The 245,124-nt window shown below is 38.9% G+C and overlaps 1 protein-coding gene across 22 annotated transcripts; it reads right to left on the reverse strand.

The window, feature by feature from the left end:
- Nucleotides 1-34,284: 34,284 nt before the first annotated feature.
- Nucleotides 34,285-186,807, reverse strand: SPHKAP (SPHK1 interactor, AKAP domain containing). Of its 22 annotated transcripts, none has more exons than XM_085000599.1 (14): nt 186,444-186,807; nt 157,655-157,733; nt 141,465-141,570; nt 125,571-125,678; nt 117,023-117,208; nt 79,323-79,382; nt 76,835-76,969; nt 68,762-69,017; nt 63,379-67,159; nt 50,954-51,139; nt 49,031-49,117; nt 46,818-46,870; nt 46,546-46,730; nt 34,285-36,401 (listed from the first exon to the last, which is right to left on the reverse strand). In XM_085000599.1, exons 7-14 carry the CDS (start codon nt 76,922-76,924, stop codon nt 36,258-36,260), a joined length of 4,782 nt encoding a protein of 1,593 aa, XP_084856725.1. In that variant the 5' UTR covers nt 76,925-76,969; nt 79,323-79,382; nt 117,023-117,208; nt 125,571-125,678; nt 141,465-141,570; nt 157,655-157,733; nt 186,444-186,807; the 3' UTR covers nt 34,285-36,257. The 22 variants fall into 22 exon arrangements, with proteins under 22 accessions (XP_084856725.1, XP_084856724.1, XP_084856722.1 ...); XM_085000598.1 differs by having other exon boundaries at nt 141,465-141,573; XM_085000596.1 differs by lacking the exon at nt 157,655-157,733.
- Between the last annotated feature and the right edge of the window lie 58,317 nt (nt 186,808-245,124).

Consider the following 245,124-nt stretch of genomic DNA (forward strand, 5'->3'; position numbering starts at 1 on the left):
CACTATTATCTTGGTTTGGGCTGTAAGTAATAAAATATATGGTTAAAACAAGTTTAGTCCCATAGTTGACTATTCAGTGGCAATGACCCAAAGATCAGGGTTGGGGGCTCCCCCCACTTCCCCTCCACACCCCACCCCCACCATCCTTGTTAGCTCTGTCCCAAGCATCCTTCCTAGTTGCCAATCTTGCCATCTCTTTTAATTTCATCAAATCCAGAAGAGAATTTATTTCTCTCCCTGTCATTTTCACTTGCCATATCATCTTAGCAGCTCTCTACCTGCTAACAATGGAATCATCTCTCACTTTTTCCCCTTTGTTTTCTCTTTCTACCCATCCTATCATAGGCCCTTCTCTCAATTAAAAAATCCCAGGGAGTTCCCACCCCAGCACAATGGGTTAAGGATCTAATGTTGCTGCAACTGTGGCTAGGATTTGATCCCCAGCCCTGGAACTTCCATATGCTGAGGGTGTGGCCAAAATAAATAAATAAATAAAAAATAACAAAATGACAAATCCCCTCTCTTTAGTCTAATTGCTATTTTAATCTGTAATCTATAATCTCACTACCCCTGCCCTGGAAACTAAAACAATCTTCTACTTTAGAACCTTGGCTTCCTTTTGCTCGAATAGATTATTTCTTTCTAAAATAAACAGAAAAAAATCTCCATATGTTTACATATTTTACAGTTCACAAGATTTTTGCATAAATCAGTTCATTTAATGAAGTGGAACAAAGCAGGAATGATTAGAACTCAAATCTGAGCTTATGCAACGTGTTTAGGAGAGGGAAGAGTGACTTGCCCTAAGATCATTTGGCCAATAGTTGGTCGGACATGGACCCAAACCTTGAAAGGCTGTGTCTTACAAATAGCCAGAAGAGCTATTCAATGGTATCATGAGGCCTTTCTTTTCTTTATTTTTGCCACTTTAAAAAATTTTTTTTAAATTAATTTAATTTTATTTTTTTAAGTTTGTGGGTTTTTTTTTTTTTTTCCCCCTGCTTTTTAGGGCTAAACCTGCGGCATATGGAAGTTCCCAGGCTAGGGGTTGAATTGGAGCTGCAGCTGCTGGCACATACCACAGCCATAGCAACACCAGATTTGAGCTGCGTCTGTGACTTACACTGGAGCTCATGGCAATGCTGGATCCTTTAACCCACTGAGTGGGGCCAGGGATCAAACCTGTGTCCTCATGAATACTAGTCTGGTTTGTTACCACTGAGCCACAATGGGAATGCCCTAAAATTAATTTTATTTTTATTAGTGTTGTGTCAATTTCTGCTTTATAGCAAAATGACTTAGTCATATATGTATATATACATATATATACACACATATATATACATTCATATATACATTCATATATATACACACACACACACACATATATATACACATTCTTTTTCTTATACTATTTTCCATCATGTTCTACCCCCATAAATTGGATAGAGTTCCCGGTGCTATGGAGCAGGACCTCATTGCTTATCCATTCTAAATGTAATAGGTTGCATCTACCAACCCCAAATCCCTGTCCATCCCACTCCCTCCCCCTCCTTTGGCAACAACAAGTCTGTTCCCTATGTCCCTGTTTTATGTTCTGTCATGTAAGGCTTTTTTTGGGTCTGGATTTCTTTTAAATTCTCTGAATAACTTTTACAAAATGAACATTGTTAAGCATGGTGTTCTGTTTTGTTTTGTTTCTTTTTCCCAAGTAATAAGAGTTTGAGTTTGGACCTTTATTATGCATGTGGTTTACTTATAACAAAGTCTCAATTCCTTGGGATCTGGTAGTTCTAAATTCTTGCTTCTCCTAGCAATGATACAGTAACAGATTAGAAGTGGTTTTTTTTCCAAACATTAATGATATAAATGAAAAAAGAAAAACAACAGCTTTTGGAAACACACAGAGCAAGGGCTCAGATTCTTATTATTCACACAGTAGAGACTGAAAAGGTACATGCAGTACTGATCTAGGAGGCCTGTTCAGTAACAGAAGGGCCTGTGCAAAGCCGTGAAAGCAAATTGTTTATTCTCAATTAGAAGTTTCTGGACTCTGTAAACAATAGCCACAGAAGAGTAATCGCCACTCATTATTGCTGTGGATTTCATTTAAGAACTGTAGGTTGTTGAAATCACTCTTTCCAAGACAATGGAAAAAAAGATAACGCCTTGGGTGAATTACATAGGGCTCCTCCTCTATTTAAATGTGTATTTGTTTAAATGCTTAATAGAATTGGTTGATTTTAGTATGATAGTATAAAACAAAGTATCTGAAAAAAAGGATTTAGGAAACTTAGAGGTAAAGAGACTACAAAAGTCTATTTAAAAATACCATTAGATTGCATAAATTGAGTTAATTTCAATGGAATTTATGTTGTATTAAATGAATATAATTAATAAATAATATCATATGGGTTTTTTTCCTCCTGATTCATATGATTGCATTTCTGACACTGGATATTTCTCTAATAGTTTTACTTATTGCAATGGACTATGTTTTTAAATGTGATTTGTTGTATCAAAGGTAGTAATTTTTGACTTATTGTTGCAATAACTTGATGGCAGATTATGATTCATGTATTTTTTTTTTCTTTCCCTCATATTAGAATGAATTTCAGGAGTTCCCATTGTGGCTCAGCAGGAACTAGTATCCATGAGGATGCATTAAATCCCTGGCCTCGCTCAGTGGGTTAAGGCTCCTGCATTGGCTGAGCTGTGGTGTAGGTCACAGAAGCAGCTCAGATCCCATGTTGCTGTGGCTGTGGCTATGGCCAGCACTGAAGTTCTGATTTGACCCCTAGCCTGGGAATTTCCATATGCTGTGGGTGTGGTCCTAAAAGAAAAAAAAGAGAGAATATAAATTCTACACAGAAAAGTCCGTCTCCACCGCTGAACTCATTCTGGGAATATCCTGGCTCCCACCTAAATTAGAATATGGTTTGCATTACTGGCTTCATGGGTATTGAGGCCTTCTCTCTGCTACTTGGCCAGCGCCATCTTTTATGCTGTCATCTTGATTTAAAAGTAAATATTGAAGAGTTCTTACTGTGGTGCAGTGGGTTAAGAATCCGACTGTGGAGATGTGGGTTCAGTCCCTTGGCTTGGAATTTACATATGTCATGGGTACAGCCATAAAAAAGGAGTAAAGATTGAGTTCCTTAAAATGTTAAACATGAAAAACCATGTGACCCTGCACTTTCACCCCTAGATATATACTCAGAGAACTAAAAACTGGCACTTAAGCACATGTACACACATATTCATAACAGGACTATTCACAATAGCTCAAAGGGCCACCAATAGTGCATAGATAAACAAATCTATCTGATGGAGTATTACTCAGCCATAAAAATGCAAGGAATACTGACAAGGAGAAATTTGAAAACAATATGCTAAGTGAAAGTAGCCGGACATAAAAGGTCACATATTGTGTGATTTCACCTATAGGAAATAGCCAGGACAGGTAAGTCCACAGGTACAGAATGTAGATGGGGGGAGGGGGAATGGGGAGTCACTGTATTTCCTTTTGGGGTAACAAAAACATTTTGGAATTAGAGATGCTGATTGCCCAACACTGTGAATATACTAAGTGCTAACAAATTGTTCACTTTAAAATGTTTAATTTTAGGAGTTCCCGTCGTGGCTCAGTGGTTAACGAATCCGACCAGGAACCATGAGGTTGCGGGTTCAATCCCTGGTGTAGTTTGCAGACACGGCTCGGATCCCGAGTTGCTGTGGCTCTGGTTTAGGCTGGTGGCTACAGCTCTGATTAGACCCCTAGCCTGGGAACCTCCATATGCCGTGGAAGTGGCCCTAGAAAAGGCAAAAAGACCAAAAAAAAAAAAGTTTTATTTTATGCTATATGAATTTTCTCTCAATAAAAAATATGGAATGCTCAATTCATTTAAAAAATCTTCTGCAGGTCATAAGTGATCAATTTTCTTGTTTTTCACAGCACAATACACTTGGCATTTGCCTTTTTAGCAGCATATCATTTAAGGAGAAATCCAACATTGACCTCATGGGGGAAAATCACAAAGCTGAAAAGACATTGGTGGAAACATTTTGGATCTATTCACAGTTGGATTGTATCTTTTAACAATTACTTATTGTCTCTGACATGTGCTGGGAGACACGTTTGCAAACAACTTGATTAGTTTTGGCTGGAAAGCAGACTATAAAAGTTTGGGTATTTCTTTTTTTTTTTTTTAAGAACAAAGTATACTTTTGAGGGCATGGGTTAGTTTCTGATTTTTTGGTAATTAATACAATTGACATCTTTGAAATAAAAAAAAACCCTTCATATTTGAGGGATGAAATAATAGAATGTTGATAGGAAAACACTCTCTTATTACAGCATACAACCTGAACTAGAAAGGGAGTTGTATCTGATGCCCTTGAATTTACAAAAACTCTCAAAAATTTTCTCTGGAAGTTCCTGTTGTGGCTCAGTGGTAATGAGTCTGACTAGTATCTGTGAGGATGCGAGTTCGATCCCTGGTCTCACTCAGTGGGTTAAAGGATCTATTGTTCTGTGAGCTGTGGTGTAGGTCACAGATGCTGCTGGAATCTGGCATTGCTGTGGCTGTGGTGTAGGCTGGCAGCTGTAGCTCCAATTCGACCCCTAACCTGGGAGTTTCCATATGCTTCGAGTGTGGCCCTAAAAAGACCAAAAAATTTTTTCTCATAAAAATTCATGGTTTGATCCTTTGGGATTTTTGTTTAGTTATACAGGGATAGTGAGGGTAGCCTATACTTGGGAATGGCACTTCTAGGATTTCTCTGCTCCTTCAGGGTCAATCCAGTGGAATTTCACTGCTCTCTGAGGTCATAACATCATATCATCTAGAAGACTCCACCAGGGAGTTGGTATAACTTTGAGTCTTTTGCCCCTTTTTACTCCCCTCCCTCACCTTCCTCTCCTCCCCCTCTTAAATACCTTGGTTTTTATTTAAAAAAAAATTTGTTTTTTCTCTATACAGCTGTGTCTGCCGCATATGGAAGTTCCCAGGCGGTGTCTAATCAGAACTGCAGCTGCTGGCCTGTGCCACAGCCTCAGCAGTGTAGGATCTGAGCTGTATCTGTGACCTACATGGCAGCTTGTGGCAATGCTGGATCCTTAGCCCACTGAGTTGGGACAGGGATCAAACATGCATCTTCATGGACCTTATGTCAGGTTCTTAATCCCCTGAGATGTAACAGGAACACCACCCTCATTTTTATAAGAAATCCTTAGGATATATTGGCTTAGAACAGGGAGAGGAATTGTAAAGGGGTGTGTGTGTGTGTGTGTGTGTGAAGGGGCTTCTAGAACTCTGAAAGTCAAGTCCAAATCATCAGTTTTTCTCTATTTCTCTATTTCCTCTTGAGTTTCGCACGTCAGGTTGTATTACCTAGAACAGAAAAAAATATATTTATGACCATCTATGTGCACAAGAAAGATGGGAATCTGAAAAAAGACATATTGAAGCTGTAAGTGCAATGAAGACAAAGAGTGCTGTTTATTCTACCTTGGGGGAAACGTTGGATGAATCTCTTTGAACAAAGGTTGACTTTGCTACTATTTCCTTGGGGCTGTGAGATCTTAATCAAGTAATTACCACAAGTCAGATGTCCTTGCATTTTACTGAGAAATGAAGAGCATACTTTTTACTGCTCTCACTAAATGAAACATGGAAAAAGCTGTTTTAAAAGTGCCTAAGCTTGCACAGCAGGTGGCAGTGTTTGTCTTTTGACAAATAAGTTCTTATAGCTGCAAACGAAGAGTATAAAGAGTCAACTTTTTCTTCTGTGTCCTTTAAAGATCAGGTTATGTGGGGCTATATAACAATGCTCAGATTGTGGTATGGCTTAAAGCCTGGACCATCTTGGCATATCTGGGGCAAATGACATACCTCATTAATCCTGATGCAGTGTAGAGACATTTTTCCATCTGTTTATGAGAACATCAACCAATAAGGTGAATAAAAAATTGTTCTGTTTTTCTCTGTAGATCCCTTTATTGGAAACTATGCTATGATTATTTATTTTATAATGACACAATCTGTCGAGGACTCCAACATTCAATTATGTCTCTCTCTCTCTCTCTCTTTTTTTTTTTTTTTTTTTTTTTGGCTTTTTAAGGTGGCACCTGTGGCATATGGACTTCCTAGGTCAGTGGTCGAATCAGAGCTGTAGCTTCTGGCCTACGCCAGAGCCACAGCCACTCAAGATCCTTCAAACCTGCATCCTCATGGATACTAGTGGGGTTTGTACCCAATTGAACCACCATGGGAACTCCCAATTATGTCTCTTAATAGTAACACTTGATCAGTTTTTTTGTTTTAATAAAATTGATCGCAATTTCAGTGGGTTAAGGGCCTAAGAATTATGAATACTTTGAACTGTATTCTTTAAACCTCATTGTAAATTAAAGGGTCAAACTGGTTTGTGTTTTGTTATCAAAGACAAAAGGAAGGCTGAGACTAGATTAACAGAGGCTGCTTATTAATAAACTCATGGCCAAGGAAACCAGCTGCTCTCACTTTCATCTCAGCAGTAGTCCCAAGTTTCAAAGGCGAGTCAGTTTCATAGAGTAAAAAGATGAAATACTGAGACGCTCTCTGCGTGACAAGGGCTCTATTAAGGTGGCAGGTTTGGAAATGGGGCGACTTTCTACTTGGCCTTCAGTTACTTCTGGCAGCCCTTAGTTGGCTGCAAGGGGGCAGGAAAACCATTTGGGGACCTTTCAAAAGAAGGAAGGATTACCCAATGTTGTGGGTGGAGGGTTTTCTGTTGTGGCCATTTCCTGGAACATGTTGGGGTGGGGGCCATAATGGTTCTTATTTGGTGGAGGGAGGGGCTTCCATGACAGCTGGTTTCTCACCAGTGACAGTATTTTGATGATTAAAAATGTAGACTTTGGGAGTTCCTGCTGTGGCATGAAACAAATCCGACTGGTATCCATGAGGACTCGGGTTCCACCCCTGGCCTCACACAGGGGGTCAGGGATCCAGCATTGCTGTCAGCTGTGGTATAGGCTGCAGACGAGGCTTGGATCCTGTGTTGCTGTGGTTGTGGTATAGGCTGGCGGCTGTAGCTCTGATTCGACCCCTAGCGTGGGAGCTTCCATATGCCGGAAGTGCAGCCCTAAAAAGCAAAAAACAAAGCAAAACCAAACCAAACCAAACCTCCAAAACCAAACATAGACTCTGTGACCAAAAAGCCCATTTTAATATCCTGTTCAACCACTTCTTGGACGTGAGACCTTGAGAATTCAAACATTCCTCTATGCAGGTTTCTCGTCTATAAAATGGGACTAATAATAGTGTGGGAGGAATTTGTAAGGATTAAATAAGTTCATAGATACCTGAAGAACCTGATCTATCCTGGGCATTCAACGACTGGGTAGGCAGCTAATGTTATTTGTAGACACTGCTGCAGTGACTTGGATTTAAAGATTAAAGTGTTGAGAAAGAATTAGCACATTCAAGAGAAATTCTCTCCTGTGAAATCACTGTCATATGAAGTGATGCCATATGATGTTTGTCTTTCACTGTCTAACTTCACTTCGTATGATCATTTCTAGGTCCATCCGTGTTGCTGCAAACGGCATTATTTCATTCTTTTTTATGGAAACAGACTCTCAGACTTTGAAAAACTTAAGATTACCAAAGGGGACAGGTTGAGGGGGAGAGATGGTCTGGGGGTTTGGGACTGGCATATGTACACTGAAGCATAGGCAATGACTGACCAATACGAACCTGCTGTAGAGCACAGGGCACTCTCCCCAATATTCTGGGATAATCTATGTGGGAAAATAATCTGAAAGAGAATGGATGTGTACATGTTTAACGGAATCACTTTGTTGTTCAGCAGAAACTACCACAACATTGTAAATCAACTATACTTCAATAAAACTTTTTTCTTTTTGTGTCTTTTTTTTGCCTTTTCTAGGGCTGCTCCCATGGCATATGGAGATTCCCAGGCTAGGGGTCTAAGTGGAGCCGTAGCCACCGCTGCCCATACCACAGTTCATGGCAACGCTGGATCCTCAACCCACTGAGCAAGACCAGGGATCGAACCCACAACCTCATGGTTCCTAGTCAGATTCGTTAACCATTGCGCCACAACGGAGTGGTTTGAAGCATCTGCGCAAATAGATATGAAAACCATCCAATTCACCTTCTCCTAGGAAACCGATAGGGAATAAAATAAAAGCAGCATATATTTTGAGTGTTCATCTCTCATAAATTCTTATGGATTCAGGAATGAGAATCAAGATTTGGTTTAGCTTAACACATATGTAATGGTCATGGCTCTCTGAATTAGCCTGGTTTTTCAGTATTCTTCTCCTTTTTGCAAAGCTGTGAGCTTCTAAGTAAAGCCTCGTCTGGCCTTCATGGCCAAGGCAATCACTACTGAGGAGGAAAAAGATGCAAATGCCATTAACTAAGTGGAACTTCCAAATCCTTCTTGAAACACTCCTCTTAGTGCTTAGGAAGATAAATTATATTTATTAGAAACATTAGAGGGGATTTATCAAACACTTCTTAAAAATATCTTAAACATGGAAATATTCCCCGGGCGTGTTCTAATATACCTATTAAAATGTTGATGATGCATGCATTTTGGAGGAGTTGAGAAATGCCCCTAAGTTTGAATTTTAGTTACACATGGTGTCAATCAAAGAAGCCAGTGCTCATCATTAAGGCTGAACACAGACACATCTCCCATTGGCACCTCTAGCGTGGTGACCTGTAAGGTTTTGGGAGTGGGCTTATGCACACACACACACACACACACACACACACACACACACGAGTGATGATCTCCTGGGACTCTTCTGTGGGGTGTTTCCTGCTTGAGGATTTTTCTTCATTTTATACACCTTGTTACTTGCAAGTATTTCTAGGACACACTCTCATCATTAATTATGGAAATAGCAACTCAAGGAGGAATGCCTGAATTTCTGCTCAGTGTGGATGTGGTTTTTCTGTTTTTCCCAGAGGAGTGTATATTCCTGGACTGGAGGATGACACTGGGTGTTTTTCCCTAGGCAAGAGGAGACTCGTTTTCCAGGTGTGCCTGAGGCACTAGAACATGTACAATTCTTTTCCGAGCCAGAAAAATCTCCAACAGTAAGAAGAGTAGCAGTTACAGTTATTATCTCTTGTGTTATTGCCATAAATCAACGATAGGATGAGCCATATAAAATTTTGACAATGGCAATTTTGACTGATTTTTATTTATAAAAAGTAATTTCATGTGTTTCAGCTTAATAAGTTGCTGTATACGTGCAGGTTGGGAGGTTTTTTGGTCCAGGCTTGTACTCAGACAGACCCTGGACAGTGGCCCGCAACCATGATTGCTTCTTGGGGTTCTTCTATTGCAGGAGGCAGATGATGGGATTCAAACAAAGGCTTGACCTACATCTTTTTTTTCTTTTTTTTTCTTTTTTTTTTTTTTTGTCTATTTGCCTTTTTCTAGGGCCACTCCTGCAGCGTATCCTCCATAGGCTAGGGGTCTAATCAGAGCTGTAGCTGCTGGCCTACGCCAAAGCCAGAGCAACGCAGGATCCGAGCCATGTCTGCTACCTACACCACAGCTCACGGCAATGCCGGATCCTTAACCCACTGAGCAAGGCCAGGGTTCGAACCCGCAACCTCATGGTTCCTAGTCGGATTCGCTAACCACTGATCCACGACGGGAACTCCTTGACCTACATCTTGACCTTCATATCCTGGTAGTGAAAACACACTTAACATGGTGAGTGGCAAAGAGACTAGACTTTGGAATAAGACAGTGTTCAACTCACTCTTCTATTCTTTTCATTTTTAAAAATTTTATCAAAGTATAATTAATTTACAATGACTTAATTCTGCTGTACAACCAAATGATTCAGTTACACATACACACACATCCATTCTCCTTCAGGTTTTTCCCCCACATCAGTGATCACAGAATATTGGGTAGAGTTCTCTGTCCTACAGCAGGTCCCCATTAGCCAATCATTCCATATACTTCAGGGTGCATATGCCAATGCCAAACCCTCAGTCCCTTCCTCCCCCCACCCCACCTGTCCCCTTTATGAGCACACCTCTTTACCTTTCTGAGTTTGTCCCCTCATCTATAAAACGGAAAGACAGTAACAGAATGAAATGAGATAATACACATGGAGAAAAACTAGCTCAGGGCCTGTAGGAGAAGTGGCAGTGAGTTGGTGTCCTTGAACTTCCAGCCTTCCTTTGAGAAGTAGAATCAGTGCTGACTTGTGGGAGAGAAAATCCATCTTGCACGATCTGTCCTTGGGGAGAGCAGGGCAGCCTCTCTGCCTTTCTGAAGAGCCTTTGCCCATGTTGCAGCACAGAGATTTTCCTGATAAATGTGCTTTCCTCAGCCACTTACTCAGGCTTTACCAACTTTTGGGAAAAGCAGGTGGCCTATATTTAGAATAGCCTCAGCGGCTTTCTTAAGCGTTTGAACTAATGCTGATGATTATTAATTAAAAAAATTAATCATTGGCTATATGTAAACATTTTCTTGCAGCTAATCTTTTAAATATCTGTAAACCCTTTTTAGATTTGGTTTTAAGGAGGAGGCTAGGAATAAAAATAAATATATATATATATATCTGAAAGAAGGTCTCTTTATAGGGAAGTTAGTTGCTACAAAATAAACACTATAATACATAGAAATAATTGATTGATAAAAGAGTCATATTAGCAGGTGTCACCTTCAGTTTTAAACAGTCCAGTGAGGTAAGGTATGCCATGTCAGGCATTCATATAGCTCGCTGTGTAAAAAAGACATTCTAATTTCCTGTTCTTATGTTCCAAGGCACCTATGAGTTGGCCCTAACCTACCTTTCTTATCTAATCTTCCCTGTTCCACTATACCCCAGGTGTTATGGGCTGAATTGTGTTCTCCCAAGATTTGTATGTTGCAGTCCTAATCCACTTAGAATGTAATCAGAATGTAATTATATTTGGAGATGAAGTCTTTATAGAGGTGATTCAGTTAAGGTCTTTAGCATCTTATCCCTAATCCAATCTGACTGGTGCCCAAAGAGGAAATTTGGACACACAAAGAGACACCAGGGATGCTCCAGTTATGCACAGAGAAAAGACCATGTGAGGACACAGGAAGAAGATCGTGATCTGTGAGCCGATCTTGGACTTCCAGCCCCCAGAACCGTGGGAAATATTTTCTGTTGTCTAAAACACCCATTTGTGACAGATCCAGCAGGTAACGAGATTGCTCATGAGGTCTCAAATATGAGCCACTTTCCTCTCTCTGAGATTTGACTCTTGCCTACTGTCTTAGTCCATTTGGTCTGCTCTAAGAGAGTGCAGTGGCTTGTAAACCACAGAAACCTAATTGCTTAAAAAAGTTGTAGAGGCTGAGAAGTCCAAGATCAAGGCTCAGCAGATATGGTATCTGGTGAGAACCTGCTTCCTGGTTCATAGATCTTATGCCCTCACAGAACAGAGGGGGCAAAGGAGTTCTTTGGGGTTCTTTTTAAGGCCATTAATCTCATTAGCGAGGGTTCTACCCTCATGACCTAATTACCTCTTGAAGGCCCGACCTTCTAAAACCATCACATTGAAGCAAAAACCTTCAATCTGCTGTCTACAGGAAACTCACCTTAGGGCAAAGGACACATACAGATTGAAAGTGAGGGATGGGAAAAGATATTTCATGCCAGTGGATGAGACAGGAAAGCAGGAGTTGCAATACTCATATCAGACAAAATAGATTTTAAAACAAAGGCCATAAAGAAAGATAAAGAAGGACACTCTTTAATGGATAAAGGATCCATTCAAGAAGAGGATATTACAATCGTCAATATGTATGCGCCTAATATAGGAGCACCCAGATACCTACCACAAATACTAACAGACACAAAAGGAGAAACTGATGGGAATAAAACCATCACATGGGGAGTTATTTTTTAGCATGTGAATTTTGGTGGGGGACACAAACATTCAGTCTAATATTCCTCTTCCTCTATCGCTAGCTGAGAAATTCCTCCTCCAATGCTTTATATTACCCCAGATACTATTTTTTAAAAAAATTCTTCTTTGATCCCCTCCACCTACCCTCATCCTTCTAAGATGGAAAAGCTCTTCCTCCCAGTTCCATGCACAGCATACCTATTTATAAGTTTTAATCATGTTATTCTTGAAAACAAAGACTAGAGGTTCCAGAACTGGGGTGGGAGATAAAAAAAATTAGGGGACCTGGGATCCTTGGAGGTAATTGTGACTTGTTCTAGAATGAAAGCGGCTTGTGCCTGATGTTAGACTGAGGGTATGGTCCCAGTGGAGAAAGAAAGGTTTAAAAATTAGAAGAAAATTCATATCTAGGCTGCAAGCAGGGGTTAGAGGAGACAGAGAAGGTGGTCAAAGAACAGACAGAAGGAAGGGCTGACACTGAAAGGAGACCAGCTCATTCTGAGACTGGAAGAGAGGATGTGAAAAAGAGACAAGTCTTGATAAATTTGTAGTTTGTTATTTCTAAAATCCTTGAGCATATGAGTTCTAGAGCTGGACAATTCCTTCACCCTCTGTGCTGGGTCTGTTACCTGGATGGCTTTTAAATTTCATTCAGTCCTAGTGTTTTCATGTCTGCAATGGGTGAAATCATCATATTGTCAAAGAATTAAACAGATCACCCTGCAAAGTACTTAGCACAGAGCCAACAAAAGTGATACTTAATAACAATAAATCTCATCACTGTTGTCAATGCCAAAGACCACTGGGGATATGCCTATTGTTGATCTAGTTGGGTCAATTTTTCTTTGGAGGGAGAAGGCCGTCCCATAGGGAACTGTGCAGCATTTCAGAAAAAGAATGTTAGAATGGATTTATTGAGAAATTTAGGCTGGGGTGAGGTTCTTTTGGGAAGAGTTTAGGGACTTTTCTCTCAATGGGATGCTGTCAGGAAGTGAGGTCATTCCGTGATCGGGCATCTTCGTAAATGTTATGCAAGACTAGCTTTGTAATTGGTAAAGCAGCAGCTGCCACTCACATTAGCTAAGAGAGAGAGCCATCTGGTTTACCACAAATTTGTGGCTTGAGCAATGCTCAGATTTGATCTGTTTCAGACCAAAGAGAATAGTTTTGTTTTTTCTTCATCCATCCTGCGCACAAAGTGACCTTTTCCGATGTCGGCATTCTGTGACACTGTTTATGAGAACACCCAGGCCTGGCTGTGAGTGTCAGGACAGTAGCAACACCAAGACCTAGCTGATTAATGCCTAACATGCTTGGTTCACATAAGACCATCTACTGAGAATGAGGTGCATAGGAACTGAGATGGACATTGGCAAATTTTTTTTTTTTCTTATGGCCGCACCTGTTGCATATGAAGTTCCCAGGCTAGGGGTCGAACTGGAGCTGCTGCAGTTACCAGCCTACACCATAGCCACAGCAACACCAAATCCAAGCCACATCCGGAACCTACACCGCAGCTTGCAGCAACGCTAGATCCTTAACTTACTAAGCGAGGCCAGGGATCGAACCCACATCCTCACGGACACTATGTCATGTTCTTAACCCTCTGAGCCACAATGGGAGCTCTGAAAATTCTTTTTTGATTATCACCAAAGGTCATCATAAGGGTCTGATGGGTGATGCCAAAAGCCAAGGATGGAGACCACAGGTGTGTTGCAGTTGCAACTGTGTGATTCTCATCCTTAGTGCTCAGGCCACACAACACAGGTATAAAGAAGGCACATTCTAACCTTGGTCCTAGCTTAGGGTTTTCAGAGAGACCAGGACAAAAGAACAAGAGTTCCAAGTTGAGAGTGTAGATGAGAATAACTGGTTTGCTGTGAGGTATGAGCAATGCAATGAATAAAGACAGATGATGAAGAAATTAACCACCAGGAGAAGAGGAAACAGTCTTTTAGAAAACTTTCAGAGTAGAAGCCCTTCTGGGAAGAAAGGAGATTTTGGATGGAAAGAGTCCAGGGCATTGGAAATGAAAGGGTGGGAAAAAAGCAGAAAGGCTGCCCTGCAAAATAGACCGAGTAAATAGCTTTTAAAGTCTCTGTGGGCCATTTTGGATCTGTCACTTTGCTGCCTCTTTTAAGACAGGATGCAGGTGAGGCGACAGGTACTCCTGCCTCCCTGACCCTCACCTTTCCCTCATCTGATGGATGACGTTCTCTCCTAGTCCATTTTTAGAATCTGTTCCACTTCACGTGAAGCTGATACCTTTTGGCACGGCATCTGTGCTGCAGTTTGCAGTGTGGGCTGTGAAGCGGCTTTGCCATTGCCCCAGTGTTTCAGATATTTTTATGCTGGAGTACTTTATTTTTGTCTCCTCTCCCCAGGGCTCTAGTACACGTTCATGGAGGAGAAAAATCTAGTAAGCACATCTCCACAGTTTTTTTTAAAAAACTCTGTCTTCTCTATAGGAGACAAATTGACTTTGGAATAAACCTTAACGACCTTGAAAACCTCAAGACCTTAATCATGCCTGGAAAGATCTGCAGTCTCGGGAGAGTGACCTATTGCCCCTCAAGCTGGTTCCATCACCAGAAGATAGGTCTCTCTTCAGCTCCGAGCTTCTCTCGCGAGGGGTGTGGCAGAGTCGCTCTGGTTAATGTTGATTGATTGTTGATTGAGATTACTTTAATATTGGTGTTCACATGATGCTTTGTGGAGCACTGTTCTTTAGAGGTTCCTCAATGGCATCCATGCCAGGGAGCAAGGGGCTGAGCACACAAAACCGTCTTCCACATCTTCCTTTAACCAGAGGAGCTTCTTCTTCTTCTTTTTTTTTTTTTTTTTTTTTTTTTTTTTGTCTTTTTGCCTTTTCTTGAGTCACTCTTGTGGCATGTGGAGATTCCCAGGCTAGGGGTTGAATCGGAGCTATAGCCGCCGGCCTATGCTAGAGCCACAGCAACGCAGGACCCGAGCCCCGTCTGCGACCTACACCACAGCTCACGGCAACGCCAGATCCTTAACCCACTGAGCAAGGCCAGGGATCGAACCCACAACCTCATGGTTCCTAGTCGGATTCATTAACCACTGCGCCACGATGGGAACTCCTAGAGGGGCTTCATTAAAAAGCTGTTTTTAACTAACAACTTTGGAAGTCAACTATACTCCAATACAATTCATTAAGAAACCTTTTTTTCCCCCTTCCCAATATTAGGCCACGAAGTAAAACACATTTGAAGAAAGATTTTTTTAATCTTTAAGGGAAAGGGCGAGAGAGAGACAGATCATCAGTTGAAAGGATAAAGTTCTGGATTTAATTGTGAAAAATCTGGTTATGACCTATTCCTCAGAACTGATTTTCCTCTACTTGTGTACATAAATTCTTTGTCTAGTCTAGCTTATGCCCTTTTTGGTCTTTATACTTTTGCTCCCCCATTCTCCGACCTTCCACCGCAATTCATTGCACATCTTCTCTGATCCCCATCCATGGCTGGGTGTGCTTGCTCCTTGTGCAGAATCCCATGGTATTTGTTGTGCTTCCTGGCCCAGTCTTTATGCTGAATGCTTTACTTCCCCAACCACATTGTTTATTCATTCAAAAAGTGTTCGTTTGTGTCTGTTAGGCACCAAGCAGGTTGCTAGGTACTGGGATTCATAATGAATAACACGGATACCTCTGCCTTCAGAAGATACAATTTAACAGGGCTTGGGGAGTGTATTAGTCAAAGTTCAATGAGAGAGAAACAGAATCGGTAGGAGATACATACAGTAATAAGCTATTTATTAATACAATAACATAGAATAATATAATAATTAATGTGATATAATAATATACAGATATTAAGGGGTTTCTGACAAGGAATTGGCTTCTGTGATTGAGGTAAGTCTGAAATCCTCAGGGCAAGCCATCAGAATGATCAGAGTGAAACCCTCAGGCTCAAGCTGAAAGCGCAGTCCACAGGTAGAATTTCTCCTTCTTCTGAGAAACCTCAGTTCTGCTCTCAGGTCTTCCAATTAATTGAATCAGGCCCTTTTAGATTATTTAGGATAATATTCCTCACTTAAAATCAACTGAGCATGTCTTTCAGCACTGCTACAAAAAACTTTCATAGCATAGTATTTGAGCCCAGGCAAGCTGACACATAAAACTGACCATCACAGGAAAGAACAGTAAACAAATCACTCAAAAATATCGTGATAAGTTTCAGGAAGGAGAAAAAAAAATCTGTATTCTTCTGTCTAGGTGGAAGCTTAGAGTTGAATTTAATGTTTAATTTTAAGACTGAACATAAAAGACAACCCATCCCAGGAGCTTAATGCAAATATCAAACCTACTGAGTGTTGGACTAGAGATCTTTGAATAATACCCATACCTAAGCCCTCCTCTGGATCAATTAAATCAGAATTTCTGGAAGTTAGGTTTCAGGCACTGGTGTTTTGAAAATGTTCTCCTAGGTGATTTTATTATGTAGCCAGAATTGAGAATGGTGGTTCTAAATGGATTTGAATTTTTTTTTTAGCTGTTTTTGTGTGTTTGATAAAGCAATGATCTTTTCATCATATATGGAAGTAAAAAATGTAAATTAGAAATAATTATCTTAGTTAAAAAGTGGGTTCTCACTAGAGTCACTGAGAGAGTTGAAATCACCTTCCTGGACTATAAACCTACTAAGGGCAAGTATTGTGAGTTATTTTGTCATTATTTAGATTAATACTGGTATGATGCAATAATTGAAAAAAAAAAAAAACCTCTTTCTTCTCTGGAAGTTTAAAAGAGATTTATTTCTCACTTATGCAAAGTCTGGTTTAGGCAATTCTCCAGGGCAGCTGTTCACTCTGGATGGCTCATTAGTAAGCTCTAGTCAATTTGACTTCATGTTTCTGCATTGAGCCCAATAACTGGCACACAGTGAAGACTTACTAAATATTTGGAGATTTCACATTCCACATATTCTTTGTTTTCATTTTATTTTTATTTATTTATTTATTTTTCTTTTTACAGCCGTACCTGTGGCATATGGAGGTTCCCAGGCTAGGGGTGGAAACAGAGTTGCAGCTGCAGTCCTATGCCACAGCCACAGCAACACTGGCCCTGAGCTGTATCTGCGATCTATGCTGCAGCTTATGACAATGCTGAATCCTTAACCCACTGAGTGAGGCCAGGGACTGAACCTGCATCCCCATGGATACTAGTCAGGTCCTTGACCCATTGAGCCCCAACAGGAACTCCATGTTCTTCATTTTTAGGTGTGTGTGTGTGTGTGTGTGTGTGTGTGTGTGTGTGTGTGTGTATTGAATCTTTTCCTCTGGGCAGGTGTTTCTCAGCTCATTAGATCTGTAGGTGTATAGCGTCACAGAATTACGATGTCCAGGAGTGAAAAAGCGGAGCTAGGACCCCCACATCTGCAGCCACGAGACTGTCGTGGTCCCCACCGCGATGACATCATCAGTAGAGAAAAGCTCCCTTGATACCACACACTACCACCAACCCTCACTTCTTAATCTCAAGACTTTACTCTTTCAGATGCAATAAAAGGCAAAGAGACTGTTCAGAGGTTACTCAGCTAAAAAGTCTCTTTGCAGTGAACCTGGCCAAGTTCTGTGGAGAATCAGTAATGCAGTTCCCCAGTCAGATAAATGCCATGGGCCAACACTGTCCCCAGCGGTCTCAGATCTGCCCGGCTCCGAAGAATGGAGGCTTATCTGGGCATGGGAAGACAGCCCTGGGTCAGGATCTCTCTAGCATCTTTCCAGTGACCTGCAGCTTCTGCATGTCTCAAACCCAGCTGGGTGAGGTGTCACTCGATATGTTTTCACATCAAATAAACTTTTTTCCTGCTAAACTGCTCATCCTATATGGAACTGCTGGTTCTGCCAATGTTTATATGCTCAGATGAGTATCTGTTACAAAATATATTTCTCCTAAGCCCACATGAATAACTTCCAATGTAAAAGCATTCTTCTTTGAGTTCAGAGTTTCATTAACTGAGGGCATTTTGAGAGGGTACATTGAAAAGGTTTTTTTTCAGTATTTAAAGTGGATTCTAATTTTCAACTTACAGTGTTGATGCTGAATAATTATTTCCAGGGATGTTGGACTTGCCTGGCATGTGGTACCGCTAAGATAAATAAAACCACTGCTGTTCTAGGAAGATTTGTTTTGTAAATTGTGCAATTATTAATAAATACGTCTGAACTGGCTAGTGTAGGAATGAATACAGGAGGAAATAATATTCATAGTTTGGCATTTGGGTCTAAACGATAAAACTTTTGGATCAATTATGCTTACCACTTTGCACTCAGAAGAATTTGAGCATGACCTACTTTGAGGATGTGGAAGGATTTCATTTCCCTTGGTTATTAAATAAGGAAACAATTTATTAGTTAATTATTCCAAGTCTGCCTCAACTTTGGAATGGTATGGTCACATAAGTCATTGCTCCCAGCCTGGCGCATCAGTGTTCTAACGATGGAGTGAGGAGAAGAAAGAAGGCTTCCATTTTAATTACTTCAAACTCTGACACACAGTGATATTGATTTTCTGAGAATCTCCTGTCCAAATATTCTAGATCATCTTCGGAGGAGTTCCCGTTGTGGCTCAGCGGTTAACGAATCCGATTAGGAACCATGAGGTTGCGGGTTCGATCCCTGGGTTAAGGATCTGGCGTTGCCGTGAGCTGTGGTGTAGGTTGCAGACGCGGCTCGGATCCCGAATTGCTGTGGCTCTGGAGTAGGCCAGCGGCTATAGCTCCAATTCGACCCCTAGCCTGGAAACCTCCATATGCCTCGGGTGTGGCCCTAGAAATGGCAAAACAACAAACAAACAAACAAACAAAAAAACCAAATATTCCAGATCTTCTGTCATCACAATCCTAACTGGATAAAATTGTGACTGCGATTCAGGTATATTTTTAAGTTACTGGTACTAAGGGAAGGTAAAAATAATGATATTTACATTTGTTGTTAAATATCTCATTTATGGCAATTTGTAAAGGTTGTTGCTTTTGTTCTTCATAGACTCTCTGGAATTGAATAAGGTGACTAACTGCCCCAAACAACCCTACTAGTGATGACAGAGCAAGGATTTAAACCCGAAAAGAACTGCTTAAAAATTTTGCACTTTCTGATACACCATACTACCTCATTAGTTGGCAATTACCCCTCGTTTTGAAATTTAATGTATATGGACTCTAGATGCTAAAAAAGGGTTTTAGATAGATGGGTCATAGACGGATGTGTATCTATAGAGAGATCAGAGATAGAGATACATGGATATCTCAGATTAGGTCAATGTTAATAGTGATTTCTTAGATTCCATTGCATTTTTTCTTCATTGGAATCCTAAATGACCTCCATTTAAAAGCTATCCTAATTATTTCTAGGAGTCCTGGAAGTGCCTCTTCCTGCCAGCTGAATTTACTCATGGCATTTTTTTCCAGATGGCCTTGAATATGTCCTTGAACTTGAGGGGAACCACCCACCCTGCAAACCTGCCTACTGGGTACCAATTAATAAGGACCGGTCACAGGTTGGCTTCCCAGAGCATCCAAAGCTACGAGGCCTAATGATGATAAATGCCTTCCTACTTATACCCCTATGGCTCACATAGCTCCCTGTGAAAACATTCCTTGACTTTTATCTGCAGACCCAAACTCCCCAGGGCTTAGACATCTGGGTCGTGTGGAGTGATGTGTGGAGCAGATATCATACTATTCTCTATCCTCTTTCTTAGTCTAACTCATAACCCTCTCAGTCCTTGCAGATATTTTTAGTAAAATCAGAGTGCTTTTTAAAGGACCGCTACATCAGGTACTCTCAGACACTCCCTCACTTCTTCGGTACCTATATATTTAATATATTATAAAGGAAATGTTCAAACATGTTTCATTTGGGGCAGTGTCCTGTTCAAAAATACACTTGGAATGTTCTAGCATGAATTTTAATCTTCCCAACTCCCACTCAATATTCCTGCCCAGATGTTATCTACCTTTTTGCTGTTCAAATTTTAGCATTTCCATCATCTAGGAGCTTGTTAAAATGTAGAATTCTGGTCCTTGCCCTCTACCTACTATCAGAATCTGCATTTTTATTGACAATCCCAATATTTAACAAGGTACCAGATGAATTATGTGTTTTAATTAGTGTTTGAGAAACTTGATCTCTGTTAGTCTTCCATCCCCTGAATTTTGCTCTAAGTAATGGCAAGCTGGGTGGTTTAAACCAAACCACCACTGAAACAAATAAAAAGAACTGGACAAAATATGGACAAAATACAAAGTGAGTTTAAGACAGTCTGGACTGAAAGGCTTAGATGTCATGTAGAGCAAGCAAAAAGCTTCCTTAGTGGAAGGCTCACCATCATATGCCTAAAATTATTTATACAAACAGTTTTTCAAATAGAATATCCAGATGCTATAAAAAGTTCCAGATGTACAAGGAACCAATACAACATGAGTGAGAAGCAGCAGGACAATAGACAATAGCACTGTACATAATATGACTTCAGATTTAGAAATTATCAGACAAAGCCATAAAGCAGCTATGCCTATTATGTGTAAAGAACTATATATGCAAAACTTGGAAATATCTACAAGGAATAGGAAACAATAAAAAGTGACATAACAGATTAAATTTTAAAACATAGAACTTCTATAACTGAAAAACAGTAACTGAAATTTTAGCATGATGGATGGGCTTAATAGCAGACTTAGCTGGAAAGAGAATCTGTAACTGGAAGACAGATCAAAAGAAATTATCTAGCATGGAGAGACACCAGAAGAATGGGTAAGAAGCAGAGGACATAGTATAAAATTCTAACATGTTTAATTGGAGACAGGGAAAGAAAGGAGAGAGAAAATTGTACAGAAAGAGTAATGGGTTGGATTTTGCAGAACTCTTTAAGACACCAATCAGAGTTTCAAGAAGTTGATTGGATCCTGAATATAGTAAAAAAGAAAGTCATATTTATACACACAGCAGCTGAAACACATAAAAAAAAAATCTCAGAATTTATCCTTGAAGAGGAGTAAAGGCAAATCCACCAGTTACCATGCTCTATGGCAAGCAACTTAGTGGCACCAAACATTTTTATTGTGCTAAAAAATTATTTGTCTTAGGAATTTAGATGAGACCCTGCAGGGATGATTGGCTTCTGCTCTATGGTGTGTGGTGCCTTGTCTGGGTGGTCTGAAGGCTGGGCTCACTGGGATGGTCAGCAGGATACCTACACTTGGTCTATTTAGCTCAATAATTTTTGGTACTCTGATTTTTTATATGGCAGCTGGATTCTTTCAAAGTAAATACTCAAGAGCACCAGGCAGAAACTGCAGGTCATTTAATTATCTAGCCTTAGAAGTTACCTAGCATCGTTTTTACCAAACATTTTTGATTCCCATGGAGTTCCAAGAGCAGGGCACATAAACACTGCTCAAGTGGAAGAATGTCAAGTAACTAATGGCTTTTTTTTTTTTAAAGAGCATCTTATCAAATCAAATTACAGAAAGTTGGATATAAGCTTTCCTTAGAGTCATGAAATATTGTAACCACTTAATCAAATTGGTCTGATATGATTTTTATGGTGACTTATCAGGCATCTATCATAATTGATTTATGAGCCTACCACTTACCAAAAGAGAGATTCCAGGTTTTAATGCATTTTGTCTCACAGAAAGATCATGAGACTTTTTTGGAGAGATATTTAATCTTTTTCTTGACTGCTGGGCTCCAATACTAATTTTTCAGTTTTAAAAAGATTGTCAGGGGAAGGTCCCATTGTGGCTCAGTAGTAATGAACCCGACTAGTATCCATGAAGTTGTAGGTTTGATCCCTGGCCTCATTCAGTGAGTTAAGAATTTGGTGTTACATTGGGCTGTGGCGTAGGTGGCCAACATGGCTTGGATCCTGTGCTGCTGTGGCTGTGGCATACACCAGCAGTTGCAGCTCCAATTTGACACCTACCTTGGGTGTGGCCCTAAAAGGACAAAAAAGTAAATAAATAAAAAAATATTGTTGGAATACTCATTTCAATATTTAGAAAAGAATAAAAGCTAGGGAACAATTCAATAGAACCATATGTAACACCACAAATGTTTAGTGAAAAAGTTAGAAAAACAAACAAAAAAATAATAAATAAACAAGCCCATTTATCCTGATATGTCTATATAGTTAGATCTTAATGGTCAATCAATTCTTGGTTAACGCTCTAGTCTCAGTGGTATTGCCCACCCCTAAATCAACCACTGGAGCCAGTGAAATAGAAGGCAGTGGTTGGTTTAGCTTAGATTGTGTGCCAACCCCTGGAAGCTGAGCAGGCATTAGTTTCCCTTCAAGCAAGCACATACAAAGATGGAAATTGGGGGTCATTGGAATGGGATAAGTAGATGCTGGAAGAGCCACTAATCAAGTGTTCACGATGGGAGAATGTATATTTCAAACCGAGAAAACAACTTGAATAAGGTTTTGTAGGATCATGGATCACTTGTTGGGTAATAGCAAGGAACAATTACGGCTGGAGAAAATAATGTCTAAAATCTATGCCTGCCAAAACCACGGAAACCAAACTATAATTATGTCACACTGAAGGTGACTCCATAGTTGACTTTCTATCGTCACTCTTTCAACATCAACAGAAATCTGTATTTTCATGGGACTGAGATATGAGATTGGGAATATATAAGGAATCAGAGTGTATAAATGCAGAATTATTACATAAAAGTTTCATTAAAAAAATTTATGTTCTCCCAGGTCTTAGCAGCTGTACTTCAAGCTAAAGTTGACTACCCTCAATTATGAGTTCTATTTATGGATGTGTGAACTTGATACTTGAAGGCTTCCCCTGAGAATCACCTGTCAAAAGTGCGTTTGCCCAGTGAAAACTAGATTTATAAGTACTTTAGCCTGTTTTGACTCTGCCTCTGCAGACTTATATGCTCTTTTTCAAGCAGTCACCAATTGGAAAGACCTTTCTAAAATAAAGTCAAGAATTCAGGAACCACACTGACACTGCAACTTGGACAGTGCCTTGCTGCTTGCGAAGCAGGTCTGTAAATGCTGTCAGGTTGAATATTTACAATAACCCTGGACGAAATGTATATAGATAAATCAACTTTATAGCCAAATAAACTGAGGATCAGAAAAGTTAATGATTTTCCCAAAGATGCTCTGAAGGTAGTGGCAAAGGAGTCTCAAGCCTAGACTCCCTTATTCCAGATCCAGCACTCCTTTGGCTGTTGTCCTTTTCGATCATGAATAAAGCAACATTACCAGAAGTTTCTACTTCTTAAAGTACAACCTGAATCACAGAATCCATACCACATTTTAAGCTATTCCATATAACTGGGATTTTAGCAATAGTTGGCCTTTAGCCATTACATGAGAATAATAGAAAATTTCAAAACAGATGTGCATATAATATCACATTGCATGGATGAGTCGTACATCTTACTTGTACATTCAAGGTCTTCCAAATTTTGGCTCTGACCACTTCTGCATTGCAAGTCCTCCATTCTCCCATCCCTGTGTCCTGTAGCGTCTTGGCTTTGAGATCCTATCCTCTTGCCTACTCTCTTCCTTTTGCTTAAAATGATCTTCCCTGCATTTCTTCCCTTTCTGCTTTTCCAAATCTGATCTAGGATTTCAGGCGCAGGTGACATGGAATCTCCAAGTCATTTCCCCCCAGGGGACCCCTCAAGCTCTCTCACTGTTACTCTATTCCTGTCCAAGGCTATTTCTGTCTCAGAATGTGTGTGATGGTAAGAAGAGCAGATGGGAGCATCAAAGCCCTCCAAAGTTGTCTTAGTCAGTGTGGGCTGTTAGAGTACCTTAGCTGGTGGAGCTGAAACAGCAAATGTTTGTTTCTCACGGCTCTGGAGGCTGAAAGTCTGATACCGAGACACCAAGAGACCCAGCCTCTGGTAATCGGATGCTTCCTTGTTTGCAGATGGCCATTTTCTTGTTATATCCTCACGTGGTGGCATGCATACAGAGAGATTAACTCCCTCACGTCTCTACTCATAAGGGCACTAATCCCACTCTTGAGGGGTCGACCCTCATAAACAAATTAACCCCCAAAAGTCCTGCTTCCAAAGGCCATCACACTGGGGACTCAGGCTTCAACATATGAATTTGGGGATGATACATACTCAGTCTGTACCTTTCCGCCTCCAGCCTCCCCAGATTGATGTCTTTCTCAGTGAAAAAGACATTCATTCCATCCCAACAGACCCAGAAGTCTTAACTCATTTTAGCATCAGCTTTAAAGTCCAGAGTCTCATCTAAATGTCATATAAATAAGATATGAGTGAGATTCAAGGTAAGATTCATCCTCAGGCAAAGTTCCTCTCCAAGTGTGAACCTGCGAAGTCAAAGAGGTTATGTGCTTCCAAAATACAATGGTGGGGCCTGCATCAGAGAGATGTTTCTATTCCAAAGTGGAGAAATAAAAAAGAAGGAACATGTGATGGGTCTCAAGCAAGTCCTGCACCTCACCAGGTAAACTCCATGAGAGAGTAAAGCTCAAGGATCGTTCTCTTCGGCTTGACGCTGTGCTTGCTGGACTCGTTGGAACCTGGGCAGTCACACAGGGCCTCACACTTAGAAAGGACTCGCCCTTGGTTTAAGGCTCTGCTCTTTCAGTCTTGAAATTCTTAACAGTTTTTGAATAAGGGGCCCTGCATTTTTGTTTTGCACTGGGGCCTGCAAATTATGTAGCTCCGTACTGCATCCTTGGTTTTAATTATTCCAACAGGTTGGTGTGAAAGGGAGGAGAAAGAAAAGACCAGTCATCCCCGCTCAACTAGCCAGTTTAGAAGCCCTCTCTCAGTTGTCCCTGTTTCTCTGCCAAAATGGACAGAACATGGAAATGAGAAGAACATGGCTTCAAAGCTGCATTCCTTCCTCACCTCAGCCATCCCCCTTTGCTCTTGGCTCTATGAGCAGTAGGTCATTAGCCTGTGCTCTTTTCTGTCTCCCCCTTGTAGGGAGGGTATTTTTCCTTCCCTTTCCTTAATATCATGGGAAGGGGCCTGAAGATGAACCAAGATTAAAGAGGAGACTTGTAAAGAGGAGATTCTGCTTCACTTACTCTTGACTGGCTGTCTGTTGAGATAGCCTACTTGAAGATGTTACCTTCATCATGTCTGAGTGGAGAAGAAAATTCCAGAGAGAAGACCCAGCTTAGATGAGAGGGATGAGGAATGGCTTTGGAGCAGTTAAGATCCTTACTGTTCAGCATTGTAAGTTTACCTAAATTTATTGTAGACATTGTGGTAGGTGATTGAGCTCGAACTGTTTTGATGGTATCCTACCTGTGAGGTTGCCTATCAGATACTGGGGACCAGGAGCAAGATGCTTGGATGGGGGATGAGAGAGAGAGAGGTAGAACCACAGGGTACCACTGGCTGCAGGAAGAAAAGGTCAAGCTGGAGTTACAGTCGAGAGTTGTGTCTTCTATTCCAAGGAATGTTCAGAGAGACCCCCCAGGGCTCTCCGTAACACCCACAGGTATATCCCATGGGGAGGGCAGATCTTTGGGTTCCTGCCCCAAGAAGGGCATTGCCAATGGGGTGGTATTAACTACAGAAGCAATCATGGTCAACAGAGAATTGTAGTTACACTCCTAGAAAAAGAAACATTTCCCAGGGGAAGGGAAGAATTGGGAGGGTGGGAATAACATACACACACTACTGTAGTAAAATAGATAATTAATGAGAACTTACTGTACAGCAAGGGAAAATCTACTCAATAGTTTGTAACAATCTATATGGGAAAAAAATGGATATATTTATACATATAACGGACCCACTTTGCTGTGCATCTGAAACACATACAACATTGTCAGTCAATTCTACTCCAATAAAATCATAAAAAAATTTTTCTTGCTTCCTTTCCCTCCCCCAGTGCCCAACACTGACAAAGATGGAACCAGAAAAGGTAGGGGAGGAAGATCAAAACAGAGCAAACAAGAAAAGACTGTCCCTTTTTCCAAATTCAAGCTCCTCAGGCCAAAGTCTAGCTGCTGCTCAACAGAAGGGACCAAGAGCTTTCAATCACACACAAGAGCCAGGCTCTCACTTTATCCTCTATCATGTTCCATCACAAGTGCTATATATATAGTTCCCTGTGCTATAGAGCAGGATCTCACTCCTTATCCACTCCAAATGCAATAGTTTGCATCTACTAACCCCAAACTCCCAGTGCATCCCACTGCCTCCACCTCCCCTTTGGCAACCACAAGTCTGTTCTCCATGTCCAAGAGTTTGTTTCTTTTCTGTGGATGGTGCAGCATTATTGGTTGAGATGTTTAGCATAATGTAACATTTTAGAAAGTTAAATATAACATGACATTTAAAAATGATTCTGGAGTTCCCACTGTGGCTCAGTGGTAATGAACCCGACTAGTATTCATGAGGATGTGGGTTCCCTGGCCTCGCTCAGTGGGTTAAGGTTCCAGCGTTGCCATGAGCTGTGATGTAGCTCGCAGATGTGGCTTGGATCTGGTGTTGCTGTAGCTGTGGTGTAGGCTGGCAGCTGCAGCTCCAACCTGACCCCCCAGCCTGGGAACTTCCCTGGGTCACACCTGGAGCCCTAAAAAAAAGCTAAAAAAAAAAAATTCTGAAAGCGTTATAAGACAAACCAAACTTTTTTTTTCTCTTTCTGGTATTGAAGAAGAAACTTTTATTGCGGTTTTAAACTTTTGGAAAACATCTTATAAGCTGGTGCTTATCCAGATTGAGGATATATGTACAATTTTCAGTTAAATGAAACATTTACCTGCTGGAATTACGTGAATGATGTCAAAGTCAGTCTCCTGCCGTGGGGATACGTTAGTTAATCCAGCTTTCCGAATAGACTTGAACTCCACTTTCCCAGCCTTATTAGCAGTCCATGTCAAATAAGAAAAAAGGCAAAGTTTTTTTGTCGTTCCTTATTTTAGAGGAGTAACACTAGCTGAGAAAATATACCATAGAAGTGAAAGAAGATGATTGGTGGTTTGTGCCTCTGCTTCTTTTCTTCTCTGCCTTGTATATCCTTCCATCTTTCTCACTTCTTATGCGTCCAGTTTATGTCAATCGAAGTCCTTGCAGCAGATGTTAAGACGGCAGGCTCTGCAGCTAATCTAACTGGGATGAATGCTACTCTGTTTCCAGTTCCATGAATTTAAGTTACTTCTTTTCTGCATGGTCCAGATTATTCAGTGACAAACTAATATAAAACCTCCTTCATAGGATTGTTGGGGAGATTAAGTAAGTCAATGCAGGTAGAGCTCTTAAGACGTGTCCGGTACATGGAGAAAATTCTCAGGAAATCTTAGTTGTTGTTGTTACTTTTCTTACGATTCTTTGAGACCTTGATTAGATCCCCTTCACCTCTGAATCTCAATGTTCTTCCCTGTAAAATTGGGGCCATAATTTTTTCCACACTCCAATGACTTACATGGACCCGAACAAGGAGCACGGAGAAAGTAGTCATTAGTAAAATGTTGATGAGTAGACACTGGGGAGCATTATGCCCAGGCCGCGCTCTATTTCCAGAATCTTTAGAAGGTAACCAGGCTCAGACTGCAGTCAGATGCTAGTGGATGTCACTCTCTTCCAACTCAAGGGCTTGCCAAACCTCCATGCTGAGTCTCCCAGGAATAAATTTTTTTTTTTTTTTTTGCTTTTTAGGGCCGCACCCACAGCATGTGGAAGTTCCCGGGCTAGGGCTTGAATCAGAGCTGCATCTGCCGGCCTACACCACAGCCACAGCAACATAGGATCCAAGCCTCGTCTGCAACCTACCCCACAGCTCACAGTGTCTCAGGATCCTTAACCCACTGAGTGAGGCCAGGGATCAAACCCTCGTTCTCATGGATACTAGTTGGGTTTGCTACCACTGAGCCACAGCAGGAACTCCCTCATTTATTTTTTGATGTTATTTATTCAATAGGCAGAGGAGTTCTGATGATGATGGCACTGCCCTTGATGTTTCAAGGACAAGGCTCTGTGCCTTAGGCAGCAGTGTGCTCTTGTGTCATCAGCCCTGCACTCAACAAGGGCGAGGGAATGCAACACAAGTGGGGGGCAGCAAGAGCTGGAGACATTTAGAAAATGTCAGGAGGGGATGGATTGGGATCTTCGTTGGAGGTGGAAAATATATAGTCTGAGAAACGCGGGAGTAAGAAGAAAAGCTGCCCAGAGAAAAGGGCTGTATGTGGTCCTGGCAGGCCTCTTTGTGGAGCCAACGCTCAGCCCCTGTTCTCACTGTCGCCCTCTAGAGGCTTTTGCCAATGTCACGATGGTGACAGGTCGGCTCAGGCTCTCTCAGTTGAGGAGCCAGATAAGAGCCGACTTTGACTTTGTCACCACCTCCTTATTTAGTACCCAAAAATCACATGTTTATATGGATTAATGAATAAATAAATGGTGAGGGGACATTTCAAGTGATAATTTTTGACTTCCTTAAAAACTCTCAAATTTATCTAAAGGGGAACTTGGAGCCTCTGGGTTTGGGCATGATCTAAATGAACATTATCTATAATTTTTCATTATGCTTTTTATTTTTTTCTCTTTATAGCTATACCTGCAGCATATGGAAGTTCTTGGGCAAGGGGATGAATCAGAGCTGCAGCTGAGGCGTATGCCACAGCCACAGCTATAGCAATGATGGATCTGAACCACATCTGCAACCTGCACTACAGCTTGCAAAAATGCTGGATCTCTAACCCACTGAGCGAGGCCAGGGATCGAACCGGCATCCTCATGGACTCTATGTTTGTTTCTTAACCTGCTGAGCCACAAAGGGAACTCCTCATTCTGCTTTTTAATTATGTTTTTCCAGCACTTTTCACTGATGCTCTATGCTCAATTGTATTTATTTTATATTATGTTTTTACTATGGCTCACCATCTGTAATGCTTGCTGGAATGGAAATTGTAAAATGCCAAGGAACCTGTCTGTTCTCTGTTGCATTTCCTTGTGTCATCTAAACAGTGTTTGTCATGCTTGGTCCCAAATAAATGTTTATGGAACTAACACCTATCAGAACACAGACATTTTCCTGGAATCCATTCCTTGGCTCTTTTTTCCTGCAAGTTGGATACTGAGTTGAACACTGGACCTAAGGAGGCCCGTGCTGGGATGTCATGAAATGCTTAGTCTGATAGTAACAGGCTGTTATCGGCACAAGAACAGCTTCTTATTTTTTCAGAGGTATTAATAGGAGTTCTGTTACAACCGGTACATCTGTGAATGGCTTTTTGTTATGGTAAAAAATTAAATTTACTATTTTAACCAATGTGATTGGTGCATTTTTTTTATTTAATGATTTTTATTTTTTCTATTATAGTTGGTTTGCAGTGTTGGTTTTTGTTTTTTTTTAATAATTTTTTTTATATTCCCACTGTACAGCAAGGGGGTCAGGTTATCCTTACATGTATACATTACAATTACATTTTTTCCCCCACCCTTTGTTCTGTTGCAACATGAGTATCTAGACAAAGTTCTCAATGCTATTCAGCAGGATCTCCTTGTAAATCTATTCTAGGTTGTGTCTGATAAGCCCAAGCTCCTGATCCCTCCCACTCCCTCCCCCTCCCATCAGGCAGCCACAAGTCTCTTCTCCAAGTCCATGATTTTCTTTTCTGAGGAAATGTTCATTTGTGCTGGGTATTAGATTCCAGTTATAAGTGATATCATATGGTATTTGTCTTTGTCTTTCTGGCTCATTTCACTCAGGATGAGATTCTTTAGTTCCATCCATGTTGCTGCAAATGGCATTATGTCATTCTTTTTTATGGCTGAGTAGTATTCCATTGTGTATATATACCACATCTTCCGAATTGATTGGTGCATTTTTAAGGAAAAGTAATAGGACATTTCGTCCACTTTGAGTGGCCAGTGTTTAGAACTGTTACTACCGTTTTAAGCAAATCTAGACAAAGGAAGAGCAAATTTGCATGGTTTGGTTAGGGGATTAGCATGAGGCTCTCATTCCCTTGGTGTTGAGAAGAAACTAGAAATTCTTGGAATTGAAGGGACACCTCTTTAGGAGCCATGAATGGGGTCCGAGGTTTTGACGGAAGCATGAGGGGACCAATGTGAACAACTGTCTTGTTGTGTATTAGCCATGACATATGTTGCATGAGCACAACTTTGTACTTCTGTTGGATTTAGTTTTTTTTTCTTTTTTCTCCTTAAATTTTAAAAGGAGATCCCGAGGTCAGAAACAAAGAAAGAAGGAAATAGGTAAACTTATTTGGTGAAGCTTTATTAGGTATTTCTATAGGTTTCATGAAAGGTCACTATGTAGTCTACTTACTACATTTTTTTTACTAAAAATGTTGCTAGGTTTAAAATAACTGTGCTGTTGTGTGAAAGAAGAGGCAAGCGTGAACTTCACAAATGACACATGACCATGGAGAAGCGTCCAGGACACAAAACTGGAGGCTCTCCGGGCGTCATCTATCTTCATTCTTTCTCCGCAAATGGCCGTTCGGTTCAATCCGCTTTCCTCTGTAGGAAGGGGACAATCTTGCTCCTGCCTCATCTATGCCACGTCCTATCATTAGCGATGTGACAGAGAGGGATGTGTTGTGCGCGTATAAAGATTCAGATTCGGGCCAGGGGTTCTGTCCAGGAACAACACAATCTGCCCTGAAACAATCTTGGCACCTGGGTTTTCCAGGGCTCAGAGCATCGTGTTAGACTCTGGAGTCTTTGCCACATTCTGGGCTGGAAACAGGCAGAGCAGGAAATAAAGGAGCAAATTATTATGGTTTGCTACCACCGCAAAGGGATATGGTTCAACGAAGCAGTGGGAATTTTCCAAAGGCAAACAAATAATTGTTGATAATTATTTAATAAAAGGCTGTCTCAGAAGAACAGAAGACGAGGAAGTAGGGAAGGAGCTAGAAAAACTGAAAAGGGAGTTCCCGTCATGGCTAATGAACCTGACCACCATCCATGCAGATGCAGGATTGATCCCTGGCCTCTCTCAGTGGGTTAAGGATCTGGCATTGCTGTGAGCTGTGGTGTAGGTCGCAGGTGTGGCTCAGATCTGGTGTTGCTGTGGCTGTGGCGCAGGCCAGCAGCTACAGCCCCGATGGTACCCCTGGCCTGGGAACCTCCATATGCTTAGTTAGGGTGTGGTCCTAAAAGACAAAAACAAAAACAAAAAAAAAAAGAAAGAAAAACTGAAAAGAAGTGAAACTGGATATGCGGCTTTGAGGGGGCATTGCTTTGAGGGGATTCTTTCTGGAAATGAAAAATTTAGACGGTCCAAGGGTTTTTGTGACAATAACAGTGGATTAGCATGTTGTTTGTTTGAGCACTGATAATATTTGCTGACAGGAAGGGATGCTCAAATGATTTTTCTCCCCGTCCATTGTATTCAGACCTGCCTGTGCTCGAGTGGCCTCCATTAACTGCTGATAATACTCTGAATATCACTTATATTCATCCCAACACCATGAAAACTCTCCCAGTTCTGTGATCAAATGTTCTAAGGCAACTAAAATAAAAGGCAAATATTTTTAGAAAGTTTCACTTGCAAAAGTCCAAAAGCAATTTTGTAAGAAGTCTTGAGAGTTCTCACTGTGTCTCAGTGGGTTAAGAACTCACATAAAGTCTATGAGGACGCGGGTTCAATCCCTGGCCTCCCTCAGGGAATGAAGGATCCACTGTTGCCACAAGCCGAGGCATAGTTCTCATATGTGGCTCAGACCTGGCCTTGCTGTGGCTGTGGTGTAGGCTGGCAGCTACAGCTCTGATTCTACCCCTTACCTGGGAACTTCCATATGCTGCAGGTGTGGCTGTGAAAAAAAAAAAAAAAGTCTTGAGATGCTTAATATGTCTGGAAAGCTAAGAAAAATATTAAAATAAAACTATGTTTCTTGATTCAATGGTTGACTAGATGTAAACCAAACCCTTTGTTACTCCAGGCCCATAAGCTTTACCAGTTCAATTTGATATTACCTTGGACAAGGTGTTATGCCAGAGACTATGACGAAACTGATAGGTGAGTTAAAGATGGCTCCATCCACAAGCATCAATGGAGACACAGGTATTCAACTTCTCATGTTAGGAGGCAGATGGCAATGTGCTTGAACAGAAGATGGTTAACCTGCGAGGCCTGGGTGCTCAAAGCCTGTGCATTTCTAAAAGGATTGTTTTCAGGCTGTGCCTTTGACTGGCTCCTAGGACTAAATGCTGAGCCTTGGACTCATGGGCCTCCTCCTTGCTCACAAGGCCTCTCCAAATTTCCATTCCTTGTTCATAAATGATTAGCAGAACTCTTTGTATCCACTGATCAACCGGAGAAAAAGGCTTGTTAATTAAACTTTAGTTAAATTTCTCCATCTTCTCCAGGCTTCTGAATTTTGACCCATCTTCAGCCTGATCCAGTACCCAGCACCTCCTTGAGGAGCCCTCCTGGGAATGGGCGGAGCCCAGGATACATCATTCTCGGATCACATCAGCTACACTGGCTCATCTTGTCCATCTCATTCTCCATAGCTGGTTCTTTCTAGCCATTGACTCTTCTCTAGGAAAGAAAACTCCTTTTTGCCTAACTCCTGAGACACTGGCAGATGTCGGAGTTGGAGGTTTCTTACGCTTCCAACAGTCAGCTGTCCCCTTCCCTCCCATTTCAACCGTGCCTTTCCCCTTCTTATAATAATCCTTTCAAAATCCTTTTGAAGAAGAAAATCTCTCCTTACTCATGCTCAGAGGGGTTTTTCTTTTTCTTTTTTCTTTCTTTTTATGGCCACATCCATGCCACATGGACGTTCCCAGGAGAGGAATTGAATCCAAGTCACAGCTGTGACCTATGCTGCAACTTTGGCACACTAGATCCTTTAACTCACTGTACTGGGCCAGGGATCCATCTCGCCCCTCTGCAGCTCTGCAGTCAGATCCTTAAGCTACTGTACACAGCAGGAACTCCACAGAGCTTATTTTTTCATTTAAAGTTGTCCTCAGACTGACTGGAGGATTCTTGACGAGCAAGAATAAGAAGAACAAGCCTTCTTATTAGTGAACAAAATAAAGTGCCCAGGACTTGCAATACTTTCTTTTTATATATTCTAATAATTGTTCAGAGGTTGAATACATTTCTAATTGTTCAGAGGTGAGCTGGTTCATAATTTTGAGTGTTTTTCTTTTCAAATATTATTAACCTATAGAAAGAAGAACATATATTTGTTTCCTAGTCTAAGTATCTGAATACTCAATACACATTCACACACACATGTAGAGTCTCACACATCAATTCATCTCAATGAAATGATTTTGATTTTAAGAGATGCATTGTGAATTTTTACCAGATATGACGTTGTCCTTGAAAAACATCGATTGTAGTTAAAATATTGACACAATTGTCCAGCCATTTCTGCAATATCTTTCCAGTTTTCGCGTAGACATCAGGCAAACAGGCCCTGCTGTTGCCACTTACTGCTTTAAGCATTGTAAGGGCATTCAGGTTGTCTGTATTTTAGTTTTTCCTTTAGGAAGGTCCCCATAAAAGTAGCAATTCATAAAATTTTGAGAATAGTAGATGTGTTATTATCCTTATTGTTAGTTACCTGAATAATATTCTTTTTTTTTTCCCCACACAATATATCTTTGTCATAATAAATTCTAATAGTTTACCTCCTGAGTTCCAGGAGCACTGGTCCATTTATCTCTAAGACTGGGAATCTTCCTCTAGTTTACCTGCATCCACCTACCTCGTTTACCTGCATCTGGGTTGCTTTATCCTTAGGTGTGTAGACTCCTTGTTGTCTTTCTTGTGCCTCTTTTCTCTTGTCGTCAAGACTTACTGTAAAGGCCACAGTCCATTGGCCTTGGGGGGATGAGGGGAGAATGCCTGGTCTTCAGTTTCCTACTGGGATTCCCAAGACTAGGGGTTACAGGCTCCTCCTCCTGTACCCTAGAGCCTCAGGACCTGCTTTTTCAAGGCATTATTCAGACCAGAGGTCTGCAACCAATGGTGATTTCCCTCCCTCCCAAACATTGGTGATTTGGGGACATATTTTTGGTTGTCATAACTGCGAGGGGATAGTTACTGCCACCTAGTAGGCAGAGGCCGGGGGTGGGGACGGGGGTGGCTGGTAAACATCCTCAATGCACAGGACAGCCTCCCACAACCAAGAGTTATCCAGCCCCACATGCCAGCAGGGCTAAGGTTGAGAAATGCAAATTTACATGAATATTACGGATCCTTGCAAGTTTAATAAAAGAACACTTGCTTATTCAAAAACTGAAAGTAGGACAGCAACACTTGTCTAAGGGATAAGCTGACCTTCACCCAATCATACACTGACTACTTTTCCTATGAGACACTTAGGCTCTTGGAGAAAACAATAATCAACAATTTGGCAACAAAAGTTTATTGATTAGTTTGCAACTTTAGGTACAACATATATAATTTCATCACATGGTTACAATTCAGTATTTGTGCTTATAGGATAAGTAAACATTCATTCGAGCACAACAAAAGTCTACGCACAATATTCTGGGGTTGTTTAAAAAATAAATATATCCTTTTCCCTCTAGGGCCCCAAAGAACCTTCAGTTCGAGATGATGGATAAATGAGAAATTTGACGTTTCTTTTTTCTTTTCTTTTTAGGGCCACATCTGCAGCATATGGAAGTGTTCAGGCTAGAGGTTGAATCAGAGCTGCAGCTGTGGGCCTTTGCCACAGCCATGGTAGCACTGGAGCTAAGTCAGATCTGTGCCTTTCACTGCAGCTTGTGGCAAAGCTGGATCCTTAACCCACTGAGCAAGGCCAGGGATTGAACCTACATCCTCGTGGATACTAGTTGAGTTCTTAACCCACTGAGCCACACTGGGAACTCCCCAAATTTGAAATTTCTTTATGCGTCAAGTTAAATGTATTACTTTAAATTGGACTATTGTTGTAATAAATGCCTAATGAGTCCTGGAAAGGATTCCTGGGGAAGAAGTGTGGTTACAGTGAAGCTTTCTTGAAATTTCAAGATGTGGATGACTCATAAGGCCAGCACTGATGGCATGGGGGCTTTGTTCACATTTAAAATTAATTCTCAGTCTTAAAAAATAGTGAAAAACCATAGTATCTCAGGAAATCTTTAATAAATACTTTCTTTGATCAAGAAAATAAAAACCAGTCTAGCTCATTTAGTTGAAGGGAAAGAAGACTTATTAGAGAGAGGTTAGATACCTTTATTTTTCCAAAGAGTAAATCTCTGTTATTAAAATATGTCCATGTGATAACATTTCCTTTTTTCCCAAATTAAGTGCCCGTATGCTTAAGTCAGGAAGTCTATGATCCTACCTGTCATGTCAAATCCTGCCTCTGTCATTCTAAATGTCATCTGACTAGTGGGTCTGCCATACTGGCACCAACACATTTACAAATGAAATCATGGAGCTCAAGCATCAATCCATGACTTAAGACAAAAACCTCTTCAGTTTTCACGAACTTCTAAAGCTACCTCAATATATTAAGATAACCATCTCTTCACAATTTACAATAAAAATAAGATGTCAGTTTATTTTTTATATCATTTAATGTACACACAGATTTTATCTCAAAAGACCCTTTTTTGTAAGAAAGCTTTCCCTTGGGGTAAGAGTTTTGTAATCATGTCACTCATGTAACATGGAGATGAAAACAAGACCATTGTCAATCTCTTTCTCGGCTGAACACCAATGGTTTTCTGATTAGCTAGGATCTCAGATATAGTTGGAGAGATGTGGAATATTTATTAGAGGGCTATAGTGACCAAATGAAACCACCTCCGTAGAGGACATTGCATTGACATATTCTTGCATTTCTGTTCATATCCACTGATAAAGGTCTGAAACTGGCACGCTTTTATATCAAAAGTTTGGAAAATCCTCACCCATATCTTAAGTGTTTCCTTGGACAGAGAAACCCTTCATTGGCTCATAAACGTAAAATAAAGAACATAGCATCGACCAGTGACTTCGTTTCCAGTTGATTCACATAATTAGAGGCATTACATAGCATTTTATATTATTAAAAATATGCAAGTGCAACTTTCCTGGAGTTTATGGGCCTGGTTATAAGTTTTTCATTTGGGCCCAATTACATGTCTGTTTTCCCAGGCATTCTAATACAAGTTCTCTTGAACTCACCACAGGTTGTGTTGTTTTGTACAGACCTATATTTTGCTTTGCCTCAGGTTTATTCCATGTGCCGTCAACTTGCACAGCAGATTTTTTTAAAAATAGCTCTATTAATGTGATGGGATGTTGGAGACAGTTCAGAGCATTTGGAGCAAACCACTGTAATCTAAGCTGGAATGAAGGAAAGGGACCCTCTGCGAGGCGTAGCTGCCTTATCCCAGTTCCAAGAGCCAGTCAAAGAGACTTGGGGTCCCGTTCTTCTGCTCCTCGTGCATCTTACAGTACTGCACGACGGCATGAAAGATGTCCCCCACTTTCCAGGACTTCTGATGAACCAGCCGCACCACGTCTAGAAACTAAAGTAAAGCGCAGAGTTAGGGCTCCCATCCTCAAAGGCCTCTCATTCAACCACACTTCCCAAGCCACTGCGTCTCCAGGTTATTTTTGAGTGTCTTTACTGACAGGGAACTATATACGAGGACAGTCTCTTTTCCTTTTAGATAGTTCAGAACATTCGAGAACTCTTTCACCTGAACTGAAATTTTCCTCCCAGCAGTTGCCATCCATTGATTCGGGGAGACTACCTGAAATTCTTCTTTCAAGGGTCTATCTTTTAGATATTTGAAGAGTTTCCTCCAATCTGCTTTTCTCTCTGGGTTAGCCGCTCTCTAGCAGGACTGTACAGCAGGGCTCCCCAGTCCCTTCTATCTGTGACACCAATAATCTCTCATTGGATGTGTACATTTAGGCCAACTAACTCAACTGTTAAACTTTTGGGTAGGGTTACTGACTGGTTCCGCATTTCATCTGGAAAAGTTCCCTCCCTCATCATCAAGTTTCAAGAGATACTAGCTTTCCATTGGAACAGGAAAAAGAAAGGTTGACAAAACATCCTAGATTTGTCCCCTGGTTAATTGCATCAGCTTCCAGTGGCTACTCCTTAGAAAGTTTTTGAATGCAGGTGAATTGTGAGCTGGAGCATTGGAAGATGGGAAAATCATTATTATTCCCTTCCTAAAACTATGGGATGAAGCGCAGAATGAAAGCCTCTCAGACTCCTTAGTCAGATGTTTTTATTTTTTTGTCTTTTCTGTCTTTTTAGGGCCACACCCATGGCATGGGGAGGTTCCCAGGCTAGGGGTCTAATTGGAGCTGTTGCCGCCAGCCTATGCCACAGCCACAGCAATGCCAGATATGTTTAAAGGAAAAATAATTTTAATTATAGCTCTCAATTATTAAGAGTTGAAACTGGTAGGAAGTACGTTCATGCGGGTAATCTCATGTAATTCTGAATTAACAACTCTGTAAAGCTGGCATTTGATGCTGAAAAACTGGGGGGCTTGTGCGATGAAAAGTTGGCAGTACAACACATGGTCTTCTTACACTCCAGGCCCAGGCTCTCTCTGCTGTGTACCCTATGCGTGTTCGTGGTAGGAGAATAAGACATTGATATCTGTTTGGAACAATGAGAGAAAGGACAGGCTGGGAATCGGGTAGAGTTTAATGAGGAAGAAAAACCTATTTGTGAAAAGAGACGGGGGGTGGGCTGTAGTTACCATTTCTTCCATGTTTCCTTCTAGCATTTCTTTGTTCTGCTCATTTTGCATTTGCTCCGAGTTTCAAGATCAGCCAGAAATCAGAATGCTAATTTTTCCTGGTCTCTCCCCCTCTCTTCAGTTTGAATTGGTTAATTCCTTTCAATTATCATGGTGTTGTTTTATAGGGAGCTACTATGAAATTATGGTTCTTCTCCCAGCTGTGACAACACCAACTACTGCACAGTTAGAGAAATCAGAGCTTTATTGTACTCACTCGCCTTGTGTTGGCTTATTCACAATAAAGCAATTTTCGAGGCTGGAAAATAAAATGCTTAACTTTTAATAATGGAAACACAAACACCATCTCAAGGAGTTTTATAGGATGATGTAAAAAGCGAGACCAATGGGAAGCCGATGGCTACTGGATTACAGACAGCAATTTCCCAGGGAAGGGCATCATTTTAGCCGCCTCTTAATATCAGGTGCCTACACCTAAAAGGGGCTCCATAAATATCTGCTGAAAGACAGAAGGTGTGAACAACCAGATGTGAGTCAAAGGCATTCACAATGATCAAGAAGATTATTTGAAATGTGGCGTGACATCCAGAATCACTGAAGATGAATTTCGTCTAAATATTCATTCCCGAGTTCCATATAATGTATTTGTATATATATATCATTAAAAAATTAGTGTGCACAGAGTTCCCATCATGGCTCAATGGTAACGAACCCGACTAGTATCCATGAGGACTTAGGTACGAACCCTGGCCTCCCTTAATGGGTTAAGGATCCAATGTTGCCATGAGCTGTGGAGTAGGTATCAGATGTGGCTCAGATCCCATGTTGCTGTGGCTGTGGTGTAGGCTGGCAGCTGTAGCTCTAATAATTCGACCCCTAGCCTGGAAACTCTCATATGCTGCAGGTGTGGCCCTAAAAAGCAAAAAACAAAAAAACAAACAAAAAAACCCTTAGCCTGTACATTTTGGGGCTGCTTACTCAATAATTTTCTATTGACAGTGTGCTCCCCCCCAAAAAAATATTGGAGGCTGTGGGTCTAGGCTAAGGCTGGACAGAGCCTAGACTAGTCATGGGACAGATGTCTCATCACCCTGTGACTAAGAGGGGGGGTGTATGTTGTGGGGGTGGGATGCCCAGGATGTCTCTTCACTGGTCACCACAACAGCCATGAAAGATTAGCTCCAATCAGTTCTATCATGTTTCACTGTCTATTCATTGTCTGGTTTCCCTCTCAATTCTGCCTAGCTTTCTGTCCATCAGACTCTTGAAATTTTAGAGCTGACTAATCTTTTAGGTTCAGGCTTTGCTCAAAACACAAATACCCTCAGAAAAGGGAACATTCTCGGTGGCTATTAGTCATTCACGGAGACACATAAAAATAATCTGTGAGCTGTTACTTGTACCTTGATGTGTATGAAAGAGCCTAGGCATGTTTTCTGTTGGACAAAGTGGTAAAACCATGAGGCTTCAGGGAAAAGGGGAGAAAGGCTGTGGTGTCTTTGCATGATTTGGTTAGTCAGACTTTCCAGCTCTTCCTGGACGTCTAGAAAGAAGTGCTCCCAGTGGAGAAGGCTTGAGCATCAAGTTTCTGAGAGAGGTTCATAATTTATTGATTTCTCTTCAAGATTTTCTTCAGAATCTTCCAGACTCATCACTTAAGGGTGTTTCTTCTCCCTTAGCATGCTTATAAGGATGCAGTTGATACAAAGTACACAGAAACATAAAATTAGCCTTAGCACTTTTCTTTTTTTCTTTCTGTACACACTGGCTCACTGGGCCACCATCTCATTCTCAACTTAAAAAAATTTTTTTTAAAGTCTAGTTGATTTACAGTGTGGTGCCAACTTCCACTGCACAGCAAAATGACCCAGTTGTATATATAGACATTCCTTTTCTCGTAATATCTTCCATCGTGTTCTATCCCAAGAGACTGGATATAGTTCCCTGTGATTCTTCCCAACTTTTATCTGAGAGAGAATCAAAATTCTAGAGCTGATGCCATGACTTGGTAAACCATTCCCAGAAGGCTATCTACTCCAGGCCCTTCTGGAAGCCTAAGAGAAGCTACTTTTCCAACTATTTGGGGCCTCCTGAGGGGGGGTCTCCATTGGTGATGATCACAGGATGTTGCTCCCTGGCCCAAGGTTGTCAAAACCCCTCACCAGCAAAGGCCACTCTGTCAGTAGTTGGTGGAGTGATCGCAGGCTAGACTCTGTCTCATGATGTCTGCAGTCATGCCGAAATCCCAATAAGGAGACTTTAAAAAAGGATGTGGCCCCACTAAACACAGCATGCGCTTAGGCTGTGATGGCTTCATCTCAGACATCGAGACCTTAAAACATGCCTGGGGGCTGATGAGCAAGAAGGTCTTCACTTCCTTTTATTCCTTTATTTCAACAGTTCTAGATAAGGAGTTCCCACTGTGGCTCAGAGGAAACAAACCCAGCTAATGTCCATGAGGATGTGGGTTTGATCCCTGGCCTTGCTCCGTGGGTTAAGGTTCTGGCATTGCTGTGAGCTGTGGTGCAGGTCACAGACATGGCTTGGATCTGGCATTGCTCTGGCTGTGGGTGTAGGCTGGCAGCGGTAGCTCCAATTTGACCCCTAGCCTGGGAACTTCCATATACCGTGGGTGTGGCCCTTAAAAAATTTCCTAGATAAAATTCATCTAAAAAAATTCTTTGATAAAAATGAAGCTAAGGTGGTGAACAAATAAGGAAAGGACATTTTCAGCTCATTATTATAGGCTTTTAAACACCATTCTATTTAGCAGCTAGCCTTAGATCTGTCTGTCCGTATTATTGACTTAATAATTTTATAATTGGCTTTCATATGTCAGGGATCTGCATTTTTCTTTCTAATGCACTGAAAAATAAAAATCAAAGGTTTTTATTTTATGCCATTTCCCAACCAGTAGTAATTAGGTTCCTTTCCTTTGTATCATAATTGGCATGATGTTTTGTCTTAGAAAACTAGAATTGATATCCTGTGAAGGTACCACAATGTACTCCAAAATTCAAAGGTACTCCAAAATTCGTTTGGAGAAAAGATGCTTTATATATTCTCGAGTGCATTTACTAAATTAGATTAATGGTTTACAAAACCATATGGTAGAACCCTTGGGAGATGTTGCCAATTGTGTGAGTTTTTGAAAACCTTCAGCTTAGATTTCTCAAAAGCAGCTACTTTCTTTTGCTCCAAGATGGAGTTCCATTTCATTAAGCATGGGCAAGTTAGTCTTTATATTGCTTCTGTAATTATGCCCTGTAGAGTGGTGATTCTCAACCTTGGCTGCATCCTAGAACATGCAGGGACCTTGAGAAAATCCGAGTGTGGGTTTCATACCAAGAGGCGATTCTGACTTAATTGGCTAGAGCGTTGGGTTTATAAAAGCTCCCCAGATGATTTTAGCTCTTGACGTTGAGAGCAATGATAAAAGATTCCATTCAAGGTGGAACTATATCCAATCTCTTGGGAGAGAACATAATGGAAGATAGTATGAATGTACATGTGTATGACTGGATCACTATGCTGAACAGCAGAAACTGGCACAACACTGTCAGTCAACTACAAAGAAGGCCAAAAAAGTTAAAAAAACCAAAAAAAATTTAAAATGTTCTTGAAAAAAAAAGGCAACTTCTTATGTTTACAAATGAAGGTGGGATTAGTAAGAGGCTTAGTATGTGTTATGGACTGAATGTTTCTGTTCCCCCATGATTCATATACTGAAGTCTTAAGACACAAACATGATGGCAGTAGGATCTTCGGGATATAATCAGATATCAATAAAGTCCTGGGGATGGGGCCCCCCCTCGGCCCATGATGGGACTCCAGCCCTTATAAGAAGAGGAAGGGACACCAGTGCTCATTGTGCCATGTGAACACAGAGAGGATAAGGTCCCTCACCAGGAAGTGCATCTGCTAGTAACTTGACCTTGGACTTCTCCACCTGCAGGACTAGGAGAAGCAAATGTCGGTTGTTTAAGCCACTCTCTCTGGTATTTTATTAGAACAGCCTGAGCTGACTAAGACCATTGTTAATTCTTCCTGATTTTTCCTTACTTCGTCATATATTTTTTTCAAAACTGAGAGTTTAAGGCATAGTGTTTTGGGGAAGCTGGGGTAACAGGAAATGCCATCAACGTTTTCTCTCTTATTCTCTTTCCGCTACTTTGCACGTGGAAAAGAATAAGAAATTAAAGGTGAGCGGACTCCTTTTCTGACCCCCGCATTCTCAGTGGGGTAAGTCTACATCTGTCTTCTCTTTGCACAACTCTTCTACGTGCTGCTTTCAAGAAAAGGAAGTGATCTGAAAACTATAATAAAAAATTTTTTAAAAAAAAGAAAAGAAAGTGATCCTCAGAATGAGCTCAAAGATGAGAAAGACAGTTGATTTACGGTGAGGCCAGTTATCAGCTCATTCCAGCTCACAGAAGCTCATTGAATTTAAACAGAAATAAAAGAGCTGAAGAGCAATAATGCTTTGGATCTAAAGCATGGGACAGTTAGCTAATTGATATGTCTTTTTTTTTCAAACAGTTGCTCTCATAATTTTTTTCCCTGCCTTGAATTAAGTAGATTCAATTTAATCGATGTCAAGGTCATTGTGAATTAAATTCATAAACCATTTTAGATTTTCAGGTGTTAGGATTCTCAGCAATCTTTCCTCTGGAATTTAGCTTAAAAGCCACCTCAAATTCTGCCACTTCTTCATGAGATTTCTTATGGAAGGGAGTCTCAAACTTTAGCATTCATCGGAATCACCGCAATTGAGGAGAATTGTTTAAAATGCACATTCCTGGGCCCGTCTCTTAGAAAGTGAGTCCCAAGAAGGGGCCTGGGAATATGAATTGTAAATAAATGTCCAGGGTGATTATGTGCATTTGTTCAAGGTCACAGGGTGAGAAGTCCTTTATCAGATGGGGGCTTGTCCACGATAAGCCCCCATCACATTTCACATACGGTCTGTACAACATGAACCTTTCTTGGTTTATAGTCTCTCCAACTCGGGTTCCTCCTGAACTGCGATGTGAACTCCAAAAGGATAGGAAATTTTGTTTCTTTTGTTCCCTGTATCTCCAGAGCCTAGAAGAGTGCTTGGCCTGTTGTACACGTTCGATAAACTTTTGATGAATGTTCTGAATGTATGACGACGTTCAAGCGGACTTAGTATTTTCACACTTAACTGGAACACCTAAAGAGAAAGCTTGAAAGTGAGGGTGTCATTTATCAGAGAGGAGCGACAGTACACTGGGCACCCAGGATGTTTGGAATTTGCCTTTGGAACTGAAATAAGGCTGGACGTATTTATAAGCTGACATTAAGTGCCCTTCAATTCCAGGGTCAAGTTCACAGGTAGAGGAGGAAAGATGAGATGCTTCAGTATTTGGTTATGATGTCCTCTGCCCTTTTAGCTCATGCTTGCTTTTTTCCCCCACAAGGCAGGAGGGTTATTAAGTTGAGAACACCATCAAGGGAGATGTGTTGGCTAAATTAATTTATCCAAAAAATTCAGAATTTATACAAATGGGAACTCATCTGTGAACGGTATTTCATACTCTGGTGACTGTGGGGAAATGCCAGTGCTGAACTCGACACAGTCATTTCTTTAACCTCCTCCAGGCTGATGAGGAGCTAATGAGACACTGTTGCTCTCAAGTGACACAGCTTCCTCCGTTGGAAGCCGCAACCTCTCTTTCACACCACTTGAAAACGCCCGCTTAACTTCCTGGCTAATTAAAAAAAAATCAGAATGAGGTCTCCAAAGGCACCCTGGATAAAAGAAAGGATGTCAAAATTTTGCATGAGGGTTTGCTTTATTTAACTAGGGCTGTCACAGAACTGGGCACAGACAGTGCCCATTTATGGAGAAGCCATTACGTGGAGGGAATCTTAAGTGACTCTGTAATAAAAGTTAGAAGATTCAGTCCCTAAAATTATATTACTTTGACAAAAGCTCTTTCAGCTGATGTTAAACAGGAGTGAAACATCATTTAAATGTTTATCTTGATAACGCTAGTGGAATATTTCTTTTCTTTTTTTTTTTTTTTTTTTTTGTCTTTTTGCTATTTCTTGGGCCGCTCCCGTGGCATATGGAGGTTCCCAGGCTAGGGGTTGAATCGGAGCTGTAGCCACCGGCCTAGGCCAGAGCCACAGCAACGCTGGATCCGAGCCACGTCTGCAACCTACACCACAGCTCATGGCAACGCCGGATCGTTAACCCACTGAGTAAGGGCAGGGACCGAACCTGCAACCTCATGGTTCCTAGTCGGATTCGTTAACCACTGCGCCACGACGGGAACTCCCGGAATATTTATTTTCTAAGAAAAATAATTATGAGCAAAGACCTGCATCCTCTTTGAGAACTGAAAATCAATATCCAGTCAAAGCATCATTTATGTAATCAAGGTGTTAATGACACATCCTTTGTCCTTTCATCTAAGGGAAATTTATGAAATTTATATAGAGTGTTATATTATATTATGATATTATATATTATTATTATATTATGGTGTTATATTATAATAGAATGTTATATTCATATAGAGTGTTACATTGTTTCCTCAAAATGCTGGATTGTATAAAAACCTACTCCATAAAGACACCATCTGAAGATGCACCATGCAATGCTTTTTATTCAGGGAGAGGCTGGAGATAAAGTTGGAAACCAACCTGCCTTTCATTTTCTCAGAAAATTGAGAATGTACTCCAGTTGAGAACATTTTTGTTCCCCTCTCCCCCCACCCACGGCAGAGTGTCTTGGGCTTGTATATGGCAGGAGGGAGGGGTCAAATGTGAATGCTCTGCCACTGCGTCTTTGGCACTGGACAGTCTGGGTGATGAGGTGGAAGGAGAGTTTATCAAATAGTGAACCTCTCTTCACCTTGCAAATAACGGTATGGTGAAGTACGAGATGGTATCTAGATTCACATGGCATAGAACTAGGCAGTCCTACACGAAGAGAAACACAAATTACAGGCTGGAGAGAGAGGCTGAAGTGGAAGAGGGCACAGAAAACAAATTAGGTCTCCTCAATTTTCCCAATAGCCAGTCCTGTTGGCTGGTGATGAAGAAATGCTGTTCTAGTTACCATGTGCCTGAGTGAAAGGATAAAGGACCTTTCATTTCAGGCTGCTAGATTTTGGCATTGAGGGTTAAAATGCAATTACCACTTTAAGAAAACCTAGATTGTCACCCCAAGGCAATTCAACTTGAGAGAGATACACTCTTAGGAGGTATTTGTGGAGAAAGTGAGGTTCCAGGACTAGGCTCAACCATCACTACCTGAGGACTCTTTCATGGACCAGCCTCTTTGAGTCTTGCCTTCTCATCAGTAAAAAAAGGACAAAGTATCCATTCTGCTCTTCTCACAGTGTTGCTGAGAAAAAAGTATAATGAGTATGTGGAAGTAATTTGTGATAATAAGACATTAAAAAATGCACAGTGGCAGTGATCAGCAATATCCTAAATCAGCTCCCAAGATTTTCTGTCCTCACTCTAAATACCATGAATAGGATGAGATAATTACACCTATATTAGGTTACTTTAAATGGTAAAAGGATTCTCCAGTTAATTTTAATTCAGTCAAAAGGGAGACCATCTGGGTCTCGCATGGACCCATTAAAAGCAGAAAATTTTCTCTGGCTCCTGGCAGAAGTAAGAGAGATTGACAGCATGAGTACATGGAAGAACCACATGGAAAGAAGTGTGGGCAGCTTCTAGAAGCTGAGAGTGAACCTTGGGGGACACTTAACAAGGAAATGGGAACTTCAGTCCTACAACCACAAGGAACTGAATAAGGGCAACAACCCCGACAAGTTGGAAGCTTACTTCTCTCTCCAGTTTCCAGATAAGGGCCCACCCAGTCTGGCATCTTGCTTTCTGCCTTGTAAGACCCTGAACACAGAATTCTCTCCAACTTCTTGCAACAGAACCGAGTACTGCTGTCTTAAATTAGTAAATTTGTGACAGCAGTACTCAGTTCTGTTGTTAGAAAACTAATCAAGCAATATATTATTAATTTGATTTTTTAAAGCATACTTTTAAATTATGGGAAATTGATCTTGAAGACATTACCAGATAGATTCTTACTTTAATTTTAATATTTGAGATTCTATAGCCGTTAGTGGTTGGTCTCAGAGATAGGGAGTTGCTATTAATAAATGTTGGTGAAGGGTTTATTCCTCAGCTTTTTATTTCTGGTATAATTTTTTTGGTAGGTGGAGAATAATGAGAAAGTCTGCCCAATGCAAATCTATTTAGTAGGGAATTAAAAATGCCTCCTCTTTGACACCATGCCACAGTTTGTTTTCATTATCAGTGTGGTGTTGCTTTGGTTTCTAGTATATATCAAGCCTTTCCTTCTCTACCTTTTATTGAAATGAGTGTAATGAAGAGGTTGGGTCCAGAGTGAGGAAACACACACATACATAGCAGACTCTGACATCTCAATTTACTTTCTCATCATCACCAAACTAGCTGAGACAAACTGACAGTCCAAGAAACAGTTACCATGATTATGCAGGTGGAAGGCTTCAAAGTTCATAATTTCCAGGTGAAATGCCAAGAACAAAAAATTCAAATTCATGATTGCCAAAGAGGAGGGGGGAGAAAGTGGGATAGACTGGGAGTTTGGGGTTGGTAGACGCAAACTATTACATTTAGAATGGATAAGCCATGAGGTCCTACTGTATAGCACAGGGAACAATATCCAGTCTCTTGGGATATAGGCCATGATGGAAGATAATATGAGAAAAATAATGCATACGTATGTATGCTTGAGTCACTATGCTATACAGCAGAAATTGACTCAACACTGTAAATTAACTATACCCTACTACTAATAAAAACAAATCCAAATGGGTTAACTGGGCACTTGTGAGTTTCAAGCAGTGACAAAAAACACAAAGCTTTATGATTAACTCCCAAGCAAGGAACGTGGTACCTTTTCGATTCTGTTTTCCTGAGATTTCTTAAAGTAGATAGTGGGGATCCCGAGTTCAGAGGCAGCTATCCACTGCAGAGTGGCTCGAAGCTCAGTGTCAGGACACTCCGGTTCCAGGTCAAAGTTGATCACCAGCAGGCTCCCCTGGCGGCGGGCTGTTCCCACTGGCGTTGCAGAGGCATGTTCTGAACACAGACACAACCGCCTTACTATGTTTCCCACAGGAAGGTCACGGGGAAATTGTGTCTCGAAATTACGGGAACGTGACTTACCCTCTACGTTTTCTGACTGTCCTTTAAGACTCTCCTTCTCTTCTACTAATTCACTTTGGGAGAGAACAACAGTATATGGTTGGTAATGTTTAGGAAGAATAAGCTGTAAATGGAAGATGAGGCGATGGGTCTTACTGATCTAAAAGTGTTTCAAGTCGCACATATTGATCGTATTTGTAGAATAAAGTAACAACTAGGGAAATACCAACATGGCAATTACTTAGGACTATTGAATCGGCCATAAATAATCCTGACCCCCCCAAAAAAAAATACCAGATAAACTGCATCATTTTAGTTGGGATAACTGTTATGGTGAGACTCTGAGAGCTGCAACCTTCTTTCCTCCTCAACCTCCCTTCCATAGATTTGAAGAGTCAAGGAAAGATTTTTGTAGGTACCTAGATCTGGTTTGAAGACATATCTTTCTGTATTTTACTTGTCATTTAAAGGATCATATATTTCTATCTTGAGAAGATTGTTTTTTCTCTGTATTATGATAGCAATGTACACTTGCAATTTAGTCTAGGAAAATATGTTTCTACATGTTTCTGGTTCTTGGACCTAAAATAAGGGAAAAGATAACTGCAAACTTTAGGACTTCAATTGTGTGACAAAATATCTTGATTAGTTGAATTTTTTCCTTTTTCTTTCTCTTTATTGGGAAGCTATAGTAGGCTGGGGGGTGGGTTAGAACTAGAGACTCATAACTGAAATGAGGATTTCATTAGATATAATCATGTTCAATGTCTGAAATGTTTTCATGTAGTGAGTATTATTAGGGAGCCTTGCAAATAGTGGCTGGCCTCAGTAAATGCTTTTGAAATGAGAAGATATGGCCCTGCAGCTGAAAGGACGTGACCATCTCGGGAAAGCCATGGTTGTTCCGTACTTTTGTCCTGTCTAGAAACTCAAAGTGCAGGTGTTCTTAAAAATGGGTCTTTTTACAGGAGAGGATTATCCCTTATATTCTCTGTTACTGCTCAGACTCAGCTAATAAATTCAACTATATTCCTGATATCAAAAGAAAGTATAATGTTCTTTCCTGCACACCTAATTATTTTTACAAGCATGGCCCATTTCCCAAGGGAGTAGATTTTCTGCCAGATCTCTGAATGACATAAATGAAACAACATATGGCAGATCCAGTTTCTGTTTTTATGGGGCTGCAAGGTGTTGATATGGGTGGAGGTGGTCTGGGTTTTCTCTGAACATATGTAGTCCATGGGGTCCTGGGCTCAGACAGGAGAGAAAATGGACAAAAGAGCTAAACAGATGTTTCCCAAAGAAGAAAAATGAATTTACCCCAAAATAGTTTTTCTTTGTTTTGTCACCTTTAAAAGACAAAACAAAACGAACCCAAGATAATGTGTATGGTCATCTCTACTTGTGAGTGATGGCTCTGTGGGAAAATAAAGGGTGCACTGCAACCTTTAATCACTGAAGTATTCCTGCTGGCAGAATACCTGATTAAATAGTGAACAAAATGCTTTAGCTATAGAGAATAGTCAAAAAAAGAAAAAAACAGAACAGGGAGCAACTTTAGCTCTATACTTTACTTTCATTTTTCTGAAATTTCAGAAGTCTCCAAAAAATAAGTTGTAATAGTCAAAAATAGACTTCATTTAATTTTCCAGAGCAATCACAACTTCTAGATGTGGTCCTGACCTCAAGTTGCCCTTTCTTCAGGCAGCATATTTTATGTCATACACATTGTACTTGTTTGCCCTTGATCTTTTAAAAGGTCCTCCTATGGTGGGGAGCAGATGTAAAGATGGCACATCTCCATTTGGTATTAGACACGTTAATGGCAATAATCCCAGGTGTCTACCGGTAAAAAAAAAGCCATTCATACTATATTCTATTGAACAATAAATAGTCTTTGCTAGTTGGCACCGTACAACTGAAATGGATTTTTGCTTCTCCGTGTCTGACTAGTTAAAATGACATATATGTCTGATCAGATGGATAAGCTTTATCCAAAATGGTTATATCATAGGGGGCAGATTTGAAATCCAGAAATCAGGTGGTTGGGAGGATGAGGCTACTGAAGACCTGAGTTCTCCCTCCAGTGACATGAACACACATGCCTGGGAACCACAGCAGTACAGACAGGATGGAACCAGTGGCCAGGCACAACCTGAATGATCAAAATGGAGAGCCAGATGGAATTGGAGTAGTGGTCTTACAATCATTGTATCTTGGTAGCTACTTACTTAATCATGGGAGAAGATGGCATGCTTTCCTGATAAATGTCCAGGTCCATAATGCCAAGACTGCTAGTGGCACTACTGTTGCCATTGCTGACAAAGCAAAAGTTTACATATTAATGCCAGTCTCCACCACCTGGCCACACTGCCAACATGGATGTTCCACCATTCTGGTCCCCAGAAGAATATCGCTTTGTGTCAGCCTAAGCGGATATTTATTTCTGACCAAATCAGGGGGAAACACAATAAAAGACATTTTTTGGCTCAAGCTAATTGTCTTCACCATAATCATTGTCATCATCAACGTTCTGTCATTTCTGCAGTGGAGTCAGACCTGGTGGATCACACCTAGTGGGTGACAATTAGCATGACTCCTTTCTTTTCCATTCTAGTAACCGTCAGGATGTTTATCTATCAGCAAGAGACTCTTTGGGTACACCTCCAGAGACTAAGATACTTCTGAGAATGCTGACTTCAGGGAGATTCAGGAATGCTTATCTGCCTGCTTCTTGGCTTTGAAAGAAACCAGTGGATGTATGTTCTGTTCTCCCTTTGTCATTGAGGGGATTTTTCTGAGGGATATTCCATAGGATACACACTTGGCTCATTTTTTTTTCCCCTATGGGACTGCAGAATTTACACAGTTGGGCAATGCCAAAATTTTCTGGCACCTTTATCTTAAAATCTTTGGAAGGAGCCACACTTGATAATTTATGTGTCATAGAGAACAAGGGATCCTGCATTGCATCACTTTTGTAGAGAGCAAAATCAACATATGGTCTAATAACTAGTTCAGAGTTTCTTTACCGAAACACAGAAGAGTTAAGCCCAGTTTTAGGCTCTGTCTGTACTTCCAAAATGGAATGCCTCCAATTTCATCAAACCCACTGAGTTTCCTCATGCCGTCTCTATTTTCCAATGACGTCACTTCCAAGTCAGGATTTCAAAGGGTGAGTGCTGTAATGGTATAGTCTTCCCTCAGGAGTTCCAGGAATAGGCAACTAAACCCCCTCATTTCAAATTCCTGTCTTGGATTTTGCGTGGGGTACTGAATGTATACACTGATTGAAGTCTGATGACTCAAACATTGTGCTGGAGGTAATTAACTGTGTAAATGAATGCCAAGTCCAAGGATTAAATTCTATTTGCTCCTTATCTCTATACTGTAACATTTCCCACTAGTTTTAAAATTTTAGATAAATTGTTTAACATTGTGAAAGATTCCTAAGTCTAAATGGACTGAACTGCTAGAAATAACACCTTCAAGGAACAATACCTGCAGATACATTTGAAGCCTGCTTTCCTATTGGCTTTTCTGGAAGTGGACTCATTGGCTTGATATCAAATAAGATCTGGGGCATAAATGTGAAGATTCTTTTCATTTTCACCTCCTAGAAGACTAATTTTTAGTTTGTGTTTCCTGATTGGCTCAGGTCCTCGCAAATCTAATCTCTCTTTAGCTCCTCTCTGGTTTCTCTAGAGCAAAAATACAGAGGGAAAGGCAGAGGAAGAGGAGCAAGAGGCCAGAGGACACAGCACAGTGTAGAAACCCTTACCTCATATAAACCCAGCCCGTCTTGCATCTGAAATACAAACCAATTAGAAAGAAAGTATCCAACATACCAGGTGTAACAGCAGCTCTTATTAAAAACTCACAGTGCCAATGCAGTAGCTGGAGCTTGCAGAGGAGGGAACACAGCTGACTCAACATTGGCCAAGGTAATTGAAATCACAACTGGATATTAAGATAGCTCACAGCACAAATCATGATAGGCAGGCACTTTGTCCTAGTGGGTTAGGGTTAGGGTTAGGGTGAAGTTCCTTTTTGCTCTCTCTATTAGACACCCTTTCCAGAGAACAGTTTAAAATGCGTTTCTGGAATCTGTGTTGATACCAGTTTCCCTGGTAAGTCAGTTAAAGAGTAGGTACCTCATGGATCGCTCACTGAGCTGCAGGAAGCTGCTTGTGTCATCTGGGTTGTCCTCCTCATTGGCGAGCTGGGACCAGCTGTCTGTGCTCTCCCCACTGCTGCCAGGAGGGTTGGGGAACTCATCAGGGACTCTGCCTTCTGGTGAGATTTCAGCCTCTGGTACATCTTTGGCGTCAAGTCTGTCACTGTAAATGGTAAGATGTCACCAAGAGGGCAGGTGCAAGACCAACCTTTTCAGGGGAACTTCACTGGATGCTTTGTGGAACATGCATCTCCATCACAGCGGGCAGGATGTCCAAGGACACAGGTGGAATCTTTCTTTTAGGCTAATCCTCTGCTGTTACCCTAAGTCCCATATTGTTCTTTCAGAATTGCTCTCTCTATCAGCTTTCCTATCTCTTTACTTGATCTCTGTATACAGACTTCCTCTATTCATTTAAAAAACACATTGAAGCCACCTGGCCTTCATACATAAAAATCTTTGAAGTATAACGGTGTTTAAAATAAAGATACCCAGAGCATCCTCCTCTGAGATTATTATTCAGTGGTTCTGCAAGGAGGCCCAGGTGATCTAATGCAAATTGTATGTGGACCATGCTGGAAGAACGTACCCACCCCGGTTCTGTTGGTTTAACAAGCTTTTTTGCCCATAAACACCTCTACATATATTTTGCACTTGTAGCCATCTTTTTACCCTATCTTTTTCCCTAAAGCCCCTGATTTATATCAGCACAAATTTTCTGGATTAATTCTTTTTTAGAACAAGTATTTCTCCAGAGCATTTAATCCTTCATCTGACAAGCTTTTTCCTCAGCCTTTCCTTGCTGGCCTCCCATGAATTTCTGCCTTTACTCGGAACGTGGTTTTCTGTTTTTCCTTTATTTATTTTATTTTATTTATTTTAATTACTCAAATGAATTATCACATCTGTAGTTGTAGAATGATCATAACAATCTGATTTCACAGGCTTTCCATCCTACAGCCCAAGCACATCCCCCCACCCCCCAAACTGTCCTCTCCGGAGACCATAAGTCCTTTAAATGTAGCTATAGCATAGCTCTGGTTGGTCCACTGCCCTCCTTTCCAGTCTGTGTCCTTAAGCAGTCTCATCTATTTCCCTCCCTGTGAAAAGAACTTCTAAATCTGAGCTCCAGCCAAGGTCCCTCTTCCTGATGTGGGGTTCTTTTTTGCAGCTGATCTTCTGAACATATCCAATCTGTCTCATTAACATATCAAATCTATCTATATAAAACAAATTCTAATTGCCCTCCCATCCTCTTTCTGTATTTCTTATTTCCGTTGACGTTTCTGAGTGTCTAGCAGGAAAATTCTCATTTCTTCTTGACCTTTGCATTCAATCATTTGCTATGTTTTTTCAATTGTTTCATCTCTAAAGTCTCTCAAACATTTATCTCGGTCTCTTTGCTTAGGTAGTTGTCTTAATTTACGTCCTTATAAATTTCTAGAATTTAGATTTGGAAGAAACCTTACAGATTTCCTGTAGATTAGGATGCTGAAACCCAGTAAGGCAGCATGATTTATCTGAACTTGCAACAAGAGTTGGTACCAGATGTCAGATCTTGAGTTTTGAGATCTCTGGGCACTGAACCTTTACTTCTTGCTTGGATTCTATTGTATCGGCCTCCTGAGTTTAGCCTCAGCTATTCTGCCACTTTCAAAACCATCTTTACACTGCTGCCAGGATTAATTTTTTTGTTTTCTTTAAAAAAAATGTATTGTGGTATAGTTGATTTACAATATTATTAGCTTCGAGTTTAGAGCAAAGTGAATCAGTTATACCTCACTGCAGCACTATTTACAATAGCCAAGACATGGAAACAAGTCCAACGACAGAAGAATGGGTAAAGAAGATATGGTACCTGTATACAATGGAATATTACTCGGTCATAAAAAGAATGAAATAATGCCATTTGCCACAACATGGATGGACCTAGACATTATCACATTAAGTGAAGGTAGTCAGACAAAGACAAATATCATATGATGTCAGCTATGGGTGGAATCTAATTTACAAGGGTTAATATTAATTAATGTTCTCAAGGCATATCTTTAAACTTTTTTTGTCCAAAACTTTCAAGAACTTCCTAAAGCTATACTCTTTCCTTCAGTCTTCCCCTAGCCACGTTTACCTGCCTTGACTCAGTCACTACTTAGGAAGTGTATTATCTGTTGTTCCTCTAATGTGCCTAAAGTGTCCTGCTTCTTGGTCTTTGCCCTGTTGCTTCCTCTGAAGAAATGCTGGAGACCAGGGTGCTTTGAACACTGTCTCTGCAGACCAGGGCTGTAGCTTCCAGTTCTACCATGTGTCACCTATTCAACCTAGACAAGTTAATATTTTTTCTAAGAAAAATAAGAACACTAACCTCATAAAGGTTTTCAGAAGAAATAAGAAAATGAAATCATTTAATATATTTTTCTTAGTGCTTGGTATATAAGTACATATTTTTCTTTATTAGTAACTTACCCAATTCATTAAGAATTATCAATCTATGATTCCCTTGTGGCACAACGGGTTAATGATCTGGTGTTGTCAATGCAGTGGCTTGGGTCGCTGCTCTGGTACAGGTTAGATCCCTGGCCCAGGAACTTCTACACGCTGTAGGAGCAGCCAAAAACAACAACAACAACAACAACAACCAAAAAAAAAAACCATACAAATGAACTAAAACAGAATCATCTGTTTAATTACAGGCTAATTGTTCACTGCAATGACATTCTGAATAACTGTGGTATTGAGGTGTGGCAGTTTCTTTTTTTTTTCTTAGCTGTGCCTGAAGCATGCAGAAGTTCCTGGGCCAGGGATCAAACCTGTGCCACAGCAGTGACTAGGGCCATTGCAGTGACAATGTCAGATCCTTAACTCACTGAGCCACCAGGGAACTCTAGTATGGCAGTCTCTATCATAGCCTACTGCTAACACAAGAAAGCAGGTTCTTAGTAAGCTTGACTTTCCATTACTTTGCTTGTCAGTTACACACACACACACACACTCAGGAGTGATTAGGGATCAGACCATTTCTTCACTCGCACACTGCATATGTAGGGAGGTTTGCACCAAAGGAGAGGAACGTCAACATTATGATGCTTGGATGTATCTGCCTCTCCTTTTCTCCAGGGAGAGAGGGAAGAGAGGGAGGAGGTGGGTGGAGGAAAGAGAGCTTTGTCCAAGATTATGAACAAATTCAAACCTTCTCTGTGGCTAGGAGGAGATGTCACCGCCCTGGAATGTTATCAAATAGCTCCAGGGAAATGAATCTCTCTATCTCTCTAGAAATCTCTATCTTTAGGGTTAGCAGGTTCAATCAATTGTCAATCCAGGTGCCAGGGCTCTTTGCTCAGAAAGCCAAATGTACAGAAAGGCGAACGGATTCATGAAAACTTTTCTCCACAGGGTCATCAAAAACTAACAGCACAGAAGAGAAGGGCATTCATGACTGCAAACAAAAAAGCAAGCATGTATTTCTCAGTTGATGATGACAAATAGGGTAGCTCAGGGAGTGGACACTAGAAAGTGTTTCTCAGCCCTTATACACTAGCCGGAGAGTACTGGCTGCTGCCAGGGCACACTAAGGACTGTCCTCAGGTCAGGCATTGCCTTGCCCCTCTTCCCGTGGGCATCCTGATGACCAGCTGATACAGAGCTGCAAAAGCACACACCTTGCCTCAATTTGCACTAAGCCTGACAGTCCATCCCAGTTCAGGTTTCCTGCACACGCGCTGGGCTCAGTTGCAAACACATTTGGGGAACCATCTCCCTCTATCCCATCTCATCTTTCCCACCTCCTTACACATGTATGTACTGTTTTCTCTGGAGAGCACTCCTTAAATTATCTGCGTGCAAGTCTCCCTCTCAAGGTCTGTTCCCAGTAAATACAACTTAAGGCACTGGATCACTTTCATTCAAAATACTTGATTGGCTGCAGAAAAGTCTATGTAATTTTTCTCAGTCTTAGAGTTAGGATTCTTATCCTTTCTCCAAAAATGATTATACTATTTAATTTTTGAAATGAGTTCTAGCAGAGTGTAGAATTTCAAATGCAAAATTGGGGGGATGTGATTAAACATCTCCTTTTTGATAAGCGAATGTGTTACCTAGGTAATAGCACACAGAATCTTGTCCTTAGGCTTCCTGCTTACTGGAGTTCCCACTGCGGTGCAGTGGGATTGGCGGCATCAGGACCCTGCTTCAATCCCCAGCCCGGAAGAGTGGGTTAAGGGATGTGGCATTGCCACAGATGTGGCATAGGTCGAGACTTCAGCTAGGATCTGATTCCTGGCCTGGGAACTCCATAACCTGAGAGGCGTCCAAAAAAGAAAAGAAAGAAGAAGAAAAAAGATTCTCTCTCACAGCATCTGGACAGATGTGGTGTTGAGGTGTGGCTATTTCTAGTGTAATGTTACTAATATTTGGTGAAAATAGATCCTTAATAAGTTTGGATTTAACTAAATTCAAATGGAAGTTCCTTGATTACAAATCAAAATAATATTCATATTCCCCAAAGTGGAAATCAGTCAAGTTCTCAGCACAAAGGAGAAAGCTCCTAAACCATTTGTTTGCTTAGATAAAAAATAATTGCCTGGACCAATTCCTTACTGAATTAGGACTTTATGTTGTTAGAAAAAATCATTCCAGGATATTTCTTATTAATGCAGAATTTAAATCTCAGTGATTTACATTAAACATGCAAATTAAAAATGAGTCTGTCAGTACATTTTATTTTATCTCAATTTTAGGCTCTTTTGACAGTAAATCTCATATCCCATGTTACATAACTGGGAATTCAGAGTGCATATGATTATATGTAATATATGAGTTTCCATTTTCTTTTGAGAGAAATTTATAGCTTTGCTCATTTATTTATGAACAACGCACAGATGCGTTATGCAGATGTATGTAGGTGGCTTTCCCCCCCGCCCCTTTTAATCTTACAGTTCACACCCAGTGCTTCAAAGGACCATATTTAATATGATGTCAAATTAAATTGTTGAATTTCTGAGTTGGCAGGGACCTCAGAGACCATCTAGCCCAGTCTTTCCCCAATTTCATTTACTAGCAAACCATTGCCATACATTTTTGCTAATTTGTATATATAATAATAAATTTAAAAATTAGTTTATATAACTTAATATGCTTATTTCAAAAAGAAAATTTGAGTCATTACTATAAATGGAGAACAGGAATCACTTGCCCTGTGTAGATGATATCAATATAAATAATTTTAAATGCGTTATACACCAATTATAGACTAAAAAACTTTTGGTTTCATTGATATTTTTCTATTCTTTTCTCTTCTTGTAAATGTTGATTTTTGCTCTTACTTTTATCATTTCCTTCCCTATATTACTTTGGGTTCAATTTAATCATCCTTTCTTAGTTTCTTATGGTGGAATTTCAGATCATCTTTTTGTTGTAGAAACATTTGAAGGCATAAATTTCTTTCCTAAGTCCTTCTTTAGCTGCATCCATTGTGTTTTCATTTCCATCCAACTCAAATTTATTCTAATTTCCCTTGTGACTTATTCTTTGACCAATGGATAATTTGGAAGTGTGCTGTTTATTTCCAAACTTTTCGGGGGGATGGGGGGGGCTCTCAGACATTTTTTTGTTATTGATTTTTAATTCCATGTGGTAATAGAATATATTCTATATCATTTTAATTCTTTTAAAATGTATTGACTTGTATTATGGCCTAATGGTTCATCTTCATGGATGTTGAAAGTATACATGATAAAATGTGTATTCTGCCATTGTTGATGGAAAGTTTAATAAATGTTAATTGGGTCAAGTTGATTGAGAATGTTCTTTAAGTTTTGTAGTACAACTTGATTAACTTCCTGTTTACTATTTTGTCAGTTACTGAGGAAATATTGTGAAATTTCCAACTGTAATAGTGGAGTGGTCTATTTCTCCTTCCAGTTCTATTAGGTTTTATTTCATGTAGTTTGGAATTCTATTATTTAGGTGATTATGTATTTACATTTTCCACGTCTTCTTGATGAATTGTCCCCTCTATCATTATAAAATAATGCTCTTTACCCCTGATAAAATTGCTTATCCTGGAGACTATTCAATCTGATATTAATATAGCTACTCCATCATTCTTATGATATTGCTTTTTCTATCCCTTTTTTTAACCTATTGGTTACTTTATATTGGCAGTGCATTTCTTACAGTTTATGGTAGGGTTTTTGCCTTTTTATGTAGACTGATAATCTCTGCCTATTGTTGGAGACTTTCGACCATTAAAAATTAATGTAATTATCAATATGCCTGGGTTTAAATTATCATCATAATAAGTATTTTCTGGTAGCCCATTTGTTCTTTGTATCTTTTCCTCTCTTTTCCTGCTGTTCAATGGATTAACTGAACAATATTTACCATTCCATTTTATCTCCACTATTGGCTTATTGGCTCATTTGTTTTACCTTTTTAGTGGTTATCCCAGAGTTTACAATATACATCGTCAGTTTGTTACAGTCTATCTTCAAGTTATATGATACAAGTTATACAAAAGAAAACTTTTACACTTCCATTTCCCATCCTTTGTGCCATAACTGACATCTATTTCAGTTCCTCATGTCATAAAACATTATTTTTTGTTTTAAATAATTATCTCTTGAAGAAGTTTAAAAATTGAGAAAGTATTTTTTAATATTTGTGAAATTCTTTTTTCAAATTAATTAATTTTTTTTTTTTTTTTGCTTTTTAGGGCCACATCCATGTCACATGGAGGTTCCTAGGCTAGAGGTCAAATCAGAGCTGCAGCTCCTGGCCTACGCCAAGCCACAGCAATGCCAGATCCGAGCTGTGCCTGCAACCTACACCACAGCTCATGGCAATTTGGGATCTTTAACCCACTGAGCGAGGCCAGGGGTCGAACCTACAACCTCATGGATCCTAGTCTGGTTCATTAACCACTGAGCCATGAAGAGAACTCCCGAATTCTTTATTTCTTGGTGTATCTCCAAGTTCTGAGCAGTATTATTTTCCTTCAGCCTCAGAACTTCCATTAACACTTTTTATTGTGCAAATGTCCTAGGGGCATATTCTCTAAGATTTTGTTGTATAAAAAATGACTATTTAGCTTAATTTTGAATTTTTAATAGGCTTAAATTTTTAGAGTGGTGTTTGGTTTACACTAAAGTTGAGCAGAAAGAACAGAGTTTCCATATGCACCCCTGCCCCCACACATGCACAGCCTCCCCCACAGTGATGCATTTTTCCAGCCAATGAATGTCATTGTCACCCAAAGTCCATCATTTACATTAGGGTTCAGTTTGGCGTTGTACAATTTATGTATTTGGACAAATCTATAGCGACACCACTGTAGTATCATACAGACTAATTTTAATGCCCTAAAAATCATCTGTGCTTCAACTATTCATCTCTTCCTCCCTCCCACCTCCTGGCAACTACTGATCTCACTGTCTCTATTGTTTTACCTTTTCCCAGAATGTCATATACCTGGAATCAAAGAGTATATAGCCTTTTCAGATTGGATTCTTTCACTTAAAAATGTGCAATTTAAGTTCACCCCATGTCTTTTCATAGCTGAATAACGTATTTATTTTTAGTTCTGGATAACATTCCATTGTCTGAGTGTACCAGAGTTTATTCATCTATTGACTGACCTACTCAAGGAAGTCATGGTTGTTTCCAAGTTTTGGCAATTATGAATAAAGCTGCTATGAAATCTTGTGTGCAGGTGGTTTGTGTGGACATATGTTTTCAACCCATTTGGGTAAATACCCAGGAGCATAATTGCTAGATCAGTATGTTTATTTTTGTAAGAAATTGCCAAACTGTAATCCACAGTGGCTGTACCATTTTTGCATTCCCCCCAGCAATGAATATGAGTCCCTCTTGCTCCACATACCACCAGCATTTTGTATTGTCAGTATTTTGGATTTTGGCCATTCTCATAGGTGTATAGTGGTATCATACTATTGTTTAAACTTGCAATTGCCTAATGACATATGATGCTGAGTGTTTTTTCATAAGCTTATTTGCCATCCATATATCTTATTGGATGGGGAGTCTGTTCAGTCTCACTTCCTGGTTTCCCCTGGCCTTTAGGAAATGAACTTTCAGATTATTGAGAATGACATGTGCCTCAAGGACAGGTCAGAATCAGGTTTTTTGTTTGTTTCTTTTCAGGGTTGGGTCCGAGGCACATGGAAGTTCCCAGGCTAGGGGGTCAAATCCAAGCTGTAGCTGCATTTTATGCCACAGCCATAGCAATGCCAGATCTGAGCTGCATCTATGACCTACACCACAGTTTGTGGCAACGCTGGATCCTTAACCCACTGAGTGAAGCCAGGGATTAAACCTGCATCCTCATGGACACTGTTGGGTTCTTAACTTGCTGAGCCACAATGGGAACTCTAGAATCAACATTAACTTATGGCTTTTGTTTTCAGATTCTTCCATTTTCTGTCTTTGAGATTTTCATTAAGATGATGAAATTATTAAGCTCACCCCTGTGTTTAAAATAATGTTTATTTTTCTTAACCCGGATGACTAGGAAATTCATCGTGGGGAGAATTTTTCAGTGAAGGTGGGAAATTGTAATGCTAGAGATACAAGTCCTTCAATTCTATTTTTCACTTCATTGGCACCGTTTCTCTCTACCTTCAAGTTTCCTCTCAAATACCAATATCCTATCTAAAGCATCCACTTCCTCTAACCAGTTACTCTCTACCTCGTTACTCTTTTTATTACCCTCTCATTCCACTCTACAAAAATCTTTTATTCCAAAGGGATTTCCCATGCATGTTGTCTGTCTCTCCTACTGGTGTGCAGCAGCCATGGAAACAGGCACTAAATCTCTACTTTCTTCTGTGTTTGCAGCCCCAGAGACAGGGGGCATCACAGATGAACATGTAAATATTTTTTTTTCTTTTTTTTTTTTTTTTGTCTTTTTGTCTTTTTGTTGTTGTTGTTGTTGCTGTTGCTATTTCTTGGGCCGCTCCCGCGGCATATGGAGGTTCCCAGGCTAGGGGTTGAATCGGAGCTGTAGCCACCGGCCTACGCCACAGCCACAGCAACGCGGGATCCGAGCCGCGTCTGCAACCTACACCACAGCTCACGGCAACGCCGGATCTTTAACCCACTGAGCAAGGGCAGGGACCGAACCCGCAACCTCATGGTTCCTAGTCGGATTCGTTAACCACTGCGCCACGACGGGAACTCCTGAACATGTAAATATTTATTGGATGAATAATTTTTTTCTTGAAGCAAATACAGAAGAATACACAACAAAAAGCATATTTCTAAATATTATATTCGAGCATTCAGTGAATGTTCAGAATTCTCAGTTTGATGTTTATACCTTGGGGTCTCAAATTATCCAAAAGGTAGATAATTGCTTTTTGATCATCTCAGAGAGGGCAGCTGAGTTAAGAACACATGTTAGCTCACCAATGGGATCCTGTTTTCCCAGGATTCAAGAACTAGGCTATCCTAAATCATTTAAACTCTTTATCACTGAAGGATATTCTGGTATCTGGACAAATGTGAGAACCTAAAATAAAACAGGTATTTCTATTTGGCCCTGATTTCCACGATAAATTCTTGAGTTTCAAGTAAAAAAAAGTAAGAAAGCAATTTTTATTTCAGTGTGTTGTGCTCTTATGAAGTTTTTAGTAAGAATGATGAAGATGTCCCTCAGAGAGGAGCCTAAAAATATCTTCAGGACAAGACACTTCCCTGCTTCCAAACAACCCAAAGTACCTAAGTCATCTCCCTCCCTCTTGTGTATAAATGAGTAGAAAAAGTCTTTCATGGGGAATTGAGTTCCATATTTAGCCCCTTTGACACATCAAACCCCCTAACAAAAATTCTGAGCTTAGAAAATGTGATCTAAATCTGACTAATATCCCCCTTTGCAAATCCCGGGAATTCTCCAGTTTTAATAAAATTCTCACACTGTTCCTAATAGGTTTCTCTTGGGAAAAAGAGCTCCTGGAATTAAGGCAACCATATACCTTAACCCCGACAACATCAACCATAAAGCAACGTTTACTGAGTGCTTGGAATGGGCTAGACACTGAGGAAAGAGCTTTGTATACACTTCTTTAAGTAAACTTTAAGAATCTCCTCATGGTGTAATGATTACTTTTATCCTCCTTTACACAGCTGAGAACGCTGATGTGGAGATGAGGGAACATGCTTAGAGTGCGGATGCAAAGGTATTTAGTGGAGTTCATGTTCACTGACAATTCTTTGCATTGTTCTGCAGCCATATTCAAAGCTTAGTCCTTACATTTTGGAAAAAGATGAAACTATCAAATTTCTAAGGCTGATGATTCCACACACTTTTTCTCTTTCATTGTTGTAAACTCAAATAAGAGATCCACCTCATGAGAAAATATGTGCTTGGGTCATTATAAATTTGCCAGGAACACAAACTAAATTGAGTTGAAGGTTTTATTCATACATATTTTCCATTTTTTTGAAAGTCCCAAATTGCACCTATTTTAAACATATTTGTGACACAACTCAAAATTGTACAGTTAATGTTATTGAACCTCAGTGCCAAACACTATTTGATTTGAGCCATGAATCTTGAACTGCAAGTTCATGAATGGTCCCCAGCTAGGTAATCTTCCTTTGCTAAATATCTCGGTTGTATTCAAGGAGAGTCCAAGTCAGACACTTGGAGTCTAAAGCAAATGTCTTCCATTTTCATGTACCTCAAGTTAAGGTAATTCTAGAAAAATTACGCATTGGTTTTGTTTCTTCAACTCTTTAAGCACATTTAAAAACTTGTAATACTCCATTGTTTTCTGAAGATGGTGAATACTAAAGTGATGTGTGGTTCTCCTGTGAAACTTTGATAAGTATTGTCCGTAGCTGGAGAATTACTGTTATATAAGAGCCTGTGGAGTTCCTGTTATAGTGCAGCGGAAATGAATCTGACTAGCAACCATGAGGTTGCAGTTTCAATCCCTGGCCTCACTCAGTGGGTTAAGGATATGGCGTTGCCATGAGCTGTGGTGTAGGTTGCAGACGTGGCTCGGATCCCATGTTGCTGTGGCCATGGTGTACAACAGAGGCTATAGCTCTGATTGGACCCCTAGCCTGGGAACCTACATGTGCCGAGAGTGCGGCCCTGAAAAGCAAAAAAAAAAAAAAAAAAAAAAGAATTTGTCTTCTTAGTCAACTTGGCCTGTATGTCATTTGGTTTAAGTTCATGTTCTTTTGCTCGTATGTTTTCATGCTTTCTTCCCACTGCATTCTTCTAGGACCTCATCCAACTGGAAAGCTAAGTTCTTAGCCCTGAGTAGCTAAGAAGGACACACCCAAGTGCACCCAGACCTCCCACAACCTGTACCTTAAAAAGATGCTTAATTTATTTTTTTAAGGTACTTTACAGTGATGGGAAGCCTTCGTACCTGAAGACAGATCCCTTTTGGTTTGGACAGATCCCTTTTGGGAAGGTACTGGGAACTTTTGAGAGCTGATAAAATCTGAGGAAGCTGTGTTCAACTCCTGCCTTGCAATTAACCTTTTGAAAATCACAAGCATTTGTACAATAAGTGCATGTCTCTGAAAAGACTACGCAAATGCTTTCTCAATTTATGCTTTCCAAGGCCAGTTGATTGGTTTTTGTCTTTGTTTCCTTCAGCAGTTTTTAAAAACTTTAACTGTGGAACCCCAATTTTTAAATGATACAGTGGTCTCATATTTAGGAACCCTATGTATTTGCCACAGAAAATGGGTGCTGTAAAAGGAACTGACACTTCTTTAAGCAGCCTGAGAGAAATAATTACCTTGCCTCAAATTCAAAATACACTGTCACCTACATTACAATTTTCTGGAAAAGAACTGAAATAACAGCACTCCAGTATTACTTTGCACCGATGCTACCATGATTATAAGGCGCATCTGAAGGGCCAGCAGCGTGAGAGGCAGTGTCCTTGCAAAGATTTTTAGAAGGAGACAAAAAAGAAAAGCCTGAAAGGAGAGACCCCAGAGAAAACGGATATCAAAATATTTAATGTCAGATTCCAATATTAAAATTTATTTAAATTTACCTTCTTTTTTTTCAAATGGACAAGTTAAGGTAATTTTCTTTTCTTTCTTTTCTTTTTTTTTTTTTGCTTGAAAATTGCCATGAATTAATTTCAAAAGGTAGCATGCAAGGGGGGGGGGCTAATTTTAATGGGGGCAAATGACTCTTCCTTTCTTCTGTTATGTACATACATTTAATATGTTTTCAAAATTTAAAAAAATTACTTCCATCTTTCTATTAGAAGGCCTATGAACTCAGGGAGGTCATTTAGTATCTCAGGAATTCAGTTCTTGAATCAATAAATCCCTGAGATACAGCTTACATACTAATTAAGATGCAAACTCCGGTCCCACACACCCAGTCTGTCTAGGAGACCATGCACTCACCTAGGGTTCTGGTGGGCACTCACAGCCGCTTCTCCACCCCTCCTCGCATCTGGGACTTTTTCTTCTTTCAACTGGTCGGCTTCTTCTAGGGGGCTGCTTTTGGAAAGGACGCGTTCGGAAAGAACGGGTTCGGCTTCTCCAACACAATCTTCTCTCTGATCTGTTTCAATCTGAATTAAAGGCACTTCCCTTGAGCAAAGCGATCGCCTGGTGTGGCTTGAAGGGACAGCCTCCTGGCAGAAGGACGTTTCCTTTTTAGAATCTAAACTGTGGCGATTTGTCAGAAGAGCCGCTTTGCTGGGTGATGACGTCGGGGGATGCTGGCTTTCCGTGATGGAATTTTTCCTCGGGTAATCAGCGGACTCCTGAACCAGAAGAGTGGATCCACTTTGCACTCCGGCCGGAGCTAATCCACTCGCACCCTTCTCCACCTGTGAGGCAGCGCCTGCAGAAGCCGGCTCAGCCTGGGCAGCCTGGGTGTCATCCACTATAATTTTGTTCTTCCGCATGAGGGCCTCGATGGAGTTTGCCCACGTCTCGTGGATGAGCATGTTTGTGATCTGATCCGCTCCCCCTCTTCGATACAAGCAAGAGTCAGATTTGCAGAGACCCGAGGAGGACGCGCCGCTGACAGGCTGCACACTGAGGAAGTCTTGCTGGCCGTTTTGAGCAAAGCTGTCTAAGGAGTTGGCTTTGATGGGCACGTTCACCGTCAGCCGGGCGCCCAGGGATCTGCTGTCGGGCACGGATGACTGTCTGTAACACAAAGGGGATCGCAGAGACGGTGACAGCAAACCGGTGGTCCAGTCTTGGCTGCCTCTTCTGGAGGAGGGGTTGTCTCTGCTTTCTCGTTCCAGGTCCCTCAGCATGTACCTGTAGAACTCCTCAGTGATGCTTTCGGTGCTGGATTGTTTCGAGGGACAGCTTGGCCTCACGCTGAGATGCTCGCTTTTCCGGCAGGCCTGTTGCATAGCTGAGTTGAGAATGCTGCTGGCATTCTTGCCCGCGTAGTAATCCAGCAGTAACTCAAAGCCTCTTCCTTCGTTTTCCATCTGGTTCACCATGAACCTGGAAAACTCATCCGTGATGCTCTCACAGCTGGACTGCTTGGAGACCGAGCTGGCCCTGCTAACGGGCTGACTGAGGGTACTCATTAAACCCAGGCTGTTTACGTAGGCCCTGGCATTGGAATCCTCCTCTGGGATGCTTTCACAGCTGGAGGCCTTCAGCCTGTTCCACCTGTCTCCACTGAGCAACCGGCTCCGGGAATGGCTCTGGGCTTGCCAGACCCCATCCACCACGGAAAACTCGGTGAGGTTCATGATCTTGGCTGCCACCTCGTTTGCAAAAACACTGACGGAATCTGGGATGTCCTCAAGGTTCATTGATTCGTCCACCACTCTGTTCATCAGCTTCTCTTTCAGCTCCGGGTGCTCATCTGTTTTCCTCTTGATCTCGCTGAGTCGCGGTGGCTTGTGTTTCCTCGCAGTGGCCCCATTGGCCTGGCTCTCCTTCTTCCTCTTCAAGGATCGGCAGGAGATGCTTGGGGTAACCAGAAACTCATTCCCTCTTTTCCATGCACAGAACCAGGGTTGTTTTCCATTGGAGTTGTCAAGGCAAATCGCTGCGATTTCAGTTGCCATGGAGACAATAGTCTCTGCTAATTCTTCTGCGAAGTCTGCAATGCAGTATATGTCTGTGTGTGTTGCCTGTAGCATGGATTGAGCAGGAGGCCTCAAATCATTCTCTAACAAAGCCAGGTTAACTTGAACTTCATTGTTTAGAGGTGAGGCACCCTTGTTCTTTTCTTGGGCATCTGAATTGATGCTGTCCTCAGAGTCCTGGGAACTGCTACTGTTTTTACCAATCATTGGTGCCATTCCTCCTTCAGAAGGGGCTCTGCATTCATTCCCACTGTGGCTGGGGGGTTGATGTGGGTTTTTTGTATCGACTCCCACTGTTCCTTTCAAGTTTATTTCCTTGGAGGATATTTTAGCAGGCAGTCTGGGACTACAGGACGATTGAGAGTGCAGTGTAGGGTTCTGGAAAAGGCCTGGCTTCACCAGCCCTTGGCTATCTTGCTTCAGATGCCAGTTGTCTACGAGATCATCACCAGCAAGACTGTTGCTATGCAGGTTGCTAACTGGATGGCCGCTGGAGTATTCAGTGGCTTTTGTCCATTTGCAGTCAATGGCTTGATCAGTTGGCTGGAAGTCTAGTTCGATTTCTTTCCATTGAATGGTCTCTTTAGACAGGAAGGTGGGCCATTCTCCAAACTGCGCAAGGTGGCTCATCTTCTTGAACGTGAAGCAGATCACACTGAAGAGCAGCTGGTTTGTACTTTCCATTAAGGTGCCCAGGATTTCAGATGAATGCCTGTCATTGCTGGGGTCAATTAATTTCTTCTTCTGGTGAACTTCGTCAATGGAATGTTTCAGGATAACATTGGACAGGGTCTGGGCCAGTTCATTCCCAAGGATGTTTTCTGAGCGCAAGGTCTGAGGCTTTGAAACAGTTTCTATGATTCTGCTGTTCACTGATTCCATGAGGTCTCCAATGCTGCTGTAGTTATTAGGTCTCGTTAAGACCAGAGCGGCCTCCTTGAGCAATGCCTCTGCAATGGCTTCATTTCCCAGCTCCATGCTCTTCCCTGCCCCTAAATCGCCCAGTGGGGGGATTGCAACAGAAGCCTCAGCTGCAGACAGGAAGCCACTTGAAGCCACAGGACGCTTCATGTCTCCTGGTTCACCCAGGCCACAGACAGCAACAGCACTCGCCACCTGAGTCATGCCACATAAAGCAGTTGGAAAGGAGTATTCTCTGATGGAGGGTTCCTGGAGTACTTGGGATGCTTGAGTTTGCACTAGTTCACTGCCTCCCAGGGGATGGTTTGAAATGAAGGATTCTTGCTCCATTTTGAGTCTTTCTGTGGCCTGTGGACTGGAAATGGTTCCGATCACAGTGGCTGCACAAGCTAATGCTACTTCGAGAGCACTCTGGGGGGGTCGGCTGGAGTTCTCTCCAGAGAAGATGGCTGAGGTTTCAACAGTGACTTCTGTCTCGGGCCATGAGGAGATGCCTGGCTCAGGGCCGACGTCACTGCCGTCTGGACTCTGAACAATGACGATTTTGGGGAGCTCATTCCATGACCCAGGGAACACAGTATCTTTTGTGGAACATCCCTTGGGGAGCAGAGCACTTCCTGCAGAAACACGGACTGCAGATTCCTGGGGGAGGGTAGGCGGAGACTGAGATAACCGAATAAATGCATCTTGCAGCACGGATTCTGCTAAATTCGTCGCATACTCGCCTGTTGTGGCTTCTCCATCTTGCACAGGAAGAAGAGAGGGTGTGCTGCCTTGACGGTCTCCTGGGTCTAAACTGCGCTCATGTTCAGAGAACGTACCACATGCAGAAGGCCCATCTTTCTTAACCTTCCTTGAGAAACAAGCATCACGTGGAAGATGTAGTCCCTGTGATTTTCCCTCTTGACCTTGAAAATTTTCTGGAGAATAATAGTTTGGGGTTGACCTCTCGTTCCCCACAGCTTCACCTTGCCACTCTGATGGACTGGCTGAGGGGTCGAGACTCTGCAAAGTTGTATCTTCTGCCACTTTCCCCAGAGAGCCTTCTGTTTTAATCAGTGGCGTCTGATATTTGCTAATGTATTTGTCTTCCAAAGTATAAAGTGACTTTTGCTTGTAATGCCCTTCCTCCTGAGTGGCTTCTTTTGGCTTTTTATTTTCCAAAACATTGGATGAGACATTTATATTTTCATAACCTAGTGAAGAGAAAATGAGGACCACTATTATTTTTTTAATTTTTTCCTTTTTTTTTTTTTTTTTTGGCTGCCATGTGGCATAAGGAACTCCTGGGCCAGGGATCAAATCCGAGCTGCAGTTGTGACCTAAACCACAGCTGTGGCAATGCTGGATTCTTAACCCACTGTGCCAGGTTGGGGATCGAACCTGCGTCCAAGGGTCCCAAGATGCCACTGATCCCATTGCAGCAGGAACTTCCCACTGTTATTTTTTAGATAGCAGGTTCCGATGAGTCTAAAATAACATTTGCTTCCTAAAAATGCCTTAAAACATCAGGTGTCTTTTTTTTTTTTTTTTTGAAAACAGCACTTTTAATGTTTCTTCAAGAAGAATGAATCAGAAAAGGCTTTTGAGTTTTGTCATGGATGGCCACTTAACAAAACGGTTTTCAATTTTGGGCTACAAATACTAGGCAAGGGCTAGGGTTGGAGAGGGCATTTGGGGGCTGAGGGCTGGTCACCCGGCTTCTGGGAGAAAATAACCCAGACAGTTGTGTCTTGTACCTTCCTAGTGGCTACAGAGGGAGGAGGCAGGATGTTCAGGCCACCTAAAGAGTGGATCTTGTTGAAAGAGTTGGCCTAGAACTTGCCCCAAGGAGGGTGGCAACAGCATCTGGGACGTTCCTTCCAGATGGAGAAGAAAACACCCACTGTTCACTGAGCTTTATAAATGAGTTAAAAGAAAGAATGAGTAAATGAATGCTAAGCACATTCCTGGGTTATTTCTTTTGTCCTTACAACAATAATAGACAAGTATAATAAACATATATGGCTAAATATAGCAAACATATATAGTTAAATATTATAAATATAATAGTGCCAAGGACCCTGTGATACTCCCAAATTATAGGTAAGGAAACTGGGGATCAGGAAGAGGAGATGGTCTTTCCCATTGTGGCTTATTGGTTAACGAACCCAACTAGCATCCATGAGGTTGCGGGTTCAAGCCCTGGCCTCACCCAGTGAGTGAAGGATCCGGCATTGCTGTGAGCTGTGGTGTAGGTCACAGACTCGGCTTGGATCTGGCATTGCTGTGGCTGTGGCGTAGGCTGGCAGATACAACTCCGATTTGACCCCTAGACTAGGAACCTCCATATGCTGTGGGTGTGGCCCTAAAAAGACAAAAAGGCAAACAAACAAACAAAACAAAACAAAAAAAGAGGAGATAACTTGCTTCAGGTATCACAGCCTCAAAGAGGATGGGTTTCAGGCCAGTCTAACTCAGCTTCCACTAATAGATGGCTTTAATGGAAAGCTTGGGGAAGTTAACTTTCCTCCAAGCGACAGGCAGGAGGATTTTGTTTGAAAACACAAAGATTTCCTTCGGCATCCCTAAGGCACCATTAGGGAGAACCGGGCCACCTAGCCATTAAGTCTGTTAAAGTGCATCAGTCAGCAGGCCCACTAATGTTTTCTTATCCTCTCTACCTCCCTAGACTCAGTAAGGGATGGTTGTGATGAGTCAGCCAAACATGCCCTGAAACATTACTGAAATTTCACCCGGACAATTTTATAGGGTGACTCATTTCAGGATGCACATTCCTTTTATTGGAAAGTTCTCACCATTCCTATATTCTTCCACCTCGCTTTCCTCCTCCAAGTGCTCAGATGCGGTGAGAAAGTCTTCCTCAATTGAAGACAAGGAACAGTTTGTGTCATCCTCCACTTTCAGAACATTCGTTTCCAGGTGGAGTTGCCGCTCCTGCACCAGTTCCAGACCAATCAAAAATTTGTTGATTTCAAAGATGATGCAGTTGGTACTGTTTGGTCTGTTCCCTCTTGCACACTGGACCAAACAGATATCTGACAGCCAAGGACACTAAAAGCAGAGAGAGAAAAAAGGCATTTGTTAAAAGAGAAAATATAAAATGATTGCTTCTGACCTTTCTTCTTCTGTCAGTCTCTCTCGTTCAAATATTTGGAATATCTTTTGGGTTTATGCTGAAGAACTGCTTGAAAAAAAAAAATCATATGATGCTTGGGAACACAGGGTACCAACAGAAAGTTTGACTTAGTGGAAAACAGACTAGTTATATCACATATTTTTGTTCTTTCCCATCAAAGCAAAAATTGCACTGGACAAAATTTAGCAGGCACAGAAGATCTTACTCAAACGTATTAAAATAGGAGAGGCCAAAACTGGGTTGGAACACTACTCCACTGAAACAAAAGACAATCAATAGGGATTTTAAGAGCTGGTATAGGAGGTTTTAAGTCCATCTGTGTTTGCTAAAGAGAAATAAACTTTCTTATATCTCCGTGGCTGGAGGTAGTTTTGAAGATTGGAGCAAAGCGCCCACAGAAGTCAGGCTCCCACACTTTCACAAATACAGAGACATGAAACTTCTTTGATGGTTACATTTCAAAGAGATGGGTCCTGGATCCTTGAGAAAGACCTTCTTGGGTTGTAAAACTGGCAAAAGGCTCTTCGAACGATTTACATCTCAATGGGGAAGAGAAATAATTTATAATAAGTTTTCAAAAGCAAATGTTCTGAGAAAATGAAGGGTCAGGGCCTCGAATCAGCAAGAAGGCTGTCTAAAGTTTAATTAGGCTGAAGGGAAGGTTTAAGGCTGTCTTGGGTGCTTCTCTTGATGAAATTGAGTCCCAGGTTCTCAGACCAATATCTTTTCCGACCTTGGTGATATTCAGTAAAAAAACAGTTTTTCAGGTGGACTGTTCTAACAACCATGGTTATACATTTTGTCATTTGCAGCCCTCATTTGAAGAAGCAGCCAAAAATAAGATCTTAAGAAATCCACTGGAATGGATGAATTCTCTCTAAAGGATGGCTGGATGGGGACAGCAGTGAAGGGGGCTCAAATTATTAGATGTGTCCTACTGAGATCTTGTTGATTCTGTTACATTTTTAGGGGGACAAACCATCTCCCCAGTCTCCACTACATATTTTCACTATTCACAGTGTTACTCATTAGAGCAATAAAACACTCTCAATCATTTATGCAGATTGCCAGGAAATCACAGGCGTGTCCTGTGCATTGGGCCTTTAATCTTTGTAACAGGAACAATATAGCAATTTGTAGTAATTTTTTAGGAGAACATTCTTTGAATGGAAACCATAATAATTAGTGGTCAGGAGGAAGTGAAATAAACAGATCTCAAAGTGGAATTTGAAATGTGTGGGGAAATAATTTATGCCTAAAAGTTCACTTTATAAAAAGGATTATTTAAATCATATGCTTATCTGTGGTTGGAGTTAATGAGGTCTAGAATTCTTTTTTTTTTTATCGCTGTTTTTGTGTTTTCAGGGCTGCACCGGTGGCATATGGAGGTTCGCAGGCTAGGGGTCCAATCAGAGCTGCAGCTGCCGGCCTACACCACAGCCACAGAAACGGTGGCTCCAAGGCACATCTGCAACCTACCTCACAGCTCATGGCAACACCAGATCCTTAACCCACCAAGTGAGGCCAGGGATCGAACTCACATCCTCATGGATACTAGTCGGGTCTGTTAATTGCTAAGCCATGATGGGAACTCCCATTTCGGAATTCTTGAGGCCGAATGCACACATATGCAGTGATAAGTATGTGTATATGCAGAGGAATGCGCCACATAGACATCCAGAGTGGATCTCTGAGAGTGGAATACGTTTTTCTGACATAAATATCATTTGTCAATTTCTTGATTGAATAATACAATTAGACTAATTCTAGGGCAGATGATTATGAAATGAAAATTTTAATCATTCTTCAAGGAATTCAAGGAAATATAGTTTAACTATGTGCTTATGTGCTCGGAAATATAGTTTAACTATGTGCTTAGGTCTATTATCAGAGAAGATGATTCTTAGCTTGATTTTCACCATGCTGGTTGTGTACTGGCAGCCTCAGCATCACAGGGAGCTTGTTAGAAATGCATAATCTCAGGCTCCACCACAGATCTACTAAATCAGAACCTGGATTTTCAAGGAATCCTTTGGTGGTTCACACATGCATTGATGTTTGAGAAATACTGGTCTATATCTTTTATGAAATTCACAAAGGACCTGTGCTTGCCCCAAATAGTGAGGACTCACTCCTATAGAGTAATGATGGCTGGCTTGATTAATTTCCTTTTCACTGAATTCCAAAGTAATACATGAAAGTGAAATTTGCCAGGTCCTTTCTGCATGCCTATTATATGCAAGGTATGTTGGGAGGTACAATCATGAATTGAATAATAATTTTTTTTGGGGGGGACACAATATATTCCCACTAGATCAGGCTTGAATAAAAATGATTATAAAGTTGAACCCTATGAAGTTGTCAGATTTGCAGATCAAAATGATTGCATATTGGTCATTTCATATCATTTAGACTAAATATATATAACAAGGTGAAATGGGATAAGGATAACAAAGCAATGTTAACAAAGAAATATGAGCAGTTAAGTAATGCTTCAAGATAGATTTAGGGAAGCAATGTTACACAGCTTCGGTACTCTTAAGAAGAAAATACATTTTTCTTAACAATCTTGAAAGTAAATAAGCATCTTGGGAGTCTTAGGTAAATGATGGAAAACAATGGAGCCTGTGAAATAAAGCGGATATTCTTATATAATTTTTACAAGAGTCAATTAGGTGCTTTGCATAGCTTACTTTGTCTAACGCCAACATTTCTCTATGAGGTTGCTGGTGCTACTGCACTGTTACAGATGAGATATCAGAGACACAGAAAAGAAACTGATTCTTTCAAAGTCACAGAAATATAAAGTGGAAGAGCCTGCATTGCAGTCCAGGTCTGCTGGACTCCAATTCCTGTGTCCAGTTCTCCTCATGGCCTCCTGGTCCAACCAACAAAGATCCAGCACGTAGACTCAAGGCAGATGCAATTTGAAAAGGATGGAAGGTTGCAGCGAGGCCTCCTCAAATTCATGCATACTCAGTTTCTTTCTGTCTTCATCTCAAAGAAAGGTCAGCCACGGGAGTAGATCTTATTATTGGACATAATCAGAATCTTAGAAAACATTTCTTCTCTGGGAAAATAATTAGTTTTATTTGTAGCTTCCATGTAGTATTTTACTTGGCTATTGATTATAATGTTATTTTTCTCAAGATTTTTTGTTAGAGGCTTATCCTAAGGCTCTACTAAGGATGATTTGAAGAAGGGAGATGTAATTGCTATAACACCTGCAACTTGCTGTTCATTGATATGTATTCATTAGTCTTTTGAGACACATATGTGTGGGTATCTCTGTGTGTGTACGTGTACATCTGTGGATATATATATATATATATATATATATATATATATATGATTCACAAAAAATGAAGTTTGAGAGACTATCAGACTGTTAGTAGCTCCATGAGAGCAAGATGTCTGGCGTATTCACCCTTGTATACTCGACATCTGGTGTATAATAAATATTTGCTGAATGAACACGTGAATGAATGAAGGATGCTCTGAATATTTTCTTACATTTCACCAACGGTATAACTTAATTCTAAAATAATGTAGCCATATAAGAGTCATTATTTGCTGATGTATAAAAGAAGAAGACATGAATAAACAAAGAGAAAACTACTCAGAAAATAAAACTCCTCAAGAAGCAGGAAAGGCACTCTCTACATCATCCTAGCAACACCACTATACTTTTCCTGCCCAAAGGAGCCCAGCTAGTTTGTAAATGAATGGTTCCTCTTGGTGTTCTACGTACCTCACCCCAGGACCTATTGTATTTTAAATAACATTTTCTTTCTACTTCACCTTACTTCATCTTTTTTTTAATATAGAGAGAAAGTAAAATACTTTGCATGTAAATAATCCTTTGAACTTCTCAAGCTGCTTTCCATATTATTTCATTAAATCACTATGAATGGTGTTGGAGAATGGAGAAAAGGGTTTTTTTTGTTTGTTTGTTTTAAATCTCCATTTTATAGAATAAGAAATTAAAGTTAAAACTTTATCCAGACTACTGAAAATTTTAGGCTGATCATCAAAAATCTTCTTTGGTACTGTAATTTCCTAGGTCAAGGGCACCTAGCGACCTGCTAATTCCCTTCTTTTCAGGGTCTGTGGGAACCTGAGCTATGCCTTTAGGTATATTTAGGTTTCCCCAATTAACCTCTGCAGATTCCCATCCTTATTTATGGATTAACAGGTAACCAACTTTAATGGAGCATGGTGGTCAAACTAAGAATTTCCCTAAAAATTAGGTACTCACTATGGTTGATTAAGATGTAATTTGGCATTGACATGCTGCTCCAACATTGTTGATTGAGGCATAGTTGATTTATAATATTATGTTGATTTCAGATGTACAGTAAAGTGAACCAGTTTTATGTATATCTCCATTCTCTTTCAGGTTCTTTTCCCATATAAGTTATTATGGAATATTGAGTGGAGTTCCCTGTGCTATACAGTAGGTCCTTGTAAGTAATCAATTTCATTTATAGCAGTGTGTATATGTTAATCCCCAATGCCTAATTTATTCCTTCCCCTCACATTTCCCTTTGGTAACCATAAGTTTGATATTTCCATCCATGGTGCTGCAAATGGCATTATTTCATTCTTTTTTATGGCTGAGTAATAGTCCATTGCATATATGTTGTTGATCTTTTGAAATCATCCATGCACAATTATACCACCAAAATCAGAAATCATGAGAAGAGGTGGGTACAAATGCAGGACACTGGAGATGAACTTGCAATTAAGAGAACAACAACTTAAAACAATCTCATATATAGACTCATATAGACTCATATCAAAACTTCAGAATTACTGCAAACCAAAAATCTACAATCGATACACAAACAAGGAATCTCTGGAAAAGAAATATATCTCATAGTAAATAAGTGCATAATCCACCATGAAGGGGGTCATTTGACATCATTCTTGGAATGCTGAAGTCTTCTTAGAACTGATTCTGATTTCCTCTCCATCAAAGAATTTATGATGATTATAATTAAATAATGCAACTGTACAATTAAACAACACAGTTCTATAGTTGTATTATTAATAACCATTTCTCTCCATGGTACAATGTAAGGTCTATAATGTCTTGTTTATCACATCATCTAGAATGGTGTAATGCCTATATTGAAGAATCAACAAGATGTAACAAATTGTGAGGACATATTTATATAGTTACACTGTTTTTTAACCAATTTATGCATTTTATATTTTACTTATTTTCAGAGGGTGTATTATTTTTGTTATTCTTACCAGTTAAGTTATTCTTTTTATTATGCTATATAAAATATTTAATGGTATATAAGGCTTTCTTCTTTATAAATTTTAGTTGCATAAAATACACAATTTTAATATAATGCTAATTTTTAAAGAAAAATCGAAAGGTAATAGATAATCCTAAATAGTAAAGATGAAAGCCATACAAAATGGGATAAAGTATAGAATAAATTTCCTACTTGTCTCAGCATATTTTCCATTCCACTTCTCCAGAGGGAGTCACTTAATCTGTTTCTTAAGATCCATGATATAATAATCTGTGTGAATGTAATTGTGTTTAAATATATGTATTTTATTCTGTAAAAAAAAATTAAATTAAAACAAACAAACAAACAAAAATCTGGATTGTGTTACCTACAAAATGATGCAGACCTCTGGGAGCCTTCCAAAATGGGTGAAGTGATACATAGAAAGTGATGGGAGCTCTTGGAATAAAGCAGTATGAGAATGTTTAAGAATTTTATAGCTCACACTCAATTCTTGATAGGTCCTATGAATGTGCCTAGAATTTTGAACATGTTTTAATGGACGATCTTTAATGAGTCCTGGGCAGTTCAATTCTCCCCAACCCCCAGCGAACGTTTGTGTTACTTTTGTGACCCAACATCATTCATCCTTCTTCTGGTTCTCATACCCCGTGAAGTGCCATTTTCCAGCCCACTCCTGGTCCAAGTGACTCACATGAAACAAATTCACCTCCAGCCCCAGAGGTGATCATGTGACTCAGATCTGGTCAATCAGAAGGATGCTTTCTCAGGCCTTAGTGGTTGTTATGTGACCCATGAGGGTCAATAGGGCAGAATGAGACTTTTGCTGGAAGTTACCTGAAAGAGACAATCACTCTTTCTTGCTCTACTTGAACCTGAAGGGATATTGCCTCTTTGCAGGAAGAGATTGTCTGATGATGGAGTAAAACAGAGGGGAAAAAACCACAGGATAAGAAATAGAAGAAAGAAGCAACAAAAGAAAATCCATGTCCCAAAGACATTGTTTAAGTTTTTGTATCTAATCTAGCCACTAAATTCTTCAGTTACACGAGACAGTACAATTCTCTTTGGGCTTAAGCCAGTTTTCTGTTATGCTTCATTAGAAAGCCTAACAGTCCTGAAATGCTCTTAAAGCTCAGGTTTGAGAATTAATTTTGGTTATCATGGTTTTGCCTAATATAAAGGGGGCACTTTCTGTGTTCTCTTTTCAAACAATTGAGGATATGTGTTATTAGATTGGGAAGAATCTTTGTTCTAGTCTTGAGGAGCAAACTGTAATGGGCTGTGTGTAGATTTTCACTAAGCGTCTGGAGTACAGCAAGAAATAGTGGGTGGGTTGTGAATGTTTTTGATATTTTTAAGGATTAAAGAATAAAAGAAGATTTAAGCATTTTCCAGTGAAGCTAAAACCCAAGGAAGAACAATTTGGAGGAAAACAAATGTTCATTATTTTAATCTGTAGCTATCACTATCAGCATAATTTATTTGAGAAAATTTGCAATATTTCACACAGTGTGTTTTTAGAAATCTTTTATGTATTTTTCTGAAAACCGGCTAAACAATGTACAATTTTAAAGTTTTCTTCAGTGTTATAATGATTTATCCAATAACAATGAACACCAGTAGGTTGACTAATAATAATATTAGTATTTTAATTCCTATTTTACTTTCAGTAACTTTCTTTTCTTCTGAGAATTTCATTTTGGCTTCCAGGAAACTCCTTTTCCAACTTTGGGACTGCTATCCTGTATGTATTAGCTTGGCTGATTTAGTATATACTAAGAAATAAATAACACCAAGAAAGAAAAAAAATTGTGCAATTCTGGGACCATATGGTATGAATTAGAATTTTGCTTTATTCAATTATGAAACAGAAGACAATTATGTTTTGGATTATCCAGTAGACTTGTAGAAAACCAAGCTACCCAATCAATGCTTAGTGTGTCTGCTCTAGTTTAAATGCAATTTAGCACAATAAACTTGAGAGGCTATGTTAAAAGTGGATGTAAGGGAAACTCTGGTGATATTTAAGAGAAATACAAGTCTACTCTTTTTTTTTTTTTTTTTTTTTTTGCTTTTTTAGGGCCACACCCATGGCATATGGAAGTTTCCAGGCTAGGGGGTTGAATTGGAGCTGAAGCTGTCAGCCCTATACCACAGCCACAGCAGTGCAGGATCCGAGCCTCATCTGCAACCTACACCACAACTCACAGCAATGCTGGATCCTTAATCCACTCAGCGAGGCCAGGGATCGAACCCGCACCTCCTGGTTCCTAGTCAGATTTGTTTCCGCTGCGCCACGGGAACTTCCAAGTCTATTCTTGAATAGAAAGACATTTTTATTCTTATGCTATGGGAGTTTATGTTTAGTATCTACTTGGATCTCATACTAATTTGTACCAAGAGCTGACCACAGATAACTTATTGCTAATGAATAGTTTATCAAGAGTTATATTTCTTACCTGTGAAACTTCAAAATCTGTCTGGAGATTCCCAGATGTTAATCCACTTAGGAGGACAATTTCATTTTCTTTTGGCTGTTGGACATTCATGGAGCTGATAAGTTTTGGAAGATCAGGTGAAACATTGACCAATTTCTGTAGAACAAGAATCTTTATGAGTTTTGGTGATTTATTTTCACTTCCAAAATACTACCCCCAAACTACTTTACTTGATAAATAATACATTCCTATAACGACTCATACTATAGACTGCTTAGCCTACAAGATTGTTACTAGAAGAGATTGTATAAAATTGTAGCATAAAGGTTTAGATTGGAATAGAAAATTTCTTAAAGATTTAAAAATTTTTAGTTCTAAATTTCCCAAAGTAAACAATGATTATTGTGACTTCAGAGGTATACACATTAGTTTAAGTTTTTTTTTTCCTTTTAAGTCCTTGAATAAGTGACACTTTGCCTAATAATTACATGTTCTAATAAAGTCAACGATAATAATATGAACAATAAAATAATATTAACATTGATTTTTCTGTATGTACAAGGCACCACATTAAGCACTTTGCATATGTTATATTGCTACATTCCATCCCTAAAACAGCCCCGTATGGATGAGGTACCACTATTACTTTCCTTTTTACACACAAGTGAAAAGGAAACCAGAGAAGGTTAGAACATTGAGCAACTTCCATAGCTAAATCAGTTTATATATGCCCTTAGGCACACCAGAAAACTGTCTGAAATCACTCATAAATTCTTTAAATACACTGTTCTTTTTTCGCTTTAGTGTTTTATTGTAGTAGGCATTTATACTTACTTTTTTTACATATCAAAAAAAAGAATATCAAAACTTGAGAACACAAGTGCAATTCCTACATAGCACAGATTAATTATAAATACACATTTACATATGCACTTCATAGATTTTAAAGATGTAATTTTCAGGATATTGCCGAATTTCCACTTCACACATATTTAAAAATTAATATTTGTCATCTATTTGCATATGTAAATACTGTAATACCTGTCCCCAAAGTTACTGCTGAAACATTTTTGTCTCCATGAAGATCACATCAGTTGCAGAAGTAAGAGTAGGGAAAAATGCTGTTAAATCATATTGCATCTTTTCTATGTTGTAAAGTTTGAAGGAAACACACACATAATTCAGCATAAGGAAGTTCCTGGGTCAGGGATTGAACCCATGCTGTAGCATCAACCTGAGCCACTTCAGTGACAACGTCAGATCCCTAAACTGCTGCCCCACAAACACACAGTTTTTAAGATGCCAGCTTGCTTTGGTTCTTCCCGCTCTCTCTTTGATGGACTCTGCACCACAATTTCATGAAATGAAGGTATATGGACCATGTCTTTTGAAGCTCTCTCCAGTACTACACAGATGAATGATATTTGGAGCTCAGTGGAAGTCTATAACAAATAATCTGTATGGGCAATTGAGTTTGAGAAGTTTCAGGTACAGCATGGTCAAGAAAAAACTTATTGGAGTAACTGAGTAATTGTAGATCGACTGTGCTGTGATATTCAAGTTGCAAATGGAGTGCTATTATACATTAAACATTGTTACCCCAAATAGTGAAATCAAACCATCTTCAGCTTTGGGCATGAAATGATAATCATATCACAGCAATTTATTCTTCCCACTGAACCCACAGGCTCAGGTTCAAAGGATTGAGTGGGTCTTCAAGTTTTCTGTTTTTGTCTTTTTTCCGGCTGCACCTACAGCATATGGAAGTTCCCAGGCTGGGGGTCGAATTAGAGCTGCAGCTGCCAGTCTATAGCACAACCACAGCAACACGGGATCCAAGCTGTTTCTGTGAACTATACCACAGCTCATGGCAGTGACATACCCTTAACCCACTGAGGAAGGCCGGGGATTGAACCTACGTCCTCATGGATACTAGTCAGGTTTGTTACTGCTGAGTCATGACAGGAACTCCCGGGTCTTCAAGTTTTTGCATATTGTCAAGAATTTATGACAGAAGCCTCACAACCTTGGATGAGCTTGGAACATATGGATGCTGTAGGGTACAAAAACTTTGAGTCCCATAGGAGTGCAGGACTGTGAAAGTGAGGTTAGACAGAAAACATTTGATGACAGTAGCTGGAAGGAGCAAACCCGAGAGCCAGAGGGAAAGGCTGGCTGCTATCAAACAGGTTCTGGAAAAACCCTGAAAAGTCATTGCAGACAGTATGTTTGAGCCTGGAGAAGGCGAGAGTTGAAAAAGCCATTCCAAGGCTTTGGTGGGAAGGAGAAAGCTCCAGCATAGTCTATTTTTGAAGCAGCGTCTACAAAAATAAGGAGGGCAAACTTCTTAGGAAAGCGGCAGGAAAGGGGGCAGGAGATGGGCTACGATTTACTTAAAGCATCTCCTACAAAATGAGCATCATTTACAGTGACGTCCTATTGGTTCTCTCATCCATCAGTACAGCCAGCCCCTGAAGGGAGCTCTCGGAGAGCGCAGTTCCAGGGTTACCTGCTGCAGGTGCTCCGTGCTGCACACATCCTTGTTCACATCCAGGTTCACAAAGCAGACCTGAGAAAGAGGAAAAATACCGTCAATGAAGCAGAAAGCCTGGCGATCCTTTCTGAAGAAAGCAGGAATTAGTTGGGGGCAAGCGATTAGAGAGACGTATACATTTTGCGGAGTTGATCAGGCATAGAAACAGTCACCTTACCTTTGGGCTTCCACATGGATCGCCAGCATCCTCCTTATGACTCCCACTCATCCCACTAAATGCCCTCTGCCTTTCAGGGCCCGACAAACAGAACAGAGCCTCTTTGTATGGGAACCAGTGTAACTGGCGCAGCAGAATCTTTAGGTTTTTAAAAGGTTGTGGAATCTCATGAAATAAGAAAAAGACTTGCAATGTTCTGAACCTCTACTTATAATTGCAACGAACACTTTTTCTCTTCCCCTCTTTCCTCTTGGTTCCTGCTCCCTTTCTCCACCTGCTTTTCACATCATGTTTGACCAATAGATTTCTCTATGTCTCATTGTTTTAATTTGAATTTATTCAATCTTGCTGTAGAGGATGCCTCATTTTTGAGCTATCTTAAATAAGTGTCTGAATAAGTCAGAGTAAAAAAAAAACAGCTACAAGATTAAATAATAATGTAGAGCAACAATAAAAGAATTACTGTAACTTAAACATATTGCATAGATTAAAAAGAGAAAAACACTGTGGGCATTCAGGTGGGGATGGGGAGAAGAGGCTTGAGAAAAGATGTGAAGAGGCAAGATACGTTCTTGAGAGATGAACAGGATTTTGCTGGCTAAGGACAGGGGCTGGCATCCCTATGAGGTCAGATAGCATGAGTAATACTTGGAGATAAGAAAATGCAACATGCTGTAATGAAGCAGAGACAGAGTCTGGCTGCGGCAGAGTCCTGGAGGAAGAGAAGGGTTAGAAATAAGGCCTTGGGCGTTCCCACTGTGGCTCAGCGGTAGAGAATCTTACCAGTAACCATAAGGATATGTGTTCTATCCCTGGCCTCGCTCGGTGGGTTAAAGATCTGGAGTTGCCTTGAGCTGCAGCATGTAGGTCGCAGATGTGGCTTGGAACTGGCGTTGCTGTGGCTGTGGTGTAGGTCAGCCACTGCAGCTCTGATTTGAGCCCTAGCCTGGGAACTTCCATTTGCCTTAAATGGATACAGCCCTAAAAAGACCCCCCTCCCCCAAAAAAGGAATAAGGTCTTAAAATGTTAAAGGAGGTCATGCAAATGAAGTTTTACAGTATTTTGCTATCAGTCGTCTAAAGGTTTTTATTTTTTTATTTTTTATTTATTTATTTTTTTAATTTCTTCTAGGTCTGCACCTGCAGCACATGGAGATTCCCAGGCTAGGGGTCGACTAGGAACTGCAGCTGCCGGCCACAGCCACAGCCACAGTAATTCAGGAACCGTGCCAAGTCTGTGACCTACACTGCTGTTCGTGACAATGCTGGATCCTTAACCCACTGAGCCAGGCCAGAGATGGAACCTGCTTCCTCATGGATACTAGTCAGGTTTGTATCCTGCTGAGCCACAAAAGGAACTCCCCAGTTTTTATGCTTAACAAGTTGATTTGATCATACAAAACTGAGAACATTAATTTCCTGGATTTTTTTTCCCATTTGTCTTTTTAGGACTGTACCTATGGCATATGGAGGTTCCTAGGCTAGGGGTCGAATCAGAGCTGCAGCTGCTGGCCTACGACAGTCACAGGAACCCCAGATCTGAGCCTCCTCTGCAACCTACCCCACAGCTCACGGCAACATCAGATCCTTAACCCGCTGAGCAAGGCCGGGGATCGAATCTGAGTCCTCATGGTTACTCGTCGGGTTCATTAACCAGTGAGCCACAACGGGAACTCCTTACTTGGATATTTAGTCAGATGTTTGGACTTGCGTAGATGTCTATAGACATACAGGGTCTTCTGATTTTAGTTAGTTTTGGGGGGTCAGGATTTCTTAGAGCCCATTCTTTTTTTTTTTTTTTTTTTGAGGTTGAAAAAGAACCATAATTGAAAGATTTGGGGAAAGGCCTTAAAAACTAAAGTAGTTATGTATTGCTGGCGTGTAAAGATCACTACTGTTTTACTTCCCAATATTGGGAGATTTTTACAGTTTCCTGGGCTCACAGTGTCATGACAGCACATCCCTAAGACAGAAGAGTTGCTTGTTAAGATTAACTTAATGGCTATTTGGGTTAAGGAAGGGATGACATGCCACTCTCATTCAGGGCTGCTCTTCTTTTGGGTTAATAAAAATACCTACCTAGGGCGGATTTGGCATGAGTCCTTTTGCAGACAATGCAAATGGAAGCATAAACAGCAGGTGCTACATGGGAGGGGTTTGTGATCTGGAGCAGTTAGAGACTGTTTGTGTCATGGTAGAAACTTGGCCCTTGGAAAATTGGTTCGATATCCATTTACTCAGAGACTTTTAATTACATGTAGCTGGGATGGCAGTTACTGAATTGATTAGACAGTTTTCCAATCACCTTAAAGAAGGTGCATTTCCTTGACCCTGGGCATCCCGGGGCTCTGTTATCTTATTTCACAGCGGGATAAGGCAGAGCAGAGAGACCGAAGAAAAGCATCCGTAATAACCATTTATTTACCCTCCAATATTGTCTTTTGTTTCTGAAGATAAATTTTTTTTCACTGATTTCATGTTGCAGGATATTTGGAGGAAAGCCTCCACATTTCTCGCTGGACCAAGAGTGCATTGAAGGAAGCAAGACATGGAAGCCAACCGCTTGCTTGTGCGTAGCCCATGGATTATTCTATGTCTTGGTGGTAGGGAAGGTCATGTTTTTAGGGCCTGATGTTCATACAATTTTGGGGGACTTTCCTTAAGAAGAAGAACAATGAAACTGGAAATTCTACATTAGATGTGAAAGTGAACATTTTTTATCTTAGATGGAGAAAAGAAATCACAAGAAGTCTCACATTTAAAAAGAATAATGCCAAAAACATGAGAACTGCTAGAAAAATGATATTTTACTTAATATACTGCCCGGTAAACCTCTATGATGCTTTTTTCCCTGCATTTTGGGATTTATACTCTGATCACCTCTTCATATAAAAGCAGCTTTATAACTTCATTTTCTCTGGAGAGAATAGAAAGATAAGTCAGTCTTGTTCTAACTTTTTTTTTTTGCTTGTTTGTTTTTGTTGTTTTAGGGCCTCGCCCATGGCATGTGGAAGTTCCCAGGATAGGGGTTGAATCAGAACTGCAGCTGCCAGCCTACCCCACAGCCACAGTAAAGCAGGATCCAAGCAACATCTAAGGAGCAATGCCAGATCCTTTAACCCACTGAGCAAGGCCAGGGATTGAACCCGCATCCTCGTGGATACTGGTTGAATTCTTACCCCATTGAGCCACAATGGGAACTTCCTCTAACATTGTTGATTGAGCTTTTTCAGCTTCACAAACTTTTATTGAGAATATACATTTTCTAAGTTGTCAGATTTAGTGGGAGACCTCTATACAATTTTTTCAAATATGAGTTGTTACAGGTATATTCAATGTTTGTAATACTATTACAAGACTGTGCTCTGCAAAACATAAAAATTTGGATAAATTCTCTCTTGTTCGATTCCTACTAAAAGAGAAAGGAAAGGACATGAGGCATTTATAATTTTCAATGCTGAATTATCGGGTTTGCCCCCAGGAGAGAACTTCTATGTTAAGGTGCTAATGAGAACCTGATCTTGTCTTTATAATTTCACGTCTGGTAACTGGAAGAATTCTCTACAAACCAGAAACACTGTTTGTTTCTCCACTATTTGCATCTTTCTGGTATTGGGGATGGTAAGACAAGCTCACATTATGATAGTCTTTTTTTTTTTTTTTTTTTTTGTCTTTTTAGGGCCGCACCCATGGCATATGGATGTTCCCAGGCTAGGGGTCAAATCGGAGCTACAGCTGCTGGCCACAGCCACAGCCACAGCCACGCAAGATCCGAGACCCATCTGTGACCTACACCACAGCTCACAGCAACATCGGATACTTAACCCACCGAGCAAGGCCAGGAATCGAACCCGCAACCTCATGGTTCCTAGTCGGATTCGTTAACCACTGAGCCACGACGGGAACTCCAAGCTCACATTATGAAACCATCCCTGGCCTGACACTTGTCTGGCACAATGCCTGGCTGAGTTGCCACTGTTCATGATGGAAACATTCCCAGAAGCCATTTCTACACCTGGAGGGCAAGCCCTCACTTAACTACATATGAAATGACTTCAAGCCACATGAATAGATCTTATGTAAACAAAAATCCACTCAATTTCCCTTAGGCCAGACCCCACATGTGTCGGTGGTCCCTCTGATGAGCCTCCATGAGAAGAAGAGATAAGAAATAGTGGGAGTCTGAACAGGAAGGGACAATTGTAGTTAAAATATCCTCAATGTGAAAACTCTATATATAACCATGTAAGTATCTGGGGGTGGGTCCCGTGCACCGGAGGAGCCCTGAGTTGTAAACTTAGATTGTTTTACGGTAAATTCGCTTCATGATGGAATGGTCCCAGCGATGGGGTTCCTCTTGGCCTGTGTTCACTCTCTGTGACCTTGGGCCACGAACTTGAGATTTAGGCATCCTCCACTGCTGAACTCCGAGGGGAGAGTGTAAGACAAGCCTCTGTCCAGAAGAGCTGGGGAGGGTGGGTACGGGGTAGGGGCTGCGTAGGTCGATGCAGGGGACTAAATGCTTTATACCTCCGGGGGGTATGGCTTGGTGCTGGGTGCTGAGAAAAGAGGCATTTTTCTCACTCTCAGGAGTTATGGTCTGCACGGAACACATCCCTAAAATGGTGAACACGATGAGTTACTGGAGTGGCAGGCCTGTGTGCTGGCGAAGGACATTGGGAAAAAGGGACCAATCACCAAAGGCATCTCAGAGGTGCCGGGTTTGAGGTGAGCTTGGAAGGCAGGCAGGACACATTAAAGAGCAGAAGAGGGAAAACGGCACAAACAACAAACGTATGGTTTTCCCCGTTGAGTAATGGTAAGGGGCTTGTATGGAGCTCAAGGCGAGAAGAGGAAGAGGACAGAGCCTGTGAAGTCCAAGACAAGAGAAGTTTCCTAGAGGAAATGCAGAGCAAGATTGAAGTTAGTGGGGAAAATGCCTCTATTTCTGCACAGTTAGGCTCTGGGCATAAATCTGCAGACTTTAAAAAAAAAGTCAAATGAAAGAGTAAATCATAAGTTTGTGATGCCTTTCCAATGCACTACGAATTGAGGGAGATCTATGGCTTAGAATTAGGTATTTCCCTCCTTACAAGTGAGGCTGCATCCATGTTATTATTCCAGGGCTATAGGGAAACTTGATAACGGGAAGTTCAAGTTTCTAGGGGCTTTGGGTAAGTGTTATGTGGGACTAAACTCTTAAAAGCCTGTATCTTGAAAGAGGTCTCTCAGGGTCTGGAGAGAGGGTGGTGGGCAGGGAGGCTGAGGTTGTGTGTCTGAAACACTAGCCAATTAGGAATGAGATGTAACGGCTCTGTGTTGACTCTATCTCAATCTGGAGTGATGTTATCAAGTTATCTGCAAAATGCCTGAAAATGTGCAAATCCAAATATGCCAAATGAAAGAGGGGAAATTTTCTAAAAAAACTATGTGTGTACCCTTTTCTGGACACCCTCTGCAGTATTTGTTATTTGTAGACGAATTAATGATGGCCATTCTGACTGGTGTGAGGTGGTACCTCACTGTAGTTTTGTTTTGCATTTCTCTAATAATTAGCAACGTTGAGCTAACTGCTGATTAACTGCTATGGAAAACAGTATGGAGGTTCCTCAGAAAACTAAATATAGAACTACCATATGATCCAACTATCCCACTCCTGGGCATATATCTGGACGAAACTATAATTTAAAAAGATACATGCTCCCTGTATTCATTGAAGCACTATTCAAAATAGCCAAGACATGGAAACAACCTAAATGCCCATTGGCAGATGAATGGGTTAAGAAAATGTGGTACATATATACAATGGAATACGACTCAGCCATAAAAAAGAACAAGATAATGCCATTCTCAGCAACAGGGATGCAACTAGAGATTCTCATACTAAGTGAAGTAAGTCAGAAAGAGAAAGACAAATACCACATGATATCATTTATATGTGGCATCTAAAATAGGGCACAAATGAAACTATCTACAAAAACAGAAATAGACTCACAGACATAGAGAACAGACTTGTGGTTGCCAAGAGGGAGGGAGGGAGGAGGGAGTAGGATGGACTGAGAGTTTGGGATAAGCAGATGCAAGCTATGACATTTAGAATGAATAAGCAATGAGGTCCTACTGTATAGCACAGGGAACTATAGCCAGTCTCCCGGGATAGGCCACGATGGAAAATAATATAAAAAAGAATGCATATATTTGCATGACTGAATCACTTTGCTGTAGAGCAGAAATTGGCACAACACTGTAAATCAACTATAATTTAATACAAATAAATAAATAAAACTATGCATATTTACTTTATTTCTTTTGTTCTTAAACACAATTTACATCCTTCAGCCTGGGCTGGATTGTCAGTTCATGGGGGCAGGTCCTGGTCTTCACTATACTCCTAAAGCTTAGCATAGCCTGGCGTTTGATAGATGCTCATTACACCCTTTTAGATAAACATATATGCACGAAGGAAGTGTCATCACAGTCACAGGTGATAGGTGTAATAATTGTTATACCTGCAATAAGTATTGTCCTTATTTATTACAAGACTTTCTTACAACAAGGGTATAAGGAATTAGAGACGTTATAGGAGAGTTAATTGGCTAATATTAATCCAGCTATTGATACTGTTTAAAGTCCTTAGATTGGCTTCTTTATCCTATGACTAAGGATTTGATAAAAAATGGAAATAGGCAAAAAGTTGGTAATAAATACCCATAACAGGTATTAATGGTTTTCTTGGAATGAAATATTCTTCTCCTCACATAAAATACATTCCATATGGTCTGCATACATTCTTGTTGAGAGCATCTGCAGACATACTCAGCTGAAGCAGATGGAAACACAACATCATTACCAAGAAAACACAAACATCTCTTGACTACTTTATAAGGCTAATTTTGTGGTTGTACATAACTTTGAAATTCAAGTGCCTCTTTCTGTCATGATTATGGTTCTAACTGAGAAGTTGTAGGAATAAGTACCACTGAGAAAATCATGCCACTTTATGGTTTTAGGTTTTAAATAATCTAGTAAAATATTCTTCAAAGGTTTTCATATTTAGTAATAATTTTAATGTTTATAGGAAATGCACTGTTTTCTTGGTTTAGTGTTATGGATTAATTAGTCAAGCAATCTCAATTATTTTCTTTACCTGTAAGTCCATTTTCATAAATGGAGGGTGAGGCAGGGATGTTTAAAAATAAAACTTTACATGACATTCAATAGCGATATAAGATCTATTTTGGTGAAAAGCTACTGAAAGAGGTTAACCTCAAACTCTAGTAGAACAAGAAAGCATAAATAATTTCAAGGGGAATGTAATTCATAGTAACTTTCGTGAGTTACCTATATTTAGTAAATATTTTTATTTCAACCCAAATTAAGTTGGACAAAAATAATGTTAATACGTCACGTAAAAATTCAGGTTTGACTTTTTGAATTGAACCACAGAAAAAGAACCAGGGATGATTGTCAGGCTCAAAGGGGTATCATGAATGGACAGTTTTATTTTTTCATGTATTTATTTCACTCAACGTTTTGGACTGTTGAGATTGTCAAATACGACAGCTTAGAAATGCCACTGCCTAATGCTCCCATGAAAGACAATTCATTGTGCAGGAGGCTAAGTGACAGTGGGACTTTCACCCAGGATGTGGGACCTTTGATTTCCTCTGCAGGATGTGTTTTCATCTCTCCTGAATTCAGTGACAGTCTATCAAAAATATCATTCTTACGGAGATCCTGTTTTGAAAATGCTAGCAAAAAACATGATGTCAAATTGCCTTTGAAATCTAGGCATTTGAATGTTTACTATGACCAAATATATACTTATGCTTTTTCTTAGAAGAAACCCAATTCGTTCTTTCAGCAGCTTCTAACAATGAAGCCATCTGGCCACGTGGAGATGACAGGATCTCTTAATTTGGTGGTATTAAAATGCCGATCCAAACATCTTTCAAAGTAAAAATTGCTTCCTTTCTTCCTCCAACCAAAAGACTTCAGCTAGATTCAGGATCCTGGACCAAAATTATCTTTTAAAGAATATGGCATTTTCTCTGATTAGTACTTTAGGCTGATGATAAGTAAAATGGCAATTTATACATCAATGTCGTTAGGCTCCAGAGCTGTCAGACATTCTGGAACACACTTGACTGTTTGGAATGATATTGCATTTGTATCCAGTTATTACTGCTTTGAAATCATTGCAGTAATCACACAAAATGAAATAGTTTTATTTACACTCGAGAATGTCAAACCTCGCTGCTTTTTCATGTCAATATTTTAAAAAAAACTTTGAAATGCTGTTTTGGGGGTAGCTATTCAAGCAGTTTGTGACAAGATATAAAGAAAAAAGGTATAGAAATTTCTAAACAACGATAGATATATTAACCAGCCATACATCAAGTCAATTTTATGGCTAACCTAAGAATACATAACAAATAAGTATATTACTCAAGATTATTTATTTTCCCAGCGTTTTTGTTGTTTTAAGTGTATTCTCAGAGCAAGAAGATACACTTATATACAATGTCTGATATACGCTTACCAGATAAAGAACTGCATTGTTATACTTGTGTTAAATTTTTATTTAATAAAGCATAAAGGTATGCTTTATTGAGATCATTCACATGCCATATGGCTGACTCATTTAAAATGTGTGCTTCAGTGGTTTTTAATATATTCAGAGTTGTGCCACAATTTTAGAATATTTTTATCACCCACAAAAGCAAATGTAACTATTAGCTGTGTCTTTATTTCTCTTCAAATACCCTCCTCCCAGCCCTGGATATGCACTCATTCTGCTTTCTAATGAAAGGGGAAGTCTTAAGAAAAACAAAAAAAGATGCCCAAGGATGCTGGGGACAAGGGCTGAGTCAAATTTCCCTTGGAACGAGGTTTATCTGGGAGTACTACCTTTTTTGTATGTTAAGTTGAAATGAAAAACAGTGTGTTGGACTTGGTCTCGCTTTGCTTACTTCTCTCATGGAGGGTATCTAGATTCCTGACACCCAAAGAGCTAAGATGCATTTCCAAACTCTCAAGAGCCACATGCCCTGGGATACATGCAGGCAAAAAAAGTCAAATGCTGATCAATTATCGAGCAGCGGAATTGTTAGAGACATCTTGGATGAGGGTGGGGGAATCTTCTACTCATCAGCAAACTTTCATTTTCATTTTGATCAAGATGATTTTTCCTTGCCTGTTGTAATTAAGATAAGTGTCAGAGAGTGACAGTGTCATCCCTAGCACATTTAATAGGGAAAGTCTTTTTTTCTGGGGTACATGGTGTGCATGTCAGGTCAGGGGGGTAGTCGGAGGATTCAGGTCTTCTGAAAGATGAACAGCCGCTTAGGAGGTGGTAGGTGAGATCTGTTTGCTGATCCTGGACCTCGACCAGAACATGAAATTCTTACCTGCTATCAAGTTAAATATGATGGGTCTACACATCTCACTCTTCAAAATTTGTTGTGCTCAAACTCTTTTTTTTTTTTTTTTCTCTTATAAGCTCTTACCAATCTCTCGAATGCCTTCAGTTCAAAAGGTTAAGTCTATGCAATCTGGATGAGAATTCTCCAGCAGAAGAATGGCTGAGGGAGCAGGGCTGTCCCTGAGTCATGGAGGCCAGGAATAACCCAGGTCCTCAAAGTCTATGAACAGCCCTAATCAAGAACTGACAACAGAGAACTGAAGCGGTAAGTAAGGCTATTCAGCAGAAAGCCACCTAATTTTCAAAGCTTTCAAAATAAACCTGTTTTCCATGTGGAGGACTTGTTCATTGTTCAAGACATTGAAATTCTGTAGGTTTCGCCAAACAGCAATGGAGGAAATTCCAGACACAGTACATGAGGCAATGTGCTCCCCGTCTCTGAAGGGACCAGTCTCTCCTCTTGGAGGCAGAGCAGCGCAAAAGTGGCGAGGAGAGGGGCCTTGTCCACAGAGAAGCTTAGCTTCATATCCTGGCTCCACCCCTCGTTAGTCTGAAGTCTTGATAAATCATGGAAAAATGGGGATAATAAAATATTTCTGCTTTGCAGAATTTCTTTGAAGATTAGGTGGAACACAAAATAAAGAGTAACAGAACAAATTGCATAATATTTTATTGATTTCTGGATTATAGTCTCTACCGGTGAACTATATGAAATTGTTACTCTTTGGGTTTTTTTATTTTTTCATGCAAAACTGGCAATTTCATAAGGTTTAACCTGAATGATTTGAGATGGAATATTTCTAAAGAATGGCTATTTCTGAGTGTGAAGCCATTAAAATTTGGCTCCTTGCATGGAACTGCTTCCTCTGCTACCCAAAGCTTATTCACGTGGTATAAATATTTGTTTCAATTCCATTTGTAAACATTATTACTGATGAAGAACATTAGATTATTTTTTCTAGACATTTATTTATTATTCATGTTTTAATTTTTTTAGGACTGCACCCTCAGCATATGGAAGCTCCCAGGCTCAGGGTGGAATCTTCAGAGCTACAGCTACAGCAACACAGGATCTGAGCTGCATCTGCAGTCTACATCACAGCTCACGGCAACGCTGGATCCTTAACCCACTGAGTGAGGCTAGGGATCGAACCTGCATCCTTATGGATACTGCGCCACAAAGGGAAGTCCCTAGACATTTATTACTTATGTTTGGTAACTAATACGTACAAGTACAGAGTGTTACCTTGTTTTTCAGAGCTATAAAACACTTAATTAAGAATTGCCTTTTGTCTTATTCCCAGAGGCATTTATGACTCAATTCATTTAAATACCCGCCACTCTCATGGGTGATGCTGTTATCATGTGTCATAAAACCAATGGATGATTACAACCCACATGAATTAGGGAACCAGCTACTTATGTAAAAGTAAAATTTATAATTTGCAGCAGTATTGCAGGCATGTTAACAACATCAACTGCTCTTTAATCATCATCCCTTATTAATTTCCTTAATATGAATGGTGCTGTTTGAGAGAACTTCTAGATCTGGAGACCAGTCCATTATTAGAAATAAAGATCTTGGGGAGTTCCCATCAAGGCTCAGGGGTTAAAGAACCTGACTGGCATCCATGAGGACTCGGGTTCGATCCCTGGCTCAGTGGTTTAAGGATCCAGCACTGCTGTGAGCTGTGGTGCAGGTTGCAGATGTGGCTGGGATCCCGAGCTGCTATGGGTCTGGCGTAGGACGACAGCTACAGCTCCAACTGAGTCCCTAGCCCGGGAACCTCCATATGCCATGCATGTGGCCTTAAATAAGACCAAAAAAAAAAAAAATCTTTAATCAAAATAAGCAAACATGAGCTTTTATGCCGATCAACCAGTTGAATCCAATGCATAATTTCACTTTCTCAGTACAGTGTGTGAAAGGATACATAGCTTAGCTTTATTTTAAAATATTTAAAAATCATTTGAGAATGCTCTTTTTTTGATCAATGTTGAAATGATGAAAATCTTCCTTTGGGCATGATCAGACTGTCCAACTTTGACTATGGCGTCAGAACAAAATGCTACAGACTTGATAAACAGGACATAAATCGATCAGAAATATTTCATCATTTTAAATTTTGCAGGAAGTCATAACCCTTCAATAAATCTTCCATTAAAATTATTTCTGATGTTTTCACTTTTAACGTAATAGTTACCTTTTTCCTCTTAAAGTCATATACGTTTGCATAAAGAAAGGTGAAACGTGTAGAAGTTGACAGTCTGAGTAGCTCAATTATTTTAGAGTAGATGAAAGGCAATTTAAAAGATAAATGGTAGTGAACCTAATCTTAAAATGTAAATAATTTATTTAAACTACACACCTAACTAGCATCTCTCATATGTTCTGACAGCCAAACTAATAAGTAATTCCAAACTTTACCTTTTTAGGATGCCTCGGCGAACATTTTGTGCCTCTTCAATAATTAAGAGATGCTGCAATTCCGCTGGTACACATAAAATGTATGAAAAACAAAAACTCAGTAGCAACTTCTAAACGTACATCGTGGTTGATGCGACAAAGTGAAGTGAAATGATTACTTAGATAATTTAGTCCTCAAATCAAACTACTAAGGGGCAAAGGTACTTTTACTTCTTTCGAAAAGAACTATGCAGACTGACTCTGTGGATGAAATGTATCAGAAAGTGGTTTTCAGTTCAATTTCATTGGGTCTCCAAGAACCACTCTGTTCGGCTGTCTCTGTATCTTCCTGTGAAATCATTAGCCCCAGGCATGCCTCTGAATTACTGCTCCCTAGAGCTTGGATTCCTAGAGCCCTTTAGGGACTCATTAATGTAAAATGTCCTAACAGCCTGGCAAGTGTTTAGATGGCACTTGCTTTTCAAATAAATGACCATTAAAGTCAACCCTTTGAAAACCAGAATTCCGAAGTCTGCATTTCCACACAATGAATACATAATTAGATAGATAGATAAAGCAATGGGGGAAACACAAAAATATACAATAGAGACTATCTACTGTGCTGAAAAGTATAAAAACTAGTTTTGCATGTTTGTTTCCTCTGACAGTGATTCTGATTAATTACTACAACATCCTTGTTTCAAAAGACTTTCCGCATGATGAACGCTGTTTTTTGTCTCTGTTGGTAAAATTAACGCAGATCCTGATTTCTGGCTTAATTTCACATTTGTTTCCTTGAACTTTATTCATTTAAAGCAATGACTTCTGAAAAAAATGGCTTTTGTCTTGGAAACGTTAGTTCAATTAGCTCTGGCTATTAACAAGTCACGGCAAATAGACCTCTGCACGTAGGCTGTGACTGTGGAATAACGTGTTTGCAATGGGTGACTTAGAAGCGCTTCACACACTTCATATTCTTGAACCTCTCCAGAAATCATTGACAGCAATAGGACAGGGCACTGATTATTGTTCTGTTGGGGTTTTTTTGTTTTTTGTTTTTTGTTTTTTGGTTGATCCCGTGGCATGCAGGAGTTCCCGGGCCAGGGATTTAATGCAGTGACAATGTTGGATCCTTAGCCCACTGTGTCATCAGGGAACTCTTGTGTTATTTTTTAGCTTCATATTTCAAGGTTTCTGACTTCAATCATTGAAGCACCCGTTGAGAATTAAAAAGAAATCATCATTATTGTTTCCTGTCTGAGATTCCAAATGACAGCTTTCAATCGAAGGATACTATGAATTGCCTATTTTTAGCCTTCGGAAAGCCTAAAACACACACACACACACACACACACACACACACATACAACCACACCAAAAAACCCTTCTCTGTGCAGGGGGAGATGGCACTGTCTGGGCAAGGACAACTTGAGCTGTGAACTTCATTCTTTTCTAGTGCCCAAACCTCATCACTGTACCATGTCTGCTGCCAGCTTACATTTTCCCACTTGAAAAGAAAGCAGGAGTTCCCACTGTGGCGCAGGGGAAAAGAACCCAGTTAGGATCTGTGAGGATGTGGGTTCGATCCCTGGCCTCCCTCAGTGGGTTGAGGATCCAGCGTTGCCTCGAGCTGTGGTATAGGTCACAGATGTGGCTCAAATCTGGCATTGCTGTGGCTGTGGTGTGGGCCGGGGGCTGTAGCTCCAATTAGAACCCTAGCCTGAGACCTTCCACATGCCACACCTACGGCCCTAAAAAACCAAATACAACAACAAAAACAGACAAACAACAACAACAAAAAAAGGAAAGCAGAATAAAGCATAAGAAATATTCTTGAGCTTCAGATTGGTCTTGTCAAATACATTTTTAAATTTGTTAGGAGTAAATAAATTTTAAAAAGATATCAATAAATAACTTTCTAATATGTAAGGGCAAGATTATGTAGGAAAATATGTTTGAGGTATCTTTATTGTAGTAGAGAATCACAGAATTTTAGGGGAAAATGTGACGTCTCCCACCTATTGTTCCATTTCTGTGTCCTTTTGGTTTTGTACTTTTTTCTATTCTATTTCCATTTAAGTGTGGTTTCAGGTTTCAGGTTCCAGTTCATGAATATCATCATCTGTATTTAATGGAAGCATCTCAAACATTTCTTTCCATCAAAGGCAGCACTTCTCAGATCTGAAGTCTGGGGCAGGGGAGAGTGCATGGCCTTCAGAGGGTGGGTACCAGATACTACTGAAGGGATGAGGGAGGAAGGGGGCGGCTTCCTGAGGAGGTGGAGTCTAAGTGAAGATCTGAACCTGCTGGCGGTAAGGTCGTGCTGGGGGGCGGCCGTTTTAGAATCTGACTGCTGTGGCTCAGGTTGCTGCTGAGGTGCGAGTTCGATCCCCGGCCGGCAGTGGATTAAAGGATCCAGCATTATCCCCTGGCCCAGGAACTACCACATGCCATGGGTTAAATGCATGCCATAAAAATCGAAACAAGCAAACAAAAATTATAAACTATAGACATTTATTTCTCGCCATCTGAGGCTGGTTTATGAGCCTGGGGTACCAGCATGGTCAGATTCTGATAAGAAGCCTCTTCCAGGTTGCAGACTGCCAATTTCTCATTGCACCCTCACAAGGCAGAGAGAAGAGCCCAGGAGGCAGGCTCTCCCGTTACTCTCCCAAAGGCACTAATCCCCATTCAGGAGGACTTCACTCCTAGGACCTTATCTAATCCTAAGCACCTCCCGAAGGCCCCACCTCCTAATGCCATCACACTGAGGCAGTAGGAATCAATATATACATTTTGCAAGGACACAAGCATTTAGTCTGTACCATCACATTTCTGTTTCAGAAAGACCAATATATGGGCAGTTTCTTTCCCCTGAATTCTACTCCTCCCCTAAGTCTAATATCAGATTAAAAGTTAGTTTCATTTAGTCTCATTTTTGGTACATCTATAGGGTTGCAAAGATACATCTACATGTCTGTTTTGCTCCTGCTGCCATGCTGGGTTCAGGACCTCATCCTCTGTGATCAGGAGCAAAAGCCTTTAATTGCCATCCCAACTCCAGCTCCCTCGTTCTAGCCCACTCTGTGCGCTGCTCCTCCCAGCAGAAGAAGCGTCCACTTTCTTTTAATGCCTAGAGAAGCCATAGCAAGTGGTATGAGTCACTCCATGTCCTAAGGGCTCCCACACACATGATATCATTACACAGGCATTCCGTTACGTTTAGCATCCTTTAATTCTCACTTATGTTATACCACTATGCATGGATTACATCTGTATACCATGTAATCCTCACCACCCCCAGGCTAGGTAGGTGCTATCATTTCACGACACTTCACCGTCCACCCTGCTCCTTAAATTCCAGGCAAACCAGAACAATGGCATTTGCTGGACGTGCCCAGGATTTTCTTTCCTCTGCACCTGTGCTCACACCTTCATCACTACTGGGGTGGGGGCCTGTTACCTGTGTTGTATTCTGCACCCCCTCATCAGAATATCCATTCAGACTTGAACTAATATGTTACCTTCTTCAATGACTCAAAGAATATTTACTCTATAAAACATAATGTACTATGGAGTGTGTATGTTGTGTGACATACTGTATTATATATATTACATATTTCATGCTATGCTGTTTTTAGAAGATAGCGTCTTAGAGAGACTGTCAGTGATTCTAATTTGGTTAAGAATTGGATATACTGTCAGCATGTCATTCTAGGAGTCTAACAAAGTGGTTGTTGTTGTTGTTTTTGTTTTTTCCTCTTTAAGACCGCACCTGCAGCATGTGGAAGTTCCCAGGCGAGGGGTCAAATTGGAGCTGCAGCTGCAAGCCTACACCACAGCCACAGCAACACTATATCTGAGTCACATCTATGACCTATGCCTCAGCTTGCAGCAACACTGGATCCTTAACCTGCTGAGTGAGGCCAGGGATTTAACTTGCTTCTTCACGGATACTATGGGTTCTTAACCCTCTGAGCCACAGTGGGAACTCCTGAGGATTTCATTTTGGCACCTAGGAAACTCCACTTCCAACTTTGGGACTGCTATCCCAAATTATTAGCTTGGCTTGTTTGGTATATGCTGAGAAATAACATCCAGAAAGAAGAAATTGTGCGATTCTGGGACCACGTGGTATGAATTAGAATTTTGCTATGGTTCCTGAAAGAGAAAACAATTTTGTTTTGGATTATCCAGTAGATTTGTCAAAAACTAAGCTAATCAACCAAAACTTAGTGTGTCTGCTCTAGTTTAAGTGCAACTGAGCACAATAAACTTGAGAAGATATATTTTAGGAGTTGATATAAGGGAAACTCTGTCAGACTATAGGGGTGATATTTAAGAGAAATACGATAAAGCCTATTTATTCTTATACAAAAACATTTTTGATTTTATGCTATGGAAGTTTACTTGGATCGCATACTGATTTGTGCCAAAAACTGACTGTAGATAACATATTACTAGTGAATAGTTTATCAAGAAATAGTTCATATATTTCTTACCTATGAAACATCAAAATCCGTCTGGAGATTCCCAGATGTTAACCCACTTAGGAGGACAATTTCATTTTCTTTTGGCTGTTGGATATTCAGGGAGCTGGTAAGTTTTGGAAGATCTGGATCGTTTTTTGTTTTTGTTTTTTTAAAACCCTGGCTTTGTAAATGGAATGTATATTGATTTCCAGGGCTTTAACATATTTGTGGTTGAATCCATGAGGAGTTGCTATTGTGGCTCAAATGGTAACGAACCTGACTAGTATCCATGAGGACACAGATCTGATCCCTGGGATCTCTCGGTGGGTTAAGGGTCTGGCATTGCCATAAGCTGTGGTGTAGGTCACAGACATGGCTTGGATCCAGTGTTGCTGTGGCTGTGGTGTAGGCCTGCAGCTGCAGCTCTGATTCAACCCCTAGCCTTGGAACTTCCATATGCTGCAGGTGCAGTCCTAAAAAGACCAACAAAACAAAACAAAGAACCTCAAGTGAGAGCCAAAGTGGATGGCAGAGCTTGGGACGGGTCTTCCCCAGGGAGAGGGTGACAGCTCTATCGAAGTGCTCTGAGCTTGATGGGTGACTGACAAAGGGCCATGGGAAGAAGAGACATTACCAAGAGCAGCCCAGGAGAGGGGAATGCAGTGGCCTCATGTCTAAGAGAAGAGCACAGGTGAAAGTTGGTGACAAAGGCTCCCATAAACCACACTGCACTTGAGACCAACCTTGGACAACTTTTGGGGCATATAGAAATTCTCCATTTTCATGTGTGTGCTTCAGATATGATATATGTGGATATTCTTTTCCTTGGGCTAAACTTTCTCCATAAAAACATGGTAGTAGGGAATGGTAGCATGCAGCCATGACTTATTCTTCTGGTTGCAGGTATGTATGCCTGAGAATAGCAAAACCAGGGATAAGTAAGAACTTAAGTCATTTAGCTTTGTTATTGTATTATTATTATCTCTATCTCATAATATTAGTATCTATAATATGAATATTATTATTAATAGTTGGAGTCTCAGTTTTACCCATGACCTGGTAAATAAAAGTTTCCCGTATGTGATTCAGACAAGGATTTTGCTTGGCGATAGCTGTGACATTTATGCCAAGGTATTTATACTCTGAATATCCAGGGCATGAATTTTCTTGGAAAAGAGCATTGGCTATGGCTACTAGAAAAAAGAAAGAGAAAAGAAAAAAAGACTTTCCTTGAAAAACATAATAGATGTCATAGTGACCAAAACGAGGCTCCAGCCTTATCAGTTCTGATATAATGAACGTCACACAATTCTGTTCACACGTTACAAACTGGCAAGCTCATTCCAAAAATTAGATGATACCCACTCTGGAAATGTGTTTAGTGTGCCTAGGTAGTGTTTTTGGTAAATCAAAGTAACTTTAAATAGTTTAGCGATTTCACATTATAAAAACCTCTTTATAGAAGCTTTGGGACCATAAGCCTTCATTTCCATATGACAGTATTTCTTCAGATCCTTTTAAGTGGGGCATGTTCTTCACAGCCTCCATCACTTCCTAATGTATACTGGACACTGAGGTTTCATGGTCCATTGTTTTTTGGCATGGAAATTTTTGTAAGAGTAGAGAAATATGTCTCTATGTCCATGTCTTTATTAAAATTGAGAAAATAAAATTGCCATGGCTGTAAGTTTTAAGAACAATGGTAGAAAGTCCATTTCTTTGTGCAAGTGAGCACCAGATCCACAGGTTTAATATGCAAAATATCTCTGTGTTTAAAAGACACAACAAAATCGTAAAATACTATTATGAAACAATTTGTCATAAAAACCTACACAGCCAGAAAGAGAAGATGCCTGATAAAATAATTGGTGATCTGTTAAAAAGGACTGAAATTGGAAAAGCATTTGTTTGGGATGTGAGTAAAATAATGGATGCTTCTGTGGAATTAGTTATGCATTAGAGGAAATAACTTGTCTGGGCAATTGCTTTTTACAGATGACAGGTTTATTAAATAAAGTCTATTGCGTGTAGATGAATTCATGTCTTCTGAACAGAAACAAATCTTTTGCTTTTACAGACAAAAGTCTAGCTGGAAATAATGCTGGTTGGCATGCTAAGCTTAGTGCTGAGATTTTACAGTATAATCTATATAGAAAAATTGTTTGTGGCATCTCCTGAAAGCACAGATTAATATCTATCTCTGTATCTATTTATCTGTCTATCATCTATCTATGATATATCTATCTCTTTAACACCATAAAGATAATTTTGATTCTGCCAAAAACTTTTGGATATGGTGCTTCTGATGGCATAACATCAGGAAACAACCGACTTTATTGTGTGCTGTAGACTGGTCAAAATTAAAATTGGCGAGAGGCGATGTCACTGCAGTGGTTGGTGTTAAGGTCAAACATGAAACTAACACACAGGCTGGCAACGTTTTTTAAGAATGTAGAATTTTAGTTCAGGTACATTATGAGCTAGTGTTCATTTCTTTTTCTATTTTGGTTAAAAATTAACACTAAATAGTGTTATGAATGTTGCAGTTAACTTCACGAACTCACTATGCTCCTATAACTCGAGTCAAAGTGAGACTGCTGGATGAACTGGATGTGCAGTATAATGGTTTTGGTGGCTTCATATGACGAAGTGCTGAGGAGGGATTTCACTTTCCAAAACATTTATTCATGGATCCATGATTGCATTAAAGATTTGGCTATTTAAGCTGTTGGTACAACTCATCTAACCACTGAATAACCATCAACATGCATGATTTTACTGCTCTAGTAATCCTGAAATTATGTATTCAGAGATGCCTTTGGGAAGAAATAATCTGGCCCATGTATTTTTTGGCTGTGCCAGCAGCATGCAGAAGTTCCCAGGCCTGGGATCCAACCTGCAGCTGTGACCTGAGCCACTGCAGTGACAATGCCAGATCCCTAACCTGCTGGGCCACATGGGAACCAACCCCCGGCTCACTTTTACGTGTTAACAATACTATGGTACCAAATGATACTATGGTACTACATTCTTTATACTATGGTTTTGAAGGCTGATATTTTAAAAGGTTTCTATGGTTTAAAAAAAGAAAGGAGTTCCCGCTGTGGCTCAGTGGTTAACAAACCCACTAGGAACCATGAGGTTGTGGGTTCGATCCCTGGCCTCGCTTAGTGGGTTAAGGATCTGGCATTGCCGTGAGCTGTGATGTAGGTCACAGATGCGGCTCGGATCCCACGTTGCTGTGGCTGTGGCAAAGGCCAGCAGCTACAGCTCCGATTAGACCTCTAGCCTGGGAACCTCCATCTGCTGCGGGTGCAACCCTAAAAAGACAAAAGACAAAAAATAAATAAATAAATAAAAGTTTTAAAAGAAAGTTTTCTCTGGTCGATGTCCAACTGGAAATAAAATTAATTATTATTGCTCAATAATTCTCTCTTAATATAAAGTCACACACAGCTGGAGGAACCATGGCTAAACTTGGTATTGCACATTGTAAACTGATATATGAAACCTGCCCTTGACACCCTGTGTAGAAGAAATGATTTCAGATTTTTAGTTTCAGATCCGTGTCTACATCTAATAATGGGATATTTCTGTTTTTAGAGTATCCAGTTTAAAAATTTTGACTTTAAAGTTTTTTTTTTCAGTCTGTCATGTTTTTATTATGTTAAATATCTTAAAATATTTTTTCCATCCCTGTTCAGTAGAAATGAATGGGTGATGATTCTATTTCTAGAAGATGCTGGCTTTCCTCCTGGTGTGTTTCACTCACTTACATTACTTGCCTCAAGTACGCATTTGAGTTTGTGTTCCTTGATGCAGAGGTTATTGAAAGCACAAAACCATGAAGAGAAAGGGAATGTAAAACAAGAATAAAGGAGGAACTGGAGATCCCAGGGTGGCACAGTGGAAACAAACCTGACTAGTATCCATGAGGTTGCAGGTTCAATCCCTGGCCTCGCTAAGTGGGTTAAGGATCCGGCATTGCCAAGAGCTGTGGTGTAGGTTGCAGATGTGGCTTGGATCTGGCGTTGCTGTGACTGTGGTGCAGGTTGGCAGCTGCAGCTCTGATCTTATCCCAAGCCTGGGAATTTCCATACGCTGCAGGTGCGGCCCTTAAAAAAAAGGAATAAAGGAAGGACCAACACAGAACTCAATAAAATGATCATAGGGGCAAAGAAAGAGAATTGACAGAGGACATGGGTAGCCAGAGAGGCAGCCAGATAACCAGGAAAGTGTGCAGCTGCAGAGCTTGAGGGAAGACACTGGGCAAAGACGATCTGCCATAAGCCCCGAGCATCCTTGTATGCTCCTGCTGGGTACACCCCAAATGCAAGCCCTGAATGCCTTTTCCAGGGCCCTTTCTCATCCCTGTGTTTGCAGAAAGCAGCCCTAAAGGATGAAGCAATTGTCTCCCTTCCCCTTCAACCAAGAGTAGGCTCACTTAATGACTCACTCTAAAATAAGGTGAATTCTCTAAGGTCAGCATTCCTTGGTTGCGATACCAACTCACTGTGGGCATGGCATATACCTGGGGCCCACCTGTGTCATCCCTGTGGTCTTTGGGAGGCAAGAGAAACAGACACAAACATACTGATTCTGGCTACTGCTGTGCTCTGAGTAATAAAGCTCTTTTTCCTGACCCAGAAATCTCACATCTTTTCCATGCCTTCATTTAATAGCAACAGTCAGCTTGAAGGGAGGGTAATATCTCAGCTCTTTCACAGCCCTTGACAGACACTCAGGTGTATCAGCATTGCCAAGAGTTCAAGTAAGGTAAGCACCGAGAAGGGTCTATCAGATCTGATAAACTTGGCAAAGAATAGTTTCCATGGGGGTGCTGAGGGCTGAAGAGATGAGTCTCTTTCAAAAAGTTTGGCTGTAGATGGGAGTACAGAGTGTAACTGCTAAAAGAAGGGATAGGGTCAAAGGAGAATTCTAATTTCTGGTGGTGATTTTTCGGTTATTTCTTTGTGCCTCCCCAACCCCCATCTCCCAATTTCATTTGTGGTTCCTGTCAAGACTACTGATATGGTTGTGCAAGTGTGTTCTGTAATGAACTCCAAGGAGTACCATTTAATTTTGAGTCATGGTGCAGCTGTGGAGTTATTATAATAGTTTTCTGGAAAGAGTCTGCATACCGATTTGGGAAAGGAATGTCCTTTGGGTTTGTGGCAAGGCTGCCTCAGCGGACAATGAGAAGGAATCTGTCCCTGAGTAAACCAGTCCAGACCACAGAGATGGCTTTCTTGCCTGCACCCCAAATTCTTATTGTGTCGACTAAGTACCAGGAATAGTCCTGGCTGAGGACACATGGACATAGAAGGCATTGTTCCTGGGAGGTCCTGTGATGGCTCAGAGGGTTAAGAACCTGACAGGTGTCCATGAGGACGCAGGTTCAATCCCTGGTTTACTCAGTGGGTTAAGGATCCAGTGTTGCTATGAGCTATGGTGTAGGTCGCAGACGTGGCTCGGATCCCGAGTTGCTGTGACTCTGGTGTCGGTCGGCAGCTACAACACTGATTCCACCCCTAGCCTGGAAACCTCCATCTATCACAGGTGTAACCCTAAAAAGACAAGAAAGAAAGAAGGATAAGAAGGCACCATTCCAGCCTTTAAAGTTCCAGAAGACTTTCAAGGAGAGAGAGAGATGCTGAAGAAGCTGAGACATGAATAATGAAGAGTTATTAGCCTCTGAAGTAAGGAATTGAGAGTCTGGAGAAGTGTGAATAGTTCATGTAAAGACTTTGAGTCAGAATGATCCATGTAGAGGGGGCTAAGGAGCAAAGGGGTGAATCTTCAAATAGCATCTTTTATCCCAGGAGGCCCCTGTCCTTTAAGGTGGAAGGGCATAATTTGCAGTGGGACTTAAATATGCCCTTGGAGCCTAAGAACTGAACAAAAACCTGCACTAAACCAGAACGAAGGAAAGAAGTATGCTTAACATTTTTTTCCTAATAATTAGGCATTTAAACAAAAGACAGAGAAGCTCTAATGGATCTTTTTCATTTTTTCTCATGCTTTCCCTTGCATTTTATCCCCAGCTGATTTTCCAGTGAAATATGGTTTATCCTACAGCTGGAATAGACCTGTGTTCAGAAACTTCAAAGACTTGTGATCCCACTGTTCAAGCTGACCATATCATCAGCCAGAGGTCACATCCTTTGTGCACCTTCCATTCCTGTCTCTCTCCCAAGGGTCTCACCTTGACACAGGTAATTCCTTTTCTATGAAATGGTCATTTGTGTCTCTTGCAAGTTTATTAGCTTTTACAAAGGTTATCCAATTACCCTCTGCCCCTTTCAAACCACAGTCAAAATATTAGAATCTACCCATGCAAAATTCCCTTTCACCTTCAAGAAAAAATACCTTCCAGGTCAGCTGGCATCACCATCCTCCGTTGAGCAGAGGGTGGGAGGTGGGGGTGGTGGAGCCAGAGCCTAGGGTTGTGATGAGCGCCCAGGTTGCACATTTCTAGCTTTCAGGTTGCATATTGCTTTGACAGAGACAAACCACACTCATTTCTGCATCCATGCAAAAGGAAACATGTTTCTTAGCTAGTAGAGCTGTTTGGAGGAAGAGGAGCATTCATTCTTCCATGACAAATGCTCATCATAACACAAACTGACCAGAGAAGATAATCTCTTAAAATTCACTGCTCGTTTTTAGCACCTGTTTAACCAAAGCCAGACAATTAAAGAGAGAATATTTTAGAGACTGTAAATGTGTTTGTGATATCCTATCCTGCCTGTTAAGCATCCTTTCATTTCTCTGTTCATCTGTCTTCCTTCATTGTGTTTGCTCTTTATTACAAACATATCCAGGATTGCCTTTCTTCACCTGGTTTGAAATTCAGCTCGTGAATGTGACTTTAAAAGCTCCATCCAGAAAAGATATGTTGAAAGACTCAACAACCTTTGCTTTTCCCCTTGTGGGATGGCCTCAGGACAGAAGGTGCTTCTGCTTCTCTTATTCAGCATAGGAGTTAAAAAAAATTAAGAGATGGCAGCGGGATTTGCCTTTTATATTTGCACACTACTGAGCCTCGTTTATTTAAATTCCACGGACTACTGATACCTGCTAGAAATACTGATGGGTGTTCCCAAGCACAGCGAAAATGGATCTACTCTAAAAATTGCACAAAGAAATAAAATTGATAGAAGCTAAATATCAAGCCGACATATTTACGTGATATTAAATTTTACACAAACTGCACATGTAGAGCTGGAAATCTGGGGAGGGAAGGGAGGTACTTCATTTCAGATGCTCCATGAAAGCCATCTTGGCTTGGTGTTGAAGGACCCTCCTAGAGAATGAGCCAGGCATCAGGTAGACAGAGAGATGCCAGAGACAGACTGTCATTTGTCATCGATCATGTAAATAAGGGCCTCTGGGTTAGAGCTGTGAGTGAATTCGATTCCAGTTTGATGAGGTAGCTTCATTTATCCAATCATTCTCTTATTAACAGAAATCACTTTGCTTCCAGGTTCTTTTGTTTCTGTTGTTTGTTGCTACTATGAAGAATGATACAGATTATCATTTTCAGTTGTTTTTATGGGTTTAATTCTAAAAGTGGGATTTCTGGGTTGAAGGGAACACATGTAAGTTAAGTTCGAACAAGAGTTTTGGTTTCCTATTTAAACAGGTTAGAAAAATTTAAATATCCATTGACAATATGTAAAAGCATCCTTTTCCTTGCATTTGTCTCGGTAATATAGGTGTATTGCTCTTTGCAACTTTCCCGTTTATTATTAAGAATCATAAAATCGGAATGTATGTTCTTGATGAAGTGCATGGTTCTTCCTCATTCTTTTTATTTTCTTTATAGTCTGTTTTTTCCTTTTTTAAATAGAAGGATTCAGTCAATATGCACTTAACTTGCCATTTCATCTTTTATTCATCTTTCCGGTAACCTGGTGAATCATTTCAATTTGTAGACTCGGGTCTTTTTTAAGTTGAGGTAAACATTTCTTTTTTAATTTTTTAGTTACTGTTTTCCTTTTGTATTCTTTTTTCTCTGACATACTGACATTTATAAAACATGTTTTTAAAAATTTCCTAATGTTTAATTGCCATAACCAGCAGATTGGTTGTTTATAAACAACTGACATGGATTTTGGCTAATATGAACAGAAAGGATATTCATTTCATGGATACTGAGTAACTCATAGAAACAGAGGGAAGATGTTTGGATAAATCAAGGTCAGAAAACAGAGAGGAGTCACAAGATCCACTCCAAGTGGATGGATCCACTCCAGGTCAGGCTACGGGAAGACTGATTAGGTGCTACTGCCATTGTCACATTGGTAGCTGATGCTCAGTGGTCATTCAGTACTGAGTGTTGCCAGCACAGAATGAATTCTGAAGTGCCCCACCTCATATCCCAGGTCCAAGACCCTGTGCTTGGTGGAGCTTAGTCAGATGCCTGTGCCTTCACTGGAGAGTACCTATCTGTCCTTTTCACCTTCTAAAGGAATTAAACACAACAGATTCTTTAAGCGGAGGAAAGAATTTCATATTCTAAGCCGCCAAAGAAACTCCAACAGCAGTGTGATGGTTAATTTTATGTGTCAATTTCACTGAACCATGAGAGTTAGTTACATTTTATTTCTGGATGTGTCTGTGAGCGCGTTTAGGGAAGAAATGCGCAACTTTGAAGTATATGATACAGTAGTGTTAATTATATTCACCACGATGTACACTAAATCTCCATAATTTGTTCATCTTATATTTGAAAATTTGTACCCTTTGACCTTCTTCACCCATTTTCCCACCTCCCCACCTCTGGGTGGGAATTTTTATTTTGTTTTTTGTTTAGATTACACATAAAAATGAAATCACTCAGTATTTATCTTTTTCTGTCTGACTTATTTCACCAAGCATAATTTCCTTGTTTTATCCATGTTGTTGCAAGTGGCAGAATTTTCTTATTTTCTATGTTGTAATGATGTTCTATTTTATACACACAACACACACACACACATTATTTTTTATCCTTTACCTATTGATGGACACGAAGGTTGTTTTCATGTCTTGATTGTCATAAATAATGCTGCTATGTACACAGGGAGGTCATGTATTCTTCAAGATACTGACTTTAGAGTTCCCATCTTGGCACAGCAGAAATGAATCTGACTAGGAGCTATGAGGTTGTGGGTTCAATCCCTGGCTTCATCAGTGGGTTAAAGATTTGGCATGTCTGTGGCATAGGCTGGTGGCTTCAGCTCTGATTTGATGCCTAGGTTGGGAACCTCCATATACTGCTCGTGTGGCCCTAAAAACACAGAAGACAAAAAAAAAAAAAGAGAGTGGAATTGTTCTTTTATACTCAATTCACTGAGAATTTTAATCAAGAAAAAGTGTTAAATTGGGTCAAATGTTTTTTATGCATCTCTCGAGGTGATCATATGATTTTTAAAATGCGACATATCACAATTTTTGATTTGTGTATGTTGAACCATCCTTGCATTCCAGGGATGAATTCTACTTGATCATAGTATATAATCTTTTTGGTGTGCTGTTGAATTTTGTTTTTCCGTAATTTTTGATAATTTTTACACTTAACATTCATTAGGGAATTTGTTTGTAGTGTCTTTTTCTATAGTGTTATTATCTGGCTTTATCTGTCATTGTCAAACATTGGTTGAATGCTAGACCAATAAACTGAATTTGGGAGTGACTCCTCTTCTTCAATATTTTTGATAGTTTGAGGAGATTTGGCATTAATATTTTAAATATTTAGTAGAATTCACCAGTAAAACCATATGTTCCTGTATCTTTTCTGTGTTACAAAGTTTTTGATTACTGATTGAATCTCCTTACTCATTACTGATCTGTTCAGATTTTTCTGTTTCTTCATGAGTCAGTCTTGGTAGGTTGTATGTTTCTAGGAATTTATCAGTTTTTTCCTAAGTTGTCAAATTTGTTGGCATATAATTGTTCATAGTAGTCTCTGATACTTATTTGTATTTCTGTGATATTAGTTGTAATGCTTCCTCTTTTGCTTCTAATTTTACTTATTTGAATCCTATCTTTTTTCTTGGTTGGTCTAGCTAAATACTTGACAATTTTATCTTTTTGAAGAACCAGCTCTTAGTTTTCTTCATCTTTCTTATTGCTTTCGTACTCTCTTTATTTATTTCTGCTCTAATCTTTATCACTTCCTTCTTTCTGCTAATTTTAGGCTTAATTTGCTTTTTTTTTTTTCCAGTTCCTTGAGATGTACTGTTAGGTTGTTTATTGAAAGCTTTATTTTTTCTTTTCTTTTTAGGGCTGCCCCTGCAACATATGGAGGTCCCAAGGCTAGGAGTCCAATCACAGCTGTAGCCACTGGCCTATACCACAGCCACAGAAACATGGGATCTGAGCTGTGTCTGTGACCTACACCACAGCTGACAGCAATGCTGGATCTTTAATCCACAGAGGAAGGGAGGGATCAAACCCGAATCCTCATGGATACTAGTCAGGTTCATTAACTGCTGAGCCATTATGGGAATAGAAATCTTTCTTTTGTCTTGATGTATTCACTTACAGCTATAAACTTTTCTCTTAGAATTGTTTTTTGCTGTAACCTATAAATTTTGGTATGATGTTTGTCCATTTTTCTTTGTCTCAATATATTATTTTATTTCTCCTTCTATTTCTTCCTTGATCCATTGGTTGTTTAGGAGTACATGTATTTGTGATTTTTCCAGCCTTCCTCCATTCATTTATTTCTAGTTTCATACAATTATGGTCAGAAAAGATATAATTTCTACCTTCTTGAATTTGTTGCAGTTTTTTGTGGCCTAACATATAGTCTATCTTAGAAAATGTCTCCTGTGCACTTGTGAAGAATGTGTTCTGCTGTAATTGGATACAATGTTCTATATATGTCTGTTAGTGCCGTTTGATTTATGATGTTGTTAAAATCCATTGTTTCCTTGTTGACTCTCTGTTTGATCTACATGTTGTTGAGAGTGGGGTTTTAAATTCTCAACTACTATTGTATTGCTGTTATTTTTCATTTCAGTTTTACTAATAATTGATTTATATATTTAGGTTCTCTGGTTTGGGTTGCATACATATTTCCAATTGTTACATCTTAAACATGAATTAACTCTTTTATTATTGTGTAATGAACTTCTTTGTCTCCTGTGACCATTTTTAGCATAAAATTTCTTTTGTTTTATGTAGTATGGCTACCTCTTCTTCCCTTTGTTTATCATTTACTTAGAATACCTTCTTTATTCCTTCATTTTCAGTCTATGTGTGTCCCTAAAGATAAAACAAACCTCTTATAGGCAGCACATCATTAGACATCAGTGTTTTTTAAACACTCAAATTTAAGAAGGTGGGAACCATGCAGATCAGTTCTCTCCATACTAGATTAAATTTATTGAGAAGCTACTTTTGGGTGACATGATACTGCATATTATCTGAATAGGTCTACAGTGCCCAATGCTGGGAAGACCACCTGAAAGGCCACATAGAAAAAAAAGAGAGATACAACAAGTTGCAGCTGTTTGAGATCTCAATTATTTGAGTCTTTCCAGTTCAGGTATCAGATGTGAAGGAACACGGTTTCAGATGATTCCAGCCCCCAGTCTTCTGGCTAACTTACTTGATACTTAGTGGAGCCAGTCTTCCAGCTGAGACCCAGATAGTATGGGGCAGAAATATGCCACCGACTTCCTGCTCCCCCTGCCCCAGTGCCCTCAGAATGTATGAGCACATTGAAATCTTGTTTTATGCTACTAAGCTTTAGGATGATTTGCTGTGCATCCATACTAACTACAACAAATAATTGGAAAACCACAGACTTTCAGAGATGGAAAATAACTTTGAGAATGTCTAGTCAAAGCAGTTTATTTTATAGTTAATAAAATTAGCTCAGAGAGTCAGAGTAATGGGCGCATTATCTAGCAGCCCATTAATGTCAGAGTGAAGTCCTTCCTTCCTTGTGATACGAGGATAGTGCTGGTCTGGCAGGGAAAACTTACGTAAGTTATTGGATTTGGATAGGCCTTTTCTCTGAATGAATATTGGTTCATATAGCTCCTGATATTCAAGATGGGTAAGACAGGATCAGTGAGCTCTGAGGTCCATAAAAGTTACAGCATGCTTAATAATACACTAGACAGAGCCAGTCTATAAATGATAATTGCATATATGTGACTGTGTGGGTGTTAGGTGGGGGTTAGTGGAATATAAGAATTTTTCCAACTCTGATTTAGCCAGATGTATGATGACTGAGGGAGCATATCTAGAAAATTTAGATGAGTAGGCTTGAAAAATTGCATTATTAATGTACTGCCTAATGTGCAGAAAAAACTAAAACATGATGACATAAATAAAAGCCTGAGTCCCCTGTGATCTTCAGATGTGAATGTATTGCTCAGATTTTTAGCTAAGCCACAATCTTCTCCAACAATCACATCAAACAATGATTTCTGGTGAACTGTGAACTCTTCAACCATTATTACATGGTCAGTTCACGTGTCTCTTAAGAAACAAACCTATTGTCCTCAGAACAATATGGACTAAAGGTGTCCATGCCTCAGCCACTCTGGGAGTGATTTCGATAAACGTTATTTTAGCAGTTACTCCTACTATTGTTTAAATTTTTTTTTTTTTTGCGAAAAATGCCTTTGGACCTGAAGGTAACAGTGCCATGGTACTATGAGAAAGATCCAAGAACAACCATTCCCAATGACCTGTAGTTAATTTAGGAGAGAATAACTCTGAAATAGTAGAGATGATGTTGAGAAAACTAGAAGAATAAATCAAAGAAGACTTCTTATTCAGTTTTCTAAAATCATCATAGAGTGGACAAAAATAAACTGGAGACTAAACTTAAGGTCAAATTTCCAGAAGGTACCCTTAAAATCTTAAACTAAACAATTGTCTACACTAAGGTAGGTGGTATTTTTTTTATCATTTCAAAAGAGGTGTTAGCAATGCAAAAAATGTATTCTATGATTTATGCTACAAATTTATGCTATGATTCAAAAGTGTATTTAAATGTGAAAATCTTCTATAATGGGGATTAATTAATATAATTTTAGGCCCAGTATCTGTATTCTAGGTTAATGCCCATGAGAAAGTTGATCTTGATATATGGAAGTCTTCAGAAATATTCCCTTGTATTACATTTAGAATGGATAAGAAATGACTTCCTACTGTATAGCACAGGGAATTATATCCAGTCTTTTGGGATACACCATCAAGAAAGATAAGAAAGGGAATGTGTATATATATATATATATATATTATGACTGGGTCACTTTGCAGTACAGCAGAAATTGCCACAACAGTGTAAATCAACTATAATTTTAAAAAATTTTAAAAAGAAGTACTCCTCTGATAGTATTTAACTTTCCCTATATTTTATTTGAGCCTGCCTGCCTTATTTCCTTCCATCTTTTTTTCCATCCTTACCCTCTTCCTTCCTTTCCTCCTTCCTTTCTTCCTTCCTTCCTTTTTTCCTTCTTTCCCTCCCTCTTTCTTTCCTTCCTTCTCTTTCCCACTGCCTCTCCTTTTCAACAACACTTTCTGCTGATCTCTTTCTGTTCAGCATGAAATAACCAACGTCATCATTAAAAAATGAGGCCATTCTACTTCAAAGCCAAGAAAATTTTTGGTGCCAAGAGGGCAGAGTCCACAGCTATCTCAAGTCACCACTGTAGTTTCAGGAAGTAGTACAATGATTCTTAAGGTAGAGGAACATAATTATGGGAGTAAATTCAAATTACAGAATAACGTCACTAAAATGGATCTCAAAGATGAAAGGGTTTTTATAATACCTACACTTTTTCTCTTATGCCATGGATGTAGTAACCTTTTGGTATACTGCCTTTTGATATTCACAAATATGTCTGTTTTTCAAATTAATAGGGACAATTAGGCCTCAGGTGTGTATGTGCATGCCCTTGCTAGCTTAATTCCTGAAATCGGGGCCCAGAAATAGGGAAAATGTATTCTCTGATCACACCCTCTTTGAATTACTGAGGACTTGCTTTCCTTTTCTAAAGAGCTGGCAAGTGTTTGCTCCTCTTCCTGAACCGCAAACCACACTTCAAATATTTCTCAAAGACCGTGACCATGGCTTTTGTGATTTCTGATAGGTTGTGGTTAACAGGCTGCAGAAAAATGTGATGGCAAATTAGAGTTTACAGACACTAAAAATACTGTTAGTAATTACAGCTTTGAAGAAAAACAAAAGCTAGATTTATGCAGGAAGCAATATTGTTCTCCTAAAAGAGGCCAGATTACTCTTCAGAGGGAAAAGAAAAGGCAATATATCTGTCTACTTCTCAAATGTAAGTCAGGAAAAAATGTTATGAAACATGTAATTTCTTAGGACACTTTGAAGCCTCCAAGAGGTAAAGCACAAAAAGACTTTACTAACGTGAAGCAAAAATAAGAGAGTTTGTGGGAAACAGTCACAGAAATATCGCTTTGTTATAAGTAACAGGAAGCAGAGACCAATGAATTAAAGTCTTGATGGTGAAAAGTAATGTCCTTTAAATACTTGATGTAAAACAGACCTGAGAGAGTCTTCAGATAGAACAGAAATAGTTTTGTTTTTTATCCATACTAAACCAATGATGCAAAGAAGTAGTATTTTTTGTCTTTCAAAAGTCTTTGCTGCATTCATCTAAAGCAATGATGCAAAGAAGTAGTACTTTTGTCTTTCAAAAGTCTTTGCTGCATTCACTTAGCACTTCTGTGGTGGTGGGGAAGCAGCCATAGACAATATATAAAAGAATGGATAGAAGTGTGTCTTAATAAAATTATTTATTTACAAAAAAACAGGTAGTGGGCCAGATTTGGCCTAAAGAGTATATTTTAGTAACTGTTTCTCTAGAAAATCAAGGAAATAGAAACCATAAGATTTTACTTTCCCAGTTAATCTGATTTCAGGCACCAACTGCATCACTTTATGAGCCTGGACGAACACTAAACCTTTCAATACCCATGCGCATTTCTTTACTTATAATACCTATTCTGGCTATTTCACAGGATTTCTGTAAATAATAAGCAAAATAATATTATTAGTGGCCCACTTCATCTTGCATTGGTGGTATGTATTATTAATTGCTTCCTGGCATTGATCATCAGTATTAAAATTAAAAAAAAATCTAAACAAGAGATGACATTAATAACAGAGTAGGCCTAAAATAAGAAGGTAAATAAATGTCTGCACATCTGATTTGAAAGGAGATTAAAGCCTGCATGATTTTTTCCCATAATTATCAACACATGAAGAAAACATTAGGTCAGTTAATTTCACATTTTTATATCTTTATACGTAAACATTGTTTACTATACACTAGTTACTTTTTAAAATTTTTTTGAAACAAATGATGTGATGTAAATGTTCAGACTTTGTGTTTTTGCATCGTCTTAAAGGTCTGTGGGGCTTTGTTTTAGGCCATCTCTAAAATGTTCACCATTGATTGGTTTTGAAAAGTGCTTTCATGAACTAAAACCCAAGTGGATTTTGCCCAAGTAAATGAATTCTCCCTTCAGTTTGCAGGCACACAAACAGGGCTCATGTCCACCTCCTTGCTTTCCCACTTTTGAATAGCTTCTTTTTAGATCAAAGAAATCTCTCTAGATTTCTGCCTATTTGAAGAGTGAGAAAGATTTATGATGGACCGAAGGATAAGGGCATCTTTGCAGACAAACTTACTGAAGAACAAAGATAGTCAATAAAATTGAGTTGTCATAAGAATAGCTTGAAGCCTGTGACATTGATTGATGAATTCCCTTTGCAGCTACTAAGGTAAACCAAATATATACCCCCAGTTCTTTGCCTCTTAGGTAATTCAGCAGAATGTGTTTTCATGGACTAAAACATTAGAATAACAGTAATCTGCTGCGTCAACAGAACACTATGCTCAAGGTCAGTATAAAAAAATATAGGCAGGAAAATTAAGCTGATTTCATGAATTAAACAAAATATCACTTTCTTTCACCACTACACTGTCAAGAACAATGACTAAGCATTTGAAAAATCTTAAAATTGGAAGGGATATTTGAGGTTACATAGGCCAAGTCACTTGGGAATTTGTTGTGCTAAATGAAGCACGGTCCTTAATTTTAATATCAGTTTTTTAAGATTATACCAACCTCATATTATTTATTAATGTTGTTAGACAAATATTTCAGCAAGTAGAGAATTTTCTTTGATAGAGAGATATCTATCCATGAATTTCTCTTTGAAAATACATAATAACTCCGGTGGTTTCAAGGGTACATGACTAAATTCTCTTGCGGGTTGCTAATATAATTTTATTGGAACGGATGAGTGACATAAATAGACAACGGGGCCTGCTATTCAATTAGTACAAGAGAGAATGATTCAGTTTTAGCTATTTGACGTTTATCATTCTTTGTCAGACATTTAATATCTAAGTAGCTTTCAGCCAACAACGATATTGTGAATCAATTTATGTAGTATCAAGGGAAACATTTTTCAGTTTATTTTGTGGGCTCATGATGAAGTTATATTCCTTAAAGTTGAAAAATCAATGGTGTTTAACAAGTTTTAATGGTTAGCTTCTCTGGACACTGAGTGACATCTGTTAAATATTTTTAGTATAAAATTCATAAAAGCATCTGAGGTTCAACTCCAAGGATTATAAGAATTTCCTGTTTTTTTTTTTTTTTTTTGTTGTTGTTGTTATTGTTGTTTTTCCCCAAGGAAAACCCTGCCTCTCCCCCCAAACATTCATTTGTCAACTTTATACCAAAATGAGATGCTCTTCCTTAGGGACGTTAGATGCCTTAATTTTCATGCGAGGATGTCAACTCTACCCGCAACAAAACTGAATGCTAAAGGGTACCAAGCCACCTTTAATTGAAGACAGCAAATGCCTGACTTATTTACAAACCCCGCCTGGGCCACAAACTCAAGCACCTCCAAGGACCAGGCAGGTAACAGAACGAGTAGCGAGTTCCAGGTCTGGGATAAAGGTGTTAGGAGCTCTGTGGACCCACTCCCCAGGGAAGCTAGCAAAAGTTCCACAAACTATAAAAGCACATGTTTCAATTCCCCAGAAATTGTCCTAAGAACATACAGAAAGTGAAGAAATAGTTTCAAGAAAATCTACGAAAGCTTAGACCAGAGAGAGCATCTGCGGGACTTAAACCAAACCTCCTTTCTCCTTTTGCCTGCCTCCCCTACTTCCAGTTCAACATGACAGAAGCTCCAATCAAGCGTTACCCTACCTCAGTGAGAGTCAGAAAGTGCCAGTGTTTCTCATCCCATCCAACTCCAAACTGAAGAGCTAACACTCCTGGTGAGTGAAACCAAGAGGCTGGGGGCCTTCTTCCCTCCAGCTGGGCTCTACCCAGGTGCTTCTTAGATAAAGCAGCCTGAGAATACCAGGGCCATGAACACTCTTACTCTAGCTTCTTGTAGAGTAGAGGTTCTAACTGAGATAGGCAAGCCAAAGACACCAAGGCTACTGCCCCACCCAGGGCCCTGAGTGGGCCACTTAGTTTGCCCAGGAGGAGAGAGAGTCTATGAGAAAAGAGAGCACTGATGCTCTTTCCCAAAAAAACTGAGATTATTCGAGATAATGTCAGGGGAAGCTCAAGCCTGAGGGCAGCCTTAAAAATAATATCTTCTGTTAATTAAAATCAACAAGCTAAACCACAGGTCAGCTAGTTTACCAGAGAGAACTAGAAGAAAGAGACAGCTAAGAAGAACCCTCATGGGGTCAGAACAAAATTCAAAACTATCTCAAAAACTGCACCTGCTCAAATTTAATTGCATCAGACTGCTGAGCGATTTATACTCCAGGGCATTTTCAAAAGCAATAGAGTAATCAACTGGCCAATAGTGGAGTCGAACAGGCAGGAATGTAACACCAAATGAAACAGGAAGCTTAAAAGAAAGATCAGAGAGACACAGTCAAAGAGAGGCCAGCTAAGAACCGTGTCATCCTAGGCGACTGTGCACAGGCCCGAGGCTAAGCCCTCTCACTATGAGAAGGAAATAAACTTTACTAAAAACAATCTAGCCAAATCAAAAAACAAATTGAAAAAAATCAAACAGCAAAACAAGCCCAGGAAAGTAGGGGTGAAATTAGTATCTGGAGTTGCTCTAATATACCATCTCAAAGGTCCAGTTTTTTGAGCCTCTTAAGATGCAGAGAACCTTTGCTTATATTTTTATACAACTAAGAGATTCTGGTAGCGTGCACGTCATAAGACCCCATAAATGTCAGCTCAAGGATTAAGGGCAGGCATTACCACTTGAGGTGACTGAAGGCTATGTTGCTTTGGCTTGATGGTCAGACATATCTGACCTTAATGACATTTATATCTATTAAAGGATATAACTAGATTTATCTCAGATAATCTGTATGTTATATATAAAACATGACCATCTCATTTTCAGTAAAAACAGTCAGAAAGCTAAATACCTTGGAACTGTTTATAATTTGGGGTCTTCAGCATGGATTAGTAATAAAATTTTTTTATGCCTCAAATAAATATAATCCTACAATGAAGAAAGTATACTTTTTATGACTTCCTAATAAAATTATTATAATTTTTAAGGGGAAGATTTACCAGAATATTGAAGAAGTGCTGTGCTCACTTGGGGAGTTGGGGCTTTAGACTTGGCCTTGTTACTAATTTAATCTGTGGCTTTGAGCAGTTTTTCTCCTCAAGGCTGTTTTGATTTCTCCACCTGAAAAGTAAGTGGAATGCACAATATATCTTCTCAGATTTATTCCAGCTCTTGGGTTTGCAATTTCACGAATGGAAGCTTGGTCACTTAATTTGGCAGAATAGGAGAACCTGAGTTCCTTCCGTTTGTCTAGCTTGTGTTGTAAATATGCTCATCAAGAGCTGCTGTATTTTGGTGCTACCTCTAGGTGCTGGCAAATGAATATTGATTGTGTTTCCAAGGTCAAAGTGTCCTAATGTCAAGGTGTGGCTTCCTCGGCCTGTCATTTAGCACAGCACTTTAAAAACTAGGATAACAGTGGTGACTCAGCTCCTTTGGAATTCATATTCAATTCAATTAAAAACTAGAGTCATGCTCTTGAATTAGATACTCAACTGACTCAGCAGCCCCTGGAGGAATTTCATGACACTGAGGATGGTAGTAGGGAAGGGTGATGTAATTATTTGTCCTACTGGAACCTTAAAATAAGTCTAGGAATTTTTTTTTTTTTTTTAATTTTATGGCTGCACCCGTGGCATATAGATGTTTCCAGGCCAGGACTGAATCCAAGCAGCTGTGGGAACTGGTAACTCCTGGTCCTTTAACCCACTGCACAGGGCTGGGGATCATACTTACACCTCCACAGTGACCCAAGCTGCTGCAGTTGGATTCCTAAGCCACTGTGCCATGGCGGGAATTCCAGGTCTAGACATTTGATGCTACAAAGGATTTCAGGAGAAAAAGATTCCAGGATATCAGTAGTCTTCCAAGCTTGCTCAGATCCTCTTTGTTTTTGTCTTGCTTTCTGTGTTTCTGCTTTAGATTTTTACACATTAAATATTTAGAAGAACTATGATGGGCTTAAAAAAATAAAACAGTGACCGTGGGGATGGAACGGCATACCCAGAAAAATAAACACAGTTTTGAGAACCAATTAGAGTTGAAATGTGAGTGAGAAAAAATGAGTATGATTCTAAGGATTATAGCTTGGGACAATATGTAGATTACAAAACCATCAATAGAAATTTGGGAAGAACGTATTTTTGGATATTTATCCAAGTTATGGTAAATATGGGTTATTTTTTACATAGTCAGGTAGGTGTTTCTAACAGGCACTTAGACATAAGTCTATAGTCTAAGAGGGCTGGCTTTGGCATATTGCTGTGGCTAAAGCCATAAGGCATGGATGAATGATCCAGTGACCACCCATGAGCCAGAAAGGACAGGCTTTTGCACAGACCTTTGGGCAAAGCCACATTTAAGTTCCAGGTTGAGGAGAGCAGAAGTGCAGGAACAGGACAAAGAAGAAATGACCCCAGAGGTAGGGAAATTATTAGAAGAGAGAGCAATGTTTTTGAAGTGATGGAAAAAAAAATAGCTAGTCTTCAGAAGCTGGGTGGGGGGTATGGATTGGTTATTTTTAGTCAAAGCTTAGTAACATAAGCAGTGAGAACATGTCAGTGGATTTACTGTCCAAATAAGAGCATTTTTTTTCAGCAGAAAGGTAAGATAGCCAGATAGTAACCAGACAGTAGAGACAGTATACATTTTACTAGTTTTTAAGTTTGGTAATCAAGAGAAGGAAGGATAGAGGAAGAGTGGTTTCACAGGGAGATGGTGTCAAGGAAAGTTTTTTGCTTGTTTTGGCATTTGCTTTTTAAAGAGAATTGCATAAGGTAAGTATGATAAGGAAGGAAGAGACGCATATACACGTACATAGGAATGCCCCATGGTAAAGAGTTCTTTTATTAAGAATGATGACATATGTTCTCTTTTCAGACAAAGCAATTTTAAAGGAATATCATATTCAAGTAATCGACAAACTCGCTGTCAGTTCCATATAACGTAAGGAATGCAGGAAATTACAGTGAGTTCCCCAGGAATTAATCGGAAATATATAATGGAATATTTCCCCCCAAATTACCCTGGATAAGTAATGATTAAAAGTTGAAATGATGGTTTTCTGCAAACACAGGTGGACTGATAATTTTGTAAGAATTTTTGAGGCAGCAGTTGGTTTCAGGGTAGCCTGGGGTATGGCAACGGGATGCACAAAGGGGCACAGGTCTTTGAAAGAGTGGCGAGAGAAGACGAGGGCTGACCGAGAGGGGACTTTGGAAAGGGCAGGTGGTGGAGGGTCTTGAATTGGGTGTTTGGGTGCACATACATCTATGGGTTGATTTTTATCTTTTGGACCATTCTTTCTTGCTTAGGTCTTCATGCAGTGAATTGCTAACCTACTCAAACAGCATTTTCAACATAAGTACACACGCACACAAAATGTATATATATGTTACATACTTATACCACATATGTATGTATGTATACATACAGACAGATAAATAAAAGCAATTAGTTGGTACAATTCATGTCCACTGGCCTTTATTTTCCAGGGTAACTAACACAGTATTTCCCAAATACTCTTCTGAGACTAAGGCCACAGAGGGGAGTGTTGTCTATCTGCGGAGAGTGGTAAAAATTTGGACAAGCTAATCTGGGTAATGAGAAAGGAAGTTCAAAGAATATACCTGGTCCTTGCCTCGTATACTTTTTGAGCTGGCAAGCACTTGAGGGATGGTTCAGTGACGGAGATGCTGAGTTCAAATGCCAGTGGAAGGCAGGAGCCAACAAGAATGAGACCAGGTGGCATGAGATGAAATGACAGATATCAGAATCTGGAGTCCCACCAGCATAGTCCATCTGATACATGTGCTCTGCTTTGAAAGAAAATTTTATTGCTGGACAACATTTAGAAATGGGATTTCATATAGAAAACTCAATCTATAACTTTTAAAAAGTTAGCTCTTCAACCCAGGACCCATATTAGCCTCTGGAATCCAAGTCAGTTGAGATGGCTGCTGCTCTTTTCAGCTTATGGGGACAAGTGTGGAAGGAAATGGCCAAGGGGTCAGGAGCAGGTCCATTAGTTAGTAGAGAAAGGATGCTTTTCTGTCCTCTTGCTTTCAAATGATTTGTTATGAAATTGCATTACATTTGATAAAAGAAAATAAGCTATAAATAAAAGTAATATACCCCAGTCTAAAAATTGGTTGCCTGGGATGTCCAAGTGATGCTGAATTCTGTCTGGTAGTGGAAGCAACACCATAAATGAATCTATCCTGACCTACCGGCAGGTATCCTAAACTGGTTTTGACTGCCATTGCAACTCAGTGTGCTTTCCCCTTTACCCACCACCCTCTGCCAGGGGAGGTTGGTGATATCCGGAGACATTTTGGTTGTGACAACTGAGTAATCCATCCCTGGGTACCAAGCAACATTACCCTAGTCACTGCTGACTTCGACTATCTGCTTAATGATTGTATGAAACCAGACCTGAGGCGTAACCTAGCAACAGGCAAACTTTCCCTCTCTCCTTTCGGCCACCTCAGATGCTTCTGGCAAGCACATCGAACACCCTCAATTAAATTCCACCAACATTAAAGATGCTATGGACCAGCTAATGTGACCGGCCCTGGCTGGAATATACGGTGAGTGCTGTCTCTGGCCTTAAAAAGAGTATAATACCCAAGCATAAAAGGGCAGGAAACTTGCTTCCAGCACTTTTTCATTTCCTAATAAAAGTCTAGGGTGAACTTGTATCATTGTTATAAAAGAGAAATAATACTCCAGAGGCTTGGAACTGAAAACAGACACTCTATTGTAGTCATTAACTAGGTCCACTTTTTTATTAATTTGTTTTTAAATTGAGGCTCTAAGTTGTTAAAAAAAAAAAAAAAGAAAGAAAAGAAAAAAAAAAGAATAATGCTGTTACTCTAAACAGTTTTCCTGGGATTTTGAAACAGCAGACTAAGAAAGACATATTAAACTAAACAAATAATTCTGCTAAAAAGAGATCTGAATTATAGTCGATATCCTTGAAGCTTAAAAATATGTTAAGGAGAAACACTCTTTATGGCTGTTGGTGTCTCTTGACTGAGAAGCTTTCTACTTAGAGGAAAATTGCTGTAATCGCAGGAATCGTATGAAATCTGAAACTCAGAGCTACACTGGGCTATTTTTAATAATGCATTCTTCTCTCAAAATGAATTTTAAATGTTTGAGAAATGGTTTGAACACCTAGGTTTAAAAGTAACCCTTAGCTCGATTCATCTGACTCTGTATTTTCAGAGGCAAAAATATAGGATACATACAATACTTCATTTGTATTCGAAATGCAGGCTTATATGCTTAAAAGTAATCTCTTTCCTTTTTTTGGAGATGGAGATTCCTGTATGAACACTTAGAATACCCTGGCTCTCAGTTCCAAGCTCCCTTCTCTCCTTACACTTTTCCCCAGGAGGAAACTTTATGAGAGCCATCCCCAAAGGCTCTCAAATCTCTTCTCTCTCCCCGCCCTTGCCAACCCCTCCGGTTTGTACATCTAAGTGCCAGTTTGACGTTCCCACTTGAATGACTAAAAGACCTCCGGCATCACCCTCCTTTTCCTGCCTCCAACCAGTTCCCCTCCCTCAGTCTTCCCCATCATAGGAAATGAAACTTCTATCCACCTGGGAGATTATGCCAAAATCATAGAAGTTTTCTTTTCTTCCTTCCTTTCTCTCTCCCTCCCTTTCTTCCTTTCTTGTTTCCATATATATATATATATATATTTTTTTTAATGTGGCTGCACCTGTGGCATATGGAAGTTCCCAGGCTGCGGGTCAAAGAGGAGCTGCAGCTGCCAGCCTACGCCACAGTCACAGCAACACCAGATCTGAGCCACATCTATGACCTACATGACAGCTCGCAGCCACACTGGATCCTCAGTCTACTGAGAGAGGCCAGGGATCAAACCCGAATCCTTGTGGATACTAGTCAGGTTCTTAACCCGCTGAGCCACAACGAGGATTCCAGTAGAAGTTATTCTTGATTTCTCTTTCCTTCATTCTGTCCCCAAACATATCCTATTTAACATATAGTCTGTAGAACTTTGAAGTCTTTTTTAGAATTTTAACTACGTGGTGAAACTTTATTTCTGTTATGAATTATTAGAAATCTCATTCTACTTACTTAATACTTAGATATACACTGTAATTCCTTAATGCAGTAAACAAAGTCAATGATCTTGATTTTTATTATGGAGCACGTTAACTACAGACATAAGAGATAGAGTTTGGGCTCAATTTTCAATCAAAATAAACTCATAAAACTTTCTCTGGAATAGTTTCAGGATATGACATTGATAAACTTATGGATTAAGACCTATCCCCAGAAGCTGCTGTCATGGCTCAGCAGATAAAAATCTGACTAGCATCCATGAGGATGCAGGTTCAATCTCTGGCTTCGCTCAGTGGGTTGGGGATCCGACCTTGCTGTGAGCTGTGGTGTAGGTTGCAGATGCGGCTCGGATCTGGGGTTACTGTGGCTGTGGCGTACGCCAGAGGCTACAGCTCCAATTTGACCCCAAGCCTGGGAACCTCCATATGCTGCAGGTGCAGCCCTAAAAAGACCAAAAAACCCAAAAAACAAAAAACCAAAAAGCTATCCCCAATCACCACTGTATTACTTGGCAACACACTTTGGGTTTGGTCCTCAAATCAGTTATCAAAATCTCCTTCTCAGTTTTATTGATCAGTTTTCTAGGTTTCAGTTTCTTTCTCTCCCTTCCTTTCTCCCTTCTTTCCTTCCTTCTTTCTTTCTCTCACCACGCCCTGCAGCATATGGAAGTTCCCAGGCAAGAGGTCAAACTGTAGCTGCAGCTGGCAGCCTAGGCAATGTGGGATCCTTCACCCACTGAGCAAGTCCAGGGATCTAACCCGTGTCCTCACGGACACTGTGTCATGTTCTTTACCTGCTGAGCCACAATGGGAACACCTAGATTTGTTTCTTTCATATGACATCTGTGGAGGTAGCGCCACCTAGTTGCTTTGGTTGGAGATGCTGTTCTCTGCCATCCCTCCATGTCCTGCTCCCCAATAACGTGTCCTTTCTAATTTATTGGCTTCTGGAGGCTTGGAATGTTTCAGTGGAACTTCCACTTGACAGAGAGTCAAAAAGTTTTCTCTGAGACTCTTGGATTTTTACGGTGCTCAGGAGCTATTGCCCAAGGTTGAGTTGAGGTCACATGGACCAGTTCTACCACCTCAGAGCTGCCTTGCTTTATCTGCTTTATCTAGAGCTGACTTAAGATGTAAGCCTCTGAAATAATTCCCTTCTGGACCAACCCAATGTGGAGGTGTTTTAAAACCCCTGGAAATATATCAATATGGAAGGAATGGGATTTAAAGAACTCTCTTAAAGAGCAACGCTGGATGAAGTTGTCAGGAAAAATCTACGAAGGGAGAGAGAGCTCCCAGCTCATGCCTTCTGCCCCACAGGCTATGTGCTCAAATAACTCCTGATGGTGCTTAAATTGCTTCCTAAGGAGAGAGTGGGCCCGCTAAAATACAGAGCTTTTGTTTGGCTCAGTCTGGCTGAATTTTGCCATCATCATTTGATTGTTCACTTCTATGCAGGCCACATTTAGCATCTCCTCAAAAATTGTTGATTAAATATGCAAAGAATATCATTGTGTTGTGGGTATTGAATTAGGAGCCTAAGCAAGGGTTTCTGCAGCTCTGGGCTCAATCCTGGTTTAAAACATTATTTCACATTAAAGACTTGTCAGGATAAAGAGGCATCAGGCTGTAACGCATTCTCAAAAGTTTTAGAAAAAAAAGAATCGTATATTTACACATAGATGCTTATACATACGCAAAGTTGAAGGTAAAGCAAATCAGCAAAGTTTGGTTCCAAAGACCAACTAGTCAAGTGGGGTGTTTGTTTCTTCTGTAACTTTTCTAGTTAAATGTCAGAATAGACGAGGTAGACATATTGGGAGAAATAATATAAAATAAAAAGTCATTGTCCAAAATATCATTTTGCCATAGTTGCCACTGGATTGCATTCGCATCAGAGACCCACCAAACAGGTGTCAAATATCTTTTTAGTTTTACAGTATCGTGTAAGAAATGTTGAAGTCCACTTGAGAATCTGATTCATTTATTGACAAATTTAAGGAAAATGTAGCTCCTTTTCAAATACCCAGCTTCGTCAGTTAAAATGCATGCTAGAGGGTGTGATAGCTGAACATCTTAAAATGGTCAGTAAGGAAAGAGTCTGACCTTAACTATGAATAGAAATAATGTGAATTGTCCAGATCATTTTAATGAGGCATTAAACTTAAAGATGGTTGCTGAATAATCAAAAACTAAATTCTAGTAAAGAGCAAAAAGCAATGGGGGGGGTTTAAAAAGAACTAAATTCATTTTTAATTAAAAAAAGTCAAGGGTCTTGAAAAGTGCAATTCATATGGCAATCCATCTTAACGACCTCTATTAAGATAATGCCTCAACCTTTGGGTTTGGAGACTGGCTTCCAATTTCATTATCCTCCTCCACATTTCCCTTCTTTTAAACATTCAGATTAAAAAACAAAACAAAAACACCCTGAAGGCTGGTATATATATAATTTTTTTATTTTTCAGAGTGGCAGATAAGAAAGAAAATAAACCTCTATAATTCAGAGACCTCTATTTACAAGAACAAAACCACAGTTTTTATATTTGCTATCTTTTGAAAAAAAAAATTAAGGCTGACTTTCAGGGGGCTTCTGAGTCAGACTTCCTTCATGTTAGGCTTGCCTATCTTATGCCTGACAGCTTCACACTGATCCTCCTTCAGATAACTCATTTAGCTGTGAAATAAATGCAGTTCCCTATTGAGATAATGACCAAAACTTACTCTGGAGGCTTGTTGGATGCTTGAGAATGAACAGCTGTACTGGCCCAGGCACATAATACCCTGAAGATTTTCAATGCCTGAGACTGTCCCCCAATGAAAATTTTAAATGAACACCCTGAATTTAGAAAACGTTGATACGTGGAGGCACTTACTTAGTTCTAAGAAACTGCAGATCCAGATACTTGAAGTTTGGTATGAAGGATAACAAGCCTGTCAAAATTAGATATGAAAGAATTGGCTACCAAGTTTGATCAGGAAGAAATGAGTTTAAGAAGCAACAGTGGTTCCGACTAGGAACCATGAGGTGGACAGGTTCGATCCCTGGCCTTGCTCAGTGGGTTAAGGATCCGGTGTTGCCATGAGCTGTGGTGTAGGTCACAGATGTGGCTCTGTGGCATAGGCTATAGCTCTGATTCGACCCCTAGCCTGGGAACCTCCATATGCCGGGGAGTGGCCCTAGAAAAGGCAAAAAGATGAGGAGGAAAGAAAAAAAAAAAGAAGCAACAATGATTATAAGGGAGGATCTCCCAGAGTTAGGAGCAGAGTACAGACTCAGGGACAAATTGCTACAGGTTTGTCTGATCTGTTGTGATTATTTGCTAATAGATTTGGGGATGATTTTGATAGGGATGGAGTAGGCTAGTTGCATGGGTGATTGTAGAAGTCCCAATAAGGGACCTTACATAGTTAGAGAGGGAAACCTAGAGAACTTTCAGAAATCACCGTAAGTTAATCATCGCTCCGGGTGGTCATCCGATGAAGCAGGCTTGCTGGACTAGCAAAGGCATGAGATATGCCTCAGGTCATTGGGTGGAGGTTGGGGTGAGGCCTGCATTCAGGCTCCCATCAAGGGCAGGAGTTTAAGGATCACCCTCCTGCTGATTTGAATAAGCACCACGACAGTTCTAGCTTGACCTTACTGGGTCACATACTCTCTTACTGGATACCAAGGAGGAGCTACGACTCCAAGAAAGACGAAGTGGCGGTCTTTTCCCACCCCTTGGATCATAAAACTGTAGCCCCCCTAATCTGGGAAGCAGAGCTTCCTTGCCTGCCTGCTTGCCTCTCTCACAAGTACCTTATCTTAATACTACATCTGTTTCTACTTATTTCTTGCCTATCACTTTGTCTCTGGTGAATTCTCTCTGCACTGAGGCACATAGAACCTGAACCTCAGTAAGTCCAGATACCAGGTGAGTGATTCTAATTTAAAAACCATGGGTTCAAGTCCCATTTTGGGTTCTGGCTAGGTTCAAGGCATAAGCTCTGTCAGTTTCAGCTTCATTAAACTCATTTTTTTTACACCAAACTTTAATGAAGATATTATTTTAAAATTCAGTTCTATTTTTTTTTAAATTTAAGTTACACTTTCATTTTTATCCTGCTGGGGATAATTTGGTTTGCACCCTGCCCTTTTGGCAACACCTTCCTTGTGTGTAGCTGATTTGGTTAACCATTGCCGTGGGTCACCTCTAAGCTCCCCTATAATAATTTGTGCTCAGCTATGTCCAGCTCTGGACACTGTTTCTTTTCCTTACTGTAGATATTTGTGCTATGTAAGATAGAGAGAGAGGACTTATAAATTAAGAAAAAGTGACTATGGAATGCTTTTTGAGAGATTGTTTCATTTTCCATAGGGGTCCTGAATTTTTTTTTTTTTAAGTTAGAGTCATGGACAATTTTTAAGAGTTGTGTCGGTTTCAATGATTATAAACTCTTGCAGGAGAACTAACTTTCCAGTATGCCTTCTATTTGTGTTTGGATTTTTCCTCTCAGGGATGAATAGCAAAAACCACAAAGGCAGAATGAATCAGCTAGCTCAAACTTACTGACGTCATTCATCTGAAACTGTAAAGGGACAGAGAATTATGGAAGAGAGTCATACAGCTTCAAGTTCAAATTTGCGTTCATTGGGATTGGGGGGTGTTGTGAATAGTTTTCTTACACTTAGGAAGATCCAATGGTAATCTTAAATTTGGCTATAAATTTACCATTTTTAACAGTAGATCTGCAATACAGATTCCAAAAATATAAAGTTTACAGAGGACCTCTTTGCTCTTTATTACACAATTTTCAGGGCCCCAACTTTGGTGCCTTCTCCAATGGCAGACTCCTTAATACATGGGCTGCTTGGATGACAATTTTGACTAAAGGGTAGATGCTGATAGCTTTTACTCTCCATTTCTCTGCCTTTTACAATTTATAGCTGTGTAATGAGAGATCTGTATCAGCAAATGCCTGAATTTTCCACCTCGTCTCAGAAATGAATTTGCAAAGAAGGTATCACTGTTCAATTACTTGCCACCTAATCCGTTTTGTTTCACCAAAGATTTTTAGTCATCAACTTGTGTTCTGGACAAGGGATAAAAAGTCCCCAAAATAGCAGAATCAAAATCATTTTGCCTAAACAAAGAGATTGAATTAAGTCTGTTGAATGGACTCTGCTTTCCTTGTCCTCTGAGACTCTGCAGTGTGAAATGTTTTATATCCTCTGTCTGCCAGTTCTGGTTCTGCTCATTATATATAAAAAGCTTCTCCATCCCATTTTCAGCTGCAGCTTCTTCTTCTTCTTCCCTTTTTTTTTTTAAATGAAAATGCTGGCATGCAACTTACCTCCAGGAATAGCTCAGAGCTGATGCTCTCAATTTAGTCATGAGGATTACATTATTTCTCTCCTCTTTGGAAAGGCTCTCTCCCAATCTCTATAATCATGACCCCATAAGAGCTAGTTGATTTCCCTTAGAATGAAACATACAGCCTTTTAGAACCTATAGGAAGCAGCCTACTTCATATAGGCAGGTGAGGCCATGTTAACTTCTATCAACAATACACCCTTACATTCTAAGCCATAAGACATATGAAAGGAGGGTTTTATATGTAAAAGCTCAGATCCAGTATATAACATGAAAATGCACACCTGTGTATTTCTTATGTTGAAAATGTTTTCAAATAATGAATATAACTTCTAAGAATGGTAGAGCATTTTTACACAATTTTCATGTTGGAAAATATCTACTAGTAGGAGTTATAAAATAAATTGAAAAGAATCCAAGAGAGCTCTTGAATGGGCTTTTGGTTCTCAATGCACCACCCTATTTCTGAAGCGTTTTCTCAGTCAGTTGTGAAAATAAAAACATCATTTTTCCTTTTCAGAGAACAGATAAGACTAATTTACCTGTGGAAATGGACAAAATGGAAGAAACATGAGCTTCTGCCTGTTGTTTTGTTTATGCTCCGTATAGCCTTGTAAGATATTTTCAGAAGAACACTCTCCCAACCGTGTATTTCCTGGTTATGTATATGGGCCTGACTCCCCACTTTCTCATCCCACATCCCCAGAGTTGTGTTTACTTACAGAGGCACAGTTTTCAGACTTGTCTTCCACGAAACCAATTTGGCAGGGTGTCCTCTGATTCTGCAGCCAGTAGTCTGTAGACTCCAGAAGGCTATTGCTGCGGAGAACCTGAGGGAAACAAAAAAACCTTCTCGGTGCTCTTGGCAAGACTTTCTATTTAAACAAGAAACTGTTTTCTGAAGAATCTATAAATGTTTTGTTTGCCTCAGGGCATCTGGATATTGGAAAAAAAACTTCCAGGATAATAGCACCTCCAGAATGTGTAAACTATCCAACCAGCAGTCCACTTTGGAGGAATTTGCTATTAATACTGTTGTTTCTTCTCTCCTCAAATTCAACATCTGGAAACTTGGGTAGACCTGTGACCTTCGCATTATCTGCAGTCAAGTAATTGTTTGGGCGAGTGGTTCAATTGGCAATGGGAAATCACCCTTCACGTTAATTATGGAGCTCTTTTACATGCTATGACTATTTTTGATTAAAAAGATCTAGTGTTTCTCCATTTGGTATAATACAGCTACAGAGATTATCATCTTTAGTTCTTCAGCCTTGCCAATATATCTGGGAAATAGGGTACTGTTCTTCTAGAACATTTAGGGTACTAGATGAAGTTTAAAAATTATGTGCAGTAGTTCCCGTCATGGCGCAGTGGAAACGAATCTGACTAGGAACCATGAGGTTGCAGGTTCGATCCCCGGCCTCGCTAAATGGGTTAAGGATCTGGCGTTGCCGTGAGCTGTGGTGTAGGTCACAGACATGGCTCAGATCTGGCAGTTGCTGTGGCTGTGGCATAGGCTGGCCGCTACAACTCTGATTAGACCCCTAGCCTGGGAACCTCCATATGCCATGGGTGCAGCCCTAAAAGGACAAAAGACCAAAAAAAAAAAAAAAAGGTGCATAACTTATGGGATTATTATAAAAATTAGAGTTAAAACATGTAAAGTTCTTAGACCTGAGGCTGCCCGGTAAATGTTGGTGATTACTATTATATTATTTATGGCTATGAGATTTTTTTTCATGAGTATGAAATGATACATATGATGTATATATGTAAAATGTGCTTGTTTAATAAAAGCATTAGTGTAAAAAATTATTAGGAGTAAGGAAGTGAGTTACAACAACCATTTTCCCTGTAGAAACCGTACGATAAAGCAAAATGATTTTCAATACACAAATTAACACCACCAAATATGATTCACAAATGCCTTGTTTTTATCATGGACTTGGAGAAGAGACTTGTGGCTGCCTGATGGGAGGGGGAGGGAGTGGGAGGGATCGGGAGCTTGGGCTTATCAGACACAATTTAGAATAGATTTACAAGGAGATCCTGCTGAGTAGCATTGAGAACTTTGTCTAGATACTCATGTTGCAACAGAAGAAAGGGTGGGGGAAAAATGTAATTGTAATGTATACATGTAAGGATAACCTGACCCCCTTGCTGTACAGTGGGAAAATAAAAAAAAAAAAAAAAAAAAAAAAAAAATGCCTTGTTTCTGAGGTTTGATTTTAAAGCAATGAAGAAAAATTCTTTTTCTGAGCCAAAACATTTTAAAGGTGCAATCTATAAACAAACGATTTACCTTCTGATGTGTCTTAACACTATTCAAAGATTGTCTACAAATGTTTCCATAAGATTTCCAACATTCTGGAGTTCCCATCAGGGCGAAGCAGAAACAAATCTGACTAGGAACCATGAGGTTGTGGGTTCGATCCCTGGCCTCACTCAGTGGGTTAAGGATCCGGCGTTGCTGTGTGCTGTGATGTAGGTCACAGATGTGGCTTGGATCTGGCGTTGCTGTGGCTGTGGCATAGGCCGGCAGCTATAGCTCCGAATGGACCCCTAGCCTGGGAACCTCCACATGCCCTGGGTGTAGCCCTAAAAAGACAAAAGACCAAAAAAAAAAAATTTCCAATGTTCTCTTGGTACCTTCTATTTTATTAGGGTACATGTCTGCTAATATTTGACAACTACCTTCACTCAAGTAATATAACAGATTTAATCAGTTTGGTTAGTGCCACAAAAATAGAATGACATTTCAATTACATTTCATTTGTACAATAAAGGATTGTCTTCTTTTGTTCTATGCAGATAAAAATACATTACTTTTTTTGTCTCTACCTATTCAGTTAACCAAATATAATTGACATATTTTTCTTTAACATTTTTGTTTTGGCCAAGTGATATGAATTTTTAAACATTTTCCCCCACTCAATGTATATTATTACCTAGAGATGACAGATTTTCATCATTCTTTTCCTGAATAGACAAAGAGACACTTGGTGGATGAACAGGTAATTGAATGATGAACTTGAGTTGCCAGTGTAATTAAATTTGGCAATGGAAATTCCCAAGTATCCAAGATTTTGCCTAAACTGTGGTTCTTAAAGTATGTAGCTGAGACCCTTAGGGGTTCCTGAGAACTTCCAGGGAGTCCAGTGGTTAAACTATTTTTAAAGTTATATTAAGACTTTATATGCCCTGGCTCTATGCCCCTGGTGTAGTCCCCAAAAGCAAAAAACAAAATAAAACAAAAAGTTATTTAAAAATAACTTTAATAATCGTAAGCATACCGCATGTTAACTTTGTTTTAATGGAAAATATCTGTTTTCCAAAAGAAAACATTTTAGTGGGATTACTCCAGGTGTTCACAAACAGTAGCTGTTATTATCACAAATATGATTACTGACGTCATGTCATTCTCTCCCAAGATCTTAACCTCCATGGATTAATTAGCCCAGTAAACATTAGTGTTTTACCATCTATTCCTATTGGAATCTAGACCAGGCCCTAGGAAACAAGGACAAAACAAAATTTTATGGGTTTATTGCACAATGATAGCCTTGCATTCAAGACAGATCTTAACCCAGCTCCTACCTGTTAATCATTTGGAGAATATTTATTAAGCTCCAATGTTCACAATACTGAACCATACCCAATTTAAGTCTTTTCTAGGCTTTGTCTTCAATAATTTCCCTGTACACACCCTCTGCTAGGGTAAATCTATCTTTTTGTATCTGTGGCATGTGGAAGTTCCCAGGCTAGGGATCGAATCAGAGCTACAGCCACAGCAATATGGGATCTGAGCTGCATCCGCGACCTCCACCACAGCTCACAGCAACGCTGGATCCTTGACCCACTGAGCAAGGCCAGGGATCGAACCTGCATCCTCATGGATACTAGTCAGGTTTGTTTCTGCTGAACCACAACGAGAACTCCTGCTTCTTAGTCTTTTTGATGCACATGGCTTTCCCCATATCTGCCTCCTGTTCTTCCCCCAAAGTTCTTCCCCAACCATCAAGATATAATCAAAACCAAGTCCTTTCTCCATATTAAATGTTTCTTTCTTCTTTAGGATGAAAACAATTTTTTATCTCAGAATTTTGGAATAGGCATGCCTGTCTTCTCCTTCTCATTAGGTTATATGAATATTGTTTCGGCAAGGCTTTTATTTCCCTCAAAGATTTTCTGGAACAGTAACAGAGTTTTCATTCCATCAAGATTCCCATTTTTTAGTCCTATATTATTGAAGATTATCAAATTTTATTTTCTGATAATTGTTAAGTCTAAAGCTGTAAAGGAGCCCCAAAGCTTTTAAAAGAGAAAAATTTCACACACATTGAAATTTCACACTGCCTTTGCCCAGTGTATGCATCCTGATCGACGATGGAATGCTGCTTAAAATTAATTGAATAATGTCATCACAATAAGGAACTCACTCTTCTTCAAAAGCAGAGTGCAAACAGGTGGGCTCAGAGAAGTTCAAATGTGCTGAGATACGGAGACAATGGATGCTCTCAGCTGTCTGGAGGCTGGACAGAGCCTGGGGTGGCCATTCCAGGGCAAGCACCCTGGTTGTATGCTTACTTAAGGGTTCCAAACAAATATTATTTTAAAAAGATGTGTCATAATGTAGGAAAGGTTTGGAAGCACTGTCGCGTGAAATCATCCTTAAATGGGACACCCAGTTTGCATGAATGTGTGTTGAAGATGAAGAAAGAAAAAGCAAGGGGAGCTATAAAATAAAGGAAGCAAGATAAGCCCATTGCAAGAGTCCTAAGCATCACTCAGAGAAGAATGTATAGGCCACTGTGCTGTTCTAGTCTTTTTCCAGGAGACTCGATTAATTTTTTCTTATACAAAGAGGTAGTACTGCGAATGGGCTGATTGGATTTGATAGTGAGTGGTAAAGATGGCAAGAGTCAATGAGAAAGAGGTCAGGGGAGAATGAAGGCAGCTACTCATCAGACACTCTCACCTATTTGCTCTGCAATAAATAGTGGTATCACTACCACAGGTAACATTTTCTTCAGAGAGGTATCACATTCCTACAAAATTCACCCTTCCCGAGTAAAGCTCTATGAGTTTTGAAAAACACACATAGTTGTGTAACCACCATCTCAATCAAGATTTGGAATAACTGTTCAGCTCCTCCCCCCCGCCCCCCCACAGTCCCTTCTTCTGATCCTTTTAGTCAAAATGCCTCCCAAGTCCCAAACTGTGACAGCCTTTGATGTGATTTTTTTTGGCCATGCCCGCTCTGTGCAAAAGTTTTCAGGCCAGGGATCAAACCCATGCCACAGCAGTGACCTGAGCCAGAGTAGTGATAATACCGGATCTTTAACTATTGGGCTACCAGGGAACTCCTGATTGGATATTTTATTTCTAAAATTTTGCCTTTTCTAGAACAGCATCTATGTGGAATCATATAGTTTATAACCTTTTGTGATCTGTTTTTCCACTGAGCATAGTGAGTTAGAGATTCATCTACAGTGTGGTGTGTATTCATTTATTTTCTTTTACTGCTGGTGGTATTTTATTTTACGAATATATGCACATTTAAAAAATGTTCATTTACCAGGTAAATATTAATAAAACTGCTATAAATAAATGTTTATAGTTTAGGGTAAATATGAATAAAACTGCTATAAATAAATGTCTTTTTTTGGTCTGAATTTAAGTTTTTACTTTGCTTGGGTAGATCCCTAGGACTGATGTTACCAGATAGGGTGGCAACTCAACAAGAAACAGATGAACTGGAGTTTCCGTTGTGGCTCAGTGGTTAAGGAATTCGACTAGGAACCATGAGGCTGCGGGTTTGATCCCTGGCCTTGCTCAGTGAGTTAAGGATCCGGCGTTGCCGTGAGCTGTGGTGTAGGTTGCAGACGTGGCTCGGATCCGTGTTGCCGTGGCTCTGGGGTAGGTAGCTACAGCTCTGATTCGACCCCTAGCCTGGGAACCTCCATATACTGCGGGAGCGACCCAAGAAATAGCAAAAAGACAAAAAAAAAAAAAAAAAAAAAAAGACACTGATGAACTGTCTTCCAAAGAGGATTTTCCATTTTCATTCCCCACCAGCAGGGTATGAGAGTTCAAGTTGCTTCGCATCCTTGTCAGTAACTGGTGTTGTCAATTTTCACTTTCATATTAATTTTAGTTATTCTACTAGGCACAGAGTGGTATTTCATGGTAGCTTTTTTTATTTTTTAAGGTTTTTTTTTTCTTTTAAAGACTCTTTAAGTTTAAAATTTTAATTTAGAATATATATTAGTGCAAACCGTATTCATAAAACCATGAAGCATTCATTAGACTCTGCATTTGATGCTAACTTTGGGATGCCATTTCTAAGAGACGGATAACGCCATCCACATTGAGTTTTGATTCACTCATTCATTTAATGAGTGTTAGCTGAGCACCTGCTTTTTTATCAGCTGTTGTTTTATTTACTGGGCAATCAGTGGTGGACAAAACAAGCAGAATGACAAAGCAAACTATTTTGTTCTCCTTCCGTTGAGGGAAAACAGACCATAATCAAATACGTTTTCTGTACTTATATATGTAATAAAAACTGCTATGGAGACGACTGTGATTGCTGTGCGGATAAAGCCAGAGAAAGGGATACAAAATTAAGGGATGCTATTTTGGAAAGAATTTTCTGGCAGGCCTCTCTGACGGTGACACTGAGCAGAGACTCTAATGAAGTGAAATGCCAGTCACACATCCACCTGAGGAAAGGGCACCCCAGGCAGAGATCACAGCAAAAAACAGAGGCTCAAAGCAGAGAAGAGCAAAGCACCTGTAATGGCCGGTACAGAGCGAGTGGTGGGGAAGTGATGAGGAAGCACCTATCATCTTTCACTGGGAAAAAATCCATTGCTGGGAGTTCTCTTCATGGCTCAGTGGTTAACAAACCCAACTAGGATCCATGAGGATGAGGGTTTGATCCCTGGCTTTGCTCAGTGGGTTGGGGATCCAGCATTGCCATGAACTGTGGTGTAGGTCGCAGATGTGGCTTGGATCCCTAGTTGCTGTGGCTGTGTGTAGGCCGGCGGCTACATCTCCAATTCAACATCTAGCCTGGGAACCTCCATATGCCTGGGGTGTGGCCCTAAAAAAACAAAAAACCAAACAACAACAACAAAAAGAAATCCATTGCTGAACTGAGCCAGATATTTCTTAATGCCATTAAGCATTCTAAGACTCTGCAAAGGGACCACATTATACATATATATACATTCTTTTCCTCGTATTATCTTCTATCATGTTCTATCACAAGAGATTAGATATAGTTCCCTGTGCTATACAGCAGGACCTCATTGCTTATCCTTTTTTTTTTTTTTTGGTCTCTTTAGGACTGCACCCTTGGCATATGAAAGTTCCCAGGCAACGGGCTGAATCAGAGCTGTAGCTGCTGGCCCTATGCCACAGCCACAGCAGCGAGGGATCAGGGCTGCATCTGATACCTACACCACAGCTCATGGCAACCCTGGATCCTTAGCCCACTGAGCGAGGCCAGGATTGAACCTGCATCCTCATGGACACTGGTAGGGTTTGTTACCACTGAGCCATGATGGGAACTCCCAAAATTTTTAATGATAATTTTTGAATGTTTAGTCACTGGCTTAAATAATGTTTACCTGTCAACTTACATTTTTATAACAACTTAAAAGTCTACCTCCCCCACCCCACACACACCACCATGAACTAGAAGTTTTTGTGTCATTTTATACACTTAGTTTCACATTGATTTAATCTGTGCTTTAGCAAATCTTCTGGGAACTCTGTACTTTTTTTACTTTTCACCCTGGGTTACAATACCCTTTCATTACTTCACCAGGAAACTGTAATGCTTATTCAAAGCACACTGAACTCCTGAGAAAAGACAATGATACAAACTGGAAACAAAATTATTGCACGGAGGAAAAAAAAAAATAAAGAAACTGGCCTAGAAAAGTCAGTTGTAGAGTCTCAGTTTCTCAGAACGTTTAGTTAAAGGTCAGGATAACATTTTCCTTTTAATGATGATTCTTTGGCTGATTGCCTGACATTTTGTGTATTTTAGCCTCCTCTGACAAAACGGGGAAACTGTTTCCCAAGTATGAATAAGAATGTTTGATTATTCATAGGGCACATTCTGCGATATGAGTGGTTGGTTGCAAGTGAGGCATTCTTGCGTGACAATGATTGACATCTTGTACAAAATTGGAAATCTTGTAATTGATTATTTTTAAAGTATTGGAAAATAATGGAGGGTTTTGTTGTTGTTGTTTTTGTCTCTTTAGAGCCATACCCTCGGCATATGGCAGTTCCCAGGCTAGGGGTCGAATCAGAGCTGTAGCTGCCAGCCTACACCACAGCCACAGAAACGCGGGATCCAAACTGCATCTGTGACCTACACCATAGCTCAAGACAACACCAGATCCTTAACCCACTGAGCAAGGCCAAGGATCGAACCTGTGTCCTCATGGATGCTAGTCGGATTCATTTCTGCTGTACCACAATGGGAACTCCCAAGAATGGAGTTCTTTTAAGGCCTTAAAATAAAACATTTCTCCATTACCAAAGAGAAGGAAAGAACCTAGACCACGCAGATCAAAGGCATAGTTGTTTGGGAAGTCTGGGAAGGAAATGATGAGCAGTGCACCTGCAATTCTTTCTCTCCTTACTGTGGAGGAGGGTAGCAGAGAATATCCCCCCAGAAGAGAAAGTGACATTGTCATATCTCATTATCAACATACTAATGACTAACCTGCAGATAAACTACCTTTTTTTTAGCAGAAGAGCCCTTATTTATGGGATGCTTTTAGTAATAGGTACCTGGTCTAACTAAATTTGCCTCTGGTAAATAAACTTGAAATATGCTGATCTATTAATATCTCTGACAAATGTCACACATGCAAGTAACGATCTGAGTATAAAATGGAAACATTTAGTGAACAAAAGGGCTCTCTTCTTTGGAATTAATATTCCCAAATATGCAATCTGGAGACTGTGTATGGTGACCTGGTCCAGATTTTACCCGAATGTGGCAGGAATGAACTTGGTAGGCAGTTTCAGGCATCTCCCTGTTTTTCTTGTGCTGCACAATTACTTGTATCCTGGAAACCACATGGTATTTCAACACAAGCTCAAGAATGGTATAAGAGCACAGAGGACAATTCAGAAGTGTCTAGCCCTGTTTGTTTACTTCTGCCATATCACACAGACGTCAGCTGGCTGAAGAACACTTTGAAAGTGAATCAGAGGTTTTTCCACAAGAAAATGATAACAGAGCTTGAGTCTCAAGTGTAAAATGCAAGAGTTACAAAAACAGATATACTCAGGAAATGCAATTAGAGTATGTATAATTTATGAATGGTCAGCAATGGTTTAGACAGAATCAAATTAGACATATAAATGGACGATAGCTGATTATTTGCTACTTAATTGCTATTTAGATGCAGCATAATGTTGTCCTGTTGATAAGATCAGTGACAGAAATACGACTTTTAATTTTAGGAGAAGCAAACTATAAGAAAAAACACACAGAAATGCCCTCTGTGGCGCATTGGTTAAGAATCTGACTGCAGTGGCTCAGGTTGCTACAGAGGCGAGGGTTTGCTCCCTGGCCAGGCACAGCGGGTTAAAGAATCCAGTATTGCTGTTGCTGGAGTGTGCATTACAGGTGTGGCTGGGATTCAGTCTCTGGCCTGGGAACTTCCATATTCCATGGGCGAGACCATTAAAAAATAAAAAGAAAAACACACATGCTGGAAGATATATGATGTGAATCTAGGCTTTCCATTGGCTTTGGATGATTTTCATGCAACGTGTAAATAGTTTAGATGCTGCCATTCCTCAAAGGGCAAGTGAATTTGGCCAGGTATCACTTGAGTACTGGGGTATGCCTTTGCTGTTTGGCAATTATAAGAAAGTGGGAGTTCTCATTTTCTGACTCTTCTTGGGAAGAAGCTGCTGGGAACACCTGTCTTTTTAAGATGTAAGCAGATGGACACATGATTGGTTAAGGGCCACACCTGCTTCTTGGATGCTTTCTATCCTGGAGGGTCCATACCCTCACCTGGGTCTTTCACTACAGGCCCCCTTTTCAAGACACAAAAATGAGACTAGAAAATTTGGGCACACACACAAGGAGCTCATTTTTCAGGGAGTCATGAGCCAGAGGGTGCCTACGGAGGACTGCCCAAGTTTATCTGAGTCATACCCTGCCTTTCCTTTCTGACACCAGCAGACCTATAAAGTGGGCACTTTCACCAGGAGGACAAACCTGGTGGAATTCAGGGAAGGTGGATGCTAAGAGGACTGGTGGGGAATGCAGTGTTTACTCCAGGCTACAAAGTTGAGAGGGCTATGTAGATGGAGAATGAGGGAAAGGAAAGAGACCTTGAGGCTAGTGATGAAGAATGGGGATGGCACGATATTTTAAACATCCGAAGAGAGAAAAGAGAAAACACTAGATGAGATACTTAAAAAATTTTAGACTTCTCCATTTTTGTATGGAGATCATTACTCCTTAATACGAAGGTTTGGGGTAATTCCAGTAATTCAGAGAAAAGGACCACTGGCCTAGTTTCAATAGTGTAACTTCGCCCTTAGTTCCACAAAATGTGCTCATCTATTTTTGGGCTTTGGGAGTCCTACTTTTTGGTTAAAAAAAAGAGAAATAAAGAAAGAAAAGAAAAATGCTCTGTGAAATCCTTCCAGGAGTTCTTCATACCTAGCCAAAAGGATGCCAAAGGAACTGAGCTGAAGAGAACAGATTAAGAGTTGGCATTTTGGCATCTTAAACACTCCATGCAACATTACTGGCAGGAAAGAGAGGTAGTGTGGAGTCCTGAATATAAGTCCTGACTTTTGGAATAAAAAGCTGAATCATATTCAAACTGCAAAGTGAGCCATAATTGATAGTTTTAAGGATGCCTGCATAAGTTAATGAGTTGACATTTTCCAGAGAATAAATTGAACTGCAGCATATGTAGCTCCCCTGCTCCATTTCAGCGTGGACCTGCCTGCTTTAAAAGCCAGAGAAGGTGTTCATCATTTAGGCCTGTTTTTGCTGAGGGCAGAGGAAATTAGTCCCCACCAGAGCCCTCGTTATCTGCGTCCTGGTCTCAGGGCAACCTTGAAGCCTCCCAGATGTCAGCGTGGCTCAGGATGCGTGGAAGTTTCCTTAGGCAGTCAATGAAATGGTCCCCCGAGGGAATTTTGTGGCTGGCTCTTTAGATGCCACTGGGCTGAATTTGAACCCCCGAACTCGCCACCTTGTCTGTTGGTCTCTATTCTCATTGACCTCAATGACACTACTGCTCATGGGTGTCTTGGTTCAAACAGTTAGAGTTCACTGTGGGTCGTTTACACTCCCAAGGGAAAAAGCTATGTGTCTTTTTCCTATACAGAAATGTGAATATGGTTCCAATATGCTAGTTTTGTTTTTGATTTTATTTATGTCGCGCTATAGTTTTAAAAGTCCTTCCTTTCCCTTAAGGAAACAGCTTCTACAAATACAGAATATTATATCTATTTTCTGTCATGTACTTCCCGAAATTACTATTGGGGCTTTTGGCCAAGAGCATCACAATTCTGACAAATAAAAATGTCTTTAGAGATATGGATCGGATTCTGAAAAAGCCTCTCAATTGGCATATCCATGGCTGTACATGTTAATTGAATTGCTTTTGTTAATTACATGATATCTAAAAGATATAGGCTTAGAGGAAAGTGTATTTTATAGAATAAGATGAAACATTATGGGGCATCCCTTCCGTTCTTCTTCAAATGTATCTGTGCCACTGTTGCCGGCAAAGTTAAGTCCATTTAATGGAGGCCAGTCATGTCAAAGGCTGCTCTTGACCCTTCAAAGAGCCAGTCAGATGTCATATTAAGAGCAAACGCTGCCTCTGGGAACCTGAAGTGTTTTCAGTCTGCTGCCTTTGAGAAGTCCAAGTTTAAGGCAGATGTAATCAACGTGACATAAAAAGAGCAGGATATTCGAGATGTTGATTTTTCTCCAACAATTCTTTCCTCACGTGAGTCTCAGTCAGAGCTGTGGTGCCACTGAATCCCAAATAACAAATCTTCAGTCCACGACGTAAAGCATGGATTGAAAATTTCCAGCTATTGCAGAAATGCCATATTGACTCTAATGCTTTCTTTTTTTTTTTTTGTCTTTTTGCCATTTCCTGGGCCACTCCTGCGGCATATGGAGGTTCCTGGGCTAGGGGTCGAATCGGAGCTGTAGCTGCCAGCCTACGCCAGAGCCACAGCAACGCAGGATCCGAGCCGCGTCTGCGACCTACACCACAGCTCACGGCAACGCTGGAATCTTGACCCACTGAGCAAGGGCAGGGATCGAACCTGCAACCTCATGGTTCCTAGTCGGATTCGTTAACCACTGCGCCACAACGGGAACTCCTCTAATGCTTTCAAACAAGAGGAAAGTCTAAATGAGAGGGACTCAATAGAATGAGGGTGCATTGCATGCTGCATCCAGATTCGTTTTTAAATTCTCTTTAAATAACAGTTGCCCTTGTGTAAAGATAATTTATTTGGAATGAGCTAATAGTTAATGAGCATCAACTATGTGCCAATGGCTTACAAACATTTTTGTACGTAAACATCACACCAATCAGTGAAGACATCTGCGTCAGAGAGGTTCCATCGCTGACCTAAGATTACACAGTAAAAAGAAAAACCTGAAATTTAAATTAGGACTTTGGATTCTAAGTCCAGGTTTGTTATACACCTCACTGCCTCCCTTTAGATTACAGATTTTGGTTTATTAAAAGAGACTAGAAGGAGCTTTCACTTAGTGTTTAACAGACTTAAAAGGACAATGTTTATGATAATTTAGTTCACTTAATGGAACACCCCTATGAGTCAGCTTAACAATGGTGGTTGTATTTATCTTGTGAAGAGGAACTGTTCCATGAGAGGAAACAACATTAGACCATATTTACTTGAGATGCTGTTTTAAGAGATACCAAGGAGGGTTGTAGCACCCTCTTTCCACCAGCAACCCAATATCTTTCATTTTTTTCCCCAGCCATATTTGGAATTCCATCATTGTAAATGCATTGCTTTAGGGAGTCAGTCACATTACATGCATAAAAACTTTCCTAGGTCTTGGTGCTCAGATTGCTTAAATTAGGGTGACATGGAGGTTAGCTTACTTTCCAGCTTGGATGGATTGATGCTTTGTTTCAAGCAGAATTCTGAAGTCATGTCCAGGCTCAACGGGCTCAGCTGTCAAGGTCAGCTGAGGGAGTGGGCAACTAGTATCAGTTCGGCAGTAGTAGTAGTAGTTAAGTAAAAACAGATTTTAGTTGTCACAACCATGTTAAGCTGTGCAATCATTAACACTTCAGTATGAATTGATCCGATAACTTTCCTAGCTCTTAGAGGAAGGGAAGAAGGAAGAAAAAGAATATATCTGAAGCTAGGACTGGGATAAATGTATAACTTTAACATACCAGGGACCTTTGAGAGCAAAAAAGGTGTCTACTAACAAAATATCAGGACAATATATATAAGTGGTGACGGGGTAGTATGGTCATCTGAGCTCTGGGGAAAGGGGTTAAGAATCCGACTGCAGCAGCTCAAGTCACTCGGAGGCCCCAGCGAGGTGATTTAAAGGGTCTAGCAGTGCCACTGGTGTGGCTTGTATTTAGTCTCTGGCCTAGGAACTTCCCTATGCTCTGGGGGCGGCCATAAAAAAAAATAAAAAGTCCTCCAAAGTCTTTTCTAGCGCTATGGCTTTTTCACAACAATGACTTCCAGTGATCATATTTTCCTACAGCCTCAAGAAACTGAAGCCATTGCACCTGTGTAGGATTTTTTAAACCCTAGAGGATTTACTGGGAAGCTCACGATAAATTCAGTCAATTCGCAGTTTTTTCAGAGGCCGATTATCCAATCAATGCATTATCTTTTGGACCCTTGCTTTATTTCTTCCACTGGTTAATTTAACAATCTGTTAGTTCTGATAAGAAGGTTTGATGGGGACGAAGATGAAGCTAGGACATGAAATGAGTTTGGGGAATTACCAGTAGATTTCAATTATCCGTGTTCCTCCTATTGAAGGTTGATTGACTATGAAGAGTGGTGATTCAGCTGGACAGCCTTGCTTTTCTAAAACAGAGCTGTCCTTATTCTTTTTGTCACTTTTGTACAGAACGTACATTTTATGTGCATTTATGAATATATGGATTCTTACTTCCCCAGTCCCATTATCTGTGATTAACAGAATTAAAAAATAGTCACGGTCATTAAATCAGCTTGCAGTAAAATATAATAATAATAAAAAGGGATGAAATCTCAATATCCATAATATCCATGCCTTTCATTGAGGGTCCACGTTCTTGATGCAAAGAAACACTGGTGAGTTTCATTTTTGAAGGCAAGGAAAACTACTATAGCCCACATGGTGTGTATGTCTACTAAACTGTCTTTAAATGTAATTATTATACGAGCTTAAGAGGATATTTAAAATGAAAGGAATACACAACGAATATTACAAAATATTGCCAGTACACAAAGGTATTGACTTCTCCTGCATTAATTTGTAGCAACCCTTCCTAAATTTAGTCGGATATTCTCTTCACTCATTCAAATCTTAATATTACTTCAAAGTCCAAATTAAGATCCACTTGTTCCCAAGCTAGGGGTCCAATCAGAGCTACAGCTGTGGGCCTACACCAGAGCCACAGCAACCTAGGATCCAAGCTGCATCTGCAACCTACACCACAGCTCAAGGCAACGCCAGATCCTTAACCCACTGAGAGAGGCCAGGGATCGAACCCACAACCTCATGGTTCCTAGTCAAATTTGTTTCTGCTGTGCCATGACGGGAACTCCCAGATTTGATTTTTTTAAAAAAGGGATATGACTACCTCTTTTCTAGGAAAATAAGTGTAATTAAGATAACAGATCGTAAAGCACTCTCTTAGCATGGTAATTCCAATACTGACTTTTTTTCTGGCACTATTTACTTGTTGATAAAATCATTCTATGGAATAATGTTAGTAATAGGAGATCTTTATTTTGCTTACAATAGGCCAGGCACTGTTCTAAATATTTCACAATCCTCACCTCACCCCTTTGAAGTGGGTAATGCTATCATCTTTTTTAGATGAGCAAATTAAGGCATGAAGAGGCAATTTGCTCCAGATCACACAACTGGCAGTGACAGAAGTGGGTGTCAAATTCAGGCAGTCTGGCTTCTCTTCTTCTTTTAAATACCACAAGACTCAATAGAAATAGAGTTATTTAAAAATTAGAATAAATTAAAAACCATTCAGCATTATGAAAGCTATAGCATCTGATGAAGACTTTATAATTTAGAGTTACAGAATTGAATAGACCATACCGGGGCTTGAAAACCTGCAGCTTCAGTTCTTTCATGAGAAACTCAAAATCATTTTGAAGTATAATGCTTCAGTTTTCCGCATTAAAAACTGAAATTTATAGTACTGATTTCCTCTATAAAAATTTTATAGGAGGAAAAAGAACAGAGTCATATAACAAATGATAATAAGATCCCTTAATTAATCAGACAGGTTTATTTTTATATTAGGTTATGAATACATGCATGCAAATACTTTTGTAAAATTATGTATAATGCTATTTTTTATGATCAATATATGTTCTCTAATGCAGATATTTTCCTCCGTACTTGAAAACTATACAAAATCACACAAGTACTGAATACATAAGACTGCTTAATTAGGTGAAGTAATCAATAAATTGATATATATATGCGTATATAAGCTGCACTATGTATACTTATATATGCATATAGTATAGTCATACCTTTAGTAAAATAATCTACCTAAATTCATACCTATAAGTACTTTTTATAATTTAATGTAAAAAAATAAACCAAACCAGTGTGTTTCTTCTAAATTTTCATGGGAAAAAAACAAAACAAAACACGCTTTCCTCTGGAATTCAGCATTGAAGAGTGACAGAATCATTCAATCAATGAGGAATTAGCCATTTTGTTTTAAGTTTTGGGGTCTGAAGTTGGATCGGCTGGAAAAATGAGAGAGTTAAATTAGGCGATTTTGTATTGCTCAAATGATAACCTTTGAAAAGAGTCTTAACATGAGATTTGCTTATCCGTTTAAGGTCTATATTCCACGAAATACAATTCTGTTTCTCTTAATGAAAAATTCAACATGCTGTTTCCTTTAAGAAAACAGCAAAAGGAGAACTGTTATGAATTTTTCTTAGATACAGAATTTTTTTTTGACAGTCTGTATCTAAGCTTAAGGTAATAAATTGGGCCATTCAAAAATCTCAGATTTTTTAAAAAGGAACTCCAAGAAGCTCTTACTCATGTCTAAGTTTGAGAAGTGCTGGAAGAGGTTGGAGGTGTGGTGCAGAACCAGAGGCTTAGGATTTTCAAATCAGACCTTCTGGAAGCTTGAGTTTTCCGATCATTACCTTGAATAACATTTTTAATGTCATCAGGGGCTTATTCCCCCAGGCAAATGGTGGGTGATTTTGCAGCATGCTTTTGTTGCTGTTTCTGCTTTAGAAAAAGTGCTTGCAAAGTCAAACTAAACAAAGTGTTCAAGTTCAACTGGCGAAGAGTGAGCGCCGTGAGGCAAGGTTACCTTCTTACAGGCGGTGATGGAGCTACCCAGGCTGCTTCCCGCGCTGCCGCTGGCGCTGCCTGGCTGTGGTTCCGGAACTTCGAACATCAGGGGTGACTCCAAGCTGCTGCTGGCGCCCCCAAAACACAAAAGAGAACACATCCCGGTGAGTCATCTCCATAGTCAGAAAGGAAGCAGCACGATGTGGTTTATGGAAAATCATCTTTTCAGAGTGAACGCTGACACTGACGTTTCTTTTTTGGTTTCCACTGAACTGGTGGAACCACTATGACCCACCCCATTGTGAATACATAATTGCGACCTTGCATGGTACAGGGGTGGCCACAATACCTCTGCATGACTTCTAGTAGGGTGACATCTTTTCTTAAGCAGTTTTAAGTCCCAAGTAACATCCTTTTAATTGCCACATTAATTCTACTCAGCCAAACACATTAAAAAAAAAATACTCATTTTCTTTTTTTAAAATGAGAGGGAAAACCCCCATAATTTTAATTGAGAGGTAGGATCATGTCTATAAAGAACCTGAGCTTTTGAAAACATAGGTTATCTCTTTATCATCTGTGCAGGTGGAGACAGTAACTTAACTTCTCTGTCTCCAGAATTCTAGTCTGACATCCTTTCCCCTACCTCTTGTCAAATCTTGGTGGGTTCGACTATATACAGGGCAGTAGAAATCATTTTAAAAGATTTAAAATGATTTCTACAGCTTCAAGGTATGATAAAGCTTGAAATTATTTTTAGAAAATATTTTTAGAGTATTTAGAAATCTTAAGATTCAGAGGGCTTTTTGTGCTTAAACTAGGTTAAATATTTCTCTTCTGAAAAAACTGCAAACTTGAGATTTTAAAAAATATACTGATACCTCAAGATTACACATTCTATCTTTGAGTTCGTTCACCACCTAGAGCAAGTACAATTCATTAAAAGACATTTTGTGGAATATTGCCTAATGATTCTTTATGTATTTTTCAATTCAATATATAGAACTTTTTTTTTTCTTAAAAGAAGCACCAAATAGAAGAGCAGTTAAATAATGTATTTCTAAACAACATACAGCTCTCTTGTTTTAAGTTCTGAATTAGTCTATTTTCACTGCATTGCAATTAGCCACAAGTCAAATTTTGCATGCATGCAGTCTGTGTGTATTTCTATTGTTAATGACTATGACATTGTTTTCACATGATTGCTGATGGTGCTATGCAATGGATCAAAAATTAGGATAACAGTAATTCAAGTAACATTTTTGTTTTTTTTTTTAAAAAAACTTTATGTATTATTTTCTGAGCAATTGCCACCTCAAGGAATAGAATGGGCTTCATTTAAATTAAAAGATAACACCTATGCTAATTTTTCCCAACTGGGGAAAGAAAGGATGTGGAAGGAAGGGAAGAAGGGGGTGTGTGGGGGGGGAAGGAGGGAGGGAGGGAGGGAGAAGGTAACCAGCTCCAAAATCTGTCTGTAACTCCAGAGCCAAGATATTACCTAGATGTTCAGTGTCTGTCTCTTTATTTATAAGTGAAATATGTGGAGTCAAGTGAGTGTCCCCGCTAGCTTTCAAGATGTAATGGAGGCCCTGAGTTTTCAGCCCTGTTTTTACAGGCTTCCCACAGAGTGGGACCTATGGCTTTTTAAGTGATACTCCGTCAAAACAAACTGCAAGATGACTCTCTGAATGCTTTCTTGGCCACAGGACATTTTGGCCTTTACACAAACATGAAGTTATCATCATGAGGTTCCAAATCCTTTACATGTGGAAGACACCATTGCAGATTGAGCTAATTTGGGGATAACTTGGTCATGAGTCAAAGAAATTGTATATTATTCCTTCTAGAATACAGTCAAAGCGCTGTGTACGTTTCAGAGAGACAGGCTAACACAGCCACACATCCTGTTGCTGTGGCACCCCTTTGGGAGCTGGTGGATCACTTTCATTCAGGCCATCGAGGACTTACATCCCATGTTAGGACTTCTCCCATGTCTCATGGCAGGAGTATCAGCCATGGGAGTGGAAAGTAGGCAGGCTGAGAAGTCAGGTGGAGACAAAGCTGATGCAAAGCAGAGTAGACACAGAGCTTCAACCATCTGTGACCCCTCCCCTATAGAGGGGAAATAGGTCTCACTTGGGGAGAGTACGTTAGGTCACAAATCAGGGAGGAATGGGAACATAGGGAAAAGTGAAAGCTCACCCAAGGAATTCCCTTGTTTTCCTATATAAAGCACATTGCACATGACTACAAGTACCCAAAGTGCTCTAGTAATTATTATGCACACAGAGGTTTGACTGCTGAAACTAGCTTATAGAAGGAAGAAGTGATAAGCTTACTGACTTATATTCTGGAATGAAAGCCCTTTTCCCTTTAAGATGACTGTGAGGTCCTCATTGGAAAGGAAGGTGAAGAAGGAAATGTGCAAGGGTGGCTCACCTGCAGAGCTCACTCCACTTGTTCTAATGCTAAGCATGTAAAATGTTAAAAATTAAATACATGTTTATTTTTAGAAAAATTAAATAAGGCAATAGCCTGAGTCACACAGTGGGACTAAAAGTCTATTCATTACATTGCAATGAGTATAATGCAACACCCTGCATCAACATTCAAAGCCAATGCATCTTCTGCTTGCCTGAAAAGCATTAGGAATCAATTTAATGATGCCTATATTCAATATATATCTAGAGAGGCATATCTTTTAAATCACGTGACCTGGATGTGAATTTCCAGTAGGTGACTACAATACAGCCCTGTTTGTTCCCATGTCTTTGGGAGGCGATTGAGTTTTCAGAGTATTTGTAAAAATGTTGTCTCTAGAGAGGCAGAATATTTGCTGCTACAGGAAGAGGCAGAGATGACAGGAACAAGAAACCCATACATTTATTAAAATGAGTTTTAAGTTGATAGTAAAGGAACTGCTGTCAAGATACAGTACAACCTTATAACTTGCTCCTAATGGGTAAGGCTGCAAATACTTTCCTAGGACATTTTCCTTTGATTTTGACAAGTGTTGACAGTATTTATTAAGCACATCCTTTCAGACTAGCTTAATGCTGAAACTGCTAAATGTGTTTCAATAAGGGGAAAGATCGAGGTGGGAAGGAAAGTACAAAAGCAGAATTTAAAGCAGTGACTTTAAAAATCATCTTGGAAGAGAAGCAGACTCCCTTGCAGAAGAGTGTCATGTATTGAATGAGGTTCTGAGTTGCCACGGTTGCTGCAATCATTAATGATTCATGCAGTGTGAGGAAGTAGGTCACTGTCAGTGAAAACAACTTAGGGAAAATTCACTTATTTCACCAGAGAGTGAAGTGTCCACTTACTGGAAATGGAGTTGTCTATATGTTGGGACTCACAGTTTAGTCTATGAACCAGAAGCATTGGTGTCTCTTAGAAGCTTGCTAGATACCCAGGAGCTCAGGTCCTGCCTGAGAACTACTGAATCTTATTTTCATGTTGACATTAAACTCAGGTGATTCTGTGCATTACAGCTTGAGAAAGCATTCTTCTCATGTATTAAATTAAATATACATTCCCATTCACCCTGAGCCTTGGCACATGATATTATTTGTTTTAGAAACACCCTTCCCAGATTCCTTTCTTCCTGTTGGATAACTTCTACTCTACCCTTCTGGGTTTCCATTTATAAATCACCTCTTTGCACTTCCTTTTTCCCCTCTCTCTGACAAGGAGGCTACTACTCTTCACCAACTTCCATTTACCAGTGCACATGCAAACACACACACACACACACACACACACACGCATGCGCACACTTTCACCTTCTCTCCACCCCCATATTCCAGTCTTCAACTGAAGCCAAGAAATGAGATAGACACTCTTATTGTGTGTTCCAGCAGCACCCTGAACCTTGTCCTGTTACAACATTTGTCAGAACAATATATGTTTATGTAATATTGTCTGTCTCCTCCTTTAGGCTGAAAATACTGAAAGATCAAGTCCTCTTATAACCTAGGACAGTGCTAGGCAGTGGTGGAGGTTCAATTAGTATTTACTAATGTTGTCTTTTCTTATCCTTCTGAGCATCCTGGTTGACCTCAAAAGATTATGCACAAAGGAGTGTTTGAATTCAACGCTAAATTTTCTGCAGTGGTGACAGATGGTGAGCGAAGCCACATCTGAGAAGATAATTTAAACTATTTCCCAGGATAGTTCTAACAAAAAGGGATCCTGCTGCTATTGTTGCTCAAGAGTCAAGTAAACACAGTGAAAGTTAGACAATTTTAACAGATTCTAAAAGGGAAGATTTATCCTTATCGTCTCCCCACTTAAAGAATGCTTCCAGTAAAATATAGTAATTACCATTGGTTTGATTGTCTCAATCCTATTAAGGACATCTACTCTTGAGCTTACTACTAAATCCTTTGATCTTGACACTGGAAAAAGAAAATAAAAGCTCACATCTATCAGAAGAGATATTGAGCAAGGAATCAAGTTGCTCTTGTTAAAGTCAATTTAACAACATGCCACAACCTAGAATTTAGAGGATTTTAAAATACACATTTATGTGGTTCACCATGAAAACGGCTGAAGTGAATGTCCTTATTTTACCCCCAGCTAAAGGGATTAACTTGTTAGATGAAGATCAGGGGTTTGTGTTAGTCTTTCAAAAATCGATTTGATTTTGGAAACATTAAAAGAAATAGAAAAAGAAAAAAACTCTGAAAACCCAAAGCAATCTTGAAAAAGAAGGACAATGCTGGAGGCATCATAATCCCTGATTTCAAACTACATTCTATACTGATTAAACAAGGTGGCATTGGCATAAAATAGATACATAGATCACTGGAGCAGAATAGAGAGCCAGAAATAAATGCACACACAATTAATTCATGACAAAGGAGTCAATAACATACAATGGGGAAAATACAGTCTCTTTAATAAAGGCTGTTGGGAAAATTAAACAGCTACATGCAAAAGAATGAAACTGCACCATTATCTTACACTATATACAAAATTAACTCAAAACAGATTAAAAACTCAAACAAAAGGCCTGAAGCTATAAAACTCCTAGAAGAAAATAGAGGCAGTCAGCTAATAGGTGATTTTTTGAATCTGACACCAAAAGCAAAAGCAAACATAAGCAAAAATAAACAAATGGAAGTACATGAAAATAAAGATTCTGCATAGCAAAGGGAACCGCCAATAGAATGAAAAGGCAACTTACTCAGTGGGGGGAATATTTATAAATCATATATATGATAAGTAGCTAATATCCAAAATATGCAAAGAACTTATACAACCCAACAGCAAGAAACCAAAGAACCCAATTAAATACTGGGCAGAAGATCTGAGTACATATGGCCAATGGGTACATCAAAAGATGTGCTAAATCACTAACCATCAGGGAAATGCAACTAAGAACAACAATGAGATATCTTTTCATACCTGTTAGGATGGCTATTATTAAAAAAATACAAAATAACAAGTGCTGGAGAGGATGCGGAGAAAAGGGAATCCTTGTCAGTGGGATGTAAATTGATGCAGTCGCTATGGAACACAATATGGAGGTTCCTCTAAAGTTAAAAATAAAACCACCATGTGACCCAGCAATTCCACTTCTGGTTATTTCTCCAAAGAAAATAAAACATTCGTTTGAAAGGATGTACGCACCCCATGTCCACTGCAGCATCAGTTACAATAAGAGCTAAGATATGGAAACATCCTACACGTCCATCAGTGGATGGAGTAAAACACACACACACACACACACACACACACACACACACACACACACACACACACACACACAGAGGAATATTATCTAGCCATAAAAACAAATGACATTTTGCCACCTGCAACAACATGGATGGACCTTGAGGGTATTATGCTAAGTGTAGTAAGTCAGACAAGGAAAGAAAAATACTGTAGAATCTCATTTTTATAGGGAATCTAAAAACATATATAGAACAAGACGGAGAAGTGGGTGGGAGAAACGAGTAAATTGGTTTTTTATTTTTTAAATTTTAAATAAATAAAATAACCAATTTGTTTTAAAAGTCACGTGTTATTTTCTTTTACCTTCATCTTCTGACCAAGCTATTGGCAAATGCTCCCTTCTTGACCAAACTTTAGTCAGGTTCCTCTGAGCCATCTTTTCAGTTACGTCTTGATGGTGGCCTGCTGAGCCCAGTTTTAGTAAAGAATCCTACTAAGTCCGTTATCAAAATTCTCCCACCCCTGCTATCTAATCAAGTTCCTCACTCCTCACCTTTAATATCTACGTCCCTGATCAGCCTTTAGCAAGAATCCTGTCAGGCTATTTTAGCAAGGATCCCCCTTCCCTTGATATTTTCCATCCACTTATCTTCTCACTCTGCCCAGTGGTTGTAAATCCCTAATTGCCTCTAGTGTATGTGGATCTCAGCTCAGTTCTGTACTAATATCTCTCTCCCCATTGCAGTAACTCAAACAAAATGCATTTTTAACAAGTGTCTGGTGCAAAATATATTTCTATACTGTGTGGTCTTCTGCTCCATCTCTGTAAGAAATTCATTTTTTCTTCTATAGCCATGTTTTTCTTTTCTAGATTAGAGACATCTGAGCATAATTTTCTCATCATGTTATCCATGCAAATTAAATATTTACCAGCTCATCAGTGGCTAGAAGACCTTCAAAGACCTCGCTCTGTAGGATTTTAGTAAAGGTATCAGAGGAAATGACTGTCCAACCCTGAAGGCATTTAAAAACCATCATTACATGCCCCGTTTTAATATTTAAAGGTGGCCAAGGAACTGTAGAATGATGAATTCCAGACTTTTTGACCTCCTGGAGAAGTAAGATAACAATGGTAGCAATAACATAAGGCAGCCAAACTTTTGTTTTCCCAAATAAGGACATTTAAAGAAAATTCTTTACTACCTTTGCTCTCACCTTCATTCTTTAAAGAAAGCACATTTAAATAATGTGATGAAACTATGATATGATATATTATCTAGGAATGAAGGATACTTATTTTTATTTTTCTGTCTTTCGTCTTTTTAGAGCCACACCGTGGCATATGGAGGTTCCTAGGCTAGGGGTCCAATCGGAGCTGTTGCCGACAGCCTACACCAGAGCCACAGCCACAGCAACATGGGATCTGAGCCGAGTCTGCCTCCTGCACCACAGCTCAGGCAACACTGGATCCTCAACCCACTGAGCGAGGCCAGGCTTCAAACCCACAACCTCGTGGTTCCTAGTCAGATTCGTTTCCGCTGCGCCACGATGGGAACTCCCAGAATACTTATTTTTTTAAAAAGATGGTTGACAAAGTTCACTATTGTTTTGGCCTCTCATCAGTGAAAATGTTGTAGACCTAAGTTTGTGTAGTTTTTGTAAGATACCATTAAATGACAATAGAAAGAGGACAAACAGGTCGTTTATTATTAATCCTGAAACAAGTGGCTCATTCTTGGCAAAAAGAATGACTGCAAATTAACTGTTCTCTAATTCAGTTTAAATCTAAGAAATACATGATTATAGAATTATTACTTCATTTGGGATATAATTTATAAACACTAATGTCTGGTGATTTCCCTATTTTCAGTACCCGTTTTCACTGAAGCCTTTTATCCTGAAAAATTGTATTGAATACTGTTCAGTGAAGACTTTTTCCTTCATCAGTTATATCTAGTGCAATATAAGCCTCATCATAAGTAGATACTATGCAAAATAACTAGATTGCAATAGGAAAGATAAACAGTAAGCTGCTTAATATGAGAAAGATTTATTGTGTGTACATATGTATAATATTCAGTGTGTTAGATGCTATGCTTTTCAAATTCATGTATTATCTCTGAGTGAATGGGTGATAACAAGTAATGGCCTCAATAATTTAATCAGTACTATAAGGGTTTATTTTGTACCTTGAAAAGTGGTTTCACAATTTCAGCTTCTACCAAGACTCCAAGAAATAATTTTTAAAGTATAATTCCTTAAGAAAACAAGCTTAAACAAAAGAACAAGATAGCTTAGCTTTTTTCTCCCCTTCCATTAGTGAGGGCTGTGGGAAAACTTTTGAAAACATATGTCCTACAAATGGTTTGGGCAAAAACATTCTTTTAATGTCAGACAAAATGTCACTGCTGCTACATTAGTGCTGCAGGAGTATCCATTTGCTGCATGAAGACTATTAGATGCTTATTATTGAACTATTTATCCCAAAGTGATTTATTTCTTAGAAAAATTTTAGGAGTATATTTATTTGGACGATCAAAACACAGTGTGTATGTCCCTGCATTCTATTGAACTGAAATTTTAGTTCAGATGCATTCAGAATAAATGTTACAGTAATGACCTCGGCTTCCAATTAATTTCTGCTCTTCCACACAAAACCACTGGGCAAGTGCTTCCCTCTGTTATACAATATCCTCCATATTACTTCTAAATATACTACCATTTTTATTGCAGAGCAGATGCTTAGCATCTATGGAGTATTTTATACAGTCTTTTATTAATCATACCCTTTTTATAGATGGGAATTCAAATATTAGAGGTTAACATGTAGTCCAAGTTTGTATTGCTGGTAAACAACTGATCTGACACTTGCTGTGCTTTTCTTATCCCTATAACATACTATTTTCCATTGTAACGTCTAATTTTTCTTCTAATTCTTTGCTTCTATGATCATGACCTCTAAATGAGTCCCACTAATGAAATCCTGGTGCTTCATATTTGAGGAATCTAGGTTCAAGTTTCCTCTTCATCAGCTGTTAGATGGATGAAATTGGACATGCAGTTCAAACCTCTCTAAGCATCAGTGTCCTAATGTGTAAAATGCAGATTATAACAGCTCTGTTGCTGAACTGCTTTGGAGGTTAAATGGGGTTACTCTTATAAAGTAGTAGCATGGTATGCTAGCATCAAGAAAGTACTCAATATTAAATTGAGAAATGATACCACGTTAAGTTCTGAAAATTTACTTACTCTTAAGCATCTCCTTATCAGACCTTAAATACAGTTTTTTAAATGGTTTTTATTTTTAACTTTTATTTTTTTTAATTTTAATTTTATTTTAATTTGTTTTTGTGTTTTCTAGGGCCGCACCTGTGGCATATGGAGGTTCCCAGGCTAGGGGTCTAATTGGAGCTATAGCTTTTGGTCAACGCCAGAGCCACAGCAACACAGGATCTGAGCCAAGTCTGCGACCTACACCACAGCTCACGGCAACGCCAGATCCTTAACCCACTGAGTGAGGCCAGGAATTGAACCCACAACCTCATGGTTCCTAGTCAGATTTGTTAACCACTGAGCCACGACAGGAAGTCCTATTTATTTATTTTAATTATTATTATTATTATTATTACTTTTAGGGCTGCACATGCAGCTTATGGAAGTTCCCAGGCTAGGGGTCGAATCAGAGCTTCAGCTGCCAGCCTGCTCCACAGGCACAGCAATGCAGAATCCAAGCCACATCTGCAACCTACACCATAGCTCACAGCAATACTGGATACTTAACCCACTGAGCGAGGCCAAGGATTGAACGGGCATCCTCATGGATATAAGTCAAGTTGTTGGTGCCGAGCCACAATGGGGAACTCCCTATTTTCTTATTTCTTATTAAAGTATAGTTGATTTACTATGTTGTGATAATTTCTGCTACATAGCAAAGTGGCTCAGTCCTACACACATGCCCACACACCCACACACAACCAACACCCCCCACCACCACACACACATATTCTTTTTTAAAAATATTTTTTCCATCACGGTCTGTTGAAAATTGGATACGGTTCCCTGTGCTATAGAGTAGGACATTACTGTCAATCCATTCTAAATGTAATAGTTTGCTAGATTTGAAATATATTTTGATATCAAAGTAATATAATACATGCAGACTTTTTGGACAAACACATAAATACTTGTTATAGTGAAATTTCTCTTTTCTGTTCTCAGATCTGAGTTTCTAAAATATGTACATACTTATACTGAATTTTGACAATTACCATGAGGTGGTGAAATAAAGAATAATTAAAACTCTTTTAAATCCAAGAGAACACAGAATTCATCCAATCAGTCCAAAGCTGAACAAAGATGTGGCTTGTTCAGACACACAGTCTTTTATTTGCCAACATGGGAAATGTTCAGATCATTGAAGCAAAGCCCTAAAACTTAGAGGACTAATTTGACTTTGGTGAAAATTTGAATTGAAAGTGCTTCTTGAGGAAAGTAGTAGTATCACTTAAATACTACTTTAATTGAAAAAAATTAATAGGATTAAAAAATACACAAGAATGATTTTTCTAAGACATTTAATATATATCTTCCTCTGTGTTTCTGCTAGTCCTCTTTATTTGCTTGGCAAGCCCTTTCTTCCGAGATGCCTGGGCTTCAGCTATCATCAACATCATGGAATTGCTATTAAAAAGTTTTGACTTCCATGTGCCGTGGGTGCGACTGTAAAAAGAAAAAAAGTCCTACAATAGGTAAATGGTTAAACTGTGGTACATCCATACCATGAAATACAATGTCAATAATAAAAAAGAATGATCTTTTGATACACACTATAGCTTGGATGGATCTCAAGGACATTACGCTAAAGGAAAAAAAGCCAGTTTCAAAAGGTCGCATGTGACAGTCTCAAAATGAAAAAGCACTGTGCTAGAGAACAGATTAGTTGCTGCCATGAGTTTGAGAAGGTTGAGGGGGTAGGTGGGTGGGTGGGTGTGATCTTTGCAGTGAAGGAATAGTTTCCGTCTTGATTGTGGCAACGACTAGAGTAATCTATACACATCGTAAAATAACACAGAATGCATACACTTTGTACCCATGTCAATTTCTTGGTTTGATATTGTATTATTTTTATAACTTGTTAAAGGGTAATGGGACTTCTCCGTAGTGTCTTTGAAACTTCCTTTGACTTTCTATTCCAAAATAAAAAAGTTAAAAAAAAAAAAACATTATGAGAAGGAGGAAAAGGGATGTGTCCGGGCTTGAGCCATGCATGTTGGTCATTTCCATTTAAAGTCATTTATATGAAATTGGGTTGGGGAAGGTCAAAAGAGTGAAAGAAGAAAATATAAGAAATGTAGGTGTGTATGAAAAATATGAGCCTGTGTCATTCTGATATGTCTAGTGGTTGTTGTAGAGTATAGATTTCAAGTTTTTGTTGATAAATAAGTGAGTGAATGAATTTTGTTGTTCTCTTAAGTTAGGAATTCTGACAAATTATTCTGTTGATCAAAATGTTATGTAGTATTTTCACATTGCTTCTGAGTGTATACATTTATATAACTTTTTTGAAAAAAGAATCTGAATACATATATCATGACTCTTCCTCATGCAAAAATATATGAGTTCCGGGGTTAATAGATGCAAACTACTGCCTTTGGAGTGGATGAGCAATGAGATCCTGCTGTATAGCACTGGGAACTGTATCTAATCACTCATGATAGAGCATGGCATGATAGAGGATAATGTGAGAGAAAGAGTATATATATGTATTGTGACTGGGTCAGTTTGCTGTGCAGTAGAAAACTGACAGAATACTATAATTGGAAAAAATAAAAATCATTAAATATATGTATATATATGAAAATGTTCAGTACTGTCCCTTGAAAGAATCTATTGAGGACAGATACCAAAATAAAGACTCACATACTAAGATGCTCAACTCAATGCTATAAATAGAAAAAACTGAAACTAGGCAAGGCATTCACTAATAGATACATTGATGGAGTTGGTGTGCAGACATTAGATGATGCCTCTTTTCCCTACAGAGGAAATGACGAGGGAACATACTCCCCTGTTGAAAGAACACAGTTGAACACAAAGTTATACAATATGACAATTGACATAGGTGGTGTCCCTTTAAAACCTAAGATTGTGCAGGTCATCCCTCTGCATAAAACCTTGTATTTCAGTTCGAGTAAAGTTGTAAGTCGTTGCCATGGACTACAAGGCTCTGTAGGCTTGGAATCCCATCACTCTGTGACCCCGCGTCCTTCACACTCCTCCTCCCTCTTTCCGCTCTGGCCACACTGGCCTTCTTGCTATTCTCAGAGCAAGATGGGCACACTGCTGTTTCAGTGCCTTCCCTAGCTGTCTCCTCCACCTGGAATGCTCTTTATCTGGGGACCTGAAAAACCCCTTCCTCACCTCCTTCATTTCTTTCTTAGATGCCCCCTCTCCATGTGGCGTGCCCTGATGACTCTGTTGTCACCCAGGCTTTTCGATGCCTAGTTTCCCAATCTCTCCTACCTGCTCTCTTTTCTCAGCATCCATATCATCCTCTAACATCATACAGGATGTATTTACTTACTATGTTTAATATTTACGATGACTTTCTTGTCCCTGGCTACTCCATCTTACCCTGCTGGTTATAAACTCAAATAATGGGAGTTCCCATTGTGGAAACAAATCCAACTAGGAACCATGTGGTTGCGAATTCAATCCCTGGCCTCACTCAGTGGGTTAAGGATCTGGTGTTGCAGTGAGTTGTGGTGTCGGTCTCAGCTGCGGCTCGGATCTGGCCTTGCTGTGGCTGTGGAGTAGGCCAGCAGCTGTAGCTCCGATTGGACCCCTAGCCTGGGAACCTACATATGCCACAGGTGTGGCCCTAAAAAGCAAAAAAATAAAAAATAAAAAAATGAACTCCAACAATGTGGGGATCTTTCTTGGCTTTTCATGAGGCATTCTCAGTCCAGGAATCACATCTGGCATATAGTAGGAGCCCAGTAAATGTTTGTCGACTCAATGGGCTAATTAAAACATAAATATATACATAGTTTCATATGCCTGGAAATATATGAAAATGTTAACATAAGTTATCTTTTGGGTAATAAGGTTATTTGTGACTTGTTCTTTCTTGTTCCTTTCTACATTTTCTAAATTCTTTAAAAATACATATATAATGTGTAATATGTATAGCATATATATGTGTATATATATGTATATTTGTGTGTGACTCAAAGAAAATCTTTATTTTGAAATGTGTAAGCTCTGGAAACCTAGTGCTTCTAAAAAATTTAGAAATGCAAAATTCTATTATACTTACAGTCATAAGGAATTTCTTTGTTTATTAAATAAGGTTTCCCTTCAAAATCAAATGAAATTTTCCATCTTAACATATAGGCTACCATTTTAGTGATGGATTCTCATGGGTCACACGAAAGTCATAGACAATCCAGCTATTCCAGAGAAAGTGGACTCATGTCTCAGGTAGAAGTGATAAAATCATCAAAACCACCAAAACCACCAAATGCTGCCTTTAAACAATGGTAGATCCCATGGCAAAGTTTTTATGCTGAAGAATCCTTTATCACAGATTACTGCCTGAGCCTACGTCTTGCTTTCCTTATATCTCTGGGAGATAAGGATGCTGAATGATTCATAGTTGTTCATGCATGTAGATAACCGGCCAAATGAAATTAAACGCCGACAATCCTATGGAGCACTTCACAGATTCTGGGTAGTGAGACTCTACTCAGACCAGGAGCAGAGGATCATGGAAGCTCCTGGATGGAGTGACTTACTCAGTTGAAAACAGCACCATCACACCATTAATTCAGTCCCCTCAAAAGAGGTAGCTCCTGTTCTCCTGATGGGAAAGAATGGCCAAGGCTAATGGCTTCATTTTTCTAAAACTATCCTAATAGTCTTGAGAATTTTTATTGAGCTCTTTATTGGGTATACTAGATTACCTTTTAAAATATCTACAGTCTGTAGGAAGCCTTGCAAGAACTAAAACAGCACTCAGTGTGTTAGAATGAGGTTGAAGACTATTCTTTTAAAAAGGGTGGGGGATAATTTTGACCAGATGGTTCTTGCTTTCAGACATGTGGCAAGCATATTAGGATGGAATAAATGGATCTCCTAAACGAACCTGGTGTTTGTCCTATTGCTATTATAGATTATCTTCATGGAGTTCAATTACCTTACTTCCCTAGTCATGAATGCATTTTCATTTTATGACTTTAAAAGGTACAGCTTGTTAAATGTCAAAAATGTATGAGTAGAAGTGGAATAATTTTAAAATAGAGGTAGTTTTACATCCAAAACATTTAGCAATGAGAGTTTAAACAGAGCTCACAAACTGTGCAGTATTAAAATATTTTAAATGACTTGCCAACTCTTGAAAACTGGAAGACCACACCTAAAAAGGTCTGAGTTTTGTCTTCTCTTGAAATACTGGTAACTCAATCTCCCGTGGGCTATACTGGAGAGCTGAGGCCCCTCTGCATTCCGCGTACTTAGCGAGCGTGCGATCACACTTGTTTTCATTACAAGTATCAGCCTAGGAAATACTTGATTATGCAGCTTGCAAATAACAAACATTCCTGACATATTGTTTGCCTCAGATCTTCTTCCCTCAGATTTTTAGAATTGTGTAACTGTGCCACGAGTAACCTTTGCTCTTCGATTTATTTATTTTATAATTTGCTTGGCATTTTGAAATAAAGCACTTCGATACACAATTTTATTAGGAGTTGGAGAGCTCTTTTCTATTGTGATAGCAGAGGTTTCATAAGCTTTCCATCAAGCTACCTCTACAACTAGCAAATATAATTGCATTTATACTCCTTTGGGAGACAGTAACTAGAGAAATCATAATTCAGTCAATATATCTTTACCTATCAATATTCATGCAAATCAATCTTCATTTTAAAGTACATTTGTATTTTATATTAAATGAAGAAGGAATTTCCAATCTAGCTGAAGTTGAATTGCAATTACTAGACTTTATTTCCAGATTTGCTCTTTAGTGCTTGAATAGAACAACTGGTTCATATCAAACCCTGCAAAATACTTGGCACAATATCTGCCAATTAGTCAGCACTCAATAATAAATATGGTAGGGCCAATAAATGGCACTACCTGAGAATCTTAGTGATCTATCTTTAACAGGTAGATAAAGGTAAACACTATCTTTTAATTCTATCTCCATGTTTTTGTCTGTGATGAGTCTATAGCCCAGAGATAAAAATGTTAATCAATCTAACATTTAGCTAGAAATAATATGTATAAACCATAAGTGGAACTATCATTTTTTATCAATAAAAAACACATGTAAATTACAATAGTAATATTTGAAACCAGTAGGATAAAGAAACATATAACAACATCCACACATTAAACAATAGGCTGTTATAAGAAGACTTGCAGTTTATATAAATATGTATGCCAAAAATTAAAAAAAAATTCTTATAATGTGATGTAGTGAAAATACTACTGTGTGCTGGAAGTTGGAAGACTTGAATTGGGTCTCAACTGTCTCTTTGACTAATTTGATCTTGGGAAAATTGCCTAATCTCCCTGAGCCTCAGTTTTCTCATCTGTTAAGTGGGACCAATACTATAAAGTAAATTTTATAAGATGTATTGTTACTGAAGGGAGAAAATCTCAATCAATATTAGCAGGTACATTTATTAGGTACATTTGCTGAGCTCCTGCTCTATCCCCAGTGTTGAGGCAGGGCCTTTACGTTTGTCATGCCAGATCCTCAGAATAGGGAAGGTGCTATTACCCTTTTATATTCATATGAAGACTGAGACTCAGAGGTTTGGGGTTTGCTCAGAGTTACACAGTTAATTAAGTGGCTCTATTTGGGGTCCAAGCCTAGATGAACCTGACCCCAGACTGTGCTCTTTCCCCAGTGCCCTGACATTTTCACATAGTACCCCTGCTTTTGCCACATGCTAACTTTCTTAAGAACTGTTTTTTTAGGGTGCTCTCATTTTATGGGGAACCTGGGGTCCATAAAGGGCAATGCAGACAGGTTGCCTCTGCACCAGCTGGATGGCTGCTTCTATTGAGGGAAGAGGGTGGCTTGAGTCATAGAGAAGCATCACCACATTATCAGGCATACACCTCCGTGAAAATAGAATAGGAAAACATCCTCCTTTTTTGTGTGCATGATTGGAAAGAATGAGGAAAACTCTGCCTAGCTAAAAGTTTCCACCACCTGTCTAAGATTGATGAGAATCCTTACTAATGACTTGGAGTCCCTCACTTAAACTAGAAGAGAATAGCAGGACCTCAAAATGATGGGGTACAGAAAAAGTAAATTTTGATGGTTAAAAAAAAAGGTCAGGTGCACAGTCCAATCTGTGGTTTGGTACACGTGGCTCCATAACCCATTAAGTCAAGGTCAACTTCTGAAGGTTGGGAACTCAGGGGCCCATAGAATGCTGGAATGAAAGATGAGGCCCTGGTCATGACTTGGCTGTATATTTCACTTGGACCCCACACCCCACAACCAACCTGGATTCCTGAGAGGGTCTCCTGGCGGACAAGGCAGCAGAGAGGCAGGTAGGTGAGTTTGGTTCAACTACCCACATGGCTGATGGAGAGGACCACACCCACAATAAAGGAGTTACAAACACCAGCAGATTTGGAGAGGAGAAGGGTGGGGAAAAAAAACAAAAACAAAAACAAGTTTTAGTATCATTCAAGGAGAAAGACACACTCACAGCAGGCTGTCTTTTAAAAGAACAAAAGCAGCTAGATGATGAAGTTGTAACAATTTAGGAAAATTCAGAAAAGGGTTCAAAGATTGCATGCATGTTTTCATGTAGCATCTGTCTTGGATTTGCAGCTGGGGTTGGGCTCTACACCTTTGATACCTCAAAAGGTAATTTACGGCTGGTAGATAAGAATTTCAGAGTCTTCTAACCTGGTTTATGAGTATCTATAGGTAAGGAACCCAGTGCTTGCTGCTTAAGCTTACTATTTTAACATTAGATCAATATTAAGAGAATGAGGGGAATGGATTTTTGTGAGCTTTTGTCCCAGCTTCTTTGAATGCCTTGTGATTAATTTTCTATACACCACTTATCTGTAGGACTGCTCTAGCCATCCCACTTTTTTTCCAATGCAAATGAATAGTATAAAACCTCAAATCTCCAAGGCTATAAGTATGAAAAAATATCAGTATATATATATATATATATATATATATATATATATATATATATAAGTACAACATAAAAGAGGAGTCAGCAAAATTATTTTCACATCTCCATTGCTGGAAGTCACTTAGAATTCAAGGAAATTTTACTGCATGGGTGACGATGCCAGAGACTAAGGCAGTAAAATGTCAAAGATATCAAAGCAGGAGATACCTGGTGTGGGGCCCAGGTAGAGCAACAAGTGTGAATGAGTGACCATTTGTAGTCCCATAATCTCCAATCTATGTCATTAAGGAGGGGTTGTACTTTTCTTCAGACTTGCATGCTTTCTTAAGATTTAGAAAATTCACATTTATTGATAGTATATAAATGATCTCTTTAGTTTAAGTTTCACTTTAAGTGGCTCATATGAAGAAGTATAGTGTATGTGTGCACTTTGATTTATATTAAACAAATATGCGAAACTCAAATTTAATTCTAATCATTTAACTGCAGACTCTTTTGAATTTCTATGTATATAATAATAAAAAAACCCTACAAATATAGAGAGTTTTGGTTTCTTCTTTTCTAGACCTTTTAATTTTTTTTGTCATTATTGCTTTCCTGCATCAGCTAGGATCCTCAGAGAAGTGTTGAAAAAAGTAATGTAAAAACATCCTTGGAGTTACACCACTGCATATTATGTTTGCTGTAGATTTTTTTTTTTTGTCTTTTTTTTTGTTGTTGTTGTTCTTGTTGCTATTTCTTGGGCCGCTCCCATGGCATATGGAGGTTCCCAGGCTAGGGGTTGAATCGGAGCTGTAGCCACCGGCCTACGCCAGAGCCACAGCAACGCGGGATCCGAGCCGCGTCTGCAACCTACACCACAGCTCACGGCAACGCCGGATCCTTAACCCACTGAGCAAGGGCAGGGACGGAACCCGCAACCTCATGGTTCCTAGTCGGATTCGTTAACCACTGCGCCACGACGGGAACTCCTGCTGTAGATTTTTATTAAGGTCATTGGCTATTTGTATTTTTATAGATTTTTAAAATTATTATTATTATTATTATTTTTTTAATTTTCCCACTGTACAGCAAGGGGGTCAGGTTATCCTTACATGTATACATTGCAATTACAGTCCCCCCCCCCCCTTTCTTCTGTTGCAACATGAGTATCTACACATAGTTCTCAATGCTGCTCAGCAGGATCTCCTTGTAAATCTATTCTAAGTTGTATCTGATAACCCCAAGCTCCCGATCCCTCCCACTCCCTCCCTCTCCCATCAGGCAGCCACAAGTCTCTTCTCCAAGTCCATGATTTTCTTTTCTGAGGAGATGTTCATTTGTGCTGGATATTAGATTCCAGTTATAAGTGATATCATATGGTATTTGTCTTTGTCTTTCTGGCTCATTTCACTCAGTATGAGATTCTCTAGTTCCATCCATGTTGCTGCAAATGGCATTGATGTGGTATATATACACAATGGAATACTACTCAGCCAAAAAAAAGGATGACATAATGCCAGATTTTTTAAATTAATTGGATGATGTTGCTTTTCATCAAACGCTTTATTGAACTTACTGATATAAATATTTTTCTCATTTAAATTGTTAATCTGATGGACCATAATAATTGATTTATAATATTAAATTAGTCCTGAATTCCTGAGATCAACTCAACTTGGTAGTAACCTACTATTCTTCTTACATGTTGAGGGATCTAGGTTACTAATATTTTGTTCAGGAATTGTTTTCTTCTGTGGCCATAAATGAGATTGATTGTGCTTCCTTTCTTCCCTTTTCATGTTGGTATCAAGGTTATCCCAGCTTCATAAAATAAATTAAAGTTATTTCTCTTTTTTTGTTTGCTGGGTGAATTTGTGTACTATATAAATTATCTACTAGTCAGAAAATTAAATATAGAACTACCATATGACCCAGAAATCCCACTCTTGGGCATATATCTGGACAAAACTTTTCCTTGAAAAAGATACATGCACCCATATGTTCATTGCAGCACAATTTCACAATAGCCAAGACAAGGAAACAACCTAAATATCCACTGACAGATGAAAGGATTAAGTGTCTTGATTTTTAGTTTCAAAAATTTTGTATTTTTTATGGTTATAATTAGCACATAATCTCTCTCTTGAAAAGCAAGCCTACTTTAGACGAAGTTTACCTCTACACAACATATCAAAATGCCCAAGCAGAGAAAACACAATATGTGAATTCATTAATAATCTTATTAAATCTTATTTTTGTTTTATAAGTCCATTATAACAATACTTTGTCATTATGCTGGTAGATTTCATTTTGAAAAACTTTTGACTCACTACCTCCCTGTCATATCTAAATTACTTTCCCTACAAAGCAATCCTAATGGAAATTGAGTAGCACAATCAAATACATTAGCGAGGCCAGTAGAATGATTGATTCTTCACTCTAGTTCAGTTTTTAAAAAACAGCAACTTAAAAATGATCAGGTTTTAGAATGGGATGTAAAAATGGGGGAAATAAACTCCCATGTTTTTCTTTTCTCATGAGTTCATGCAACTAAAATAAGTGAATGCATGAATAAGAAGATAGGCAAATGCAGCTTATTATATTAGATCCCAAACTATAATTTTTTTTTTTTTTGTCTTTTGTCTTTTTAAGGCCGCACTTGCAGTGTATGAAGTTCCCAGGCTAGGGGTGGAATCGGAGCTGTGGCTGCCAGCCTACACCACAGCTCTGGCAATGCAGGATCCGAGCTGCATCTGTGACCTACACCACAGCTCTTGGCAATGCCATATCTTTAACCCACTGAGCAAGGCCAGGGATCGAACCCATGTCCTCATGAATGCTAGTCGGGTTCATTAACCACTGAAACACGACGGGAACTCATCAAACTATGAGTCTTTTCTTTTAAATTTATTTATTTATTTTTTCCGCTGTACAGCATGGGGACCAAGTTACACACACAGTATACATACTTTTTCCTACCATTGTTGTGTTGTGATGTAAGTATCTAGACATAGTTCTTAATGCTACACAGCAGGATCTCATTGTAAATCTATTCCAAGAGCAATAGTTTGCATCTGTTAACCCAAAGCTCCCGATCCCTCCCACTCCCCCCCTCCCTTGGGCAGCCACAAGTCTATTCTCCAAGTCTATGATTTTATTTTCTGTGGAAACGTTCACTTGTGCTGTATATTAGTTCCCAGTTATAAGTGATATCATATGATATTTGTCTTTCTCTTTCTGATTTATCTTCTGATTTATCTCAGTATGAGAGTCTCTTGTTCCATCCATGTTGCTGCAAATGGCATTATGTCGTTCTTTTTTATGGCTGAGTAGTATTCCATTTATATACCATATCTTCCTAATCCAATCAACAATCAATTTTTTTTAAAAAAGCATACCATATATTCCTAATCCAATCATCTGTTGATGGACATTTGGGTTGTTTCCATGTCTTGGCTATTGTGAATAGTGCTGCAATGCACATGCGGGTGTATGTGTCTTTTTCAAGGAAAGTTTTGTCTGGATATATGCCCAAGAGTGGGACTACTGAGTCATATGGTAGTTCTATGTATAGATTTCTAAGGTACCTCCATACTGTTCTCCATAGTGGCTGTACCAGCTTACATTCCCACCAACAGTGTAGGAGGGGTCCCTTTTCTCCACACCCTCTCCAGCATTTGTTATTTGTGGACTTATTAATGATGGCCATTCTGACTGGTGTGAGATGGTATCTCATGGTAGTTTTGATTTGCATTTCTCTAATAATCAGGGATGTTGAGCATTTTTTCATGTGCTTGTTGGCCATCTGTATATACAAACTATAGTTCTTAAAGACATTGAGCTTTCTTTCAAGTGAAAAAATATGTTCATTTTCTACTTCATGAAAAAAAGTATGTGAGCCAAGCAACATGTAAAACACTCTCAAAATGCAAAAAGTATTAGGGAGATTTTATAGTATTTTATATTTAAAGGGAAATTTTTAGTTAAAAAATAAAATTTTAATTTGAGCAGCACTTCAGAAATTGGAGTAGTAGATATTACTGGCTAAATTATATATTTGCATACTTTATATATACTTTTTTTTTTGCTTTTTTTAGGGGTGCATCTGTGGCTTATGGAAGTTCCCAGGCTAGGGGTCGAATCTGAGCTGCAGCCGTCGACATACACCACAGCTACAGCCATGCCAGATCTGAGCCGCTTCTGTGACCCACACCAAAGCTCACAGCAGTGCTGGATCCTTAACCCACTGAGCCAGGCCAGGAATCAAACCCACATCCTCATGGATACTAGTCAAGCTCATTACTGCTGAGCCATGATGGGAAATCCTATAGATACAATTTTAAGCCAATTATACCAGCATCTCTGTTTGACTAGTGAATACTCTTTTCGCGCACTCAGCAGTAGCTATTTCTGAGATAAAATTTGATAAGAGTAAAAATTCTTTGCTTTATAAAAAGTAGATGATGAGGATAAAGCCACTGGAATAGAAATTATTAAACAGCTATAATCTATATGTGACTATTATTTGTGAGTACCCAAAGCCTTAGACCCCACATGAATCAAAGCAGCATAGAAAGGTTATTCACTAAAAAGATCATAAGATAAATATAAATATGTATTTCAGATTTTAAACTCTATAGATTCCCAAACAGCCAAGATTCAAGAAACTGTGGCCTGTTCTTGAAAATCACATTTCATCCTTTCTAGGGCAAGTGGAGCCCAGAATTTTAGTGAGGCTGGGAAGATGAACATGCTTCATCATTACGAAGACAATATAGCCATTGGCACAGTTGATTTATACTATTGTCCCATGAGGTGCCACTGAGAACAGTGAGCTGAGAGCAGACAGTGAACAAATCCAGCTGGAGAGCTTATGTAAAAAGACTTTCAGGCTGCTTAGGGGCTTAAAAAATTATTCCCTGATTCCTAAACTGTTCGAGAGAGCTATAAACATATTTCTGAGAGAAGTTCTGTAAATTTAATATTTATAGCAAATTAGAGTTGCAAACAGGAAACAGAACTTCTATGTGGCACAGGCAAAGCAGGCAAAGCTAAACCTCAAAGTTTAGGAGCCGCTGTTAATTGTAGCTCAGGGAGAAAACTCAGCAGGCCATCCAGTTCATTAGCCTGTTTCTTGGCAGAGCAGGACCGAATGCGTCCTCTATAGAGATCGCCACGGTTAGAAATGTCTTCCCTTGTGAAAGAGTTAAGCTAAGGTATGCTAACTAAGAGAACAAGACTTCTTTTTTCCCACCTCAAGACCTACTTTGAGACAAGATTACTCTCTTTCCCCTATACTGTCATAGAGTTTACATTGTAATTCCCCAAAGAATCGGACATGCAAGTCTCAAATGTAGCTACATGTCAATTGTGAGAGAATTGCAAAGAGAAATCATGAAGAAGCTATATTTAATATCATTTTACCAGTATAGTCTCCATTGCAGATGAGATTAAGGTTACGCCTCCAACCAAAATTCCAAGTGCAAGGACTAACCCATATTAATAAATAGTCAAAATTCTATATTCTAGCTCTTCTGGTCATTCATCCACATTTACTTCTGAGCTTCTCATTTTCTAAGGCTAGACCTTACACATGAGCATTTAAATTCTCCTGACATCCAATCAAAATGAGATTTCTTTCTAACAGTATATTAACAGGTCCATTAGCCACTTTGTAAGCAGAAAAGGCAGAAAGAATATATCCTGTCTAAGCAATTATAAAATGACATAGAAATCCACATGCATATGTTTTTATTCTTTCAACAAATAGCTATCTAGCACCAAGAATTGTGTGAAGTGCTCAAGATACTGCAGTGAATAAAACAGACAAAAATGCTCACCTTCATGGAACTTATGTTGTATTGGAAGAGAAAGCCAAAAAAGCAATACTTAAAAGTAAAGATATATCAAATAACTTTTGAATATTATTTTATATGGTGAATCTTTTTACATAGTTTGCCTAGTTGTTTTTTCTGCACACAAATAATGAGAAGTGGGTCAGGAAATCTTAATATATAAGTTCAGCATAGTTAAACAATTTTACCAAAGTCACACAGTACATCAAAGAATATGAATGATCTTAACCCCAAATCTTCCAGTTTCACACCTTGGGATGTTTCCACTACAGACCATTGTCTACACTGCAACACAAGTAAAGTAAATGTTCACAAAGAGGTGTGTATTGAAAATCACAGAAAGAAAATATCCAAATGGACTGAAAGATTGAAATATCAGAATATTTCAGGGTTCTCTACTCCCTGTTTCAAGGAGAGCAGGACTCAATGAGAAAAGAATGAAGCAGCTGGATAATTAGCAATGGAACACCTGCTATTCCCTTTTTATGTTTATTTTTCATGGAAGTTCCTCTCAGAGGACTTCTGAGTATGTTTGCTTCCTTGCATATGCTTCTAATGCATAGGTCTATTAACATTGGAGTTAAGGAGGTATTATTTGGTCGTGAGTGGGGGCAATGGAAGAAAGCTCAGGAGCTGTATATGTATCTAAGAATAGGGATAGCTAACAGAGACCACTGGAATTTGGGTGAGTCTGTTTTACAATTGCGAGGACAGCCTTCATGGCATAGACCTGAAAATAAACACCTAGGTGGAAATATTTTCCTAGACTATTTAGATGATCACAGATGGTCAGTAGTTATTTTGTCTGGGTTGAATAATTATGATTCATAAAGGGAAAGTAAAATTATCAAGATAAACAAGGAACCACATTTTAAATAGTTTGCTTTTTATTAAGCCATAGTTATTAGCCTGCTGCAAAATGCACAAGACCACTGTGGAAATGCCAAGGGCACAACAACATGCCAAGCTTACTGAAGCTCATTATGACTGATGTGCTTGCAAAAGGTCAAGAATCATGCACTAGAATGGACAACACAGTCCCAGATTAGTTTCTTCTGTGACTGCACAAAGGCAAAGCGACAGGGAGAATTGAGCAATTAGCCAGTGAATTTGAACAGTGCTGGTATTAGCTGCTGATCATCTAAACAACTTCAGCTTTTGCTATTACAATGAGCTCCACATTTCCAAATTAAAACAATTTGGAATTTATCCTTGAATCCTTTTCTTCTCATCTCTAATATCTAATCTATTACCAAATCCTTCCAGTGTTATTCTCTAAATATGTCTTGGATCTTATTCCCTTCTTTCTATTTCTATTTCTATTTCTATCACTGAAAAGAATCAACACCGTCTTGTGCCATAAATGAAGAAACTAAGACTGAGGGATGAAGTAATTTACAAATGAGCAGGGGCGGAGTCAGACTTCTAGACAAGGTTGGAGGACCACAAATCTGAGCTCTCCACCACTGCCCTATTCACTTAGACATAGTTTGAGTTCCTAAGCATTATCTCAGAGCAAATTTGTACCAACAAAGTTAAATAGGTAAGGAAGATTTTATTCAAGGCTATTGCCATTGGGGAGAGAGAGACCAGAATGTGCCCTGCACGCAACTCGACTGAAATTAAAGGTAAAGATTATGTAAGAACAGAGGTAGTGGTGGTTGGTGATGAGAGCATAGGCCATCTGTGTTTGTTAATTGGTTTTACCCAAAGGGAAAAATAAACTCACAGGAGTTCCCATCGTGGCTCAGTGGTTAACAAATCTGACTAGGAACCTTAGGGTTGTGGGTTCGATCCCTGGCCTCACTCGGTGGGCTAAGGATCCAGCATTGCTGTGAGCTGTGGTGTAGGCTGCAGTCACCGCTCAGATGCCACATTGCTGTGGCTCTGTTGTAGGCTGGCAGCTATAGCTCCGATTGGACCCCTAGCCTGGGAACCTCCATATGCCGTGGGAGCTGCCCTAGAAAAGGCAAAAATATAAAAAAATAAAAATAAAAATAAAAACTCGCATATCTTTGTGACATGGGGTAGTTTCATAACTTGGAGCCAGGTGTCCATAGACCTCAGGCTCCTCTCTTCCCACAGACACTGGAAGATAGGTATGCTATCTCCTATGATATTTATATTTCAAATCAATGACTTCCAAGTCCTTAAGACAGAAATTTCTGGGTTGTAAAACTAGTAAGAAGCTTTTGCAAAGATTTATGTCTCAGAGGAGCAGAGAAAGAATTTACAAGTCTTATTTTTTTAAAAAAGCGTGGAGTTCTCTTGTAGTTCAGCTTCAGTTAAGGATCTGGCTTTGTCACTGCTATGGCTCAGGTCACTGCTGGCCTGGGAATTCCTCATGCAATAGGTGTGCCCCCACCACCAATAAAAGCTCTTAGAAAAGAGAAGTCTGGTCTCAGAGTCGGGAAGATGATGACTATAGTTTAGTTGAGATGAAGGAAATATTAAGTCTGCCTTGGTCAATGGTTGGGCTCTGTCATCGAGCCCTTGGTTTTTTAATCCATTCCCATTTTCCATCACAGGAAACTTCAATGCCATCCTCACGGTATCTGAGGAAATAATTTCCCTATAACTGTGTCTTTAAAATCTCTCTCTGGACTGCTGCTGGGAATGTGGTCAGGTGCTAGGAGCCTGAAGCTATGAGAGTCTTGTTCATTAGGAAAAGGAGCAAAGGGAACTTGACAGTCACTGCCCTCAGCTGCGAGAGAGGGTCTTTAATATAAAACCATCACCTTGGGAAAGACAGAAATGAGTTAAAATATAGATTAGAGAGGAGGGAGTTCAGCTTAATGTGACGTTTTGAATGAGTATGAGAGCTGATGCTGTCAGAGGAATTTGTAGTCTGGGAAGCAAGGGAGATGGAATATTGTATTAATCATGTTAGTTTTCTCCATGATCATGAAATTCAAATGGCCTTTAGCTAGATCTATGTGAGCCTTCTGAATGAAATACTTTCATATACAGGCATACCTCAATTGCACCTTGCAGATACTGCATTTTTTACAAATTGAGGTTTCGTAGCAATTTCTCCAATAGCATTTGCTTGCTTTGTATCTCTGACATATTTTGGTAATTATTGCAATAGTTCCAACATTTAAATTATTATATTTGTTAACCATGATCTATGATCAGTGATCTTTGATTTTAGTGTTGTAAAAGATTATGACTTGATGAAGCCTCAGATAAGGGTTGCCATTTTTTTAGCAATAACGTTTTTTTTTTTATTTTTTAGGGTTTTTTGTTTGTTTTTGCTTTTTAGAGCCTCACATGTGTGATATAGAAGTTTCCAGGCTAGAGGTCGAATAAAGTATTTTTAATTAAGAAATTATATACAATTATATTCATTGTCTTTTTGGACATAATGCTATTGCACACTTAATAGACAACAGTATAGGGTAAATGCACTGAAGAACCAAAAATATTGTATAACTTGTTTTGCAATATTTGCTTTATTACAGTGGTTGGAACCGAACTCACAATTTTATCCGAGGTGCACCTGTATTCATCTGGTTAGGAGTAAACATTTGTTTATCAAAGACAATTTGATTGGACAGAGAATGTTTTTAGGTATACTCTTTCAAGATATTCTAAACTTTTGCATATTTGTGTGGTAATAAATGTTTACTTCTAACATTCTGGACTGTGTCTCTTTCCTTATACAGACATTCCTGATCTTCCCCAAGAGAAATTCACGCCTACATTCTCTGTGCTCACAGGTAAACCTGGCTCAAGGATTATCAGGCAACATTTATGTTTAATTTGTTCATCTAACAAATACTTATCAGAGCTGATATTGTGCCAAATACTATACTAGATACTGTAGACATAATGGTGAATAAAGATAGACATGAAGCTTGGTTCCAATTCATTCACAGTGAGGGGAGAAAGCAGACATTAAGTAAATAATCTTGTAAATGAGAGAGTTACAGGAAGGCTTGAGTTAGTTAAGGGAGCCCAGAAAAAGCTTCCCTGAGAATCTGACTTCCAAAAAATGAATAGGAATTAACCAGGTGAAGAAGAGGAGGATGTCGCAGGCAAAGAAACCTGGTGAGTAGGAATGACTAAAAGTAGGAGCCTAGCTGGTGCTTAGATGACGATGGATAATGGAAGTCAGAGAAAGGTTGCATAGGCAGGTAAAAGGAGTCCATGCAAGACTTTTTGGGCATTCACGGTCGATACAAGTGGGAGGCTACTGAGTTGGACCAATCTAGAAACAATACTATTTTGCTTCAGACTGTTGGTGGTGGAACTCTCCCCTGCTAGGTGAATTTCAGCCATCATGAGCCAAAAAAGATTCATGACCTATTTGCTCAGAAGCACAAATCCTCATGGCATGTATTCCAATTTTACAAACTGCCTCTGATTAAAACCTTTGATTCTTTGTGTTTGCCACTTTGACCCCCAAGCTCTTTTGCCCTTATATTAAGTAGGGGTTAATTAGTTGATGTCTTGTTTGTAGGGTTGCCAGTACTGAATGCAGAAATGTTTTCAAGTTTGCTATTTATTGTATTGTATGAAATTAGAGCATGGCTCAAACTCATAGTCCTATGGAAGTACAATTCGTGAACAAAGATGGTGACCTGGAAGGAGTCAATAAAAGATACAGGTGCTAACGAATTTCTAGGAATTTGCTTTATTTTTATTTCTGATAGATGTTGGTTGTAAACCATTGATGTTCTTTCTCTAGGAGATTACTCATGAGCCATGTAGGGTCAGGCATAAGGTTCTTCAGAACCTGGAGTTGGCTGCTTCACTTTAATTCCAAACAGATGAAGTTAGAGGAAAAAAGGTAGGTCCCAGAATGAGAAACTCTTTCCATGCTTGCTGTCTTTTTATAGCTGCATTTAAGAATCAAGAGATTTAAAGTGGAGAATTTAGGTGAATTTAAGCGATTGTTGATAATATAGGTACTATTTTGTGGAAAAGTCTCCTAGATTTGAATTATACTAATTGAACAAATCACTTAGATTCTTCCCTTTGAATATTTATTGATAAGTTTTATCTTGGTTTTTGCTTGAACAAGACCTCAGACTGGACCATTTTTAATAAATTATATTCATGTATCCATTCAAAAGTTAATACATAGTGGGGAGAATTCAATGAATAGTAATAGTAAATAACCACTTTACTGTAACTGTTGACAATGGGGGTTGTGTTGCACACATACATCATATAGATCTATATGAACTTGACCTTGAGGAGCAAGAGAGCTAGGAAGGGTATAAAGGTCAGTAGAAACCTTAGAAAAAGGGAACCCAGGCTTTTTTAGAGTGATTGTCATGAGAAGGTGCTGAAACTCTAGAAGGAATGGTTATGTGGAGACCACAGAAGCCAAGTTCATAAGCACTGTGGCTCCCAGATAAGGCAAAGATCCTATGGTCTCACTTTTTTTTTTTTTTTTTTTTTTTTTGGTCTTTTAAGGGCTGCACCTGCAGCATATGGAGGTTCCCAGGCTAGGGTTCAAATCGGAGCTGTAGCTGCTGGCCTACACCACAGCCACAGCAACACAGGAGCCGAGCTGCATCTGTGAACCACACAACAACTCATGGCAATGCTGGAATCTTAACCCTCTGAGTGAGGCCATGGATTGAACCCACATCCTCATGGACAATAGTCGGGTTAGTTAACCACTGAGCCACGACAGGAACTCCCCTGTTGTCCCACTTTTAAAGTGAGCAGAGAGTGGCTTCATGTCAGCAGACAACTGGATATCATCAGAAACACTGTTGGACTGGGGATTACCTACCTTTTTATTTTCTGGTAGATTTGGGATTCTGTGAGACCATAGAGAAGGGAAGAGAGTTCCTTTAATGACTAAGATTGATTATTAAACCAATCGAATCATATGAGGATTTAGATAGATAGATAAATAGATAGATAGATATAGGTAGATAGAAAATAGACTGGAATTGATTTTCAGAAAACAAACATTATATTTATGCAACCCCCTTAGCACATGTTAGGGGCAAAATGTTTTCCATTGAATTCCATCAGCTTTCATGTCCTTGATGGAAGATGCAGCTTAAGCTATGTGACCTATTCTCACTCCCCTCCTCCCATTGTTTACATTGTTTTCTTCTCTCTCTCCCTCTCATTTTATACCACTTCTCTCTTTTCTTCCCTAATACTGAATAAGAGATACAGCACAGACAACTGTACCTAATTATAATGCCTACAGTAGGTCAACAGGAGTGTTTGCAAGTCTAGGCAATATTTTTTCCCCAACTTTACTGAAATATAATTGGCTTGTAAGATTGCACAAGTTTAAGATGCATGATGCAATGACTTGATATCCGCATCTGCTGTAGAATAGTTACCACAATAAGGTTAGGTAATACATCTATTGCCTCATGTAATTACCACTATGTGTGTGTGTGGTGAAAACTTTTAAAATCCGTTCTCTCAGCAACTTTCAAATGTACAATACGGTTGTCCGTCATTATCCAAGGTAGGGGGACTAACCCTCTGTGAGAGGTATCAAGCATCGTGATAATTTAATTATAATTAATAAGCAACGACAACAGCTCCTGCTTATGGAGCATTTAATACATGGCAGGTGCTGGTCTATTTTCTTGCATCGTCTCAGAGTTTGCAGCCACGCCTAGCTTGCAATACTTCAATAACATCCCATCGCTTGTAGGATGGAGACCCAGTAGCCCCCGGGGCTTAACATACTCTGGCCCCTATCTAACGCTCAGGTGCCCTTGGTCACGCTGGTCTTCCTCATTTCCTATGTCCCAGACGCAGACCTGGGCTAGTTTAAAAACTCCATTACTTCCTTGCCCTAGGATTTTTCCAACTACGGTTTTGACTGCGCAAACCCTCCTCCTCCAGACACCTCTTTACTTCTCGCTCATTATACATTCTCAAAACCCATGTTCTTTTTTCCTTTGGAGCACGCTGGCCAGTCTCCTCTATATCTACTGATGTCTTTATTTGATGAATGACTTTCTGTCCCAAGGTATTGAATTTCCAGGGCAGTAGGGTTGCCTCTATTTGCGTGTGATTTTGCATATCTAGCTGATATTATCTGGCATACAGTAAGAAGTCAATATCTGTATCGAATATATGTTGTTTATTTATTTATTTATTTATTTATTTATTTATTCTCTTCTGTCTCTTTAGGGCTGCACTCACAGCATATGGAGGTTCCCAGGCTAGGGGTTGAATTGGAGCTGTAGCCACTGGTCTATGCCACAGCCACAGCAACATCAGATCTGGGCTGTGTCTGCGACCAACACCACCACAGCTCATGGCAATGCAGGATCCTTAACCCACTGATCAAGGACAGGGATCGAACCTGAGTCCTCATAGATGCTAGTCGTGTTCGTTAACCACTGAGCCACAATGGGAATGCCAACATACTTTGTTTTTAAAAGCTTATATCTGTGACAGCATTTTTTTTTCCTACCTCAAGACATAAAAAGACCCATTATGGGGTAAGTGGTTTGGTGACTATGAGGAGTTAGACATGGATCTGTTTCATCAAGGCCCTGGTTACCACAGACACTGTCAGAAGACCCACCACATGGTTTTAATCCATTTGATATAGTTGCTGCCTTTTAGACGCTGGTCAACATGGTGGTCTTACTGAAAGGGAAAACAGGAGGATTGACTCTATTCGGTGTTTTTTCATTCATTCAATTCGCATTGCTACCTGTGCGTTAGTAATAGATGAATAATGGTGAGAAACAGAAAGATGGTGGAAACAGAGAGACTTCTGTAGTCTTAACTATAATGGATAATAATTTCCCAGAAGCATGTCTGAGTTTTTTAAATCATCTTTTGTACCTGCATTGGCTGGTTAGATAATTCACTCATCTACAGAAAACGTTTAGTGCCTTCCCTGGAGAAAATCTGGTAAATTTAAAGTCACTGGATATTGTCCCCCAAAGATCAGGTGTACTTGTTATTTATTATTCAGTCTTTGTCTAAGAAAGGCAATGTTCCATTATAGACTGACAGCTCACAGTCTCGAGGGAGGACCCTCCCCATCTAACCCGAGTGTTCGTCTCTGTCCATGGCATCAGCACCTTTGCCTGTTGATGATTGAGGAGGTGGTGAGTTTTATTTAAATAAAGTGTTAATAAATTGAAATGACAAATCTTGCAGATATTCAGGATTTCAGAAAGGAGAAGAAAATGATATAGGAGAACTCTTTATCACATACCAACTTTCCAATGAGAGTGAGATCAGTTAAAACTGGTGAAAGAGAAAATCAGTGAGATTGATGACATGACAGATATTTCAAAAGGGACTGGCTTGCAAAGCAAAGAATTGGAGGAACAATTGGCAAAAATCGATGAGGCTACTGGATATCCTCACATAACTGACATTCTTTATGACATTTTCATGAAAAGTGCCATGTTAGCATATAATTTTGAAGGAAAAATTATGATCTTCCAATCCAATCAACACAAGATTCATTATTTATTGCATAAATTATGCTTCCTTTTTATTTTGAAAATATTGATATACTGGACTGATTTTTATAAATTTTACTATCTTAAATATACATTTCCAAGCAAACAGATTAAATTTATTCACGATTTAAAAACATGTAGCCTTCTTTGTAGGAAGTTGATGTGCCCATTTCCAGGCTCCAATCATCCCTACATGATGAAGATGGCATTCAAGTCACTAAGTTTCATCCTTTCCTTTAGAATAAACAAGCCAACCCTCCCCTCTTTTTTTTTTTTTTCCAATTTTAACCATCCACCCCAGTCCCATATATTCTTCAAGGTTAAATCTTGTATTAGAGCTCCACATTTTCTGATTCATTCTCTTTATAAGTTCTCATCCCTCTTACAGAAAATGTAGGAGGCCCAGTCAGAACACTGAGGGAAATGTCACCATTAGCATTTTATCAGTATTGTTCTCCTTCATAACGAATGACCACAATCTACAGAGCCTGAGTGTGATCAGGGCTGGCGTAAGAGCTTCTCTGGATGACATGTCCTCCGGCTCCTGACCCTCTTCCCTGGACACTTCTTCTATAGTGACCCATGTGATGAATAAGTGCAGCACATTATCCGAATGACATGACTCTGATGAAGTCACCACATTTCACCCATTATTGCAAGAGAAGAAGGATACCGGTTTCACAGAATGCCAGGTCAGACCACTGGCCATAGATAATCACACAAGTAACGGGTATGCACTTTTTAATTGCTATTTTGAGGCACTGTTGATTCACTCAGAAAAAAAACAAAGTAAAAGGTTAAAAAACTTCAGGTTATATTGAGTGCATGAGTCAGCAATGAGCACATTATGTGGGGCTAAGATTTCACTTAGAAAAAAAAGTTTTCAGTTGGTCCTTTATTTATTTTGATTTGATTTTTGGTTTGAATTACCCAGATAAATTATTTGTCTGCATATGCTAAGTAGAAGAACTGTAAATGAATGGATACATCTATTCACAGCTACAAGGTATCAAAAGTCATTTATTGAATTTTTATTATGCTCTTTTTATTGTTCAGAATTATAGATTTTTAGGACAAAAGCAACTCTGTTTTTTAACTTATGTGAATACTGATGTATGAAAGAAAATGATCAATTCTCCTTGTATCTTTGGGAGCAAAACTAAATATTAAAAAATTCCTGTTATTTTATTTAACACATTTTGATATCCAAGGAAAGCACACTAAAATATAAAAAGTTCAAATCAAAAAGGGCACTTTTCGGTATTAATAACCTTGATACAAATTGATATTCATTATGTATGCACATACATTTAACATCATATTTAATAAATAATTAAATATATCCCACAAAACTTTTATTTTATTTTATATTGATTTGGAAACAGTTGGTTTTACTTTAATGTTAATAATCTAATAATCATTTTGAAGAAACTGCTTATAACTTTTCAGATAGTCTGCCATTAAAGAAAGTCTAATTATATATAAATAGATCATTGATTCATAAACGCTCCAATTTGTCACGTATCAATTTAATTATTCTTTTTTTTTTTTTTTTTTTTTTGTCTTTTTAGGGCTGTACCTGCGGCATATGGAGGTTCCCAGGCTACGGGTCCAATCTGAGCTGTAGCCACTGGCCTATGCCACAGCCATGGTAACGCGGGATCTGAGCCAGGTCTGTGACCTACACCATAGCTCACAGCAACACTGGATCCTTAACCCACTGAGCGAGGCCAGGGATCAAACCCATGTCTTCATGGATACTAGTCTGGTTCATTAACTATTGAGCCACGGCAGGAAATCTTATTTAACTCTTCTAGTACACAGGGACATTATTCTTTTGCATTGCTTGTAAAGAAATTGATTATTTGACTGTGTGATTGGCTTAAAGGTGGACATTCCATATTGTTCCACTTAAAATCTGTCACAGCTAATAGAAGATACATATAAAATATAATGATAGAGGATTTCCCATCATGGTGCAGTGGAAACAAATCCAACTAGGAACCATGAGGTTGCAGGTTTGATCCCTGGCTTCACTCAGTGGGTTAAGGATCCGGTGTTGCCATGAGCTGTGGTGTAGGTCCCAGACGTGGCTTGGATCTAGTGTTGCTGTGGCTGTGGAGTAGGCTGGTGGCTACAGCTCTGATTAGACCCCTAGCCTGGGAACCTCCACATGCTGTGGGTGCAGCCCTAAAAAGACAAAAAGACAAAAAATAAATAAATAAAAAACGATAGAATATAAGTTAAAATTCAGGGCTAAGGAAAATAGCAATTATGATAAGTTAGTATCATGATTAAAAACAGCATAGATATTTAAGTAATCAACTCTTACACTTTTGTTATAATTAAATGTTTAATTTGTTTCTGGCATTTTTGGTAGCTGAAGTGAAATGGAGAAATAATCAATCATAAATATATTATTTTTCTTAAGGAAAATTAAAGAGGTTACCATAGGTGACTAACAAGTTCTGTTTTGAAAATTTCAAGAGCTTCCAAACTACTTTTTGGAGCTTATTATTATTTTAAGTAACTCCAATGGAGTGGTAAGTATAGGAATCAGTAGGTCAGGGTCTCATTCTTGGCTTTATCGCTTAATATTTTTATGATTTGGTTAATTCATTTAACTTTTCTTGACTTCAGGGTTTTTTTTTTTTTTATTACAGTATAGGTGATTTACAGTGTTGTGTCAATTTCTGCTGCACAGCATAATGACCAGCCATACATATATACACATTAGTTTTCTTATACTATATTCCATCATGTTTCTATCCCAAGAGACTGGACATAGTTCCCTGTGCTGTGCTGTAGAACCTTGTTGCTTATCCATTCTAAATGTAATAGTTTGCATCTACCAACCCCAAACTCCCCAACCATACCACTCCCTCCCACCTCCTCCTGGTAACCATAAGTCATTTCTCTATGTGTGTGAGTCTATTTCTCTTCTGTAAATAGGTTCATTTACGTTATATTTTAGATGGCACGATTGACTTCAGCTTTTAATCTGTAAAGGAAAAGAGCTGACCAAAGTGACCTTTACCAATGTCCATTTTGGCTCTAAATTTCCATTGCCAGTGGGTTCCCATTTCCTCAGTACAGAAAGGGATGTGATATTTCAGAAGGCACATTTTGTAGGCAAATTTCTCATTAGGAAAAACCTGTTTTAAGAAGTTGGGGGGACCTCCACCTCATGTCAAAGTGCTGAGAATCAGAAAGGAAACAGACCAATTCGGTTACTCAGGAAATGAAAAGAGAACCCAATCTCAGGATGCTGAGTATTAACTTCCTAGCCTATCTCCTTCCTCACAGAGCCTAAGTGCCACCAAGATGACAGGCAAGGTGGGCAGGAACTTGGTCTTACTCTATGCCAGAATCTTGAAGGTATCAGAAGAGAAATGTCTACTAAGTAATTGCTGCCTGATTGACTCTCCAATCCTCCTCTTCTCCTGGTGACAGGAGGAATCAATGTTTTGACAATCACCGTGAAGCAGAAAAACAGCTAACATGGGATTTGGGGCCTAATGTCATAGCCTATCTTGAAAACTGCATGGAGACACAGTAGCCTTTGAAAATCCCTTACGACGCTTATAAATGATGGCATATTGGATTTTGCAAAAAAGTCTAATAAATTTTTTTTGGCATGTATACTATGTAGAAATGGACAGTATATAATATAAACACAAGTTAAACATAAGCTTAGCATATTTTTAATAATGAGAGACAGAGAAATGGAAGAATAAAAAGGGAATTGAACATGTAGTATTGAATATGCATGAGTTAAAAGTATATATGATACTCCACTGTGTCCTTAAATAATAGCAGCTGTGCACGTCTGTGAATTAGGCAATGTGTGAATTAATATCAGGATAATATTTCTAGTTCACATTCCATGTTCCTAGGAAAAGAATCCTTTTGGCTGTTGTATTTATTGCCATTGTCTGGAGCTGGTCTATAGGGCCTAGTTCCTGATGGCTTAACAATTGGTCATGGTGGATTCTGCTCCTCCGTCTCTCCAACCCCATCCTTATTTCACCACATCAGATGTATACTGTTAGGTAGTGATGAAAATCTTCTTCAGAGCAAGAAGAGAATCTATGAGATCTTTTGGAAATCTTCACAAGGGAGTCAACAGCCCTTCAGATCACCTGGCCTTTCAACCCTGAAGGTGGCAGGGTCAGGCACAGTGGGCTGGGTGATGCTGCAGTATCAAACAACTCCAAAATTCCAGGGGATCAAAATGACAAAGGTCTATATCTTTCTCATCCTTCATGCCCATCATGGATTGCCGAGGGCTCTGTTCCATGCTGTAAAGCTTAGGCTGATGGAGTAGCCACTGCGAGAAATCTGTTACTTACCATGGCAGAAAGCAGAAGACAGGAAGCAAATCACATATGGGCTCTTTAACACTGCCACCCGGAAGAGACATGTCTCTTCTGCACACCTGCACTCACCCAGAGAAGTCATGTAACCATGCCTTGTATAAAGGGGCCAAGCAAGTGCAAGCTGGCTTTATGCTTAGGAATGCAGTTGGAAACATTTCCCGAATACACCAATGACCATTGCAACAAACAGATGAGCCGAAGAGTGAATTCTTTAAGGTCTCCAGGTCCACCCTCATCGGAGTCATGTTTTTAAATAAGCGTCTGGAACTGGGTGGTTGTTTCTGCTTGGCTACACTGAATGGCTTGGCTATCACATATCACAGTGGGGAAACAAATAGTCTTATTACTCTTCCCCTTTATTTAAGAAAGAAGGAGGGTAAGGGAGACAGATCATGCCTAGTAGAATCTCAAGTACCATTTGAAAGTCAGTATGATAACCTTTTGGTGAAATTAATGCCGGTGCTAGAATAATGGGCCCACAAGGATGTCCATGTTCAAATCCCCACAACCTGTGGAGATGTCATTATACGGCAAATCAGAGTCAAAGTTTAAGATGGAATTAAGGTTATTAATCAGCGACCTTGATGTAGGGAGATTATCCTGGGTCATCTAGATGAGTTCGGTGTAATCACAAGGTTCTTAAAAAAGGAAGAGGGACTGAAGAAAAGGTCACGAATAATAACAATTACTATTTTAATGGCTCCGATGTAGAAAATAGAGAGCATTCAAGCTGACACTGGTAATTTTGGCAGAGAGATGGACACTATAAGATAAACATCGAATGGAAATTCTGGAAATGCAAAACATGGTAACTAGGTGAAGAACGCCTTTGCACACTCCAGTAAAATCAACTCGACTGAGGAGAGTATCAAGAACTTGAACCTAGGTCAATAAAATTACCTAAACTGAAACAAAAGAGAAAAAAAGAATTTAAAAAAACCCAAGAAATCCAACAAAACAAAATGAGAAGACAGCACACAAGAACTCTGTTCTAATATATGTACAATTAGAATTTTAGAAGGAAAAGAGAATGAGGTCAGGGTAGGAAGCAAATTAAGAAATTTAGGATTATTTTTTCAGAATTAATAACAGACACCAAACCACAAATCCAAAAATCTGAGAACTCCAGGCATGATAAATATAGCACACCCTCACTCCCTTGAAATCCCACCCCCTTGGCATATCACATTAAAACTGCTCCAAGCAAAAGACAAAAAGAACATTTTGAAGGCAGACAGGAAAAAAAGACATGCGATATAGAAAGGAACAAAAATAAGAATGAAAACAGCTTCTTAGCAGAAACCATAAAAGCCCAAATAAAGGAGTGACACCTTTAAAAGAATGAAAAAAAGAATTCTTTCAACCCAGGACTCTACACTCAAAAAATATGATGCAAAAAGTATAGACTTTTTCTTAGATATACAGAAACAGAATTCTCTGCCAGCAGACCTGTCCTACAGGAAATGATAAAGGGAGTTTTATAGACAGAAGGAATGTATTATCATAGCGAAGCCTGGCTTGACACAAATGGAGTGTCAGAAAGGAAACAAATGAGAGTAAAATAAAAGTTTTTTTTTTCTTATTTCTAATTGCTCTAAAATATCTAACAGTTTATAGCCAGCAAAGTATCAATAAATAGCATTTATAACATATATGTTTACAAAAATAAAATAGATGACCGCAATAGCACAAGGGATCAGAGGAGAGAACTTAGACATATACTTGTCATATAAGAACCTCACACTGGGTATAAGGTAGTATATTATCATTTGAAGGTAGATGCTGATTAATAAAAGATACATACTCTAAACTGTAGGGCAACCACAATTTTCAACAGAGGTATAGATAATAAATTAATAGAGGAGACATAATGGAATCATAAGAAAATTCTTATTCCAAAGAAGACCGAAGAGAGGAAAAAGAGGTAAAAAAGACGTCATGAATAGAAAACAGCTAGTTGGTCAGTAGATTTTTTTCCCCATATTTGCTATAAAATGTAATTGAAATACAACATTGCATAAGTGTTCGACGTGTTGATTTGATGCACTTACACGTTGCGTGATGGTTACCAACACGGTGTTAGCTAACACCTGCATCACATAATTACCATTTCATTTTGTGGTGAGAACATTTAAAATCAGCTCTTTCAGCAACTTTTAAGTATATAATACAATATTAGTAACTATAATCACTATGCTGTACATTAAATCTTCAGTTTATTCATTTTATAGCTGGACGTTTGTACCCTTTGACCAGCATCTCTCCTTTTTTCCCATCCCCAGACCCGGGTCAACCATCATCTTAGTCTCTGTTTCTCTAAGTTTGGCTTTGTTACTTTCCACATATAAGTGATATCATACAGTATTTGCCTTTCTCTATCAGACTTATTTGACTTCGTATAGTGCCCCAAAGGAACATCCATGCTGTTGCAAAAGGCAGGATGTCCTTCTTTCTCTTGGCTGAGTAATAGTAATATATATATATATATGTATTCATTCATTCATCCATCACTGATGAACACTTGTTATTTCCATCTATTGGCTATTGTGAATAAGGCTGTAATGCACATTGGATTTCAGCTGTTTCTTCAAGACCCTGTTTTCTTTCTCGCTCTCTCCCTTTCTTCCTTACTCTCTCCCTCTCTTGCCTTCCTTCCTTCCCCTTCCTTCCTTCCCTCCTTCCTTCCTTCATTCAATATACACCCAAAAGTGGGATTTCTGACTTACATGGTAGTTCTACTTTTAATTTCTTGAGGAATCTCCAAAGTTTTTCATGGAGGCTGCACCAATATACATTCCTGCCAAGAGCATAGAGGGTTCCCTTTTCTCCACATTGTCACTAATGCTTGTTATGTCTTATCTTTTAAGGACAGCCATTCTAACAGATGTAATGTGGTATCTCATTGTGAGTGTGATTTGCATTTCTGTGATGATTGTGATCTTGATAACTTTTCATACAGGGATGGCCATTTGCATATGTTCTTGGAAAAAAATGTTTACTCAGGTTTTCTGTCCATTTCAAAATCAGATTGTTTGGGTTTTTTTTATTGTTGTTGTTTGCTATCAAGTAGTATGAGTTTTTATAGATATTGAATAATAACCCCTTATCAGATACATGATTCACAAACATTTTCTCTCATTCCATGGTTGCCTTTTCATGCTGTTGATGGTTTTATTTGCTGTGCAGAAGCTGCTTAGTTTTATGTAATCTCACTTGTTTATTTTTGCTTTTATTGCCTTAGTTGGTGGACTTTAATCCAGCACTATCTAGAATCATAACAGATGTGAACGCTCTAAATCTACACACAAAGAGATTGTCAGAAGAAATAAAAAAGTAAGAAACAATACTCTGTCTACAAGAAAAAAACTTTAAATACAGAGATAGGTAGATTAAAACAAACAAACAAACAAAAAAAAATGGAAAAAAGGTAACCCAAAAGAAAGCTGGAATAACCATGCTAAGACCCCATAAAGTAGACCTCATATGTGAGTTATGCGGGCTGTTCGACACAGTTGATTTTAAAAAATCTATAATGAAACAGTCTTATTTAGAGGAGTTTATTCAGTATTATAGGTAGCAATAGCTAAAAGTTCAAATGAATGTTCCCTGTACTTCACACATGTTAGCTCAATTCTTACAAAAACCTTTTCAAGTGTTCATATTTTCCTGATGACAAAAATAAGTCATAGAGTGGATAATCATTTTGTCCCAGAGTGAATAACCAATAAGCAATAAGTGGTAGAACCAGGGTTTTAATCACCACACTATATTTTTTGCAAAAGAATAAGCTTTTACTGGAGTTCCCGTCGTGGTGCAGTGGTTAATGAACCCGACTAGGAACCATGAGGTTGTGGGTTCGATCCCTGCCCTTGCTCAGTGGGTTAAGGATCCAGGGTTGCCGTGAGCTGCAGTGTAGGTCACAAATGTGGCTTGGATCTGGTGTTGCTGTGGCTCTGGTGTAGGCTGGCAGTTACAGCTCTGATTAGACCCCTAGCCTGGGAATCTCCATATGCTGCAGGTCTGGCCTTAGAAAAGACAAAAAGAAAAAAAGAAAAAAAAAAGAACAAGCTTTTACTATGTCTTGTATGAGCATTACGATGTCCTACCAAAGTGGGGATTTAAAACCAAACTAACTCACTCTCTGACCTGGGCTTTCTTTAGGATGAATGGGTGTTGCTTCCGGTTTTTGTTTTGTTTTGGTGTGGTTTTTCAATGCCTTGATTTCACTGTATTTTTCAAGAGAATGAGATGTTTATCTATATCATGTAGAGCTGAGAGTCACTGCTGCAATAAAGGCCATGGCATTATAGAAGGGTAGTAGTGAAAGGGACCCTGGAGATCTGTATACACAGGGTGTATGCTATTGTCAAGAGGAGACAGAGGGTATATGCTATTGTCAAGAGGAGACAGAGGGTATATGCTATTGTCAAGAGGAGACAGAGGGTGTATGCTATTGTCAAGAGGAGACACAGGGTGTATGCTATTGTCAAGAGGAGACACAGGGTGTATGCTATTGTCAAGAGGAGACAGAGGGTATACGCTATTGTCAAGAGGAGACAGAGAATCGACAGGTCAAGCAACTACTTCCACAGCCACAGTCATGAATTTCAGAACAAGAGTAAGCACTCTATCTCTTGGTATCAAAGACATCATTTTCCCTCCTCTCCTCCTTATAATTCTTTGTAGCTGTAACCTTCCATCACAGTGTAAAACTTCATTCAAATAAATACAACTAAATAAAGGTGTCCTTTGTGAATGAGATGATGAGTTCTAATAGTTCATTTTCAAATTGATTATTTGGTAACAGATACATATTTTACTAAAGGAATTATAAGGATGGGGATCAGGGGCCCCTAAAAGTTTTGGGATATGAAGTGTAGCATAAATTGTGGATTTCAAAACTTTTTACAATGTTGGTATGAGAAATTGTCTTCAGAGTTCCCATCTCTTCTCCAGGTACTTATCACCCTTCAACAATTGGGATCTCAGAGTCCTGAGGACCAGGACCTACTCATTCCCAGTTTCTTTCTCTATGGGAAATAACACCTCTTGGGCAGTGTTTCCCTGAGAATCATAAATTGGGAGATGCAGCCACATCAGCCGTGGTCTTATGAAGAACATGTACCCCAGAAGAGAGAATAATCTCAAGTTTACGTGTAAGACAGAATCTGATATTTGTCCCTGATCTCCAATTTGCTAGGAGTGATGATTTAATTTTTTGAGTGCTTCTGATGAACAGAAAACAGAAAAGTAAATGTACTCTTGAACTGCTGGAACTGAAACCAGATAATCTTTCAGTAAAAACTTAATGACAGAAGACCTTAGTCTAGTTTACAGTACTGCGTTGTTCGCTCCATTAAGAAAATACAGTTTGTTTGTTTGTTTGTTTTCCCCTAGAACTAAGATTCTTAGTCTAGTTTACAGTACTGGGTTGTTTGCTCCATTAAGAAAATAGGGTTGGTTTGTTTTTTTTTTTTTCCCTAGAACTAAGATTCTTAGAGACAAAATACTGATTCTGATAGTCTTTAGTTAAATATTGCTATGTTAAACTTAGGTCTGGTTAAAATAAGCTGATAGGAAATTTAGAACAAACTATCTATTTTTCAAAAGTCCATCTTTAGTGATAAGATAATCACTCAGGAAATCATTCAGAATGCCATGTAACAGCATCATCATTGAATTAGAATTCAGTAAGTCAAAGAGAACAAACAGAAAAAAAATTATAAAAAATGCAAGTGATTTCAAAAATAAGGAAAGTTTTCTTTTTTAAATTTCAAATTCAAACTTAGATCTGGTCAAGTGACAAATTATTTCTGTTTGCAAAAATGGTATTTGCAGCATTTGTTGGCTTTAAAGGATGATTTGCTTTAAGGCTGCCCCCACTTTTGTTTGCCCAAACTGTACTAGACTCTCTCCTCTTCCATCTCCACTTAAAGTGTGGATTTGCAATCAATTACCAAAAAGAAAACTGAATTTGAAATCAGAAGAACTTTGCGCATGACCTAGCTCTGCTGCATACTCATGTGTGGGTTTTTAAATCTCATTGTTTTCTTCATTTAATTTATTTTTGCTTCAAATTTTTCAATAAGGGAGTGGAGAGAATTATATTTGTCATAATCGACTTACAGGGATGTCATGATCAAATAATTTAAGGCATGAGATAACGCTTGCTAAAATACAGTTTTACTATCTACACACTAGCTACCAAATAAGTGAGACTGACTTTCCTCCATCAGAGGTGACTGCTGTATTGTAGTACAATGTACTATAGCCATAGAACACACTGGATGAGTCTTGGATTCCATTCTGTGACCTGAGCAGATCAAACTTTTTGTAAGAGAAATAACTAAAGAAACTCTACCAAAACTTGGGGATTCCCATTGTGGTGCAGCAGAAAAAAATCTGACTAGTATCCATGAGGATGGGTGTTCAATCCCTAGCCTCGTTCAGTGAGTTAAGGATCCAGCATGGCCATGAGCTGCCATGTAGGTTGAAGTCATGGCTTGGATCTGGCATTGCTATGGCTGTGGCCAATGCCAGCTCCAATTCGACCCCTAGCCTGAGAACTTCCATGTGCCTCAGGTGCAGCCCTAGAAAAAAAAAAAAAAAAAAAGAATCTCTGCCAAAGCTTTTGGATCTAAAAATGACAACAAAAACCCTCTTTTTCTTTTTTCTTTCTTTTTTTGTTACTTGAATTGGACTATTAGTCAGAGAACACTTGGGTTCTCTAAGCAACCGACACAGGAACATTTGATCTCTTCACAGCTTAGTTTCCTTATTCAAGACATCTTCCAGCTTTGATAAATAGTGATTTTAAGAAATCTGTAATGGAACCCACATAACATTGCACATTTAAGATGAAAATATTCAAAGTAAAATTGAAGCTTGCTTGGAAGTAAGATGGTATAATACAATAAAGCAAAAAAACCCATAAGCAATACCTTTTTAAAAAGCCATGCTTCAAAATTTTTAAAGTATATGAATCAAATAAAATTACAAGATCAACCTCCACAGAATACTGTCTGATTAAAGTTCCAGTCATTTTACACCTTTGATTCACTGAAAATTTTAAGATCTAAATAAAAGCCAACAAAAAATATTCTTGAATTAACCTGATATATTACAAAATTATTTTTCTTTGTCCAGTTGTTAAACAGTGTCTTAAATCACTTTATAATCCTTAAGAGAAGCAGTAATTTATAATCACAAGCTTAATTTTATTAGATGCTGAAAACATTTCAGATTTAGACCATGCAAATCTTGATTGATAACGATTTGATTTTTCCCCTCGGGATTGCCATTTCTTGAAAAACTTATACAGAGTATCCAGTCAATTACTTAAATTTCAAAGTTTTGTGGCCAAGTGGTGCAACGAATATGCTATTTCTATACACTGTTTTAAAATTCTAGTTCACTTCTTACATATCAAAACTTGTGACTTTCAATTAAATATTATAGAAATAAAATTTTATTTCTTGTAGTCAAAGAAATACAGGATAAATTTAACTGAATATTTTATATGAATAAGGATGCTAATAAAATAGCTGAATTATTACACTGATTAGTGGAAATGTGTCATGTCTTGGTGAATAAACAGTAATATTCGAAAGGCTTAATTTGCTGCAGCTGATGTAAATTCTATATTAACATTTTTACAGGCCACTGCAAGATACAAGATTGCATTCCTGTTGGTTTGCTCTTTAAAAGGTCACTGTACAGTACTGTAATAGAAATAATTCTAAGGAGTTATTTGTATAATGTGTTTCTAATATTTTAGATAATGTCTCAGCTTTCGAATAGGTACATAATCCTGATTCAGGCAGGGCAGTATTGTTCAGCAAAACTGGGCTTTAAAGGCAAGCAATCTCATATTGAAAATGTTTCTACTGGAATGTTGGGACCACACAGCTCACAATTAAAACTCTAAAAACCCGGAGCAGTAGAATAGATGGAGTAGAAAGTGAATCCCCAGTTTGCTTGACTTTCAAATGCCTCACACTTTCTCCTAAAAATAAGTGACTATATATATGTAAAGTTTTAAAAAGCCTCCCTTCTGTTCTTACTGTCCCTTTCATGCAGTAGGACAGAATGGAATGACAGAATGGTTTGACTACGGCTCCACAGTTAGCAGCTTCAGACCACGCTTAGAAACCTTTTTCGAGCTCTTTGCTAGCTCCCAGGAAAGGGATGCTTAATAAGAAAATGCCTGTGGAGCTGGGAAAGCTCGATTTCCTTACGGAATAGAAATACTTCAAGGCTCTAGATGGCAGCCTTCAACACGTTTAAAAAACAGTGTCCATCCTCCTCTCGCACCCCCACTCCACTCCCCCGCCATCTCGGTTACTCGGCGGCGATGTAGTGCCAGCTCCGTGCGTGCTTCAGCCTGTGGATGTTGGATGTAGGCTCTCTCCAAGAATTCGAGCTTCAACAGTTTATCCCAGGGCCTAAATGTTTGCTTAGGGAGAAGAGGAAGATCCACACTAAGCCACTTTTGCCCAGGAGAGGCGGGGCTGGGCGGGTGGCACTGAGACCACGCACCCAGCGAGCAGCAACCGCCACCACTCTGTGTGGACGCCCCGCAGGGAGCACAAAGAGCCTCAAACCCAGCTGGCCCAGCCCAACCAGCGCGACACTTTCAATTCACCCCTGGGATTTATGCTGGTAGAGATATGAAAATGTGTTACTTACATTCGCAAAGACTGAGTTGGAAGGAGCGCGCAGCCAGCCGGGTCAGGGAGGAGAGGGGAGGAAAAGCAAATCCCGGAAAACATGTTGCTCCCACCTGGCAACGTCCAAGGTGGAGTCCCCGACCTCCCAGCTCGGGAACCCCAGGACTGGGGAGGAGTCAGGGAAGGACCCGCGAAGCCAGAGATGCTAAGGAGGAACTCGCAGCCCGGCAGGGGTGTGCGGGCAGCTGAGGCAGGTGGGACTGGGCGGAGAGAGGTCCGAGGTCCCCGTCCTGTGCAGTCCAGGTGTCGTTCGGGGGTTGGGGGCGATCGCTTCCCCCTCTACCTTTCTACTCCAGCAATGCAAACATTTGCCCGGGTCAAGAGGAACGGGATGCAGGGGTACTTTATTCTAGTCCTGTTGCTCCCTCTTTTCATCCCTGCCTCGGAAAGGGTCTCCCCACAAGGCGAGAAGCCTCTCCAGGCTAAGTCCACAGAAAGTCCAGCTCTGGGCTTCCCCCCCGGACTGAGCAGACCCCGATCCCCGGCTCCAGAGGGGGGCGCGAGCTGTCCCCCACCCCGTGCTACTCCGGCGCGCAGGTTCACCCAGCATCGCTCTCTGTGGGGCAGTTGACAAGGGACCACGATCTCCCGAGAGCTCCTCGCAGAGCAGCCCGGGGACTTAACTGTAAGGGCAGAGTCCTCCGTCTCCTTGGGAGGCCGGAGCGGACGGCCGCGCCCCCAGGGCAAGTTCTTGAGCGAGCCGGTGCGGAGAACGGAGTTTGACGGGCATTAGGTAGGGCAAAGGGGAGAAGCGGATCTTACCTTGGTACGGAGAGCAGGGAGTTGCCATCCATTGTCCACGGGGGCTCTGAGAAAGAAGACGGAAAGTGCGGGCGAAGGACTGGAAGTCTCGGAGGAGCGGACTGGATTATCAGGGCGCGGAAACCGATGCGCGCGGGGTGGGAGGCACGCAAACTGGGACAATCGCGGCGCGGTGATGGGGGAGCTGCGCTCCTCCCAAGCAGGGAAGCGTTGCACCCGGCGACCAGTCTCCACCCCGTGGTCCCCTCTGATCTTGCAAGAGCGCTTGGCCAAGGATACAGCCTTTCTACCCAGCTCCTGCCCGCCTCCAAGGCAGCCCCAGTCTTAATTGCCAGAGGCTGCTACTGAGTTCTCCCAGCCTCTCCTGATTTCCAGCAGAGGTGACTCCGACAGAATTTCTCTCTCCCCGCCCCGAAGCCCTGTCCCCTCCCCTCTCTTTCTCTATCTAGTAGTGCAACCTGAGCCCTGAAATTGTTCACCCATTTCCCACATTCCCGCTCTCCTGGCAGTGCCCATATTCCCCACTGGTCAGTGCACCACACCTTTGGCTGCCTCTCTCAATTGTATTTTTATTTGTTTTCTGCCATGTAATGGTTCATCACTCAGAGCAATGCTCTTTGACCTACCGACTATTTTTCCTTTACTTGGACTTAACTTTCCTGGATTGGATTCTTACAATTCTTCATCGAACTTATTTTGCTTAATTTCGACTCATGCAATAGCTCTACAGTTAGAAGCCTGGGTGCACATAGAGATTTCAAAACCTGTGTCGGTGGTCATCCATCAGAGGCCAGCACCCAGGACCTGGAAGGAAGGGCTGTCATAAAAATCTGTAAATGTCTGCTGCTTCACTGGCTCCTTGAGCAAAAATAACACTTGCTTTAAGAGGGGAGACATTAATATTAGCAAATAGGAGTTCCCCTTGTGGCTTGACTGTTAAGAATCTGACTAGTATCCGTGAGGATGTGGGTTTGATTCTTGGCCTCACTCGGTGGCTAAGGATTCGGTGTTGCCCTGAGCTGTGGTGTAGGTTGGCAGCTGCAGCTCTGATCAGACTCCTAGCCTAGGAACTTCAATATGTCCCTGGTGCAGCCCTAAAAAAAAAAAAAAAAAAAAAAAGAAAAGGAAAGGAAAAAAAAAATGTTAGCAAATGACTAGTAAGATGATGGTGTTGACTCTGATCCCTTTCCATTCAATAAAAAACAAAATTAAAGAAAACCATAGGACTTCCGCAAATGTGAAGATGGAGGACATGCATTTGGCCCTATTCTTCCTGATGACCACAGATAAAAACTCTGAAGATTGCAAAACAAGCATCTGAAGACAGAAAGGTGGACAGAAGAAGACTCAAGGAGTGACATGGTAATGAGTTCCTGGGGTTTTCTTTTTGCCTCAAATATCCCAGACTTGGAGGCGAAGAAGCTCACAAACCAGAAGTGTCCATGGGTACAGACAAAAAAGAGACTTCTTCTCTTTAGCCAAAGGACCAGGAGAGGGACAGCCCAGCAAGAGAGAAAATTTGCAGAAAATAACAGCTCCACTCTGCCAGAACACCAAAGAAAAAAAATCCTGTGGCCAAATCCATGCCATTAAAGACCAAGGGAGGCACTTAGATCCTACCATTTCTAGGCTATTAGGAGCTATCTCAAACCCAGCCACCCCCACCTCCCTCATCCCCCGCCCAGGGAAAGCTGAGTAGGGAGCCAGGACTTTCACCTCCTGCAGGAAGCATCAGCCCTCCCTCCCTGCCTTGATGTCACAGGAGCCTATATTTTCCTACTGCATGGCAGCAGTGTGTCCCTCCCCAGCTCTGTACGGGAGGAGAGCAAGAGGAAGAAAAATGGAGAGTCAGAACTTCCCCCACTGCCTAGAATGAATGAAGCTACATGGGAAGTGATAACTAAGCAGTCATATGAAGCATATGAACACAGAAAGGTGGACAGAAGAAGACTGACAAGTTGGAGACCTTGGGACTCAAGGAATGACATGGTAATGAGTTCCTGGGGTTTTCTTTTTGCATCATATATCCCAGACTTGGAGGCAAAGAAGCTCACAAACCAATGCCATTTGCAGCAACATGGATGGAACTAGAGAATCTCATACTGAGTGAAATGAGCCAGAAAGACAAAGACAAATACCATATGATATCACTTATAACTGGAATCTAATATCCAGCACAAATGAACATCTCCACAGAAAAGAAAATCATGGACTTGGAGAAAAAACTTGTGGCTGCCTGATGGGAGGGGGAGGGAGAGGGAGGGATCGGGAGCTTGGGCTTATCAGACACAACTTAGAATAGATTTACAAGGAGATCCTGCTGAGCAGCATTGAGAACTTTGTCTAGATACTCATGTTGCAACAGAACAAAGGGTGGGGGAAAAAAAAAAGAAGCTCACAAACCAGAAGTGTCCAGGGTTCCCAGTGAGGGAGGCATCAGTGGAGGTCTAGTGAGGAGACTGAACTCCAAACCATACCTAGTGATAAGGGGGACAGTGCTCCCCTCAGGTGTCTAGGGAAGCCACAGGGGGGCCCAAACTTCTACCTGCCCTTGTCTACCTCCCTGCCTGTTCCTTTACCCTATGGGACAGTGTTGAGAGATACTAACAAAAGTGAATGAGATTCAGAGTCTCTTAACATAGTACCCTAAATGTGCAGGCTCATTTACTTATCCTAGCAATAACAAGGAAGATTTCAAACAGAATTTTAAAGATCAATAAACTAAGATGACAAGGATATCACAAATTATCCAACTAAGATATTAAAGTAGTCATAATAAAAATGCAATTAAAACCACACGTGAAAATAAATGGAGAAGAAGGAAGGAAGAAAGAAAGGAAGGAAAAAAGGAAGCCTTAAGTAAATAGAAGGCATAAAGAAAAAGTGGACATTTTTAGAACTGGAAAATATAGTAATTAAAATACAACACTAATTGGGTGATTTCAACATCATAACAGAGTGAATGGAGGAGAAAAATTGGTGAGCTGAATGTAGAAAATGTAAATTATCCAATCTGAACAAAAGAGAGAATATATATTAAAAGAAAAGAACAGAGTTCCAAGAAAATATGAAGAAATAATAGCTTAAAAAAATCCCTAAATTTGGCAAAAGACTTAAAGCTATAGAGAAGCTAGAGAAGAAGGCAAGAAGAATCCAAAAATAATAAACACCAATAAATCCACACAGAGATTCATCATAGTTAAATATCTAAAAATTAAAGACAAGGTCAGAATACTGAAAGTAAGACAAGGACAAAACCTGAAAGTAATTGTAGAGAAGCATCACCTTACCATAAGGGAGAACACTACAAAAAACAGCAGCTTTCTCATCAGAAACCATGGAGGCAAGAAGTAAGTGATGCAAAATGTTTAAAGTGTTGAGGAAAAGAAATATATACACAGAATCCAGTATCCAGTGAAAGTATTCTTCAAAAATGAAGGTGAAATCAAGACATTCTCAGGTGAAGAAAAACTAAGAAAATTTGTTCTCAGTAGACTTACCCTGAAAGAATGCTTAAAGGCATTTCTCCAAACTGATAAGAAAGTGTAAGGAATCTGGGAATATCAGGAAAAACAAGACAAAACATGGTAAGTGGTAACATGATAAAAACATAGGTTTCCTTTCTTCTCTTGAATTTTCTAATGCATATTTGTTGATCAAAGCAAAAATTATGTTGTCTACTGTGCTTCTAAATTTATGTAAAGGAAATAGTTAAGATAAATATTTTAAACAGGGGAGAAAATAAAGGGACCCAAGAGGCATGAGTTTTCTACACTTTGCTCAAACTGGTAAATTAATACCACTAGAAGACTTTAATGTTAGGTGTGTAAAAGGCAAGGAATAAATAACTCACTAAGAAAACTTATACAAATAGAAATGCTCAAAATATTATGGATAAATCAAATTAAAACAAATAATGTTAAGTAAGCCACAGTAAGGTAAAGAAAATAGAAACAAAAAATTGAAAACAAATAAAAAACCAAAAAATTCAGTTTTAAGCTCTAGTGTATCAATGATTACATTAAATTTAAATGGCCTAAATACAACAATTAAAAGACAAAAATTAGCAGAGTAGATTAAAAACACGACTCAAGTGTATGCTATATATAAGAAATTAATTTCAAACATAGCTTTATGAGAAAGTTGTAAATAAAAGTATGGGAAAAATATATCATGCTAATATTATTTTAAAAAAAGCATAAATGGCTTTATTAATATGATATAGTAGACCTCAGAGCAAAGAAAATTACTAGAGATAGAGATTACACAATGATAAAAAGATCCATCTAAGAAGAAGACATAGATAATCTGTGTACATGCCAAAAACAAAGATGCAAAACATGTGAAGCCACAAACACATAGAAGAGATGGAAAAAATAGATGTCTACAATTATAGTTCCACACTATAACCACTCTTTCTCAATAGCTGATAAAACAACCAGACAGAAAATCATCAAGCATATGGAAGGACTTAACAATGCCATAAACCAACAGGATCCAATGAAAATTTATAAAGCACTCCACCTAAAAACAGCAGAATATGTGTATTTTTTTTTCAAGTGTTCATGAAACCTATACCAAGATAGGCCTGAAGCACAAAGCAAAACTCAACAAATACAAAAGAATTGAAATCATACACAGTGTGTTCCCTAACCAAAACAGAAACCCTCCTACATTGTTAGTGGGAATGTAAATTGGTACAACCACTATGGAAAACAGTATGGATATACCTCAGAAAACTATCCCACTCCTGGGCATATATCCAGACAAAACTTTCGCTGAAAAAGTTACATGCACCTGTATGTTCATTGCAGCACTATTTACAATAGCCAAGACATGGAAACTACCAAAATGGCCATCAACAGATGAATGGATTAGGAAAATGTGGTATATATACATAATGGAGTACTACTAGGCCATAAAAAAGGAAAAAATAATGCCATTTACAGCAACATGGATAGAACTGGAAACCCTCATACCAAGTGAAGTAAGTCAGAAAGAGAAAGACACCATGTGACATCACTTATATGTGGAATCAAAAATATGGCACAAACGACTTATCTACAGAAGAGAAAGATCATGGACATGTATGACAGACTTATGTTTGCCAGGGGGAAGGGAAGGGAGTGGAATGGATTGGGAGTCTGGGGTTAGCAGGTGAACTCTTGCATTTGGAGTGGACTGGCAATGAGATCCTGATGTATAGCACAGGGAATTATATATCTAATTACTTGTGATGGAACCTGATGGAGGATAATGTGAAAAAAGAATATATATATATATATATATATATATATATATATATATATACATATTTATGGCTGGATCATTTTACTGTACAGCAGAAATTGAGAGAATATTGTAAATCCATCATAATAAAAAATTAAAAATTAAAAAAATAGCATGATAAAAAACAAAAAGAAAGATGAGAGGAAAATATCCCAACCCTTAAAAGCTAAACCAGAGTTGTAAATAATCCTTAAAGATGAAATCTCAAGGAAAATTTAAAAACACAATGAATCCAATAAAGATAAAGTTACAACATATCAAAATTTGAGGGACATGATTTGCCAGATCTGATGGAAAAATTTATCATGTATGTATTAGAAAAGTGTAAAATTCTCAAATCAATACTCTAAGCTCTCACTTCAAGCACTCAGCAAACAGAAGAGCAGAATAAGCCTAGATCAAGAAAAAGGATGGAAATAATAAAGGTAAGAGAGTAAATTGATGAAATTGAAAGAAAAAATAGAAAAAAAAATCGAGAAAACAAAGAATTGCCTCTTTGAAAAGGTCAATAAATTTGACAAACTTTTAGTAAGACAGACCAGAACAAAAATGGAAAGGGTAAAAATTACCAATACCAGTCATGGAATATGGAATATCACCGTAGATACAGCAATTATCAAAAGATTAGTATGGAAACAGTATAAAAAACTCTGCACACATACATTTGACCTCTAGATAAAATTAACTAACTCCCCAAAAAACATAGACTATGCATTATGGGTTGAATTATGTCCTTCCAAAAAGGTATGTTGAGGTGCTAACCCCAGTATTACAATATGCGAATTTATTGGGAAATAGGGTCTTTGCAGATTTAAGCAAGTCATGGACATTGGTGTATGTAAGTGTATATATGTGTACATATATATGTGTATACACACACAATGGAATATTATGAAGCCATACAAAGAATGAAATTATGCCATTTGCAGCAACATGGGTGGACCCAGAGATTATCATACCAAGTGAAGTAAATCAGACAGAGAAAGACAAATATCATATGATATCACTTACATGTGGAATCTAAAAAAGACAAATTATTTACAAAACAGAAGATTCACAGTCTTCGAAAAAAAACTTATGGTTACCAAAGGAGAAGGGTGGGGGAAGGGATGGATTAGGGGTTTGAGACTGGCATATGCACACTAATTTAAAGGAATGGATGATCAATAGGGACCTGTTATATAGCACAGGAAAATCTACAGAATATTCTGTGTTAACCTGTATGGGAATGGATATGTGTATATGTAGAACTCAATCACTTTGTTGTAAAGCAGAATTTAACAACATTGTAAATCAACAATACTTCAAGAAAAATTAAAAAAAATAACCTATGGCTAACACGGTGCTTAATAATGAGAGACTAAATTGCCTCTCCCTAAAATAAAAACAAGGTACAGATGACAACTCTTGCCATACTTATTAATATAGCACTGAAAAGTCCAGCCAGTGCAATAGGCAGGAAAAGGAAATAAAAGACATATGGTTTGGAGAGGAAGAAATAAAACTGCTCCTCCTTGTAGAATACCTAATTGTCTATATAAAAAATCCCAAGGAATCTTTAACAATAATTGTTTAAAAGCCTAGAGATAAAAAACTTGCAAGTTTGCAGAATACAAGGCCAATATGCAGGAATCTATTTTATTTCTATTTACTGGTAATGAGCAAATAGATATTGAAATTAAAAGTAAAATGCCATTTAAATCTACTTAAAAATTGGAACACTTAACTGTAACTCTCACAAAACATATACAGGAATTGTAGCTGAAAACTCAAAACACAGATGAAAGAAGTCAAAGGATCTTTAAATAAATTGAGGCATACTTTGCTTATGAATTTAAATACGCAATACACTAAAAAGTTCAATTCTCCCAAAATTTGTGTGTAGATTTAACACAGCTTTTTTCAAAATACCAGCAAGTTTTTTGTACGTATAGACAAAATTATTCTAAACATTTATATGGGAAGGGAAAGGAATTAAATGGCTAAAACAATTTTGGAAAAGAAGAACAACGTGGTAGAAATCAATTTGATTTCATGACGGCGTGTTATTACATTATTTAAGGCTGTAGTACAGGTGGAAAAATATATAAATCAATAGAACATAATAGAGAAACCAGAAATACACCCGCACAAATATGCTCAACTGATGCTTAACAAAACTGCAAAAGCAAGTCAATAGAGAAAAGTTGATTTGTCAACAAATAATGCTGAAGCAACTGGACATTCATGTTTTAAAAAATGAAAATTGACCGGGTCTTAAATCAAATGCAAAAATTAACCCTTAACAAGTCTCATACTAAAATGTAATATATATATATATATATATATATATATAAACACTCAATACAAAACCTTAGGGAATGAATATAATCTCAATTCAAAATCCTTAACATAAGCACATCTATAAACATCTTTGGGCCTTGTAAGCTAGTGTATTCGCAGGTTTTTGGCAACTGGGGCATGAACATCTTTGGCAGGCTGATATTCTGCCTGCCATAATCAGCAATTTTGGTTGGCTAGAGTGTTGAGTAGGGAAATGTATCTTGAATGCTGTGGCTTGCCAGGTTCTTGCTCTCTCAGTCATGATCTGCTCTTACAATGATCTCCAGGTTGTCTCTGGTCCCGCCCCTCCCTATGGAGATTCTAAGGGACTGCATTTATTGACTCACTTTCACTCTTTTTCCTCTGACTATTCATGTTTCCACCAATCAATAAATGCTTCCTGAGCATGTCCTGTGGTCCAGGTTACTGTACATATTTGTTCTGTACATACATAGTACATAGGTAAGGTACATATTCAGGAGTAACAGGAATAGCAAGGTTCCTGCTTGTTCCCATAGCGTTTATATTCTGAATGAGGGAGCAGACTAAATGAGATTTTTCTCTTCCACACCCATGGCATGTAGAAGTTCCCAGGCTAGGGATTGAATCTGAGCAGCAGCTGTGACCTATGCCACAGCTGTGGCAACACTGGATCCTTAACCAACTGCAACCAGCCAGAAATCAAACCCAAGCTTTTGCAGCAACTTGAGCAGCTGCAGTCAGATACTTAACCTACTGCACCACAGCACAAACTCCCTAAATGAGATTCTTTTAGTTAGCGTCACATGGTAACACCTACATACAACAAGATAGCTTTGGTTTAAAGGATTGGAGAACATAATTTTCAAAACAGAACATTTAAGCTCATATAAGACCAGAAGCAGCCAGATGTGCAGAGGTCTAGGGGGGAAAGTTTGGCCAAGAGGCAGAGACAATAGTTATTGAAATTGTTTCTGAACCAGTCCCAAAGTGGCAATGAATTTAGTGGCAAAGAAATTGGAGCATATTTCCTTTGTTGTGATGACTTTCCCTCTTCCCTGTGCAAGATTTGGCTAGCTAAGGCTTGCACATCACAGTTCATTCCCAGGTTTGGTACAAAGGCAGAGGAAAATCCGAAAAGTGAGCATTCTAATATCCTGCTCCCCTCCCTCCACTCTCCTCTGAGTCTCTGCATCTCTCCATGACTCCCTGCAATGATAGTACTGATTCCCAACACTGAAGTTTTTCTTCCAAGATATGTGACAGGCATGGTATACATTTCTCCATTTGAAAATAAAGAAAAAGGAAAGAAAAAGTTTAAGTATCACGAACGAAATCACCGCTGTAGAGAAGTGGTTCAGTGTGGAATTTATGTCTCACATTAGGGTATAGTCCTTGTTATGAGACAAAGAAAATATCTCTGTGCATTCGAAGTCCTAAAAATTTCCTGATAACTAAGCCTGGGAGTCTTAATTTGCAAAACAAAGGAGGACATTCTTATATTTTGCAATTGCAGTGATCACTGCACCTGTTAAAAACAACTAAGCAATGAAGTCCCCGCCCCCCCCAAAGAAATTAAAAGGGAATATTTTTATCTTTTTGTGCACCATGTTAAAATAAATAGTTGGGAAGTTTCTATTTTTAAAAAAGCAAATGGAGGATAAGGTATCATAGAACAAATTTTAGTTTGGCTGAAATTTTCCTTTCCCATTTCTTAGCTTTACCAGTGTTCTCAACTATGGTGCCTGTGGCACTGCTCTCCAAAATGTAGGCTTCTACCAATTATCAGAGCAGGAAAAGGGAGGTGCAATTAGGCATATGGCTCTGGATGAAGGCCATCAGAATGTGAGCTTCCGAGGGTGTGGGAGGGTGCCAGGTGCTGTTCTTCTAATGTGGTTTTAAAACATAGTCAGAAATCAGTTGGTTTAGTTCAGATTTCTGGAACAAGTCTATATAACTAAAGGTGAGGATTCTGGTTTCAGATTCAACACCCGATCAATGGAAGATGTAGAACTTGAAAGGATATACTTTTTGTTACCAGAGAGGACACATTGAGGGGAGGGATAAATTAGGAGTTTGGGATTAACATATACACACTACTTTATATAAAGTAGATAATCAATAATGACCTACCGTATAGCTAGGGAAAATCTACTCAATACTCTGTAATTACATACATGGGAAAAGAATCTGCTTTAATTCTTGCATGTGTCCAATAGTCCAATAAATTTTTTTAAATAGAAAGTACATAGTACAGGTTCTGCATGATTCCTAAGAGCCCATGAAAATGGCCAAGATCCACCTGTGCTGGCATAAGCAAGCAACCTACTTAGCTTTAAGGATTTGGGTATAGAGGGGAAGCAGGTGAAATGTGAGGTATATTTCACTAATGGCTTCAGGAGTTTGGAGGTCAACAGAGTCAGTGTGCTCAGAGGAAAGAGTAAAATGGGAAGATGCCCCACAGAGCCCAGTTTTGGCCACTCCTATCTGTGAGCCCTCTCTCTATCCCTCCCTGGTGTCTCCAGCAGCATGGAGATATTGATCAAGTCAACAAGAAACATCTCAACATAATCAACTTAATGTGAAACACATCTGAACACACTAACTTACGCCCATGAAAGACTGCTCTTGAATATGGTGGAACCATAAACTTTGAGTCAGTGGGTCTCATTCCTGGCTATGTATCAATGCTTAAGCCCCACAAAGACCAATGAAAGTAGCATCTTTGGAGATGATGCCTTTCTAGGCATCAGCATTTTATAGAAGTTTTTGAGGAGATTCTAATCTACAAAGTCTGTAACAATTTCTATCAAGTCCACAGAAGTTCTCGAAAGGCTTTTTTATAAACACCTTATTGTATAGAACAGAAAACAGATCTAGGGAGAAGATGACTTGCTTAAAATTTCATAATGAGTTAGATATGGAGCTGGACCTAGAGTATCATTCTTCCAAATACTGCCAATTTGAAAGCCATGGTTGTGCTAGTGGAAGTGCCAGGTCATATAGAGCAAGTGTAGTTTTGCTTTTAATGGGTTTTTAAAGGATACTTTCATACATCCTTAGAGTCCTCTGTAAGTCTGATAAACTTCCATAGCTTCAAGTATTTATTTGCTCCACAAATATTTAGGAAGCTCCTATTAAATGGCAGAGTATTTTTTTAGGTCCTTGGGTTATGTCAGTAAATAAAACATGCCCAAACTCTTGACCTCTTGTTCCTCACATTTTAGTATTAGGATGCAGATGACTGATGCACACAGAAATAAATAAATTAGTTTGAAGATAAGTGCTAAGGAAAAATAATTGAAGGGGAATTGTGATTCCTTGGTAGAGGCAACTTTCAGCATTCAATAAGTGTTCACGTTTGGCCTTATTGAGATGGTGATCCTTGAAGAAAGCATGAATGAGAGTGAATATTTGGGGAAGTCTGTTACAGGTGGAGGGAAGAGCTAGAGCAAAGGCCCTATGGCCAGTGTGTGTGTGTAAGATGAGTCAATAAGGAGGTCAGTAAAACCAGAAGAGAGTAGGTCACAGGAGCATCCTAGGAGAGGAAGTGGGAAGAGCAAATCCTAAAGACCATTGCAGATCATTTTAAGAACATTGGTTTTAGTCTGAATGACCCTCCAATTTAGTCTTTGGAGGGTTTTGAACAGAGGAGTGAAATCTGATTTATATTTTTTAAATGATTTAAAATTGTATTAAATAAAATTATTTAAAATGATTTAAAACTGTATTAAATAAAATTATTTAAAATGATTTAAAATTGTATTAAATAAAATTATTTAAAATGACTTATTCTGTCTGTGATGTGGGAATAGCATCTAGAGGAACAGGAGAGAAAGAATAGCCTCATCTATGGTGGCAGCAGTGTAATGGTGAGTAATCAGGGGGTTCTGATTATATTTTGTGATTCAGTTGGCTTTTTTTTAGGTACATTTCTAAAATTTACTTTTGTATGTCTGTACGGTAAAACTCACTTTCTTTTGAGAGTGTGCATGAGTTTTGACAAAGGTATCAAATCAGGTAAGAACCACCTCAATCAAGATACAAGATATTCCCCACCCCCACCCCAAACTTCATTTATTTCATACCTTTGTAGTCAAACCTTCCTCTCATCCTTAATTTGGGGCAACCACTGACCTCTTCTCCATTATCCATTCTTTTTTTCCCCACGATATCACATAAATAGAAACAGGTAATATGCCCGTCATGCATCTGACTTCTTTATCTTAGCACAATGTACTTCAGATTCAGTCATGTTATTACATGTTACTATTAATCCACTCCTTTTTATTGTTGAGTAATATTCCATTGTATGAATATGCTGCAATTTATTTATTTACTTAGTAAAAAAAATTTAGTTTGTTTCCAGTATGGGGACAATTAAGGATATTTCTGTTATAAAATGGGCACATGACTTTTTTGTGTGAATATGTTTTCATCTTTCTAGAGTAAGTACCTAAGAGAGGGGGTTTCTGGGTGATATAGTTATGTTTATGTTTAACCTTATAGGAAACCAAGAGCTCCATTTCTCCACTTTCTCATCAGTATTTGGTGGTGTAAGTTTTGCTTTACTTTAGCCATTCTACTGAGTGCGTAATGGTATGTCAACGTGGTTTAAATTTGCTCTTAACTACTTAAATGGTGTTAAACATGTTTCCTATGCTTCTTTGCCATCCACACCACTTTAATGAGGGGGCTTTTTTTTCAAGTATTTTGCATGTTTTTCTTTGTTGGTGTGTTTTCTCATTGGAATATTGTTGAGTCTATATAAACACACATACGCATTCTGGATATAATGCTTTGTCAGATATATGAGGAACAAATATTTTCTCCCAGTTTATAGATTGTATTTTTGTTCTCTTAACAGACTCTTTTACTGATACAGAGTTTTCTACTGTGATGAAGTATAATTTATCAGTTTTTTTAGTGGACAAGCCATGATTTTGGAGTCATATTTCTATAACCCAATTTTCCTATTTTTGTTCTAAAAGTTTTATGCTTATGTGTTTTACATTTAGGTATATAAATTATTTTGAGTTAATTTTTGTTTAAAGAGTAAACCATTGGTCAAAGTTAATTTTTTTTTCAATATGGTTACCCAATACAATATGTTTGAAAAAATATCGTATCTCCACTGAGTTGCCTTTATACCTCTGTCAGGTGACAGTATGTGCATACATCTGTTTTTGGACTTTTATTCTGCTCCATTGATCTATGTGTCCAACCTTTTGTACTATAAAATCATGATTGCTATAATGTCATAATAAGTCTTAAAATAATAAGCGTAGTGTGAGCTCTTTCGCATGGTTTTCTTTTTTAAAAGTGCTTTGGCTATTCTCATTTAATTCCTTTGCTTTCCATACACATTTTTAGAGTTAGCTATTAATATTGTGTTAGTCAGCTCAGGCTGTCATAAAAAAAAAATCTAAAACTGTGTGGTTTAAACAAGAGAAATTTGTCACAGTTCTGGTGACTAGAAAGTGCAAATCAAGGTGCTGACCTATTTGTGGCTTTGCAGGACATGAAGAGAGAAAAAGAGGGAGATCAACCTTTCTCCTGTCTCTTCTTGTAAGGACATGAGTCCGGTTGGATTTAGACGCAACTCTTACGACTCTTTTTAACCTTAATTACTTGCACAAAAGTCCATATCTCCAAATACAGCCACATGGGGGAGGGGGGGCTTCAACATACAGATTTTGAGAGGATAAGCACTCAGCCCATAACAGACATCGATCAGAAATTTTGCTGGAATTATGATTAGGATTGCACTGAATTTATAAATCACTTTTGAGAATGTGGTATGAATTGTCCATTCTCACAAAGAAGAGATTGTTTTCTTACCCTCTGGAATGCTGTGTTTCTTATATCGGCATTGAATGTACTTTGAATGTTTAATGATCTCTAACTTCCAAGTATTAGAAAAACATACATGTGGAATAGTTAAGGTGGTGTCTGGCAAAGAATAACAAAACCCCAGTATCTGTGAAGTCATAACCATGTGATATCATGGACCAAGTCAGAAAAAAAATGTGCAGTTTCAATATTTATATATAAAAAACTTACGGTGAAACTTGCTTGTGTATTTATGAAATTGTAAAGTTTTATTTTTTATTTATATGAAATAATGAAAACTTCTATCCTGAAAGTTCAGCAAATGGACACTTGATGTCATTTATCATCTCTTTTCTTAGATTTAGTATTCTATTTTATAGATGCTTCATATGTCATCTTGCTGATTTTTCAATTATTCCTTTTTAACAAATTTTATTGGAGTATAGTGGAATATTACTCAGCCATAAAAAGAATGAAATAATGTCATTTGTAGCAACATGGATGGACCTAGAGACTATCATACCAAGTGAAGTAAATCAGACAGAAAGACGAATACCATATGCTGTCACTTACGTGTGGAATCTAATAAAAGTAATACAAAAAAACTTATTTGTAAAACAGAAACAAACTCACAGATGTCAAACCTTCCTTTTGAAAAAACTCATTTGAAAGAAAAATGTGCAGTCTACTTGTACTGAAAACAGATGAAGTGAATTTGGGGAGAGGAATGCTGTTGTAGAAAAAGCACAAAACAAGAACAAAGAGATTAAAAGCTTGTCCCTCTATGTCTAGCTTGTTGAATGATGCTGGGGAAGTCCACTTTCCACCCAGGCACACGGGAGACATTTGCTGTATCTGTGACAAGTGCACCAATGGAGGCCCATAGGCCTTGTGTTCTAAAGGTGATTTAAGAGGCTTTGGATGAAACCAGTTTTTATCTCTTTATTCAGTTAAGTATTTCATAATGCCTTGGAGGCCAGCTTCTTGTATGCCTCCAGGTTCCATGAGGGAACTTGTCAGGTGTAAAGGGAGCTGGCCCTGTCCTGCAGACTCTGCCCCTTCTTCTGCTACCCTTCTTGCTGGAGAACCATAGCCTTCAACTGGCTCTGATGATGCCTTGTGTTTAGGGGGAAGGCTGGTTTACCAGATGGCTTCACTAGATGTCTCTTCCACCTTTACCTATATATCTTCCTTTTGTTCTGTCCACTCACTGATCTGCCTCTTTGCTCTTGTGATTACCCAGGAAGTCCTTCACCTTCCTTGTTACTCTACACTTGTCATTCTGATGGTGTAGGGAGGGGCAGGAAGGTGTCCTTTCACTTCTGATTAACCCTCGGCCCCAGGCAAGCTCTGTGACCCTGGGTCCTCTGGCTGTGACTTTGTCGTTGCTCCTTCCCCCAGCTGTAGTTTTGAGTCCTGTCATGGTATTCCTGCTCAATCCTCAGGGGCAGAGACTTTTTCTGCTCATTTCTCCAGCTGCAGTGGATTGCAACAGTTCCCTAAAGGTGATAGTGGAGTTGTCCCCCCCATGTCCCCTGCCCCAGCATTAAAGCTTTTGTTCCTTTGAGTCATATGTGATCACTTCATGCCCTTTCTGCAGATAGCTGCTCTTCCTCTTCCCAAAGCCTGCACCCCAGAGACATTTTTCAAAGATTCTTACTAAATATTTTTGTGAGATCCTTAGAGAAAAGGCTGCAGGTGGGCAAGAACTCTCAAGACAGTTACCTGCCTTGGGGCTGTACACTCTTCTTGCAAGACCTCACTCGGCCTCCACAAATGCCTCAACTATCCCAGCTAGGGTTTTTCTAATAGTCTCTGGCAGCTTCTGCCCCTGGTAAAAAAAATGCTTTCTCCCTGTCTCTTTCTCAGGCAGCTGTCCCTTCTTAGATTTTAGGCTAGCTGATTACCCAGTGCCCCAGATCTCTGATGGGTTAAAAGAAAGTCATAAACTTGCTGGTTCTCTGCTTTTGTTGTTGTCTTTAGAGTGGGAATGAAGACCATGTCAGCATGCTGCATCCCAGTGGGGAGGGGGGAGCTGCTATTACTTTCTAAAGAAAAATATGTTTAAAAACTAGATTGATTTATAAAAAATGTTAATAATGGTTATTTCTAGAGAGTGGGATTATAGGGAATTTATTTCCTTCTATGTTGATCTGTACATTCCATTTTTTTCCCTAACAAAGGCTACATTCTTATTTAGAAAAGGCTGAGAAACATTATTTTAATGCAAAAATAAAGGAAATAGGAAAACAGTCTGGTGGTTGCCAAGGGGGATGGGGCAGTGAGTGGGATGGACTGGGAGTTTGGTGTTAGTAGGTGCAAAACTATTAGATTTAGAATGGATAAGCAATGAAGTCCTGCTGTATAGTTAATCTCTTGGGATAGATGATGATGGAAGATAATATAAGAAAGGAATGTCTCTATATGTGAATATCTGGGTCACTTCGCTGTATAGCAGAAATTAGCACAACATTGTAAATCAATTATACTCTAATTACAAAATTTTTAAATAAGAGACTGAATTTATTTTATAGGATGAGTTAAAATTTTGCTCCTTAGACATACAGGCTAGCCAAACATGATTTAATTTTAAAATGGAGATATCGGCTCCTTCCTACCCCAAAGCTAGTGATTCCCATGTGCTTGAAGCATGGGTTGTTCATGGGTTAGTTTCCTTCTGGTTGAGCTGAGTTAAGCAATGGGGGCCAGACGGGGGCCAGAAAACTGGGGAGACAGACCCTTGATCAAGCAGCCCAGGAGACAAAGATGGCACAAAATAATGTCTGTCAGTTTTTTTCTTTTACCTCCGTGCCTCTGAGTCCTGCCCATCCACGCCTCCCCGCAACCCCTTCTTGTTTTTACCAGGCCTCACTTGTGTCATTATTCAGATCTTAGACCCAGCATCTCTAGCATAACTTCTCCATGCTCACACAAGTAAACAAACTATTACTGTCTATCCTCATGTACTTAATAAATGCTTAATTTAATGTATTATTTATTATTCACCAATAATATTTAAGATTAATTAACATAATATATCATTAATTTATAATATAATTTGGCTAACAACTCTTACATACAGATTTGCAGTAAAATAATATCAGGAAGCAAATACCTCCCTTAAAAGCTGTTCCCTAGTTTCTTTTCTTTTTCTTTCTTCTTGTTGTCATGTTTGTTTATAAAAAAAGCAACTCCGTGGTGCTAAAATTTCATGCCATTCCTTGCCATCCTCATCCATTACATCCTGCTTACTATCTTTTTATACAACTTTCTCTATCGGCCTAGACAACTGAGTTCTCGCATAAGCACAAACTCATTTGAGGATGTGAGATCAAAGAATTTCTCAACCCATGAAAAACTCTTGGTGAAGTATATTCTCATAAGCTTTTTTGTACAAATTATGCAAATGATAGACTTGAGTGACCAAGGCTTAAAACAGAGGCAGGAATTCATGAACAAAACGAAGACTCATTATCAATGAAATCATCAGTTGAGGCCCTCCCTAAACCAATCAATGCAAGAGACATCTATCTGCTTTTATTCTTTTAGATTTTTTCTCTCCATTTTTTAATGAAAGAGGGGTTTGAGATGTTGATGTGGAGAAAAGAGTGTTGTTTTGAAGGCAGAAGATTTAATTCCATTTCTCTACTGCTTAATAGCTAGGTCACCTTGGACAACTCTCATATAATGTTTTGAGCTTGCTTCTTCACCTAAAAAATAATAGAAATATATATAACCCTGGTAATAATACTGTGAGATTTTGAGAGAGAAAGTTACATAGCCTGCTGTTTGCTTTTATGTTGTAGTTCTGAAGAAGACTCTGCAGAGTTTTTAACCTCCTGTTATTTGGAAAATAATTTATATGCTGACAAAAGCACAATGACTATAACTTGTGAAGAATGTAGTTATTGCTTTTATTGACTGCTTACAAAAATAATTTATTTCCATAGCTTAAAGACATTGGCTATTAGCACTAATGGATGTGTTTTTCACGTTTTCACAGAGGCTTTTATTCAGAAGAGGCTTCTTCTAGACTCCTAGTTCTAATTAAATAGAAACATCCCTTGCAGGACTTCAAAATATTTTGTAGTCTGATTTTCCCCTCCAAACAGATTTTGCTTTAACTTACACTCTAGATTTTTGAGTTCTTTTAAATACAAATTTTTTTTTTTGAACTGTTTCATTCAGAAGAAGAGCTTAGAAGCTCCTAGTTCAGAACTCTTAATTTTCCAAATAGGACAAAAAAGAACAGAGATAAGGGCTAACTTTTCAAAGTTTCCACAGCTAGGTAGTGTCAGGATATGACTAAAATTCCAGTAAATATTCTTATCAATTCGAAGAGGCACAATAATAACCCCTCCACCCAAAAAGGATGCTCACGTCCTAATCCCTGGAAACAGTGAATATGTTGGGTTATATTGCAAAGGAGAATTCTGGTGGCAATGAAACTATAGGTGACAATTATTTAACCTTGAGATGGCTAAATTATCCAGGATTTTCCCAGAAGGTCTAATGTAATGACACGGGTCCTTACAAGTCGAAGGGGAAGAAAGAAAAGACAGTCAGAGGGAGACCCGAAGATGCTAAAATCTTGGCCTTGAAGATAGAGGAGGGGATGAGCCCAGGAATGCAGATGCCCTCTAGAATCTGGACAAGGCAAGGAAATAGATTTCCCCCTAATGCCTCCAGAAGGAACACTGTTCTTCAAAATCTTAATTTTAGCCTTAATTTTCTCCCATTTTGGACTTAAGAATCTAAGAACTCTAAGATAATGGATTCATGTTGTTCAGTAGTCATAGGACCATAATATACCAACAAATCATAATATTGCCTAAAACCGCTCAGATTCAGGAAATTTAATGTTTAAAATTTGAGATGATCTGGCAAGTTGGATATGTTTCTCTCTTAAATATAACTGCTGGGATAGGATTTAACTTTCATCCCAAGTATGTATATAATACAACAGTAGAAGAAATAAATATTGTAAGAAAAATAAAATTAGATAATGCTAGACATTAATGGCAGACTGAGTATCAAAATCTATCTGTAGGACAGTCTCAGGGGAAAAAAAAGTACCAGGGGAGGATTGAAAAATTACCTTTTTAATAGAATATGAATTGGAAGAAGAAAGAAGTATGGTGAACAACTGAAATACCACTAAGAAAATAGCAGGTTTCACTGTTGTAGAACCATTGGTTGAATAAACCTATTTCCCAGCCCTGGATGGCTCACACATTTTTCAAGAGGTAAAAATAAATAGTATAAGAAACCAGGAGATGGGCTAGTGGAGCAAAGAGAGTAGGCAATTTGGCTTCAAGGATGAGAAGGTAATTATCAAGTTTCTTTAAAAGTTTACAATTTTACATAGCAAGCATATTAGCTTCCTATTGCTGCTCTAACAAACGACCACAAATTTAGTGGCTTGGAGCACCACAAATTCATTCTTTTATAATTTTGAAGGTCAAAAGTCATATAAGAACCTCACGAGGCTAAAATCCCAGTGTTGGCATGGTTTTTCTTTCTGGAGGCTCCAGGGAAAATCTGGATCCATTTCTCAATTCTTCCAGATACTAGAGGTGGCTAGCTTTGCTTGGCTTGTGGCCACATGATTCTAGTCTCTGCTTCTGTTTGGCATTTCATTCTACCTTATTTGACCTTCTCGCCTTTCTCATAAAAACCTGGTGATTACATTTGAGCACACCTAGATAATTTATATAACTTTTTCCATCTTGAGATCCTTAATTTACTCATATCTGCAAAGCCCCTTTTGCCATATAAGGTAACATATACATGGGTTTTGGAGATTAGCACAAGAGCACCTTTGGGGACCCTTATTTAACTGACCACAGAAAATGATTCATAAAGAGATTTTTTTTTTGTAATTAAAAAATATAGCTAAACTTGGGTTAAGGGTATATGTTTTTTTCTGGAGTTCCCATTGTGGTACAGTGGAAACTAATTCAACTAGGAACGACGAGGTTACGGGTTCAATCCCTGGCCTCGCTCAGTGGGTTAAGGATCGAGTGTTGCTGTGAGCTGTGGTATAGTTTGTAGATGTGGTTTGGATCTGATGTTTCGGTGGCTGTGGCTGGCAGCTGTAGCTCTGATTCAACCCCCTAGCCTGGGAACCTCTATGTGCTGCAGGTGCAGCCCTAAAAAATAGCCCCAAAAAAGAGTATTTTTTTTTTTTACATATTTCAGGTATTTCTAGAAATTCTGGAAAAGGGGAATATGGCACAAGGAAATAGCCATATATTAGTCGAAAGGATTTATAGGATGTTGCATAAATGTAATAAAAAGGCTGTACTTTCTCCATCTATAGAAATTTCATATGGGGAGTTTCCATTGCGGCACAGAGGAAACGAATCTGACTAGGAACCACGAGGTTTCAGGTTCGATCCCTGGCCTCGCTCAGTGGGTTAAGGATCCGGCGTTGCCGTGAGCTGTGGTATAGGTTGCAAATGCGGCTCAGATCTGGTGTTGCTGTGGCTGTGGTGTAGGTCATCAGCTACGGCTCCGATTTAACCCCTAGCCTGGGAACCTCCATATGATGCCACAGGTGTGGCCTTAAAAAAATAAATAAATAAAAGATTAAAAAAAAAGTAATTTCATATGGAAACATAGCAAAGTTGCTGTAGATGGCAGAGGCAGCTGGACAAAAATCCTCAAGCTGACTAGAAGCGGTTTAATGTACATGGGCAAAAGACACTGCCACCATCAGGTTTCAGCAAGAACAATTTGCTCTCCTATTGGTCTCCATATCTACATTCATGTTAGCTGGGGCCACATGCAATGAAACAAGAGTTTTCAAAATTACTCTAGGAATTCCTGTTGTGGCTCAGTGGGTTAAGGGCCTGAGGTTGTCTCTGTGAGCGTGTGGGTTCAATCCCTGGCATCACTCAGAGGGTTAAGGACCCAACATTTCTGTAAGCTGGGGCATAGCTTGCAGATGTGGCTCTGATTTGACCACTGGCCTGGGCACGTTCTTATGCCACAGGTGCAGCTGTAAAAAGAAAAAAATAATCTAGCTGGCAGAAATTATCACAACATTGTAAATCAACTATACTTCAATAAAACTTTAAAAAATGAAGACAAAAATTACTCTAACCACCAAGCAACTCAGACGCCTCTCTTACTGTGTATGTAAGTGTAAACAGAGCCATGGACAAGAAGATAACTTTGTTGCTGGGGATGGATTTTTAATTTAAATGATAATTTCAGCAATGAAAGTGCCTATTGATGTCAGTATGAAAATAATCTAGAATCCAATCCATTTTTGATAAATATTTAATATTCACTATAACATTAGATAGCTGAAGTTATTGTTTTATTCTCTCCTTCATTATAAGTTAACAGTGACTAATACGTGCAGACGCATTGCGGTTGGAACTGTGGAAACATCAATAAACAAAGAAATCATGATTCATTTCTCCATGGAGTGTAAGTCCTAATTTGCGAGGCAGAGAAATAAACAAAACCCAACTATGATCAAATAAGTGTATGTACAAATAAAAGTCATATTTTTAAAACCCTTTGCCATGTTTGCCCTGGTTAAAAATACAAAGTTAGGAGTTCCCATGAGGCTTAGCGGTAGTGAAACCAACTAGTGTCCATGGGGATGCAGGTTTGATTCCTGGCCCCACCCAGTAGGTTAGGGATCTGGAGTTGCAGTGAGCAGTGGTGTAGGCCAACAGCTACAGCTCTGATTTGACCCCTAGCCTGGGAAATTTCATATGGTGGGTGGGGCCCTAAAAAGAAAAAAAAAATAAGTTGCTAGGATTATTGAAGGCATTAAAATTCAGTACTTTATTTTTTTCATCCAATAAGCATGAAATTAAATCTTACTGTAAGCATTCATTCAAGAAACTTGTCTTAATAAGTAGCTTCACTTTAAAAAAATTCTTTTTAATTGTTATTTCCCCAATACAATTTTTTTTCTACTGTACAGCATGGTGGCCCAGTTACACATACATGTATACATTCTTTTTTCTCCCAGTATCATGTTCCATCATAAGTGACTAGACATAGTTCTCAGTGCATTTGCCATGAGCTGTGGTGTAGGTTGCAGACACGACTCAGATCCCACACTGATGTGGCTGTGATGTAGGCCGGCAGCTGCAGCTCTGATTCAACCCTTAGCCTGGGAACCTCCATATGCTGCAGGTGTGGCCCTAAAAAGCAAAAAAAAAATTTAACCATTTAACTTCACTTTTGATGTTTCCTTTTTAAAGAGAAGGTGCCAGCATTAAGAGATGTCCAAAACCCCAAACAGCCAGGCTTCTCCAAACCTTCCACTTCTCAGAAAATGATGCCACAGCTAACCAGTAGTTCAAAACAACAACTTCATCATCACCCTTGTTCCCTCTCCCTTCCTTCTTTAGCCTCTATATTCATGGATAGAGGACAGTACGTGAGCAAGGAGGTTCAGGAGAGAGAGAGAGAGAGAGAGAGAGAGAGAGAGATGTTATTTTCATCATTTCTACAGTTCTGCTATAAGCATTCCAGGAACATTTATGATGACTATGAAGGCTGTGGAGGTGGGAAAAGTTCTGTGTGTTTTTGCAACAAGATGAGTAAGCAAGAAGTTGAACTAGAACCAGAGGCAAACCAATCAGTCAATGTTGTTGGCAACCAGTTGTCGCCAAAAGTGGAATTACTGTGACGCTAGTAAATTTTAGCATCTTTAGGGCCCCTCTCATTAATGGTCCTTTTCACATTGTGAGGTTCATGAGGTTATATTTGGGATAAAATTAGTAAAAGTAAAAATATTTTAGCTGTAATTTACTTCCCTATTTCTTTCCACTTAACCACCTTTTTTTTTTTTTCTTTTCCTTTTTTTTCCTCCCAGAAGGTCCTTACAGTGCTTATAAAGAATAATTTAGAAAAAAAAAAAAAAGCTAGAAATACAAGGCTCAAAGAAAAACAGATTCCAAGGAAATTTTAATAAAGCATATCAAAGAAAGAAAAAATCTTGGAGAATGAAAATTGGATAAAGAGAGAGACAAAAAAGTTCAGAGAAAATGTGGTTAAAATGGAAGTCAGGAAAAGAAGTTCCAACATACATGAAATTTGAGTTCTTGAGGAAGAAAAGCAAGCAAATAAATAAAAGTAGACCAGAACTATATTCAAAACTATAATCCAATAGAACTTGTTCTGAAAATAAGATATTGGAAGAGCTCATCTGAGCACACTGACTTGGAGAAATAAACTCCAAATAAACTTGGAGAAATAAATAAGACTTTTCTTAGCAAAGCTCAGAGTCTTTAAGAACAAAGGATAAAGAATCCTCAGGACCTTAAGGCAGGAAGATCAAATTACTTACAAAGGTTAAAAAAAAAAAAAAGGCTGGCATTAGATCTCTTAAGAACTGGATGTAAAGCAAAGGAACAGTAGAGCAGCATTTTCAAGATACACAAAGAAAGAGCATGAGCCAAGAAAGTAATCCCAGCCAAGATATATGTTAAATACCGAGGCTATAGAAAGACAGCTTTAAATAAACAGCAACTCAGGGCATACTAAACATATCAGCCTTTTCCAAGGATTCTACTAAATTATGCATTTCATTCTACTAAGAAATAATCTGAGGAACTTCAGCAAAAAGACTAATGGATATAAATTAGTTTAATTTATGTAGTTGTAGAATTATGAATAAAGTGAGGTTTGTGACATGAGTGGGAGACAGCTAGGTAACTTTTATGTTCTGAGAAAGTGGGATGAATGCAACAGGAGGAAAAGGAAAAGTGAAGGGAAGTAGAGTAAGGTCACTGACTGTTTTATGGTTGACAGATGGGAGTCAAGGCACACTAGTTAAAACCGACAAATTCTCTTATGGCAGATTATAGATAAACCGAGTTTGGTGTTTCCATTTCTCAACTCTTATTATTTTCCCAACCTTTCTAGCTATTCTGTGTTTCTTTTATCTCTACTCTTAGCTGCCTCCTATCCTCCTTCTAAAGAATTAGCTAATAACGTTTTAAAACTCTTAATCATTTCAGTCACGTTTGAACTGACAAATATTCGTTAAGACAAAATGAAACAAAATGAAAAAGAAAACTGTTTAGGTCTGGACTCCAAGAGGACACCATTAATATATTTGGTTTACATGTAATTTTCTTTCTCTTTTTCTTCCAGAAAACTAAACACAATATCTGGGAATTTTGTTGTAGTTAAGCAGTTGGCCATATTTTACAATGTATCTCAGTCACATTAGTAATGGTAATTGAGTAAATCTGTACTACCCCAAGCAACTCCCTGAACCTCTTAACTTCTTTAAGGTTCAGTTTAATCATGGGTAGAGGAAGGTAATTAGACTAAGTGACTTTGAAGTCTCCTCAAACCCAGATTTCTCTATCAGAATAATCCTTAAAGATTCATCATTTCTAGATGGCTATTTGGTGATCTGAATACCAAATACACATAAGATTTTTTTTTTTTTTTGGTCTTTTTAGGGCCACACAGGCAGCATATGGAAGTTTCCAGGCTAGGGGTGGAATCTGAGCTGCAGCTGCTGGCCTACACCATAGCTCTCGGCAATGCCGAGATCCTTAACCCACTGAGCGAAGTCAGGGATCAAATCCATGTCCTCATGGGTAGTAGTCAGGTTCGTTCCTGCTGAGCCACAATGGGAAGTCCAGGTGCACACAAGACTTCCAAAGGCAAAACCTTTTTTCAAAGATGTGTATGTGTGTGTGTGGAGAGAGAGAGAGAGAGAGAGAGAGACAGAGAGAGAGAGAGAGAGAGAGAGAGAGAGAGAGAGAGAGAGAGAGAGAGAGAGAGAATGATGTGATGATGTTTAGATGGAGTTCCTCTTACCAGCTAAGAATTTTGCTTCTCATGGCCAGGCTTTTGCCAGTTCAGTTGCCGCATCTCTATATAAGATAGAATGAAAGGCTTTCTTGAGAATGACTCAACCCAAATTCTAGAATGAAAACTGTGTACAACTCCAAATGGTAGATGATATTCTTACATTGCCCTTGAATTCTTCCTTCATCAGGACATGGTTTGTCCTTAGTTAGTGTGGCTAAAAGGATAGTCTAGACATTTCTGGATCCTGTGAAAATGCCAGAGTATTTAAACCTTTACAACAGGAAGATTATTTATTAATTAGGAACCAAGATGAAAATGATATTGCTATTCCCTAGAAGTTGTGGTTTGCAAGCTTCATAACCATTTTGTACCCAGGTACTTGAAGGTGGTGCGGTGCTTGCTTCAGAGTGTAGAGGTTCCCTCAAATGGAAGGCAGGGTCATTTAAGCATCTGGAAGCCATTGTTTATACCTCAAATGGCTTCCATCTATTCTAGGATCAGCAAGACTTTGAGATAGGACCTTTACAGAGTTAATTAATGCTGAATGCCCTAATCCAAATTGACTGGTGTCTTTTAAGAAGAGAAGATTAAGGCAGTGGAAAGATGCCAGGGTTGGGCACGCACAGAGACAAATGACTGGTTTGATGATTAATGTTCTGTGTCAACTTGGTTGGACCATGATCTCCAGATATATTGTCAAACTTTATTCTAGATGTTTCTATGATGGTATTGCTGGACAAAATTAACATTTAAGTCTGTGGACTTTGGGTAAAGCAGATTCCCCTCCAAGATGTAGGTGAGCCTCTTCCAATCAATTGAAGACCTGAATAGAAAACTGACTGACCTCTTTCTAGCAGGAAGGAATTCTGTCAGCAGGCAGCCTTTGGACTTGAACTGCAATAGTGGCTCTTTCTGGGTCTCCTGACTGCTGGTCCACACCATAGATTCAGACTTGCTAGCCTGTGTAATCTTGTGAACCGATTCCTTAAAAATCTATCTATCTATCTATCTATCTATCTATCTATCTATCTATCTATCTATCATCTATCAATTATCTATCTATCTATCACCTATCAATCATCTATCAATCATCTATCTATCTATCTATCTACCCATCTATCTATCCATCTTACTGGTTCTTTTTCTCTGGGCAACTCTGACTAACACAGTGTAGATATAGGAGGGTGAAGAACTAGAATCCTTAAATACAATAGGTCTTCTTCACTGCCCCTCACAGGCTAAAAGAGGAAAAAACTTAGAAATAGTTGCATTAATAATGTAATGCCTTAGGCTTCAAAACAGGTTATAAGGAGGGGGGAAGAAAGGACAATGAACACTGCTTGAAAACAGATCATAAAGCATACCAGAAGAAGTGGCATTGGATCTGGCTTATGGAGAATAAGCAAGATGTTCCCAGGTGAATAAAACAAGACAAGATGCATGCTGGGGGCACTCTTGTCAGAAAAAAAAAAAACAGAACAGCATGTGCAAAGGCAAGAAATGGAGAGCGGACCTGGATTATTCAAGGATGTCAGGAATGTCAGAATTGGGAAGCTGGAGGGAATAAAGTTGTGGGTATCCAGGAAATTAATTTTATAAAGAAGGGTATTGATTCTATACCCTATTATGCTAAGAAGAAAGAAATTAATTGTGAAAGCAACTGAAGTTCTATAAGATAATGAATTAACAATTATGACAATATATTTTAAAATATTGAGTACATGCCAGTTTAACTTTGAAGTAAAAAATGTGGGGTTTTAATAGTTTTAAATGAGGAGTTCCCGTCGTGGCACAGTGGTTAACGAATCTGACTAGGAGCCATGAGGTTGCGGGTTCGGTCCCTGCCCTTGCTCAGTGGGTTAACGATCCGGCGTTGCCGTGAGCGTGGTGTAGGTTGCAGACGCGGCTCGGATCCCGCGTTGCTGTGGCTCTTGCGTAGGCCGGTGGCTACAGCTCCGATTGGACCCCTAGCCTGGGAACCTCCATATGCCGCAGGAGCGGCCCAAGAAATAGCAACAACAACAATAACAACAAAAGACAAAAAAAAAAAAAAATAGTTTTAAATGAAGGAGATAGGTGAAAACTCAAAGATTTCTTTTTATCATGGATTTTTAATTTCAAATTTTATTTGAAACCGTCAGTGCACTAAACAGTGAAAGAAGACAAGGTACCACTGACAGGACTGGAATTTGCTTGCACTGGTGTTCAGATTGGCTTAATACAAATAAACCTTCTCCTATTAATAGATGAAAGAGTCTAAGGTGATTCCATGAAAGGAGTATAAACTTAATGTTTTAAATTCTTATCTATTTCCAAAACAGCTGACTTGATAAAGCTTAATTCCCTATGATACAGGAAATGGTGAGAGAAAATAGCATTCTAAGACTCTCTCTAGGAAGAATAAAAACTGACAGAATATAAAACAGGACAAAAACAATAGTAGAACTAGGAAATACTTTAAGGTGATATTCAACCCTGAATTAGAATTTTCTAGAATGAATTCAAACTCTAAATATGATTCTTAATGAAGATGCAACGAACTGACATGAAAGGGAAAAAAAACTTTTTTTGGGTAAGATTGATATCAGGAGTTGTTCCTGAAATATGCAAAGTCAGTAAAAGATTTTTTTCAATTATTTTTTTTTGGAAGATTGATGTTCGGAGTTGTTTCTGAGAAAATGCAAAGTAAATGAAAGATTTCAAGATGATGGGACCTCTGTATTTATTCCCTAGGTGTTAGGAAACACAGACTGTACTTAGGAAGGTGGAAAGGGCAAGATGTTCCCAACAAAGGCATCCCTAAGATAAGTAACTCTGGAAACAATATTCAAAATTAAATGGATTCATATTAAAGAAGTCTTTATTGTTGATATGCATATAAGTACAAAGGAGAATGTACTATCTTATGAAAAAGTAAGCTAGAGTCTGTCTCTGAAGTTGGTAATAAAAAAATAGTTAAGTTTATATTTTCTGGTCCTAAATCTTGGAATTAAAGACCTGGGACTCTATGTTTTCTTGTCAAATTTCCAATTAGATAGATAACTTTGTAACAAGATTTGTGTCATTTTCTTAACCCTTGAAAGCCCCGCAATCAGAATTTACTTCACGACATTTGTGAAAATAGATGAAAGAAAAGAGAGTGGTGGTTTAACACACCCAAGAGGGCGATTTTAGCTTTCCTTTGTCATAGAAAAGACATGGGTTTTGTCTTTTATTTGTTGGTGGGGTTAAATCAGTGCTGGTGGCATCCAGCAGTGGATGGCACAGATGGAGCCGATTGATACCACACAGAGCATAAGAGGAACTGCTCTTCACAACTCTCAGCTCTGCTCGGCATGTGGGAACACCAGCTATCTCAACCTCAGGCCCTAAAAAAGCCAGGCTGAATTTTAAATCAGTTTATTACTCACTGGGGTAGAAAGCAGATATGCTTTTAACACCTTCAGAAAGGAAGTGGATTGCAGATCTTGGAATTCCTCAAAATGCAGTTGCAGTCACCCCGATATGTGGAACCTGCTGCTAAATACCTAAGGCACTGACTGTCATGATTGACAAGAGGTAGATGGTGGGCTGTGCTACTCATGAACCTTTCTCATTGGGCTTGTGGACAAAATACACCACGACGGCTCTTGAGTCACACCCCCTCTGTGCTAATACACACGCATTCGTCCTTATTACGTTCCCATTCTTTCCTCTTTTTTGTCAACATTTTGAAATGTTTGGCCTCTGAATAAAACAGTCTAGGCAATTGTTCCGATGGAAATATACGAATCATTCAGTTTACACAAATATTATCTACAATGAAAATTCATTACTCAACAATGCAAATAGGAGACCTGAATAACTAATAAATGTAAATACATTTATTTTTCTGGAGCGCTGATTGAAAATTGATTTTATGCTCATTACTGCTGGTTAACTATTCCTTCATGAAGATTTTCTGTATTTTTCCTCATCCTAAAAGGAATTGTAGACAAATGGAACATGCCAAAAAAAAAAAAAAAAAAAAAAAAAGAGAGAGAGAAAAGTATAGAGCAATATAATAGAAACCATTTATAAGCTCAGCAGTCAGAAAGATCAAGTATCTATCCTAGGTTAAAAGAGTGAAAATCAGGTTGACTGGAGGAAGAAAACATAGCAACTTATTAATCAGGGCCCAGGACAGACAGAGATAAGGCCAGCTGCAAAGTTAACTAGAAACATGGGTCACACAGTGGTTGTGAAATGCCGTGATGACAGGCTCTTCTTAGGGTCTTTCTGGTTGATGATTTCCTCCCAATGACACCCCCAGACCTGCTTTGCTTTACCGTCGTTACTGGGATACCATGGCTAACCCACTCTCAGCGTTGGAACCCAGTTCCTAATTAGTCTCACTTCTATTGCTGCCTCAGAAATAGTAACCAGCCAAAGGTACAAATATCCAGTTATAAGACAAATAAGCCCTGGAATTGTAACTACACCATGGTGACCACAGTTAATGATATTTTAGCGTATATTTGAAAGTTGCTAAGGGAGGAGATCTTACAACACTCACGAAAATGCTGGATCTTTAACCCTCTGAGCAAGGCCAGGGATTGAACTTGCATCCTCATGGATGCTAGTCAGATTCTTTTCTGCTGAGCCACAGTGGAAACTCCCTAAAGGTTCTAATTACAAGGGAGTTCCTGCTGTGGCACAGGGGGTTAAGACTCCAACAGAAAGGCTCAGGTTTCTTTGGAGGTTTGCTCTCTGGCCCTGTGCAGTGGGTTAAAGGATCCGATGTTGCTGTAGTGCAAGGTAGGTCGCAGCTGCAGCTTGGATTCAATCCCTGGCTTGGGAACATCCGTATGTCACAGGGGCAGCCACACAATTTTTTAAAAAAAGTTCTTACCACTAGGAAAAAAAACTGTAACTATGTGTGGTGATGGATGGTAACTTGATTTATTGTGGTAACCATTTCTCAATATATACATGTATCAAATCATGTTGTACACCTAAAACTAAGCCAATGTTATATGTCAATTACATCTTCAAACACATTAGAAAATTAAAAAAAATATATATGTTATAATTGAAATCGCTGTCATGTTTGAGATGGGACATTATGCAATTACTGTTCTAAAACTGTGTTTTAAAAAATTTAAGTCTAATCCAATATTAAAATATGCAGTAGGCACTTAATTAATGTTGGATTTAATGAATGAAGGGAAGAAAGTGCAGTGAATCCAGAATGGATCTTGCTCCCATTTGACTTACTTTTAAATCTTTCAGGGGAATTCCTACTTTACAGAAAAACACCTCCTTCTCCTCCTTCTCTTGGTTATTACTGAGGTGCTTCTGGAGTGTCCTCTCTCATTGCATTAAGTCAATAAACCTACTTTTGCATTTTTTTTTCCTATTCAGTGGCTTGCAGACTGATCTTTAATGACAAACTACAAAGGACTGAAGGTTAACCAGGAATGGAAGGAAGACTCTTGACATCAGCATTAGCATGGTTTCTAGATAAAAGGAAACCATATTTGACTTTTTTTTTTTTTGACTCTGCCTACAGCACATGAAAATTCCTGGGCCAGGGATTGAACCCAGGCCACAGTTGTGACCTGTGCCACAGGTGCAGCAGTGCCAGATCCTTAACCCACCACTCCACACAGGAACTTCCCATACTTGACTTCAAAAAATACAAGGTAAGACCCTAACATTAAGATGTCAAAAAAAACAAAAAACAAAAAACACTGCAACATATGAGGAATGTATATTTTTCTAAATGAGCAAGTATATAATTGTTTTTGTTATAGTAAAAATAATTAACAGAAAGGACTGATGAGAGGGACTATGGCAGAGTGAGAAGGACATCTGTGAAATCAGTCAAAATAATATGCTATGGACTGAATGTTTGTGTTTCCTCCGACCGCTGAAAATTCATGTTGATGTTCAGTTCCCCAATATGATAGTATTTGGAGGTGGGGCTTCTGGGAGGTAGTTACAGCATGAGGGCAGAGACCTTATGAATGGGAACAATGCCCTTATGCAAGGGACACCAGAGTGACATCCACCCCCCACCATGCCAGGACATAGTGAGAAGGTTCCCACCTGCAAAGGAGGAAGAGAGCCCTCACCAGGAAGCAAATCTGCCAGCAATTCAACCTTGGACTTCCTAGCTTTTAGACCCGTGAGAAATAAGTGTCATTTAAACACTTGGTCTACAGCAGCTCTCATGAACTCAGATTCTCACTATCTCACACTCCCGGTTAGTTTGGTGTAATAGCCCTCACTAACTCACTCTGGGTTTAAGTCATAGATATGCAACCCATTACTGTGTGATTTGGAGGGAGCTCACTAAGTTCCCTTATTCTCAGCTCCTTTCTAGGTATTATCTGCCTTTCAAGGTGGTTTGTAACGTGGAGAAATAGCCTGTGTGAAGCAGCTAATATCATGCCTTTCACCATCAGGGAATGGAGCAATGGTAGGTTTTTTTTTTTTCTCATTATAATCATCTGGTTAGCAAACATCTGTACACATTTCTGTGTGTATGCACAGATAAACACTCAGATTTTTTTCTCCATGAGCTCACTGATGTAGCATGCATCTACATACACTTGTATTTTTCTCTCAGGCATTTGAGGACACCGTTCTCATTTTTTTAAAGCGAGTCTTGATGAGAACTCAATTACTTTAAAAAGAAGAGAGATATGAAATCCAACATGCCTTGTACAGCTTTTTGGGCTTCATCTATTTAATGATGCAAAATATGTGCAAGAAGCCAAAGAGTCCCTGAAGGTTTTGGGGTTTCTATCTTTAAGTTAGCATACTGCTTGTATAATTATTTCCCTTCAGCTACAGACCTCACCTTGAAATAACAGAAGCATTATCAATAAAAATTTATTAACTTGATATGGTATACCTGAATTATACATCAATTAACTTAAGCGGTCTTTATATTTCATATTATTTTGACACTTTATTTTTTAGATATTATGAAGACCAAACTCAGAGTAAGTTTGGCTGTAGTCGTATGGATGAATAAATATAATTTTCAGATTCTTGGGGAAGAATCTGTCTGCCTCTCAGCAGTAAAAATTTTTTATTCACTCAATATTTGGTGCCTACCTGAGATTTGCTCATTCCTTTCAGAATTTTGGGCTTTTTTTTAAATGGGAAGGTAGCTCTGTCTGTGCCAAAATTCTTTATAAATATTCCCGATTTGGTTTCTGAGAGTAAGCTTTAAAAGGAGAAAAAGAGAGTTGGTTGAAGATACTGGACATCAGAGAAGAGTGGACTAGTTCTCCGACTAGTGGAAGCAAATTTTTTACCAAGTTAGTCAAGTGATGACTCTGGAATGCAATCTCCACTATTTCATTATTTCAAAATTTACTGGTAAAATTCTACCTCTGGAGGTATTCACTATCCAGGGAACAGAGACTCTGGGTTTGTCTGAACAACATGATTATTTATGGATAGCCTAAGACACATGACTAGGGATGGCCTATGTGCAATGCTGCCAACAATGGGTTAATTCTCATCACTTAGAAATTCTGCCAACATTATCTTCCTGGTAGGTAACATGTATGTAGTACTTCATATTTTCTAAACATTAGGATAACTATGATGCAGGAGTTCTCTCAATAACTCTACCTCTCAGTAACTCAATGAAAAAGGTTTATATATATTCTCATTTTATAGATGTGGAACCAGACATAGACTATTTATGTAACTGGCTATTATCATCAGGGATATAAAGTGGGAAAACTAACCTAGTTGTATATAAATACAAACTTGTGGGGTTTTTTTTACTACCTTGATGTGTTGTTTTTATCCCCTCTGACAATACCCTTCAATGTTGTCTCATTTGTTGAAACCCAAAGATATTTCTCAGAGATAATGCATGGGAAATGGGGTTTGGAAGTCTACCATGCTACTTTGCTGGGAAACCCACTTCATTTTTTGGGTGATATAATATAATCAGATTTATAATATGCTTACTTAAGTGTTTCGCATTTTCAGTGAACTGAAAATGACTTGAGAAAGACACCACGTGTTATTCATCCTCAGCTCACTTTCACCTAGCAAGACGACTTGAAATTAGACGGTGCTACAGAAGTTCATTTCTATGTATTCTTACATTTTCATGTAAATTCTAATAATGGATGGATCTAGGTGAGCCTGAAAGTTTGCCAAAACCAAAGACATTTTGAACATACAGCACCTTACGCTACATAACGTAGCTTGATAACACTCATCTTCCTTCAGGAAAAGAACTGTAAATAGGATGGATGGACCTTGCATATAACTAGACATAAAACAATAAATTATTTTAAGGTGTTTTTTGAAATGAAACCCAGAAACTGATAGGGAGTTAGCTTCAAGGGAACTAATCAACCTTTTATAGAATGTACAAACATTTTATTCTGATAAGACTCAGAATGATCAGTTGTTCTTATGTATTTCGTAGAAAATTAAAGAACAAAGTGCCTGCTACCTTTGCCAAGAACAGTCTGTTAATCTTTGATAAACACACAGTTTATGATTGATAAACTATGCAAAGAAAGTCATGAATTCACAACGTTGGCCTTAGATGTATCAGAAATTTAAAAAACATGCAAGATTTTTTACTTTATTCACATATCCTTAAACATGTCATAATTTTATAGGCAATAGGTACAACTTGAATTACAGAGCTGGAAAGAGCCAGTTAGTATACTCTCTTTCATTTTCAGATGGGAAACTGAAGTCCATAGATTTCAAAGTGCTGGCCCAAGGCCACGGGGCTAATTAGTCACACAACAAATCTCAATTTCTGACTTCTAATTCCCTATGCTTTTGGCGATACCATACCAAGCAGAACACATTATTAAAGAGGATGTTCTTATTTGTACTTTTGCTTTACTTTTCCTGCAATACTTTTTACCCAAACTCTGTCCTGATCCCATGTTGTATGTTACAGGCCCATATACCTTCTCTCAAGGACACTCATCTTTGTGATCGTTTGCTTGGGTCTCCTGTCGTCTTCACCAAACTAGCTCCGGGAAGACAGAAAGTACGTATTCCTTCATCTGTTGCTGCATAAATACCATCTGAAAACTTAGCTGCTTAGAAGAATGATTTATTACTATTCCCTACGGTTTAGGAAGTAGATGGGCTCCACTGGGCAATTCATGCTCTGAGTCCTTCGTATGCTTGAAGTCAAATGTCAAGTGAGACTTGACTCATTGGAAGACATCTTCACTCAGTATGGTGCTGGGTCTGGAGCAGCCAGAGACAGACTGAGCTGACTCCCGCCACCCCCAGCCCTGCCATTCTCTCTTTCTATGGCTTCTGCACATGGCTGTAGCTTTGGGCTTCCTCAAGGATGGGGACCTTAAGATAGTTGGGATTTGTACATGGTGGGCTCAAGTTTCTACAAACTAGTGTTCCAATCGATAAGAAGTAGAAGCCTCCGGTCTTTTTAAGCCGGGGCCCAGAATCTTGAACCATGCCAATCTTACTATAGTCTAATGGACAATTATTTAGAGCCTATCTAGACTCAAGGGGTGGGGAAATTGACTCCATCTTGCAATGGGGAAAATGAACCTCTGGGGAAGGAAGAAACTGTTGATGGCCAGCCACGGTAGTCTGTTTAGGGTAACCATTTTATTGTTAGTGCCTAGCACTGTACCCAGCCTGGGGTAGACACTCAGTGAGTATGTGTCTAGTAAGTGAACAAATGAGAATACTGAATATCAGAGCAATTGGGTGAACTGCACAGGGTCTGGCACCTGCTCAATGGTGGGGATAAGACAATAAGCTTTTCATTTTAAATCTAATAGTGTTTCTAGGACATTGCACTGTGTACCTAGGTGGTCAGTGACATGAGGATGGTATGAAAGAGTTTCAAGGCATTCCTGTGAATAAAGGCTTGGGCTGAAATTATCATTAGAATACACAGCAGAAGAATGGACTAGAAAGAGACCAGGAGACAAGAATCTCAGAGGACACCTAGCACAATACTCTTTTCCAATTTTTTTCCCTCCCCCAAATTAGTTTGATAGGCACTACCCTCAAATTCCTTTAAATGGTTTCTCCATCAAAAGAAATTAGTGAGACATTGTCTATTAAACAGTTCAATAATTCAGATGGAACCCTGAGTGAAAGCATTATTCTCAGCCAGTGAAGGTAGCAGGATGTATTACCTACTCTGAAATTCGCACACTTGTCTGTAAACAAACCTGGACGTCACGGGGGAGGAAAGGGTAGAATGTACTGTTCTTACATGTGATGCGTAGCTGCCCATGTAGATTTTCTCAATTCATTCAAATCTGGAAATGCAAGCGGCCTTTCCAAATACCCTGTTCTTGAAAGATTTCCAGCCTGGTTTGGAAAAATATTTCATTATATCATTTTTGGAAGTTTCAATTAATCAAACCAAATGTATTCCCAGGAGGCTATTACATGGCCAATAGAGTTCATTTTTTCCATTGTGGCTTTTCTTGGGGGCTTGGGGGAGGTGGGTAATGAGAGACTGTAAGTGACTAGAGTTTGTAAATCACCAGATTTGACACTTTAAAACATCCTCTAACTGATCATGCCAGAATTCTTTACGAAATCCTTGAATATCAGGGTTACATGGGAAGAGAGGTCTAGAGATTTTGCTTTAATTTGCTCACACGGAAACTCTTATTAGTCTAAACACTGCCTGAGGGGCATTTTAACTAAGGTGTTTATGTTTACTGAAAATATACAGATGTCCCCATGGGAATTATAAAGCCCAGTGTCCCTGATTGGAAGCCTGAAGGTCAATGGCAGCTCTGGCTTATTTGTAAACAACTTTAATTCCCTAATTCACCACCCAGTTTCGCTTCACAGAACAACCTGTAAAATCCCCGATTTAGAGTCTTTTTTGGCAAAGCGATACGCATCAGGGCATCAAACTGCCTTCTTCAGCTGAAGAACAAGACACAGGAGGCTGATTTCCATGAGGCAGGTGGATCCTACCCTAATGACCCACCTTCATCTTGAATGCAGTTTCAGACTTTTCAATAGCTGTCTGAGATATTCCTAGTATCTCTGATGACATGAATAGGAAGTCTCTAGAACGCAATGTGATACCAATATAAAACAGCTTTCGGAACAGATGGTAGTCTGTTGAGTCAACAATGGTAAAGCTTTGTACCCTGCCCTTTAATATTTGGAAGGCCAGCCTATGAGCATTGTGGTCCACGTTGAAAGTTTGCTCATGTCAAAGCTAAGCATGGACACTGTTACTAGATCTTTTATCTGTTACTATAATATATTACTATAATCTTTTCTGTTACTGTAATCTTTTCTCAGTTATAAAGATGCTTTTTAGTTTACATAGAGAGAAGTCAGAAGAAATGAATAGACATTCCCACTGGTTTACAGAAACGACTTGATTGATATGCAATTTTTTTTCATTTTAAAATTTTCTTGATATACAGTTGATCCACAAGGTTGTGATAATTTCTGCTGTACAACAAAGTGATTCAGTCATACATATATACATGCCCGTTATCTTTCAGCTTATTTTCCCACACAGATCATCACGAAACACTGGGTAGACTTCCCTGTGCTATACAGCAGGTCCCCATTGGCCAGTCATTCCATATACCTCAACGTGCATATGCCAATTCCAAACCCCCAGGCCACCCCTCCCCACTCTACCGATACCCCTGGTAACCACAAGTTTTTCAAAGCCTGTGAGTTCATTTCCATTCTGCAAACAGGTTCACCTGTATCCTCCTTCAGACTCCACATGTAAGTGACATCACGTCATGTCCTTCTTTCAGTGTCTGACTTCTAGCATGACAACCTCCAGGTCCACCCATGTTGCTGCAAATGGCATTATTTCACTCTTTTTATGGCTTAGTAATATTCTCTTGTATATATGTACCATATCTTCTTTATCCATTCCTCAGTCGATGGACATTTACAGTGCTTCCATGTATTGGCTATTGCAAATAGTGCTGCAATGAACATCAGGGTTTTAATACATGATATAGAGCTTTAATACACAATTTTATACATTTTAAAGGTAGAGATAACTAAGGAGTTCCTTCAAATTGTATTCTGAGGTAAAAAGATGGGGAGGGGTGTGCGGGTAGATAAATCCTCTCTAGTGATAAAAGCAGTGGTCCTTTTTCAAAGATTAAAAAGACCCAGAAACCTCATCAAATGTTTCAAAAAGTGTTTGCAGCTCTGACTCCCTGGTGGGCATGAATGGCCTGGCCTACTAATGGGACTGCATGAATGTAGGATGAATGAGTCATTGGTTGGGATATGGTATTTAAAGTGAGTTTAACATGTTTGCAAGTCTATGAAAATTTTGCGTAAAATCACTAACAATGCAGCCCATGGACTCCTGGAGTTTTGTTACTGTGCCCAGAGCACTCTTCTGTGGCTTCCAGAGTTAGGCAAGTTCCATGTCAGAACCCTCTCTGGTGGAGTCCAAGAAGCCACTCTCCAAATCCAGTGCCCTCATCCGACTGAACTTTGAGAGCTGAGGTGACTTTAATTAGGGTTTCAAGTCTCCTGGTTCTAACTCCTTAGCTAGACTTGGAAACACTCAGACAATGTAAATATAAGAACAGGTGTTCCTCCAATTCCCAGAAGCCTCTCTTCTTTCTTTCCTAGGGAAGGTGATAAAATTTGTTTTTTACCAGAAATTAAAGATAACTTTTTCCAGAGGTATTATTCATAAGGAGCCAATGGAGAATATTTATATTTGAAAACACTGGAGAAACATAAAATTATAAAATCTTTAATCATTAGTTTTCAATTCAATTTGTTTTTCCCTATCCATTTTCTCAGTATTATTCAGAGATACAGAGAAAAGTTTTGCGTTTATGTATGTGTGGAGAAAGAGAGAAAGGAGGTTCATATCTCTGACTAACATTGAATGAATAATCCTGCAAGTTTTTGTAGTAAATTTTCTTCTTGAACATCTGAATCCTTATTCTTCCTATGTCCTTAACTTTTTCCTCTAAAGAACATTTTCCTGCACAAGAGCCAAGAAGGTCCGTTTTTTTCTTGCTTATTGTTTTTTCTGTTCAAGTGGCATTTATTTCAGAGGTCAAATTACCTTATCAAGTATGTATCCATGTGCTATTTTTTTCATATAAAATATTGGTTTGAATAACATATATTTCCTCTTGCACTGATTATAGTCCTTGGTAATAATTGGTGCTCAATTAACATTTTAATGTAATCAGTCAACAGATATTTATTGAGCATCTAGTATATACGCACTGTGTTATGATAGTAGTTGGAAGCTACAATGTGGATAAGATACCGTCCAAGACAAGAAAGTGTTTATAATCTAACTAGATCATTCAATGGGTTACAAATATAAACATTTACTTCACTTTATAAAGTTGTTTCATATATATTATTTCTTACGATGTTCACAACCACCTTCCGATCTTAGAAAAACAGATATAAGTCCCATCTTAGAGATGAGGACAGAAATATAAATTAACTTTAATGGTGATACCAGAACTGGAACCAAGTTTTAGTATTTCTTGATATCAATCCTTTTAATTAGCAGAAAAGATAATTCTATTTCTCTAGGCCACAGCAGGATTGTGACACTTTTTTAAAGCATAATTCTTTTAAGCAACTTTTTTCTTATTGTAAAGGTAAAAAAAAAAGTCTTAATAAAACTCATAATGTATCACAAGCATATTCATAGAACCTGTCATTTTTCTAGCTAATATTAAAAAATTTTTTTATTTTATTGGAGGATAGTTGACTTACAATGTCATTTTCATTTCAGGTGTACAGCAAAGTGAATCAGTTATACATATACATGTATCCATTCTTTTTTTTCCCATATGGGTTATTACAAACTAATGAGTAGCTTTTTCTGTGCTATACAGTAGTTTCTTGTTAATTATCTATTTTATACATGTTATTCCCATCCTCCTAATTCCCTCCCCATGGCTTCCACCATGATAACTTTTAAAATTACCTTTATTGAGATCTAATACATAGATAACCCTCCCTTAAAGGGTAAAATTCAGTGAATTTTGGCAAATGTATACAGCCATCTAATCATCTCTCAAATCAAGATATAGCACATTGGATGCAGATTTTAATCTTTGAGTTTGCGCATTCTCCTCTCCTGAGCTTGAACTCACTCCTTGAATGTAGGAGTCTGGGGACCACATGGAGCCATAATGTGGAGGTGTTGATTGATTCAATGCAGCCAGGGGTGATGTTTCTGCCAAATATAAATGAAAATTTACTTATAGGCAGGAGGTTTAGAGTATAACTGCTGACCTACCATTAGGAAGCTGTTTTGCAAATTATTCCTCTGCAAAAATAGGAAATGTAGTCTTTTACATGAGATATCAAATAAAAATAATGCACGAGTCATATTAGATGACTCACAAAGGAAAATTCGCCCTGCAAACAGAAGGAAGTCAACCAGGAACAAAGAGCAGTTCTCTAATAGTAGCATTTGTCACTTAAGAAAACAACATGAAAGTTCTGCCTTGTCCTTCCCTATGTGTGGAAATAAGATGTTTCTGCTTGTGCAAACATGCTGTGCTGGTTGTTGATGAAAAGCAAATGAGGAAAACATTGATGATAGTGTGTACATTTCACAGTACATGAAGTGGTGGTTATTTACTGCAAAGCTAGGTTTGGGAAACTCACTCATGAAGCACGAAAATAAAAGGCCTTTTTTGCTCCTTTATAAAATACACTAAGCCCACCAAGGGATCATTTCCAAAGATGTGTCAAACTGTGGATTGAGCAATTGAAAAGAGAATTAGAAAACTAACAATAGCCAAGTGATGTTCTGCATTTAGGAAGAGATCATGACGGCTTCTGTAAATACCTCTGAGGCTACTGCTTGAAAATTGATAAGGTGCACTTGAAAAATTAGTAGCTTTCAAGTATCTACCTAAGATATATTTAACCTATATTTTCAAGTGATATGATAAGCTCCTTAAAACATAACTGATAGCTTGAATTTTCAAAGGCAGTATAGGAAAAGCATTTATAAACATGAGTACATATAAACATATATATAAAACATATAAATACACAAATATATATACATATGTATAAAGATATCTAAAAGGCCATATTATTATGGAAATAAAAAGAACACTTGCATTATTAAAAACAAGAAACGATATCTTCATTTTACTGTTCCTATTATTTACTTTTCTATCTTTCTAATTTTAAAAATGAAGTGTCTAGGGAAATTTGAGTGAAAAATCCCAGAAATTTCATGGATCTAATTACAGACACTCAGTCCAACTACAGTGACATTTTTGGGTAATTAAGATTTGTCTTTGTCAGCCCTTCAACCTTGCACACACCTTCTTTGGGGATAGTATTTTGTACATAATAGATTCTCAACAATTTGTGTATTAATTTGCTTTCCCAATCTTTGCACATTTTACCAAAAAATTTTTTTTTTTAAAATCTTCATTCTCGCTAAATCTACCACCTGTTCCCATTTCCACCTGGACTCTCAATAGACAGTCTTATCTTTTATTTCACAGAGAGAACCAAAGTCATGAAACTGGAGCTCTTCTCCATTCTTGCCCCCCAAAACCTCAAAGTCTTCCTGAGTCCATCCCTGTCCAGCTGTCACCACCATTCTTGTCCCCATAGGAGGGGCCTCTCCTCTTTTCTAATGACTGCTAAGGTCCCTAAAAAAGGTGATATGTTCTCCTTCATGCTAATGAGACATAAAAAATTTACCCCATGGAATATTACAAGCTGATCATACCAGTTCTGAGACTCTCAACACCCAACTGGCCCAACCAGTAGACCTAATCAGTAGAGAACAAACAGCCTAGTGAATAAGCCTCCCTAAAAGCAAGCAAACAAACAAAAAAACACTGAAAAAGACTGGGATTCTGGGCAAGAAGATGAGACCATTATTGTAGTGCTGCATAGAAACGTGCTCTAAAAAGTCACCTATGCCCATTTTGGGGGCTTCCATAGGGCAAGAGCTCTGCGTGGAATTTTGGGAGAGCCTCATAGACATATCCTGGAGTTGGAGCACACAGGAACACCAAGACAGGTGATGCTCTGAAGAATTCTGTAAGCAGGAAAAGAGCTTGTTTGAGTTTCCTCCCCTTGCTTCCCCTTGGGGGAAGCCAGAGAAACTCAGTGCCAGAGAAACTCAGCATCCCATGTTGTTTTCCTTGACCTTGCTCATAACTCTTAACACTCCATTTGTTATAGGTGAGCCACAGGCTCAGCTGGAAATGTTTTCTGTCTCCTGCTGGGGCTCTGACTAGTGCAATGCCTTTTGTTCTCTTTCAACAATCCCCTTTTAAGACCCCTAATCTCCCTGCCTCTCTATTCACCTTAGATGCCATCTCTGCCACATTGTGAGCTGGATCCTTAGAGAAAATACTCTTTGAATGTCAGTTTTCTTGTCTGTCCAATGGGAAAATGCATATGTATTAAGTAGCAAAAATTAAATTGGACGATGCATGTAAACACATCTATCAAGGTGCCTGGTACATCACAGGTCCTGGGGGGAAAGGCAAGCTGGTAATGTTATAGAAAACCCAGAAGAATCGTCCCCACTCTTACATTCGCCTCTGTTGGAAGTTTGAAGTACCCTGCTCCATTTGTTTGTTTAGAGTCTTAGTTTCTGCTGCTCCATCAAGGACCTAATAAGCACATTTAAGCTGATGGCTCAAGTAAAAGCAAAGTTCTTGATGTAACTACATCTAAACCTCTAGTATATTCTGCTCCCACCCACCTGATAAGATCATCTTGAATCTCATGTCCTTCACTCTTTTGCTTCCATTCTGGTCTGGATTTAGTAAATCAATAGGTACTTCTGTAAAAGTAAGTATATTTTATTTTAGTAGTTTTTAATTTATAAAACGGTATGTGGTATATAATATTTTGATCTTTTCAGATTCTTTTTCAGTCCCCTTTATTTTTCTAAGATTCTTCCACATTGTTGCATGTTCTTACAGTTCATTCATTCTGACCATTGGGTAACATTCCATTGTATGAATAGTTCATTCATTTACTCTCTTTGGGTGGACTCTTGGGTTGTCTCCGGGTTTTCATTGTTGTCAACAGTAATTTTGTTGATATACTTTTGACTCCTCTGGCTCTTATGCAAGAATTTCTCTTGGGATATTCAGTGGAGTGAAATTATTAAGTCTTTGGTATATGGATATTCAACTTTAGGAGTTGTTTTCCAAAATATTTGTACCACAATTTTACCACTTCTAATAGCAAAGTACAGTAGCTCTGTGTTTCAAAATTCCATTCAAAACCTTTGGCTTTGTCAGACTTAAAATTTATCAATTGAGTGGTACATACTTGTATCTCACGAAATGACAAGGCATTGTTTTTATAATGTACTTTTCACTAATGATGTTAAATATCTCTTTTAGAGATGTTTCTTAGCTTAATGGGATTTTTTTTCGGGTACTGATTTTTCATTTTTTACGGCTGCACTTGCAGCATATGGAAGTTCCTGGGCTAGGGGTCGAATCAGAGCTGCAGCTGAGGTCTACATCACAGTCATGGCAACACTGGATCCGAGCGCCATCTGTTTGCAGTAATGTCAGATCCTTAACCCACTGAGAGAGGTCAGGGATTGAACTCACATCCACACGGAGACAACACGTCAGGCCCTTAATCTGCTGAGCCACAATGGCAACTCCTGGAATTGATTTTTTTAAAAGTATTTTCTATTTCTCTTGCGTTATTTGCTTTAAAAATTGACTTTTAAAGTTCTTTATATGTTTTTACCTATTCCTTTTTTGTTGTGTGTACAAATTCATAACCTGTGTTTTTATTTTCTTTAAAACATTTTTATGAATAAAAATTAATTTTAACTTTGACAATTGATATTTCCGCTTTTTCAATGTTTTTGTGTTTTGTTTAAAAAACCTTCCTCTTTCCCAAATCTAAAAGACATTCATCTATATTTCTACTAGGGGGTTTAAAGTATTGTCTTGATGTTTAAGCAATGACCACCATTTTAAAAACAAAAATTAGGAGTATCTGAACAAATATTTTCATTGCATAGTAAGATAACTAGTAAGATATAATTGAATGCCCAAATGTAATAGTTTTAGAAACATGCTGATTTTAGAATAGAGCTGTGTGTTGAAACTATAAGTAATTATCACTGTTCCTATCTGCGAATTATGACATAACAGTTGTCCAAATATGAAGCAAATATTTAAGATTTTAAACATTTGTTCAAATGCAGTCAGACTCTTAGATTTTCCTAATAGCATTTTTATTAATCATGACCTCTAGATTGCTCTCATTTGAGCTCACTAAATGCTCTTGAGTGCCAATTCTGTGTCATCACAATTTCATTAAGGGCCCATTAAGTCTTATCTCATAGTTAACAAATACACCTGTATCACAACTAATCAAATATTTTGTGTGAAAACAGAAATCTATTTCATATCAGAGATTTTAAAATTTGAAATGCAAAATAGCTTTTTTATGCTGTAGTGAACATATTTGAATATATCTTGGAAGAATCAGAAAAATAATTACCTATTTTCCAAAATATTTTCCTTACTGCTTGTCCCCCCCCACTTCCTTTTTAGTTTTTATCTTTCTTCAACCTATATTCATATGTGTTTTTCTAATTTTAACTCTGAGATATACAAAAAATTCTTTAATGCAAGTACTTCAATATTTTTTTCATTTTGTTGAAGGTGATTATTTTAAACCTGCTATAGAGGCTTGATGAATCAAATACATTATATACATAAACAGATGCTCTGCTCTGCATCTGTTTATGAGATTTCTTGTCTAAGGCAAAGCATTCTTTTTAATGAGAATTCCCATTATCCAACTACTGGTCTGAGTTTTGAGATAATGCTAAGGTAGAATTAAATGAAAACAAAAAGCATTTCATTATGATATATTCAATGTTTTGAAAGTCAAATAAATTACTTAATTTTCATGTTAAAAATGGCAAGAATCAGACTATATTTCATACCATGAGCTGAACTTCTGAACTGGAACACACACACACACACACACGTATATGTGTTTGCTTTGGGAGGTGGCAAATTATGCTCAGAGACTGAGATTGTCTTTGCCAGCAATTTATTTAACTCAGTTTCACTGTGGGATTTATAATGATTTCACAATCCAGTAGCATACAGAATGATGGCTCTTAAACCAATAATGAAATAATATACTCCAAACAAATGGCAGATTAATTACATTATTGTTCCAAGCAAGGGGAGATGAAAGGAATAAAGCTCAATTTAGTTCAAAGTGTATATTTATATGAGTTGGCACTAAGGAGAGGCAGCTTAACCAACCCAGTGCTGATGTCCAGCTGTCAGGAAAGGAAAGTGAAAAGTCTTCTGTTGCTAGAGAGTGTTGCTAGGGAACAATGGCAAGAGTGTTGGCTGGCAAGACAGTCTTCCAGGTTTATGGGGCTGCTGCACAGCATTCCCACTGCTGCTGAAAGAGTCACCTTTATCTAGCGCAGGAACTAAGGCTGAGCTTTCAGGGAGCTATTTAGATCAGTGCAGGATGGCTTTGCCCAGCCTGGACACTCTCAGACTGTCCTCACAAAATAAAGATATGTATTTATTTTATACATAAAAATTACTTATAACATAATGAAAGTTGCATTTGTATAATAAATAAATGTAAAAATATGCTGAGTCTCCTTACCATCATTGCTTCTTCTTATTCTTATTTTTTTGATTAAAAAATATGTATATATATATATATATATGTATTTTATTGAAGTATAGCTGATTTGCTATGTTTGTTGTGTTCGTTTCAGGTAGGCAGCAAAGTGATTCAGTTGTGTGTGTATATATATATATATATATATATATATATATATACACACACATGTATACAGATATATATACATGTATATATTATTTTTCATGGTCTTTTCTATGATGTTATTATGAGATATTGAAAATAGATCCCTGTACAGTAGGTCTTTGTTGTTTATGCATTTTATATATGGTAGCATATAACAGATAATGGGTATCTGTTAATCCCAAACTTCTAATTTATCCCTCCCCTCTTTCCCCTTTGGTAACCTTAAATTCGTTTTCTATGCCTGTGAGTCTATTTCCTTTTTCTAAATAAGTTTATTTGTATCATTTTTTTAGATTCCACATATAAGTGACATCAAAAAATATTTGTCTTTCTCCTTCTCTCATACTTACTTTACTTAGTATGATAACCTCTACATCCATCCTTGTGGCTACAAATGGCATTATTTCATTCTTTTTAATGGCTGACAAATATTTCATTGGTTATATAAACTGCATCTTTATCCATTCATCTTTCAGTGATAAGTGCCCTGCAGGGCCTTCAACAGTTGAGATGTCGATGCTGACATCTGGGCATACAATACAAAATTAAGGAGAGAAATAAAGGGTTTTTTCTTATGATGAGAACACTTAGGATCGACTCTCAGCTTTCACATATAACTGACAGCGGTGTTAATTATATTAATCATGTTGTACATTATAGGGCTAGTACTTATTCATCTAACAGCTGAAAGGCTACACTCCTTGAAGTCCTTCGTCCGGTTTTCCCTCCCGCCATGCCCTGCATTTGATAACCACCAACCTGATCTCCCTCTATAAGTCTGGCTTTTTGTTTGGTTGATTTTGAAGTATAATTGACCCACAGCTCTATGCCAGGTCCTGGTCTGGTGGACAACACGGTGATTTGCTCTTTCTATACATTACAAAACGTTCACCACGGTAAGTCAAGTTACCGTCATCATGCAGAGATAGGACATGATTATCGACCATATTCCTCTCACTGTACATTTCATCCCTGTGACTTGTTTATTTTGTAACTGGAAGCTGTTTGTACCTCTTAATCTCTCCCACGTATTTCACTTGCCGCCCCACCCACCCACCCTCTGGCAACCACCTGTTTTAAATGTTTGTTGAATGAGTGAGGGAGGGTGCTTGAGCACAGAGCTTTTAGGGCAGAACAAACGTGGCATGTTTGGGGAACTGAAAGGAGGCCAATGTGATGAGTGTGTGAAGAGCCAGAAGAGGCTGGGGAGGTAAGCAGGAGGCCCGGCCAGGGTCACAAAGTGGCTCGATCAAGGAAGGACCTTCCGCAGTGTAATTTATATCGATGGCGCCCTTTGAGCACAACTCAACTGTGACTGGTGCCCTCTGGGCTATGCAATGCAGCACACTTGGGACAGGTGATGGAGGAAGGGGAAGAGCACCAGGTTGCTTCCAAACCCATGGCAAAGAGCCGGAGAGATCTTTATTGTGAGGGAAACGTCATGGATGGCTAGGCGACTGAGGGCAACATTTCTATACTCATCATTGCTTGTGGTGGACCTGTTTGTCCAGTCTTTTTTTTTTAATTAATTATTATTATTATTATTTTATCTTTTCAGGGCTGCACCTATAGCAAATGGAAGTTCCAAGCCTAGGGGTCAAATCAGAGCTCTAGCTGCCAGCCTACCTACAGCCCTAGAAACACGGGATCTGACCAGATCCTTTAACCCTCTGAACAAGGCCAGGGATGGAACCCACATCCTCATGGATACTAGTCGGGTTCGTTACCACTGAGCCACAATAGGAACTCCTGTTTGTTCATTCTGAATGAAACGTAATTAGTGATTACTACTGCCAGGAAATACCAACACATATAATTTACTTCAACACATATAAAAACATTTATGCATGCAACCCAGTTTTCAGGACTATAAAAATGTAGTGTCCAGATGCAATGAATTCTCAAAAGTCACTAAATAATTAACTAACCAACTAAATAAAATCATTCTTACATGTGCTGCTACTGACTAATGGCCAATCTCCCAGAAATGTTTTAGATTATTTTTTATATTTTTTTTGAGAACATTTTTTCACACTTTAATTTCAGCCTGTTTTGGTCTATGAAAATGAGACCTTTTTATTACATCTCACCTTCCTTGTAAATATTGCCCCCCAAAACCCATAAAACCCACACGTGTTTCTTGAATGTTATGTAACTTTCTAGTAAGTAAGTAATAATGAAATTTCAACTTTACTCTCTCCTGAAATTTTTTCCCCGATGGGTGCTCTTCCATGAAAGAGCTTTTAAGCAATCATACGCAAGATTAGCATATATGAAGAGAATAGCCAAAGTTTGCTTTTCCACTAGTTTAACAAAGAGTTGCACGGATGACTTAAGAGAAATCCAATTTCTCTTTTACATAACCAGTGATCTGCCAAAGGATATTGTCCATTTACTGACTCAGAGTAAAGTTAATTCTTCGGCTCATTTGCTGCAGGAGCCAAATATATCTAGGTTAAATTGTGCCTCTGCCCTCTTAAACCTCTATCACCTACATTTAATGTAGCTTAATCTCAGTGCCCTCAACTCTAAATGGAGGTAATAATGATATTTGTATATAGGGTTTTTAACAGATGTGAAAATATCAATGCCTAATGTAATGGAGAGCATAGATGCTATCATTTTATCACTGCCTTTAATAGTATTTTATCTATTTGTAACTAAATTATAAACATTTTCATCTATATATAGTACACCTGAAACTGACATAACATTGTACATTACCTATATTTTTAAAAATTCCATCTATTATCTGAATCGGGACCCCTTTGGGATATAAATGTATCTTAGGATGCCAAATTCTGTCTTTTGAGTCTCTTCCCTCTCTCAAATTGATGTGCTTCTTAAAACTGCAGATTTTTTTTTTTTTGTCTTTTGTGTCTTCAGGTCTGCATCTGTGGCATATGGAGGTTCCCAGTAGGGGTCTAATTGGAGCTGTAGCTGCTGGCCTACGCCACAGCCACAGCAACACAGGATCCGAGCTTAGTCCAAGACCTATAACACAGCTCACAGCAACGCTGGATCCTTAACCCACTGAGTGAGGCCAAGGATCAAACCCGCAACCTCATGGTCCCTCGTCGGATTTGTCTCCGCTGCGCCATGACGGGAAATCCAAAACTGCAGATTTTAAATATTTCTCCAAGAATCACAGTTCTTAACCATACAGATGCCTGCTCCAACATCTTTTTCTTTTTATTCTGAAACATAGAGTAGTATCAAAGATCACTTTTCCTTCACGTTTCTGAATCTTGCATTCATTTTGTCCTTCTCTCTTTGTGCTATATTCTATGTTGATGTATGACTGGATCACTTTTTGTACAGCAGAAATTGAAGGGATATTATAACTCAATAATACTTTAACAAAAATTGTTAAAAATAAAGTAATAAATTTACTTAGGATTGATTTAATATAACTCACACACACGCACACACAATTCTGATGTGGAGACTGCAGCTAAATTAAATCAGAATCTCTGGGAATGAGGACCTGGACACCAGTAGCTTTTAGAACCCTGGGGGTGAGTTCAGAGAGAATCCAGTTGTGAGGATTCCTGGCAAGAGCCAAGAGGGAGGTCTCAGCATCACATCAGAGTTTGAAGGTGACCCAATGGGGACTAACAGCTGACAGAATAAAAGAACAATTTCTACTTACCTGAGCTCTTACATTTTTCAAAAGGTAATAGCCAACGTCTAATGTACTGATTATGTTTTTCAGCATGGAAAAGAGGAAAAAATTTCAGAAAACATTTATAATTTAGATTCATTTTTACATCTCCATTTCCCCAGATGAAAATTCTGTGCTGATAACTGCATTATCACGTTGTATATATATTTTTTTCCTTTAACTGAGAGGTGATGGTGCTCTACCATGCGAGGGTAAGTTTGAAATGTATGACTAGCAAGTCTAGGGGGTATAAAAATAACAGCAGCAATTGTAGAGTTTGGGTACCTCTTGTATGACTGGCCCTTTGTAAGTTTTCTTCTAATTTTTGCAAGAAATCAGGTATTCTTACCATGCTGTTTTAAAGCTGAGGAAACAAATATGGAAAGTTTTAGCCGATGGTTTAAGTTTGCCTGGCTCATGAATGGCAGAGCTCTGATTCCAAAATTGAGTCCAGGGCCACCTTCTACCCCTTCCCCATCTTACCAGTTGGTTATTGCTTATTTGTAACTCCAGCCATTTTTTCACGGATATTCCACTGCCCAGAGAAGACCTGCTGTTGATCCCTTGAGGTCTTTTTTACAACCACAGTCGTCTTTGAGCAATTACCTCCCTTCTATAGGGATTTTCCAACAGCTGGTCATAAATACTCTCTAATGCTAAAGACGCTATAATCTGCCACTCTCTATTCTCAGCCCATGGCCTGATGACTTACAGAGAGAAGATGCGCATGAAATATTTAAGAAACAAATAAATGAAATTAGCAGAGAATGAGCAGTCAGAAATGAAACCTTTAAGGACTTGTGTTGGGCAAGTATGTGTTAAGTTGATAATTAGCCTGATTTTGGAGTAAATAACCGGGACCTTGAAATAAGGCCAATCTTGGTTTGGGTCCACATATTTATACTCCTAGACTCTGCACCTATAAATTGTTTACCTTTCTGATCTTGGGCTTCCTAATCTGAATGCAATTAATAGCAATGACCTTTTAGTATTGTTTTATAGATAAAGAATTATCATTATGCAGAGTGGCCAACATAAACAGCTCTCAAAATGTGGTCTTTGTGTTTATGGTTGTGTCTTGACCTATGAAGTTTATAAATACCCATAACTTTTAAAGAAATTTGTGTATTTTCTTCAAAGAGTCCCATAAAAAATTCTGGACAGTCTTTTAATAGCATTGCACATACTGGAACTCAACAAGCCAATTGATAATTTATAAAATATTTAAATTATAAATATATACATATAGTTAAAATTAAAATTACTTCTGACTTTTGTTCAGAGGTATGCTTTTTTGAGACTAATGATATTTTTATTATGCTTATTTGCCTAATGAAATTCTGCCTGGATTTTTCACTAAGTGATTTAAAATAAATATTTTTAGAAGAATAGCCATATCCCCAGACCTGGTAGATAAAGAATAATTCCCTATGATTTTCTGAGCAAAAAGAGGACCAAAAAAAACATTAACCCAAATATGAAAGAAATGCAAAGAAAATAGATTAACCAGTAATTCCTAACAAGTAAATACTTATGCCCTTGTTCCCTTTCTCCTTCTGTAGTCCAAATTTTTTTAATGCTAATTTTGAAACTGAGAAATGACTTATGGGTTGCCTCAATAAATTTGCTCATAAAAAGTCTGACATTTCAATTGCATTCTAAACACATTCCTGTTTAAGGGCATAGAAAATTTTATTTTATCTTTGGAAGAACTCCATTTTGTCACATTCTATCATTTCAGTGACAGATGTTTCTAGCCAACCCAGTGAGTCATCACATGTTTTTCTTTGTGTATGTGTATTTGACTTTCATCACAGTGTGCATATTCCATCACAGTGTGCAGTCCTTTATAATAGCAGCCTTGAGCCAGCATAGTTTTAGTGGACTAACTGCCCTTCGAAACCATGTGGACTTCCATTAAAACGCCAACTAAAACACTAGGAAAGTGTTGTTATTTTAAGTAGGTTTTCTGGGAGGGCAAGTCTTTTTTCCCTGAATTTACTGGTATCTTTATACCATGATGTCATACAATACAACATGAAGCTAGTCAGATATATCTACACTAAGGGATAATTTCTGGGGTTTTTTTTGTTTTTGTTTTTGTTTTTTTTTGCATTTTTTTAAAAGTTTTATTCAAGTATAGTTGGTTTACTGGTAGATGATTTTCAAAATGAATTTTCAAATAAATTTGTCAAATTTTACATAAAATTCTCTTGGGATTTTTACAGAAATTATGCTGTTTGTTTAGATCAAATTGTGGAGAATTAAAAAATGATTCTACCTCTCTAATAAAATATCTGTATAGTTATCTTCGTGTAGTTGAATAAAATTATATGACCTTCTTGATATAGGTGATGCCTATCTTTAATTAGATGAATTCTTTGATTCATTTCAGTATTTATATTTGTTATAAAGGGTATTTTATGAAAAATTCTGTTTGTTGCTGGCTTTTAGAAATGCAGTTGATTTTTGTATTCCCATCCTATGTCCAGACATCTTTCTAAATTATCTTTACTATTTTACTAATTTGGAGATTTTGTGATGATTTATGTACTAATCACATCATCAAATTAAAAGTTTACTTAGCTTTCCATTGTTATTTTCCAATGTTTGTGCTTTTAGTTTGAGGATTTAATTATCTTCATGGGTGATTAGTAAATATACATATGTATATGTTTTTCATCAGTTTAGAATCTTTGCATTCTTCTAAAAAATATTGAGGTATACTTGATTTACAATGTTGCATTAGCTTCAGGTTTACAGCAAAGTGAATCAGTTACACGTGTACATATATCCATTGTTTTTTCCCATATGGGTTATTACAGAGCATTGATTAGACTCCCTGTGCTATACAGTAGGTCCTTCTTATTTGTCTATTTTATATATATTAGTATGTACCTATTCTTTAGCTTTCCAAATATTACTTTTCTTTTCTCTTTTTTTCTTATGAAACCTCAATTAGATGGATGTATCCCATTTTCATTCTAGCCTTCATATCTCTTACATTTTATACACATTTGCAATTTTCCCCACTCTGCACATGATATATTTAGTGTAATTTCTGTTTCAAACCTTATTTCAATGAATCTTCCCAAGAATCCTATCCTCTATTTTACGGGGAGAGAACTGAGAGGCTCAATGTGTATTCAATAGTCCACTCTTTAACCCACTGATTTAAAATGCCACCGTTAACATAAAGTGAATCACCATAGAAACATGATTCTGTTTTTAACTCTCTACTCTGCTCCATTGATATGTTCAGCTATTTCTGCCTCAATACCAAAACCTTTTTTGTGACTTTATTTATTGCCAATTTTTGTATTTGATACCATTACACTTTCCTTTTAAAAGGATGCTTTTTTTTAATAGATTTTTCCCACATGAAGCCTATATTTTAAATGTATTTAGTTTGTTGTCTAGGGAACACATACGCATGATACTATGTACAGAAGATACAAGAGGGTAAACAATGAGTAAACAATTCTCCCTCAAGAGGCAACTGATGTTACCAGCTTCTCTTCTGCCCTTCTAGAAATAGCCCACACATACGAACATTCAAATAAGCTTATTATGTTCTATCAAAGACTCAAGAGAAATTGGATTAAATTGATCTTACAGATTAATTTGAGGCAAAATTGACATCTATAACAAACTTCATTCAAAGGCTAGAGTATCTTGTCACTTCTTTTGGTGTTCTATGTCTTTCGATAAACTTTTATCATATTATTTATATATTACACATTTCTCAAAATATTTATGTCTATGTATTTTAGTATTTTTGTATGTGTGGCAATAATGAGTGGAATCCTGGTGGTATCTTTCTTATGAGTCTAATACTTTCTAATAATTTTTCAGTTGGATTTCTTGCATTTTCTCTTTAGATGATGATATTGTTTCCAAATGACCATTTGTAACCTATCTGAGCAGGACTCTGTGGGGCCTTCCTGGGACAGACCCTTCCCCCAAATCCTCTGTAGTTCCTCTTGAAGAACCTAGATAATAGTATCTATGCACTTTTCCTGTGTTGTTTTACAGATGCTAAAACCATCACCAAATGCAAGAGATTAACTATTTGATGATCAGGGGCACATAGTTCCCAGACCTACTGGCACCTAACAATTGATGATATGAAACCTCTGTGATACCGTCCTGTGACCTCACCATCAGCCAATCAGAGAATTGTGCACGAGTTGATCTCTAACCCTGAAACTCCCCCTCCCTTACTTGGCTTTTAAAAGGCATTACAATTTTGGGTTCTGGGATTTCAGCTTTTACGGTGCACTAACCACTTGTCTCCTTGCATGGCCAGCAATAAACCTTTCTCCGCTCCAAACTCTTGATCTTTAAGTTTGATCTCACTGTACATCAGGTACATGAACTTGAGCTAAAAAATTGATTGAGTCCTTCCTTTCGATCGCTATACTATGTTTCTTATACCAGACTTATTGTTTTAGAAAGACTTTTAGTAGACATCAGAACAGTAGCAGAGGTAGAGTACAATGCTATCTTCTCCTTGTCTTTGTTACAGGACTACCTTTACATCAGTAAGAATAATGTTTGCTGTGTTTTCCCAGTAGCTAAGTTTCCATATCATCCATCTAATTTTTTTTTTAACCTTTTGATTACCTTCATCCATTTCTTCTACTCCCGCCCCTCCACTTCCAGCAACTACCCATCTGTTCTCTGTATCTACAAGTTTCTGTTTGTTTAGATTTCATTTTTAAGCAAGATCATAAGGTATTTGTCCTTCTCTCTGTAATTTGTTACAGCTTCTAGTTCTTTATCTTCTGGTTTACTCAATGTTTCAACTATTTCTAAACTGATATTAAGGCTATTTATCAAATTTTTAATTCAAAATTTTACTTTTTGTTTTCCTTGATATGCTTTTTTAAAATAACTATGTGTTCTTATAATCCTTTGCATGCTCATCTTTGGATCATTTACTTTTGTAACATGTGCACATATAGCTGTGTAACATACTGCATTTGGCAATCTCAACATCTGTAGTCCTTGAAGAAATTAGAACATTTTTCTGTTTCTGTTGGCGCTCATGTTTTCTTTGGTGCTTGTTGGTATTTGTGGACTTGTTGCTCAGACCACATTTGTGAAAGATCGTTATGCTTTAACTGGGATAACTTTTCTCTAAATAGCATTTGTCAACCACAAGTCTAAGTTGTGGTTCCCAAGGGGGACGGAGTGGGATGGACTGGGAGTTTGGGGTTAATAGATGCACATTATTATATTTGGAGGGGATAAACCATGAGATCCTACTTTATAGCACAGGGAACTATGTCTAGTCACTTGTGATGGAACATGATGAAGGATAATGTGAGAAAAAGAATATATGTACGTGTGTGTGTGACTTGGTCACTTTGCTGTGCAGTAAAAATTGACAGGACACTATAAATCAACTATAATGAAAAAAATAAAAATATTATAAAAATAAATAAATAAATAGCACTTGTCAGTAGCCAAGGAACATCCCCAACCTGGGTCTTTTTCTATCATCCTCTCCACTATGATTCAGTCTAGGATTCTCAGATGCCTTACAAGCTATGTCTTAAAGGTCCAATTACAGTGAATTATTGTAACTGCAATAATCTGCTTTTTTCATATAAGGTCACATCTGAACTATGGGGATTAGGACTTTAACCTATGAAGTTTTAGTGAATACAATTCAACCCAAAGCAGTCAATACCCTTCCATTCTTTAGTGTTTCTCCCCTGCCTCAGACATTATAATAGCAATTAATAATAACTTACATTTTAAAAACACCTGTTTTATTGTATATACTAATTACTCTTGTAACTGTTATATATATTGACTAACTGTTATCACCTTTGAGGTATATGTTCTTGTTATGCTTATTTGACAAGGGAGAAAACTAAGACCCAGAGAGTTTACGAAATTTGATCAAGGTCATGGAGCAAGAAAGACTCACCCTTGGCCTTTGCTCCTGGTGCTTGCTCTCGATCACTATGCAAGACTGCATTGATGTATTTCTCCCTCCACGTATAAACACCCAGTGGGAAGGAAAAGGGTTGTGGTTATGGCTGACACACCGTTACTGTCTTTAACTGTGGCCCTTGATAATGATCTCTTTTATGTGCCACAAGTGTTATTCTAAGTTTTTTGGAATGCAACAGTTTTTGAAATTAACCTTGAGGTAGCTTGAATATTATCTATGAAAATTATTTGACTTTGGTGGCTGCTTTTTGACTTTTGTGTTTTGATTTAGTGATAGACTCATCCCTGTTTGCATATCCCGTTAGGACACAATGCTCTCTCATCCTGGATTAGGATTTTTCTTCCTGTTCTACTTTACAGTTTCATTCAGGTAAAGAATGCTTGAATTAAAAATAGGACTCAATTCTCTACTTGGCCAGAAACTATGCAGTTTTCCGAAATAAAACTCTAAATAAACATATTTTAACAAGAATTCTCACAAAAATACAGTGAAGAAAGAAATCATGAAATGAATTAGCTTTTTAACAGGTTCAAGTAATTAAAACTGGGGCTTGATGAAAAAAAGTACTGCTCAGTGTAAAACTTAGGTGGAAAAATATTCATTTGAAGCAGAACTGGCCTTCTGAACTCTAGCTCAAAAGTAATATGCCTTTCAGTGTGTTTTCTTTCCTAAGTGGCTTTTATTTAATATATTTTCCTATAATTTGATCCTAAGACTGCAAGACATATTGAAGATATTTATCATAGAGTAGAAATCATTTTGCAAGTCTTAAACATTACTACTGAATTTTAAAGACAAAACCCAATCATTTTATGAGAAGAGATTTAAAATTAAAGCACATCGATTTACTTTACTAGAGTGATTTGACCTAACATTATTTTTATGAAAATAAAAATAAATATGTATATGCAAATGAAAATAAATATTTTTTTAGAAAATATTCTAAATCAAATTTTTAAAATTTCTGTTAAGGATGTGATTTCAAGTGAAGCAATATTTAAACATTTAAATAACTATAAGCTTCAGTTGACATTTCATATTTAACTGCTAGTATAAATAGTCATACCATATTTTCTAGATATAAAGTTTATAAATGCTTATAGATTTATCCTAAGTACAACTATTAGGGTCAACTGGTGTATCCCTAATATTATTGGAATTTTGGTTTGTTTAATTCTACTTTTTGTTTTCTTTTTTTTCTTTTCCCTTTTTTTTTCTTTTTGCTTTTTAGAGCCACACCCGTGACATGTGGAAGTTCCCAGGCTAGGGGTTGAATCAGAGCTGCAACTGCCAACCTGACCATAGCAACAGCAACACCAGATTCAAGCTGCATTTGCACCCTACTCCACAGAAACACCAGATCCTCAACCCACTGAACAAGGCCGGGGATCAAACCCATATCCTCATAGACATTAGTTGGGTTTGTAACCCATTGAACCACAATGGGAGCTCCTTGTTTTCTACATAATTGAAGAGAAAAATACATTAAAATTAGTTTATATGTTTTGGATACACAAAGCATAAAGGTAGAATTTTATGACTTCAACAACTAACAAGGAGTGGGGATAGAGCTGTTCAGGAGCAGATTTTTGTATGTGATTGAAATCAAGCTGGTATAAATTCATATCAGAGTATTAAAACTTTAGGTTGTTAAGTGTCATTCCCATGGTAACCACAAGTAAATTAGCTAGAGAATATGCACAAAAAGGAAATGAGAGGGAATTCTAAAATTTCACGATACATGGAAACAACCCAAATGTCTATTGACAGAGGAGTGGATCAAGAAGATGTGGTACATATACACAATGGAATATTACTCAGCCATTAAAATGAATGAAATACCAGCATTTTTAGCAACATGGATGGACCTAGAAATCATCATGCTAAGTGAAGTCAGCCATACAATGAGACACTAACATCAAATGTTTTCACTGACATGTGGAATCTGAAAAAAGGACAGACGGAACTTCTTTGCAGAACAGATGCTGACTCACAGACATTGAAAAACTTAAGGTCTCCGGAGGAGACAGTTTGCGGCATGGGGGGATGTGCTTGGGTTATGGGATGGAAATCCTATGAAACTGGATTTTTATGATCATTATACAACTACAGATGTGATAAATTCATTTGAGTAATAAAAAAATGTATATATAAAATTTCACAATAAAAAAATCAAGTATACACTAATTACACAGTAACACAGGGAGTGAGGGCTCAAAGAAGCTATAGCGGGTATAGAAAACAAATAGCAAAGTGACAGAAGTACTTTCCAAAACAATCTTGAGAGAGGACAAAGTAGGAGGACTCAAACTTTCCTATTTCAAAATTCATTACAAAGCTACAGTGGTTACAACAGTGAGGTGATGGCATAAGGATAGACATATAGAACAATGGAATAGAATAGACACAGCAGAAATAAACCTTTGCATATGTGGTCAAATGAGTTCTGACAAGGCTGCCAAGACCATTCAGTGGGGAAAGGGCAAATTTTTCCAACAGTGTAGAGAAAAGTATGAAGGTCAATAAAACAAAATCTGGAGTTCCTGTTATGGTGCAGCTGAAACGAATCTGACTAGGAACCATGAGGTTGAGGGTTCAATCCCTGGCCTCACTCAGTGGGTTAAGGATCTGGTGTTGCCATGACCTGTGGTGTAGGTCGCAGACGCGGCTTGGATCTGGCATTCCTGTGGCGCTGGCATAGGCCAGAGGCAACAGCTCCGATTGGACCCCTAGCCTGGGAACCTCCATATGCCATGGGTGCGGCCCTAAAATGAGAAAAATAAATCACTTCACAATAGAATGGATACTTTTAAAAATAAAGTAAAACAGAAAATAACAAGTGCTGATGAGGATGTCAAAAAATTGGAACTCTTGGCACTACTGGTGGGGATGTAAAATGGTGCAGCTGTTATGGAAAACGGTGTGGTGGTTCCTCAAAAAACTCAACATAGAATTCCTGCATAAGACCCAGAAATTCCATGGCTAAAAACATAGACTCAAAGGAATTGAAAGCAAAGATAAAAATACGTATTTGTATACCCATGTTCATGACAATGTTATTCTCCCTAGTCAGAAAATATGGAAGCAACTCATGTCCCATTGATAAATGAATGGATGAACAAAATGCAGTATAGACAAACCATGGAATATTTACCCTTAATAGGGAATGAAATTCTGATACCACATGGATGAATCTTGGAAATACTATGCTAAGTAAAATAAGCCAATACTCAAATATTGTATAATTTCACTTATATATGGTACCTAAAGTGGTCAAATTCATAGATACAGAAAGGAAATCAATGGTTTCTAGTCAAAGGAGAGGGGATAGATAATTATTGTTTAATGGATAGAGAGTTTCAGTTTGGGGTGAAGAAAAAGTTCTAGATGTGGACAGTAATTATGGTTGCACAGCCATGTGAAAGTGCTTGATGCCAACGAATTATACAATGAAAAATAATTAAATGATAAATCTTCTATTAGGTACATTTTATCCCAATTACAAAGATAACTAGTTGAAAAATTTTTGAAAGAGCAAATGCTTATTAAAATTTTCCAACAATTCCGAGGTGCATAGAGTGAAAAAAAGAAAGCCTTACTTCCCTCACGCTCACTCCTCCATGAATACTTTATATTTGAAACAATAAGGTTTAAACCAATTGTGTGACATTAGCCTAGATTTCTTAAGTAAAGGACACAGGCAATGTGTAGGAAATGCTAGTAAAAACCAACAAAAATATGGGAATTATAAAGAGAAACTTAAAAGTATCCATGACAAAAGAGCAATTAGTTGCACGGGATCATAAGTGTTTATCCAAATAGAGGGCTCAGGCAGAACTTGAGTTCTTTCTGGATGGTTAAATAGTGTCTGGAACACAGATGGGACTTTTTGGCTCTTCACTCATGTAAAATGTGATGTGTTTATAAGATAATCCCTTATGGCACAGCAAAGCTTGTCTCTATTTTATATAGAACTTAGTTTTTCACTCAATAGCTCCTTAATCTTGAAATTTTAACCTTCGAAATCTACTCTGGAAAAACGCTTACTTGAATAGGATTTCACTCACCATAGGTTTGCTCACTCACATTATGTAGTTCACCCAGATACAGCAGTGAATTCAAAAGCCTGGGTGCTTTTAATGGCTGTAATTCTCACTCTAGAATCAGCCAAACTTTATCCTTATTATCCAGAGAAAGCGGTTTCTTCGTCTTGCATTGATTGGCACATTATTTCCCTTCTCTGTTGTCCTAACTTGGCATTTCCTCTGTTCCTATTAATTTTAAATTTTCTACCCCACCTAAGGCAGCGCTTTCCTCTCTGATGCTTTGATGTGCACAGTAGCCAATGGCCATTGAAACGTCAACTTTGTAGTTTTGTCTGCTGCTTAGAGACTGCATGTGGGTAAACCGTGGTGCCTCTACAGACTGTGCAGACACACACGACAGGACATTATTGCCACACTAGACACATAACAGATAATCGTCAAGTACACAGTGAAAGTCTATGGCGCTAATAGACATTCCTTAATACGGTTACCTGCCACCACCAGCCTCTTGCAACAAAACACTTTCTTCACATGCTTTATCCAAATCTTTTTTTTTTTTTTGCATATGTTCTATAGTCTCTTAGACATGATCTCTCAGTTTTCATAAACTCTACCCACAAAAATATATTCACTAAGCCAGTTTTCTAGCCCTCTAATTGGTTTGAGATTGTTTTTTTGTTGTTTTTTTTTTTTTTTTTTTTTTTTTGTCTTTTGTCTTTTTTTGTTGTTGTTGTTGCTATTTTTTGGGCCACTCCCGAGGCATATGGAGGTTCCCAGGCTAGGGGTTGAATCGGAGCTGTAGCCACCGGCCTACGCCAGAGCCACAGCAACGCGGGATCCGAGCCGCGTCTGCAACCTACACCACAGCTCACGGCAACGCTGGATCGTTAACCCACTGAGCAAGGGCAGGGACCGAACCCGCAACCTCATGGTTCTTAGTCGGATTCGTTAACCACTGCGCCACGACGGGAACTCCTGGTT

This window comes from Sus scrofa, chromosome 15 (assembly GCF_054392235.1).
Source record: "Sus scrofa isolate SSC_HxYL_T2T_F1_AM1 chromosome 15, Sscrofa_HxYL_maternal_Yorkshire_Landrace_v2.0, whole genome shotgun sequence".
In the NCBI taxonomy this organism is placed as follows: Eukaryota; Metazoa; Chordata; class Mammalia; order Artiodactyla; family Suidae; genus Sus; species Sus scrofa.

Bases quoted from the DNA above. Each gene is read 5' to 3' on its own strand.
- SPHKAP (XM_005672267.4), bottom strand. From the start codon at position 186,471: ATGGCAACTCCCTGCTCTCCGTACCAAG. The intron at 141,574-157,654 runs GTTGGTTGTGGG...TGGGGGCGCCAG, and splicing joins AGACCCTCTCAGGAATCCAG to CAGCAGCTTGGAGTCACCCC. The intron at 125,679-141,464 runs GTAACCTTGCCT...TGTTTCCCTCAG, and splicing joins CCATCACCGCCTGTAAGAAG to GTTCTCCGCAGCAATAGCCT.